Source organism: Leuciscus leuciscus (assembly GCF_965113295.1).
Source record: "Leuciscus leuciscus genome assembly, chromosome: 2".
NCBI classification, from domain to species: domain Eukaryota; kingdom Metazoa; phylum Chordata; class Actinopteri; order Cypriniformes; family Leuciscidae; genus Leuciscus; species Leuciscus leuciscus.
In genome coordinates, this window is record NC_138726.1 from 60,758,107 (window position 1) to 60,973,379 (window position 215,273).

A 215,273-nucleotide genomic window follows, 5' to 3' on the forward strand; every position below is an offset into this window, starting at 1 on the left:
TAAAAGGGAGGGAGGGTTATATAAAAATGTAGTTAATGTAGGCTAATATATATTCCTTTATTTTATGGAATATTCTTTGCTTTTAGAGTTGCACACATCTTTTCAAAATGTATACATTTGCTCTTAATTTCATGTTATCCTCTCCATAATGTACTTTAGAAACTAAATCTAACCACTCATTTAAAACCTTTTGCATTAATTAAAAATTATTGCATTAAAAGCTGTAATTCTCAGCATTCTAAATAAGTATACATCATCTTTATTAAGTAGCATAGGTCCTATACCCAAAACTATATTTTGTATCTTTATATATTTGGTTTCTTTAAAAAAAATCTTCCCTGAATTAGGCTACTTCTGTTCACTGAAGTACTTTTGTTCGCTAGAAGTTCACTGCAACTTATCCAACATCCTAAAGATAAATTATTATAATTAGAAGATATTTCTAGTGTTATAAAATATCGCATATTAATTTTCCAAGCAAAATGTATATTTTAGTCAAAATTATTGCGCTCTTATTTGGTGCGCATGCGCGCAGCAGCGCTCGTTCAATATGAAGATTAGCAGCAAAATTCTAACATTTACAGATGGAGAATATAACTGTAAAATGTAAGTTTTGCACTGAGGGAAAAAAAAACATGTCACAAACGCATAAAACAGCACAAAATATGCGCTGTTTGATGGTGGATCGATTTGATCTATGATCGGCCTCTAGGGCTGCATCAGAAACGCGTGCACACGCAATTATCTAGACTTGATAAACCTGGATCAAATTAGTGAGATTGCGTGAACTTCAATTACCTTTTATGGAACCACTTTAGCTCCAACTCATTTGTTAGGCTCATTCAAGTCAGGTTTTGGCGTTTAATCCCCGCTTTTCTTAGCGGCTTTTATGGAACAGCCCCCATGTCTATTCACAAACATAAAACAAACACAACAGAACTATGAAAAAAGCCTATTCAGATGAGCATGTTTAAAGTAATTTTATACTTTCATTAAATTGATACGCGACTCGAAGAACAGTAGTGATGCCCGGTTCGTGAACAAATAGTTCTAAATCGGGAAACGAGAGGGACGTAAGTAGGTCAAGTGCAAATGACGAACACCTGTGTCTTATTACAGGCAAATACCTGTGTTTACATCCTGTTTTCGGTTGAAGTCCAAAGTAGTCGATTGCCGAGTTTATGCGCATAGGTTTAGTTACCTATGATCACGCACGTGAACTCGGCAATCGACTACTTTGGACTTCAACCGAAAGCAGGATGTAAACACAGGTATTTGTGCTGGCTTAAATAACATCATTTTTATACATATCTTTCACATCTACTGCAGTCAGATTCACTCGTGTTCCCTCTGAAGGAATCACTCACATGACCTGTGCACTTGAAATGACACATCAAGGATGTTAAGAGGCTAAAAGCAGGTTTAAAACTTGCCCCATTGAAGTCAACAGGGTGCAAATTTTAAAAATAGAATAACACGGTGTAGGCAACACCAATTTTTGTCGTTGTTCTCTGTAATGACAGCACTCCAAATGTACAAAAAATGAGCTCAATAATATAATTGACCTGAGTTCTCCTTTAACTAATCGCTATTAGCTTGTAGCTATTCACTACTAGCATGTGTAACATGTTGGAAGTGCTGTTTGCTAGCATGAGTCAAAAGATCCAAACCTCATCTCTATTCATTCGATTCACATGACGTCACTGTAGCTTTGCGCCGCCATCTTTGCGACCGCCGGTCTCAGTAATGCCTGCAATATGTTGTGCAGTTGGCTGCAACAACAGCCGAAAGAGGAACCCTGAACTGGTATTTTATTCTATACCAAAAGAAGAGAGAATCATTTATTTAAAAGACTTGAAGTCTCATGTTGGTTTGTGGTTAATTATATTTCCATTATACTCTCAGTGGCCAACATTATACAGACAGATATCGACAGATAATGTTTTGTCTTCATTTTATTGTTGGATCTGTTTAAATGCACTTTATCATGGGAAGTTAGTAAGATTTGGGGTTGTTTTGAATATAACTGTTTGTCTGTCTGTTAGTTAATACCTAAATCTAATAAATAGTTTTCTGAAGTTCATAAAGATATTGTCTTCATCACATGCGCTTTAGATGTTATTTTGTGTAAGTAGCGTTAACGTTAGCTCTGCAGACGATGCATAATCTCAGCCTTGAAATGCATATTAAAGGACTAGTTCTTCCAAAAATGATAATTCTGCCGTCATTTACTCACCTTCATGTGCAAACCCTTAAGTTTACTTTTCCGTGGAAGACAAAGGGACATTTTTGAATATGTAGCCTAATGGAGACTCTTGTCGATGTAATGAAAGTGAATGAGTAACATTAGCCTACTGGGGGCTGTCACGCAAAAAATTATAATAATAAAAGACAAAAAAACATCACAAAAGTATCATAAAAGTGATCTAATACGACTCGTCCGTTATATTAATATCGTTATTTATTCATATGATAGCTTTATGTGACGAACAAACTGCAATTTAAGTCGTTATATTATAATCACTGATGAGCTTTACCTCTTGATAGCTTTTAATCGCAGCCGAATCGTGAGGGAATCATTCAAAAAGATTCGACTCGAAAGATTCTTTCATTTCGATATTTGTGTGTATTTAACCTTATCTCTGTAATTGAACATCTGTTCTTTCGGACAGATATGGCAGTCTTTTATGATATTCGGCTGATGTCTCTGGCTGTGCTGATGGACGGATTAGATAGATTCATTCATGCCAGCCGAACAGCTGCAGATTCATAGATTCATTCATGACATCGCCTCGACTCTCATGAACGCGCGCCATGAAGCTCTATGACTTAAGTATTTCTATATCATGAAAGGCCAATTGGGGCAAGTCTGGGGCAGATAATAATGGACTAAAGAAAACTGGGGGTAACAAATAAGGATCGGAGCCTTAAAATATATTTTTTCTCCAGGTATCTCTGTCTCTCTCGCTCTCATTCAAATGGGCAGTTTGGGCGGCCATACCGGGCGAGTCGGTCGCAAATATGGCGGCGTTCTATTTGTAGTGACGTAGGTGGCATCTATGAATAGGGTAGCGCGGGGCACAACCTAACGCGGGGCTAGTTGTAACACGCTTGTTTTAAATACTTCCGCACATGCTTGGATGACGAAACTTTGTGTATTTACTAGTTGCCATATCAACACTATATAGAAAAAAAAATCCGCCAAAATTATTATTTTTTTTGGAAGATATCCATAGACATTTATTAAACCATAGCAAAAGTAAATTTCTTACTTAAGTTAATTTTTCATCTCTATTTTTTGTGTTTATTTAAAATAAGACAAATCTGATATTATTTTAATCTCCAAGATGTTATTTAACAGTTGAGATAGTTCTTTAATGCTTCGCTAACTAGCAGAAGACACTAGCAGGGTTTAAATCCCAGTTGTGCAGGCGGGGGCATGTTGTAACACTGCGTTACAATGTGCCCCTATTAGAAATATGCTATTATATTCTATACTTTTATTAATTTTATTGGGAAAACGTGAGAAAAAGGTGAATAAAGACTAAGAGTCAATGTTCAGAAATGACTAATTATTTATTTGTTTTGAACTATTGTTGTATAGCTGTGTTTTCATGTGTTCGTAGTCAAAACTCAAAAATTTGTTTATATTTAATTATTAAAAATTGCCATTATTTTATATGAAAAAGTTTTTTAATTGTATTTTATTTAGAAAATATTTTAGTTTGTTTTGTATATATTTTTTTATTAGATCAGATAACATTTTAAGCTGTCATATGTTATGTTACAATGTGCCCCCACACATGTTACAATGTACCCCACCTATGGGGCATGTTGTCACATTTCACTTCCATTCTTTCGGGGTATGTCAAGAAAAAAGTATATACTGTATTAATAAAACAAAACCACATAATTGTACTAGACATGTGGGAAATTAATGTGGAAAAAAATAAATACTCTGAACCATAAGTAGATTTACACAAATTGGGAAAGTCAAAAAGCGTTAGGTTGTGCCCCGCTCTCCCCTACTATGTTCTGATACAGAGATATAGGTCTTGCAAAACTGTTGCTAGGGTACTCATGTTTTGTTGCTATGGAGTTGCTTGGGAGCTGGAAGCTTTAAACTTAAAGGGGTCATATAATGGTACATGCACTTTTACAAGTTGATTGTACTGAAATGTGTGTTGGCAGTGCCTGTACACAACCATCATAAAATGATAAAAATCCATCCAGTGTTTTTTTTTTAAATCTTCTTATATGTTTTCCCCTCTTCTAAATCAAGCCGTTAGACCGTGTGACGTCACACGGTCGGACGCCCCTCCCACAATGGTGATTGACAGACCCGTTTCAACACAGACCCGCCCTCGCTCATGAGTGAGCTGTCAATCATCATAGTCCGCGGTCCGCGCGTCATTGTTGATACCCTCACTGGTGCGCTATCTATGAGCATAATGGCATCTGCGATTGTTCTTCGGTGTAATAAGGAACACAGCAGTCATTTGGATGTTCCTAAATCCGAGCCGTTGAAGATGCAGTGGCTGAGTTTTGTTTTTGAAGCATATGCCCAAAGGATTGACGCGGGGATTCCCTCACGGGGATTCCCCACGATCGTCTGAGCTTTCATGTTTCGCGAATCATTTCACACCAGACAGCTTCACAAACGAGAAAAAACGGATCGGTACCAACGTGTTACTGCTGAACCTCCAGAAGATGTGAGTGTAATGTTTTATTAACATTTATATTAATATTTATATTAATCTTTGCAAATTTGCAAACCTTGCTGCACACTTCAGATGAATTTATCTAAGGTTTACACTCAGGGTACATTACGGCATGTTTTCTATGTACGACATTGTCAATATAATTCATAATCCCACGTTTATAATGAACAACGCGTTATGGTTATTATTTCAAACGGTGTACGCACAGAACAGAGGGGCGGGTTGAGCAAAGCTCATTATCATTTAAAGACACATGCACTGAAACGGCGTGCTGAAAACAGAGCTGTTTTTGAGCAGGTAAAATTAGTGTTTTCTTACAATACTAATGAGAATTTTTAATTAAAGTATATTACAAACTTTTAATTTAGACCCTAAAGAATCATATTAGCTTGTACAAAAATGGCATTATATGACTCCTTTAAGAAGTTTAAAGTAGTTTGAAGTTTATGATAGATACAAATACACACACACATGCACACACTCGCACACACTCACACATGCAAAAACACACACACTAACTCGCATACACACACACAGACACGCTCACTTACACACACGCACACACGCTCACTAACTCTCACACACACACACACACTCTCTCTCTCTCTCTCTCTCTCTCTCTCTCTCTCTCTCTCTCTCTCTCTCTCTCTCTCTCTCTCACACACACTCACTCACACAAGCAGACACACATAGACACACTCACAAACTCACACACTCTCTCTCACACACACACACACACACACACACACACACACACACACACACACACACACACACACACACACACACACACTCACACATACACATACTTACTTGCTCACTCACTCACTTACACACTCAGTTTATAAGTTTAAATGAAGTAAATTTAGTAGTTTGAAATAGATAATCACTAACTCACACACACACACAAACACCATATCTCTCTTTCTCTCACACACACACACACACTCACGCAAATACACACACACATGCACACACACACACGCAAAAACACTCACACACAGACACACACACACACTCTCTCTCTCTCTCTCTCTCTCTCTCACACACACACACACACACACACACACACACACACACACACACACACACACACACACACACTCTCTCTCTCTCTCTCTCTCTCTCTCACACACACACACACACAATTTTGATGACATGTTTACAGGTCAGTCTGCAATTGCTTAATCAGTATTGTTATACGGAAACATATGCATTTACTGTACCCATTAAAGGGATAGTTCGCCCAAAAATGATATTTAAGCCATGATTTACTCACCCTCAAGCCGTTCGATATGCATATGTCAATCTTTTCAGACGAACACATTTTCAGTTATTTTAGAAAATGTCTTAGATCTTTCAGTGGTTATAATGTGAAGCAATGGGGCTCACGTCATTCAAGTCTCAAAATGTGCATGCATCCTTCACAAAAGTAATCCATCCGGCTCCAGGGGGATAAACGAAGGCCTTCTGAGGGTAATCCGTGCGGTTTCGTCGTAAAAATATACATATTTAAAACTTTATAAACGAAAATAACTGGCTTCCGGCAACGGTCGATGCGCGTTCACGGAGATGGATGCCGGCGTATGACGTAGGACTTAGTGTAGGAAGCGTCGTGACGTAGAACGATCGTGACAGCGCAGCCAGAGAGCAGAGCAAAACAAAACTCTACGTCCTACATCATACGCTAGCATCCATCTCCGTGAACGCGCGTCAACCGCTACCGGAAGCCAGTTATTTTCGTTTATAAAGTTTTAAATATGTATATTTTTACGACGAAACCGCATGGATTACCCTCAGAAGGCCTTCGTTTATCCCCCTGGAGCCGGATGGATTACTTTTGTGAAGGATGCATGCACATTTTGGGACTTGAATGACGTGAGCCCCATTGCTTCACATTATAACCACTGAAAGATCTAAGACATTTTTCTAAAATAACTGAAAATGTGTTCGTCTGAAAAAAGATTGACATATGCATATCGAACGGCTTGAGGGTGAGTAAATCATGGGTTAAAATATAATTTTTGGGCGAACTATCCCTTTAATTATAAGCAAAACTATCCAGACCTGCCAAAAAGGTTCTTCTATGGTTTTGACATAAGTGTTTAGAAAACAATTTCACCAACTCCTGGCCTGGTTGTGTGTGTGTGTGTGTGTGTGTGTGTGTTCAACAAAGCATTTTTTGTGTTTAGTGGACTTAATGACATTCCCTAAAACATTTCCTCCTTTTTATGTTATTTTTTATCTATTTATTTATTTTAAAGCAGAGAGCGATTGTTTTTGTCAGAAATAATCATATGTCATGTGGAGAAGACCTTAGAAAACACGCAGAATCTCAACAACCACATGATTTGAGGCATCATTCATCTCTGGAGCACAAAACAATTTACAGACCGAAGATTAATTCTGAGGGTTACCAGTTTGTTTAAGTCATATTTCCTTTATTTTGAAGCACTCATGTAAAACAAATAGTATATCTTACAGATTCATCTGCTACTATGTCGAACAATTACCAAGAGAAGAGAAGCACAGAGTCTGATCAGACCAGACAGCAACATGCACATTTCAACAGGTAAGAGTCATAATACATGTAACAAAACAGTTTTCATTCTTAACATGTTAATTTCATTCATTTGGGGAAAAAAATGGTTCAAACTTAAAAAGTAAGATAGAAAAGTATACTTAAGCAGTGCGGCTCCAATAATCACTCAGACTCAGAACACTGACTTGTTAATTAAGTCACATCAATATAATGTAATGCTGCTGGCCTTGGAAGAAAGAAATAAAAGTGAAAAGCTTCTCAAAAACTTCAAAAACGAAGAGAATGAAAAATAATTATCAGTGTATGTAAACGAATAAACACACGCACGCACACACACACACACACACACACACACACACACACACACACACACACACACACACACACACACACACACACACACACACACACACACACACACACACACACACACAACACTTACAGTTATAAACATCTGCCACCCTGTCACTGCAAACCAGGAAATATAGTAATAAATAGCTGATTTAAATAATATGTTGATGCTAAATCAATTCTCTCTTGTGTAGATCACGTCCTGATGCCACACTATTGGATAGCTCCTATCCAGGTCCTCCAGCACTTTATCGACTGAACACAGAAAAAAAATATCTTGATGGGACTGATAAAAAGGTCAGACAGTGGACATATGGAAAAAGAGACAGAAGTAAGAAGAACAAAGTCATACTGATGGTGGGAGAAACCGGCACTGGGAAAACCACCATGATCAACACCATGATCAACTACTTACTGGGAGTGAAGTTTGAGGATGAAGAGTTTTATCAAATCACAGAAGAAGAAAAACATCAAGATCAGTCAAAATCCCAGACACGTGAGATCACTGTTTATGAGGCGTTTGTTGAAGAAAACCCAACATCTCTGACCATCATTGACACTCCAGGATACGGACACACTGAAGGAGAAGTGAAAGATGAAGAGATTGCTGAGAATCTGCACAGATTATTTTCAGATGAGGATGATGGGATTTGTTATATTGATGCAGTGTGTTTTGTGATGAAGGCGTCTCAGAATCGTCTCTCTGGAAAAGAGCTTTACATATTTCACTCAGTTCTGTCTCTGTTTGGTAGAGATATACAGAACAACATAGTGTTTCTACTCACACAGTCAGATGGAGGACGTCCAACAGATGCCCTCAATGCCATTGACACAGCAGAAATACCCTGCAGAAGAGACGAGAGAGGAAAACCTGTTCACTTCTTGTTCAGCAACCAGCAGAAAGAAGAAAGAGATGAGCAGTACGATCATACCTACAGATCAGCCTGGGAAAGAGGAGAGAGAAGCATGAATGAGTTCTTCAAACTCCTGGAAGAAGAGAACAGAAAAAGTGTTAAGCAGACATTAGATGTTCTGATAGAGCGAAGACAACTTGAGGCCTGTGTCTCGAATCTGAAGGACCGAATAGATGAGAAGGAGTCAAAAACTGAAGAACTGACTCAGATTCAGGAAGCCCTCAGACAGAACAGAGACAAGATTGAGAAATGTGAAAACTTTCAGTTTACAGTGACAAAGTCCTTCAAAGAAAAAGTCCCCATTGTAAATGAATGGTTGTGGAACAGTAAGGCAACCTGCTGCTCCGTCTGTGAGGAAAACTGTCATGAGTGGGAATGCTCATTGGCAATAAATCCCTCATGGTGTTGGGTCATGAAAGACGACCACTGCACTGTGTGTTCAGGAAAGTGTCATCACAGCAAACATGTCAAAGAGAACAAAAAATATGTGCTGAAGGAAAAGGACGTCATTATGACATTTGACAAGCTTAAACAGGAGTATGAACGCAAAAGTGAAAAGCCTAAAAGCTTTGATAAAAATAAATTTGATAATACTAAAAAGGAACATGAAAGTAGCATGAAAGAGTTAGAGAATAAAACAGGAATAGAAGAACAACTGAAGAGCGATCTGGAGAAGATTAAAGAAGAAAAGTCCAACCTGGTTCATGAAGCTTATACCATCATCGTGAGTCTGTCTAAGATCGCATTAAAAGCAGACAGCGCCTTCACTCTTCTACATCTGGATTTCCTGATTCCCAGACTGAAGGAGGAGGGAAAAGATGAATGCATAAAGAAGCTGGAGGATCTGAGGAAAGCTGGGGAAGAGAGGAAAAACAAGGGGGCTGTACAGTATGTGTGGGAACATACTAGGCAAAAATGTTACAATTTTTTCAGTCGTGGTAAAAAGTAATAAATGCAACAAATCTGAAAATATATTATGAAAGAGCAGAATAGATGTTAATCCATCAGTGAAAATGATTCTCAAAATTACTTTACATGATCAAATTACTGAATATATGAAAAATGTAACAACACAATACTTAGAAATAGCAAAATTGATGAAAGACTATCATTTAAATGTCATCATCAATCGGCTGCAAACAAAACGGGTTTGCAGTCGGTCACAGGTTTTCTCCATTCTGTTCGATTGCTAGCAGCTCTTCGCATCTCGTCAGCAGTTGGTGGCATGTCGTTGTGATTAGTTTGCCGATGTATGTGTGATATAATGTGCGTGGCTTTCCTCGGCTTCGTTTGCCATGTCGTTCTTCGGGCGCATATAACACATATTTGTTAATTTGGTCGTTTGGGTCTCTTCTAAGTGAGTGGCCGACGAAGCGTAGCTGTCTTGTTGGATTTGAAGGATAAGCTGGTTCTTTTCGACTGCTTCATATACAGCTTGTTTACTTATTCGATCCATTTTCTTGATGCCGAGCATGATTCTGTAGCAACTTACATTTAAATGTTTACTGTTTTATTTAGTCTCTACTGTTTTAGTAATTGTGGAAGAAATGTAATATGTTATGTACAATGTTTGCATTTTCTATATGTTTGATTTTCCTTTATTAATGGAATTAAGTTGGTATTATAGCTTAACAGGTTTCTTGGTGTAGTCTTATGTTTGTATCAGTGGCTGTGAATTATGTGCAAAATTAGAATATCACATTAAACATTCGCAAATAAAAGCACTGTTTCCATTCCATGTGTTGAAGAGTATACAATCGTCACTTCCTGGTAAAGTGCCACAAAGTATCAATAATAAAATTGAAAGATGCTGCAACCAGGAAAGACTTTTTTCCTACATAATGGGCTCTATTTTAACGATCTGAAACGCAAGTATCAAGCGCGAAACGCAAGTAACTTTGTGGGCGGGTCTTGGGCGCTGTTGCTATTATACCCTATATGGGGAGGCTGCACACTTGGAGCCGGTAGATCTACGCCCCATGGCAGTTTTACGCCCCTGCTGTTCCAGATGCGTCCAGTAGGGGGATATACTGCGAAATAACACCATTAAATCGACGCTCAAAACTTACACATTAATAACCGTCCCGTTCATAGACTTTGCCCAATTTTGTGAATAACTACTTTTGAACAAATTGCCAATGCTTTGGTAAATTCATGCAATTGATTATGAATTGCCTTGCTGCTTCCTAATTTATCAATTCATTATTTCCTTCATTAGTGAAATTCTAAATACACCTCTGCAATTCATCAATTCAGGACACATTTACAAAATAAAGTCTAATAGAAATGTATTGAAAACATGCTTAACAGTTTATGACAACTCAACCATTTTGCATTTAATGACTTATGCAAGGAACTAATGCATATGATGTTTTGAGGACTATGACAATTCAACAGAGAAATATTATAATAGGCCTATATTTTGATCAACATGACATAAAGAGTTGATAATGTAGGAAACGGCAGACAGTTGTACATTATCAATTCTTGCATGAATGTACCAAATCATTTGCAATTTGTATAAAGTATAAAAGAATGAGAATTGCTTTTATGATGTGCACCAGTGACAAGATGATGTGATTTCAGTTGTGATCTGAGAAATGCACCAAAGCAACTGAGATAAACTAAGACTTATTGGAGACCCTGCAGAATCACTGTAGACTCCCTATAAGAGTCACAGACCACATAAAAGAAAGTGTTACGAGAACACAAACTGCCTTTTTAATTTGAGTTACATATCTGTGTATTTCATAAAAAAAAAAAAAACATTAAAAAAATTTAAAAAGGACATCCATGGTGAATTTGATCTTGTCACAGTGTGTGTGGGTGTGCTGCCCAGAATTGATGTCAGGTGAGTGTGGATTGCATCAATTTGCTCCTGATCTTCAAAGTACAATGGCACAGGCACTTGTTGGTGGAACACTTTTGGAAAAAGTGTCAAGACACTTTTCTTTTTGCCACTGATGATAGACTGTGCAGAGAAAATTTTAAATGACATTAAAAACATGTCCATGTATGTCTCTGTAAGTCATTTAATTACTAGAGAAGCTATTGGTTTGGAATGCAGTTAAAAAAAGAGATGGGTATTTATAGTTTATACAAGTTTAGAGAGAGAGAGAGAGAGAGAGAGAGATTTTAATTTCCTTAAGTAGCTAAAGCAAACACGCATGCAAGTTAAAGAGAACTTGGTAAAGACAGAGTATGATATATCCTGCATTAAGTGCACACAACCTACATTTTAGTCCAGATCAGTAAGCTATTTTAAGAAAAATGTATATTTAGATATAAATTAGATAGTTAGATCATCTCATTTTCAATAAGAAACTCAAACCAGAAAGGAGTAAACAGAGTCTTACCAGAAGAGGCCATCTCACGCAAGATAAAGACAGGCAACAAAAGAAAATTCAAAAGAAAGTTAATTTTGAAAGTGAGTAGAGAAGACTAGGGGCAGCTAAACTTGCACGTGGTTACTTAGCTAAGTTTAAGCCAGACAGAACATCAACCTGACTGTCCAGAACTTTTTGTCTCTCGAAATAAATTATAGGCCATCCATTGATATATAGAAATGAATTGATATCTACCTAGCTCTATCAAGCTAATCGTTTATAAATAATAGATGTTGCATCATTGCATTTTTTTTTACAGTCTATGTTGCTAAACAACAATAACTTTAGCAGATTATTTAATATACCTCAATTCGTGTCGCTGTACAGGCTCCTCCTACTGGACGCATCTGGAACAGCAGGGGCGTAAAACTGCTGGGGCGTAATGGTGTGTTCACACCAAACGCGAATTTCATTATTGGCGCGAGTAGATTACATACAAAGTCAATGCAAAGACGCGAATCGGCGCGAATTGTTGCCGGGCGGTGCGAATGACGCGAATTGAGCGACGCGTTTCCTGAATCGCGTCTTCCGCGCAAGTTGAAAAAATTGAACTCGAGCGGAAAATTCGCATGACGCTTAGTTGCGCAAGCCAATCAACGAAGGGCTCATTGAAACGTCACCGGTTTCGTCCGTTCCCTCAGGTTCCCTCACTGTTGTCGAAAATGGAGGAGATGCTTTAGTGCGTTTCTGGATGGTGCTGTGAACCCAGACACGTCGACATTTGGATGTCCTCCGTTTTTGGATCTTCCACAACAAATACAAAGCAGCAATACGTCTTATTCTAGACATGACGGAAACGTACGGCAGAAATAAAGTGTTGTTGTTGTTGTTGATACTCTTTTTGGCGGGATATTTATTCGCTAGTGACACGGACGCGCGAATGGATTAAAATGTGCAAGCGTCTAACTAGACGCGATAGACGCGAATTTGACGCTCGATTCGCGTTCGGTGTGAACGCAGCATAACGGTGCGTGTCCACTGGCACGTTGTGAGCGGAGCGGAGCGAGCGTTTTCAATTCATTCCTATGGAAGTTGAGCTTCACGCTTGCGCAGTGCATTTTGGGATTGCCAGCGGACCGGAGAAAGCGTTGAGAGCGACCGAGAGCGTCAAAAAGGTTTGGCAGTTCCATAGACAGTATATAAACTGGACACAGCGACCCCATAGGTTTCAACGGAGAAAAGTGAAGCAAATTAGAAGCACTCATTTCCTGATTGCCGAGCGAACTGCGCAGACTCAAACTGAGCTTGATGACGTGAGCAGCCTGTCTGACAGTTGTAAGTCTTCTAGGAGCTGTGCCAAGAGAAATCTGAATCATTCCCTTCCGAAACTTGCAGAGACGGAGAGCGTGAGTAGGAGCTGTCCATGAGCTAGGAGCAGGAGCAACTTTATGACTCTCTATGGGCTTCTCCCTTGACTTTATCGGACTTTATGCCTCCACGTCCCCCCGATTGACTGCGAGCTTCTCCTCCTGTCTATACGGTAATTTCCAGAGAGTCGCGTGGTTATGACGCAATCGTTAGCCTGTTTTTACAAAAACTGCTTCTACGTGGCCATAACGTAAGATACAAGGTAATGGAGCCTTTTATACATTGTCGTGTTTCTTTAGAAATAAATAATGGACAAATGGAGTCTTTAAACGCCTCAGATGTAAAGTTATTCGCTGTCAAAGTGACGCCAAAATGAATGGGAGTCAATGGGATGCTAACAGCAGGTGAAGGCTTGTTAGCCAATGGCGGCCGCCGGGGGTGGTACGGAAATCGAGAGCTCGATTACCCCCCTGGGCAGTTCCGAAAAACGCGGTCGGCAGCAAATTGCTGTGGGGTTCGGGATGTGACGTCTGTCTTGAGAGTTTAAACATATGCAAATTGTGCCGGTGTTATTGCTGAATTTAGTACGTAAATTGTTTTGTTTACGAATTAGAGGCTTTGCAGTTGTTATGTATGTTAAATATTTAATTTTGGATGTGTTATATTGGGTGATTTTATAAAAGTTTATACAATTGAAAGGATATCTTTGCTTGGTGCATTTGGAAACAAAGCTGGTCTATTTCTAATGTAATCGCGTGAATCTCTAATGATTATACTGTGTGTGTGTTGTAAAAAAAACTTAGATTAGACACACTCGTAACAGACACACCCCAAAGCGGACGCGTTATAGCGTTGCCAGCGGCACTGAGCGGACTTTTGCCGCTGTAGTGGACACGCACCGTAATGGTGTGTTCACACCGGACGCGAATAGCGCGTCAGGCGCGAGTGATTTCAATGTTAAGTCAATGCAAAGACGCGTTACGCGCGTAAAAAATTCCTGCGGCGCGAATGAGGCGTTTAGCGCGGCGCGGTAGACACGAATTCGCCTCATTCGCGCGTCAAGTTCGCGCGAATGACGCGAATTGAGCGTCTGGCGCGTTAAGCGCGAATGATTTTATTAGTGCTATTTGTGCATTCACGCATATGACGCCCGAGTTGAAAAATCTGAACTTCTGCGTCAATTCGCGCCACGTTAACCAATCAGGAGCCTGCTTGCATGCTGCTCTCACGTGGTGAAGTGACAGTTTATAATGTTATTTTATGTTTGGCCTCAATAAATTATTTTGTAATATGACTAAAATCAGTGGTGTAGTCTAGTTTTTTGTAGTGAGTATACTGTGATTTTTCCCTCCCAGCCTCGAACTCACTCGTCCCAGAGCGACACCCCACAAGCACCACCACACTCACTAATGCATACAGTGTGCATCTACATGTGATTGAGAGCATTCTGAAAGACTGCTTATGTGTTATCGACATAACCAATGACAGCCAATGCTGTCAGCCAATGACATTTACAGCTGGGGAGACTGGACTGATTTTCTACTTTACTGTTTGCATAAATTAACCAGTTAAAATCTGTAACATATTCTTCCTTTTATATTAGCCATTGACTTCCATAGTAGGAAAAAAGTATATTATGGGAGTCAATGGGTGCCATAAACTGTCTGGTTACCAACGTTCTTTAAAATTTATTTTGTGTTCAACAGAAGAAAGAAATGTATACAGGTTTGAAACATCAAGGGTCAGTAAATGATGCCAAAAAAATTGTTTTTGGGTGTACTATGCCATTAAATGCATGAGAAAGCATCCAGGAACTGCTACAAGACAAATAAGCTTCAAATAAGAAAACACAAACAATGTTAATTAACAAATAAGCTTTACCTCAATAAAAGAAAGGTGGCTGAAAAGGCACTTAACATTGTCATGTGAATTAACAACTTAAAGGAGAAGTTCACTTTTAAAATGAAAATTCTGTCATCATATACTCACCCTCATGTTGTTTCAAACCTGTATGAATTTCTTTCTTCTGCAGAACAGAAAGGAAGATATTTAGAAGATTATCAGTAACCAGACAGTTTTTGGGTCCCATTGACTTCCATAGTATATTTTTTTCCTAATATGGAAGTCAATGGGACCCAAAAACTGTCTGGTTACTGATAATCTTCTAAATAACTTCTTTTGTGTTCAGCAGAAGAAATAAATTCATACAGGTTTGAAACAACATGAGGGTGAGTATATGATGACAGAATTTTCATTTTAAAAGTGAACTTCTCCTTTAACATTGTCATATGAATCCATACTGAGTTCATTGTGTTAGTCCACGAGTCGTGGAAAAAGAACTGAACACTTACAGACAGCCAAGCTCCTGTTCCAACTAGATTGCTGGCAGTGTCCTTGGGGTAGGGTAAGAAGGGGAGGAGTGGGGTCACTAAAGGCCAATTTATACTTCTGCGTCGAGGGTACGCCGTAGTGTACGTCGTAGGCTACGCACGTAGGTGACGCCGTCGTGAGCATTTATACTTCTGCGTTATGTCTGCGTTGCTCTGCAGTTGCACCGCCGAAACGCTAGTTGGCGGGGGCGGGTTTTAATGTTCCACTGTGTTTAGATTCCTCGCGGGTGTTTTGAGTTTAGGCTACTACAACAAGCAATGGCGACTGAAAGAGAGCGGATCATGTTGGAGTTGGAGCTTATTGAGGTTGAAAAACAGTTAATTTTAGTGAAATTACTCAAATTAAAAGGCAGAAACGAGAGAAGGCGTCGGAGGAGATGGTACGTGCGACCCGTGAACCTGATGAGGCAGAAGGAGGGTGAATTTTCTGTGCTTGTCCGGCCACTGAGAGACATGGACGAGGAAATGCACTTCAGATATTTCCGAATGTCTGCAGGTAGATTCGACGATTTAGTTCGTCGTGTGCAGCCATTTATCGTACATCAGTGTACGCACAGTATGCCTGTAGACATTACGCAGAGACTGGCAATCACCCTTCGAGTTTTAGCTTCAGGTGGAAGCCAACAGGCTGTAGCAGCTAGCTACAAACTGTCGTCCAGCACAGTGTCTTCCATAGTCGCCGAGGTATGTAAAGCTTTGTGGAAAGCACTGCAGCCAGAGTTTCTTCCCTGCCCTTCAGTCGCCCAATGGGAAACTATTGCTGCCGATTTTTGGCGACTGTGGAACTTTCCGAACTGTGTTGGCAGCGTAGACGGAAAGCATGTCAACATAAAAGCACCACCGCACGCAGGTAGCGACTACTACAACTACAAGGGTGCACACTCCATTGTTCTGATGGCTACCTGTGACGCCAGATATCGCTTCACCATGGTGGATGTGGGGGGATACGGACGGGAAAGTGACGGTGGTGTCTTCAAGGAGAGCCGATTTGGTTCTAGGCTTCTTGAACACAAACTGAACCTGCCCCCACCAGCCAATCTGCCTGGAACAGGAGTCAAAATCCCACATGTGATCATTGGTGATGCTGCATTTCCCCTACACAACAACCTCATGCGTCCCTTTCCAGGTATGTCACAGACAAGATTTATTTAATGTAATAGTACTTCATGTATGTGTATATATGGTGGTGAATTCAGGTTGAGTGGGACACTTTTTGCCATTGAGATAACTTGGAAAAAGTGTCCCAATCAACCTGAATTTTATATATATATATATATATATATATATATATATATATATTCATTCCTGATCACAGCTACATTGACACTCAATGATTGCCTATCAATTAATACTGTTTTATTTTTCTACATAGGGATGAACCTACCAATGGATAAGCAGACCTACAATTACCGTCACTCCAGAGCCAGACGCGTGATTGAGAATGCATTTGGCATTTTGGTTGCAAGGTGGCGAATCCTTGGACGACCTCTAGAATGTCTGCCAGACAAAGCAGTTGATATTGTGAAAGCTTGTTCTGTTTTACACAACTTCCTGGCCTACACTGATGAGGTCAGCACACCTGTTAGCAGATACATCCCTGCTAATTTCACAGACACTGACACTACAGGGTCACCTCAGCTCGGGGAGTGGCGCAGAGTGGTGCCAGGGGACACAAATCTTTTGGAACCACTAGATCCACGTCACCTTTCAAGGGCCCGCTCCACCAGAGCTGCAGTTGGTGTACGGAATGACCTGACGGCCTTCTTTCAGTCACCCCACGGAATTGTGCCATGGCAGAACAACATAGTGTGTCGTGGTCAACTTGGTCAGTAAATTGTACTGGTGTAAAATATATGCACCAATAAATGACATGCAACCATGTAAATAAAGACCAGTTTTAACTGTTCACGTTGTTTCTTCTTTAATTACAGTAACCTGCACAATACAATGTGCAAACTATGTATAAAATAATGTAACATGTAAAGGTGCAATGGTCTAGAATTGTTTATATTAAATATAGATGCAAAAGAGCAAACTATACACAAATAAATACTGTTATTGATCTTAATTTGCTGTAACCTGAACCATACAATATGCATACAGCAGGAAATGACATAATTGGTTTCAAACTATATATACAAATAGGTTAAAATATGTAAAAGTGCAATGTATAAAGGTGCAATGGTCTAGAATTGTAGATTAAAAATAGATGCTAAAGAGCAAACACACACAAATGGGTAAACTATACATCAATCTTTATTTGCAGTAACCTGCACAAAACAATGTGCAAACAGCAGGAACAGGCAATTTTTTGTATGCAAACTATATACACAAACGGGCATACTATGTACAAGTTAGTACAAAGTATTAAGGTGCAATGATACACTATTAACAATAAAAATGCACGAGAAAACTGTACACAAAAGCTACAAACTATATAGTATAACCTGCACAAATAGGTGCAAACAGACAAAATTATTAAAAAACTAAATGCTAAAGTGCATACTATTTACAAAAATGTGCAAACAATAAAACCTGCACAAATAAGTGCAAACAAGCAAAATATGAATAAATGCAAAAGTGCAAACTATATACACAAATGTGCTAACAGACAACTTACTAAAAGATGCAAAAGTGCAAACTATATAAAGATAGTGCACAGAATTAAAAGGTGCAATGTTGTAGAAGTAGGCACAATTGTTTATTTTTTCTGCTGCCACTCAAACAGGACCTTGGACACATCAAACATTGCCTGCGCCCTGTGCTCCTCCGGCACCCTTCGCAGCATGTCGGCAACAGTGTGCCCAAACCGGTCGCTCTCGTCATTTCCATGACTCAGTCTCTGTTGCAGCTCGACCCGCCGTTCCTCCAACTGAGCCTCCAACCGAGCAACTTGCATTTGGACCCAGTCCTCTTGTTCCTTCCTCTTCCTTTTCTGTGCCATCCTTGGACTGGGGGACTGAAGAGATGTCTGGGGGGACTGAGATGTCTGGGGGGACTGAAGCGATGTCTGGGGGGACTGAAGCGATGTCTGGGGGGGCTGAAGAGATGGCTGGGGGGACTGAAGAGATGTCTGGGGGGACTGAAGAGATGGCTGGGGGGACGGTGGACATGCTAGTTGGTCGTTATTGGCTGAAGGTCTCACAACAGCCGAACCATTGGAGTTTGAGCTTGAATCGCTCCCATCCTGCGATTATGAAAGAAATAGCAAATAGTGTAAGTTAGTCTTTTATATATAAAAGCTGATGCATCCAGTGTTAATTCACAGATAAACAGAGCTATGAATACTGCATATTCCTACATTGCAAATGCTACGTTGTTGCGTTTGTATTATCTGCAAGCCCAATATAATTACAATCTATTACATATAATATAAATACAATATAATTAAAACCCATTACACATGCTTTTTGTTTCCCAGGTATATTATTTTTGCACTAATCAATAACGTTACGGCGTGGTAGCATTGCTAGTTAAGTTAGCTAACCTAAAAACAACAGAGGTTCATAAAGGACGTGCATTATTTACCTTATCGTCAAAGTTTGACTCCGTAAGCCGGTGTTTCACATGAGGTGCCAGCCAAGACAGGAATAAATAAAACGCTGGGACTTTTTTCCCTCCTGGATCCCCGCTCCTTGTGGCGAGCTTTTTACGGAGGCGAACGTACTTGTCTCGACAGTTCTTCCATCTCTTCATACAATCCGCTACATCCAAACCGACGTTGGAGGAAATCTCTCTCCACGAATTCGCTGCCATCTGGCAGTCTTTGTATTCTGCAGAAGACGAGTCATACAGATGGCTGTATTTCCGCACTTCTTCAACTAATCGCTCGGTCACTTGGTCCATTTCCATTTCTTCACTGAACTTTCACCTGAACTTCTGAATTTAAAAATGGCGGGCGGTGCAGAAGAACACGCCGGAAATGCGTAGCCGGAAATGCGATGCTACCAAGCCGACCAATCACAGATCTTGCGGTCCGCGTCGCCGCGACGCGTAGTTACATTTTTGAGGAGGTGCGCGTCAGGGTACGGCGAAGGGTACGACGTATGGTACACGTCAATGCGTATGCTACGCCGTACCTTCTACGCGCACCCGACGCAGAAGTATAAATTGGCCTTAAGTCACTACGTAGAGTGGGAGGGAGGGGGGGTGGGGATTAGCCTGGTAGTCTACAGAGCTTTCCAAATTTGTTTGTACACAGGCATCTGAGGTGTGCATTGCCTCCTTGCTTGCATGGCAGAGCGATGGCTTTTCAGCCATGTTGTAACATATTTCCTTGGCTCAAAAAGTCTTACAGGGGGCCCATTGATGCTTACCATCATCAAATTATTTACATTAGATAACAGCAGAGTAGATCTTCTTTCCGTGCATACATTGTTCATGAGACTGAAGCCCCTTTCACACTCAGCAGTGCTGCAAGGGATGGTCTGCATGCATCGTATGAGTGGTTTTAGGCTTTCAGGCTCACTGTCTGGGTGCTCAAGAAAATCTCTCATACCATTTACTGCTTGCTCTTCACAAAGATTGAACCGCCTGCACAGTCGTTTCACTTGTGCCTCACCATGCCGTATGCCAGGTGTTGATGGCTAGTTGCCTGTTTCCAAAACGCTGAGATCGTGAAGCATTTCACCTTCAAATGAGAGGCGCTTCTCCATGTTGTTGATCAGACTTTGTAGGAACTGCTTTGCATTGATTGGTGTGAGCTTTGCATTTGACTCCAGGGGAACAGATCCAAAATGTCCCAAACCCTGTGCCGTCAGAGCCACCTCTGATTTCTCTCCTGGGGTGTCTTTGAATGATGCCAGCACTCTGATGGTGCGCTTCAGAAGCCGGTCTGCTCTCAAGAGTGTGATTGAATGCGCCTGGAGCTGCTGAGAAAGGTTTCCATGTTCAGACAGTGCATCGTACATGAGTCCAAGGTCACACAGGAATTCCTTGCTTTGCATACGACGTGCAAGGCCTCTGTAAGTTTGTCTCTCTTTGCTGTTTCTTGTTTGGTCTCCTGCAGAATTTTCATAGTGTCAGTTTAGTGCTTCGTACGACCTCCACACAGCCTTTACAGAGCGGAAGCTGCTGGCCACCCATTGCGTACTTAAAACTCTGCCAATTTTCAGGACTTGTGAACCCACTTCTTGCGCTGCTTCCAGAAGCTCCCGTGAATTTTTATTGGACTGACTGTAGAGATTATGGATCTTCTCCATGAACGCTTTGAAGTGGTTGACTGCCTGAACCTCATCCACAGCATCAGATACAGCCAGTTCCAAACGGTGGTTCATGCAGTGCCATGTGAAGAGGTTAGGGTACCTTGCAGTCAGCCTGGTTGCCACACCAGAGTTCTTGCCTAACAAGACACTGGCTCCATCTGAAACAAATGAGACCCAGTTCTTTTGAAGCCACTCTTCATTGAAGCCTGCAGTGTCCAAACAGTCAAGTAGAGCTTTTTCTATATCCCCTGCCCTTTGGCTCTCCAGCTCAACCAGCTCCAGAAACACAAATTCAGGAGTAGCTCCATCTACTGAGGCTTTCAAGTTGACAATCATGGCAGATTTGTGGCTAAGAGATGTAGCTTTGTCAATGAGAACAGACAACTTACTTGAAGACGACACAATACTGTGAACTATTTTTTTCTGCATCTCTTTTGCTATGTGTTCCACAATTTTTGTAGAACTGTACCTTGAGTGCAGACTAGTGCCCATGTTGACACCATTTTTTTCTTGAAGCTCAATGAGACTGTTATGGTCAGTGAAAGGTCGGTTCATTTTCGCAAGATAGTATGCTGTTCTGAATACAGCATCTATGTCAGCCAACACAGTCTCTGACATAGATCTCACCAAATTTCCAAGTAAATCCTGTCCACCCTTTTCAGTGAGCTCCTGGGCTATTTGGTGTGCCTTGGATGTCTCATGTCGTCGTATCTTGTTCCTCAAAGAAGCCAGAGATGTTATTGATCTGTTAGCGTTTGAAGACTGGATCTTAAAGTGCACCCACTCCTCGGATATGGACACTCTTTTTTCTGTGAGGATGCCAGTTGATTTTCTTGCACTGCAAACAGCACAACCTGGAAGCAAACAAAACCATGACTAATTAGCATCATCATACAAAATCTGCTGAACAGGGCCAAAATATACTCAAAAGTATTTCATAAACTGTTTACAATCTCCACACTATGGCTAATTAATTAAAATTTCCTGATAATTTACTCTCCCCCACATCATCCAAGACGTTCAGAGAAAACAAACACTGATGTACTATTTTATTTAATACTGTGAAGCTGCTTTGATACAATCTGTATTGTGAAAAGAGCTATATAAATAAAGTTGACTTGACTTGACGTTCATGTCTTTCTTTCTTCAGTTGAAAAGAAATGAAGGTTTTTGAGGAAAAACATTCCAGGATTTTATCCATATAGTGACTTCAATGGGGTCCAACGGTTTGAAGGTCCAAATGTGAGTTTCAGTGCAGCTTCAAAGTCTCGACACAATCCCAGCCGAGGAATAAGAGTCTTATCTAGACAAACCAGCGGACATTTTACAAAAAAAAAAAAAAACTGGTCTTGCACTAGCTGTGATGCGACATACAAATGTATCAGTGAGAACCAAAAATGAAAGTATCGATATCGGACTCGTTCTGGAAAAAGTGATATCGGTGCATCCCTATTAAAAAGGATATAAATATTTATTTTTCTTTAGAAAATGTTTTGTTAGATAAGACAGATATTTCTCGGCTGGATTGTGTCGAGACTTTGAAGCTGCACTGAAACTCACATTTGGACCTTCGTCCCATTGGACCCCATTGAAGTCACTATATGGAGAAAAATCCTGGAATGTTTTCCTCAAAAACCTTCATTTGTTTTCGACTGAAGAAAGACAGACATGAACATCTTGGATGACGTGGGGGTGAGTAAATTATCAGGAAATTTTAATTCTAAAGTGAACTAATGTGAAAAAGGATTGAACCCTCATTTGCATAGTCACTGACTTTATGAATTGCAGTTGTTTATATCAGCTGTGCATGTGTGCTGATATCTACCTAACTTTCTGTCCCTCCACTCTAACCAAGGATGCTTGTTTTTAAATTCCCTAGCCTGACTTTCAGTCCACAAGGCTGGCCAGGAGTTCTCATCTCTCTCATCATCTGAAACAAGGAGTTATAAACATTGCATTCGATTTACTACTATAAACACGCACACACACACACACACACACACACACACACACACACACACAGTCTATCTTTCCCCTCCTCCTGCATTCATTGATCCTCCACATTAACCTTAGTGAAGTTAGCTAGTTCTTATGGAAGCTTGTTTCCACCACAGAGTGAAAAAGAAAAAAGGTACTTGTGAAAACCTTTTTTTTCTCACAATTCAGACTTTTTTTCCCTCACAATTGCCTTAATATAAAGTCGCAATTGCAGGTTATAAAGTCAGAATTGCGTGATATAAAGTCGTAATTGTGTGTTATTAAGTCAGAATTGTGAGATATAAAGTATTCTGAGGTAAAAAAAGAAGTATTTTCCCCCTTAGAATTGGACTTTTTAACTCGCAATTGCGAGTTTATATCACACAATTCTGAGAAAAGATGTCAGAATTGCGAGATATAAACTCGCAATTATGTGTTATAAAGTCAGAATTGCGTGATATAAAGTCTTAATTCTGAGAAATAAAGTCATCTCGCAATTGTGAGATAAAAAGGCGCAAAAAAAAAAAAAAAAAAAAGTTTTATTCTGTGGGGGAAAAAAGCTTCCGTAAGTTCTAGATACAATTCAATATACCAACAATACCCTAGAGAGAATAGAGGGCACCTTCCATCAAATAAAACTGACAGTTTTATTGCTTTATGGCCCTCAAAGCCCCGCCCCCTTTGACCGTGGGAATTTCCCACGCTAGCTCCTCCCACTTATGGGCTGTACAGTACACCGTGGGAATTTCCCACGCTAGCTCCTCCCACTTATGGACTGTACAGTACACCGTGGGAAAATCGGATTTGTGTCACGCCTCCTTAGGGGTTGAACATTTGAAGCGTGGGAAAATTTCCCACGCTCAGTAGTTCTAAACAGTGTAAATTAAAACTTTTAAAGAAATGTACAATAAAGACATAGCCAGAGTGTGAGATCAGTGGTTTTTATTAAAGAAGACAGATGTACATTCATCACTTTCAAAACATCAATGAAATAAGTTAAAATTGCATTTTTCTCTAAAAGAGATATTAAAAAATGAGTTAGTGTTATTTAAAGATGTTAAAACATTAAAACAAGTTAAGAGTTTTTTAACTTTCAGACAGTATTTGTAAAACTTTTACATAAAACACAAACTAGTTTAAAAAGTGTTACGTTTTTACATACCCAGTTGTTAAAGACTCGGAGTTTAAAGATATATAAGTGGTTCGTTGTAGTGGAGCAAAGTGTAGAGCGTCCATTCAGTCCACAGGTCAGTCAGAAATAAAGCAGTCTGAGGCCTACAGAGAGCCACACACAAACCCCGCCCCTAGCCCCGCCCCAACAGGTGTCACCGTGGGAAATTCCCACACCCCCCTTCAAGCTCCCAAATAGAAAACACGTCCGGTCAGCTCAGTAGCCAGACTTAAATGACCAAAGAAAACCGATGCAACGACCCGGAGAGACCACACCCCCTAACACGCCCCTCTCAAAGCTCATAGGTTGTGTGAAATTAAGACACACCTCTCAAATGTCATTGGATGATACAAATGACATCACTCATAGGAATCCCCCTACCACAGCATCACAGTTAAGAGTTTAAAAAGCAGCGGAAACTTCAAGTGAAATACTAATTTGTTTTATCTATCGTTTTTATACCGTTTTTATGTAAACCACTTTAAACATCCATATGAAATGTGGTAAATAGTCACGGTTTCCAATATTTAATTGTCACAAAATTATTCTATAATTTTAAAAGTAGGCTATAGTCTCCTAGAGTTTTTAAGGCTCGCGCACTTATCATACCACACACACACACACACACACACACACACACACACACACACACACACAGAGCGCCGCTATGTCTACCGAGGTGTTATGGGGCATATGGTAGCATCCTGCATATTTAATTTTTTCTCTTTTTGACGGAATTGTGTGAATTAGTTTTATTGCAGAGCTTATTTGAAGAGATGGGTCAAATTCGACATGTTTTTTCTAGTCATACAAATCAGGTATCAGACTCCATACCACATGCAGAGATGAAGGGTTTCTTTGAAAATTAAGCGGGGAAAAAGGTGTTTTTAAAACGCATCGTATCGCAATCTTTAAAAGGAGTCATTTGAGTATTTCATTTGAGTACCCAACCGACGAAGGAGACACACCATCGAGCCAGCGCAATGTCTACAAATCATCATTATGGAGCAGAAGGAGACGAACGCTCTTTTGATTCCGAATTAGTGGAAATTCTTAACGATTTATGTGAGTATTTTTATCATAAATCATAACCTACAAAATTGAAAAGATATCTCAATAAATGCTTTTATTTTCAGATGATACATCATTCCCCGAAGGTGTCGCGCCAGGTGATTTTTTTCAAGGTACGAGGATATATTTTTGTCATGTCTTTTTTAAATATTTACTATTTAATATTTGTTTTAAAGAAAAAACTACTTTCAACAGAAATCACAGACGACGCACCGGCTCATAGCTCCACCCAACCGCCGGACCCAGCCAATCAAATTTACGAAGACGTCACGCCCAATTCAACCCCTACAGCTGTGGTCTGTGCGGACACAGAGAGTACCGAAAGTCAAACCTCACGTCCAGTCGAAGAGGAGAATTCTTCCCGCTCGAGCCCGTCTTTGGATGAGGCAAACACCGGATCGATTAACATCATTGACGCTTCACACAGAGGGGTGAAACGTCTTCGGGAAATTTATGGAGAAGAATTAATCTATCCGGAGAGAGGTAAGGGAAAAAGAAAACTATTTGGTCTAATCTTTTATATTTTTTATTCGCTGAATTTTTTTAATTAACCGAATATTGTTTTTAGAAGAAAACAGTACATCTGTTACATCGACAACTGGAGGAAAGAAACGATTCGAGAAATATTCTCCCGAGAGTCCGAATACGGATGAATACGGTAAGATTTCTTGTTTCATTAGACTATATTTTATCTATATTAAATAATTCATATAATATATATATTTTTTTTTTTTTTTTTTTTTCCTTTAGAAGAAATCACCTCTTCTCCAGAAAGAGGGGCCGAGGTGTTTTTGGCTTCTCAGCAATCGGTACTGGAGAGCATCAATTCGGAACGGGACTTATCAGAAAACAGTGATGAAGACGACCAGAGGTTTAGTCCTCTGTACAATCCTGCAGATCTCCGTGGATTGAGTTATGCCACTTTACGGAGTGCAAACAGAAGCTTCCAACGTGTTATCGAAATTGCCACACTACCTCTCACTTACCATCAGACAGCGGATATAGTTTCAAGAGGGCAGACCGGTATTACGGACCTTCTACATAGAGTCATTGATACACAGAATCAACACACCGCCGATTTAAGAAGTGCGGTGGAATTTTTCGGTGTTTGCCAAGACCGTGTGTTGGAAGAAAACAGACAGTTGCGCAACACGGTCTTATCACTTCAGCAAAACCTTTTGGAGGTGAGGAATGATCATTCATTGTTAATTACTGTACTGTCCCTAATATCTGAAAGATTACATATTATTCAGAGACAATCGAGGGACAGGCCTACATAAAATGATGATTGACTAGTTTTTTAAAAAACATTTCACTGTTATTGTTTTAAAATCGTATGGCTGTTATTGTTTTTTATCTAACTGTGTGAGATTTTGTATTTGTGTTTCAGTTTTTAAAATCTATTTCTCTGTTATTGTTTTTTATCTAGAGGTGTGTGTATGGGTGATTATGTTTTACTAATACCCTACATTTTATGATGTATACCTATTAAAAACATTGTGATGTATATTTAATGGCATCCTTCTGTTTCACACAATTTTAAAAATAAAAAACATATCAAAATGTTTCCTAAAAGACAGAGAACCGACTCAGAGTGTGATGATATAACTCGCTCAAGATCTAGAGGTACGTCTGAGAATAATGAGAGACTGAATATTTTAATACGTCAACAGTTAAGAGGTCTAAATAGTAGTGTTTTGTCTAATACGGAGAGATTGGATAATATTATAATCGACCAGCATCGCTGGATAGACCCGACCGAGGATGATGGAGATGAGAGCGCACAGACAGGTGGTACACTAGGGACATCTCAAACGCGGCCTACGGAGTTAAGTCGTGCGGAGATAGATGCTCTGATGACTGATGGTGGTGTTGTTCGGGGTTTCACGATAACACCACGACCGCGTTTTAACGGTGTAGAGTTACAGAGATCGTTAGATCTCAGACAAATACAGACCACCGATTTTGTAGAATATAATTCACGCCTCCATAATATCCTAAACGAGGTGGTTGACCTTTCACATCAGCTGGCGGGCGAGACGGGGTTCATAAACATAGCGCTTGCAGGAGAAAGTTTGCCGGGGTCAGTAAATGCAGTATTAACACCTGATAACAACCACGATGCTTCATTATTCATAAATCAGATTGAGCAAGTTGCTCAGAGTAATGCTGATCTGGCTAGTGACTCGACCCTAGCATTACAAATCTCAATTGTGAGAGATAAAACAGGAGGGGGAAGAAGAAAGATCAATCACCTAGCTATCAGCGAGAGTATCAGTAGGAATAAAATGCATTTATTTAGCCCCATTAATATCGATAATGAAATGTGTTTGAGCTACTGTCTAGCATATTTCCTTAATCCAGATTTCACAGATCAAGAGTTACACACACCTGCGATGGAGATTCACACGGGATGTGGTTTTATGGCACACGAGCAGATAGGTCTCCATAATTTGTCGGTTTTCGAAAATAAATTAGACATAAAAATTGTAGTTTTTTATAGAGACTGTTCTGGTAAGGTGATTGTGTACAAAAACACAGACGAATTACACCCAAAGACAGTCCATCTATTTCTGCACGAAGGACATTTTCATCTAATAAAAAATTTAACCGGATTTATTGGAAGCTCGTACGTGTGTGAATACTGCTTCAAGGGGCATAAAGACAGAAAAACACACGAATGTCAGTTTGTTTGCAAGATATGTATGACATCTGCGTGTCGCACGTATGCGAGCAGAACAAGACAGTGTGCAGAATGTCTAAGATTCTGTAAAAACAACTTCTGTTACGAAACACATAAAAAATCACAAACCCTCGGCGAGAGGTCTCAGTGTGAATCTGTGAGATTCTGCTCAAAATGCCATGCGGTTTATAGAGCGCCCTCTGGTGGTGAAAAAATAAAACCTCACAAATGCTCTCCAGAGTATTGTGTACATTGCTGTGAGATTTTGACGAGCGACGGTGGTCACGAATGTTACATTCAGCCTCTAAAACCTGAAGCCAAAGACAAAAATTACATTTATTATGATTTTGAAACATTCGTTCAAGATGGGAGACACATAGCAAATTATGTTTGTGCAATGACAGAGACAGGCGAGACGTTTGAAGCTGCGGGGCTAGATTGTGTGGCTCGTTTGATTAAACACTTCAGACGCCCAAAATATACAGGATACACGTTTATTGCACATAACTCGTCCGGTTTTGATGCATATTTACTCCTTAATTATCTTGTCGGGGAGGGTTTGACGCCAAAAGTTATTATGCAGGGGTGTAGAATTCTATACATGTATGATACTGTGTTTAAACAACGGTTCATCGACTCATGGCAATTTATCCCCTTTAAACTAACTAACATACCCAAGGCCCTTAACTTAGATACACAGGAGAAGGGTTATTTTCCGCACCTTTTCAATAAACCAGAAAATGGAGAATATATCGGTCCCTATCCTGCAAAAGAGTTTTACGGTTATGAGACAATGAGTGAAGCCGAGCGTGTCAGATTTGACACTTGGTACGCAGATGTATCGAATGATATCTTTGACTTCAAAAAGGAGATCGCTTTTTACTGTAGGAATGATGTAATTATTCTACGAAAAGCCTGCAAATGTTACAGAGACGAATTTATAAATTTCACAAATATCGATCCGTTCAAATCCATCACATTACCAGGTGTGTGTATGAAAACTTTCAAAACAAATTTTCTCTCGCGCGACACACTGGCTCTAACACACAGCCACGCCTATATTAATCAACACAAGACGTTTTCAAACGTATCTATCCAATGGCTTGAGTATGTCAAATTGAGTCAAAACGTGGAGATAGAACATGCAGTAAACATTGGCGAACGTGCGGTGGGGCCATATCACCTAGATGGTTATTATGAGGATGATAATGGGACAAAGATAGCCTTGGAATTCCTAGGGTGCTTTTTTCACGGTCACGACTGCAGATTTAAGGCAGAAGAAATTCAACCTTTATCGAAAGTGTGTTTTGGGGATCTCAGAAGGCAGTCGGATGCAAAACTAGAAACCCTGCGAAAAGTTTATGGATTGCGCGTTATTGTTATGTGGGAATGCGAATGGGAGGGGCTGAAACAGACAGACCGTGATGTCATGCGGTTCATGTCATCTTACGAAACACACGAGAGGCTGAGAGCTCGAGATGCTCTATACGGCGGTAGAACCAATGCGTACAAGTTGTATCACAAAACAGCTGAAAATGAGAGAATCGACTATTATGATTTCACATCGTTATACCCTTTCGTCCAGGCTACTAAAACGTATCCTATAGGTCATCCTAAAATTATATTCAAGGACTTTGAAGCGATAGAGAACTACTTTGGGCTAATAAAGGCCGAAGTTCTTCCTCCGCGGGGATTGTATCATCCAGTACTGCCTTACAGGTGTGCTGGTAAGCTAATGTTTCCTCTATGTAAGACTTGTGCAGAGAATCAGATTCAGGATACACAATGCTGCCATACAGAGGCTGAGAGATGTATTACAGGCACATGGGTGACCGTCGAACTCCAGAAAGCTATTCAACACGGGTATTGCGTAATCAAAATACATGAAGTCTGGCATTTCCCAGACACGTCCGATACATTATTCACCGAATATGTTAAAACATTCCTTAAACTGAAACAGGAAGCGTCGGGGTATCCGTCCGATGTAGTGACAGAGACAGAAAAACAATCTTACGTAGCTGATTACCTGGATAAGGAAGGGATCCAGTTAGATCCGTCTAAAATAATAAAAAATCCAGCAAAAAGATCCATTGCTAAGCTCATCTTGAATACACTTTGGGGTAGGTTTTGTCTGAGATCTCACCTTGCACACAGTGAACTCCTGGCAGACCCAGAAGAGTTCACTCAGCATCTCTTTAACCACGCCCACGTAATACATCATTTCTCTTTCGTATCTGATTCAGTGGCTTTGATTCAGTCGAGTAGTGCACCGCAAGACCCATCTCCCACGCGGGATGTAAATCTTTTGGTAGGCGCTTTCACGACTTGTTACGGGCGACTCGAGTTGTATAATCTTCTAGATAAATTACGCGAGAGAGTGATTTATGCCGACACAGACAGCGTGATTTTTGTATCAAAAACCGGTGATTGGATTCCTGAGACAGGATCTTATCTCGGTCAGCTGACGAGCGAGTTAGATTCTGGTCAGCATATAATCCAATTCGTTTCCTCGGGTCCTAAATCTTATGCATTTAAGACATCCGATGGTCGTTCATGTCTCAAAGCTAAAGGCATCACGTTAACAGCAGAGAATGGTGAAATAGTTACGCTACAGAGTCTGACCGATCTTGTGCGAGGTTATGTCGAAAGAGGTGTCAGATTACACCTGTCCGCAAAAACAAACACCATCACACGGAATAAGAGGAGATTCACATTACACAACAGGTCAAATGTGAAAAAATTTTCCGTGGTGTATGATAAGCGGGTACTCCAACCAGATTATACTACATTACCTTACGGATTCTAGTAATATATTTTAAAAATGTGTGAAACAGATGTGTTTGACTGCAGACTGCAACATCCTTTTTCGGCAATCGTAGCCGGTCCGAGTGGTTCTGGGAAGACTTTTTTTGTAAAGAATCTAATGTATAATTCAGAGAAAATGTCCTCTGTCAAGTTTGACAATTTTGTCTATGTGTATACATCCTGGCAGCCAATGTATGATGAAATGTTACATGCTTTTGATATTAAATTCATTGAAGGTATACCAAAGAAATTGGATGACGAATCATTATTTCCTCCTGGCAAAACATCTATACTCATCATGGATGATGTTATGATTCAAGCTGCTTCTAACGCTGAAGTCGAAAATGTGTTTACGCGCCTAGTTCATCACATGAAGATTAGCTGTTTGCTATTAATACAGAATCTGTTTTTCCAGGGTAAATCTACCAGAACAATCGGGTTAAATACAAATTATTTAATTATATTTAAAAATCCTCGAGATAAACAACAAATAGGCGTTTTAGGTCGTCAAATGTTTCCGCGTAATGCACAATTTTTTATCGAAGCGTATCAAGATGCAACCGAACGGCCTTACAGCTATTTTTTGATCGATTATAAACCACAGACACCAGAAAAATACCGACTCAGAACGGATTTACTGTCAGACTACCCGGTGGTGTACGTCCCGAGGTGAAAATGAGCACAAGGCTTTCCAGAAATCTCTATCTCTTAAAGTTATTATACAAGAGCTCACCCAAGCAGAGACGTGTTATTCTGCATTCAGCCCCCGATGAGCTAATATTAGCTCTATGTGAACTGGCTCTCAATATTCTGCATGGCAAGGTCCCTCTAACTGCGAAACAGCACGGGGCTTTAAAAAGAAGGAAAAACGAGATAAAGTACGTTGCAAATAAAAATATTAATATCACCAGGAAGAGACGTATGATTAATCAAAAGGGCGGTTTTCTGCTTCCCCTACTCAGCGTAGCACTTCCCTTTATAACTAGCCTCATAACTAGAAACTGAATCTGAAGAGAAAAATGCAACACACCGAGAAATTGTATCTAGTGCCAAAACAACAGTTGGATAGACTAAGAACTGCACCGGTTCGTGAGAATATTCATGCGTTTGTGGAGAATGATTTGGATTCATCTATTAGAGATATACTACAGAGGCATGATTTGAACACTTACGAAAAATCCAAGCTCTACACTAATGTTTTACAACGATTCTTAAATGTGGTAAAACACGGTGATATGGAAAGTAACAGTCTAACTCTTACATTACCGGAACATGCGACACCTAGCCCCTCCCACACCCCCGAGGTTAGTATTGATGACGTCAGTGATGACCCAATCTTCTCAGAAGTTTTAAACAACGTTCCTCAGAGAAGCTTGAAAAATGTAAAATATATTATGGATAAAATGTCCAAAGCCAAACACTTGTCTTCATGGACTGTTGATGGAGAATTTGTCTATAAAGGGAGAATCATTCCCGGATCCCATATATTTGATCTGGTAAAGAGCGTAACATCACCACGGATGATGCATGACAATCGACGCCCTGCCGGCTGGTACGAGTTTCTGGATGCATTTGCAACATTAAATATTCCTCATTCGACTGTAACCAATCATAATGTAAGACGGTTGCTTGAATCACTTAAAAGGAAAACACACGTGGATGACTTTGGTAGTGCACCTACTAAGTCTTTGAAAAAACGCCACACACACACACACGCACACGCCTCTGATGAAAACCTATTTAACATCCCAAGCGTAGATACAGAACAATGGATGAATTTTTAACAACTATATGTAATGGTTGTTATGTTTGTTTTTTTACAAAATATTATCATGTGTGAGATTTTCATTATGTGTATTTGTGTTTTAGTTTTTTAATCTATCCATGTTATTGCACAACATATTGTATATAACGTCCATGTATGTTGTGTTATTGTTTTGATGTCAAATAAAAGAAAGAAAACGAGATTATCCACCTGATTACGAGTCGTTTATTCATTACATATTCTTTATTTATTCGTTACACAGGAATTAATAAGACTGGAACATTTTACCAGACTGTACACACTGGATACATTTAAATCTTTTACTATCACAGACTATGGGTTTTATTTTTTTCACAAAAAGAGAGACCATAACATCATTTCTTAATAGATTATCGTTATGGTAAAATTTCATTATATCTTCATACTTAACACCTCGTGAAATATGATACAGAAAAAAGACACAATGCTCCCCGCAGGTGACAGATGTAAAATCTTGGACTTGTCTGGTAGAATGATGAACTTGGGTAGAGTTGTTTTTTAGAAAGTAGAGAATAGATGCAGGGAAAAAATCTGAATCCGGAGGATTCCCGAAGCTGTCAAAAAAACATCCGACCCCGTTTCGATCCATGTACAATGCTAACCAATGGCGGCCCGGTTCGTCCGATCGATCCGTATTACAAATTAATAGAGCTGGAAGATCTATCAACGGTTCTTTGGGGAGATGATCGCTAGCGTATACTCCTAAAAAATTTACATTACACGTAATGTTGTCCATAATTCCAGTTAGCTCCACAGTGTTCATTTCAAGTCGTTTAGTAGTGTTCTGCCAACACCTGTCTCCGATTTGATATTTCAAGAAGAGCATCATACGTAGCGTAAATCAAAATGTTTACTGTGTTTTGTAGAGGCTCTCTAAAACGTGCTTCTAACCTAATATTCCCTGATCTAATCAGTGACACATGCTGCGAACACTCTTCATCAGGAGCAAGATTATAGGCAAACAGTGTGTAGCCGTTGAGAAAATCCTCCCTGTCTATGGCCAAAGACTGGTTCTTCAGATGTCTCCCCGTGGCGGTAACCAGCTGATAATATTCTCTTACAGCATTTCCTAAATTAAATTGTGGCTGAAACGGCCGATTTGGGACATGAGCGCCGTCAGAGGTGAGATTTAAATATTCAAGATTAAAATGTTTGAACGCAAATGGGTTTTTTTCGAAGGAGCCAGTAAAAGCATCATTATCCGTCAATGCTATAATGATGGATTTTGGTAAAGTCCCGAGGAAGAGGTTTTCATGATTTGAGACGCGAGATCCAGCGGGAATACTAAAATTCTTGACACAGACTCTATCGAAAGCATACTTGGCTGTGGCCGAAAGTAAAGCTTGAGCATGACCCAAACGCACCGAAGGGGAGACAGACACTCTTTTGATAAAGAGAGAAGCGGAGATTATTTTTAGTTTATAATCGATCGCGTCCCCGCGCATAAGGCAGAATGCGTCTTTCGCTCTAGTTAAACGAATACGAATATCTACACCGTTCAAAAGTAATTTCGGCTGAAAAAATATATCGCTGTGTATAGGGGCTAATAACTCCACAACATTGCTCCCATCTGTAAACGCAGCCCTTTTTGTTAAACCTGCATTTGCACCTGCCGGGTCTGTGGCATCCATATGACCAGCAGTATCTTTGTAAAACAGTCCAGCTGAAAAGTTATTCTCTAGGGTATCTTTTCCATAATTAATGAGCATCTCCAAAATACACCTGTACGGATACGTGCTGGATGATTGTGACACTAGCCGATCTCCTAACGAAACATCCACCTGCGAGAAAATCGTTGAAGCCGGGTAATTAATCAGCGCCACGGGAGCTCCTTGCGGTACATCATTTCCATCTGGCAGAGTTATTTTAACCCGAGTGTATAGCAATGTGTTATTCAGATCAGTGTAGTCTTCACCAGTCCCTGCGATGAAAAATTCAATCGGAGAAGAATCATTAATCGCTGACACGGGAGGGATCTCCACATAAGTGTTTTTCTCAATAGCTGTTTGAGTTAAAGGCAGGGTAAAAATATCCAATTCTGATTTGATACATTCGTCTGACATGGCATGAATCAACGACATGGTTTAGAAGATAGTGTTGGTTCGTCTTTTCAAACTTGTAGATCTTTTCACACGCTTCGTGCGGCTTCTTGCTCTGCTTTTTACAACTGGGCGTTTCTTAGTGACGCGTCTAGTCTTCTTTATACCGTGACCACGCCCCCTCCTCATACGGGTCCCCGGTGGTCTTAAGCCTCTACGCATGACCATAAGACCGTGACCCCTCTGTCCCTGATCACTGTTATCATTATTAAATGACTTTGACAAGGCACTGGTAACTACATCACTTACTATATTTTTTGCCGCAGCTTTTATGTGTGGCTTTGCTATACTGAAACCCCTTCTTAGAAACGGTATCGCCATACGATATAATCCACGAAATAGACCCCCGATCCCTGATGCAAAGCCGGCCCCATACATAACACCGCTTCCGGCATAGCCCGGCATCCCATGTCCTGTTTGGGCCTGATAATATGATATGTAACGGTGGGGGTCATCCTGGTACGGATTGAGATAAGCCATTTTTAAAACAAATGTTTTCTCACTGGTCTAAAGTGCAGCTTCGTCACAACTTTTCCGTAGGTGAATCGTACGTCTTTATTCTGATCGTCTTTAATCTCGATGCCGATATCTGATATGTTGTTTTTATTAAGACGGACGTAATGAGACTTGTCGTACCTGACACTCACTGCTTTGTTAGTGATCGGTTCAATATGTATCGTCTCTAATAATGGAACATACGCGTCACCGACTGCTTGATATTCTATTATATCTATGTATACAAATAGAGTGTAAAATCCTCCAGTAATATCAGCCTGATGTGGTGCGTATGTGCGCACGTCTTCGTGTTCATCCGAACTGTTTACATTTTCTATAGGAACACCGGTTTTTAATCCTAGAATAACGGCTAGCTTACCATAAAACGTTAGTGATGCTCTCTGAGCTGCTTTCAGAAATATCTTATTCTTTATATTATCGTAGCCGAGCTGAACCCGTGATGGAAGAGTTGCGTTTATCTCTTTGAGTAATACTGAAATATCCTCAAAATAGCCGTATTTTATATTATTATGATTCGTAGATATTTTTAAGGCTTTCCGGAAAGTTTGAATATTAAGATCCCCCCGGAGTTTGGTACGTTCATCGTCATTCAAGCATTGTTCACATTCAATAATAAAACCAGCGTCTTCCTCGTTGAAAGTATGCCAAGTTTTTGGATAGTGAAACTCAACCAGAGCCACTTCCCATATTCCTTTTAAATGTATTGCCTTTGCCAATCTGGTTCTGTAATTAGATATGGTATTCTGTGGGTAAACATGGCCGGATGCATTGCACGGGAGTGTGACGTAGAATCCGTCCTCCTCAGACATCTCAGATGTTTTTTGGTTGAATGAGAACGTGAGCGACTCTCCCTAGGGTTTTAAGGGAGATTGTAGATCCATCACCTGCTTTTCATGAACCCAACTATTGAATTTTGATGGCCATCCAAACCATTTCACCAGAACGTACATGGTTTTTCCGCGTCGCTTTTTATCGAGAATTTTTTCGACTTTAAACGATTTATCATTGCTCACAATAATTTTTTGGAGTTCTTTTTCGTAAAAAAACCCCTGTATTATCTCTCCATCATAGTCCTGTATCCTGTATACGGCTGGATTTCGGGGTATACACGCACTTATAGTAAAGTATTCTTCGGTATAGTTCTGCTCATAGCCTTTGGTAAATATATTCCGGACTTTAGATATTCTGACCACGTCTCCCACTGAGAATTTAAAGACGGGGGTCTCTTTACGCATTTTCCCGTATAAATTGTTGAATACCACGGATTCGTTTTCTTTATTTACATCCAACGGTCGCATTTTTATGGACTTGTGATAACTGGAGTTATACCCCTCTGTCAAATCTTGCAAAATATCACAGTACCGTCTGGAATTTATCGATGTAAGATACCTCCACATTCGTCCTTTTAAAGTTTTATTAAACCTTTCGACCACACTCGCTTTTAATTCAGAAGCTGTTGAAAAATGTGTTATATTATATTTTTTCATCATCTGTTGAAAAGACTTGTTGAAAAACTCTGTGCCCTTATCTGTCTGCAACTTGATAGGTATTCGTCCCTCTCTCAAAACTGACAAAAAAGCTTTAGCTACTTCGGACGCTGATTTATTTCGCAACACCCTTGTCCAGGCATATTTTGAGAAAATATCAATAATAGTTAAAATAAAATTGATATTGTCGTTCTCTTTTGCGTAGGCTGACATATCTACTAAATCGGCCTGAAACTGCTGGTCTTTCCCATAGACAACCACACGATTCCGCTTATAATTTATTGGTGCGGTTCGATGGAGCGTGTATGTGTCTTGGCTGGATAGCCAATCACTCACATCTTTATCGGATAATCTTACACCGTGTTGTTCTAATACAGCTTGTTTTAATCTGTCTCTACCTCCGAGAGCACCCGAATTGCTGGGGTCGTAGTATATCTTTTTCATTAATTCTGCCATGTTAACGCTATGAGATTTCAGTCATAATGAATCGAGTTACAAATTTGTTCAGTATTTTATTTTATTTCACAATATAAAGTCACAAGCATTCTCAAACAATAAAATATATTTTTATTTCACCATATAAAAGTTACACAAGCATTTTCAAACAAAAGATATTTTTATTTCACCATATAAAAGTTACACAAGCATTTTCAAACAAAAGATATTTTTATTTCACCATATAAAAGTTACACAAGCATTTACAAACAAAGGATATTTTTATTTCACCATATAAAAGTTACACAAGCATTTACAAACAAAGGATATTTTTTATTTCACCATATAAAAGTTACACAAGCATTTTTATTAGAATGTAAGAAGTAGAAGGTTACAAACATCTATAATGTGAATTATATCACACAAAACAAAAAATAAAATTTCGCACATATTTCAAAATTCTTCTCCAAAATGTAATCGAGTAAAAAATCTAAAATATTACATACATCTGGATGTTCATTACTTAACAAACTGCAGACATCAGCCACATATGTACAAATACACAATATATCTCCTATTCTAAGAGAGTCGTGGCACTCAGGCATCAGCTCAAGAATGTTTTTGATAACCGCAGAAGGTGTGTTTTCACTGGTAACAGACATTTTTACCATATGATTCCATTCGTTCGATAATCCCCTCACGGCATTCATTAAATCCATTAGTCGTTTTTCATCCCGAGTTATGGTGGTGTTTGTAGTCCAATTATTCTGGATAATCTTGTGGAGCAGGTTAGATATTCCATATTTAACACGTGATTTAAAGAAATATTTTGTAATCCAAGAGGTAGAGCAGAAGTTCCCCATTTTCAAACCTGTGTGATCTCCGGATCTTCAGCCACGGCTCGTTTCCATTTATCCACAGCCGTGTATATTATTTCCTCGCAAGATTCATCGATCAGCTTGTCCCGTATTGAAGATAATTGCTCCACTATGTACATTTCATCTCTGAGGCCGTATAAAATTGCCTCAACAGCTCCTTGGATCCTCTGGAGATGCGGGCTGCCTCCGTACTGACTCAAGGCCTGCGCTAATATGTTTTTCAACTCCGGGGTGAGAAGCTTCAGACTGATTTCTTCAAAGCATCCGTAAAAATAATATGCAGAAGGTTCAAACAAACAAGTATGTCTAGTCTGCGATGGGTGATCCACCATGCAGCCGTCACAATTCTTCTTCATTTGTTGGTCTATCAAAAATTCCAGAATGACAGCCAAAATAGCTTTGATAATCCTGTGACCTGTGTCCCCGAGACATCCGTCCGTCTCATCGGTGGTTGTGTCTGGGGTCTCAGCGTCAGCGGCAGGTGTTGAAACTCCATAGTTTCTGAGGAACGCCAGATTGTGATATCCCAGTTGTGTGCAAAAATGATTTATCCATTCGATGTTTTTCTGAGGTAATCCATTTGTGATAGTCGGTAATCCATTTTTTGTAAATCCATCAGTAGCTCCAAGCAGTTGAGATGAAGTAGAAGGAGAACCGGTATCCTGAGACATGATGCGTGTGAATGAGTCAGAGTCCGGAGAGAGGGCCCTTTAAATGTCTGTACACAGTTGGGGGCGTGACGTGAATTCCGCGTCTGGTGGGGGTCGCCCACTCAGGGTGGAAAAGTTTGACTTTAATGTTGTTATAGCGTTCATACGCGCTGGTCCATTGGAAAAGCTGATTGATCTTGGAAAAAATATCTTCCACAACCGCTAGATCCTTCCATTGAAACATGAATTTCAGATCATACAATTTTAGATGTTCCTCCTCGGACACCGGCCAAGAGCATTCTGGTAAATTCTTACCAAAATCACTGCACAGGATATAGATATAATCTTCAGGATGTTTGTTGATTTGATCCGCGAGGATTCGATACCTTGTCCCCAAAGTCATTGCTGTCCATTCGGCAATGAAAAGTGGCATATCCCCGCCGTCTTTCAAATCTGGCCATACTTTTGTATAGAATAAACCCCACTCTCTCTCCGAAAAAACTAAATCCGGGTCCTCCGTTGTATTCGTTGTGAATCGTTCATCGTCATCCACGTTAACTAATCTAACCTCCATGTTGATTTTGTCATAAATATACGTACACGCACGTCCTCCAGATAAACGGAAGGCATATTTCACAGAATCTGACGGTTCGTGAAGAAATCGCGTTAAGCATGGCCCATGCGTTTCTCGTTTTTTTCGTGGAGCTAAAGTCAAATCCTCCATAGCCTCAGTAATCCTTCTCTCGGGAGTTTTGGGGTCTGACGCCATAGCCATTTTACTTTATCTGATTTGTAAAAAACCACAAGTAGTATTTCACTTGAAGTTTCCGCTGCTTTTTAAACTCTTAACTGTGATGGTGTGGTAGGGGGATTCCTATGAGTGATGTCATTTGTATCATCCAATGACATTTGAGAGGTGTGTCTTAATTTTACACAACCTATGAGCTTTGAGAGGGGCGTGTTAGGGGGTGTGGTCTCTCCGGGTCGTTGCATCGGTTTTCTTTGGTCATTTAAGTCTGGCTACTGAGCTGACCGGACGTGTTTTCTATTTGGGAGCTTGAAGGGGGGTGTGGGAATTTCCCACGGTGACACCTGTTGGGGCGGGGCTAGGGGCGGGGTTTGTGTGTGTCTCTCTGTAGGCCTCAGACTGCTTTATTTCTGACTGACCTGTGGACTGAATGGACGCTCTACACTTTGCTCCACTACAACGAACCACTTATATATCTTTAAACTCCGAGTCTTTAACAACTGGGTATGTAAAAACGTAACACTTTTTAAACTAGTTTGTGTTTTATGTAAAAGTTTTACAAATACTGTCTGAAAGTTAAAAAACTCTTAACTTGTTTTAATGTTTTAACATCTTTAAATAACACTAACTCATTTTTTAATATCTCTTTTAGAGAAAAATGCAATTTTAACTTATTTCATTGATGTTTTGAAAGTGATGAATGTACATCTGTCTTCTTTAATAAAAACCACTGATCTCACACTCTGGCTATGTCTTTATTGTACATTTCTTTAAAAGTTTTAATTTACACTGTTTAGAACTACTGAGCGTGGGAAATTTTCCCACGCTTCAAATGTTCAACCCCTAAGGAGGCGTGACACAAATCCGATTTTCCCACGGTGTACTGTACAGCCCATAAGTGGGAGGAGCTAGCGTGGGAAATTCCCACGGTGTACTGTACAGCCCATAAGTGGGAGGAGCTAGCGTGGGAAATTCCCACGGTCAAAGGGGGCGGGGCTTTGAGGGCCATAAAGCAATAAAACTGTCAGTTTTATTTGATGGAAGGTGCCCTCTATTCTCTCTTACCCTGCTGTTACAGTTACGTTAATGATAATGTTAATGATAACGTAAATTCTACTTTTACTTACCAGGTAACGTTACGATAGCATCAGACTCGTTTTCTGTACCGCGTAGGATAGCATCTGGCTCATTTTCTGTAACGTCAATGTTCGTGTCATCTCCTGCAGCCGCTGCATGTGTCACCCGAGGCGACAGTAGCTTCAGGAGCAGGCTTACAAAAACACTCAAATAGTGTAGTTTGCTTTCGTTTCATATCTCCTTTAGTGATCCACATTAGATTAGTAAATTTAGATTTGACCACCAAAAATGACCACCGGCGCCGCCAACCAACTGTGCTGTTGCTCCGTAGTCGGTGACGTCAGATCCAGATCACAGGCCACGGAAGCCCCAATGGTCCAAAATTCAGTGCTTCGCAAAACAGATGGTGAGAATTTATAAATGAAAGTGTGAAAGATCTGCCATAAAACGATGTTGTTACGTAACCTCGCGCTTTTTTAAGTGGGTATACGGAGATCCTTGACATTTCCTAGTGGGTATACGGGAATCCTTGACATTTCCTAGTGCGTATACGGCGTATACCTGCGTATCACGTAGACTACACCACTGCGGTGGATTTTGTTCCCTTCCCGAAACCTAAAACCCAAGAGGAGAAATGCCGGGCGTCATTTTCATTTATATAGCGCTTTTAACAATGTAGATTGTTCCAAAACAGCTTTACATTGATAATAGGAAATTAAAGTAACGTGTTTTGGCTTTATAGCAGCTCTAGAATAAAGTTATTACCAGCTCGTGGATCAAGCATTGTGATTAAAGGCAAGACGGAGGCTCACTGACATAATTTAACATATACTTAAAAATATATTTCAGCATTTTGTTAATCGACGGCCAAACTAGAGCACAATACATATGGATAAGTTGTTTGATTTATAAATATTAGAATATTTTCACATTTATACCCTGCTGGCTCAATTTGTGTGTTTCCCATTTGAGTGGTCAGTGTATGAGTCAAGTCAAGTCAAGTCAAGTTTATTTGTATAGCGCTTTTCACAATACAGATTGCATCAAAGCAGCTTCACAGTATTAAATTAAAATAATACAACAAAGTTTGTTTCAAGAGGAATTTATTGATTGATAAAATGTAATTAAATATCCCCAAAATATCCCCAACTGAGCAAGCCAAAGGCAACAGTGGCAAGGAACCGAAAAACTCCATCAAGTGACCTAATGGTGTCCTAAAACTCCATCAGGTGCCTTAATGGAGAAAAAAAAAACCTTGGGAGAACCCAGGCTCAGTCGGGGGCCAGTTCTCCTCTGGCATTGGATAGAGGCCGGATTGTAGTTTGAACTGTAGGATTATATGAATGCCTGGCTGAAGAGATGCGACTTTAATCTAGTTTTAAACTGGGAGAGCGAGTCTGAGCAACGAACAGTATCAGGAAGACTATTCCAGAGTTTTGGAGCCAAATGTGAAAATGCTCTCCCTCCTTTGGTGGTTCTGGATATCCTAGGTATGACCAAAAGCCTTGAATTTAGTGATCTTAAAGAGCGCGATGGATTATAGGGCGATAGAAGATCCGTTAAATAGACTGGAGCTAAGCCGTTTAGGGCTTTATAAGTCAGTAGCAATACCTTGTAATTAATACAGAACTTTATAGGTAACCAATGCAGTGATGATAAAATCGGTGTTATATGATCATATTTTCTTGATCTCGTAAGAACTCTAGCGGCGGCATTTTGGACTAACTGTAGCTTGTTTATTGAGGATGCAGGACAACCAGCTAATAAAGCATTACAGTAATCCAGTCTCGAGGTCATGAATGCATGAACTAACTTTTCTGCATCAGAAACTGATAGCATATTACGTAGCTTAGCAATGTTTCTAAGGTGGAAAAAGGCTGTTTTTGTAACATATGAAATATGATTTTCAAAAGACAGGTTGCAATCGAGTATAACACCCAGGTCTTTTACTGTAGAGGATAAAGTAACAGGACATCCTATGATGTTAAAGTTGTATTGTGCGAGGTTTTGTGGGCGTTTTTTTGAACCGATAAGTATTACCTTTCTTTAAAAAGAAAATTACGCGTCATCCAATCTTTTATATCTTTAACACACTCTGTCAATTTGGAAAATGTAGCGTTTTCATCCGGCCGTGATGAAATATATATTTGAGTGTCATCAGCATAACAATGGAAACTAATTCCCTGTTTCCTTATAATATTTCCAAGTGGCATCATATATATTGAAAATAACAGAGGGCCTAATACAGATCCCTGCGGCACTCCATAGTTTACTGGAGTTATGGTCGATTTTTCTCCATTTAAATAGACAAAATGGTAGCGGTCAGATAGGTATGATTTGAACCAGCTTAGTGCTTGTCCTTGAACACCAGTATAATTTTGTAGTCGATCTAAGAGTATTGTGTGATCTATAGCAGTGGTTCCCAAAGTGGGTGCCGCGGCACCCTGGGGTGCCGTGACAACTGGCTAGGGGTGCCGCAGAATCTCAGCTTTATTTTCCAATTTAAACAGCCTAAAATAAATATCGTACCATATAATAACCTTTTACAGCCAAGGTTATAATCGTTAACGAAAACGAACGAAAAAACGAAAACTAGGAGGGAAAAAACGCTATTTAAAACACGCAGCGTATTCGTTCAGCTGCATTTCCTTTCCCTGCTCTCTCTGTCACTCATGCGTCTCTCACATGCGCACGCGCGCACACACACACACACACACACACACACACACAGCTCCTCCCCTCCGTGCACACCGCGTCTCCGTGAGAACGAGTGTTCGTTCGACGTTGAAAGCAAGTTTGCGAAAGGTTGGTCTCTCTATCTCGTGAACACCTTTACACAATCATACATTAAAAAGTGGTATAAAAATATTTTAAATTCTGAATATAAATTTGTCAGTGTGTTATTGTCGACCCGAGAAGCGATTGCGCCTTCTTTAGAAAGTTAACTAGTCGCAAGTTTGAGGAAAATTTCACTTTTTGGTTGTGGTTGTCGATGTCAAAACACTATATAAGCTGTGATTCAAATATTGAATAATGTTATGTCATTATGTCTTTTTGAATCTTGCCCCTGACAAATAACCCAAATTAAAAAAAAAAAAAAAGACTAAAACTAATAAAAACTAAACGAAAACTAAGCATTTTCAAAAAATAAAAAATAAACTAAACTAGCAAACCCACTTTAAAAACTAATTAAAACTAAACTGAATTTGAAAACAAAAAGTCAAAACGAAATAAAAATAAAAACTAATGAAAAAATGCAAAACTATAATAGGCTAACCCTGTTTACAGCATATTTTAAAATCATATCAAAACACCAACATATGCAAAAATATTTGGAGTTGTTTATTATTTAAAGAGTTAAGTATCTTTAAATCTGTTTTATTCCAATGATTCTCACATACAGTAGCCTTATTGGTTAAAATCAGTCTGTTGACGTGTGTCCAGTTATTAATGGACTGATGATTCATCTGAAGGGGTTGTTTCGCCTCATATTATGTCTGTTGTAATGCATTCATAATAAATTCATGCTGCTGTTTATGCTTCATTGGTTGTTTGCTCATCTGGATATAATTGTATATATGTATGTACATATGTTCGTTTAGTTTAATTGGGTTAGGGTGCCGTGGAAAAAAAAACACTACAAAGGGGTGCCATGCTTTCAAAAAGTTTGGGAACCACTGATCTATAGTATCGAACGCAGCACTAAGATCAAGTAAAACTAGTATTGAGATACAGCCTTGGTCAGAAGCTAAAAGTAAATCATTTGTGATTTTAACGAGCGCAGTTTCAGTGCTATGATGCGGTCTGAATCCAGACTGAAACTTTTCATAGATATCATTTTGTTGCAAGAAAGAGCCCAGTTGAGCGGACACCACTTTTTCTAATATTTTAGACATAAATGGAAGATTTGAAATGGGTCTATAATTTGCTAGATTATTATGATCTAATTGTGGTTTCTTAATGAGAGGTTTTATAACTGCCAGTTTAAATGTTCTTGGAACATGACCTAAAGATAAAGACGAGTTAATAATATTGAGGAGAGGATCTTCCACTACAGGTAACACTTCTTTCAGTAGTTTAGTTGGTATAGGATCTAATAAACATGTTGTTGTTTTAGATGAAGTGATAAGTTTATTTAACTCTTTTTGTTCTATAGTTGTAAAGCACTGTAATTGTTCTTTCGGGGTGATAATTGAAGCTGAATTATAAGGCGCGATTGAAGATTGAACGTTTATAATTGTGGTTCTGATGCTTTCTATTTTCTCAGTGAAGAAGTTCATGAAATCATTACTACTGAACTGTAACGGGATATTTTGTTCGGGTGACGTCTGTTTATGTGTTAGTCTAGCCACGGTGTTAAATAGAAACCTTGGATTGTTTTGGTTGTTTTCTATTAGTTTGCGGAGGTGCTCAGCCCTGGCCGCTTTTAGGGCCTTTTTATAACGTGACATACTGTCTTTCCACGCGATTCTAAAGACCTCTAAATTAGTTTGTTTCCATTTACGCTCTAAAATACGGGTTTCTCTCTTTAAAACATGCGTAGTATTGTTGTCATGTATTGTCATGTCTTGTCATGTTGTCTTGTTCTTGATCTTTCTCTCTACTCTGTCTCCCTCTGCTGGGGTTTTGGAGTTACTGTTTCTTTCCCTTCTCCCTTCCTCCAGCTGTTCCTCATCTTCTCTAACTACCTCGTTTACTCTCTTCCCACCTGTTCCCTCTCCCCTCTGATTAGGTCCCTATTTCTCTGTCTGTTTCTGCTTCTTTCCTTGTCGGATTCTCACTAGATTATCTCATGCAAGAAGCGATCAACAGTCCTGTTTGTCCTGTCCTGTCCTGTCCTGTCCTGTCCTGTCCTGTCCTGTCCTGTCCTGTCCTGTCCTGTCCTGTCCTGTCCTGTCCTGTCCTGTCCCGTTGGCATCTGCCTGGTGAGCGCTATCTTTACCATATTAATCATCCTGATCTTTGTATTTTGTCCAGTTCATCTGATGCTGAAAGAGATCTGGTAACCACTGCTGTGATCTGAGCCTTTTCTACACTGAGAGACCCGCAGCCTGTCTCCGCTATCACGGACATCCCTGTCTGCTGCCTAAAGAGACTCTTTTTGATATTATCTGATTTTTCTTTTACATAGTCTTTGTGTTTTGTTTTATATCGCCCTCTCTGCGGGTTGCCTGTTTTGCCATTATCTCTCAAGAAGAGGATTTGTGTTCTACAATTTTGCCACCCTGTGACGCCATCCTGTGTTATCATTAAAGACTCTATTTTTGTTAATTCGCTATTGGGTCCTCTCTTACCTGCATAACAGAAGAATCCGACCAACAATGGATCCAGCGACTCCTAATCCAATCCTGTCTGCAGTCGAGATCCAGGGAGCGATGATCGGTCGGCACGAGGAGGAGTTGTCCTCCGCTCGACGTGCCGTTGAGACCCTGGCTGCCCAAGTCTCTGATCTCACCGAACAGGTCCATCATCTTCGCCTTGACCCACCGGTCGCTTCCAGGGCTTCCGAACCTCCCGAACCCAGAGTCAATAACCCCCCGTGCTACGCGGGTGAGCCCTCTGAATGCCGCTCATTTCTCACTCAGTGTGATGTGGTTTTTTCTCTCCAGCCCTCCACATACTCCAGGAACAGAGCCCGTATTGCCTACGTTATATCTCTTCTCACCGGACGGGCCCGGGAATGGGGAACGGCGATCTGGGAGGCGGAGGCTGAATGTACTCACCAGTATCAGGATTTTAAAGAGGAAATGATACGAGTTTTTGATCGTTCTATTTTTGGAGAAGAGGCTTCCCGGGTCTTGTCATCTTTATGTCAGGGTAAGCGATCCGTTACAGACTATTCAATTGAGTTTCGGACTCTCGCTGCCTCTTGCGACTGGAACCCGCCGGCCTTACTCGCCCGTTTTCTGGAGGGGCTCTGTGCCGAAGTAAAGGATGAGATCCTCTCTCGAGAAGTTCCTACCAGTGTGGATTCCCTGATTGAACTCGCTATCCGCATTGAGAGACGGTTCGACCTTCGTCGCCGAGTTCGCGGCAAGGAGTCCGCCTTCTCTGTTACCTCTTTCTCCGCATCTCTACCGTCTTCCTCCGCCAGCTCGGACTCCGAGCCCATGCAGCTGGGGGGCATCCGCATTTCGGCTAAGGAAAAGGAGCGGAGAATCACCAACCGCCTCTGCCTGTATTGCGGTTCAGCTGCTCATTTTGTGTCCTCCTGCCCTGTAAAAGCCAGAGCTCACCAGTAAGAGGGGAGCTACTGGTGAGCGCGACTACTCTGGTCTCTCCTTCAAGGTCCAGCACTACTTTTTCGGTCCATCTCCGCTGGACCGGCTCGTCGGCTACTTGCAGCGCTTTGATAGACTCTGGGGCTGAAGGCTGTTTTATGGATGAGAACTGGGCTCGAGAACATGATATTCCTCTCAAGGAATTAGAAGATCCCACTGCCCTGTTCGCTTTGGACGGTAGTTCTCTCCCCAGGATTCAGCGTGAGACGCTGCCTTTAACCCTCACTGTCTCTGGTAATCATAGCGAGACCATTTCTTTTTTAATTTTTCAGTCTCCTTTCACTCCTATTGTTTTAGGCCATCCCTGGCTAGTCCGTCATAATCCCTCTATTAATTGGGCTAAGAATACTATCCTTTCCTGGAGCATTTCTTGTCATGTTGAGTGTCTAATGTCTGCTGTTCCCCCCGTTTCCTCTGTCTCTATTTCTCAGGAGGAGTCTGGTGATTTGACGGGGGTGCCGGAGGAATATCACGATCTCCAGACGGTGTTCAGTAGGTCCCGGGCCACTTCTCTCCCTCCACACCGTTCGTATGATTGTTGTATAGATCTTCTCCCGGGAACTACTCCCCCCCCCCCAGGGAAGACTATACTCGTTGTCAGGCCCCGAACGTAAAGCTCTCGAAGATTATTTATCCGTAGCCCTCGACGCCGGTACTATTGTCCCCTCCTCCTCTCCCGCCGGAGCGGGGTTTTTTTTTGTTCAAAAGAAGGACGGGTCCTTACGTCCCTGCATCGATTATCGAGGGCTGAATGACATAACGGTTAAGAATCGTTACCCGCTCCCTCTTATGTCATCAGCTTTCGATATCTTGCAGGGAGCTAAATTTTTTACTAAACTGGACCTTCGTAACGCTTACCATCTCGTACGCATCAGGGAGGGGGACGAGTGGAAGACGGCGTTTAACACTCCGTTAGGGCACTTTGAATATCGGGTCCTTCCTTTCGGCCTCGTCAACGCTCCAGCTGTCTTTCAGGCACTGATAAATGACGTCCTAAGAGACATGCTGAACATTTTTGTTTTCGTTTACCTTGACGATATCCTGATCTTTTCGCCGTCACTCCAAATCCATGTCCAGCACGTCCGACGCGTCCTCCAGCGCCTTTTAGAGAACCGTCTTTATGTTAAGGCTGAGAAGTGCACTTTTCATGCCTCTTCCGTCACGTTTCTCGGTTCCGTTATTTCTGCAGAAGGTATTCAGATGGATCCTGCTAAGGTCCAAGCCGTCATTGATTGGCCCGTTCCAAAGTCACGCGTCGAGCTTCAGCGTTTTCTCGGCTTCGCTAATTTTTATCGACGCTTTATCCGTAATTTCAGTCAGGTGGCTGTCCCTCTAACGGCTCTTACATCTGTCAAGACGCGCTTTTGTTGGTCCGATTCCGCCCAGGGGGCTTTTGATCTTCTCAAGAAACGCTTTACATCCGCGCCTATCCTTGTTACACCTGACATTTCTAGACAGTTCATTGTTGAAGTCGACGCGTCAGAGGTGGGCGTAGGAGCTATTCTTTCTCAGCGCTCGCTCTCTGACAACAAGATCCACCCTTGCGCGTATTTCTCTCATCGCCTGTCGCCATCTGAACGTAACTACGATGTGGGAAATCGCGAACTGCTCGCCATCCGCTTAGCTCTAGGCGAATGGCGACAGTGGTTGGAGGGAGCGACCGTTCCTTTTATCGTTTGGACAGACCATAGGAACCTTGAGTATATTCGTTCTGCCAAACGACTAAATGCGCGTCAGGCTCGTTGGTCAATGTTTTTTGCTTGTTTCGAATTTGTAATTTCCTATCGTCCAGGCTCTAAAAACACCAAGCCTGATGCGTTGTCTCGTGTCTTTAATTCCTCTGAAGTCTCAATGGACCCCGAGGGAGTTATCCCTGAGGGGCGTGTCGTCGGATTGACTGTCTGGGGAATTGAGAGGCAAGTTAAACGAGCGCTCGCTCACACTCCTTCGCCGCGCGCCTGTCCGAAGAACCTTCTTTTTGTTCCTGTCCCGACTCGTCTGGCCGTTCTTCAGTGGGCCCACTCTTCCAAATTAGCAGGCCATCCCGGCGTCCGAGGCACGCTCGCGTCCGTCCGTCAGCGTTTTTGGTGGCCCACTCGGGAACGTGACGCACGTCGTTTCGTGGCGGCTTGCTCCGTCTGCGCGCAGACTAAGTCTGGGAACTCTCCTCCCGCCGGACTTCTCAGACCACTTCCAATTCCTTCACGACCGTGGTCACACATCGCCTTAGATTTTATAACCGGACTTCCTCCGTCGGCGGGCAAGACGGTTATTCTCACGGTTATTGATCGGTTCTCTAAGGCGGCTCATTTTATTCCCCTCGCAAAACTTCCTTCTGCTAAAGAGACGGCGCAAATTGTCATCGAAAATATTTTCAGAATTCATGGTCTCCTGTCGGACATCGTTTCGGACAGAGGTCCGCAGTTCACGTCTCAGTTTTGGAGAGAGTTTTCTCGTTTGATTGGGGCTTCCGTCAGTCTCTCGTCCGGCTTCCACCCCCAATCTAATGGGCAAGCCGAACGGGCCAATCAGACTGTTGGTCGCATTTTACGCAGCCTTGCCTTCCGTAACCCTGCGTCTTGGTCAGAGCAGCTTCCCTGGGCTGAATACGCCCATAACTCGCTTCCTTCTTCTGCGACCGGTCTGTCACCTTTTCAGAGTAGTCTTGGGTACCAACCTCCGCTGTTCTCGTCTCAGCTCGCCGATTCTTGCGTTCCCTCCGCTCAAGCTTTTGTCCAACGTTGTAAGCGCACGTGGAGGAGAGTCAGATCTGCTCTTTGCCGTTATAGAGATCAGACTGTGAAAGCTGCTAACAAGCGTAGAATTAAGAGCCCTAGATATTCTCGTGGCCAGAAGGTTTGGCTCTCCACTCTCAATCTTCCTCTTAAGTCTGCGTCTCGTAAGTTGACCCCACGTTTCATCGGTCCGTTCCGTATTTCTCAGATCATTAGTCCTGTCGCGGTGCGACTTCTTCTCCCTCGTTACCTTCGCCGTATCCACCCGGTCTTCCACGTCTCTTGTGTTAAGCCCGCTCTTCGTGCTCCCACTCGTCCTCCTCCCGCCCCTATTCTTGTCGAGGGCGCTCCTATCTATAGGGTCCGCAAGATTCTGGACATGCGTCCCCGGGGTCGTGGTCATCAATTTCTGGTAGATTGGGAGGGGTACGGGCCCGAGGAGAGAAGTTGGGTTCCCTCTCGGGACGTGCTGGACCGGTCTCTCATCGATGATTTCCTCCGTAGCCACCAGGTTCCCTCCTCGGGAGCGCCAGGAGGCGCTCATTGACGGGGGGGGGGGGGGGGGGGGGGGTACTGTCATGTATTGTCATGTCTTGTCATGTTGTCTTGTTCTTGATCTTTCTCTCTACTCTGTCTCCCTCTGCTGGGGTTTTGGAGTTACTGTTTCTTTCCCTTCTCCCTTCCTCCAGCTGTTCCTCATCTTCTCTAACTACCTCGTTTACTCTCTTCCCACCTGTTCCCTCTCCCCTCTGATTAGGTCCCTATTTCTCTGTCTGTTTCTGCTTCTTTCCTTGTCGGATTCTCACTAGATTATCTCATGCAAGAAGCGATCAACAGTCCTGTTTGTCTTGTCCTGTCCTGTCCTGTCCCGTTGGCATCTGCCTGGTGAGCGCTATCTTTACCATATTAATCATCCTGATCTTTGTATTTTGTCCAGTTCATCTGATGCTGAAAGAGATCTGGTAACCACTGCTGTGATCTGAGCCTTTTCTACACTGAGAGACCCGCAGCCTGTCTCCGCTATCACGGACATCCCTGTCTGCTGCCTAAAGAGACTCTTTTTGATATTATCTGATTTTTCTTTTACATAGTCTTTGTGTTTTGTTTTATATCGCCCTCTCTGCGGGTTGCCTGTTTTGCCATTATCTCTCAAGAAGAGGATTTGTGTTCTACAATTTACTTTACAATTTTGCTGAGACAGATTAGATAAGCAATTTGAGAAATTATCTATGGTGGATGGGAGGATTGTTCTGCCTGGTTGATAACGCGACGCCGCATGACATATTACAGCAGTACGTAATATGCAAGTTACCATGTAGTGATCAGTGACTTCATCACTTTGTGGAATGATATCTATATCGGTTGGATCGGTTCCATGTGATATAATTAAATCGAGTGTATGATTAAGACGATGAGTTGGTCCGGTGACGTTTTGCTTTACCCCAAATGAATTTAATAAATCTGTAAACGCAGCTCCTAACGCATCATTTGGATTATCTACGTGTATGTTAAAATCTCCAACAATTAATGCTTTATCGACATTGACTAATAGGTCTGAGAGAAAATCTGCAAACTCTTTTAGGAAATCAGCGTAAGGCCCTGGCGGTCTATATACGGTAGCCAAGGCTAGAGATAATAGGGATGTTTTTCTAACATCTAAGAGCGTAACATTTAGTACAAGTACTTCAAATGAAATAAACTTATAACCCGTTTTCTGAGTAAAATTTAGAATATCTTTATAAATGGTTGCAACACCTCCGCCACGGCCAATCAGACGGGGCTCATGCTTATAACAGTATCCAGGAGGAGTAGACTCATTAATACCGAAATAATCATTTGGTTTAAGCCAGGTTTCAGTAAGGCAAAGTACATCGAAGCTATTATCTGTGACTATTTCATTTACAATAACTGCCTTAGGTGTGAGTGATCTAATGTTTAGAAGACCTAGCTTTAGAAATAGTTTTTGTTTACTAATAGCAACATTTTCTGTTTTAATAACAATTAGATTTTTCCTAGATCCTGCATTAGATTTATTATTTGATCTCACTAAACGAGGAATAGACACGGTTTCTATGCAATGTTCTACACTAGTATTTATATCAGTTGAATTGGTGCAGCAGAGACTATGATTTGGACTTTTGGTTACTAGTCAAAGGGTATTTAACATTTTGGAGATGTTATCTGACAGAAGATCCGCTCCGAATCTGCTTGGGTGTAAGCCATCAGCACGGAAAAGCCTAGGACGCTCCCAAAACAGATTCCAATTATTTACAAAGAGCAGTTTCTGCTCATTGCACCATGACATTAACCATTCATTTAGCGCAAATAATCTGCTGAACTTTTCATGCCCTAGTCGGTACGTGGGAAGCGGTCCTGACACAATGATCGTTGTTTCAGGCGATGTGCTGCGTACCGTATCGATTAGATTCCTGAAGTCTTTCTTCAGAATCTCCGTCTGGCGCAGCCTGATGTCGTTCACTCCCGCGTGCAGGACCACAGTTCCGACGCGCTCGTCACCGTTCAGGATCTCGGGAACGCGAGCAGCGATTTCAGAAACACGAGCACCAGGGAAGCAGTGACTTTGCACCTTACTTTTACCTAGTAAGGTAAAAGTAAGGCGGCTGCTGCTTGCGCTGGGACCTAACGTTATAGAGCTGGTAAGTCCCGCCCCTTCCGTAAAACCCCGCTGGACCTCAAAGTTGAAAAACCGTCAATGCAAGTGAATGGGAGAAAATAATTATTTTCTGATCCCGTTTGAATTGTGCCATGAATTGAACATATGTTGTCTGTGAATTTTTTATATAACTTTTCATGTTACGAGTTTGACAGTATATGGTATGATTCTTCGGCTAGCAGTTGTGGAAAAGACATAACGAGAAAGACTACATGTCGCCTATGTGACGTCACCCCATAAAGTTGACCTACCCGTGGTTTTCACCAACCTCAACGATTTTGTCCTCTCCCTGAAAGAAGGCGATGAAGTGCACCAAAGACACAGCCATGTTTAGTGGGATCCGTGAGCTAGTGTCCGTGTGCTAGTGGTGTTGACGTTTCAAACGCGTCGAAAGCAGCGAGAGTTGTAGTCCACAAAGTGCTCTCACACAAAGTCTACCCGTATCAAACTTCTACCCGCTAAATTATAGCATTCTTTACACGAAAAGTTATATAAAAAATTCACAGACAACATATATTCACATTCATGGCAAAATTCAAATGGGACCAGAAAATAATTATTTTCTCCCATTCACTTGCATTGACGATTTTTCAACCTAGAGGTCCAGTGGGGTTAGCGGAAGGGGCGGGACTTACCAGCTCTATAGACTTCAGCTTAAATTTTGATGAAATTATTCTGTAATCGTTTGCATATTATGTGGTGGATATATCCCTCGAATGCATACTGCAGTCTTGTTCTCTCATATTTTCACCTGTTCGCCAAAAATGACTAATAATTATCTCCTTAGGAATGTCTGAAACCAGTGCATACATACTGTAATAGACGTGCCAGGCGCAAAAGCTTGACAGGCGTAGCAACAGTAACTAAGGAGGGCGGGGCTTAGCGAAGGGTCAATTGACTAACACGTGATAATGCATCTGTCTTTTCTATCATTTCACTGTAGCTCAGCATCGCGATTTAAAGTTATTTACGTTATTATTACGTTAACAGCAGCAGTAAAACTGGGCCATTTAATTTTGCCATTCATAAATAAGTGTTTTGACATGTCTAGCCGAGTGGCAATCCATGGTGTTGGGTACTGGGAGGGGGATTTAATTCTTGCTTGTTTCGTTGTCCATTATCACAGTTCATCTGTGTGGGGAAAGATAAGCTATTAGAGTAAAGATATTGCATTTGGCTACTTCATGAGTTAATATGAAAAAAATATTTACAATTCCTGCAAATGCAGTGATGAAGTTCATGTTCTCATGATTTATTTTTAAGAATAAAAATGTTTTATTCTTAAAAATAAGAATCCCTCCCTCCCTCCCTCTCTCCCTCCCTCCCTCCCTCCCTCCCTCCCTCTCTCCCTCCCTCCCTCCCTCCCTCCCTCTCTCCCTCCCTCCCTCCCTCTCTCCCTCCCTCTCTCTCTCTCTGTGGCAAGGAACCGAAAAAAGTGAAGTGATCCCAATTACGTTGTCACGTCAATGTTACGTCGAACATGAGCGACTGAAAGGGAACCAAAATTAGCTATTAGTTTTATTAAAGGGACAGTAAGTAGGAATTACTCCCATCTAGTGGTGAATTTGTATTTTGCAATCAAACTAATTTTGCTCTCCAGCGCCTCGCGTTTTCAAATGCGCATTGCATCTACGGTAAGCGATATGTACCAAAAAGCTTTGACAGGATGCCCAGCAAGCAATTTCGCGTCTAATAGACGTCTAATAGCCGTCTAAACACAGCCCAGACGTCTAGGCTAAATCGAGGCTAATTTTGGGCTGTCAGTGAAAATCTAATAGACGTCTAAACATAGCCCAAGAATAGACAGCTATTGAATGACTACATATATACGTCTAATAGACGTCTAACCATAGCCCAAGAATAGACAATCAGACAGCTATTGAACGACTATATTTATACGTCCAATAGACGTCTAACCATAGCCCAAGAATAGACTAGTCATCAATTAGACCACTATTAAACGACTACATATATACGTCTAATAGACAGGCAATATGGGTCTAGGCTAAAACAAGGCTTATTTTGGGCTGTCAGTGAAAATCTAATAGACGTCTAACCATAGCCCAAGAATAGACTAGTCATCAATTACACTACATATACATGTAATAGACAACAAAATGAGGCATAAGGATTCTTTTCACTCAAAAATAACAGGTTCTCATAAATGAAAATCCATCCAAACTAATTGAATATAAAGGGATTTATTTTGAACAATTATATAGACAACATTCAAACATAAAAATGAACAAATAAAACATTTGAAAAATATCTAAAACAAATTAAGATATTAAAATTTTTAATTAACAACTGTTTATTTAGATCCATAACCCCCACCCCCTGCCCTCCCTGGAGCTTGTTTGAAATGATTTGAAATAACGTTTTTTATTTCACATTCCGTAGCTGATGGACAGCTGGTCATCACTGCGTCTGCCAAATGAGAAAAAGGAAAGAATTATTGCTCAAGAAAAGCATTGTTGACAGTCATTTAACTAATTACAGTCAATCACTTTAGCTAGGATGCACACTAGAGCTGGCCAATATAGAGTTAACAGAATATAGATTGAGACTATATAATTTATATCAATATAGACAATAATTTATATCAATAATATAAATAAATTAATATCAATAATTGAACATTTTTGCTCGCGTAATGGTGATGCAATACGGGGTGTAACGATACGCGTATTGAACAATTCTGTACAAGGCATATATATATATATACACACATACAGGTGCTGGTCATATAATTAGAATATCATGAAAAAGTTGATTTATTTCAGTAATTCCGTTAAAAAAGTGAAACTTGTACATTATATAGACTCATTACATGCAAAGTGAGATATCTCAAGCCTTTATTTGTTATAATTTTGATGATTATGGCTTACAGCTTGTGAAAACCACAAAATCAAAATCTCAGAAAATTAGAATATTACATGAAATCACACAGTAATTACACAGTGATACCATGGTCATTGAACCAGGTTTTGGTTCTTTTGGCAGTGTGGGCAGGTGCAAATCCTGCTGGAAAATGAAGTCAGCATCTCCATAAAGCTTGTCTGCTGAAGGAAGCATGAAGTGCTCTGGAAATGTCCTGGTAGAGACGGCTGCGTTGAGTGGACAGCACAGTGGACCAACACCAGCCGATGACATGGCTCCCCAAACCAACACAGACTGTGGAAACTTCACACTGGACTTCAAGCATCTTGGATTGTGTGCCTCTCCATTCTTCCTCCAGACTCTGGGACCTTGGTTTCAGGCTTGTGCAAAATTCAGAATTTCAGAATTGGCCTCCATTCAATTCATGAGTTGGAATTTGAATTGAATTTACTCCGCCCCACAGGACGTTGAATTGAATTGGAATTGGAATGACAGGAAGTGGAATTAAATTCATGGCAATTCAAAGAAATTCCACACAGTCACACAACAGAAAGAATGTGTTGAGTCTCGCATGCATTCAGTGTTAGGAAGGTTACTTTGGAAATGTTATTGCTTACTGTTATTAGTTACCCATTATAGATGTGGTTTGGATTACTTTATTTGGATAACTTTATCAATGCAAAGCAATTTTGTTTTAAGTTGATTAGTAACTAATTGAATTAAACATTTTACCTCAGTAATACAACTAAATACAATTACATTAATTTTGTAATTTAATAACAGAAATTTCATTTCACGTAACTATTTACTCCTCAACCCTGCATACATTTTGTTCTACATTTACATTTACATTTAGTAATTTAGCAGACACTTTTGTCCAAAGCGACTTACAAATTGGGACTAAATTAAGCAAGTCATCGTGAAGAGGCAACAAACAATGCAAGAAGTGCTCAAAATATGAAGTTCAGACATTATTCAGAGTAGCATAAGCCCGATAAGCGAGAATTTACAGGAAAATATACTGTATATATATACTCTTTTATTTATTTATTTATTTTTTATGAGGTTAAGTGCTCACGGAAGAGAAGAGTTTTCAGCTCTTTTTTGAATGTTGTCAGGGATTCTGCATTCCGGATGCCGGTGGGGAGATCATTCCACCAGCATGGAACTGTGAATGAGAATGTTCTGGAAAGTGATTTTTTGGCTCTCTGTGATGGATCCATGATACGTCGCTCGTTGACCGACCGAAGGCTTCTGAAATAGATTCTAAAATAGATATTGATCAAATTCTTGAAATAAATTACCCCCTCAATGTTGTTTAATTACCCCCTCACTGTTGTTTAATTAGTTTTGTTCCAATGTAATTTTCATTTCAAAGTAATCACACAAACACAAAGTTGTTGTAAAAGCAGTTATCATTTGAGTCATGTTCCATCATGTTCCACAAAATTACAATTACAATAATCAAACTTAATTATTTGTTCTGTGACTAGAGCTTTTAACATTCATTGCTGGGGGAAACCATATCCTTTTAATGTAATCTGTACAAGTAGTTCAAACTAATATCATTTATAATGCAATCATATCTGACATATACTGTAAAGCTTCATTGTTAAACACTTCACTTAAAATATGTTTATGAATTTCTTTGAATTTTTATTGAATTGCAATTCTGCTTCCTTTAATTCAAATTCGAATTGTAATTCTAGATCCTGTTTTTGACATCAATTCAAATTCAATTCAAATTCAAGAATTGAATTGGAATTAAGGAGTCATTCTCAATTCAATTCTGACACCGTGTCCTAACTACACGCGACGCGATAAAATTCCAGCGACAGGCAGTGTGTCTGTCCACACTAGACGCAACGCGACTGTGAGACGCCACAACGTCAATCAAAAATCACAGCCAATCAGAACAGTGTGTGGGCGGAGTCTCGCGGCAAGTGCACAACACTAGAAAGTAAACTTGACGGCACTCGCAAGAAAATGGATAAGTAGCTACATAATCTAATTCACAAATGTTACACCATTTAAAAATGCATAGGCTACTGAGTTACTAAAACAATCTTTGTCAAATAATACACTTGTTTGTTCACAGTTTTAACGTTCATGTTTCCATTTGTTTAATTTCAAGATCTGAGGTGAAATATGTCCATTGTTGCTTTTACAGCTACAAAGCTGGAGCACTAAATGATATTCAAAGTCACATTTCACGCTTTTAACATTAAATAAAACACATAAACAGTACCTGAGATTATCATTGCCGCACTTTGTGTTTGTTGTTCCAGCGCGACGTCGCAGAAAAATAGAAACCGTTTCTAAATTAGAAACGTCGCGTGTCGCCGTCGCGCCTGGTTAGGACAAAAACTCTGATTAACATGGAAAAGATACCTTTTATCGCGTGTCGCGGCGTCGCGTCGCGTGTAGTTAGGACACGGTGTGAATTGTGCACAAGCCTGCTTGGTTTCCAAATGAGATGCAAAATTTGCTCTCATCAGAAAAGAGGACTTTGGTCCACTGTGCTTTATTAAATCCAGAGTCAACGCAGCCGTCTACCAGGACATTTCCAGAGCACTTCATGCTTCCTTCATTTTCCAGCAGGATTTGCACCGGCCCACACTGCCAAAACAACCAAAACCTGGTTCAATGACCATGGTATCACTGTGTAATTACTGTGATTTCATGTAATATTCTAATTTTCTGGGATTTTGATTTCGTGGGTTTCATAAGCTGTAAGCCATAATCATCAAAATGATAACAAATAAAGGCTTGAAATATCTCACTTTGCATGTAATGAGTCTATATAATATATTAGTTTCACCTGTTAAGTTGAATTCTTGAAATAAATCAACTTTTTGATGATATTCTAATTTTATGACCAGCACCTGTACATATACATATATATCTGAAATTTTCTTCTCGAATGTTCATTTTTATCAAGCTCATATATGCAAGTTCAGTAATTTCACTTAAATGGCAATGAAATTTACCTATTAATTGTCATTTAAGTGAAATTACTGAACTTACATATATGAGCTTGATAAAAATGAACATTCGAGAAGAAAATTTCAGATGGCACTTAGAGGCTTTTGCATCTGAACTCTTCATATACAGCGATGGGAATAACGGCGTTATAAATAAACGGCGATATTTTTTTCAATAATGAGTAATCAAACTAATTATTGCTTCCTCCATTAAAAACGGCGTTCCCGTTACTGTCATTAAAAATGTGGCGTTACTATAATTGAGCTCACTGAAGCGTTTTTCATCCGAGTAAGCTTTCTCTCAACCATAGGAGCTGCAAAGTTTTGTCTCTGGTGTGTGAGTTTATGAATCGACGAACTGGACAAAAGTGAGGCGAATGCCGAGAAAGCGCTCAATAGTGCGCGACAGAGACCGAATGTGTCCGAGAATAAATACTTTATTTATAAATAAATTACACATTTCAGCATTAGAATACTCTCTGTACTGTAGCATATAACAAACTCCAAAATAACCTGCAGGGAACGTTCAAACATTTTTTTTCTGACGGCTGTGAACACGTGCTGCAAACATTACTAGAATTTGGCTAAAATAAATAACCACTGATGAGGGTTCTCTGTAGGTTATAAAAATAAACCCCCAAAAGATTAAATTGTATTATTATTATTATTTATGTTGATACATTGTTCAGTATTATATTGAGAGCATCTTTTGTTAAACTTAATCTGAGGAAGAAAATACTTCACGTAGTCCTATAGGCTATTACAGAATGACTACCAGTTGTAAAGGTGTGTGACTTCATTCATTCATTTTAACATTTCATATTGACGGTATCCAAGAAATTTCAAGTAATGCAATAGTTACTTTCCCTGGTAATTAGTTACTTTTGTAATGATGTAATTCAGTTACTAACGCAGTTACTTTTTGTGAGAATTAACTAGTAACTATAACTAATTACTTTTTGTAAGTAACTTGACCAACACTGTATATACATATATACACACAGAGAGAGAGAGAGAGAGAGAGAGAGAGAGAGAGAGAGAGAGAGAGAGAGAGAGAGAGAGAGAGAGAGAGAGAGAGTCACTATTAGCCTAAACAGACACGCATACCTCTGATGACTGAGAATAAGGCAGTTGATTGAAAGGACTTCTTCTGTAGTGGACCTCCTTCTTTCATGTTGAATGTAGACATCAGGGAATTTTTGAAAACACTAAAGTATAATACAAAATAAAGTGGTTAACTATTGCGGCTAAAGACTGGCATTTCAAAAGTAACGTTAAAGGAAGTATTTTTTAAATCTCTAATTTGCGTAGTGACCACTTAAAATTATTATTCAGTATTGACACCAGAATGTTTGATAAATGTTGCATAATTTGTAGGCTTTACCTGTCCAGCATTCTTCTTGTACTGTCTTTGAAGTTTTTTCCTCCAATTTTACACAACTGTGTCACCTGAACAACACAAGCCAATGTCAGTACTTGGCAGGTAGTATTACAGTATATGCTTCATTTTCAAAGTATTTACCAACCTTAAAGGTTGATGCCCATTGACCTGCAAGTTTTCCATCACTGACCCTATAAAACTCTTATTTCAGCAGATACAATTTTTAATACTGCTGGATACTTTTTATAAATTTTCAATTTAAATCAATTATTATTTTATAATTATTGCCAATTTAAAACGAATTGTTTCAACTCAATCTTAATGTACAATGATATTGTTTTTTTTTTTTTTTTTGCCTCATAGTCTGATAGTATGCAACAAGCCATGGTTCAGTCATAAATTGCATATTATATTTCAAATTAATTTTAGACTGTCAAAGATGAGCATTTTAGTGTGGAAAAGTTGCTTTGGAGTGTTTTTTGGTTTGTTAGTTTTTTACCATTGCTGCCCGTGTATTCCCACTTTCAAGCTGCCTCTCTAAGTACTCGAACTCATCTTCAGTGCCCAAGGTTGACACGTGGAACCCAGTTTCTGGTTCCACAATTTTCCCTATTCTTCGCAGTTCATCTTTTATTTCTAAAAGTTGTGTCAAAACCTTTTTTTGAAATCCTAAATGCAACAAAGGCATTGTGTTCATTTAAAGTACAATAAAAAATAGCATCACAATACTGAGGGGTATGACAACTCCTAAACATCAATAACAAAAATTTTGAATGAGAATTTTAACATATCACTGCCTTCTCATCTATATTGGACATCAAGGAAAAGAACTGTGGCCAGCTATCAACCAGAAGATAAAAGATAAAGTGAAGAATCTTTAATTACTCCCACGGTCATGATTCAGGAAAATTGCATAAACTATTATAGTAACAATGTATTGATGCTTACTTTTGTCTGTCATTGGAAACCTGTCTTTCTTTTCTGTCAAAAAAGAAAGAAAAAGGAAGCAAAAACATGTAACTGACATGGCAAAAAGCTCATCTCATAAGTATGTCCATACTAACCTTGGGGGTTTCTGACTTGAGGACTCCTGGATTGGCGCTCAGTCCTGGAAGCTGCAATTAAGTACCAATATATGATTATTTGGACTATTCAGATCAGAATCTGACTACTCTGGCAAAACATGTCCATACTAACCTTGGGAAATTCTGCTTTGAGGACTTCCGGATTGGCGCTCAGTCCTGGAAGCTGCAATTAAGTACCAATATATGATTATTTGGACTATTCAGATCAGAATCTGACTACTCTGGCAAAACATGTCCATACTAACCTTGGGGGTTTCTGACTTGAGGACTTCCGGATTGGCGCTCTGTCCTGGAAGCTGTAATGAGTAATGACATTAAAAAGATTTGCTAGTGTACTATTTCACCACCCAAAAAAATAAATAAATAATATGTTATGCTTTGTCCTGACATATCAGTTTTGTTTTTTCCATTAACCTGGGGTTGAGGTGCGTATTGGTAAATCAAAAAAACGACCCCTGAATTCCTGCTTAGTCCCTGAAAAAAACATTGGAATTAGAGATGCAGTACATCAAGATTGTATTGCATTCATCTAATAAAAAATAAAGCTGCTCTGTTTTTGTGAATTAAAGAGAATTCATTGATTTCGAAATACAGAGCTCTATTTTTCTGAAATAATGACTATGTTAATTTCTCAAGTGAATGCAATTTATCTTGACAGGATTTTTATAGTCAACAAACAACAATAATCAAAGCACATCTTACTTTTTGGCGTTTCAATTATAGTTGAGTCCATAGAGTGTGGAGTGCCTTTATATTCACAGAAAGCATAATGTATTAATTTAAAACAGCTATGGATGAAATACCAGTATGCTACTTAGGTAGCTCTGAAGGTTTTTGTGATGTCTTGAACTGGTATTTAGATATCTTGTTTGTACACTACATTCATAACTACTTTTACTTCCTTGAAATGATTAAAACAGCATTATTTAATTTGAATATTTTTCTTTACTTAGTTCAATAATTGGAGAGAGGAGTTGTGGAGTTTGTTGACAACCTAAAAAACAACAACAAAAAAAACAATTAAATGTCATGAGAGCTTTGTTGAACTCCTAACAGTGAACATTTAACTTTATATACAGTGCTCTGTCACCTTTCATTAATTTCTCCATTCATCCAATTGAGTGTTAAATATATCCATCCACGGTTAATTTAAAAACAATATTGCAAATCATTTTTTTCAGTACATGTATTTCTTGGGTTTATTGCAAGAAACACAGTCAGAAGTCATTTATAAGTGGTCAATGCTTGTTTTTAAATTTAAATTACACTCCATATTTTATATATTGAGAAATGAGTAGAAGGTAGCTGAGTGTAGCATATAAAGCTAACTGCACACTGTTAATACTGCACAACATCAAATAATAAACTGAATTTACAGTTAGGTCTGTCTACATTATATATCCTACTTGATTGTGTAGACATTTCGTGGTCATCCAATGTACTCAGAGCACCTAATGAAAGATTTCAATAAATAATTGTTTTCAATACTACACTATGGTTACACTTTGAATATTATGCAAGCAAGTTTAAACTTTAAAACAATTTTCTAGACAAGAAAATGTGAAAAAAGCACTAATTTATATTTTCAAAAAGTCTACTTACAAGGATTTGTAGTAGGTGGAGTTGAAAAAAGGTCCTCAGAAAAGATTTCTGCTGGATCTAGCAAAATGAATAAGAAAAATAATATTAATTTTTTTATAGTAAAATGCTTTACACAGAATGCCTAAAATTCACCCACTCAAAAAAAGAGCATTTAAGCTTTTTTTTTTTTTGCTCTAGTACATAGACTATTTACAATTATAAGGCAAGTGATTGAAGCAGCAATGCTCCACGAGCATTTCTTAGGGCAAACACAATTGAATGAAATGGCCAATATCCATACCATAACCACTTATTTTACAAGTACGATTAATGACCTTACCCATTTTTGAATGGACCCTCTTCATTGGCTTATTTCCCTTCTTATTTTTTGGTACTAAAAAGAATAGTATAAGCATCAAAATTATTTATATATATATATATATATATATATATATATATATATATATATATATATATATATATATATATATATATATATATATATATATAAAGCAAAACAAGTTAATTGGAATTAAAGTTCTGTGCACGTTGCCAAAATAATACATATACTATAATGTGTTTTGCGTACCTGAGGCAGTGCTAGGTTTGGAGGCCGTATCATATTTTTTGGGTGGCTCAGGGAAAGTACAAACTATAACATGAAAGGAAGATATTTAAATAATGTAAATGAGATGTAAACACTGATGTTTTTATCTAAAATATAGTATTTCTTAAAACAATTACATATTATGCAAAAGCATTCAATGGAACAGCCCCAGAATTCTGACTGACAGCACAGAACAAGGACTGTTATTGCTCGTGAAATATTCACATGCCACCTGATGATCTTTAATATAACAAATAAGGTGATTAAAATGGCCTATTTACAAATTTAAATGTATACTGATTTGTTATATTACATAATATGTAATCAGCATTAATGTATTTAAAGAAAAACAAAATAATAACAGCACAACTACCTCGGTGGTTCTGTGGTGGTGGTGGTGATGGGATCAAGGAGTCTGATGAGCTGATATCTAAAAACAATTGTAATATGGCCATGGTATTAAATTTATTCTGCGATTTTGACCTGCATCAACAAAGTTGTAAAAGAAACTGAAAGGTGAAAATGGCACTTACCTTGGATGTAGTCTGCATAATTTTTCTTTTTTGGTGCACGCCTCAGTCCTTGAGACATAATGGCCTGTTGATTGGACAAATGTAAAGACTAATTAATAACGGTAATCAAATACAAGAATGATGAGGCATGATTTTTTTTTAATTCATCTGGCATACGAGTCAGTATTTTAATTGACGTCGGCAATATTCTCACCCACAAAAGTTAACTGACGAGACCGGACCAAGTTTCAGTTCATCTTAGAGACATGAAGAAGAGGGAATATGGCAAATCCCTGTGCATGTGGTAAACACACAGCCTTCCTTTGCAGATACTTTGCCTTTAAAAGCTTCCTCTTTGCTCTGCTAAGGTCATTGTCCATCACATATATGATGTTAATCAGCTTTGACTCACAAGGAAGATCAAACAGCTGCTTTGTGACCTTTGGGTCGATAACATCCACAACCAACATCCCATCTTGACGCTTTTCCCTCACAAACACAATTTGCTCAGTCTCCAACAGGAAGCAGTGATTTGGTGCCTTGGCTGATATAGAGTACGGTTTGCGTCTCCATTGCTTCATGTGTTGCTTTGTATTTGCTTTTTCGGCCAATCTTTTAGTGACCTGTGCGACTGGATTTTTGCTATTTCTGACCATTTTTTTTATGGACTGCAGGTGGTTCTCAAATGGAAAGCAAGACAACTCATTCAAGGAGCATTTGAAGTTACAAACGTCATCAGCAATGTGTTTGATGGAATGTATGTTGTATGTTGGGAAAGTTTCCCCGTATAGTTCTGAACAGGTATCCACAAAGTGTTCCAGCAGGTTTTGGGCATATCCTAGGTAGTGTTCTCTTCTGGCATCATCATCATCCAAGAGAATAGACATACCAATTGTTAATGACAGGAAGTGATGATAATGGTCCTGAGACAGAACATCCTGCAACACAAGTGGTCCTGTGTACAGCAGAAATTGCCGTAGTTCAGTTGCTTTCCAGCGATCTAGTTCGGTCAGAGATCTTGGCTGCCTGGCAAACTCTGCCGGCATTGCACCTTTTAGTTGTACCAACTGATGGTTGATTTTTTCACTCTGTTCTTTTTTCAACCTGCAAATAACTGGGCCGCGCAACAAAAAGGTAAGTAATCTTTTCACAGCTCCTAGAAAAATTAGGTGCATGTGGTCTAGAGGAAATTGTGAGACACATTTCATTCCAAGTTGGGCTAGAGGTGTAGGTTCCTTCTGATGGTTTGGATACTGCAACTGACTGAATTTATCATCAGTGATTTTCTCACAGGACACTTTATTCAAGTGGACAACCCTTCCCTCAACTGATGTGGCCACTGACAAACAACGCTCACATCCATGCAATGCATTATGCCCTTTGATGCACTTCAGAAATGCTCTTGCTGGAGCATCACATATGAATGCTCGCAGTGTTACTTTGTGCACTGTGGTTTTGTGTGGGACACCATTTTCCATAAGCACCTGCAATTCTGCAATTAAATCACGGAGATAGTCATGAACAGGGTCGGGCTTGCTGTTGCCATAATACAGAGCAACCAGAAATGGATCAAAAGTAGCAAATTTAGCTAGAATAGGCCAAAAATGAGTTTTACTGGACTTGAATATTGGCAGACCATCTATATTGATAGTAAGGTCTACAGGACCTGTAAACCATGTGTTTTGTGAAAGGAACTGGAGAATACCCGGCTCTAAGCCATGGTATGTGTACTGGCCACCACATATGTTTTTAATTTCAAATCCAGAAGGGGTTTGTAGCAGTGTTCTGCTATCTTTTGGAAGTGTATGTCCATGTGTTCTCAAAATTCCTAGCAGCTTATTTAACGCAGCATGTGTCTGACTTGTTGTTGTTGCCCATTCAGCCAAATCATTGTGTAATGATGGTGTGTCATCGCAATCAGAATAATCAAACTCTGTACTAGAGTCACTGGAATCAGCAGTTTCCTTGTATCCATAATCCAAATTTGATGGATCCTCTTCAGCATCTACAATCAAAGAAGGACCCCTCTCAAACAAATGTCCTTGTGTGGATGGACCCTGCCCAGAAACATCTCCTAGCACTGATGTACCCTCTCCAGAAACATCTCCTAGCACTGATGTACCCTCTCCAGACACATCACCTAGCACTGATGTACCCTCTCCAGACACATCTCCTAGCACTGATGTACCCTCTCCAGACACATCACCTAGCACTGATGTACCCTCTCCAGACACATCACCTAGCACTGATGTACCCTCTCCAGACACATCACCTAGCACTGATGTACCCTCTCCAGACACATCTCCTAGCACTGATGTACCCTCTCCAGACACATCTCCTAGCACTGATGTACCCTCTCCAGACACATCACCTAGCACTGATGTACCCTCTCCAGACACATCTCCTAGCACTGATGTACCCTCCACAGACGCATCTAAATCTAGATATTCATCCAAGCTGCTACTTGATGCAGCGAGAGCATTAACTCGAGCTCTCAATCGACGCCATTCTCTTAGATATTTGGGATCCATAACTGCTGAATATGTAAATAAAATTAACATTATAATTTATTATGAAACACTGTTATCCCAAGACATGTCTGACTACTATCATAATGTGTTTTGAAACTGAAATACAGTATTTTTTTAATTATCATTCTAATGAAGGTGAAAACGTCTCGGGTTACGTATGTAACCCTCGTTCCCTGAGTAGGGAACGAGACGCTGCATCGATACTCGATACTTTGGGGAATGCCCTCGGCATGACGCGTCTGAAGTCTGTAATGGAACTATTCCAATCTTGATTGGTGCTCGTCACTCGTGACGTTGCATGTGACGGTGATCCGGAAGCTATAAAAGGGCAACGGAACATAGCCGTATCAGCTTTTAAAGGGTCGAAGCAAGTCGTTCTCAGGAGCACAAAAAGTGTGGCCGAGAGATGCAGCGTCTCGTTCCCTACTCAGGGAACGAGGGTTACATACGTAACCCGAGACGTTCCCTTTCGTAAAGGGAACTCCCGCTGCATCGATACTCGATACTTTGGGGAACGAATACCCACGCCGCCACACTGAGAGACCCTGCCCTGGTGTGAAGCAATCTGGCACACTCAAGACATGAGAACTTGTGAACCTGGTGTAGAGGACAGATCCAGACTGTAATGTTTGATGAAGGTGTGTGGGGAGGCCCAGCCAGCGGCATCACAGACCTCTTGAAGAGAAACCCCTGCTAGCAAGGCTCTAGAGGATGCCACTCCTCTGGTTGAGTGAGCTTTTATCAGGAGAGGTGAAGGCAGATTGCGCACCTCGTAAGCTGAAGAAATAGCCTCTACTATCCACTTGCTAATAGTCTGCTTGGAGACCGGGGAGCCCTTCTTGGATAACCCAAAACACACAAACAGCTGGTCCGACTTCCTCCAGCCCGAGGTCCTATGTACATAGGCCTCAAGAGCTCGGACCGGGCATAACAAGTGTAACTTAGCTTGATCAGCCGACACATGCGGTGGAGGATGAAAGGCCGGAAGGATTATAGACCGTGCCACATTTGTGGGCACCTTAGGCACGTAGCCAGGTCTAGGGTGGAGAATGGCTCTCACTCTGCCAGGAGAGAACTCGAGGCAAGAGGGAGCCACAGATAGCGCCTGCAGGTCGCCAACTCATTTCAGGGAAGTAATAGCGAGCAGGAAGGCTACCTTAAAGGATAAAAATTTCTCAGACACCTTATCCAGGGGTTCGAAGGGTGCCAGGGATAAACCTTCGAGGACCACTGCCAGGTCCCACGTGGGGACCCTAGGCTGGATAGCAGGCCTCATCCTCCTGGCTCCACGAAGGAAACGAATTATGAGTGGGTGTGTCCCCAGCGTGCCCACCCCTAAAGGCGTGTGGAAGGCTGATATAGCCGCCACATAGACCTTAAGCGTGGACGGGGAGAGCCCGTCAGAGAAACGATTCTGGAGGAACTCCAGTACTGAAGCCACTGGGCAGTTAACTGGGTCCAACTGATGTTCTCTGCACCATAAAATAAAAAAAATTCCATTTAAATGCATAAAGTTTCCTCGTGGAGGGGGCTCTAGAGTTTACAATGGTCTCAACAACCTCGGTTGAGAGACCAGAATTTATGAATTGGTCCCCCTCAGGGGCCAATCCAGTAGCTTCCTGGGTTACCGCCAAGGGTGAAATATCATGACCTTGGGCTGAAGAGGGAGGACCATCCTGATCCGGATTCACCGCGGAAGGCCTGCCAGAAGGGCCCAGATGTTTGGAAGCCCTATTTGGGCCTGTCAGTACAGGGCCACTAAGAGTAAGCTGATTTTGTACTCTAGAACCCCCGGGGGCAGAACAATCGGGGAAAGTATACACAGACATGGCCTCAACCATGTCTGTATCATGATATCCAAACCCAGCAGAGCTGGAAGAGCATGGGAGAGGTGGCGCAGAAGGTGGCCGTCCACATAAAGGGGAAACAGGAGCACCTCTGACAAACCGACCTCCATCCCGGCTAAAGCCAACTTGGGGTGGAGTTCGAAATCCCCGGGCTGCAGCCCCTGCCTCGACAGGATGACTGCCCCCTCTTTGATCAGAGAGACCATCGACATAGTGTCTGTCAAAAATAGAACCTAATGGTCTCTCTGAAGTTTCCTCAGACCCTGTGTTTCCAACACAGGTACTAGGAGCAGGAACCATAACTTCCTCCCCATGATCAGAAAACGAGGGCATGTGCGCGTAACTCTGGTCATGCGGAGTGGGTTCCCTCTCGGGGGAAACCCATTGGTCCTGAGCCACTACTACAGGGCCCCCATGTACAGCAGGCCAAAGAATAGTATGTTGAACACTGCTGCCAGCGAGCCCACTCTTTAATAAGGTCACGTAGTGGTGGCCTGGCCTAGCTTGATATTCATGACTATGGTAAGGAAGATGAGTGTCTGAGCTGGAGACAATTGTGCCTGCATCATGACTATAACCTACACCGCCCCCAGGAATCGGTTTCTCTGAAGAGGCACTGGTGATTTTTCCTAGACTCTGAGCCATATTCCCTAGCACCTCACGAGACTCGAAACAACACCTCGGTGTTGAACCGTCTGCTCTAGTAGTCAATGGACAGGAATGAGGATGCCCTGAAGACTCCATGGAGCTAGGACAGTGACCATGCATTCCGAGGAGGTGCGGGGATACAATACTAGGCCGAATGGAAGAATCCGGAACTGATGTGCTTTTCCCCCAAAAGCAAATCTCGGAAACTTCCCGTGATGGGGTTAGAAGGGAATGAGGAGTTAAGGGCCTTGTGGATCTATCACGACAGACCAGTCCTCGGAGCTGGTCTGACTGATAGTCGGAATCTTGAATCTGAACCCCCTCGGAGGTTGATCCATTACCCTGAGATCCGTAACAAGGCCTTACTCCCCTTCCCTCACAGGAACTATGAAATACCGGCTGTAGAACCCGGGCTCCCGAAACCGAGGAAGAGCTCACCTTGAGGTTTCCTTTGTTAAGAGAGACTTGACTTCCTGTTCCAAGAACCAACCCTGCTCGGGGCTGGCAGACATGTGAACCACCCTTAGTAGATAATATTTTTATATTAGCTCCGCTGTAAGCAGGACCCTCCAGGCTATATTTTGAAGACCCCTCGGGGTGTCTAAATATGCTATTATGGGGACCAGTCCCTCGAGACTGGCCTTGGCTAAAAATGTTCAAATGGTTTCGGTGACCTGAAGCAGCTAACTGGCAGGAACTAACCGAAATATGCTCTCTACAGACCTCCTGAGAGGCGGCGAACTCGACAGGGCCGCAACGTTTCCGGGCAGATACTGCGATTTGTGTTCGCTGGAAGCCGATGTGTCCCGAAGCGCCATCGGCGGCGGGAAGTAAACATCGATTTCCTAAGGGCTGTATAAGGGGGCGAGACTCCTGTACTCGCTCTCCTGGGGGAACGGCCATAAGTGTCTGCGTGTTACGACAAGACCTCTTAGTTGAAGCCATCTTAGCCCGAGAGACAGTCCTCAGACCTGTCCTCGATATAGAGGGCTTCATACGAGAATGTCTCTTCTGGCCCCAAGCCTTATACGGGGGGGCACGAGAGGAAACCTTCTCAAAATATGTTGAACTGGCGGCTGTCCCCTGAGGCTGCCCCCTGGCAGCAACCCCATGAGACCTAGATTGACAACTGGGGATAGCTGATTGTCGCTCTGCCTCCTGAAACCTTTCGACAACGGTTCTCGCCGCGTCGCCAAAGAGGCCAGAAGGTGAAAGGGGGGCATCGAGAAGGAAAGCCCTGTCTTTCTCCTCGATCCCCAAGCGATTAAGCCATAAATGTCTCTCTGTGACGACTATTGCTGCCATAGAACGGCCAATAGCACGAGCCGTCTCCTTAATAATACGGAGAGATAAGTCAGCTACTCTACGAAATTCAGTAATACCGTTGAGTGAGACCTCCCAGTTATCATCCACCTCTTTGAGGAGGTCAGCCTGGTATGCCTGTAATAACCCCATCGTGTGTAGGCATGCACCGGCTCGACCCACCGCCATATAAGCTTTCCCTAACAAATTCGATGTACGAGATTTGGAGGGAAGTGTCTGAGCTATCAGGGGTGACGCAACGTCAGGGAGAAAATATTTCGCAAAATATTCCTCAACCCGAGGCATCACCCCATAACCATTCTCATTAGATTCCCTAATAGATGAGTAAATATATACATGGGGGGAAAATAATTGAGATGAACATGGATTTTCCCACGATCTCGATACCTCAGTATGAAGATCAGTGAAAAAGGGAAGGCTCTGACACAAAGATTGTGACTGGGTCTGCAGGAAGCGCTCATCCATTTTATTTTTCTTAGTCGCTTCCTGCTTATTATATGGCCATTCAACGTTTAATTTAACCACTGCCCTGGTCACAACCTCCAGCAATTCCTCAATAATGGGAATATGGGGTGGCGAATCCCCATATTTATGTGATTCAGTGTTGATAATATCTAACCCCTCGGAGCCAGATAAATCAAACGCTGTGTCTTTAACACGGTCGGAAGAAGCCGCAGCGCGGGCTTCCGAACCGTGCGCGAGACCAGTGGAGCTGGTTAATAAACACTGAGAAAGGGTCGCAACCGTCTCAGTGTTATCTGCCAGCTCCACGTGCGAATCCCATGCATACAAGCGGCGCGCTGCCTCAACAGACGCGGGGCCTGATGCACTGGAAACGCGAGCCTGATCTGATAGATCGAACAAGCTCAAACGGGAGCGGAGCTCTCTCATAGATAGCTGAAAACAGTTTGCACAGACAGCGCCCTCGAGCACTGCCCGTGCATGCTCCACTCCCAGACAAACAACACAAAACGAGTGCGTGTCACCCTCGCTCAAATAGCGCGAGCAAGGGGACGCACACCGCCTGAGTCGTTTCTCTATATTCGCCATATATATATTGAGATAGACAAACAACACCAAATAAGACAATACAGTCACACAGAACGCTTGCTGAAGACAGAAAGCTGATACGGCTATGTTCCGTTGCCCTTTTATAGCTTCCGGATCACCGTCACATGCAACGTCACGAGTGACGAGCACCAATCAAGATTGGAATAGTTCCATTACAGACTTCAGACGCGTCATGCCGAGGGCATTCCCCAAAGTATCGAGTATCGATGCAGCGGGAGTTCCCTTTACGAAAGGGAACAGATCTTCCCTCCAGTTTAAAGGGATAGTTCACTTTGAAATTAAATTTTGGTATGTTTTAGCTTACCTTAAGGACGTCCAAGATGTAGGTGTCTTTGTTTCCACAGTAGTTTCAACTTTGATTTTTTAGGTCAAACTATTCTTGTCTGTCAGTCATATAATGCAGGTCTATGGTCACCACCTAAAAAGGCCATGCACAGAGAAGTCCAAATTAAACAATTCCCCATCGTAAGTACACATTAGCTACGTTTACATGGACACAATCGGAATGAAATCAATCCGATTGATGAATCCGAACGAGGTGTTTACATGACTGATAAATAAAGTAATCGGGTTGATGTGCGCGTTTATATGTCACACGTTTCAAATCGGATCTGATGTTTTGACATGCGCACACTGCACGAATATACAGAGTTTTCCGCTTTTCACGCATAAATATTCTCCTCTATTGGTTCTTTATTTGTTTTAAACAGCAGACGTAATATTAGTTCGTCTCTGGTCATAATTTAGAGCATATTAACCGTTTTGCCGTGCTGCTTATTGATCACACAGTACAAATGCCCAAAACCAGTCGTCTGTGGATGAGAATCCAAAATAAGGACTGGTGGGACGTTGTCCTGCTTCACTTCACAGACGCGCGAATGAAATGAGGATTTTAGAATGACGGGAAACTTATTAATATGACTCTTTATTCAACAGGAAGAACGTCTCGGTTACGGATGTAACCCTCGTTCCCTGAGTGGGAACGGAGACGTTACGTCGGATGACGACGATTGGGGTTTCGCTTAGAAGCCTATCACCTTCGAGTATATAAAACGAGCCAATGGCAATGAAATGCCATGGGTCTGCGGAATTTGCATAGCGTAACTCCGCCCGCCGCAGGGGGTATATAAGGAAGTACGCTGGCACAATGCAGATATGTCTTCGCTGAGGAGCCGAGACTAGCCCCAGGCGTTTTTCAGCGGTACAGCAGAAGTGGCAGGAAGACGTAACGTCTCCGTTCCCACTCAGGGAACGAGGGTTACATCCGTAACCGAGATGTTCCCTTTCGTGGTCACTCCGAGTTACGTCGGATGACGACGATTGGGGTTCCAGTCTAATCACGCCACCTCGGCTGTCTTCCAGTGCCCTGCGTAAGTCTGAGCTCCCTGTTGTGAGACTAGCACGAACGAAGGAGTCCTACTTAACACAGGGATACCAAGGTACACTGGGAAGCATATCTCCAGAGAGAAATATGCAATTATGCCCAGCCATTGATGGGGGGGACTTAGAATACACATATGACCCCGAGGGCTGCATATGGAAAATCACTGGGGTGTCCAGCCGCAGGTGGAATTTTAAACCCCAGGGGTGGCAAGGTGGCTTGCCAAGGGAAAGACACACGCTCACAAGGAGACTTACAGTGGAATACACATGTGGGGGTCGCCCAGAGGGGGAACCATGCACATGGAGGCACCTAGTCAAGCGCAAAAGCTGCGTTATGGCAGATTGGCATAACTCAGGCGTTGACGTAACCAGTGCTGGAGGAAACTCAGAGCTTATCAGACTCACCTGAGAGAAATATCGCACGTATCCCGTCCGTGGAGAGGAATGGCGAGCAAGCGAAGACACCTGAGCAGAATCTAGCACCGGCTGGTTGAAGCGAGTACATGAGAAGAAACTGGCTCTACTCGGAGATTATAGAATCTCGCGAATGTGTTGGGTGTCGCCCAGCCTGCAGCTCTACAAATGTCTGTTAGCGAGGCGCCATGCGCTAGAGCCCAAGAGGAAGCCACACTACGTGTGGAGTGGGCTTTCACACCAAGGGGGCACGGACGACCTTGCTGCTGGTATGACAAAGCAATGGTATCCACTATCCAGTGGGATAACCTTTGCTTTGAGAGAGCCTTTCCCTTCAGCTTCCCACCATGACAGACAAAGAGCTGGTCTGAGGTCCTGAAACACCGCGTTCTGTCTACGTAAGCCCGGAGGGCGCTTACTGGACAGAGCAGTGCCAAGGCTGGGTCTGCCTCCTCCAAGGGCAGCGCTTGCAGGTTCACTACCTGGTCTCGAAAGGGTGTGGTAGGAACCTTGGGCACGTATCCAAGCCGGGGTCTCAGGATCACGTGAGAGTTAGCCGGCCCGAATTCCAGGCACGCTTCGTCAACCGAAAATGCCTGCAGGTCCCCTACCCTCTTGATGGAGGCCAATGCAACCAGGAGCGCTGTCTTCATTGACAGGAACTTAAGCTCCACTGACTGTAAAGGCTCGAATGGAGCACTCTGCAGGGCAGTTAGAACCACTGAGAGGTCCCAAGAGGGTACGAAGGGAGGACGAGGAGGATTTAGTCTCCTCGCTCCCCTCAGGAACCTGACGATCAGGTCGTGCCTTCCCAGAGACTTACCATCAACTGCTTCGTGATGTGCGGCAATGGCGGCAACATACACTTTCAGGGTGGAGGGAGACAGCCTTCGCTCCAACCCTTCTTGCAGGAAGGAAAGCACGACACTGATCGGGCATTTTGTGGGTTCTTGATGTTTAGAAGAACACCAGTTGACGAAGAGGTTCCACTTCAACGCATAGGCATGTCTCGTGGACGATGCTCTAGCGGAAGTGATGGTAGCCACCACCGCAGGTGGTAGGGTACTCAAACCTGCCTCGTCCCGTCCAGGAGCCACACATGGAGGTTCCAAAGATCGGGACGAGGGTGCCATAAGGTGCCCCGTCCCTGAGAAAGGAGGTCCTTCCTCAGAGGAATTGGCCAGGGAGGTGCTGTCGCGAGGAGTACTAGTTCGGAGAACCAGGTCCGGTTGGGCCAATACGGGGCAACCAAAATGACCTGCTCCTCGTCCTCCCTGATCTTGCGCAAGGTCTGCGCAAGAAGGCTCACTGGGGGAAACGCATACTTGCGTAGGCCCCGCGGCCAGCTGTGCGCCAGTGCATCCGTGCCGAGCGTGCCCTCGGTCAGGGAGTAAAACAGGTCGCAATGGGACGAGTCGTGGGAGGCAAACAGGTCTACCTGTGCGTCGCCGAACTGATCCCAAATCAGCTGGACCGTCTGGGGATGGAGTCGCCATTCTCCAGCGAGAGGCCGAACTCGAGACAGCTCGTCGGCCGCCTGGTTCAGGTGTCCCGGGATATAAATGGCTCGAAGCGACCTCAGATGCTTCTGACTCCATATGAGGAGGTGGCGAGCGAGTTGCGACATACGGCGGGAGCGTAGACCACCCTGGTGGTTGATGTAAGTAGTCCTTACCCTACACCTTGTGTCAAAATGATTAATGACTTTGACCTTTGGACAGGTTGAACTTCCGGTGACCTTATGATTGATGGGTTGAACTTCCTTTATGAGGTCATGGGATTAACCTTTGCCCTATCGATCATGGTTTTTGACAGTTAGTTTTGAACTATGACCTAGCTAGTACTAAATCATAGTTTTGACGGTTAGTTTTGACCTATTTAACTAGAACAGATGTTTGAACTTTGTCCCAGTTATGTGTGTGCGTGTGTGGTTATATGGCTTGTGCCTGTGCCTGCAGTTATTTCATATATGTGACATTCAGTTATTTCACATTTTATATATAAAACATTCTATAATTTATATAACCTAAAACAATTAAAGGTTGAAAAAACATTTAGTTATTTCACATTCATATGTAAAACATCCTTTATATAATATAAATTATATAATAATTATCATGCTAAAGTTCTTTTTAAAAGTGTATAACATAAATTATATAATCTAAAGCAATTTAACTAAGGTTGAAAAATATTCTGTTCTTTTAAAAGCTTACTAAAACCAATAGTTTTAGTTTTAGATAAAAGTATATAAAATTGTCTTACCTTATTTTAGAGAGAGTTGAAGAAGTAGCTCCTAACACATCATTGTCCATACGAATGGGTCACACAAATAATTAAGCTAAAGTTGAAAAAATATTCTGTTTTTTAAAAAGTATATAATGAAATACTTATAAAATCTACCGAACCAAGTATTTCAGTTTACTGAATTCATATAGTCATTCCTGAATGACCTCACACTGTCTCAAAACATGGGGAGCGCGCCTCTAATGTATGTGTGTCAAAAAGTAAAGGAGCCGTGTGTGTGTGTGTGTGTGTATGTGTGTGTGTGTGTGTGTGTGTGTGTGTGTGTGTGTGTGTGTGTGTGTGTGTGTGTGTGTGTGTGTGTGTGTGTGTGTGTGTGTGTGTGTGTGTGTGTGTGTGTGTGTGTGTGTGCGCCCCCCTATTCCTGCGAGCTCTGACATCTGAAACAGGATCCCCCATCCACATTCCTGAGCACGGTGAAAGTGAGAATAATGTTTTATATTTCACACAATAATATAAAATAAAATATCTTGCTAAAGTTGAAAAACATTCAGTTCTTTTTAAAATATAAAAATCTACTGAAACCAATTAATTCAGCTTTAGATAATCAAAAGATAAATAAAAATCATCTTACTTTATTTTAGAGAGTTGAATAACTCACAGATCAGAATGCTTCTCAAAGTAAAAGCCAGAGCACATCGTATTCCAGAGAGCATCAAGGCACTGTGATTAAACAATGTCACAAAATTACAATCAGTTAAATGTTTAGAGAGTTAAACAAGTTTATGAATGGGTTCACAATATTGTTTTACACAACTTGTTTTTACTGAATTCATATAGTCATTCCTGAATGACCTCACACTGCCTCAAAACATAGGGAGCACGCATCTATGTATGTGTGTCAAAGCAGTAAAGGAGCCGTGTGTGTGTGTGTGTGTGTGTCTATGCGCGCGTCCTCTGCTTTCTGACATCCCCCTCCTTCTGCTCCTCCACATTCCATAGGTTACAGTGAAACTGTGAAGTGTATCTCACACCAACTAAAGTTGAAAAAACTTTCTGTTCTTTATAAGTATATAAATGAAATGGTTATAAAAATATCTACTGAAACCAATTGTTTTAGATAAACAAAAAGAATAAAATCCATCTTCCAATAACACATTCTATTCTTTAAAAGTATATAAATAATATAATATAAAATCACAGAGTGGTTCTCTCTCTCTCTCATTTAAAAGCATAACCTTAAAAGTTTCAATCAAATATTTAAAGTTTCAATACATTCATATCTTCTATTTATCTTTTAGGAGATTACTGTAATGATTTTGTTTAACGGTGACCTAAAGTATAATTGTTATTAAACAATGTCTGTTCAAAAACTTTAGATGGTTGAAAAACTGTACTTAGTCGTCTTATATCTCATTTATATGAAAAGACTCAATCAGCATTTTTTGTCCATGCGGGGGTTTCAATTTTTATGGCTTTCCATAGCTATAATGATGTTTGTACCGTAACTGTATATTCTATCATGTACACCTAAACACAGAAAACTACATTTTCAAAAAAATGAAATGAAATAAGTAAATCATTTAATATCATTTTGCGCACACACACGGTTCCAAAAAATAAACGAATTTCTATTTTAAAATTAAATTATTATTAATATATATATATATACATATAACCAATAAATAATAACATATACTACTGAAATGTAAACAAAGTTTTAGCTAAATAAATAAGTATATAAATAAAAACACCTTACATTCCTGAGGTGAGAAAGGGGTTTCCTATTATCAGACTAACTGAAGTTGAAAAACATTCTATTCTTTAAAAGTATATAAATTAATTGTTTATAATATAAAATCACAGAGTGGTTCTCTCTAACATAATGATTTTTGTACCGTAACTGCATATTCGATCATGTACACCCTAAACATGTACACACATGATACTTCGATCATGTACACCATCACAGAAAACTACATTTTTTTTTAAATGAAATAAATAAATAATTTAATAAAATGTAAGCAAAGTTTTAGCTAAATAAAAACACCTTACATTTCCAGAGAGGCGAAGTAGTTCTTTATGCAATGATAAAAACAATCCAAAAAAGCAAATAGTTTAAGTTGTCCTATAACAGCCCCAGACCCTCCCGGTGATAAACTACAGTGTGAACTGAAGCTTCAGGATATAGGGCGACATACCAGATGAGTCTCGGGGGGACAATGTCGCAGTAAATCTAGTCTGCATTTCAGAGCATACTACATCCAGAGTTTATACTAAATTCATTTAAAAGCATAACCTTAAAAGTTTAGATCAAATCTTTAAAGTTTTATTAAAACCATATCTTCTATTTATCTTCTTAGAAGACTTAGGTATTATTGTTACTAAACAGCGTCTGTTCAAAAACTTTAGATTGTTGAAAAACTGTGCTTAGGTCTTAGATCTTTTGTCCATACAACATGTTTGTCACAATGTTTTTAAGAAATCCGAGGACTTTACATTGCTCTTATTTAGACAAAGTTGTATCATTTGGAAAATCACCACACAATTTGAGAGACGCAATGTGTGATAAGTAAAGTTGGTCTTGAGCGAATATTTAATCTTACTGGTAGCTATGATCAGTTCAACGTATAAGATCATTTTTACTTGTATCTCCCGAACTATCCTTAATCACTGTGGAAACACACAAGGTGAAACCCTTTACTGAGATATACTATCGGTTATCTAATCAAAATATATGTAGAAGTTTCAAATGTTAGCATTTGTTGATGGTGGTCGCATGAACAGACTTTGGGGAGAGCTATAGCAGAAAGCATGCCCTTTGACCTCCTCAATTTTGGAGTCCCCCCAAAAGAATTTCTCCCATCTAGCGATTCTCCCATCTACTCGCTTTTTGCAACTTTGGTAAATGTGCCAAGAAGCTATGACAACATGTCTTCCAATAGCACATCATCGAGTTTAACTATACATGTTCCACCGTTATGCTGCCTATATAATGATTTACACAACCAAGCAATGAAAAAAAGCTTGTCATTTAGACCGTAACTTTGACTTACCTGTCGAGAAGAAAGCAGGCAACTTCCCTTTTAAAGTCTTTGTCCTTCATTAGCTCTTTCCACCTGGGAAATTTATTTATTTACATCCCGATCAATTAAATTTCTGCTTTTTGGCGACGAGGATTCCTTCTCCTGCATAACTTTGATCCTGCATAATAATTTACCGTGCAGTGCGGCCTTTCAAATGTGCCAGGGGCAGTATTTTCAAATTTTCATCCTGGCTGCCCGGGTTCGACTCCCGGTATGGGAAGACAATTTTTTTATATATTGCCAACAAAATTCAAGTTATTCAAGTTCATCAATAATCATTTATAGTCTTAGAGGCCTACACGAACTGCAGAAACAAGCAGAAGATATGTAAAAACTCATAAATGCTGTTTCAGTACTGAATCATTTTCACAAAATACAATTATATTGAATTCAGAAAATTTCACTATGGAATATTTACTTTATCTATCATAATTTCAATTTAGTATGTCATCATCTCATAATTATGACGCATAGTCATCATTTTAATTTCAACTTTTTAAGTCATAATTTCGACTTGTCATAATTTACAATTTTTGTCAATTACGCCTTTTTAATGTAATACTTAAAACGGTTTTAAGTCATAATTTGGTTGTTGACTATAGTAGTGTTGCACCTGCATGCCCACTAACTCGCTTGTGAGAGTCAGAGTGTGTAAAGTAAACTCTCATTAGTGTTAGTAGAGTATTAGTGGACTGGTAGGGTTAGAATAAGTAATATTAGAATAAAATATCTGTTGGGGGGGGCATCACAAGAAAGAGTTCATGTTTAATGAGTTAAATGACAACATACCATTTTTCAACCGAGCGAATCTGCACATGAGAGGCCTTCAGAAGTCATAACTTCAGGGGTAGGTCAGTTGGCGAAAACACTGCGTGTGTAAAAATCAAATACTGTATTACAGTTTTTAAAGTTAGAATAAAAAGTTAAGTGTCACAAAGTCTGGCACAAGGCCATTAACTTGTTCTTTTTGCTTATTTCTACAAATATCAACCTGATAAATATGGACTGAATACACGATTAAACAAGATCATTTTTAAGAAAAAAGAAAAAACAGTGATTCGATGGCTAAGTTTCAGGCATAGTGCAACCACGCAATGTTAGATTTCTCTAATTCATCTCACTCACAACGCACAACTTTGTAAATAAACATTTTCAAACTGTAACTATACCATATTTTATTCATATTATGTTGATTTAAAGCTTTTTGTTTGTTATTAACTAATACCTACTAACATCCGGCACAATCTGACCCCAACATCTGACCCTAAATAAACAGATAATGCAATGTTCACAATCTACAGTTAGATATTCTCCTACTTAGTATCTTTGGGTGTATCTGTGGCTGTATTTTGTCACACCATAGTGATGCAAAGTTCCACACCCTATGGACTAACTTTAAAACATCATCTTTATACAAGAATGTCCATGTAAGATTCAAAAGACCAAATCGCTAAGAAAAGTTTCCAAATGATGGTTTTATTACTCCGCTAGATTTAGTCATCTTGTTCAGATGGCAGACGATACTGTTTCTCATGTTGTATGTGTTTTAGGTGAAGACTTTTCTTTGAGAGCCGTTTATAGAAATAAATGGCCATTAATAATTTAAATGATAGTCTTTCCCTCTAACTACGAATCACACAAACTGTTTTACACTTAAACTATTGCACTGAGAGAGGCATATTCATCAAAGCTTGAGGCTGTTACACAAAAGTTTCACACTTTGGTAAAACCTGCTGATAAAATTGCACAAAAGAAAATTCTAATTCTTCATCATCATGAGCCATTTAAAACAAATACAGAAAAGCCACTATAGTGATCAGTTTTAGCTTTTGAATGTCTGTCATTGACATTTTACCTACTAGTCTTGTTTTGTCTAGTCTTGTAACATCTTGTTTTTGTACAGTTTGAAAAAAGTACATAGTCTCAGAGTGTGGTCAAACATGAACAAATATTGCATAAAGAGAATTAAATGACGGTCCTTCTACACGAGAGTGTTTAGTATGAGAGTGAATCTATCTGCTATGTATACGAAACATCGACGTCAAAGATGAGTATTACACTTCAAACTCGTCTAACTATTACACTTATTTTGTTATTATTACACATTTGTGTGTCAATAAAAAACAGTTAAGCTAATGAATTACGGTTGATACGTGGTATTTTTACGTGAAGAGGAGGGTTGATTCATTTTTTTTATTCTGGCCCCACCAATACTTTTAGGCATCTGTCTTTTAGGCCCGGTCCAGAAAACAGACGTTGTGCCTTAATAATTGTTCTTCTTTTTATGATCTTCTTTTTATTCTGCATAATGCCGAAATGTTTTAACATATCGTAAATTTCAATGGTTAGATAAATCATCTAACTATTATATCTAACAATCAATAGTTATATGTGAAACAAGCACAGTCGCATTGGAATTGGATTCTTGTTTATATTGAACCGCATGTTCAACTGGGCTATTGTTCTCGGCATCATCAAAGTTTTCACCGGAGCATAGCGACTCTGAAACAAGACTTTGTTTAAAAGATTTTGTTTGCATTTCTTCTGAAACATCCTGTTTTGAAACTGTTTAACATCGCTAGCGTAACACTTATCGTATTGTCGGGTGTGATTGTAATGTTTTGTATGGCGTTTTCTTTACACTTTCCCCCGGATATCATATTTGTTATATATCTCTTTGTTCATATACGACAGTCTTCACATGAATTGGATCGCTAGATCCAGTGCTAAAATGTATATTTTAACCCTTTATGCCGATATGCCGCGCAAGGTTCTCTGTTCTCTGGTTCTATGTTTTAAAAATGCCGCGAAACAAAGACAAGGATCATCAAAATCTGTGCATACAACAAAACACATATAGAAAATGACTTTTGTTTGAAGAAAAACTTAAATCAGCTGGTGCTATTGAAGTTATTAAACAGCCCTGAATTCGGTAATGATGCGATATGGATATCACGTTTTAACTCAATACGCTAAAGGTCTATGAACTTTAACAATAGTCGGTAAAATGAAATGTTTGTAAATCCAAATGTTTGTAAATCCAAAAACTGTTTGTCACTGGATCGACTGAAAATAATAAACTTCTCCTTTGTTTTTATGCATCAAGTTAAATCCAAATGATAGGAAAACTTTATGATAGGAAAGTACGGACAGCTCCTTTGACCAAGCCTCTACATATGGGGCACTTGCGTAGAGAAGGCGCACATTCTTTGCACACAACTAGGTGACCACAGGGCATGAAGACAATGTTCACTTCCTTATCCATGCAAACTTTGCATGTGCGCTCCTCTTGAAGTCTTCTTAACTGTTCCTCCATAGGCAAGTCTGAAAGATCTTGACTGGGTGATGCAGCTTCATTTGTCTGGGCCATCAGTTCTCTCAGCAGGCAGACATCATTCTTCTTGATCCAGTTGCGGAAGACCTCTGCCGCTGCATTTCCTTTCGACAGGACTAACTCAATGAGCTGCCCTGTCTGCTGCTTGACTGTAGTGCAGTTACGAATAATGTCATACTCTTTCTGTGAGATGACGTTCTCCTCTAGAAGATGGTCCATTAAGCTCTGCACACTTTTTAGGCGCTGTGACACGGCAAGATGATGTTTCTTAAGAAAAGTAAGAAACTTACTTTCTCGCTCCTCCTCTCTCTTCTCATCTTCTGCACTTAGTAAATCACACACCAACACTTGAATGGTTTTGTAATTTTCTCCACTTGCGAGAATTTTGCTCTGAACGGTTTGCTTCACCGCAGGATTGTTCATCATCACTGCATCTTCTCCAGGACCCAGGTGTACAACAGCTGGATCAACAAATTCTCTCGAGTCGCTGTCTCCATTAGTCAATAGCTGCTCAAACACAAAAGGAAATCTTGCTTGAATCTGACGAACAAATTCTTGGCCCTTTTCTTGCAACAGGTATTCACATCTTGGAAACCACTTGGCATGTTCTACCCATGGATCATCACCAGACTCCCAACATCTGAGTCCACCATCGCAACAAAAGCACTTCACGTCATCATTACGACCAACATAGTAAAAACCAGCCTTAGCCAATTGGTCTGGTCGAACAGTTATTCTTGAGGGCCAGTTGACAAATGTGAGCGACCTTTCCTCACACTGTTTCATTGCCGATCCATTGGAAAGGCCGCCACCAGATAAAGGTACATTATCTGCACGGTCACCTCGAACGAAGCGGCAGTTGGGGTAATGCCTCTGGTGCTCTGATACTGCCCGATCTCCCGGTTCCCAGTTGCTAAGCTGGCCTCCACAACTGAAGCAAGCCACTCTGTCGCCCTGACCAAGGTAGTAGAAACCACTTTTGGCAAGCTCGGCTGGAGATACTCGCTATTTGTACATTCGTAACGGATCTCTGTGTGTCACTGGTGTCAAAAAATGCAAAAACTGACGTTGGTGAATTAGTTGAAAGTCTGGTCAGCTACATCGTAGAGCAAGACATGATAGCCTGCGGATATTTTCTATTCTGGTTAAACCATCTGTAAATGTCGTTTTACTTTGTACGTAATGCCGGGTCATCATTTTCTTCACTACTTCAATGTATACTCGAAAGTATAATGTTGAAATAAAAATTTCTGGTTAAAAAATGTCTGAGCTCATAAAAATAGTAGTATGATAATAATAATATTTAGAATAATTAAAAATAATACATGATTTAAAAGATTAAATATTTGTTTTCTGCATTTTAATTACCGTATTCCCGAGGCGGCAATACAGTTGTATCATATCAAATGATACAACTAATTTGCCCGCTGTGTACAGAACATAAGAAAGGACATGGTGTTGAACAAAATTCGATTTTGTTCTTGTTCTTTGTTCTCATTACATTTTTTAATAAGATTATGTGTTCTGTCATGGACGACTAGACACTAGTCCAGCAGAGAGAAGGGCTTGAGTGGACACGCCCTGTGGCCCCATTTTTATGTCTTCATCCAGAGCCTTCATCAAAAGTGCCTTTTCCCCGCTTCGCAAAGTAGCCATGCTACAGCTTTCCACCCCTGCAACACCCGTAACATCGACCACCACGGCATTCGTTTCAGGCCAAATGGAGGAGCGGGTGGGTTACTTAAACCTGGATATGTCTCACCAGGATATGTCTCACCAGCGACCTCCGGCTTGTCACAATCCTGGCATGCGTCGGGAACAGGAACGCCTTGACACCTTTCAGAATTGGCCTCTTGCACCAGTATCTCCAGCCGAGCTTGCCAAAAGTGGTTTCTACTACCTTGGTCAGGGCGACAGAGTGGCTTGCTTCAGTTGTGGAGGCCAGCTTAGCAACTGGGAACCGGGAGATCGGGCAGTATCAGAGCACCAGAGGCATTACCCCAACTGCCGCTTCGTTCGAGGTGACCGTGCAGATAATGTACCTTTATCTGGTGGCGGCCTTTCCAATGGATCGGCAATGAAACAGTGTGAGGAAAGGTCGCTCACATTTGTCAACTGGCCCTCAAGAATAACTGTTCGACCAGACCAATTGGCTAAGGCTGGTTTTTACTATGTTGGTCGTAATGATGACGTGAAGTGCTTTTGTTGCGATGGTGGACTCAGATGTTGGGAGTCTGGTGATGATCCATGGGTAGAACATGCCAAGTGGTTTCCAAGATGTGAATACCTGTTGCAAGAAAAGGGCCAAGAATTTGTTCGTCAGATTCAAGCAAGATTTCCTTTTGTGTTTGAGCAGCTATTGACTAATGGAGACAGCGACTCGAGAGAATTTGTTGATCCAGCTGTTGTACACCTGGGTCCTGGAGAAGATGCAGTGATGATGAACAATCCTGCGGTGAAGCAAACCGTTCAGAGCAAAATTCTCGCAAGTGGAGAAAATTACAAAACCGTTCAAGTGTTGGTGTGTGATTTACTAAGTGCAGAAGATGAGAAGAGAGAGGAGGAGCGAGAAAGTAAGTTTCTTACTTTTCTTAAGAAACATCATCTTGCCGTGTCACAGCGCCTAAAAAGTGTGCAGAGCTTAATGGACCATCTTCTAGAGGAGAACGTCATCTCACAGAAAGAGTATGAAATTATTCGCAACTGCGCTACAGTCAAGCAGCAGACAGGGCAGCTCATTGAGTTAGTCCTGTCGAAAGGAAATGCAGCGGCAGAGGTCTTCCGCAACTGGATCAAGAAGAATGATGTCTGCCTGCTGAGAGAACTGATGGCCCAGACAAATGAAGCTGCATCACCCAGTCAAGATCTTTCAGACTTGCCTATGGAGGAACAGTTAAGAAGACTTCAAGAGGAGCGCACATGCAAAGTTTGCATGGATAAGGAAGTGAACATTGTCTTCATGCCCTGTGGTCACCTAGTTGTGTGCAAAGAATGTGCGCCTTCTCTACGCAAGTGCCCCATATGTAGAGGCTTGGTCAAAGGAGCTGTCCGTACTTTCCTATCATAAAGTTTTCCTATCATTTGGATTTAACTTGATGCATAAAAACAAAGGAGAAGTTTATTATTTTCAGTCGATCCAGTGACAAACAGTTTTTGGATTTACAAACATTTGGATTTACAAACATTTCATTTTACCGACTATTGTTAAAGTTCATAGACCTTTAGCGTATTGAGTTAAAACGTGATATCCATATCGCATCATTACCGAATTCAGGGCTGTTTAATAACTTCAATAGCACCAGCTGATTTAAGTTTTTCTTCAAACAAAAGTCATTTTCTACATGTGTTTTGTTGTATGCACAGATTTTGATGATCCTTGTCTTTGTTTCGCGGCATTTTTAAAACATAGAACCAGAGAACAGAGAACCTTGCGCGGCATATCGGCATAAAGGGTTAAAATATACATTTTAGCACTGGATCTAGCGATCCAATTCATGTGAAGACTGTCGTATATGAACAAAGAGATATATAACAAATATGATATCCGGGGGAAAGTGTAAAGAAAACGCCATACAAAACATTACAATCACACCCGACAATACGATAAGTGTTACGCTAGCGATGTTAAACAGTTTCAAAACAGGATGTTTCAGAAGAAATGCAAACAAAATCTTTTAAACAAAGTCTTGTTTCAGAGTCGCTATGCTCCGGTGAAAACTTTGATGATGCCGAGAACAATAGCCCAGTTGAACATGCGGTTCAATATAAACAAGAATCCAATTCCAATGCGACTGTGCTTGTTTCACATATAACTATTGATTGTTAGATATAATAGTTAGATGATTTATCTAACCATTGAAATTTACGATATGTTAAAACATTTCGGCATTATGCAGAATAAAAAGAAGATCATAAAAAGAAGAACAATTATTAAGGCACAACGTCTGTTTTCTGGACCGGGCCTAAAAGACAGATGCCTAAAAGTATTGGTGGGGCCAGAATAAAAAAAATGAATCAACCCTCCCCTTCACGTAAAAATACCACGTATCAACCGTAATTCATTAGCTTAACTGTTTTTTATTGACACACAAATGTGTAATAATAACAAAATAAGTGTAATAGTTAGACGAGTTTGAAGTGTAATACTCATCTTTGACGTCGATGTTTCGTATACATAGCAGATAGATTCACTCTCATACTAAACACTCTCGTGTAGAAGGACCGTCATTTAATTCTCTTTATGCAATATTTGTTCATGTTTGACCACACTCTGAGACTATGTACTTTTTTCAAACTGTACAAAAACAAGATGTTACAAGACTAGACAAAACAAGACTAGTAGGTAAAATGTCAATGACAGACATTCAAAAGCTAAAACTGATCACTATAGTGGCTTTTCTGTATTTGTTTTAAATGGCTCATGATGATGAAGAATTAGAATTTTCTTTTGTGCAATTTTATCAGCAGGTTTTACCAAAGTGTGAAACTTTTGTGTAACAGCCTCAAGCTTTGATGAATATGCCTCTCTCAGTGCAATAGTTTAAGTGTAAAACAGTTTGTGTGATTCGTAGTTAGAGGGAAAGACTATCATTTAAATTATTAATGGCCATTTATTTCTATAAACGGCTCTCAAAGAAAAGTCTTCACCTAAAACACATACAACATGAGAAACAGTATCGTCTGCCATCTGAACAAGATGACTAAATCTAGCGGAGTAATAAAACCATCATTTGGAAACTTTTCTTAGCGATTTGGTCTTTTGAATCTTACATGGACATTCTTGTATAAAGATGATGTTTTAAAGTTAGTCCATAGGGTGTGGAACTTTGCATCACTATGGTGTGACAAAATACAGCCACAGATACACCCAAAGATACTAAGTAGGAGAATATCTAACTGTAGATTGTGAACATTGCATTATCTGTTTATTTAGGGTCAGATGTTGGGGTCAGATTGTGCCGGATGTTAGTAGGTATTAGTTAATAACAAACAAAAAGCTTTAAATCAACATAATATGAATAAAATATGGTATAGTTACAGTTTGAAAATGTTTATTTACAAAGTTGTGCGTTGTGAGTGAGATGAATTAGAGAAATCTAACATTGCGTGGTTGCACTATGCCTGAAACTTAGCCATCGAATCACTGTTTTTTCTTTTTTCTTAAAAATGATCTTGTTTAATCGTGTATTCAGTCCATATTTATCAGGTTGATATTTGTAGAAATAAGCAAAAAGAACAAGTTAATGGCCTTGTGCCAGACTTTGTGACACTTAACTTTTTATTCTAACTTTAAAAACTGTAATACAGTATTTGATTTTTACACACGCAGTGTTTTCGCCAACTGACCTACCCCTGAAGTTATGACTTCTGAAGGCCTCTCATGTGCAGATTCGCTCGGTTGAAAAATGGTATGTTGTCATTTAACTCATTAAACATGAACTCTTTCTTGTGATGCCCCCCCCAACAGATATTTTATTCTAATATTACTTATTCTAACCCTACCAGTCCACTAATACTCTACTAACACTAATGAGAGTTTACTTTACACACTCTGACTCTCACAAGCGAGTTAGTGGGCATGCAGGTGCAACACTACTATAGTCAACAACCAAATTATGACTTAAAACCGTTTTAAGTATTACATTAAAAAGGCGTAATTGACAAAAATTGTAAATTATGACAAGTCGAAATTATGACTTAAAAAGTTGAAATTAAAATGATGACTATGCGTCATAATTATGAGATGATGACATACTAAATTGAAATTATGATAGATAAAGTAAATATTCCATAGTGAAATTTTCTGAATTCAATATAATTGTATTTTGTGAAAATGATTCAGTACTGAAACAGCATTTATGAGTTTTTACATATCTTCTGCTTGTTTCTGCAGTTCGTGTAGGCCTCTAAGACTATAAATGATTATTGATGAACTTGAATAACTTGAATTTTGTTGGCAATATATAAAAAAATTGTCTTCCCATACCGGGAGTCGAACCCGGGCAGCCTGGATGAAAATTTGAAAATACTGCCCCTGGCACATTTGAAAGGCCGCACTGCACGGTAAATTATTATGCAGGATCAAAGTTATGCAGGAGAAGGAATCCTCGTCGCCAAAAAGCAGAAATTTAATTGATCGGGATGTAAATAAATAAATTTCCCAGGTGGAAAGAGCTAATGAAGGACAAAGACTTTAAAAGGGAAGTTGCCTGCTTTCTTCTCGACAGGTAAGTCAAAGTTACGGTCTAAATGACAAGCTTTTTTTCATTGCTTGGTTGTGTAAATCATTATATAGGCAGCATAACGGTGGAACATGTATAGTTAAACTCGATGATGTGCTATTGGAAGACATGTTGTCATAGCTTCTTGGCACATTTACCAAAGTTGCAAAAAGCGAGTAGATGGGAGAATCGCTAGATGGGAGAAATTCTTTTGGGGGGACTCCAAAATTGAGGAGGTCAAAGGGCATGCTTTCTGCTATAGCTCTCCCCAAAGTCTGTTCATGCGACCACCATCAACAAATGCTAACATTTGAAACTTCTACATATATTTTGATTAGATAACCGATAGTATATCTCAGTAAAGGGTTTCACCTTGTGTGTTTCCACAGTGATTAAGGATAGTTCGGGAGATACAAGTAAAAATGATCTTATACGTTGAACTGATCATAGCTACCAGTAAGATTAAATATTCGCTCAAGACCAACTTTACTTATCACACATTGCGTCTCTCAAATTGTGTGGTGATTTTCCAAATGATACAACTTTGTCTAAATAAGAGCAATGTAAAGTCCTCGGATTTCTTAAAAACATTGTGACAAACATGTTGTATGGACAAAAGATCTAAGACCTAAGCACAGTTTTTCAACAATCTAAAGTTTTTGAACAGACGCTGTTTAGTAACAATAATACCTAAGTCTTCTAAGAAGATAAATAGAAGATATGGTTTTAATAAAACTTTAAAGATTTGATTTAAACTTTTAAGGTTATGCTTTTAAATGAATTTAGTATAAACTCTGGATGTAGTATGCTCTGAAATGCAGACTAGATTAACTGTGACATTGTCCCCCCGAGACTCATCTGGTATGTCGCCCTATATCCTGAAGCTTCAGTTCACACTGTAGTTTATCACCGGGAGGGTCTGGGGCTGTTATAGGACAACTTAAACTATTTGCTTTTTTGGATTGTTTTTATCATTGCATAAAGAACTACTTCGCCTCTCTGGAAATGTAAGGTGTTTTTATTTAGCTAAAACTTTGCTTACATTTTATTAAATTATTTATTTATTTCATTTAAAAAAAAATGTAGTTTTCTGTGATGGTGTACATGATCGAAGTATCATGTGTGTACATGTTTAGGGTGTACATGATCGAATATGCAGTTACGGTACAAAAATCATTATGTTAGAGAGAACCACTCTGTGATTTTATATTATAAACAATTAATTTATATACTTTTAAAGAATAGAATGTTTTTCAACTTCAGTTAGTCTGATAATAGGAAACCCCTTTCTCACCTCAGGAATGTAAGGTGTTTTTATTTATATACTTATTTATTTAGCTAAAACTTTGTTTACATTTCAGTAGTATATGTTATTATTTATTGGTTATATGTATATATATATATATTAATAATAATTTAATTTTAAAATAGAAATTCGTTTATTTTTTGGAACCGTGTGTGTGCGCAAAATGATATTAAATGATTTACTTATTTCATTTCATTTTTTTGAAAATGTAGTTTTCTGTGTTTAGGTGTACATGATAGAATATACAGTTACGGTACAAACATCATTATAGCTATGGAAAGCCATAAAAATTGAAACCCCCGCATGGACAAAAAATGCTGATTGAATCTTTTCATATAAATGAGATATAAGACGACTAAGTACAGTTTTTCAACCATCTAAAGTTTTTGAACAGACATTGTTTAATAACAATTATACTTTAGGTCACCGTTAAACAAAATCATTACAGTAATCTCCTAAAAGATAAATAGAAGATATGAATGTATTGAAACTTTAAATATTTGATTGAAACTTTTAAGGTTATGCTTTTAAATGAGAGAGAGAGAGAACCACTCTGTGATTTTATATTATATTATTTATATACTTTTAAAGAATAGAATGTGTTATTGGAAGATGGATTTTATTCTTTTTGTTTATCTAAAACAATTGGTTTCAGTAGATATTTTTATAACCATTTCATTTATATACTTATAAAGAACAGAAAGTTTTTTCAACTTTAGTTGGTGTGAGATACACTTCACAGTTTCACTGTAACCTATGGAATGTGGAGGAGCAGAAGGAGGGGGATGTCAGAAAGCAGAGGACGCGCGCATAGACACACACACACACACACACGGCTCCTTTACTGCTTTGACACACATACATAGATGCGTGCTCCCTATGTTTTGAGGCAGTGTGAGGTCATTCAGGAATGACTATATGAATTCAGTAAAAACAAGTTGTGTAAAACAATATTGTGAACCCATTCATAAACTTGTTTAACTCTCTAAACATTTAACTGATTGTAATTTTGTGACATTGTTTAATCACAGTGCCTTGATGCTCTCTGGAATACGATGTGCTCTGGCTTTTACTTTGAGAAGCATTCTGATCTGTGAGTTATTCAACTCTCTAAAATAAAGTAAGATGATTTTTATTTATCTTTTGATTATCTAAAGCTGAATTAATTGGTTTCAGTAGATTTTTATATTTTAAAAAGAACTGAATGTTTTTCAACTTTAGCAAGATATTTTATTTTATATTATTGTGTGAAATATAAAACATTATTCTCACTTTCACCGTGCTCAGGAATGTGGATGGGGGATCCTGTTTCAGATGTCAGAGCTCGCAGGAATAGGGGGGCGCACACACACACACACACACACACACACACACACACACACACACACACACACACACACACACACACACACACACACACACACGGCTCCTTTACTTTTTGACACACATACATTAGAGGCGCGCTCCCCATGTTTTGAGACAGTGTGAGGTCATTCAGGAATGACTATATGAATTCAGTAAACTGAAATACTTGGTTCGGTAGATTTTATAAGTATTTCATTATATACTTTTTAAAAAACAGAATATTTTTTCAACTTTAGCTTAATTATTTGTGTGACCCATTCGTATGGACAATGATGTGTTAGGAGCTACTTCTTCAACTCTCTCTAAAATAAGGTAAGACAATTTTATATACTTTTATCTAAAACTAAAACTATTGGTTTTAGTAAGCTTTTAAAAGAACAGAATATTTTTCAACCTTAGTTAAATTGCTTTAGATTATATAATTTATGTTATACACTTTTAAAAAGAACTTTAGCATGATAATTATTATATAATTTATATTATATAAAGGATGTTTTACATATGAATGTGAAATAACTAAATGTTTTTTCAACCTTTAATTGTTTTAGGTTATATAAATTATAGAATGTTTTATATATAAAATGTGAAATAACTGAATGTCACATATATGAAATAACTGCAGGCACAGGCACAAGCCATATAACCACACACGCACACACATAACTGGGACAAAGTTCAAACATCTGTTCTAGTTAAATAGGTCAAAACTAACCGTCAAAACTATGATTTAGTACTAGCTAGGTCATAGTTCAAAACTAACTGTCAAAAACCATGATCGATAGGGCAAAGGTTAATCCCATGACCTCATAAAGGAAGTTCAACCCATCAATCATAAGGTCACCGGAAGTTCAACCTGTCAAAAGGTCAAAGTCATTAATCATTTTGACACAAGGTGTAGGGTAAGGACTACTGATGTACGCTACTGTTGCGGTATTGTCTGATCGGACTAGTACGTGCTGGCCCCTGAGCAGCGCATGGAAGCGGTGCAGGGCGAGACGTACAGCCAGCAACTCGAGGCAATTGACATGCCAAAGGCGCTGGGGTCCTGTCCAGGAGCCCGCGGCAGCATGACCATTGCACATGGCGCCCCAGCCCGTGTTGGAGGCATCTGTTGACACAACAACATGCCGGGAAACTCGTTCTAAGGGCACTCCGGCCCGTAGAAAATTGAGGTTCGCCCACGGGGTGAAGGTCTGACGGCAGGCTGGAGTCACTGGGACTCGGAGCGTGCCGTGTTGCCATGCCCACCTCGGGACTCGATCGCGAAGCCAAAGCTGAAGCGGTCTCATATGAAGCAATCCCAGCGGCGTTACTGCGGCTGCGGATGCCATATGCCCCAGGAGCCTCTGAAAAAGTTTCAGTGGAACCGCACTCTTGTCCTCGAACTGACGAAGACAAGTCAGCAGTGACTGCGCGCGCTCGCTCGTAAGCTGCGCGCACATGGCGACCGAGTCGATCTCCATACCGAGAAAAGAGATCCTCTGCACGGGGCAGAGTTTGCTCTTCTCCCAGTTGACCCGAAGGCCCAGACGGACTAGGTGCCGGAGCACTAGGTCCCTGTGTTCGCAAACCTGGTCTCGAGAGTGAGCTAGGATAAGCCAGTCGTCGAGATAGTTCAGGATGCGAACCCCGTGTTCCCGAAGGGGAACAAGGGCTGCCTCGACGACCTTCGTAAAGACGCGAGGAGACAGGGCTAGCCCGAAAGGGAGAACCGCGTACTGGTATGCCTGCCCCTCGAAAGCAAACCGTAGAAACGGTCTGTGTCGAGGTAAAATGGAGACATGGAAGTAGGCGTCCTTCAGGTCGATCGCTGCAAACCAATCCTGCGGCCGCACACACTGGAGGATGTGTTTGGCCGTTAGCATCTTGAACGGCAGCCTGTGAAGGGAGCGGTTCAAGACGCGCAGGTCGAGGATTGGCCGTAACCCACCGGACTTCTTGGGTACAATGAAGTAAGGGCTGTAGAAGCCGGACTTCATTTCGGCTGGAGGGACAATCTCGATCGCACCCTTCGCCAGCAGGGTGTCGACCTCCGCTCTCATGACAGGGGCATTGCCACCGACCATAGTGAAGCGGACTCCCCTGAAGCGGGGAGGAGATCTCGCGAACTGAATCGCGTAGCCGAGCCTGATGGTTCTCGCGACCCAGCGGGACAGTCTGGGAAGCTCTAGCCAGGCCTCCAGAAAGTGCACCAGCGGGGTCATACGAACCACAGACGTACCGTCGGTGGGGCAGCGAGGCGGAATGACCGGCACCGGCGAGGACGGCATAGCGGCCCTGTGCGGGGGCACGGTCATTAACCGCGCCCTGCCAGAGGAGGCCAGGGGAGGGCGCGCGTCCCACGGGGGCGTGCTCTGGCAGGGGTCTGGCGACAGAGGGGGATGAGAGGAGCGTGGCCCGTGGGCGGCGCCTGCTGTCATCCCAGACCTCTGGGACAGAGGAGGGCGGCAGTGGCGGGACCCGAGGGTGGCGCGCACTGCGGCCCTCTGGCTCTGTAGGCTCAGGATTGGGGATTTCGATTCTTTCTTTAACCACATTAGGGTGCTGCCCGTCGTGGGACGAGCAGCGGGGAGTGGAGAACAAAAGATTCTCCCCCGGCCCTCCACCGGGGGAAGGAGTGGCCCTGCTACCACCTCCTGTAGAGAAAAGAAAGCCAATCCTGAGCTGCCCGTCTCAGGAGCGCCGCTTAGCCTGGCGTTTAGCGGGCTGCGGGGCTGGAGAGGGCTGTGGCGCCTTCCTACGGCTTCCTCCACGACGCGGCCCAGATGAAGGCTGCTGCTGGGGCCGTGCGGGAGGGGCGGGAGCCGTGGGAGGGCGCCCTCGGCGGCGAGCAGGCTGAGGATTCTGTACCGACGGCTGAGCAGCAGAGCGTCGGGGCAGAATGTGCTTAATCGCCTCAGTCTGCTTCTGAGCAGTCGAGAACTGTTGGGCAAAGTCCTCGACTGCACCGCCGAAAAGGCCGGCCTGGGATATGGGAGCGTCAAGCAGACGAGTCCGCTCGGGCTCACGCATATCAGCCAGGTTCAGCCAGAGATGTCTCTCCTGGACCACAGCTGTGGACATCACCAAACCCAGGGAGCGCGCGGTCACCTTCGTCGCCCGGAGAGCGAGGTCGGTGGCGGCGCGCAGCTCATCGAAGAGCCCTGGGTCTGTCCTACCCTCGTGCATGTCACGAAGCATCTTGGCCTGGTAGACCTGTAAGATGGCCATGGCATGCAAAGAGGCAGCTGCCTGTCCCGCCGCTCTGTAAGATTTCGCCACCATAGTAGACGAGAATCTACAGGCTTTGGACGGGTGCTTAGGATCACCACGTGATGAAGCGCTTGTCGGACACAGCTGCATCGCGACAGAACGTTCAACCGTGGGAATCCCAGTGTACCCACAAGCATCAGCTCTATCGAGGGGAGGAAAGGCGGAGAAAGCCGACGCACGATCACGGGAAGACATGGGAGCCTTCCAGGACCGCGTGACTTCCTCATGCACTTCCGGGAAGAATGGTATTGGGGTTGGGCGGCGACGGGTGTCAGCGGCCGCTCCCAAAAACCAATCATCCAGCCGCGAGCGCACTGGATCAGGTGGCGGGGACCACTCAATACCAATGGCCGCGGCTGCCCGGGAAAGCATGGCGGTCAGCTCGGGATCAGACTCGGGCAATGCTGGCGCGCCCGAGGGCGGCAACACAGCCGAATCCTCACTTCCCGAGGACTCGCGCCCACCTTGTGATGCAGCGATGGACATAGTATCTTCCTCTGGAGCTCCAAATGAGACGCGCTGGGGCTCCGAAGAGGGACCAGCGGTCTCAGTTTGAACACTCGCGGGTGCTGATGCTGGAGAGGGGTGTGTGGACCGTGGACGTGTCGGCGGTATGTCCCACACAGTCACCCTCAGGTCACCCCGGCCACCAGCCGAAGTACTAGCCCTCTCGGGACCAGTAGATCGGGGTGTGGGTAGGGGGACTCTCGCTCTAGTGAGCTCATTGAGTCTCAACCGCAGCATAGAGATGGTCATGTTCCCGCAGTGGGAACATGAGTCATCCACGAACGCTGCTTTAGCGTGATCAACGCCCAAACACGCTAAGCAGCGATCGTGCCCATCAGAGAAAAATATCTCGCCACCGCAACCAGAAGTGCACGGGCGAGGCATCTTTAAAAAGACGTGCCACGTGCAATGCTCTTTTTGTGAGAGGAAAAACTCCGCGGATGCTGAAGCGAACAGGGAGAAACACACTATCTGTCAGATCACTGACAAGATCAGCAGGGTAGTGAGCACTCGCTGAAATCGCCGTCACACCAACACCGGAGAGTTCGCTCGTCTCGAAGGTAAGAGAAGACTAACTCAGAATATTTGGCTTGCAGGAGTGGAGAAGTTCTCGGCTCCGAAGCGAAAAATATATCTGCATTGTGCCAGCGTACTTCCTTATATACCCCCTGCGGCGGGCGGAGTTACGCTATGCAAATTCCGCAGACCCATGGCATTTCATTGCCATTGGCTCGTTTTATATACTCGAAGGTGATAGGCTTCTAAGCGAAACCCCAATCGTCGTCATCCGACGTAACTCGGAGTGACCACGAAAGGGAACAGCTCGTTCTGCACGTCAAAACGCTACTTAACGTCATCGCACATGCGCAGTCCTTTCAGTTTCGGTTTTCAGTCCGATCAAGTGTTTACATGTTCTCTCGATCGGATTACAAAAGGGTTAAACCACCCCTTTCAATCCGATCGAAATTTCATTCGGATCGAGCTCAATCGGATCGATTAAGGTGTTTACATGAAGGTTTTTTAGTCCGATTGAGCCGTCAATCCGATTATAAGTGTCCATGTAAACGCAGCTATTGTTGGCCTAAGACACGAACCGAGCAGTCTGTGTGAGAAAATGAACAGTATTTATATCGTTTTTACCTCTTGTACACAGCCACGTCCAAGTGATATGAGGGCTCTTCCAGGTGTGTGATGCGTCCGCGTTCTGGCTTAATTCGCGCAAGCGCCGCACTTAGACTAAGCCAGAACGCGTGCACACACCGAAGCACGCGCGCCCTCAGATCACTTAGACGTGGCTGTGTATAAGAGGTAAAAATAATACAAATACTGTTCGTTTTCTGACACAAACCGCTCGTTTCGTGTCTTAGGCCATCAGTGTGTACTTATGGTGGGGAATTGTTTAATTTGGACTTCTCTGTGCATGCTCTTTCAGGTGGTGACCATATAGACCTGATTTATATGACTGACTGACAGACAAGAACAGTTTGACCTAAAAATATAAAAATTGAAACTACTGAAACAAAGACACCTACATCTTGGATGCCCATAAGGTGAGCTAAAACATATCAAAATTTAATTTCAAAGTGAACTATCACTATAAATCATTCTTTATCACTTACTCATATAACTCTAATTAACATAAAAAGATACTTATAGGCGTAGTTCACTTAAAAAAAAACTAAAAAAAAAAAAAACCAAAAAGAAAAAGAAAACGTAATCATTTACTCACTTTCACTTGGTTCCAAACCTGTATATGTCTTTCTTCTGTTGAACAAACACAAAAAAATATATATTTTGATGAATGTTGGTAACAAGACATTTAATGGTAGTCACTGACAAGAGTTAACTGATTGCAGGATAATTTGCAATAAACAGTGTCTAAATCAAATAAAGTGGATTACATCACTCCAGTTCTGAGGTTTTTACACTGGCTATCTGTCTGTCAAAAAATTAATATAAAAAAACCTACAGTTTGTTATTAAAGTAACATTTTAAGGCCAAAGTAAATTTCTAATCTTCTGATGCACTGAACCATCCAGAGCAGACCTCTCAGGACATCTGGGACAGTAGCCAGCTACTTTTATATCTCCAAAGTCAAAACAAAACATGGAGAAGCAGCATTCAGATTTATATCTGAAACAAATTCACTGAAAACTGAATGTATGCTGCATATTTTTATTATTTACAAACAAGACTTTATGTTTTTTTTCTTTTCATGTTGCACTATGCTGCTGTTAAATTTTATATAAAGTACTAACAAAATTTGCTTTAAATCAACTGTAATGTAAAAACCAAACACTGGTATCTTATTAATAATAAAAAAATAGTAATGATAAGTTTCATAGTTTCATGCTACTCATTGAATTTATACATTTGCAATAACACGTGCAGGTAACGTTAACTTTTTGGAGAAAAATAGTAGGCTACTCTGCAATGTTAATGTTAAAATGTCACGGTTCCTACACATTATAACAACTAACTAATTTAAACAATGAACATATCAAAAATAACACGCATACTTACAAGATCGAAGTATAAATGTTCAGATTTTCACTCAGACCGTTGCTCTCCGACAGCTGCCTCGTGTAAAATAAAATGGCGGAAATGTTTTCGCGAAATTTGGCTAAAGTGATCTAGTCGCGCAATGCCAGTAGTCCCAGTAGACATCTCAGTAGTGTTTCGATTGTGCCATCTAGCGGTTGGGAAATGCAATTGCATTTGATTTGATTTTTTATCGTAGATTGTGTATGAATGTTTGACATAAAACATATTAAGCTGTGTGAGTGAAAACATTTAAAAGAGTAATATTCTTATACTAGATCGCTGGTCTGAATCTGGGCTATAGCCAAGCCGTACGTAGACCAGATTGCTTTGATTTCGCCAGGTGGGCTAAAGCAGACCGCATATAGCCGTCCAATTCGGAGCTAAATCGTGACTACAGATCGACCATGTCGTGAAATTACATATTGAACCTTGTAGATATCATACCAATGCGAACATGATGGAATATCAACCATTTCATGCACTTCCTGGCAAAAAACTACAATCAGTTTTGACTAAAAGTGGGCTACAATAGCCGGGTCTGAATACGAGCTAAATCGTGGCTACGCACCACAGCCTATAACATGTAGCCTAAAATAAAGTAAGCCAAACAACTTGTAATCACGGTAGACTTTGCTTACAGTATGGAATATCATACATCTCACAAGTTATTTTGGAAAAAAATACATTTATCCAGATTAAATGTTATTTGGGCTAAAAGTGGGTTACGCATAGCCGGGTCTGAATACGAGCTAAATCGTGGCTATGCACAGCCTACACATATAACATGTAAAATAAAGTAAACCAAACAACTTGTAATCACGGTAGACTTTGCTTACATGATGGAATATCATGCATCTCACAAGTTATTTTGGAAAAAAAATATATTTATCCAGATTAAATGTTATTTGGGCTAAAAGTGGGTTACACATAGCCGGGTCTGAATACGAGCTAAATCGTGGCTACGCACAGCCTACAAATATAACATGTAAAATAAAGTAAACCAAACAACTTCCCAGCTAACACAAATACGTAACTGTTACGTAACTGCAACGTAATCTGGTGACCAAACTTTCGTCGTGGCGACGTAATTAGTTACGTCGTGGCAACCGGAAAAGTGAAATTCCCAGATACGTTGCTACAACGTAACTTTGTGACGTTACCAGTTAGTAAGCACGACGTTGTGACAACGTAACTTTGTGACGTTACCAGTTAGTAAGCACAACGTTGTGACAACGTCCTGTGCTGGTACTAAATATGTCATTTTCAAGGCGGACAGTTTGTGTCCTCATTTGCCCACGCCTCATTTAAAGAAGCTGTTTAAATCTGCTGAATGATGAATGCATACTCAAAATTAGGTAAATTCAGCTAATTTATTTTGAAAACAACAGTACACAACAGTACACATTAACATTTTAATTATAATTGTAACACAATTTGTTTGAACAAAGAAAGGGAACACTTGAGGAATGTAGAACAAGAACTACTCCAATTCTGCAGGTACTGGCAGTCGATCCTAAAGAAACAGCACAACAACAAAACAACAGGTTAGTCGTTTTCATTGTAACCTTTAAATAAGAGTTGTATTAGGCAAAAAAAAAAAAAAAAAAAAAAGGAAAAATAAGGGATATGATAACCTGTCACATTATTTTTTGCAAATAATGCAATTTATAGCCTAAACTGGCCTTTTGGTCCAAACGGCGAAATGATGTCTTTGAAGGGCACTTAGCTGGGATAAAAATTTGCTTTTTTTTTTGCATTCTCACTGCAAGCTCTTATTGTTCTTTATAGGGCATATGATAACGTCTACATGAAATTCACGCACCGTGAATTTGTCTGATAGTAGCCTATATAACTCTGCCTTAACCCCATAGCAACAGTAAAACAAATTCGAAAAGACTCCGAAGGAGCGATTGCTGATTGGTTGTTATTATCCTCCTTTAAGTATATTAAAATAACGTCTGTTGTAACGACTCTGCTGAGGAAATTTTTCCACTGAAACGTTTTTTCCCTCTTCGCAGGACATGTTCAGTTTCTTGCTACTGCTAATTATTCAGGAATAATATGTCATTTTAAAATCTTCTCAAAGACAAAGGTAAGTCTGATTTTGATCTAACCTTAGCCCGTGTGGTAACTGCATTGATTTATGTTTGTTGATTAAATGTTGCATATTGTGAGGAAACTCATAGGCTTAAGGTCACATAAATTACAGAGATTTTGCAAATTAAATCGAGGAGATAATATTAGGTTTATTGATATTTAAACCTGCACATGAGCTTAGTTATGGGAGCTGTCCAGGGTGATGAAAGCAGTTTGCAACTTTTTCCTGACAAAAATTGTGTTTTGGGCTTAACTTAGCTTAAAATAAAGCTCTATTCTATAAAAGTTCTATTTAAAACAGACGTTAACGTGGACATTTGTGGAGCAAAAAAGTTTACAGACCGGTAATGTAACTATACACCTTTTATTGTTGTTATGTTTTATTATTTTGTATAGTCCTGATAAATAATATCGATTGGAAAAAGCAAAAAATTTAAGTCAGTCCATTTCTTAACATCTTGTGAGAAAAAGATGCAACTCCTGTGACATACGATCTTGTGGCAATCAGGGTTTTATATGAAAGGTAAAGCGAAATTTTTCTCGTAATAACGAGATGTTATGTCGATAAAAAAAAATGAATGAGAGTAAGTTTCGCGAGAGTTACAGTTTCATGCAGTTTCTGCAACTGCGGTCAAGTGGGCCGCGCGTTGAAAATACACGGTCAAGCCAGCCGCACATTTTTTTTAGTATGCGCGTCTATTTGTGTACTTACGGTATGGGTGCTGGAAGAGGCCAAAATTGATTTTAAGACACATTTTCTGCTATTTTCCATCTTAATAGGACACAAATAATTAAATTTCATGATTTTTGTATTAAATACGACTTGTAATTGTGTTTAATCTTTATTATTTTAATGTTTGTAGGCCTATATATGATTTACATTAATTATTACATAATTTATTCATGTTCATATTAATGTTAATTATTATTACATCATCCTTTTTTTACATTTTCATGATTTTTTTTTAAGATACGACTTTTATATTTGTTTGTTTTTTATTATTTGAATAATTGTAGGCCTATGTATGATTTACATTAATTATTACATAATTTTTTCATGTTCATATTAATGTTAATTATTATACATCATTATTTTTTTGTAAATTTTAATGTTTAATAAATGATACATTAATTATTATACTTTATTCATTAATGTAAATTAAATTTAAATAAAATTATGTAAATTAAATTATTAAAGTTAATTATCATACATTAATTGTTTAGCATTTTTATTGTTGATTTTAATGTTTGTATATATAAAGTATTCATTAATTATTATACATTATGTATTAATGTTTGTTTGTTTACTTATTTATTTACTTACTTACATTTTAAAGTAAATGAAAAATATGACACAACAGGCTTTTGGTGCCTTTTAATCTGTTAATTCTCATTGAATTGCCTATGAGCTATAAAAACCTGATCTACGAAATATACATTCATACCTGATGTATGAAATATGATACTCAAAACACACACACATTTTGCCATTTTATTTTACGTTCTAGCACTTACATAATGTCCCACTTTCAAACACTCAAATGAGTGACCCTGACTATTACTGTATTTATTTTCTACTGTATAGTGTTGGAGAAAAGTAAAGGCCAATTCACCCAATCATCAAAGTGCATTCTAGCACTTACACCATGTCCCATTTTCAAACACTTATAAAAAGTGTTCCTTCATAGGTTTGCTCATTCTTTCACTTGATTCCTGTTCAGAGTCCACACCGCATAGGTGTTCCTGATTCCTGTTCAGAGTCCACACCGCATAGGTGTTCCTTCACTCGATTCCTGTTCAGAGTGACACTGGCTATTACTGTTATCATTTTCATGTCAGTTTACTGTATAGTTTTGGAGAAAAGTAAAGGCCAAATCACCCCAATCACCAAAGTGCATTCTAGTTTACAACATGTCCCATTTTCAAACACTCATAAAAAGTGTTCCTTCATAGGTTTGCTCATTCTTTCATTTGATTCCTGTTCAGAGTGACCCTGACTATTACTGTATTTATTTTCAAATACTTTTACTGTATAGTTTTGGAGAAAAAAAAGGCTAATTCAACCCAATCACCAAAGTGCATTCTAGCACTTACACCATGTCCCATTTTCAAACACTCATAAAAAGTGTTCCTTCATAGGTTTGCTCATTCTTTCATTTGATTCCTGTTCAGAGTGACCCTGACTATTACTGTATTTATTTTCAAATACTTTTACTGTATAGTTTTGGAGAAAAAAAAGGCTAATTCAACCCAATCACCAAAGTGCATTCTAGCACTTAAACCATGTCCCATTTTCAAACACTCATAAAAAGTGTTCCTTCATAGGTTTGCTCATTCTTTCATTCGATTCTTGCTCAGAGTGAACGTGACTATTACTGAATTTATTTTCAAATCATTTTACTGTATAGTTTTGGAAAAAATTAAAGACAAACTCACCCCAATCATCAAAGTACATTCTAGCACTTACACCATGTTCTTTCATTTGATTCCTGTTCAGAGTGACCCTGACTATTACTGCATTTATTTTCAAATACTTTTACTGTATAGTTTTGGAGAAAAAAAGGCTAATTCACCCTAATCACCAAAGTGCATTCTAGCACTTACACCATGTCCCATTTTCAAACACTCATAAAAAGTGTTCCTTCATAGGTTTGCTCATTCTTTCATTCGATTCTTGCTCAGAGTGACCCTGACTATTACTGTATTTATTTTCAAATACTTTTACTGTATAGTTTTGGAGGGAAAAAAGGCTAATTCACCCCAATCATCAAAGTGCATTCTAGCACTTAAACCATGTACCATTTTCAAACACTCATAAAAAGTTTTCCTTCATAGGTTTGCTCATTCTTTCATTTGATTCATGTTCAGAGTGACCCTGACTATTACTGTATTTATTTTCAAATACTTTTACTGTATAGTTTTGGAGAAAAAAAAGGCTAATTCATTCCAATCATCAAAGTGCATTCTAGCACTTACACCATGTCCCATTTTCAAACACTCATAAAAAGTGTTCCTTCATAGGTTTGCTCATTCTTTCATTTGATTCCTGTTCAGAGTGAACGTGACTATTACTGTATTTATTTTCAAATCATTTTACTGTAGAGTTTTGGAGAAAATTAAAGACAAACTCACCCCAATCATCAAAGTGCATTCTAGCGCTTACACCATGTCCCATTTTCAAACACTCATAAAAAGTGTTCCTTCATAGGTTTCCTCCTTCTTTCACTTGATTCCTGTTCAGAATGACCCTGGCTATTACTGCTATCATTTTCATGTAATTTTACTGTACAGTTTTGGAGAAAAGTAAAGGCCAATTCACCCCAGTCACCAAAGAGCATTCTAGCACTTACAACGTCCCATTTTCAAACACTCATAAAAAGTGTTCCTTCATAGGTTTGCTCATTCTATCATTTGATTCATGTTCAGAGTGACCCTGGCTATTACTGTATTTATTTTCAAGTCATTTTACTGTATAGTTTTAGAGAAAAGTAAAGGCCAATTCACCCCATCATCAAAGTGCATTCTAGCACTTACACCATGTCCCATTTTCAAACACTTATAAAAACTGTTCCTTCATAGGTTTCCTCATTCTTTCACTTGATTCTTGTTTAGAGTGACCCTGACTATTACTGTATTTATTTTCAAATAATTTTACTGTATTGTTTTGGAGAAAATTAAAGACAAACTCACCCCAATCATCAAAGTGCATTTTAGCGCTAACACCATGTCCCATTTTCAAACACTTATAAAAAGTGTTCCTTCATAGGTTTGCTCATTCTTTCATTTGATTCCTGTTCAGAATGACCCTGGCTATTACTGCTATAATTTTCATGTCATTTTACTGTGTAGTTTTGGGGAAAAGTAAAGGCCAATTCACCCCAATCACCAAAGTGCATTCTAGCACTTACACCATGTCCCATTTTCAAACACTCATAAAAAGTGTTCCTTCATAGGTTTGCTCATTCTTTCATTTGATTCCTGTTTAGAGTGACCCTGACTATTACTTTATTTATTTTCAAATCATTTTACTGTATAGTTTTGGAGTAAATTAAAGACAAACTCACCCCAATCATCAAAGTGCATTCTAGCGCTTACACCATGTCCCATTTTCAAACACTTATAAAAAGTGTTCCTTCATAGGTTTGCTCCTTCTTTCATTTGATTCCTGTTCAGAGTGACCCTGACTATTACTGCATTTATTTTCAAATACTTTTACTGTATAGTTTTGGAGAAAAAAAGGCTAATTCACCCTAATCACCAAAGTGCATTCTAGCACTTACACCATGTCCCATTTTCAAACACTCATAAAAAGTGTTCCTTCATAGGTTTGCTCATTCTTTCATTCGATTCTTGCTCAGAGTGACCCTGACTATTACTGTATTTATTTTCAAATACTTTTACTGTATAGTTTTGGAGGAAAAAAAAGGCTAATTCACCCCAATCATCAAAGTGCATTCTAGCACTTACACCATGTACCATTTTCAAACACTCATAAAAAGTGTTCCTTCATAGGTTTGCTCATTCTTTCATTTGATTCATGTTCAGAGTGACCCTGACTATTACTGTATTTATTTTCAAATACTTTTACTGTATAGTTTTGGAGAAAAAAAAGACTAATTCATTCCAATCATCAAAGTGCATTCTAGCACTTACACCATGTCCCATTTTCAAACGCTCATAAAAAGTGTTCCTTCATAGGTTTGCTCATTCTTTCATTTGATTCCTGTTCAGAGTGAACGTGACTATTACTGTATTTATTTTCAAATCATTTTACTGTAGAGTTTTGGAGAAAATTAAAGACAAACTCACCCCAATCATCAAAGTGCATTCTAGCGCTTACACCATGTCCCATTTTCAAACACTTAGAAAATGTATTCCTTCATAGGTTTGCTCCTTCTTTCACTTGATTCCTGTTCAGAGTGACCCTGGCTATTACTTCTATAATTTTCATGTCATTTTACTGTGTAGTTTTGGAGAAAAGTAAAGGCCAATTCACCCCAATCACCAAAGTGTATAGCACTTACACCATGTCCCATTTTCCAACACTCATAAAAAGTGTTCCTTCATAGGTTTGCTCATTCTTTCATTTGATTCCTGTTCAGAGTGACCCTGACTATTACTGTATTTATTTACATGTAATTTCTGGATGCGATCATTCCCTGTCCCCCCATATGAACGATCACAATGGTTGTATCACGTGTTTGTATTATATATGTGTAAATCATATATATGTACATATTCAGCACGTTGAAGCAGCTTTTGTGGATAGTTTATGTTCTCATTGTGAGGATATGACTATCACGGTGTTGAGATCGAGACTCACCTTCATGCGTGAAGCCGGAGTCCCCATTACCACGCCTCGCCCCGCTACGGCGCCGTGTGGGATGGGTGATCAGAGGATCATAGTGAGGCTACCCCGCCCTGTTACCAATCCCTGTGGGCCCCTCACTCCTCTATCACATCGCAGACAGTGGAGCCCCGTTGAGCACGCTGGTCCCTCTGTAATGGACCAGCTGTTTCATTCTGGCCTCTCAAGGGGACAGGATGCCGATTGCAGCATCGGAGGGTGAGCTGACCTTTGGAAATGATGACTCGGCTGCGTTGTCTCCCTCTGGGAGTGTAACGTTGCCCGAGCCAGATCCAGAAACATCAGCTAGGCTGAATCGGGCTGCCGAGGCTGTTGGGCTCGACTGTAATCTTCCACCGTGTCCTGAACAGTCTCGGATGGATGATTGGCATCTCGGGACGGGCCACGCTGGTTCTCTGCTCGCTGCCCCAGTGCCTTTCTTTCCCCGAAGTGCATAGAGAGCTTACCAGGTTTTAGCAGTTTTCTGCCGCCCAAGCGCAGACGGAGGCCATCCGGCACATCCTGCCCCGGCGGCCCTCTGCTGTCACCCCGCCACTGGTGGCAGTTCCTCCACCTGCTCATTGCCGAGGGTTTTCCTCTACCGCCGCTCCCGCTGGGCCGCAGTCTGCCTACTGCCTACTGGCGAAAGGACGCGTGCTAGCCGTTCCCTCCAGCCTGTATGGAGTTTGGCTTCAGAGCCCGTACTTCATTGTACCCTTATTATGTGGTGGGTTATGACCATCTTGGTTCTGTACCAACTGATACGGGCCCTTTTTCAAAAGCCTCTGTTCACTTGTAAACGCAGAGTTGCATTTTCAATGCCCCGTCCCCTGCTCCACAGACTTACTGTGTTCTTGCGTTTAAAGATACAAAGTATCAGTACATGGTCCTACCCTTCGAGTGCTCCATAGCCAGTTGGGTCTTCAGGTCAACTGGGAAAGAATAATCTTGCCCAAATGCCGGGTATCTCTTTTCTAGTATGGAGGTGGTCTCGGTCTAGCGTATCTCTCAAGTGAGGTGTGCCAGCTGAGAGCTATTAGAAGTGAGAAATGGTCCCACTGAAACTTTCAGAGGCTTCTGGGGCATATGGCAGATGCAGCCGCACGGCTTCCTCCATATGGAGACTGCTTCAGCACTGGCTTGATGACCGAGTCGTGAGGTGGCCGTGGCAGAGCGACACGCTCTGTGTGGTGAACACCCTGGCCTGTCGCTAAACCCTCAGCCCATAAGCAGACCTTTGTTTCCCCCGGGCTATTGGCTCCTGGAACAAGTTTCCTCCAAATGTTGGCTGAGGGGCCATGTATAAAGGGCATGCAGTAACAGAGCTCTGGGAGCCCTCAGACTGCATTGGCATTTGTTGCCTCGAGTTGCTTACAGTCCCTCGCTTCGAGACACCGCTGCTCAGCGAGCTTGTTCTGTTCTGACAACATCACAACTGTCGAGCTGCGCTTCCCTTGCATGTTTCAACTCGCCCGCCACCTCCTCCTTGGAGTCAGAAGCTTCTAAGGTCACTTCATTCCACCTATTTTTGCTGGCCTGCTCAATCGTGCCGCTCACAAGCCTCACAACAGCCTACAGTCCAGATACAGTGGAGACTCCATCCCCAGCTGGCCAGTTGTTTCGGACCACTTCGGGGCCGCACAGCCACGTCGGTTGCCCCTCTGGACTCGTTCCAAGCCAGTTGTTTCTTCTCTTGTCTGAGTGGACATCCCTCGAACAAAGATTCTGGCCACAGCTGGCCCTGGGCCCTGCAAAAATGCGTTCCTTCTTGCACTATGATGCTAAAATTAGGAAGAGATGGAACAAGTCGTGTTATTTGCCTCTCACTGGCCCAACCAACCTCCTCTCGACAGCCTTCCTGACACCTTCCTCTGACAGGCTTGTGCAAAATTCAGAATTTCAGAAATGGCCTCCATGCAATTCATGAATTGGAATTTGAATTGAATTTACTCTGCCCCACAGGACGTTGAATTTAATTTGAATTAGAATGAAAGGAAGTGGAATTAAATTCATGGCAATTCAAAGAAATTCCACACAGTCACACAACAGAAAGAATGTGTTGAGTCTCGCATGCATTCAGTGTTAGGAAGGTTACTTTGGAAATGTTATTGCTTACTGTTATTAGTTACCCATTATAAATGTGGTTTGAATTACTTTATTTGGATAACTTTATTTTTTTTTTTTCGATAAGCAATTTTGTTTTAAGTTGATTAGTAACTAATTGAATTAAACATTTTCCTCAGTAATACAACTAAATACAATTATAATAAATCAAACTTAATTATTTGTTCTGTGGCTAGAGCTTTTAACATTCATTGCTGGGGGAAAACATATCCTTTTAATGTAATCTGTACAAGTAGTTCAAACTAATATCATTTGAAGAGTTCAGATGCAAAAGCCTCTAAGCGCCATCTGAAATTTTCTTCTAAAATTATACATTTTATCAAGCTCGTATATTTAAGTTCAGTAATTTCACTTAAATGGCAATGAAAATTACCTATTAATTGTCATTTAAGTGAAATTACTGAACTTAAATATACAAGCTTGATAAAAATGATCATTCTAGAAGAAAATTTCAGATGGCACTTAGAGGCTTTTGCATCTGAACTCTTCATTTATAATGCAATCATATCTGACATATACTGTAAAGCTTCATTTTTAAACACTTCACTTAAAATATGTATAAGAATTTCTTAGAATTTTTATTGAATTGCTTTTCTGCTTCCTTTAATTCAAATTCGAATTGTAATTCTAGATCCTGTTTTTGACATCAATTCAAATTCAATTCAAATTCAAGAATTGAATTGGAATTAAGGAGTCATTCTCAATTAAATTCTGAATTGTGCACAAGCCTGTCCTCTGAGCACATTCTCAGGGATGCGGCACGATGGAACCCGAGTCTAGACCTTGGAAAGTTCCGGGTCTGGTTTTAGTAAGAACGGGACGCGGAGGTTCTGGTCTACTGCAATAATTGTTATGCAGTAGAGACCATCACTTCTGTGAGCACCCTCTAGAAAGATGCGAGCTTCTCTAATAGAAGTCGAACCTGTTAGTTGAATTGAGTCTTGAATTGAGTCCCGAAGGTGTTTGAGCACTTCAGTGCTCCCTTTTAAAAAACTGCTTGTGGTTGGAGTGAGGGCTGTCCCCTCCACTTCAAAATGTTGTGGCTTTTATATTGATGCACATCATGAGGCAGTGGATTTAAATCCAAGTGGAGTGCGATTTGATTGTCAGGTCCCTGACGCAACCATTGCGTCCCCTCTTTACCTTCTTGGGTCTTTTTCTCTGGTGCTACTGCACTGCAGAGACCACCCCTGAGCCATCGCAGGCAGTGAGTTAAAAATTCAGTTTTTTTAAGAAACAGTTCTCCTGCTCGCATGGTCTCCACTAGAGGGTAGGGACTTGCTAGCTTTCGGTCAACGAGTTGTGCCTGGAATTCGGGCCGCCTAACTCTCACAAGTTGAGACTCGCCCTTCTCCGCCTCAGAGTTGCAGGGGGACTTGAGGCTTTTACCCAGGCACTGGAAGGTGGCAGCTCTAGTGGCGTTTTCCAGGGTTAAAGATCCCATTCAGTCGACATCGACTACATCTGACGTTCTCGACTGAAAGGGAATGTCCTGGTTGCGCATGCAACCCACCATTCCATTAAGGAGGGAACGGAGGACGTAGTCCCTTTGCCACTATAGCCGGACCACCGCTGAATCCGAGTTCCGCTCGGCTCCTCAGCGAAAAACAAGGTGTGCGTGCATCTGCTTCCGTATTTATGCCTGCGTGGTGGGGCGGAACGCGCAATGCGTCTCACGCACGCCAATGCGCACATTGGCTTGTTCTAACATGCTCGAAGAAGACAGGCTCCTTAGCATGATCCCATTCAGTCGACTACGTACTCCGTTCCCTTCTTCAGGGAATGATGGGTTGCATACGCAACCAGGACGTTCTTCAAGATGCACATAGTTTTTTTTTCTGAAATAAGAAAAGCAAAGAATTGATAAAAGTGTGATCATATTCAAGGTCAAGGACATGACACTGCATCAGTTTCATTTTTCTTTGTGTTATCAACTCTCTTTCCTTATCTCTGTGACCTGTCACTTGCTGTATGTGGATTTTCATTTAGAAATATAATTTTAGAGTTCATCTCAATACCATATAAAATGATTCTGTCGAGGAGGGGAAATGAGGAATTCCATTTGAGCAGATTCAATAGACTGACGATTAAGGTAAACATAAAAAAACAGCTTTGCAGACATAATCATCATAAACAAAGACAACAACCAACAACAAAAGACTAAACTGACAGGGATATAAAACGTAGACATAAGAAACTAAACTAAAGGTGAGGAATTAGTAACCATGGACAAAAAAAGGACTTCTCAAATGGATGGATGATGAACATAATATATTTTTATAGTTAAAAACAAGGTTTTCACTAAATTAAAATGACAATAATACATAAAATGCAAGAAGACATTGTATATATGATGTATTTCCATGTAATTTTGTAAACTACTGTACATTAAATAAGTTTAAATTACACGTGGTAATTATAAAATATGAAATAAGCATGGTATGTTTGCAAAACATATGCCTTCAAAAATAAAAACCATTTAGTGTTTAACAATGGTTCATAATGACATGAAGATTGATACAGTAATAGTCAGGGTCACTCTGAACAGGAATCCATTGAAAGAATGACCAAACCTCTTTAGGAAATGCACTTTGATTTTTGGGGTGAGTTTGCCTTTTCTCCAAAACCATACAGTAAAATGACTTGAATACAGTGATAAATACAGTGATAGTCAGGGTCACTCTGAACAGGAATCAAATGAAAGAATGAGCAAACATATAATAGAATGATTTTTATGAGTGTTTGAAAATGGCACATGTTGTAAGTGCCAGAATGCACTTTGATGTTTGGAGTGAATTGGCCTTTAGTTTTCTCCAAAACTATACAGTATAATGACTTGAAAAATAAATACAGTAATAGCCAGGGTCACTCTGAACATAGATCAAATGAAAAAATGCGCAAACCTATATATATATTATTTTTTTTGTTTGTTTTTTTTTTTTTTGGGTGTTTGAAAATGGGATATAAGTGCTAGAATGCACGTTGATGTTTGGGGTGAATTGGCCTTTAGTTTTCTCCAAAACTATACAGTAAAATGACTTGAAAATAAATACAGTGATAGCCAGGGTCACTCTGAACAGGAATCAACTGAAAGAGTGAGCAAACCTATGAAGGAACACTTTTTATGAGTGTTTGAAATTGGACATGGTGTAAGAGTTAGAATGCACTTTGATATTTGGGGTGAATTGGCCTTTAGTTTTCTCCAAATCTATAAAGTAAAATTACATGAAAATAAATACAGTAATAGTCAGGGTCACTCTGAACAGGAATCAAGTGACAGAATGAGCAAACCTATGAAGGAACACTTTTTATGAGTGTTTGAAAATGGGACATGTTGTAAGTGCTGGAATGCACTTTGGTGATTGGGGTGAATTGGCCTTTACTTTTCTCCAAAACTATACAGTAAAATGACATGAAAATGATAACAGTAATAGCCAGGGTCACTCTGAACAGGAATCAAGTGAAAGAAAGAGCAAACCTATGAAGGATCACTTTTTATAAGTGTTTGGAAATGGGACATGGTGTAAGCACTAGAATGCACTTTGATGATTGGGGTGAATTGGCCTTTAGCTTTTTCCAAAACTATACAGTAAAATTACATGAAAATAAATACAGTAATAGTCAGGGTCACTCTGAACAGGTATCAAGTGACAGAATGAGCAAACCTATGAAGGAACACTTTTTATAAGTGTTTGAAAATGGGACATGGTGTAAGCGCAAGAATGCACTTTGATGATTGGGGTGAATTGGCCTTTACTTTTCTCCAAAACTATACAGTAAAATTACTTATAAATAAATACGGTGATAGTCAGGGTCACTCTGAACAGGAATCAAGTGACAGAATGAGCAAACCTATGAAGGAACCCTTTTTATAAGTGTTTGAAAATGGGACATGGTGTAAGCGCTAGAATGCACTTTGATGATAGGGGTGAGTTTGTCTTTAATTTTCTCCAAAACTATACAGTATAATGACTTGAAAAATAAATACAGTAATAGCCAGGGTCACTCTGAACATAGATCAAATGAAAAAATGCGCAAACCTATATATATATTATTTTTTTTGTTTGTTTGGTTTTTTTTTGGGTGTTTGAAAATGGGATATAAGTGCTAGAATGCACGTTGATGTTTGGGGTGAATTGGCCTTTAGTTTTTTCCAAAACTATACAGTAAAATGACTTGAAAATAAATACAGTGATAGCCAGGGTCACTCTGAACAGGAATCAAGTGAAAGAAAGAGCAAACCTATGAAGGATCACTTTTTATAAGTGTTTGGAAATGGGACATGGTGTAAGCACTAGAATGCACTTTGATGATTGGGGTGAATTGGCCTTTAGCTTTTTCCAAAACTATACAGTAAAATTACATGAAAATAAATACAGTAATAGTCAGGGTCACTCTGAACAGGTATCAAGTGACAGAATGAGCAAACCTATGAAGGAACACTTTTTATAAGTGTTTGAAAATGGGACATGGTGTAAGCGCAAGAATGCACTTTGATGATTGGGGTGAATTGGCCTTTACTTTTCTCCAAAACTATACAGTAAAATTACTTATAAATAAATACGGTGATAGTCAGGGTCACTCTGAACAGGAATCAAGTGACAGAATGAGCAAACCTATGAAGGAACCCTTTTTATAAGTGTTTGAAAATGGGACATGGTGTAAGCGCTAGAATGCACTTTGATGATAGGGGTGAGTTTGTCTTTAATTTTCTCCAAAACTATACAGTAAAATTACTTATAAATAAATACAGTAATAGTCAGGGTCACTCTGAATAGGAATCAATTGACAGAATGAGCAAACCTATGAAGGATCACTTTTTATAAGTGTTTGGAAATGGGACATGGTGTAAGCGCTAGAATGCACTTTGATGATTGGGGTGAATTGGCCTTTAGTTTTTTCCAAAACTATACAGTAAAATTACATGAAAATAAATACAGTAATAGTCAGGGTCACTCTGAACAGGTATCAAGTGACAGAATGAGCAAACCTATGAAGGAACACTTTTTATAAGTGTTTGAATATGCGACATGGTTTAAGCGCTAGAATGCACTTTGATGATTGGGGTGAGTTTGTCTTTAATTTTCTCCAAAACTATACAGTAAAATGATTTGAAAATAAATTCAGTAATAGTCACGTTCACTCTGAGCAAGAATCGAATGAAAGAATGAGCAAACCTATGAAGGAACACTTTTTATGAGTGTTTGAAAGTGGGACATGGTGTAAGTGCTAGAATGCGCTTTGATGTTTGGGGTGAATTGGCCTTTACTTTTCTCCAAAACTGTACAGTAAAAGTATTTGAAAATGAATACAGTAATAGTCAGGGTCACTCTGAACAGGAATCAAATGAAAGAATGAGCAAACCTATCTAGGAACACTTTTTATAAGTGTTTGAAAATGGGACATGGTGTAAGTGCAAGAATGCACTTTGATGATTGAGCTGAATTGGCCTTTAGTTTTCTCCAAAACTATACAGTAAAATGACTTGTAAATAAATACAGTAATAGCCAGGGTCACTCTGAACAGGAATCAACTGAAAGAGTGAGCAAACCTATGAAGGAACACTTTTTATGAGTGTTTGAAAATGGGACATGGTGTAAGCGCTAGAATGCACTTTGATGATAGGGGAGAGTTTGTCTTTAATTTTCTCCAAAACTATACAGTAAAATTTCTTATAAATAAATACAGTAATAGTCAGGGTCACTCTGAACAGGAATCAAGTGACAGAATGAGCAAACCTATGAAGGAACACTTTTTATAAGTGTTTGAAAATGGGACATGGTTTAAGCGTTAGAATGCACTTTGATGATGGGGTGTTTGTCTTTAATTTTCTCCAAAACTATACAGTAAAATTACTTATAAATAAATACAGTAATAGTCAGGGTCACTCTGAACAGGAATCAAGTGACAGAATGAGCAAACCTATGAAGGAACACTTTTTATGAGTGTTTGAAAATGGGACATGTTTTAAGTGCTAGAATGCACTTTGATGATTGGGGTGAATTGGCCTTTAGTTTTTTCCAAAACTATACAGTAAAATTACATGAAAATAAATACAGTAATAGTCAGGGTCACCCTGAACAGGTATCAAGTGACAGAATGAGCAAACCTATGAAGGAACACTTTTTATAAGTGTTTGAAAATGGGACATGGTGTAAGCGCTAGAATGCACTTTGATGATTGGGGTGAATTGGCCTTTACTTTTCTCCAAAACTATACAGTAAAATTACTTATAAATAGATAAAGTAATAGTCAGGGTCACTCTGAACAGGAATCAAGTGACAGAATGAGCAAACCTATGAAGGAACACTTTTTATAAGTGTTTGAAAATGGGACATGGTGTAAGCGCTAGAATGCACTTTGATGATGGGGTGAGTTTGTCTTTAATTTTCTCCAAAACTATACAGTAAAATTACTTATAAATAAATACAGTAATAGTCAGGGTCACTCTGAACAGGAATCAAGTGACAGAATGAGCAAACCTATGAAGGAACACTTTTTATGAGTGTTTGAAAATGGGACATGGTGTAAGTTCTAGAATGCACTTTGATGATGGGGGGAATTGGCCTTTTCTCCAAAAACTATACAGTAAAATGACATGAAAATAAATACAGTAATAGTCAGGGTCACTCATATGAGTGTTTGAAAATGGGACATTATGTAAGATCTAGAACGTAAAATAAAATGGCAAAACTGTGACCTTTTATATATAAAATGCCTGTGTGTGTGTGTGTGTTTTGAGTATCATATTTAATACATCAGGTATAAATGTATATTTCATAGATCAGGTTTTTAGGCAATTCAATGAGAATTAACAGAATAAAAAAGCCTGTTGTGTCATATTTGTCATTTACTTTAAAATGTAAGTAAATAAATAAGTAAACAAACAAACATTAATACATGATGTATAATAATTAATGAATACTTTATATATACAAACATTAAAATCAACAATAAAAATGCTAAACAATTAATGTATGATAATTAACTTTAATAATTTAATTTACATAATTTTATTTACATTTAATTTACATTAATGAATAAAGTATAATAATTAATGTATCATATATTAAACATTAAAATTTACAAAAAAATAATGATGTATAATAATTAACATTAATATGAACATGAATAAATTATGTAATAATTCATGTAAATCATACATAGGCCAACAATTATTCAAATAATAAAAAACAAACAAATATAAAAGTCTTATCTTAAAAAAAAACATGAAAATGTAAAAAAAGAATGATGTAATAATAATTAACATTAATATGAACATGAATAAATTATGTAATAATTAATGTAAATCATATATAGGGCTACAAACATTAAAATAATAAAGATTAAACACAATTACAAGTCGTATTTAATACAAAAATCATGAAATTTAATTATTTGTGTCCTATTAAGATGGAAAATAGCAGAAAATGTGTCTTAAAATCAATTTTGGCCTCTTCCAGCACCCATACCGTAAGTACACAAATAGACGCGCATACTAAAAAAAATGTGCGGCTGGCTTGACCGTGTATTTTCAACGCGCGGCCCACTTGACCGCAGTGTTTCACTATCACCCGACCCGTGCGTTGGAAATAAATAAGTGCCAACTGGATAACACACCAAAAGGGTGAAACATATTCACTTAATTATATATAATTGGTGAGATATTGAGGCGATTACGTTGTGATATGTGATTATTGATGACAACTGATCTTGATCTGAAGTGTCAAAAACACACACAGTTCATTGACCAATCATAGAGCGTAAGTTCTGTTTGTAGTTGTAGCCAGATAGGCTACATTTCTTGTTTAACAGTAACACAGAGGGGAGAAATAGGCTGAATAGGCCCTCTTTGAGATCCAGATTGTGCTCGTCAGTACAGAGTGAGTTGACTATTTCATTGATATGGAAGTTTACTATTCATGCAAGTACTATGAAACTTGTGTAACTTTGACGTGCATGTTGATTTATTTGTGTTGTAAATGCAAGGAAATTTTCCGTTTTGCATTTCCTTGAACAATTTCCCCCAACATTAGTTTTTTTCGCACATTTAATTATTTATGTAGAATTTTGTGGATTGATTTATATATTTATTTGCGCGTTTAAATATGTATTGTTTTTTGCAGGTTTTGCCCTCTATTGTTTCAATCAAATCAAACCATTGTCTGATTAATATGAAATATTTTGACTTTGTTCCCTCTATTTTCCTATATTCAACATCAATACCTGAACATGTTTTTTCAGTTGGGCTGGCACATGTTTCAGTGTCTCTGCAATGTAGCACTCTACGTCCTTCTCTCCCAGATCAGACTTGCATTTCATAACAGCATCTGGAACAAAACAGAAATCTCAATGCTCAAATTCACTTTATCAATATAATACTATCATTTTAAGTTTTTAACACAAAAAAAAGTGCACAGTGATTTTTATACTTTTAAATGGCTTAACATTCCTTGTAGAAATACAGTTTTGAATGACATGAGGCCAAGTAAATGTTTTCCAGAAATGAAAAGAAATGTTCATTCTTTACAATGTTATTTATTTTTTCAGACTCACGTTTGATGACTTTACACAGAGTTGTGTCAATCAGAGGCAATTTCTCCCTTTTCCCCTTCAAACTAAAGTGGCTCCACACGATGTTTGTCGCTACTGCCCGCATCACTCTCCTCACACAATCCCCTGGATTTGCCCCACCAATAAGGCTGAGATGGTGAATCTGTGAAACATCATGGTTTGGCATGCAGGTTAGTACAGTCAACAAACTCTAGTCATTGTTCATTCCTCATTGTCACAATTTAGTTGTTGAATATGTAAAAGTAGAAACTTGCATAATTGTATATATTAAAAAAGAAATTGAGCATATTTGCTACAGAAATACATACTATAGAATTGTATCACCGATTTATAGATTTTATTTATTAGGAATGAGGAGGAATTCATTAAAACATTTTTTTTAATAAATATGACTAATAAAAATAATTGAAATAATATTAATGCAACTTTCCATTGCTTGTAAATTAGTGCTAAAAAAAACAATGACGACATAACCATGAATGTTTTTTTGTAATTGTTAAATCATATTTAAATAAATATATAATACACAGTTTTTTAAAAATATCAAGGTAATTTCATGCGCCCCGGAAATAACCAAAATCCTCACCACTCTCTTTCTGAAATCAGAGTCTTTAAGACTCTGGTCAAGGGCCTCAAGCTCCTCTTTGCTCTGAGCAACACTGAGCTCCAGGAGGTCTTCCGCTCTCTGATGACCCTGGCGTGTCCTCAGTAGGATGAGTATTTCTCTCTGGGCGGTTGCCAGGCTGTCTACTTTTCGCAGCAGAACCTCCAGTGTTTCTGCAATTAGAGAGCACCAGTTACACACTTGGTGAACCAAAAAGTAGCCTAATGTTAGTGTAATATATTAACTACAATACAAACATCATAAACCTGTCTAATTGGAGGAAAAATTAACTTTGCACCGTAATTCACTTAAAACGCTATCTAAAGGAAGAACTCAGTATCAATATGTACTCTTTTTCTTTTTATAATTTACATTTGATGCATTTGTTTCTTAGGCCTATAACATGTACCTTTAAGCTCACTCTTCGTTGGGTCATTGGGTCGTTGGGTCTTCGTGTGGTCAGCCCTTGCAGATGTTTGTCTCTCCTCTAAAACAGTTATGTAATGTTATACAACAAGCACTCAACTTTGAATTATCCTGTGTGGGAAAAGTTATCTTGTATGGACAATTTGATTCCTCATGATATGACCTATTTAACAATGTTATTTTGTTGCATACGCAATGTTATTATCATTGCCTCATCTAACTTCTAACATCAGCTACTTTCAATTCAATCTAAAATCAATTCAAATAAAGTTTACAGATGTTGAATACAAATTAAATCTTACCTTCAGTAATATATTCTGCCACAGACACAGAATTAAATAGGGGTGATTCATCAAGATCTGGAAGCATGATAAAAACACAGTTGTCAACTTGAACCTTGAAAAACATCATATTGAGACGAATCCACTAAACGGATGTGCCACTTTTGCCTGTGATATTTTACTACAAAAACCTGTCTTAGTAGGCACCAGTAGAATGTTTTAAGCAGTTGCAATCTGAGTATTTAAATCAAGTCATTGTCATTCTTTTCTGTACAACAAGTACAACATTTATATATCTGACAAATTATTCTTAAATAATTTAAAATAATACATTTATCGTGAAAATTATTTAAAGGAAGTTTCTGTATAGATCATGGCAGCAGTAATTTATCCAATAATAATTTCCATTTGCATAGTTATTTTGTCAATTTGGCAAACCAGCACAGACAGTGTACACAAGAATATCAGTGGGCGCAATTAATTCTTAGTGAATTCACCCCATAGAGTTAAATCATTTATTCAATTCTACCTTTAGATAAATCATGTGATGTACTGGGATCTGAATCGTCATAGGTTGCATTCTGGGAAGACTCTTTGACTTTTTCTATTTTGAGTATACAAAGACAAAAAAGAATTACATGTAATTGCAGAAAATATATTTTATGTACTCATGGTACTATACTATACTTTTTGATGTGTTTGTACTAATGTACTTGGTTTATGTTGGGGTGGGATGGGAAGTGTAGCCTCTGTTGCTGTATCAAAGAAATGTAAAATAACAAATATGTTTCAGGGGGGAAATTTTCATTTTAAACGTTAATTTTAAATAATTTATTTAGTTGTTTAAAAAGAGCATACAAATATACTTATACCTTTGTCTGGCCTTTTCTCAACAAATGATGGGTTTTTTTTAGGAAATGGTCCATCTAAATAGCATGCAAAATGTTAATTTACTTTAACTTGAATTTAAATTGCCATTTGTTGAATGGAATTTACAATGGTACCTTGACGCTTTCTTTTGCTTGGGGTCGCCCTCAGTGGTGTCTCATCTAAATAGATCACACATTATTAATGTGCAGTTAGCAATGTATTCTTTGAAAGTTGATAATGATCTAACTTTTTCTGTTTCACTATCAGAAGATCTTAATGGACCACACAATACTCAAAGACTGAAAGTAATGCATACCATCGCTGCTGTCATCATACCGGACAGGTTTTCTTTTTGGCCTTTTTGTGTAGGTGTCAACATCACTCTCCACAGCAGAATGGTATTCTGCTGTTTTACACCACTTGAGGGCCTTTGCAAAATTGTCTGAAAATATAAAGCCAATGGTAAAACAATTAAAATATAATCATAATGTACAATCAGATAATTAAAGTATCCTCAAGTAAATTAAACATTACCAGTATTTGCCAATACACGGATTTTCCTGGAAATCCAATTTTTTTCATCAGGAACGTCTTCTTTTTTTGCCCTTTTAGTGGGGTTTGTAGGTGGCCAGTAGCTGTATTGTTGCTAGCATGCGTCCAGTGAAGACAGAGACATTGTTAAAATATTTATATACATTTCTTAATATTTATATTTTTGATCAATATTATATTGTTAATGTGGAAGGTTATGAAAAATGTTCTTGTACCCCATTTTCCCTGTGTGTCCAGCACTGGGCTACAATGCCAACCGTCGACTCCTCCGTGAATTCAACGATGACATACATACTAATACAAAAAAAAAAAAACACACAAAAAAAAAAAAAACACAAAAGATTCACTGCTGGTGTAAGATGGCCATGAATGTCACTGTGTCTCCATTTTCGATCTTGATTGCTCTCTTTTCAATTAGTTTTTTGGAGATCCACCTCATTGTCGTTTGTTTTTTACTGAAGTTGTACACCCCCAGAAGAAATGAGTGTCAGGGCTCGATGAACAATGGTGCAGGACTATGATAAATTCTGCAAAGAACATGTCCATCTTTCTCCTCATCATTGGTGATCTCGCAGCCATTGTCATCGTCTAGGATGAATGCTCTATCCTTGCTCTTCTTTGTTTGTCTGTCTTTGTTGTTTTTAATTGTGGATGCACGTCTTTCCTCAATCCTGTTGGCAATCTGGCTAAGAGGGTGTGTTCCACTTCGTACCATCTTCTTGATCGTATGCAGGTATGTTTCGAATTTAAATGCACTGCAGTTGTCCAGACCATTAAATTGAACAGCATCATCAGTGATGTGGAGCATTGAGTGGATGTTGTACACTATGAACTCATTTCCATAGAGCTCTCGTCCTCTGCTGACAAAGTAGCTGAGCAAGCATCTTGCATATTCTGAGTGCTTTTTGACCAGTGTTGGGGAAACTAAAATGCACATTGCCACACTGAATGCCAAGAAATGTAGGTACATGTCATGCCCAAGAATTCCTTTCAATACAAGCTTGCCTGTATACAGCATGAATTGACGGAATTCTGTTGCCTTCCATCTCTCCAGCTCATCCAGGCCTCGAGGGGTGCGAGCAAAGATGAGCTGACTTCTTGTTTTTGGGTGGTGGAGAGCCTGACTCTTCTTTCTCCACGGGTCCAACTGACAAGAAGCCTCTTCATCACCCCCAAGCATGCCTGATGCATGTAGTCGATTGGGAAGCTTTTGATCATGTCCATGGGCAGCTGGATGAGTGGAGTATTGGCATTGTGATGCTCAGGCTGAACTTGGCTCCTAAATGAATCATCTGTGCGCATGGTGAGGTTTTCTGTGGCTGGAAATGTTACTTTATTAAACCATTCACCTTTCTGGTCACATTTATCACATCCATAGTACCCAGAGCACAGCTTTGTGCCTCGTGTAAAGGCTTTTGCTGGAGCATCACACACAATGCAGAGAACATTAATAGTGAAATTTCTCTCCTTATACTGAAGGCCATGAGACATCAAATCATTGAGGTCTGCAATAACATCATCTAGGAAAGTCAGATCGGTGGGTTTCTTGTTTCCGCATGTCAAAGTTGCTGGAAAAACGATGATGGGCTTTAGGTGGACAGCACAGAGCACAGGCCACATCACTTTACTTGAGCTCTTGAACAATGGCAGGCCGTCAACGTTGAATGACAGATTAATTGTGTCATGGTCCAGGATCTCTTCAACGGGGTACTTATCCAGTTTGTCCAGCAACTGTTGACGCAGTGGGTAATGCAAATACTCCATGCCACATTTCTGCATTGTGGATATTTTCCTCGGTGTTTTGAGCAGAGTACGAGCAGAGGATGGAAGATCAGTGTGGCCATGTTTCTGAAGAATCTTCAACAGATGGTCAACAGCATTGTTCTTTACTTCGAACTGAGAAGACCAGGATGCCAGGTCTTTTGCCAGGGATAAGCTTGCCATGCTGTCTTCTTGGTCAGATGTACCATCTTTTTTTTCTGCAATGTCCATGACTTCTAAGTCATCCTCCCAGTCAGTTTCTTCTGAAGGCCAGGATGCTTCAGAGGACATTGGAGATGAAAGGTTCATTGTGTTCTCCGTGGAACCTAAGGTGGAACCTAAGGTGTCACCTGCATCCCATTGAGCTTCTGTGACTGTTTCGGACTCTTCCAGACTGTCCAATTCAGTCTTATTTTGTGTATATATCTTTTTAAGAACACGTTTTGTTGCTCTCCAGGATCTTAGATATTGCCTCGAACGTTCTTTTTTGTCACTCATTGTTAAGCCTGTAAATAGTTAAGTGTAATGTCTGAATGTGCTTCTGTTTTTCTAACAACAATTTAATGAAGGCCCAAGCCAACATCTCACTTATCATTTTTGATTGAATTATTTTGATTACTGTGTAAAATTCACTGTGCAAATGGTAACCCATCATTAAAAACACATGAAGTTACTTAAAAGTCTTAGACTACATAAAAGTCTTAGATGACTACATAAAAAATAAAAATAATAAACGAAGCTTGAAGTGAAGCTAAATAATATTTCTTACCTTGAAATAAAAGATGGCAAGAAAATAAACTCAATGGAGGAGGCACTTGAAAACGATGTAAAATCTAATAAATTAAAAAAAGATAATCATTGGGTTGGTTTAGGCAAATGCATTGGTATCATGAATCGAAAAAGAGGTCAGAAACTGCAAGAGCTTGTGAATCAAATTGAATCATGAAATATATACGAGTCTCCAGGCCAACATCTGACTTATAACTTTTAAATACTAAGAATGTATCTGGTAGGCATTCAAAACATATACTTACAAAGACAAAGTCGCTATGTGCTAGGGCTCTTAAAATAGCCTTTGGGGTGTAGTTAGCTGCTGTTGACACACAAGGAAAGGGGAGAGAAAATAGAAACATGTCTAAATATGAGTGAGATCTGTGCAAATTAAAATGCATTAAATTTCTGCAATGATTTTTGACTAATCAGGATGCCTGCTTTATCACTTACAATAATCAGACTGCAATATATACTGAAAAAAAAAGAGAAGAGAATAATTATTTTCATGGTATAATTTCCAAAAAGTTAATAAAGACTCTTGATTTATTAATATATCAATTGCATCAAAAAATGCATGAGAAGAATGCAGTAATGCATCTTAGAGACTTTACAACCCACTAACAAATAAGAAACCATATTAAGTCAGTAAAATACATATTCATTCTTGAAAATACTACTACTAATTAGTATTATTATTTTTAATACTGTTAACAGTAATAATAAAATATAATTATTATTATTGTCATTATAATTATGAATAGTAGCCTATTAATAATAATAACTTATTTTATTATTTGAGTTTAATTATTATTAATAGTAGAAGTAGTAGCCTAGTAATACTAATATTATTATTATTATTAACACCGTTAACAATAATGATTGAAATAAAATATTATAATAATTATTGTTATTAATAAAACAGTATTTATATTTATAAATATTATTAAATGTAGTGGTATTAATAATATGACAGACAGACGGATGGCCGATTTCATTATAGATCTGATCTCATCTTTTACAAGCCACGTCTCTCGCTCTCACAGGCTTGGCTGCGAGCGCGTGAGCGCTGGCGCGTATGAGGCGCCGGACTGGACAAAAGAGAAGCGAACTGCGCGAGCGAGCGACAATGCTCGAGAGAGACCGAAAGTGCGCGAGAGAGACCGAGTGTGTCTGCGCGCGCGAGCGAAAGTGCGCGAGAGAGACCGAGTGTGTCTGCGCGCGCGAGCGAAAGTGCGCGAGAGAGACCGAGTAGTGTCTGCGCGCGAGAGAGACCGAGTGTGTCTGCGCGCGCGAGCGAAAGTGCGCGAGAGAGACCGAGTAGTGTCTGCGCGCGAGAGAGACCGAGTGTGTCCGAGCATTAGTTTAGTAGGCTAATTGGTACAAAGTAATATATAATTATTATATAAGAGGCATGGACGTTAGATTAATGGACAGCAATAATCAGTAGGCTGCCTACTACACACGTCTTGCTTTGAACTATTTAATAAATATAAATTATTCGAGCAAAAACTTTCATATACGATTTAATAAGATTGAATTCAGGCAGTAATAGTAAGATTTCATAACCTATATAGTTAATGAACACTGTACCACAACCAGGTTTTACGTTTCTTAAGCGTCAAATAACAATGACTGGATGTTATTCACCGAGATCGAGATCAGTACCACGAGAGCTGTGGAGAGGATAATGGCATCTAGATGGTATATCTGCAAAGACTCCCTTTGATAAGAATGCAGCAAAACATCTAATTGGTCTGATATGTAGCTACAGGAAATAAAGTGTTTTTTTCTTTCTTTTTCTGAGATGTTATCATCTTTAACAAAATGTTTGACATTATTTGACAAGCATACACACATGCACACAAAATACACCAGTGTACATAAACACTATGATTATGATCAGTTAAGTTTGAATTGTATTTTTTAATAAAATATTCGTTAAACTTTCTATTTAGCGTAATGAAATACATTTGCTTTATCAGACTTAAGATAGCAGTGTCAATTTACTGTTAAAAATAAAATGATTTCTGCCGAAATTACCTGTGTTGTTCTATTTTTTTATATTGGCCCATTTTACCTGAAACTTAGTGCCTTTGCTCACGTACTGTATCACCTGTTGATATTCTAACTCATAATTTACTTTTTCGTGCTTAAATACATATGTTTAAGAGACCAATGCTAATTTATAATAATATCATTATGTCATGCAGGGCTTATTTGATATTATTTAAAGTAATTTACCTAAACATAGCTCATTTCAGCTGACTTCAACCTTTGATGGTGTAATTCTGTATTTAAATATAGTTAAAATTGCAATAGGCTACTATGTTACTACTAGCAGTAGCCTACTAGTCCTATTTGGCAATAATACTCTACTCAAAATGTCAGCTAATAAAGGAATTTGAACTTGATACAGTGTGCTGTGTGCGAGAGAGACCGAGTGTGTCAACGGTGCGCGAGAGAGACCGAGTGTGTCAACGGTGCGCGAGAGAGACCGAGTGTGTCTAAGAGCGCACGGAACAGCACGAGATTGAACATATTGAACCACCGTGATTTACTTAACACAACGCGAATATCATACATTTTTCAATATGTTTAAGAAACTTTTTTTATTAGCTTACATTATGTTGCACTGCAGTAGTTGTCAGTGCAACGATGTACAACAATATTTTACTGAAATAAACGCGTGTGTGATATTGTACGATGAAAGTATGCTCTCAAGAAACTTCAACAGCATGGAACACTGTCAGAGGTTATTGGAGGAGCATTCTCGTATTTTATCCAGGATGTTGGACCATATGAGACCCTCTCAGGTAATTAAAAGTTGTAAATAAGCATGATTAATCCAATGTATTAAAAATGTATGTAATGTAATGTAATTTATGCAATATAAAAAAAGTTTAATATATTCTCTTTTCCTATAGGATAATCAGATTTTGACCATGCTAGCCGAGTTACATGACAATCTCTGCGTAATGTTAATGCAACTGGAAATAATCCTCCATCCCCAGCTCACACCAGCAATTCAAATAGGCCTATCGATCTCTAGGACTGGTGGGCGACCAAGGTGATTATGTTGATGAAGATCACGCTGAATCTAATTATAACAAACCTGAAGCGAACACGAATGCGTGTAGCCTACACTTAATCACACATTTTTAGGGGGGTTAGGCAGAAATTTAGGGCCTAGTGAAGCTGTAAAAAGTTTAATTAAAGTTTAATGTTTAGTTATATGAGTTTGTTTTGTCTTGGGGCAATAGGCAAAGCAGTAACACATTTTGGAGAGAGAGCACAGGAATTTCTTGTCTCCAGCCACAGTAGCACACATCCAGAAATAATAAGCCTAAATTGGTGTTTATTGAATCATAAGACAAAGGGAAACATAAGCTTTAGGATGGTGCAAAGACCAACACAAAAAAAGGTGTCTAACTTAGCTTTAACCATAACTTACCTATACATAAAACAAAAAGAAAATAAATAAATTAACGTACCTATCTCCCTGACTACACACAACCAAGAGAAAAGCAGTTTCAAACAAAAATGGCCAAATTCACCTCCCAACTAGTTTCCTTATAAATCAATTCCTTCAACTAAATTCACAATTGCAGCAATGATTAGCATTTGTCAGAAATTCCTGGGTGCATTAAATACAATTTAATAATAACAGTCTGCATTTTCATGTATATCCTTACAAAGGTATGATCTGACCAGAGAACAGTTGACCCAGCTGAGAGAGACAGGAATGTCATGGACAGCTATTTCTACCTGTGTGGGAGTGAGCTGTCGAACAGTACGAAGACGACGTCTTAAGTTTGGCATTGAAACTAATTTCAGCACCATTTCAGACGTTGACCTCGATGCACTGATCCGTTCAATCATCAGCCAAACACATAATGCCGGAGTCACACTTGTCCTAGGCAAGTAGACAGCATATACATGTTAATGATATCTCATCATGTGTCATTTTAATGTCGTGTGCTAACATTTTTTAATTGCATTGTAGGAAGTCTCAGAAGTAGAGGACTCTTTATTCAAAGGCGGCGTGTCCGGGAGCGACTGGCAGCAGTTGACCCTGTTGGAACCATGATCCGTACACGGCATGCAATTAGGAGGAGAGTATATAATGTTAGAGGACCAAATCATCTTTGGTATGTATTTCAGTGACATTGGTATGTAACACTCATATTATGCAGACAAAAATCGGTGTCAATTTCTAAAAGAAATTCTTTTTTTCTAGGCACATTGATTCGAACCACAAATTAATTTCATGGAGATTTGTGTTCCATGGGTGCATTGATGGTTATAGCCGGACTGTTATTTACCTTGAGTGCTGTACAAACAACAGAGCATCTACAGTAGTTACCTTTTTTCAGCAGGGTGTTGCAAGATTTGGTTTGCCTTACAGAGTCAGGGGAGACAGAGGTGGTGAGAACATTGAAGTTGCCAGGTACATGATCAGTAATCGCGGTAGTGAAAGAGGGAGTTTTATAGTGGGCAGAAGTGTTCATAATCAGAGAATCGAACGCCTTTGGGGTGATGTAAATAGGGTGGTGTCAGACTTCTATAAGCAACTTTTCCAGTATATGGAACACTCTGAAATCTTGGACTCCACAAGTGAAGTCCACTTATGGGCTTTGCATTTTGTGTACCTTGGTAGAATACAGCGGTCATCGAGAGAATTTTGCCAGCAGTGGAACCACCATACTTTGAGTTCAGCCCAATCCATGACACCCCTGGCTATGTGGTACACGGGTATGTTCTTGCAGCCAAATCTGGAGCTTCTCACACAAGAAGAACCTGGTGACTTTGGCATTGACTATGATGGCCCTGTAGTTCGGGAAGATAATGAACAAATTATAGTTCCAGAAAGTAACTTAACATTAAATCCTGACAATGTTACCCGTTTACATGCTGCATGTAACCCACTTACCGATGATGGCAACCACGGTATTGATCACTATCTTTTTGTAATTGATTTTATTTCAGTTTGCAATTACAGAATGTCTTAAATATATGGAATAATACTTGTAACTTATGAGTATTTAGCACTTTTTCTTTCAAGTTCACAGAAGGTATGTATTTTTAAGTAAACTGAACTGTTTCATTGTTTTGAGTTTATAAATTATTTATTTTAAGTTTAATTGAAACGGCTGGAATGCCTATTTCCCAGCATGCTTTGCCGATGGCACTCGAAAGGGAGAGTAAATGCTAAAATTAAGTGTAATATAATGTTTTTTGAGCAAGATTAATGTTAAGTGAGATTAAGTATTGATTAATGTTTTGTTATGCTAATTTAGAAGAATTTCTGTTAAAGGATTAGTTCACCTCAAAATGAAAATTTCCTGATAATTTGCTCACGACGATGTCATCATGTTCAAAGGTGGTTCAAATGTCCGTCTGAATGCAGCTTCAGAGTCTCTACACAATCCCAGTCGAGAAATATTGTGATAAGGATTGTGTAGAGTCTGAAGCTGCATTGAGACGGACATTTGAACCACCTTTGAACATTGGGATTGTTGGTTGCCATTAAAGTCCATTCTGTTTAGGAAAATACTGAAATGTTTACCTCAAAAAACTTTTTATTTATTTACCACTTAAGAAAGAAAGACATGGATATCTTGGATGACATCGGTGTGAGTAAATTATCAGAAAATGTTCAACTTGAGGTGAACTAATCCTTTAAGGTATGCCATCTGTTTTATTGTCCCTTTCTGTAAAAAGTTTTCTTAAGAATTTTTGCAATCAGTTTAGTTTCCATGTTAGTTTTCTTTTACAAATTTTGTACATTAATAATTAAAAAAAATGTATGACATGATTCTCCAGGAAGTGACATCTTTATGGGTGGTTGGACATTTGTGTGTAAATCAAGTTCGTGTATACTTTTACACCCTTTTAAAGAAATACCACCACAGGTAATATAAAAGTTTTATATTACCTTTTATGTTGCTTTTATCTTCATTAAAATCCCGCTGTGCAAGGTAAGATTTAATTAAATTGTATATGTAAATTGTATAGCCTATTCTAGCTAATATTTAAAATCTCAAATTGCGTCAATAGCAGAGGAGAAAGATCGCGAAATTTAAAAATACTACTGTTATTGTGTCGTGAAATGTATTTTTTATAGTTTTTCAGTCGACAATGTAGTTGTTTAAAGCGCAAATATGTTGTTTATTTATACAGGTATTTTGAACACACAATAATAAAGGGAAATGCCTTCACCGCGACATCCCTTGAACAAGTTCAATAAGGCAATGTAGAAGCCAAACGCAGTTTATTTAGCAAACAATCATAACACAAACTTGACATATTATAACTTGATTAAACTTACCATCAGTTATATGGACAATACTCGACGAGAGGAGACAAGCCTAATCACACAACCGTTGGCTCTGGCAAGGAACACACGTGAACAATTTGATAATGAACCAATGAGAAAAAGACACTTAAACAGAGGAAGCACATGACTCTATCACATGAAGAGCAGTAGAAACATGAAAAACAGGAAACGTGATGACAAAATAAAAAAATAAAAGGCATGAAACATAAAACAAACCCCAAACTTATTAAGAGTAATACATATTGAGAGGAAAGAAGTAAGACAGTTGAAGAATTTCAGAAGACAGGTGATCAACAATTAACATTACAGAAGCTTTTAATCTCAGTAGAAAGAATAATACTGATTTACTTAATGGAAATAGAACTAATATGATTTATAGAATATAGATAGGCTATTATTATTATTATTATTATTATTAGTAGTAGTAGTAGTAGTAGTAGAACTTAGAAGTAGTAGTCAGTATCCCTCTCTGGATAAAATGTCTCTGATCTATTACTACAGTAAATGGCGTAAATGCAGAATGCGAACCGCTAATAAGACCAAAAAATAATAAGAAGAACAAACCCCAAACTAACGTGACATCTAGGGTGATGTCCACCATACACAAAAGTAAATTAAAATTAAAAACTATGAAAATCCAAAGCCTTGGCAATTTTGAATTGCATAGATCATGTTTTTTTTGAAGTCATAGTAATTTTCATGCACAGTCGGAAGATACAGGCTGTTGGCACATGTATTTGCTTTTGGCAAAAGTGAAAGCATGTTATTATCTTCAACAGTGTGCAGGAAGTGAACACTGGGGCGAGGTCTCAATCCCAGAGGTGGCAGGGTTTTTAAGCCAGTAGTGAAAAAGAAGATGTCACTGTACTGCAGCTCACTGGGGTCATCTGTAGAATAATCAGGGGAAAACATTTTTTTACATTAAAAGAATTAAAGAAATATATTCAAAAACTGTACCTACTGACCTTTAATAAAAAACATGCTTTAAATGTCACATATTATGCCCCTTTTCACAAGATGTAATCTAAGATGTTATCTAAATCTATGGTCCCCAGAATGTGTCTGTGAAATTTCAGCTCAAAATACCCTCAGATCATTTAGTATAGCTTGGCAAATTTGCCTCTTTTGCCAACTAAAACGCAACTAAATCCAAATGTTAGAACGTTAACTATGTATTTGATATCAATTATGTCAATGCTCTACACTACAGGCTGCAGTGAGGACTTGGCAAAAAAAGAGCCTTTTGTGTGTGCCCCTTTAAATGCAAATGAGCTGCTACTTGCTTCCCGCCTCCGGCATTCAAAAGAATCCGTTACATTCGTTTCGGATACTCTGGCAAGAAACACACGAATAATCTCAGTCTTCCAAAATCTCAAAAATAACCACTGCAGCCTTAAGGAAAGACTCAGGAAGATTGCAACTTAGACGGACCTGGACATTTCTGTATGGTTAGTAAGAATGCCTACATTTATGAGGGTGCTTTTAAGTGGACATTATCTAGTTAGTAGAGCTACTAATATTTATTTATTTTATTTTTTTTACTGTAGAATTATTTTGTTTAATGAAACTTTGAACTTGACATTACACAAAGCACAAATAACAGCTTATTTTGCCTTCAGCCCAATTCGCGGTGCTGTTTCTCACCCGCCTCAGGGGATCGGTTAAAGTGGACATAACATTTAGGATTTAACGCACCCTTACAGCTGAGAAATGCAGAATTTCTAAATTCATTTCTTACAGAGTTGGTGCAAAAAGGGGGAGGTACGCGCTTCACTAAGAAACAAACTAAGTAACTGGGACATATTTAGTTAGATTATGCCTGAAAAGGTTTTGGATTTTTGCTTTAAAGCATGTTGCTTTAAAAAATATTTTATAATATGACTTGATTTTTTTATTGTATTTAAATATTTGTATTTTTGTGATTGAATTTTTGCCATGAAAATAGCTTTAAATGCTGACATGGCATTAAATAAAATAATTTGAATGGGTTTACTCATACAACTTTTTGTTAGATTTTTTTTGGGGTCAAGCCATATATGCACCTGACTAATATTCATTTTAAATGACATTTCTTAGGACAGAAAAATTACTTTACCTTCAATTTCAAGCAACAGGTTTCTCCAGAAAGATACAACAAGGTTTTCTGTGTTCCTTTTGGTAGAACCTGGCAGATTCAGTTCAGGCTCCATCAATGAAGAGAAGCTGCAGTAAGTGAACTGTTGAGGTTGATGGCACATCACCGTTGAAAAGGAAGTTGGATTTTCCTGCATTGCCTCCAGAACCCCCAGGGTTTTCAAACCTTCTTTGAATCTGATGAGATATAATCGAAGAATTACCAACTTGAGTACAAGCCATAGTCAAGTGATGGAACCTAATTTTAAATATGCAGTTATGCAATAATTTAATATACACTTACATAATTACAAATTATAAAATGCATTGTAAAATATAATCCACGATTTGAAAAGTGTCCAGTAATGCACACCTTTCAAAGGCAGACCGGTTGCGACCAAGACAGTACCAGTGTGCAGTGTCTAAGGCAACCTTCCTGGCTGTTTGATGGTCCTTGATGACTGCAAAAGTCCCAGCCATATCTATGATGGACTCAATATTTGTGAAGGCATCATAATCCCCGGAAGCCAACTATGACAAGGTAACAACAGAATATTAAGAGAATATTTAAAGGATTAATACTATTGTATTTTGTACTAAAACCTTACTCTTTGCAAGTTGATGCACAGCATCGGATCTGTAACTTCTTCAACAGCAATGACAGTGCCCTCAGGGTTACTTGTCAGTGCTTTGAAGAGGCTTGGTGAAATAAACTGTGGTCCTGGTCCCCCATGCACAATGGAGAGGGCAATGGCAACCCCAGCAAAGAAGAAATCATCATTCTGCATGGCTGAAAAACAAGTATTTAGACAGATTATTGAATACTGATTATCATTTATTCTAAACAAATATCAAGACTTGTTCAAATATAATTGATTGTGTCAGTGCATGGATACATTTAGGTATATAAAGTGGTTATTTACATCTACTGGTGAAATTCAGGAATTTGGCTTCATCAGAACCAACAAATAATGCCCCCTGCTTAAGGTTCTCCATAAGCAGAGTGAGGAACTCCCTTCTTGGCCCACCAGAATCTATTGCTCCCTCACTTGCACCCAGGTCATCCATAAATTTCACATCAATCCTCTGCGATGGGCAGAATGACTTCATGGACATGGTGAGTCTTGCACTTTCCCACATATGTCTTCTACTTATATTAAAATAGGAAGCTCTGCTCTCATCAATTCCCTCTGCCAGCTTATCAATAATCCCTGTAATGTCTCTGTTGAAAAATGTAAGAAGCTATACAGTTGGAACACATCATTATACAGGAAAAGCAAGTATAACAGTAAAGTAACAGAATAACAGAAACAGAATAATGTAATAACACAATTATTATAATTATTATATTTATTATAAAATAAATATAAAATAATTTACTATTCTACTACAGGGCTAGCCTGGGTGCCAGCCCAAACCCCGCCCACAAAATTTTTTTGGTCGGGAAGTTCGGTCTGGACTTGATCCAGATCAGCACGTGTTATTTGGATTAAAACTAAATTGTAAGTAAAACGTGAACTTTTACCTGAATTTTGTATAACTAGTGATTCTCAACATTATTACAGGACGTGTTCAAGTCAAGAAGTTCCATGAACGCAAACATTCAAAACATGCACCCCGAAAACCAGTGTCTCAGCGGACGAATACTGAATTGAATTGTCTTTTATGTCTCTAGCTTGAAAAATTTATATAATCCATATTCACCTTTCATATTTCACTTCCAAAATATAAAAAAAAATAGTGATATGGAACTGTAATGCGGTCAAGACCTGCCTGGAACTACTTTAGCCGTGCATTTCCCTGAAAATAATGCACACCTTAGAACGTTCGTCAACCAATCAGATTCAATCATTCAACAGCCCTGTAGTATAAACGGAAATAACTGACTCCAGGTCATTGAATTATTAGAAAAATAATGCACACCCTAGGTGTAACGCCGCTTACAATGGCTGCAATTCAATGGCCTGGAGTCCCTTTTGATGTCCTTAAGAATTATATTTGCGGTACAAGTAAGTACTAAAAACCATCTCAATATATTTTTACATCTCTTTTCTCAGGAGCTCTGCCAAGAACAGGGTGATTCTGGCCTGTCTACTATTCATGGGCCTCTCTTCCACCGCCAGGCCAACTACAAGAGAATAGGATAATGTTTGCTGTAGCCTGCTGTGAATTGGTGATGCTCACAAGTAAGGTAAATAAAACACCTGTAATGATGGTGATAAATTATTTGTTATTAAAGCATAAACATTGACAAACCACTGTTAATTTAACATTAAAAGCAAGCATAGGCTACTATGTGCATGGGTTGCCATGACAGAAATAGTGCAAAGTGCCAACACTACTGAGCTGTTAGAAAAACAGAATTCTTACCTTTCCTCTGACGAAGTGGACTCAATGTCCTCTATTTCATTTGAGAAATGTTGAAATTCGTTTTCACTATCACTTTCGAAGAGTGCTGCGTATTGCCACTCCCTTAAACAATAAGTCTGAGCCTTAGCACAACACTTTCATCAATAAAATATTATAGAGAGAACTTCTATAAAGTACAACAAAGTCAAAGATGTTTTGGATTTTTTACCTGTTGTTGTCTAATAGACTCCTAGAACTTCCCTCATTTAGCTGAGAACCAGAGGTTTGGTCTGCATCATTATTTGACATCACAACAGAGCTGGCAGGGATCATGGCAATGGAAGATGAGGCAACGGATGGATCATCATCATTTAAAAGAATGAATGCATCTGTCTGCTCCTCACAAATATCAATGATGACAGTGTTGGTAAGATTCATTGAACTTCCCTCATTCAACTGAGAACCAGAGACTTGAGGACGTGTATTACAATTTGACATCATCTGATTCATCTCAACAGAGCTGGAAGGGATCATAGCAATGGAACATGATGCAAAAGAGAGATCATCATCGTTTAGAAGGATGTCTGCATCTGACTGCTCTTCACAAGTAACGATGGTGCCATGGTCAGTTACAGAACTGCAAGCAGCATCTAGCATTTCATTGGCAGTGTCCTTTTAAAAAAGTAAATGGAAAAAATAAGGCATTTTTAATAATATATAAATAAAAATAAGGATTTTTATCAGAGTAGAAAATAAATCGTATTTTATTATATAGAAAAATGTAATGTGAAGTGTGTAATTTATGTTTAAGGGATAGTTTACATTAAAATTAAATTCTGTCATCATATTCTCTTGAACACAAAGGAAGATATTTTGAAGAGTGTCAGTAACCAAACAGTTAACTGGACCCAATGGGGAAAATATCTTCCTTTGTGTTCAGCAGAAGAAAGAAACTCATACAGGTTTGAAACAACTGGAGGGTGAGTATATGATGACAGAATTTAATTTTAATGTCAACTATCCCTTTAAAATACATTGTCCAATCCCAGCTTAATGTGGACAGACAATGATAAATGAAGTGGTAATCTGCCAATTTCCACAAAGTGAACACACTTTGGCTCAAAAGTTGCTTTCAACATTGTTTTTTGTCTGTGCGATCCTAACATGTCGCAAATATCTAAATTGGCTCACCAGTAGCATTAGTTTGGGGTGGGAGCATGACATTTGACAATGTTATGGAAAACTTTTTGCAATTAGTTGGAGTTGAAGAAATTACATTCTTCACATTTTTTCCCCACTGTGACTTCACAGAAAAATGTATGGGACACCTATTAAAAGTGAAATGAAAACAGGTTTGCGGTCCTTGACAATACACTACAGTATAGATTATGTTTAGGTTCATTTATTTAACTTACATCATCTGTTGTTTCTTTTTCATCTATGAGATCAATTGACGGCAGAAGGTAGATGGTCTTATCTTTAAAAAGTTTGCATAACACTGCACCATCAAGACTTCTACCTGCCTCCAACACTGGTTTGACCAACTTGGTGTAGGTGGCCATCATTATTGTGATTCTAAAGAAATAGCACATGATTATAATTTTATAAATTCTTTTCAACATTATTTTCAATAATCAAACATCTACAAATTGATACACCCATACATTTTGTTCAAAGTGTTCTATTTATCTACTATTTACTTTTCTATTTACTTTTATCAATTTTAGATTTGCCAGTTAAGTGATTTGATGGAGTGCTGATAGGATTTGGATGTTATCTTACTCTGTGCTACTCTTCAGTTTTGAATTGAATATGGTTGCCAGGTGTTGCAGGATCTCCTGTGCAGTCCACTCCTTTTGAAACTGCACGGCAGACACTATATGCCCTTGCTCTGCTAATAGTGTTTTACTGCTGGACCTTGGGACCGTGCAGTCTCTGGGAGATGAAAGAAGGCAAACATCTCGAAGGAAGGGGACATGTTCAGTCATCCTTTTTCTTTTCCCATGCCTTAATTAATAGAAGTCACGTTATTTGTCAACATAATAAATATGGCATTAAACATAAATGCTAACGGCTTACTTTAACCCCAAGGAGCACCTATGCTCCTCTGTTGAAATAAATGAGTGCTTTCAGTAACTTTAGGGGCACAATAGAAAATTAGCAAGTAGTGTGTTTTTAATAAAGGGGTACAATGAGAAATTACCATGAAAAATCATTTAACTTTTAAGAATACAAGTCTGATATGGTTTTGAACATGCATGTAATGCTTTACTGTAAGCCTAACCTTTGTTAAAAATATATATGAAAAAAATCTTTTACCACAGTAACAGTTTCGTTGTGATTTTTCATTGACACGGCACGTTTTTTTTTTGCGTGTCTGAATAGTTTATTAATTTGTTTCAGTTGTCAGTGAAACTAATTAACAGATTATTTCAAGGTAATGAAAATAATAAAAGTTTATTTTATGGCAGTTAACGTGTTCAAGTAATGAAAATGCTTTATAGTTGTATTCTCTGTTAACTTGCTATGCATAACAATATGCGTCAAATGATGTCTAGTCTTTACTGTGACAGAGCATCCAAGACATAAGCTACAAGTTTATTTTAAATTAAAAGGAAATTAAATGAAATAGTTTGTGTAGCCAAATGATAACCGGGTGGAAATTGAGCCCAAAAGGGACACACTAAGTGACTTTTATTTATAAAAACAAAAAGAAGAAATGCACCGGTGCTCTTATTTTGAAATGTCTATGCTTTGTTGATTTGCAGGCAGCTGCTCAAATCGAGAAACTATTATCGTTTATAATCGAGAAAAGAGTTTATCGTTTACTAAAATGTGTCGCCTTTAGTGACGTTTTGCGTCGTTTATACTGAAATTAATACCAATAACGTTACTTACCTTTTTGGCTCATTAAATATATTATGACTAGGCCTATGTAACGGCCCTTACATTTAAAGAATTGATCCAGTAGGATTTTTTTTTTTATTCTCAAATGTGCTTCAAAGCCTGGCTAAGTAAACGCTAATCTAGCCTACTGTCTACATTTCTCCATAAAACATGATGCATCTCTGAAAAATAAAAAAGTAAATGTGAAAATATAAAGCATTTTCAAAATAGAATAATAAATATTTAAGTAAATTTAAGAACATTAACACCTTTTATTAACACCGAATATTAGGCATGTGTAAACGGTGGAAACTGACATCATCTGTGAGTCTGCCCTGGCCTGAGTAAGCTACGTTAGTGGCAGCCTAAGTAGCATCTTTTAGTAAAACACCGGACATCTGAGATCACAATAAAAAAGTCACAGTAGAGTGAGGGTATCCCAAGTTCTTATGTAACTGTTAAATAAAATTTAAACAGAAACATTCTGATTGACATAACGTTACCTGTTCCGTGACATATTTACAGACCCGCTTGTTGCAGATCCACAAAAATTGCGGGAAAAATCAAATGCCGGCCGGCAAACATTTGAGGAAGCAGAATTAAACATCCTCTGCACCTCTGAAGATCTTTGGGGTTGGTTTACATTATCTAAAGCCCTGTCAATATTCTCAAGTACCGCTGGACTTGAGAGAATATTGGTAATTATTCTCCTAGCGGCGTCAGACATCACGTCACATTCAAATGCCGTTATGAATGAAGTTCACTCCTAAGCTCTCGCACCCACCCATCGGTCTCTCTCGCGCACTCGGACACACTATCTCTCATCTCGCGCAGTCGGATAATAGGTCATATTAATTGCAATAATAATAATTATAACAGAAGATACTATCTCTAGTCTTTCCTAATATTAATTATAAATACAATGCATATAAAAAATAATTACAATATAAAATAATATTTTTTTTTTCGAGCAAAATAGTAATGTTTCTCTGAGTCACTTAGAGTAGGCTAAAGAATGACAAATTCAGTGCTGCAAATTGTAGAAAAAATATTCCCTTGTAGTAGGCTACTTGGGACAGACAAAAAAGTTTTTCCATCTTCTATCTGATTCAAATCACAGTCTGCATAGTCTCTGTTCTCTTTCTTGGTATCCATGAGTTTATGTCGTCCGTTCTCCATTTCCAAGTCTTTATCCAAGTCATGGTCACTGAATCGATATTTTGAAAGAAGTTGTCTCTTTTAATTGTGTAATTTATCAGTAATTTGCCCGTTTTGTGGTTCTATTTAGGGACGGGTAACACTGGGGTTTGGTTTATTGAATAATAATATGAATTGAAGACAACAGTCTGTTAAGAGAGAAAGAAAGTATAAGCTACATCCTGCTAATTCAGTGGTAATAATTTAATTCTTGTTTTTATTTTATATTATATTACACTCGGTCTCTCTCGCGCGCAGACACACTCGGTCTCTCTCGCGCGCAGACACTACTCGGTCTCTCTCGCGCGCAGACACTACTCGGTCTCTCTCGCGCACTTTCGCTCGCGCGCGCAGACACACTCGGTCTCTCTCGCGCGCAGACACTACTCTATGGGAAGCCAAACAAACCAAAAGTGGGACGAGACAGCGGGGGTTTACAGAGCTCGCGCCGCGCTGACATGTCATCTGCGCGGTTCAATGGTCCGAGCCGCGCGGCCGATTCGTCAGCGCAGCGCGGACGTGTTTCCCAGCGACACCCAATGGGCAGCGCGGCGCGAACAATCCTCACCAGCGCTGCGCTGACCAATTTAAACAGCGCAGCGCAAACCATACATGCAAATAAATGTACAATAAAGAAACCCCTCCTTCCTTACAAAAAATTGGTTCTCTGCTGAAGTTTAGGAGTTTTTCCCGACAGAAGACAAAGAAGAAGAATGACAAGATGAAATGCATACATTGCTTATGTTTATTATCTTTAATAGTGTTAGTAAAGAGTAGTGTTGTGTGTCGATACTTTGAAGAACTGGGGAATTATCACCCTACGTCACACGCGTCACGCAGGTTCTACTGCGCAATGTGCACATGTCGGGACCAAAAGTGTTAAAAAAAATACGCGGAGAACATTCCGAAAATTAAATATAAACTCAAATATATATATAAAATGTTTTAAATCGAGCTATTAGTATTATTCTTAACCGTATCCGTGTAATGATCAGCTGTTAAACGGGTCTTTCTGCAACCACGATGCGCACGCATCCCGGATGTTTACAAACCTATAATTGGTAACTTCAATGACTTTCAATATCGTAGTCGTCTTGAGGAGCACGCCAACCTTCTGGTAATTATATCGGACAGTTTACATGTTCAGGTAATCTATTTTATTATTGTGGTAAGTTTTGCATTCAGCCATCATTTGTAGACTTTAAGCTTTTTATTTAGATTAATTGGAAAAAGTGTCCCTCCCAATCAACCTGAATACACACACACACACACAATATATATATATATAGTGTGTGTGTGTGTGTGTGTGTGTGTGTGTGTGTGTGTGTGTGTGTGTGTGTGTGTGTGTGTGTGTGTGTATTCAGGTTGATTGGGAGGGACACTTTTTCCAATTATTCTTATAAACTTATTTTTTAAACTTACTACAAATTATTTTTTAAACTTACTACAGTAATAAAATACATTACCTGAACATGTAAACTGTCCGATATATAATTACCAGAAGGTTGGCGTGCTCCTCAAGACGACTACGATATTGAAAGTCTTGGAAGTTTCTGCTTTATACAGCTCTTTCCGTAGCCTCTATACATATGTGCAGTTCTTCAAAGTATCGACACACAACACTACTCTTTACTAACACTATTAAAGATAATAATAAACATAAGAAATGTATGCATTTCATCTTGTCATTCTTCTTCTTTGTCTTCTGTAGGGAAAAACTCCAAAACTTCAGCAGAGAACCAATTTTTTGTAAGGAAGGAGGGGTTTCTTTATTTGTACATTTATTTGCATGTATGGTTTGCGCTGCGCTGTTTAAATTGGTCAGCGCAGCGCTGGTGAGGATTGTTCGCGCCGCGCTGCCCATTGGGTGTCGCTAGGAAACACGTCCGCGCTGCGCTGACGAATCGGCCGCGCGGCTCGGACCATTGAACCGCGCAGATGACATGTCAGCGCGGCGCGAGCTCTGTAAACCCCCGCTGTCTCGTCCCACTTTTGGTTTGTTTGGCTTCCCATACTTTTGTCCAGTCCGGCGCCTCATAAATATACGTCGTGCTGCAGTGTAGACTATACGCTGATTTCACGCAGCCGCCATTTTGAAATCGAAAGCGAGGCTCCGGTGGGAAGAAAACCGGAAGTAAAGATAAACAACAATGACTTGGACTACAAACCTGAAGCTGCTGCCGCGATTTACTCTATTTGATGTGGAAAAATGGGCAGAGGATGGATGCCGAATCCCACGAGCTGTTTTGTTAAAGGGATACAGCAACTGGATTGAGGGTTACATCACTGACATTGAAGGTAAGGTTAACAATTAATAAAATAATAATAATTTATGTAGTGCAAACAACTTATATAACGTTACACTGTATTGTCAAAAGTATTGGAACACAATCAAAATGCATTAGCCTATGTTTGTCCATGTTATTTTATTTTTAGTAAACATCAGCATGACATTTTATGTTAGAATGCATTTCGAATATTTTTTTAAATGTTTACAGTCAGGAAAAGTGAGTCAGGCAGTGTTGTGAGGGCAAGGGCATTTCGCTCAATGCGAAAAAATGATGCCCCATACATGGTGCAGGTAACAGTTACACAAGTTCAAGTTCAGGCGCTAGTTCAAGTGCCAAAGTTCGTTACTGCTTCTTTTTTTTACTTTCTGAACGAATCACCTTTTTTGCAATGAGACTGGTTGTTGGAGAACTGGACAATTTGACACATGTGTATAGATAGATGAATAGATAGATAGATAGATAGATAGATAGATAGATAGATAGATAGATAGATAGATGAATAGATAGATAGATGGATAGATGGATAGATGGATAGATGAATAGATAGATGGATGGATAGATGGATGGATGGATAGATAGAGTGTGTACATAATTATTAAGTTGATATTCTGATCTTTCTTTTCAAAGCACATTTTTCCAAACCACACAAATCTTAATAACTGCTAATAATTTTAGATGTAGCGTTAGTTATTTAGAAGTGATATAATTGTTAATGATTGCTGGAAGGGGGAAAGGCCTTATATTCAGGTGTGCATAATTCAGCTCGCACTGAAAATCATTATTAAATGCATTTTACCTGTAAAAGAAAACCTGCTTAATTATGCACTCCTGAATATTATGCACACAATTATATATAACTTCTAAAAGTTATAAATGATTAATAAAATTAATGGTTATTAAAATTGATATGGTATGAAATTAGTAAAAATGGGCTTGAATTATTTTTTATCAGAATATCGACTTGCATAATAATTATGCACACACTATACATACAAATATATATATATATATCCATACATATATCCAACATGTAGTATTATCAGTTCAACTCAAAATACAAAACAATTACTGTACTTGTCTGCAATTATTACACTGTTGTCCACTTACCTTGTTTCCTACAACCAGTACCAAACATAAGGTGAAGAGCAAACCTGTATAGTATAAAAGTTTGAATGTTCCTTGACTTCCTGCAACTTGATGGAACTTTATATTTTCATTATTTTGAATAAATACTGACTTATATATATTGTTTCTTAATTTACAGATAGAATTTCCATCTGAAGGTTCCTTTGTCATCGGAGAATCAAAATGCAACTGCAAAGCTGGCCAGGGTCAATGCAATCATCAAATTGGTCTACTGTATACCCTGGCACACTACATCAAATTGGAATATAAGTCCGTTCCACCGGTCGTTAGTAAAACCTCCTTGCCACAGACATGGCATATTCCTTCACGTTCTATGGGTCTAGCCCCTAAACCTATTAACACAGTTAAAATATCAAAATTGAAGCCACCAACAGCTAATCCACCTCAAACAATTTATCAAAGATCTAGTCATGGAGTCATACCTAACATGTATTGTCCCATTTCAACCCCTCTACCAAGTGATCAGTTTGCAAATGACCTTCATGAAAATCTTGCTAAAATTGGAAGCAAAAGCCAAATGTACAAACTGCTGCAGGCATCAAAGACATACCCTGTGGACAAAGTTGCAACCGAATTCGGACATCTGCCTCATGGATCAGCATTGACATACCAAGTCATCGGGTTGCCATCCACCTCCACTGATCCCTACCCACCTTTTCCTCTCCCACCACAACCATGCACTTTTTCAACTTCTCTCAGTGAAAAGGAGAGCATTTTTTATGATGGTATGACTGTTACACTCTCTGATTCCGAGGCATTAGAGAAAGAAACGACTGGGCAGAGCAACAATAAGATGTGGCACCGTGTTCGTTCCCAGCGCTTGACTTCATCCAATTTTAAGAGGATAGTCTCACGAGTTGCAGACTTTAACAGCCTTGCAACCAGTATGCAGAAACAGAAAAGGTCAGTTCAGACACAGGCAATGAAGAGAGGGCTGGAACTGGAGCCAGAAGCAGCTGCACAATACGAGCAGGTAACCAGTAATCGCGTTTACCCTTGTGGCTTTGTCATAAATCCCCATGCCCCACATTTAGGCGCATCTCCTGATCGGAAGGTGGTTGACAGCACTGGTGCTCTGGGGTTACTTGAAATCAAGTGCCCTGATGTCGACAGTGTCCTACAGTGCAAGTACCTTACCGTAAGAGAAGATGGTATGCTTGCTCTCAAAACCAGCCATGAATATTATTATCAGATGATTGGACAAATGGGAATCACTGGGATGAGATGGTGTGACTTCTTTGTCAAATCCAGAAATGACTTCCACCTGGAGCGCATTCATTTTGATGATGAGAAATGGGAGTCAGTAAAAACTAAGTTGGACATGTTCTTTTTTAACTACTGGCTGCCCAACTTGTGCTTATAAACCCAGCAATACCACACATACTTAAGCCCAATTTATACTTCTGCGTCGACCTCCCACCGTAGCTAGGTTGTAGGCTGTGTGTGGAGCGCATACCCTTCGGCGTACCCGGACGTGCACCTCTCCAAAAATGTTCTATGCGTACGCAAGCGTGTGATTGGTCTACTTGAACCCCTCCCTCAGGTTTCACATGCTCCCTCTGCATTTGTAATTGTGCGTCGGAGAAGTATAAATGACGTTGACACACAATTACAAATGCAGAAGGAGCATGTGAAACCTGAGGGAGGGGTTCAAGTAGACCAATCACAGCACTTGCGTCTGTGTAGAATTGACGCATTTTTGAGAGGTGCACGTCCGGGTACGCCGACAGGTAAGCGCGGCACACACAGCCTACAACCTAGCTACGGTGGGAGGTCAACGCAGAAGTATAAATTGGGCTTTACTCCTAACAGACATGCGGTGCACACATTAGATAAGTAAATATTTAAATATAAATAAGTAAATATGTAGTTTTAGAACAAATAATTTCTACATTAAATAAAACTGAATTCCACTGATTGTACAAAAATATAATTTTATTTAGAAATGAATTTCACTGTTTATAGTCTAAAGTATGAAATAAATATGTACAAAAATATATAATTTTTGATTGTATAAATTTGTTCCAGTGTATATTTTCCATCAACTGTACAAATCATAACAATAAATCAAAGTAACATTTAAATGACTATTCTCGTTTATGTACATTTTTGTCTGTAAATGTAAAATGTCATTTCACTGAGGGTGAGTACATTTTCAGCAAGTTTGTATTATTGAGTGAAACCTTCTTTTAAAATAGAGGTCCTTGAAAATTAGTCAGTAGAGCACAAACAGTCCACATCTGGTTGACTGAACCACAGAGTGAAAGGGGTAGGACACCATCAAAAATGTGATATTCTTTGATGCGTCTGATAGCCCTCTCTATGTGTATCCTTAAGCGGGCAATCTCTTGGGTGTGTGCAATTTCATCTTTACTGAATTGTCCACTTGGGCCTGTGAATGTTGGGGTTACAAGACTGACATTGATGTCAGCAAGGAGATCTCTGATAAGAAAGCCCTTATCAGCCATTACTTCGTCTTCTGGCTGGAGGAGTTTTAGAATGCCTGACTCTTTGGTGATTTCCTTGTCAGAGATGGAGCCTGTGTATAGGTTGCTTACAAAACTAACTGACCCAAAGGGGGTAATGCCAATCAGGGATTTCAAAGTTGTGGTGCCTTTGTAATGAGAGTATGTCATTGTGTTTAGAACTTTTGAGCTTGCTGTTTGAATATGGATCTCAGTACAATCTAGCACAACGCGTGTTTTAGGAAAGGTCAGCTTGAAGCAAGGTGGCATTAGCTCGTCTATAGCCTCTCTACTTGGCCATACTGGTAGTGTGCCGAGCATGAAATACAGGTAGTTAGCCCAAGTTATACATATCCGGCTGACTGTGGCCTTTGACAGATTAAACCTTACAGCTAAATCTGCAGAAAGAAGTCCCTGCCTCATACGGCAGAGAAACAAGAAAAACTGGTCTAAGAGACAAATGTCGTGAGCATGAAAGCCAGCTGTTACAGTCTGTTCTGTTTTATTATGTCTTTGCATTTGACTCCATCTCACCAGAGACTGTGCTGTAGGTTGAAGAGAAAGGTAGAGTGCTTTGAGGGTCTCATAATCTTTAAATCCGGTGTAAAACATGATCATCTTGGGCTCACATTGGAATCGCTGTAGACAAAACTGCTGACTTCTTAAACTTTCATTTTCTTCTGTCAGACGAGCAATCTCCTTCTGTGCTGCATTCAGCTGCTCTTCCATGGTAGGTGACGTTTCCAGGTAATCATGGTCTTGCAGTGCCCCGAAACCATTGTTAGATCTGTGTATTAAGAAAAAAAAAGAAAAGAGAATTACATGAACAACAAAAATAAGTATCAAGGAGGTCATTAGATATGTTTACATGCTCTAATTTTCATCAATGAATGCAATCTGATTTCAAGTTTGAAAAGTTCAGTTTATATGATTTTTTTTTTCTTATGGATCAGATTTTTTTTTAGGTCTACAGCACCCCTTTCAATCCAATCAAGATTTAATTCAGATCAAGCTTAATCAGTTGGATTGAGAAGTTGAAGGCTTTTCAGTTGGATTGAACCATTGACAGACATTGGCTGACCATCGGCTTGGTGTGTCCCTGCCCTTAGGTCTGAGATAGATTACTCACTCTTCTCTTGTGTTCTGATCAGGAAATGAATGTTCCCCCTCTTCTTCCTCAAGAGTTTCAGTATCACAGACACTGGACATTAAAATAATCATGATTTCAGTCTTGGCAGTTCATATAGGCTAGTACTGTTATGTACAGTCGTCACATTATAGACACTACATAAACTGAACCTGAAACAACCTGTAATATCTATCAAATATATATAGCAGCCAATAAGATAAAAACATTGAAAATTATACAAAAAATGTGCAACTGAAAGAAATTACAGCAATCGGTATTATATATATATATATATATATATATATATATATATATATATATATATATATATATATATATTAGTATGGTTTAACATTTAAAAAAAATCAGTTTTTGGTAAGTACTTGTTTTATGATAAAACATTACAGTAGCCTACAATCACATTCAGATAGGTTTAAATGACTCAATGAAAAGACAATAGTATATATTTTGGTTATTAAAACAAATGTTCTCATAACATGACATCCTAATCTTTTTAAGATTATTCATATTTTGTCATCAAACTAGTTAACGCACCTTTGATATCTCTGAAGTGTCCTCCTTGGCTTGAGTTCACAGGACCATGTAAACAAAGTCGGCACGCTTCCCCGTTTCAGTCTATGTAAACCCGTGAGCGAAAGTTCAATGCAGTCCTGAGTAAAATGCTTGGAGCATACTCTCGTGTTGTCTGTAATCTAATGAGAGAATCACTTAATTAGTTTTATAACTGCCACCCAAAACGTGTGTAACTTGGAAAGATAGCATTAGCTAACTAAAGTTATTTCTGCTTTAACTTAACTTACCTTAAAATGAGGTCCAATATCCCTTCTTATTTTCACAACCCACTCACGACAGGCTTTTGGGTCACCCGGAAAGCGATGAAAGGATATATTTTTATCACTTTCTTTCCGTTGATATGATGAACAGTCTGGTACACAACAATACGCCATTGCAATCGAAACTCTCCTGTGATTCAAGGCGACACTTCCGGTTTTCTTCCCACCGGAGCCTCGCTTTCGATTTCAAAATGGCGGCTGCGTGAAATCAGCGTATAGATGAAGGCGCCGCAACTGATAAAATTCGCAGTTGTAAGACTTTCCCTCTCTGCCGTGCGTGCGCGCGCTATCGGTTGGTTTGGACGCGTGCTCGCTCTAGGTTCTGGGAGATTTTTAACTAATTTGCTCCATAACTAGTGGTCCATCCAGTAGTTAAGAGCCTGAATTGTTTATAGTAATTCTGAAATTTAGTGCACATGAGTGAAAAAAAAATAGAGCACAGAAGAATGTCTATTTTTGCGTGAGATTTCTTTGTTGAGCGTGAGAGCGTGAGATTGAGGCTGAATGCGTGACTGTCACGCGAGATGCGTGAGAGTTGGCAACCCTGCACTTGAAGCAAATGTTCCATATTGTGTCGAGGCTTCGAATCAATCCGACACCCGTCTCAACGGTGACACCTAGTGGTCACTTGCAGGTGTTGATCTGAAACAACCTTGACAAAAAGCCATTCAAAAAATGTGTTGCTTTTTTATTATTGTATTTTTTTCTAATATGTGAAGCTTGTAACATGTAGGCTCCTCACTGTGCATAATGATATTTTAGTCATGAAAAATGAATAATAAAAGAAATCAAGCCACAATGTCTCACTTTTTTATAGATTTTTATATAAAACATATCAATTTCTCTGCTGTGGAAGGACTTAGCCTACTTCTTTTTTTACAGATAATTTTCAAACGCAAGATGCGTTTGCTTTAATACAGATGTGCGATTGTTTGGTCTGTTTCCGACCGTGTCAATCAAACACTTGTGAAACACTCTGAAGCTTCATTTAGCCGCAGTCACGTGACATGGGTGTTTTGAATCACGCTTCGGATCAGTGTTTGGAAACATCTGCGCTTCGGAACGTCAGTTTCGTGTCAGCCATCCCTAATGGGAGCTTTATTCTTCATCTTCGTCTGCCTTCCTGCAACTAGGGATGGGGAAATGAAGCCTCATGAATCACTGAGGCTTTCCCCTGACTGTTCCGGGAAAAGATTGAAAGCTTCGAGAGTGTCGAGAACAGCGCCATCTGGTGCTTATTTAAAATAAAGCAGCCAGAAGCCTGTGTTAGAAGCTCCGGCAGATGCAGCAACCTCAACACACTCCATAGTTTCAATGTTATGTGTACAAATACAAGATTGACATGTTTGTGTTTGATTTGTTCATTAAATAAATAAATTTTCTCTCCTCACAAACACATCAACCAGACTGAGCCAACAATGACTCGTTAAATAAGATCTGGGGTTCAGCTTTCTGACCAGATATCCTTAAAAGGCTAGATGTCTTAAAGAGCATCTTGCAGGTTAGAGGACCCAACAAGTCAATGTATAGAAAAATAATGTAGGAACTAGATTTTCTTTAAAAAAAAATTATAAACACGCTACAGTGGCTTCTGGAGTCGTTTTTGTGAGAAAATTTTACTTCCGCATCTGAAAATGGGCGTGACGGGCGTGACGTAGCACGAGGGAGAGCGGTCGATTCAAACAACAGGGAAAAATGGATTGCAATGACATTTCGGACGCTGAGGGAATTGTTGACGGACCACAGCCATACAATTATGAGCCTGCTAGGCTGCCAAGAGAGCAGGGACAGGCCAGGATTAATGTTACACAGAACATATTGGAACTTACAATAACAGAAACTAAGCTTTGAACAGGCGTTTGTCATGCTCATTAATATCCGCCCAGACTAACGTTACGTGATATAACTTAGTGGTTTCTCGTCGAGAGACAGAGAGATATTTATTCCTGATACATTTTTTGTTCCATAGGTGCTTGTGTGGGAAATGCGAGGCAATGTTTACAGCTGAGGAAAGTCATTGTTGCAGGGAGGTGGATGCATACCGGGCCTTAGTGGAAAATGCAAAACTTCCATGGTTGCAGTTAGTGTTACTACAGTAAAGCCATGGTGAATGTTGCTGATCTGTGGACACTGGATAGTTCGTTCATTCATTGCACAATGTTTATTCCTGGTTTCCACGTCAGCGCTGTTTGATCCGTTAATAACGGAGAAATGTGAATATTTCTCACTAGATCTCGCAGCGATGTTATTACTTCAGTGGCGAATTCAAATGCTTTATTTACTGGATCTCGCAGTTACAGTGTTGCTTGATCAGGCTCGCGCTGCACTGGTCCAAACTGATAAACGGTCCACACAAACACAATAACGAGTAGCTCAGTTTCGTTCCGCTTACATTGCGTTTGCCAGTTGATGTTGTGCTCGCACCTACATCCGGCGGGAGAACCCGAAGATGCGTGCACTGAAGGAACCGCACCCGCATCAGCTCTGAGTCTCACCCGGTTCTTACTTCGGTATCCCATGTTGAACTCCATCATATCGCCGGGACGATAATCCTCCGATCTGAAGTGTTCCGACCGCGACCGCGTTTTCCGAAGCCAACGCGGAAGAGAAATCCCGTCTCTTCACCTGCACAAACCGCACCCAGGCACGAAAGAAAGCACCGTCCTTTTTCTTGTTAGGAAACTGGTGGACTCGATGTCCTGACAGGCTGGAGTTTTTGCAAGCTCCACAAACACAAAAATTTACCATGACGATGATAAATTGAAATACAAAAACTACTGAAAACACACTGACTCACGACCGCTCTTACTGAATACCAACCTACTCTGCACTGAGCTGCGGCAGAGCACAGCACACATCTCCCTCGTGTGACGTAAAATGACGTGATGTTGAAAAAAAGCGGTTTGTACGAGCAGTCAAAGAAACGCTCACTTTATCTACTAAATTGGTGTCCTTATGTCGTTTTAAAACATTTTAAATCCTGCATTATCTTTTCATATGGTATTTTCATACACGGTTATATATTCATTAAGATTTTTTTTTTACATGCAAGATGCTCTTTAAGGCAGAGTCTCGAACGGCACCACTCAGCGGCCATCTTGTCACAGGGAAGCTTTCTGGCGAGCTCTGTGGTATCTGAAGTAAGGTGAGTGACAGAGGTGTCAAGTAACGAAGTACAAATACTTAGTTACATTACTTAAGTAGAAATGTTGGGTATCTATACTTTACTGGAGTAATTATTTTTCAGACGACTTTTTACTTCTACTCCTTATATTTTCACGCAATTATCTGTACTTTCTACTCCTTACATTTTAAAAATAGCCTCGTTACTCCTAGTTCATTTCGGCTTGTTTTCATTCCGGTTTGTCGTCGTAAAAAATAAATAAAATTGGCCAATTACACAAACGGTTAATAGATCTGAGTCCCGCCTCCTGAACACACATCACTAAACTGATTGGCTTTGTGTTTTCTTTCTATCTTGTGAGAGGCTGTAGTCACATTTGGTTGTGCGAAGCACCAAAACTCCTCCGAGTCCTTAGGAAACCTAGATGCGGTAAGCGAGGGAGAAATCAACAGTTCTGTGCTCAAGAATACGGTGCAAATCGCGTCAAATATTGATTTGGGGACAGACGTTTTTACAATATAATGACAATCGTAACATAACACTAACATAATCGTTAGTGTGTGTGTGTGTGTGTGAGCGCGAGAGAGAGAGAGAGAGAGAGAGAGAGAGAGTGAGAGTGTGTGAGTGTTGTGTGTGTGTGTGTGTGAGAGAGAGAGAGAGAGAGAGAGTGAGAGAGAGTGAGAGTGAGAGTGTTGTGTGTGTGTGTGTGTGAGAGAGAGAGAGAGAGAGAGAGAGAGAGAGAGAGAGAGAGAGAGAGAGAGAGAGTGAGAGTGAGAGAGAGAGAGAGAGAGAGAGAGAGAGAGAGTGTGTGTGTGCAACTCTACATTATAGGGTCAAAATATCCCCACAAAGATGTCAATATCCGAAATCCTTGTCCTTTTGGGGATTTTTTTTTTTCTTTCAGAAAACAGCTTATAAATCAGACTTTTGTTTTTTGAAAATGTAAAAATGCAGACAGTTTTCTGTGATAGGTAAGGTTAGTCTATAGGGGGGTAGAATACACAGTTTGTTTGTACAGTATAAAAATCATTATGTCTATGGAAAGTCCCCATAAAACATGAAAAAATAACATTGCTTGGTCTGTTGAAGGCTGGTCTTGTTGAAATGAGAGGCCTGTTGATCAAATCTTCCCAGTCTCATCAGCTGGACTGAAAGAAGTTTCAGTGCTCTTAGGACACTGAAAACATGGCTCAGAGGGCACAAGTGACACGACAGTATTGCTGTGTGTCGTGTCCAACAGGACAAACTGGACAGTATTGCTGTGTGTCGTGTCCAACAGGACAAACTGGACAGTATTGATGTGAAACATATGCCAACAGTTAATTTCTGTTAAATGATTAGTTGACTTAGTTAAAAATGAAAATTCTGTCATCATTTACTCACTCTCGAGTTGTTTCAAACCAGTTTCTTTCTTCTGCTGAACACATAAGAAGATATTTTGAAGAATGTCGATAACCAGACAGTTGATGGTAGCCACTAGATATTGACTTCCATAGTATTTTTTTTTTTCCTACTATGGAAGTCAATGGGGTCCATCCACTGTCTGGTTATCGACATTCTTCAAAATATATTCTTTTGTGTTCATCAGAAGAAAGAAATTCATACAGGATTGAAACAGTTTGAGGGTGAGTAAATGATTTTCATTTTTGGGTGAACTATTTCCCTTTAATGAAAGATGCAGACATGTGTTTGGCTTCTTCAAAAAGCAAGGAACAAGACAGTATTGCACTATTGCATTGCACTATGAGCGGAGTAAAGTTAAGTCTCTGTTAAACTGCCACCATGTCTTTATTAGTTATTTGTAACATTACAGAATTAATTAATTTACGTATTGTTAATGTCAATATAGACCTTATAAAAACCTTAATACATTATCCTATTAATTTCCTGATTCCTTAGCTTATATAGCTTATTTATTTAGAAAATTAATTTTCTATGGGCATATATACGGCTGAAACAGGTAGCCTAGTGCATCATCCCAAATTTTTCAACATCAACATTTTAATATAATTATAGTCAAATATGGCCTTTAGAAAAATGTGTTTTTTTTTTGAGGAGCTGGGGTAGTGCACTATATAGGCCCCAGTGGCACGGCCTTAGCTTTTGTCCTTAATGGTATTTTTTCCTTACATTACTTTTACTTTTATACTTTAAGTAGTTTTGAAACCAGTACTTTTACTGGTACCTAGTATCTATGCTTCTACTTGAGTAATGAATGTGAATACTTTTGACACCTCTGGTGAGTGATCAGCAGAGCCGCCTTAACCTAATGTTAGGCCCCGGGGCTGAGAGGTTTTGTAGGCCCCCCATCCCCTCAATTTAAAGAGTCTCATTTAACTATAGTGTTTTTTTTAAATATTGTTTTTCATTTTAATATTGTTATTAACATATCACTGAGCACATAAACACAAGACACTTTATTTAACAACCACACACAGCAACTAAATTTCAACTTTATGCAAATGAGAAGCGATTTTCGCGAGCGACGACCAATAGGAAAGAAGCCTTTCAGTGGAGCTCAGCTCCCGTCACCGTCTCGAGTGAAATTGCATGTGAATCGGCAAGACCGAAGAGTTCAAGGGCGATTTCACTGTTTTATATGATTTGACTGTAACTAACCACAAACATGGATATAATAAAATGATGCATGGAAAAGAAACTGTCGACAGTCTCAGTGAGTTTAATTCATACATTTATAGTTCGAGTGTTGTAGTTTTATGATGCAAGTTTAGCACTGCTGCAGTTCATTTTACAGTGCATTATGTTGACTATTAGGGACAAGAAAATGTATTAGCCTATTTGTCAAATTCGGATGACGTTTTAGTAATTGATGACAGTATGAGTGAGTTTAATTTGTAGATTGATCGATCGTTAATCTAGTAAATGATTTAATCCCTGAACACTGCTGTGTGGTAGATATAAAAACACTCTCCCAACAGCATACTGTTTCCTTTCAGCCTAATTCCTAGTCAAATTAAAATGATATAGTTGTATAATATCACTTGTGGTGGTGTTTTGTATAGATGTGGCCAGACGAGCAGTCTCGCCTCATTCGCGCCGCGGGACCTCTAGACGCGCGTAAACGCGTCTTTACAACACTGAAATCACTCGCGCCAGACGCTCTATTCGCGTTTGGTGTGAACGCACCATGCATTAAGGCGGCCTTGGTGATCAGTACTAACACAAATCCTCTTATCTCGCTGAAATCTTGACGGATTTACAAACGGTTTGGTTTCTTAAAAACGTTATTAACGTGGCTATAATTCTGAACGCTGGAACATGTTTAAATTGCAGATTTTCTTAATTATTCATATGTATGCAAATAAAATAAAGACCTGTAAATAAACTGACAAATCATTTAATCTGAAAAGAATAAATTCACTTTGAAATAAACATCACTCTATATTACTTTCAAAACTTTTTTTCAAAACAATCCAGAAAGTTAAATTGTAACCTCAGTCTGGGATCATAGAGGAATTCTGTTCATTGTAAAGTTTACAATAAAGGCAAAATGCAAACAGTCGTTTTAACAAACTTATTTTTTTATTAACGAACAAGCCCCTTTACATCATAGGTTAACTTTTAAAATAAATGATGAAGGCACAATATGTGACCCTGGACCACAAAACCAGTCTTATGTGTAATTTTTTTTTAAATTGAGATTTATACATCATCTGAAAGATGAATACATAATCTTTCCATTGATGTATGGTTTGTTAGAATAGGATTGGGCCGAGATACAACTATTGAAAATCTGGAATCTGAGGGTGCAGAAAAATCGAAATATTGAGAAAATGGCCTTTAAAGTTGTCCATTTCAATTGGCGATAGTGCTGCATCCATTCACAAAAATAAATGTTTTATATATTTAAGGTGGGAAATGTACAAAATATCTTCATGGAACATGATCTTTACTTAATATCCTAATGATTTTTAGCATAAAAGAAAAATCTATAATTTTGACCCATACAATGTTTTGTTGGCTATTGCCACAAATATAACCGTGCAACATAAGACTGGTTTTGTGATCCAGGGTCACATATAGGCATTTGTCATCAGAATTACAGTATATGAAAGCTGCTTATCAAATGGTCTGTAATACCTCAAGTCCTGTACATGTCAGTGAATGTAAGTCCTGTGTCAGGGAAGTTGAGTCAGTGCCTTCCACTTTGCAACAGTACAGCAGTGCATGAGTCAACAGCATTTAGCAGATGAAAACCAGTTGCAGAATATGAGTGGATCAGTTGTGTCCAGTTGCTAACAGTACAGTTCAGTGCATAGTTGTTTCACAGAGAAGAAATGGCTGTGCAGATCCAACTTTCTCAAAAAATCCTGGAGTGCTGGTTTTACTGTGATAGGTGTGGTAAAAGGACAGTAACCACAAAACTTATCATGCTTTTACCTCAGTATTGGTAGTTTTAAAGTTATATTTGTTGTAAATGCATATTAAAATCCAATATTTGTAAGGTAAATCAGTAATTTTACCTTTAAATCATTTATATATTATACATAATTATATTTTCTTTTCTCTTTTTTCAGCTGAAAATACCAAAAAGGCCTTTTGGACTTAGTCAGCCCATTATTGCTTGAGGAGAAGTAAACGGAGAAGACGGACATCTATGACAAATACATCTCTGACAGCATACTTCACATTGTTGACTGTTACTTCAGACACACGTTGGATAGCTTTCTCTGTTAAATCTACATCACAGAGGTTGTGATTGACCATCAGGGCTCACTGCAGCTCCACAGGTACAGATAAAAATGGAGTGGTCACACTTTTTACCGGGACATTTCCTAAACAGGAAAACATGCCAATATTTACCATCAGGTGGCAAATCATGCATTATGTCCGGTGGTTAAGCTTTTGTCACATCTAAATATTGCAACTCTTCAAAAGGTGAAGGACCATTCACACCATAAGTCACTTTGTTGTCAGGATTTGTTGAATGCGGGCAAGATGACACTGATGAACCTTCCCAGCTAACACAAATACGTGACTGTTACGTAACTGCAACGTAATCTGGTGACCAAACTTTCGTCGTGGCGACGTAATTAGTTACGTCGTGGCAACCGGAAAAGTGAAATTCCCAGATACGTTGCTACAACGTAACTTTGTAACGTTGTCAGCAGGTAACGGCGACGTCGTGGCAACGTTGTGGATCGACAGTCGTGTATTGGTAACCAGTTGGTCATTTTAGTTTTTAATAATATGGGCGGACATGCAGTGGTCTAATTTAACTTGTCCTCATTGGCCCAAAACTATTTTAGAGACTTTTTCAACGACATATGAACGATATACAGACTCAGAATTTGGTTGATTTAGTTCATTTACTATAGAACAAAGCACAAACAGCAAAAACAGTTTACAAACAGGTTACATTTAAATGAACAAGATTTTCTTCAAAAGCTTGAACATCAAACTACTCCTACACGTCTTCATTTTGGTGGCCCTAATAACAAAGCAAGAATAAGAAAAGAAAAATGCAAGAAAAAAGAACAGTTGAGTGTTTTCCCATTTAACATTTAAATATAAAAAGCAATTAGCACTGAAAGATAGAATCTGTATAAGCAGACAGTTTTGTTTAAAAATCACTTGTATATTTTTCTAAACATTGTCACAAAGTTATGTTGTGGCAAGTGCATTATTTCCTTTTAAAATAATTTGATAACTTAATGACATGTATCACTATATTCTATAAAACCTTAGTTTGAAATCATTTTTTTTGTACATTTAATAATACATATTTTGTTTTTCTTCTTCTGAAGTCATAATTACAATGTCCCTTTCTTTTTTTTAACTAGGAAACTAGGCCTATTTATGATTATTCCTGAAGGCAGCATTAAACTCCTAAAATGTCAGGTGGTGGTGCAACTGTCCGAACAAATAAACAGATTAAGAAAACAATTTAAAATGGTGTCTTAATAATAACAAAAAAAACTATGCCATCATTTTAGGTTTGAAGCCTTTCATATAATTGTTTTTTATACATATTAGTAGTTTTAAAGCTGTTGAGATAATTGAGAAACTTTTGTCCGGCCATTTGTATATTCTCAAATGTTATTATGAATTTACAAGGTAATAACAGTAAAGATGATAATGCATCATCCAGAGGAGCCTAACTGATCTCTTTGGCAGAGTGAAAAAGTTTGTAGAGCTCTCTCAAATACTGATAAAAACTGCTAATTTCAAGTATGGGTAGGTTGGTGGTACACTTTCCATGTCAGGTGGTACAACTACAATACATAATATTTTTGCTGTACCACCTGACATAAAAACTTAAATTAGTTTAAACACTTTAAAATATAATTTAACATCTGAAAATTGTTTAAACACATTGTCTTCAAGAGTGTTGATGTCATTAGAAGTCTTCCCAAGTGAGGCTGGATCCAAACTGGAGCTGCTGTAATCTCTAGTAAAATATGCTGAGCATCCTGAGATAGAAACAAGGAGACAACAGGAGAAAGATTAGCATTGCTGCTGTTCATATTATTTCAGGCAAAAGATGGTCATGTGCACTTTTTACTATTTCATCACGTATAGTGCAAGATTATGAGATGTGTTAATTGAATGCTTGGCTAAAGAGATGTGTCTTTAATCTAGATTTAAATTAGGATAGTGTTTCTGGGCCCCAAACATTATCAGGAAGGTTATTCTAGAGTTATTCCCTTACATTCTATTGAATTAATAGGAAATCATCTGATTTTAAAAAGAACACATGGCCTAACGAGTCAGCATTTTAATATTTGAATACTATACATTCTTACAATGCAAACGTCCTAAACATTTCTGAGTATTATCAATGTTGAAAACAGTTGTGCTGATTAATCTTTTTGTGTAAACCAATGTAAAAGTTTAATCCATTTTCTTTTTTCTCTCTCCAGGATTCATTGTTAAATAGACCCAACATATACACTACTGTTCAAAAGTTTGGGTTCAATAGAGTAAAAAAAAAAAAAAAAATCATATTTTATTCAGCAAGGATGCATTAAATTGACCAGAAGAGAGAGTAAAGATTTCTGTTTCAAATAAATGATGCTTTTTTTTCTTTCATTCATCAAATAACCCTGAAAAACACAAAAATATGAAGCAGCACTGCTGTTTTCAACACTGATAATAATCTTAAATGTTTCATCTATGGTTTTAGTTTTACTTATTCACTTATTCATGTTGCTCATACAGTGTCACTTAAGTTTGGATGTCAAAACTTTCTTAAAATAAATTAAACAAATAAATGTAAATGTAAATATGAGAATTTAAAATAACAGATGCATGGTGATATACAGTAGGTGACAAAATATTGTGAGAAAATGGATATGAAGTTATTTAATGAGCTTCCTCACTTCACCTGTTTCCAACTTCTCTGGCAGCAGCTTTCTTCAGAAATATTGAAGTCGTGGAGCTTCCTCTGTTGTAGAAGGATTATTTTGTTGCTCCTGAAATCACAGAACTAGTTTTATCAATTTGTGTTTACCATTGAGCTAAGTTTCAGCCAATTTCCACACTCCATGTAACGTTAAGTGACGTCATCGAGTACGTTTATGTTAAAAACGTTTATGTTAAATAAATTAGCTCACTTCCAAACTAACTTATTTTTTACAAAACTATCAAAACCTCTTATCTACCCATAAAATGTGATTAAAATCCTAAACTTTCATATCAAAAGCTCAAGCTATGAAGTTAGCATAACGTTATCTCTTCTGAAAACGGTTGAGATGCTAACGGACTTTTTCCGAAGACACTAAACCATTTCTATAAAGCAAATATTCAACAGAAGCGTGTCACTTACAAGTACGAGAAGTGTCAAGAACAGTTGTGTGTATTATTTGTGTGATTTTAGAGACTAAACTCACCTGAAAGCAGTGAAAACAACAGCGAGAGACGGAGTTCTGCCGCTTTGTCAGTTGCAGTCAGTGGGGCGGTCGGTGACGCGCCGTTTCCATGGCAACTCATCTCCGCTCCAGTGTTTGAGGGCGACTCGAAGGTTCACGCGCACGCCCATTAAAACGTCAAAGCCACGCAACATTTACAAACATAAACATCTAGAATTATAACCTTACTTGAATAGAATGAACGTATTTCAAACGTACAGAATACTAAACAAACAATTTAAACAAATAAAATATTTCATAGAAATGCAGTCTGATAAGATGGTAATGAAATTACGGGCCCGTGACGTTGCAGTTCCGTTGCCAGTAAGTCATGAAATTACCAAGTTATTACGAATAGAGTACGTATCTGGAACGTAGTTGGTTATCTTATAACCTTAGGAGGACGTACTGACGACGTTGTGGGTTGGTAATATGATGGTAATGAAATTACGGTCCTGTTACGTTGCAGTTCCGTTGCCAGTAAGTCATGAAATTACCAAGTTATTACGAATAGAGTACGTATCTGGAACGTAGTTGGTTATCTTATAACGTTAGGACGACGTACTGACGACGTTGTGGTTTGGTAATATGATGGTAATGAAATTCCGAGCATACGACGTTGTAGTTACGTTGTCAGTTGGTAAGTCATGAAATTACCAAAAAGTACGAATAAATTACGTAACTGCGACGTCGTGTGTTAGCTGGGTTGGCTGTTCTTAAAACAAAGCTGTCTTCCTCAAACATGTTTTATATCTCCATAAGAAGCCATGCAATAACGACAGATTCTACCAGAGTTAAATGACATGGTAAATCCACTGATCATGTGAGCTGACAAGTTATCACCATATAAAGTTGCAAGAGCAGCACAAAGTGTGTGTTCAGTTTCATCAACAGTTACTGTAAAATCATCAGTTGTCAGTTTTTTAAGATCATTTAGCAAAGGATTTAAGATGACATCCAAACCACACTGTTTAACATATGAATAACGCACCAACAACGCTAAATGAATATGTCTCTGCTGCGATCTATACTTGTTGTCCAAATCACTACAGTACAATAGAATGAGCACAGCTTGTGCTTGGCTCTTCTTGACCCCAGTGGGTTAACTACTTCGAATTCATCTTCATAGAAATGCAGTCGCAGTGCAGTTGGGTGATCTTTAAAACACATGTGTTGTTTGAAAATGTCTCCATCATAGTAGTCTGTTAAAAATGTGTTGTCTGTCTCTGGATTATTCTCATTCAGAATTTGATCCCAAATGTCCTCATGAGAACAGTCATTTTTCAGCACTTTATCAATTGGGTACATATGAATAGGAGCCCACTGAGTGTCCTACAGAATCCCTTAACTTAAAATGGACAGGTTCTGTCCTGTTAAGCTTGGATTTACAATGGTCTTTTATCATGTATGGAGATCGAATAGCTTTTGAGGCCACATCAACAAAATCATTAGACTGTATAACCCTTTTCAGTTCTGGACTTTGTGACATGTCAAAACCACTTTTCTGCAGGTGGTAAGCTATAAAAGCATCACAGTTCTCTTTAAAAAAAGAGTGAGAAATGAACATCATCAACAATTTCTTCTTGAACAGACATTGGTAGGTGATTTTTCTCTCTACATTTCAGAATGAACTTGAAAATATTTTCTTTGAAATTCTTTAACATCTCATTCATACATGGAGGATTTTCAGTGACAGTGTGTGTCCTAGGCTGATCAAAATCTTCATCGGCTACCTCAGTATTTCCATCATCTTCATCGTCGTCGTCAGGACGTAAAACATGGTCTGTGTGTTTTCGATATACATGTCGCCTAAAAGACTCATATTTTGTAAATGTTGACTGGTAGTCATTAAGTCCACATGTAATAGTGAAATTGGCTTCATGGGCATGAATGAGTCCTATGTGATGAATTAGTTTCATCAAGGTGAATGTCCTCCTGGAGCATTTGGGGCACTGGTATGGACGAGGCCTGGTGGAGTCAGTAGAGGAGATTTATTTGCCTAGTGACAGTTATTGGCAGAGGCTGGTCACCATCCACAACTATTCTGGCAATGTACCTTTGGAGAAACATCAGAGTGTTCTTCAGATGTCTTGGATATGCAAGATTGAATACGAAGTATGTGCAGAAGGCTGAGATGATTCCCGAGTTGCGAAACACCTCGATGTGGTCCACGTAAGGAATAATTGACGACAGGCCGTTGAATTATTAGAAAAATAATGCACACCCGAGGTGGTAATGCGGTCACGACGCGAAGCGGAGTGGCCGTTACACCTCGGGTGTGCATTATTTTTCTAATAATTCAACGGCCTGAAGTCAATTATTCCGCTTATACTACAGTTACCACACCTCGAAACATTGTTCAGATTATGTATTTCAAGATGTTTGTAAAGTTTTTGTCATTAAAACGCTCTTGTATGTAGGACTAATTTCTTACGCATCTAATCCCATGCCTCCGTTGCTAATTCCAAAACGTCATTTCAGAGTTAGTAACGGAGGTTTGAGCCGCTGATAGCAGACTAATGCTGAGTTAGGGTTAGGGTTAGGTAGAGTTAGTAACGGAGGTTTGAGCCGCTGATAGCAGACTAATGCTGAGTTAGGGTTAGGGTTAGGTAGAGTTAGTAACGGAGGTTAGAGCCGCTGATAGCAGACTAATGCTGGGGACACACGACTAGCTGACACATTCTCTGACTGTTTTCATCGACTGCAGCAGATTTTAAACACCGACTTTGAACAGACTGAACGCGCTGAACACGCGTTTGGGCATGATCAGTCATATAAGTATCAAATTACATTTATAACCGGCCTTAAAGTGTGTCCCCGGCTTTATGCAGTTATTAATGCAGTTATTAGAGAGAGATGTTGCAATAATGAGACAGAAAAGCATGTGCGTCAATATTATTATTTATTAATTAATTCAATTCGTTTTAATGAATTCGTTAATTCTTTTTTTCTTTCTATTATTGACAGATGACAGTAGACTAGCCAAATAAATGAAACCCAAAGCCCTTTTAACAAGTAGGCCTATCAATAATTATTTATTTGTTAAATTATCTGCAATAAAAATCCGTGCTGCAGGACTATCCATTTATTTAGCCTATATTCAGTTTAATTTTCTATTGATTATAGATAGGACTTTATAGTTTATTTATTCAAATTAAACTGCATGTTTCTATTGATTGTGAAGCTAGACATTGAAAATTGCAGATCAAGCGTATGGGGCGAAATGCTTTTTCTTGTTATGATTTGTATCCTATTTTCCGTTATTACAGTTGACTACGCGAAGTGATATGGAACTGTAATGCGGTCAAGACCTGCCTGGAACTACTTTAGCCGTGCGTTTCCCTGAAAATAATGCACACCTTAGAACGTTCGTCAACCAATCAGATTCAAGCATTCAACGGCCCTGTAGTATAATTTCAGAATATTTGGTCAGAAGACCATTTTCCAGTCTCGGTCGGTCAACTGAATTTGGGTACGGGCTGTCAAGATCAGTCTATTCAAAGCCAAACGGAAAAAAAGCAAATTAACCTGTTATTCTTACCATTTGGTGAAAAATATTAATACCTCAAATTCTGGTAACAAACGAAAAGTTAATCCATTCTGACATATTGCACTTGTTCTTAAAGGAGGAATGTGAGGCTGTTGCGATGTTGTTCATTGATAGGGTTGTTAAAATAGCAATACTTAGCATTGTGTTATTGGGTAGATACACTAGATTACTAAGCACATGCATCATCTACGTTCTTTCTTTACACATTATATGCTCAAATAGTAGTTTATAATTAGAATGTGACTATATTCTGATGTGGTGTGCAGACTCAGCTAGTAAATTAGAGTACAATTTAATTTTTTAGTCATTGGGCACAAATATTGTGCTTATGTACTCAATAAACTTCCACCTTTTCCTTTCACACAAGAACAGATATGCATTGCTGTTAAAACTAGTTTGACTGGATTTAAGCAAGAACTGATGAATCTAAAGTAATTTAACAATGGTGGAAGACAAAAAGCAATAGGACCATCCAAGCAAGTCTTCAGCGTAGCAACACTGATGAGTTGATCAAGTCAAGTGAAGTCAAGTCAAGTCAAGTCAATTTGTATAGCGCTTTTCACAATACAAATTGTATCAAAGCAGCTTCACAGTATTAAATTTAAATAATACAACAAGGTTTGTTTCTAGTGGAATTTATTGATTGATAAAAATAAATTAATATTCCCCAAATATCCCCAACTGAGCAAGCCAAAGGCAACAGTGGCAAGGAACCGAAAATTGTCACCTTGTCAATTGATCAGCCTCATTACCACTTAAAAGTAATGAAATATTTAAAAGTGGATAAAGTATTCCTTTAAGTGGAGATATGTGTGGTGTTAACAATGTGATTTTCTTTCTATCAGTACGTTTGTCAAGTGTATTTGGTGTTATGGAGATGAACAAAAGAGATTTTAGCAAGCAAGACATACCTCTACAAGTGTAATAAAGCGATCAGTGTTCTCCTTGAAGATGTAAGGCAGAAAGATGAGGGCTGCCCTGAGGTCAATATCTGCAAGACATACTTGATATTTAAACAACATTTTTCTAATTCAGAAGCAGTGCAGGCAAATATAAAGGTCATCACTATGCATTTGGTCCAGTGTAGATGGCAATTTCAGGTAAGCAATTTGAATATAAAAGATGATTTTCCCACAGAACCTGTGTTAATTAACACCTTGTCAATTGAAGTACTCTGTTTTATGACATAAGAATAATAACAAATCTAAAATAGAATTAAAGACATATTAAGACCCACGACTTGGAAACACTGTGGTATAGGCATTAACATTTAATCAGTACCTGGAAGATCCTCAGTAAGAGCTTCTTCTTTTGTCTCCAGGTAAATCTGGAATAGTGGGCATTTCCTTTGAGTACATTTGAAGACTTCAGTGAATCGCCGACACAAGCTCCCTGTTGCTGGACGGATACGTTCCAACTCATCACACAACTACAGAAGAAAAAACATGAAGCTTTATTCCGAATCAGAAATCATTATGATACTAATATAAGAAGCATTACTCCATGGCATATGGAAGATATGTGAAATTTGTGTGTAGACTACATGTTAGTTTTCATACTATAAAACCATTAAAATTTGCATAATTTATTTCCGCTGTCACATTTTGAATGATGATTAATAACATTTCAGTTACATAGTGGTTTTTGCTTGTTTATTAGAGTACAATACATTCACCAGGTTTGACCCAATAACTGTCATGAAAGCTTCACCAGGAATGTACTGCTCCAAAATGAATGATAAATAATATGCTATATAGCTCACCACAGGTATAATATTTATTCCAGTCGGACAAAACAGCAGTTTCGTATTTGTGAGTTGTTTGCATTCATTAACCCTTTAGGCGGCAGAAGTTTTTTCCTAAAACGTTTGATTTTGACATCTTAATTTCATCATAATCAAAAGGCTATATCTTAAAGGTGATAAAAGATAAAGACTTTCTGTAAATTAGAGAAATATTAAGGATGACCCAAAGTTTATGTAGGGATTACATTTTCCCATTTAATTTGCATATTATGACGTCATATGGTGGCGGCCATCTTGGATTATAGAATTTTCACATGTTTAAATGATCAAATGCAGCACTTCTTTCCCCCCAAAATGTCCCTCACCTTCTGTATGCTATATTGCACAATACTGAATGCTCAGGTAAATAGTAAATAGTAAACAAACTGTGTAAATAATTACTAATAAATGGTAGAAACAAACCGAATGCATGTAGCAGTTGGCCTTTTGCTGTAGAGATTTTCCATTTACAGTAGGCAATCTGTTTCCATGTATGGGGCACATATATATTATTCATATGACACACAAACACAAATAGACAAGACCTGTTTAGTTCAATGTTAGTATTTTTTTTTGGGGGGGGGGGGGGGGGGGGGGGTTTGTTGATGTTTTTTTGGTTGTTTTTTTTAGTTGACAGACGCACACATCTCAAGGACATGAACACACAAAAAATAACACATTGTACACTACTAAATGGTCAGGGAAATAGATAGTAAATCAACAGTGTAAATCATTAGCCCCTCTGCCCCGTGTCAAGAAAAATGGCCTACATTGGTCTCTAATTTGTTAATGCTACAATCTCATCAATAATCAGAGCTATTCATGCTAGAGGAGTTCAACATTTAAAAGTTTACTGTAGCAAGTCAAACTTTTTTTATGTCCCGCCCCATCCAGGCTGTGATTGGTCAGTTGACGAAAAGTAAAACTGACGAGCACGTCGATTTTATGAAAAGTTGAACATGTTTAAACAAAAGGCACCTGATATAGCTAAATAGCCAGCTAGCAAAACTCAAAACCTCCTTATCTTCTCCCTGCTGTCTTCTGTCTCGCCGCTCCAGCTGCTGACATCTCGGTCTGTTTTTGTGATGAGCTGCTCAAGCGGCCACCGAGCAACCCACACACAGGGATCTCTCCCGGTGCTCCGGTGACTAGCTGGTTTTTTCCTGCCAGAGTTTCAACAACTTTCATATGATTGACATTTTTTATATGATTGATTTCATTGCTTTGCGTCCTGCCCGCTACTCGGGGCTACTACTGTTTTGAACGATTAGCGGTGAGGTGCAGGTTGTAGTTACTCGCACATTGTGCTCGTAAATAATTTTTCCGGTTCGCACGTATCGATTTTTAGGGGCATATGCGAGCAAAATGGTCGCACTGTAGAGCCCTGTGTATGTATAGCATTTTGGAGCAGTACACTCCTGGTGAAGTTCTCATTTCCATGACAGGGAATCAAACTTGGTGCACGTATTACACTCACACGGACCAGCAAATAAGAATATACCGTTACAAATTCTAACTATGACCTTAGGATATATTTTTACTTACCCCGGTGGGTGTCCTTAAGAAAGGGTACTTCTTAACGGTGTCCTTTACAGTCATGCCATCAGCAATCTCCTTTTGCCGCCATGCAAACGTCTGCTGCATTCGGTCCCGTACAATCCTGAAGTCAGGTTGCATCTTCTGGTGCTGGCTATGCAAGACATTCACATGAGCCTCAATGGAGGATGGATCCTCACCCAGAACACTTGGTGCCTTTATGGGAATTGAGATAGAGAGAGATACACTTACAAACACTGACATAAAACTAAACACTAAATTGTCTTGTGTAGTTCCACTGAGTGAACCAATCTTCTATCAATCTGATTGAACTTACTTCACCAACCTTATAATTGATAACTACAAAACTGTGAAAAAGAAAATACGACAGACACATTAACCAACTAACTACAACTTAACTAAGCCTCCTTTATTTCCAGTTCACCAAGCTTGGCGTCACTGACCTTGGACACATTTATCTGACTGGTCCTCGCTTTGATTTTGTGTGGCCAAACTTCTCCTTACTACCTCTCACTTCACTGTCGTCAACCAGAGGTGCACGCTCCCACTTGAATTTACGCCTCAGAGATATGTGCCATGTGTGCTAATTGAAACAGAAATATCAATTACCAAAGACAGCTCAGGCATGAAAACTGGCCAGGGGTAAAAAAGGAGAGAAGTATACGGCAGCAAAAAAATCTAATCCAATCAACTTTATATATATATAGCACATTTAAAAAAATGAATCGAATTAATTTCTTTGTGGCAGAGAATACATCTCACATGACCCTTCTTATTAATTTTCTTGACAACATCTGCTAAAGGGAATGTAAGCTCTTCTCCTTTAACCTTAATCTTATATTTCAGTTTTAGCCATGACCAGTTCCAGATGCACTTCAGGCCTGCATCACTCTCTCCTAAATAGTTCACTCTAAAATCAAGCCATAAAACAGTTTTTAAGGTTACACATTATGAGTAACTACCCACTGCGCATAGACACGTCGAAACGACATCTTTTCTACATCGTTTTTGCACGTCCAATTTTGCTCCCCTTGAAGGTGCAGACTGTGACGCAAGATGACGTCTTTTTTCCGACGTCTTCCGCACGTCTAATGTTGAATTCCGTCCACAAAAGTTTGTTTGTGGGAAGAAGGAAGGGTCGGCTTGCTGTGGATCGTGTGTTTTATTAGATACTGTACGTCTTTTCCAAACAATAATCGCGCTCAGCGCGTTTAAACAAAACAGTGACTTTTTTAGGCTACACACACACACACACACACACACACACACACACACACACACACACACACACACACACACACACACACACACACACACACACACACACACACACACACACACACACACACACACACACACACACACACACACACACACACACACACACACACACACACACACACACACACACACACACACACACACACACACACACACACACACACACACACACACACCTTGTTTTTGCTTTCCGTTGGAATCGAACTCGTGATCTTACCGTTACAAGCACCAGCGCTCTACTGTTTGAGCTAGTCTCACACCTTTGTACGCGTTTCCAGTTATCACCTGATGTTGAGACGATCAAATGGAGTTTTTGGAAAATGATCTTAAATAATTATGAATAATCTGTAGGCCTATTCATATGTATTAATCATGTTGATAATAACAATGTTGATATTTGAGGAGCACTTTCCCAAAACGCTATAAATCCATAGTTTTCAGGAAAATTACATTTTTTACCTAGACCCACACATTTTGTGAATATTCAATTTATCCTGTTAAAATGTTTTTTGGCTCAGTCTAAACATGTTGAACAATGATTATTAAATCAAACAACAAAATTGTTGATGATAAATTCAAAGTTATTGAATCGTGATTTGGCATGAAACGTGGATGGAGCGAATAGGTTCAGTACACAGCAAAATTACATGGCAAACTCTTTTTTTAAAAATGGCGTTTATCGCGTAAAAAAAAAAAATACATAGTAATAATCATGTAAATTTCCTGCACCTGTCATAGACGTCCAAATGACGTCCAAAAAAATTACCCAGTTCAAAGGTCCAATGCTGAACGTCAATATGACGTCCAAGTTGGGTCATGGTTGGACGTCCAAATAGTGGACCTAGTTTGGACGTCGAATAGATGTCCAGAATTGGTCATGGACCGACGGACCCAATATAGACATGATCTGCACGTCTATCCGACGTCCAATGTTTAGTGGGTATACTTTCATATGGCATGGTTTACCTTGTACCATAATAGCGCACATACAAATCAGGTGTGTGTGCTTAATACGAGCGCACAGAACCGTATCCGCAGCATTTCTGTATCTGCACACAACAGTATCTGGAGGTCATTTCTGCTCGGAGTGTACGCGGCAGTGATGAGTGCCATTTCAGACATATTATGAGGGGAAAAAACTTTTGCAGGTATTCTGATGAATTATGATGGTCTGCTAATCAATGGCAGCGCCCGGGGACGCTTCGGTTTCCGGCTGATGGATTACCCCCTTGGTTGTTAGTCCGAATTATACCATGGTCTGGGTGAATACTCGATTCTGATTGGCTGCAGGGTGTCCATTAAAAAGTGATAATGTACACCTAGGAAAGGCATCCGGTCAATTTGCCTGATGACAGTTCTAAATGATTGCGCTGGCTCAAACTCACTGATCAACTGCTGCGGTCGGGTCGCTGTGGCCACGTTGCTTGGCAACGCCTGTATACGGGAGATATTAAATAGTGCGCTCAACTTAATAAATAAAAACCCTCACGATTTTTACTCTAAAACACATTAAAGTATTATTAATTGATTAAATCTTTCTTTCTTTCGTAAGTGACCATGGTATAAGTGGGATAATGCCCTTCGATTGTTTTTCTCGATTGCTTAAACACATTTCTTGAAACTATGCCTCGTATTCTCAAAACTATAAACACAAATCCATAACGTCTCACCCAATTCCCCAAACATCCTATTTTCAGGTCAAAATGAAGCTCTACACTCAAAACCGTTCACTCTTGCTGAAAAACCAAACTTTGCCCTCAGACAGGACACACAAGCCCTCAAAATCACACACACTACAACATAGTCCAACACACTGGTGCAATAAATACAAAACAACATTTCCAAAACTGGTAAGTTATGTTGCTTGTGGTTCCCCCCCTCACAAACCTTTTCAGATGATGAACACAAAAGACACAACCAGTGGATACATTGGCACATTTTTATTCATACACAGAAAACACACACAAAAACTTTTTTTTTTTCTATTTTACTCTTTTTTTTTTTTACTCTCTCCTCTAATTTTTTTTTTATATTTACTTACAGTAAGATGTGTGTGACCAACATATGACAGTAAAAGAGCACACACAAACCATATTCTAATATGGAATTCGAATTGTATTGGAATGGTAAAGAGTGTTGGGACGTAACAGGAGGGCCTCCACTCAAGGATACAATATGATGGACACGTCTAAGAATGTTCCACATATGGTTGAAATACCTAGAAAGATAACATTCTGGGAGTCAAGACTATAAAGGAGAAAGGAAGCCCTCCCTTCACTGTCACACTCTGCAGCCACTCTGTGTGACTGTACGACTGCTGGCCTTTTCTTGCAAGAAAATTAACCTCATCAAAGACTATTGGAAATGTTTGTCTCTTATTCAGTGATATAATTTTGTTTGCCACCACACCTCCCTGAAGGTTCTCGAGGCGACGGTAAAGCGACTCATATTTGGCCTTACTCGTAGCCCAGCCTCCCTCATAGTCATACCATTGACAAAGACATGGGCAACTAGAGTGGCTTGAATTTCATCTGAGACTGCTTGTCTTCTTGTCCTTGCCCTTCCTCCTCCTCATTCTTATCCCTCCTCGATCTCTTCCTTCATGTCTTTCTGGATCCATTGTTCCAAAACGCAATAAACTGATTTGGGCCCTTTTATATATCCATTGAAGGTTCTGATTGATGTGTTTTAAATTTTGACTCTTAGTGTTTCCACCTGGGTAATTGTGTGCTAACTGAGCTGAAGCTGTGCTGACTTGAGTGAACAATTTTGAATGCTAGTGCTTTCTAAATGACAACATGGTCTAAGCAATGAGAAATGAAGGGATTTGTGTGTAGAGTTTTGCAGTGACAGTTCAACAAATCTGACTCATGTGTCAAAACAGGGAATAGTGTTTATAGTTTAGGGAAATGGGTGTGCTTTTTGATAAATGGCGTTATGGTTTTGAAATTTTAGTTCAAAAGCCTGGTTATAGTGTTTAAGCAATCGAGAAAAACTGTAACAGAAATTAATGGACTTCGCGGAAGCAACCGTTCTCCGCTTCGCGTCGGACGGTTCACGCCTCCGCGTCGTCCATTAATTTCTGTTAATGGACACCTCGTCGGGCATTATCCCTTACATAACTGACAAGAGGCATTACCAAGATGGCTGCCAAGTGGTGGGACTGGCCTATGACGCCACCAACTGGCGAGCTTACAAGCCCTGGTCATAGTTCAACATTCTGAAAAGTCATCTGCAATTCTAATATTTTATAATATTAATGTTAAAAAACATGGCCTGACCAGCCAAGGAAACATTCGGTAACATTCCACGTTTCTTCCACTTTATAATCCACTAGCAGAGGACATATACAATTTGGCAGGGGTAACATTAGCCCGTTAGCATTAGCTACCACAAATATTTTGTCAACTAAAATGGCATTTAAATAAAAACTTACCTCTGAATCTCTGGGCTTCGATGTCGGTTTCTTCTATGCCTGCTTCTGATCGTTTTTGAAGGACCTCCTCGGTTGAAAGCCCTGTGAGAACCACGAGTAACCATGCTATGACTTATTCTCCACCGATGGCCAAAAGAAAGAAAGAAAGACCGCGAACTGAGATTCAAGCACCAATCAGGGCTGGCTCTAGCCTGACGTCGTCATACTCAGATTCTAGTCAGAATGTGAGTCTGATACTGGTCCATTGAGCTTTGATTATGGGGCGTGTTTCAACCGAACCAGGAAAGAAAATGCCTCTGCACTCAATTGGATAGACCTACAACCAATCAGAGCAACGTAGTAAGTGATGTATGTTTTTCATTCATGTTTCCGATCGACAAATGCCTTGATCGCGGTTCTCTGTTCCTCTTTTAAAATTAATGCGCTGTCGATATCTTCTATAACAGACGCGATGGCTCTCGCGATGAATCTACACATGATGTTTCATAAACAAAGTTCAGGAGGAGCACATTCAAATAATCAATCCAATCAACCGTCTGTGGTCTACCAGCATGAGAGGAAGCATATATTTATCACTCTGTCAACTCACCTAACATTCCTTGACAGTTTTCAGCATTCAGCATCGGCTTGTTCTTCCACAGCCAGGAATACGGGGGAGTACTTTGGGTTCGGGCCGAATACCGAGCCCGAGCCCTCTCCTCGTACAGCACGCCAAATATGCATTTATTCTATCTGACTTATTTGTAAGCGTGAACTCGTGCAATCACAATTCTCCAGCGGCAGTCATTTGAATTCAACCCAAGCGCTCGTTGATGACGTGGATGATTGCGTTACTGTTGCTCATCTGTCCATCATCGCATAAACCCCGCCCTGACAATTTGATTGGTCCGAACAATTTTTGTTCGGGCATAATAGCTCCTCAACGGCACGAGTCCAGACCGAACTTCCCGACCTAAAAATTTTGTGGGCGGGGCTAAGTTCAGCTGGCATCCAGGCTAGGCTGGCTCTACATATTTAACACATCTTTCCACCAATCAAAAGTAGTGAGCTGGCAGTCTCCGTTCCCGCTCTCCAGTAAGTTAGGGATAATGTACTCAGGCTATGCAATGCAAAAATTGTCACGTGCAAGGAGAGAGGACCCAAAAGCAGAAGGCGAATTGACAATATTTAATAGTTGAAAAACAGTTCAGGCAAAAGAACACAGGTGGCCGCAAGGCATGTAAATCCAACAGAAAGTCTCTCAGTAAATAATCCAACAGAAGATAATCTCAGCCAAAGGGAACAGAAAGTCTCTCAGCAATAATGCAACAGAAATACACGGTCAGGGCCGGCAATGGGAAATCCCGGAGGTAGAGAGAGAGAGGCTGGGTCCGTAGAGAGCACGGGAACGCCAAACCGTGGACCACTCACGTAGCTGGAGGTTGGACAAAGCAGAGGCGAGGTAATAATGCAGTCAGTCTAGAACACGCACCAGACAGGACACGACAAGACAGGGGCTGGAACAACAGGCAAACAGGTACATAACATTCGGCAATAATCTGACAAAGAACCAAAGAAAGGAAAGCCTAGAAATAGAGAGTCTAATCAGAGAAGGTGGGAAACAGGTGGGGAGAGAGAGTGAAGAGACAAGGTGATGAGAAACAGCTGAGGATGAATGAGATAATGAATGAGGATGTGTGTGCGTGGAAGGATGTAATAATGAGTGTGACCAGAAGAGGGAGGAAGAGTGTAAGAGAAGGATACCAGGATCATGACAAAAATGTTTTTCATTTACATAATCAATATAATATCATAATTTCATCAGCTGGATAATTGTATTATAATGATTTAATATCAGCAAATTGACTTACAAAACTTTTATTTCCTTTATTTCAAGGCTACTCAAATATAGTGATAAGTTAAAATCTACCTTAAATAATTAAGGTATCATTAAAACCTTTAAACAACAACTTTTACAAAAAAAAATGTAAAAAAAAAATTGATATTGATATTTGTACCTTAACCTTTAAAAGAAACAGTACAAAAATGTACCTTTTAATGCTGGGGAACTTATATGTACCTTGAGGTCCAACAATAAGCCCTATGGGGTGCGTTAGTGTAGATTGTACCTTGGGGGACAGACATAGACTATTTCTGAGTGAGTGTAGAATCAAGTATTGTGATGTGTGGAGGGCTCCTCCTGCCTTAAATAAGGAGGTGGCGTAGTCATCTTATATTTCTGCACTACAATAGCTGATCACTTCTAACACTAAACCTCACTGAAAAGTTTTTGTAATTTTTGATGTAGGCCTACTAATCAATGTTTTAGTTAATGTTTATTAATGTGTTTTTAGACAGTGGCTGATATCAGTTTTTACTATAAAATAGATGTTTTGAAAAATGCCTCTTTTTTTTTCATGCTCAACCGAATGGTTCAATGATATTGTAAGGTTTAGAAGTGGAGTTCATATTTCATATTGGAAAGTTGTAATGCTTAGAATCTAATATGATTTATATTTGAGTTAATTTACTAGAAGTATATTTACAGTGTTTAGTCAGTTAATTATTTACATATTTATGTGTTTACATATTTGATACCGTAAGGATATTCTGCTGAATCTGCCTCTCTGATTCATTCACGTTTATCTCAGTCTAAGTTCTTGCTTCTGTTTGGTTAGTGAAGTCACGTGAAAGGCTGTATAAGGAAGTGTGGTTACTGTTACTTGTTTATTTGATGGGTGTCGCTACTCGATCCATGTTTTTTTCGCACATGCAGGACAGTACAGTACAAATCGTGGCAGTAAAGTACGGATCGAGTAGTGACAGTGACGTTGTCGTAGAAACATTGACGATGACAGGAAGTGGCAGAAAAACTTCGTTCTCGCACATGCGCAGAACAGATCGGGTTTCCGGTACGGATCGAGTAGCGACAATGGGAAACGGGGACGTTTCTTTTGTGGGAGGGGGAGGAAATGTAAGGTTTAGAAGTGGAGTTCATATTTCATATTGGAAAGTTGTAATGCTTAGAATCTAATATGATTTATATTTGAGTTCATTTACTAGAAGTATATTTACAATGTTTAGTCAGTTAATTATTTACATATTTATGTGTTTACATATTTGATACCGTAAGGATATTCTGCTGAATCTGCCTCTCTGATTCATTCACGTTGTTATCTTTTTCACTTCAGCGCTCTCCGTCTCGGCAGCCGTATGTGTGTGCGTAACAGTTTACCAGTTACTCAAGTCCGTGCAAATGATGAGTTATACAAAGTGTTCTGAGTATGCTGCTTTATTGGTCTCTCCGGCATGCATCCACATGACCCACAATGTTGCAGTGAACACAAATACTCAGCGCATCTCTAATGAAAACAACAGAAAACAAAGAAACATACATCTCCGCTCTATTCAATGCTGCAGCATGCGTGTTCCGGACTACTCTACCCATAATTCCCTTCCGCTCGTACTACAATTTACGTCCTTACGACATTAAAGGAACAGCTCCCTATTTCCCCTTTGTTCCACAACAACGTTTATCTCAGTCTAAGTCCTTGCTTCTGATTGGTTAGTGAAGTCACGTGAAAGGCTGTATAAGGAAGTGTGGTTGTTGTGACGGAGTTCAGTAAAAGTGCCGCTTGAGAAAGTCTTCTGTCTCCATTCTGCTGTTTATTATCATAAAGAGTGATCTACCACCACATACCGAACCCTCACGTTACAATATTTATAGTAAAGGTACACAAATTAAGATATGACAGATACTACAATGTATTCATATATAAAACAATCCCGTTCAAATGGACACCAGTGATCTTTCAGACTATACCTTTAAAAACAAAGTGATTTAGTTGTTCTTCAAAAGAGAAAGAAAAGTGAGGACATTAAAGGGATAAAGATAATTACTATATGCATTTTTTTATTCAAATAGAGTTTTGTGTGTACATTTTATTGCATGTTTTGTAATGAAAGTCATACATATTGTTAGGGGTTAACAGTTTAGGACCCAAGGACCAGATGTTTGAAAGAAGACCCGGAGTCAGAATTATAAAAAATTGAAGAAAAGATTTACTGAAGATAGTTTGCAGTTTCATCAGCAGAAGTTCAGCTTCAATAATGCCAGTGGTTCCTTAACCTGTAAGCAAGAAGACTTACACACACACCAACACACAGCCTTTCCAAGGTTGGATTTGGCCAGGCTCTAACTATAAACAGGAGTCTCATCTCAAAACATCAAGATAACAAGTTCTTTCTCTCAGGATAGGACATTTTAGTCTAAATGAAAATATAGGCTTTAACAAAGAAATGGTCCCTTAAACTAAAGACTTCAATGACCCCTATATGTTTTAACATGTTGAAGACCTTTCTCAAACACAAATCCAGTCCCTATTTAATTTCTGGAAGCTGGGATAAATAGGCAAGCACTGTTACTGCATTCAAATATCAAATACTGACATTAAAGAATACATGAAAAGAGCATTTCAGTAATCACACTTGTAACTTGTATAACAAAGTACAATCTCCAGAGAAGCCATTCAACTCATTTGATATTTAGAAGGAAAAATATTGATTAATACCTTGATTATAATCACTCATTACATATACATTGAAGCTGCAGTGGATTCCAGTCCACCCCCTTCAATATGAAGTGCATAATATATACAAAATGACAACATTCAGTTCTTTTGATCAATAATGCAAGCAAAAACAGTCTTACTCCTGCATCTCTGCATTTAACAATCGTTTTCTTTATCAAAAATAAAAATGACTTATTAAGATATCCTGTATATTTATAACTTTTAACCATGTTAGTTGTTGTAAGACAATGAAATGTTGAAATTATTCATTGATATATAAATCAATGAATATAGTGATATTGTTTGCTAGTTGTGTTGTTCTCTTTCAGGTAGATCCAGTAACAGTAATATTGATAAGATACAGTAAGTTGTGTCTCAGCAGTTTTTTTATTTTGTCAGGTTGAATTGAAAAGATTCTAATATTTGGTTGAGGTCTTTCACTGATTTTTTCAACTGGAAAATTCCTTTCTGCATATCATTAATGAATTGTTCTGTTTTCTCCTTAAACGGTTCATGTGTGTGTTTTGTAGGTTTGTTCTTCAGCCTCTTGTTGTCCTCTATAATCTCTTTGAGGATGTCAGGCACAGAACTAACCTTGGCGATCATTTCTGAAAGGTTTCCAGACAAAAGCCCAACTTTAGACATCCGGTCTCCCACTTTACTGTCATGTTCCTGAAAGAGCTGTGTTTTTCTGAAGCAGGAGGCGAGATGTTCACTCAAAACCTGGGCTTTGTGCTCTGATAGCGAAAGATCTCTGAGTATTTCCTCAGTTCGTTGACAGTTTTTTTCCAGCATGTCAATAATAAGGTTCATTTTATCCTGAAATCCCTTGCGTTCCTCTTCAATGGTTCGTTTTAAGTTCTTCCTCTGCTGTGTTGTCTTGTATATCCAGAAAGCTGTACATAATGCAGCGACTACAGCCACAGCTGCCCCTGATACAGCAAACATGTCAGAAACTTCTTCATTATATAAAATGAAAGATAATGCTGCAAACACCACCCCAATCCCTCCAGCTATCACTGCTCCTCGAAGGGCAAAAATAGCAAGTCTGAGACCATTTTCAAACTCATTGGTGAGATCAATAATTTTGTTGAATTCTGGAGAAATGTCCTTATGGAGTTTCTTGAATTCCTCTTGGAGATGAATAACATCAGATCTAAAAGGAAAACAAAGCAGAAACATCAGGGATTTGTATATAGTATATTCTGTAGATCTCGTAATACAAGTTAGTGCCTTTATGGTTAGTGTGTATATTAGCTTATATGTATCAATGAAAACATTTCTTTAGTTTGAGACTACACAGGCTTTTAGTATTATGATTTTTTTAAACATATTATGTTAAACACTCAGATAATTATTCTGGTCCTTCATATCAAGTGAAAACCCATAAATATCATGAACGTAACAACATTATAATTAAAACAATAAGAGCAATCTCTCACAGCATGTTAGGCGGGTACTCCATGCTGTCGCGCCGGCGCCGGCGTCTGGGTGAAGACATTGTTGCTGTGATTAAAGAACACAAGAGTTGTGTATCATGACAGGACTAGCTAGGTCCACACTGCAGATTTAAGCGACTAGTAAGATCATCATAAGTCAGTCCAGTCGTCTATTGCTGGATGCTGCTATACTGCTGGTTTAAGAAGCAATCGTATTAAACAACACAAAACAAAACAACAACAACAAAATTATTGACGAAATATCTTTCCTTAAACATAGATATATGAGAGAGCCAAGACTCGTGTTGTGTTGATGTGAGAGTAGACCATCTTATATTCATTAAATGCTCACTTATGCACCATTTTACACAAATAAACCAAGACATAAAGCCAAATCAGCCAAAATGTAACAAATAAAGCTTGCATATAATGTCATTTTTCCTCTGCTGTAAACAGCTGTACTCTTGTGTTATGTGACATTTCATTTTTAATTACCTTTTCTCACAAACCCTCTGTAGTTCTTTAACAAACCCCAGTTTGTGAAACTCTGGCATAATGTGGTTTTTATAGAGCATGATGTTGACAAAGAATGGGATGAATATGATTATGTTTTGTCTTATTTCTATAATGTTAATAACTATGAGCTTACCCGGATAGTGTGTAGAAGTTGAGCTGAACTCATCAGTGGAGTGTCGATGTGGCTCAGATTTGGCATCGGTGTTTTAGCTTCGTAAAGCCTGTCAAAAAATTGCAGAAGGGACATTTTACATTAAACATAAAGATATATTTATGCCTATACTATCAGAGGGTTTCTGTCTGAATAACAGTCAACACTGAACAGAAATCTTATCATCTAATATCTTAATAATCAAATGGACCTTTGAAATGGTCTATCTATTTTTTGGTCAAGCTTTTATAAAAATAACAAACATTTAAACACATATATTAGAGTATTTGTGTATATCTGTAATCTGGATATTCAGAATTGATTAGGATATATTCATTTCCAGATAACATCTTTTGTAAATACGGTAGATTTTTTAAATCTATTTATTTTATTTTATTTTTAATGATAAATAGTATGGGCCCTATCATACACTAATGTTAATTCATACTTTCTACTAAGTAGTAAAATCATCAGGAATACAGCGATCTGTCACAAGCCACATTAATAACCTCACTGCAACATTTATTGTTTGAATTTCATGTTAAAATGTTTTGAAAGCGGTGACTTTGTTTCATTATGTAGGGTCAAAAAACTGATGATTTGTTTATAGTTTATAGTCAAGTTTCTCCACAAAGGGCTCAAAACAAGTATATAACTAATCACGAGCTTTTGCATTTTGCTCAAATTTTGTATATGCAATTATTAATTCCAGGTAAACAAAATCATCTGAGCATGCGCAGACATCTCAAGCCTTCCTTCTGCATCACCATAAACAATATAAAATATTATATATTGATATAATTAATATAATAATAATAATTAATATAATAATATATTAAGTCATTCAGTTATTGCAAGCACCAAAAACAAGATGGGGAAAGATGCCGCCTTAAGAACAATGTGCATTTTCTTGTAAATTGTAACATATTTAGAAATACGTTTAGCATGTGCAAGATGATTATGCATCAGACAAAGTGTTATATAAATTTTTATAACATAAAATAATAATAATATTTTATATATATATATATAGCGGGGGAAATAAGTATTGAACACGTCATCATTTTTCTCAGTAAATATATTTCCAAAGGTGCTATTGACATGAAATTTTCACCAGATGTTGGTAACAACCCAAGTAAGCCACATACAAAGAAACAAACAAAAACAAGTTCAGAAATTAAGTTGTGTGTAATAATGTGAAATGACACAGGGAAAAAGTATTGAACACATGAAGAAAGGGAGGTGCAAAAAGGCATTGAAAGCCAAGACAACTGCTGAAAACTTACAGTAATTAAAAAGCAATCCAGCCCCCTGTCCGTGGAAATTAATAACAGCTGGTTCAGTCCCAAATGATGGCCTACAAAAAGGTCTCATTGCCAAGGTGTCACACAAGACACATATCTGATGGGTAAAAGCGAAGAGCTGTCTCAAGACTTTCGCAACCTAATTGTTGCAAAACATAATGATGGCATTGGTTATAGGCGCCATTCTAAGCTTCTGAATGGTCCAGTGAGCACTTTTGGGGCCATAATACGGAAGTGGAAAAACAATCATTTCACCATAAATGTGCCTCGACCAGTGCTCCTCGCAAGATTTCTGATAGAGGAGTGAAAAGAATAATCAGAAGAGTTGTCCAAGAGCCATCACCAAGTTGTATGGCGTTTTTAGGGTAATGTGCAGTGCCATTTCTCCTCCAAATATGGTGTGTATTATGGCATCCAAACAGTTCAATTTTGCTCTCATGTGACCACACTATATTCTCCCAGTATTTCACTGGCTTTTCCAAATGTTGTGCAGCAAACTTTAAATAAGCTTCAACATGCTTTTTTTCCAGTAATGGAGTCTTGCGTGGTGAGCGTGCATACAGGCCATGGCGGTGGAGTGCATTACTTACTGTTTTCTTTGAGACAACAGTACCTGCTCTCTGCAGGTCTTTTTGAAGCTCTCCACAAGTGATCCTTGGCTCTTGGACAACTCTTCTGATTATTGTTTTCACTCCTCTATCAGAAATCTTGCTAGGAGCACTGGTCGAGGCAAATTTATGGTGAAATGATTGTCTTTCCACTTCCGTATTATGGCCCCGGCAGTGCTCACTGGACCATTCAGAAGCTTAGAATGGTGTCTATAATGCCATCATTATGTGTTGTAACAATTAGGTTGTTATACATTATTTTGTATAGTATTTATTTTAAAATGTAACGCCAGTACGCAATATTAAGTTAATGCGAGCTTCTCCTCCTGTCTGTACGGTAATTTCTCTACTGTGCGACAGAGAGTCGCGTGGTTATGACGCAATCGTTAGCCTATTTTTACAAAAACTGTTTCTACGGGGCCATAATGTAACATAGAAGGTAATGGAGCCTTTTATACATTGTCGTGTTTCTTTAGAAATAAATAATGGACAAATAGAGTCTTTAAACGCCTCAGATGTAAAGTTATTCGCTGTCAAAGTGACACCAAAATGAATGGGAGTCAATGGAATGCTAACGCAAGTGAAGTTCTGCTACAAGATGTCGGCACGCGGACCGGCTTCAACTTCCGGTCGATGGATTACCCGCTTGTTACTACAGCCGTTTCTCAATATGCGTTCTTGTCTTTACTTGTGTTCTTGTGGACTTGTGAAACGTCATCAGTCGCTGCCCAAGTACTGTTCCAATTCAAAGTTCACATCTAGTCAAGTCCAGTTCAAATCCCCGGATGTGTTCTTGATCCGCCCCTTTTACCGAGGATGCATCGAGAGGTGACTTGTGCGGACTTGAGACAGCCAGGTATGAGACAGAATGCATCTCACACCAACCAGCAAGCATCAATAGCAGAGGAGAAAACCCGCGTAATATCAAAATACTACTGTTATTGTGTCACAAAATGTAATTTTAAGAGTGTTTCAGGCGAGAATGTAGTTGTTTAAAGCTCAAATATGTGGTTTATTTATAAAGATAGCGCCTATTTGACAAATTCATCTGATGTTTTCAGAGTTGTGAGATCCAGGTGAACACCGGGCGTTCAGCGCTCATTAACCCCGACTGGAACAGCTTTTCCTCGGCTAGTCCTTCTGATGTTTGCCGCTGGCTCTGATGTCTAGGCTATTGGTTAAACATGAGATATAATTCATCTTGTGTATAAATCGATCTTTGGTCTCAGTAATCTATAGTTTGTTCCATGGCAAATCGTTTTGACAAAGTGAAGTTTCACAACTTTATATATTTAGGCTATTTAACTTTAACTTTGTAGCCTATTAAAGAACTGAATGTTTGACTGAATTGTTTGCTTTATTTTTTGTCCATATTTTTTACAGTTTATGCGTGAGATACAAGCAATTGACACTTTTCACACGCTCTCACGCCACACATCCATTTCTCACGCACAGAAAAATCGCGAAGCAAAGAGGACACGCAGACCGACAGACTAGACAGAGCAGGTTAGTTATGATATAAAAAAATCTCAGCTCTCAGATTCTGTCAATTTTATTACGAAATTCAAACAATAAATACCGTTTTGGCGCTTGTAAATGTTACGTGACAGATCCCTAGCGCACGTGAACCGATCATCTCTACTAGCTAGTAAAAAAACACGAACACTGTTGAAATATACAGTAACGTTACAACTTACCGAAATGTATATTTCTCATACATAATATCGATCAGTCAGTGTTTTTCATCAGCGTGAAGAGGTCAATAACATAGCTCAGCTATGTTATTGACCTCTTCACGCTGATGAAAAACACTGAGCTAAGCTGGAGAACAATGTCACATTTACCTCAGGAAAGCCATTTAATGAACATAAGCTAGTAGCTTATGTATTTTTTAAATGGTGTAATTTGTGAATTTTATTATGTAGCTACTTGTCCATTTTCTTCCGAATGCCGTCTAGTGTACTCTCTAGTGCTGTGCACTTGCCCACACGCTGTTCTGATTGGCTGTGATTTTTGATTGACGTTGTGGCGTCTCACAGTCACGTCGCGTCTAGTGTGGACAGACACACTGCCTGTCGCTGGAATTTTGTTGCGTCGCGTGTGATGGTAATGGGAAAACGTGTATCAATGCAACCTGTTGTTAGCTTTGCCTTATGTTACTAGTTCGTTACCGAATCAAACTCAATATATTTTAAACTTTACCAGTATCGCTAGCTTGATAGTGAGTACTAACAGCCATGTCAGTTGTTTATATTCATAATGATAAAGTTAGGTATTTTATTACATGTGATTCTGACATGATGTCACTACATGCACTGCGCTCCTCTCCGCTCGGCGCTGGCAAACCATAGACAGTATATAAACTGGACACAGCGACCCCATTAGATTCAACGGAGACAAGTGAAGTCAGTTAGAAGCACTCACTTCCTGGGGGTCCAGCGTACTGCGCAGACTCAAACTGAGCTTGACGACGTAGATGTGACGTGAGCAACCCCGTCTGTCTTCTAGTAGCTGTACCAAGAGAAATCTGAATCATTCCCTTCCGAAATTTGCAGAGACGGAGAGTGTGAGTAGGAGGTGTTCATGAGCTAGGAGCAGGATAAACTTTTGCCAAGTATTCTGATGAATTATTTTGTCATTTTGCCTCCACGTCTCCCTGATTGCCCGCGAGCTTCTCCTCCTGTCCATACGGTAATCTCTCTACTGTGCGACAGAGAATCGCGTGGTTATGATGCAATCTTTAGCCTATTTTTACAAAAACTGTTTCTACGGGGCCATAACGTAAGATACAAGGTAATGGAGCCTTTTATACATTTTCGTGTCTCTTTAGAAATAAATAATGGACAAATGGAGTCTTTAAACGCCCCAGATGTAAAGTTATTCGCTGTCAAAGTGACGCCAAAATGAATGGGAGTCAATGGAATGCTAACAGCAGGTGATGGTCTGCTAATCAATGGCGGCGCCCGGGGAAACTTCAAGAAAATATGAAACAGTGCCCCCTGTGGCAAACGCGTCCTCCAGCTGAGCGGTCAGCGTCGCGCGTTCATGTGTTTTGGGGGCGTGGCTTTGGAAGGAGCCCAGAAGGGAGGGGGTGGGAGTGAATGAAATAAGTAGCTGTGTTTATTGCAGTCCTGAGAGGACTATAGACACTCTCTTTTTCAGAGTACTTACATTTTAATTATGTATTGGTATATAAAGAAAGTTTAAACTAAATAACTTAATAAGTTTAAACTTAAAATATCCTGTGTTTCGGTTCTCGTTAACTTCAATGTTAAATCTGAAGTGTTGTCTCCTATACGTATTCCTGTGTTTTGAGTGATCTTGTATTATTAAATAAAGCTTACTTGAGTATATCTCCGTCGTCGTGCTATTTGACTCTGCTGGTTCCCTTCAGCTCTTGACTTCTCTAACTCACTCAGTGTGGATCTGCCTCTGGTCTTCTGGTCTCCAGCATCATGAGCTCATCACTCCACCTCGGCTTGTCAGCCTGGAAGGGTTTTTCTCATTTTATCTAAAATATAAACATTTTCCATTGCAGGACGAATTGGATGAAATCACATGTCTGTGGGATGCACATGTAATCAGACCTTCACAGAATGATCCATTGCCAAGCAGTAGTCCTGATGTCTTGTACTTGTTCCCTGAGCTCTGACGATGGAGGTCTTTTATATATTGTCTAGACCAGTGCTTCGCAAACCTCTCCAGGACCCCTCACAACATCACATTTTGCATGTCTCCCTCATCTGACGCACCTGATTCAAGTCATCAGCTCATTAGTAGAGTACGAGTTGAATTGGGTGTGTCTGAGGAAGACAGACAATGTGATGAGGTTTGAGAAGCTCTGCGATAGACCAGGGGTCCCCAACCATGTTCCTGGGAACCCCTGGTCTAACTGGTCCTTTAAAAAGAAATTGAACCCATTTAACCTGAAAAATAAATTCATATTTGATATTTTATGTTATATGTTATATAATATGTTAATATTTTGTCATGTTCCATCTCTTGAAAGATGCCTTAGTTGCTTCAACTTATGTTCCCTAAATTTGTAATATGCTCAATGTCCACTAGAGGGTGAAATTAAATCCTGAACCAGAATCAGTTTTAACATGAGAACGGCTGCATTTACACTTTTGACCAAATCTGATTTTTTGTCCCACCTGTTTATATTGACTTTAATTCTATTCAATTCACATTAATTTGTATTGCGCTTTTCATAATACAAAATAATGCTTTTCGTTTCAAAGCAGCTTAATAGAAAATGCATGAGTCTACATTACAATTTAGAGTGATCTGTTATCAGAGGTAACTGTCCAAGTTATGTATTTCAGAAATGTACATATACAAATCACACAGTTAGCTAACAATGTATTAAGGCAGATACAATGAGCTTATTGAGGCAATAAATACATGTTAACAAATGTTTAGGATATATAGAACAATGTAGCATTGGTGCATGTTGATTCAGAGTTTGCATCATCTGAAGTCTTCATAATAGGCTTGATCCAAACTGGATCTGACACACTCTCTAGTTAACTCAGGATGGGCATCCCAAGATAAAACAGAGAAGTAAATATAGAAAATACATTAATTACATTAATCCCAGCTCAAAATGATGCTGTTGTTGATCACTTTCTATGCAACATGGCATTTATGAACCTCGGGTTTTGAATGGCCGTACTAAAATTATTTATATAATTCAAGTCAGGAGGCGATGATTATTTGCCGTAAGTTAAAATCTGTCATGGATGTTTGCAGCGCAAGATTTGACTGAACATATATAGACTGGAAAATAATGATAATTTCTGTGTGTTACTTTATCTAACAAGCTCATTCCCTAAAATTGCTTAATTATCAGAGAAGAACAAAGTTGACGGTTTTGTTGTTTCTGCACCACATGGTCATCAACTGTATAATGGGATCAGGTGAGAAGGACCCTGAGAACCTTCTCAGACAATGGGTCGTTTCAACTTCATTAACACACACACACGGGATAAAGGTTTGAGTTTAAGATGTTCAGGGTTATTCCGACTCCGTTGACCTCAAGGTTCTGCATGTACTTTATCACTGCTATGCTGCAATAAACTTCTTCATTGCGATCTTAAACATCTACGTTTTTTCTTACGATGCAAAAATAATCTAGTGGCTCAGATCTTGTGTGTGCCGAGGCAGTGCATAGATTATGGGTCCGCATACACCCAGTTTCTTGACTCACCAAATTAAAACCAAAAAGCCATAAAGAGAAACGCACAGAAAAGTAAGCGCACAGGAAAAGACGGTATCTTGAGCACACACTTGACTGAAACGCAGAATAAAAGGAGCGTTGCAAATGAAACCACTTTATTTTTCTTTTGCAATTTTTTTTTTTTTTTGCAAAACTTTATTTTTTTTGCTCAATACTTTATTTTTATTTTACAAAACTTTATTTTCTTTTGCAATACTTATTTAAAAAAACAAAACATATGCAGCATTATTTTAACTCCATAGAAGGAAGCTACTGCAGTGACTGTGTTCTTCCACAACCAGGCATCTTCAGTGGCATTTTATTGCTTGGTAGCTCGATCAGGTTTAGCACCAAGAAGGCCTGTTATTAACATGTAATGCTTGAATCGGTGAGAGAGGCTACAGAATTAGGCGTTGGTCTTCTTCTGTCGAGCCGGCGTTTCGCTGTTCTCTTACGTCACAGGTAGTCTTATTTGCAGATCCCTCATTTGATGAGCCACCTGTCCATAAAAGCTTTTATTTGACTAACAAGGAAGTTTTCAGCTCCGGAACTTCCAGGATATTCTTATATTACTATAAACATTTATATATCAAAAGGAAAAGCTCAAGGAAAAGTTGATTTCTCAATTCACGATCCCTTTAAATGTAAAACAGAGGTTTAATAAATAATAAGCATAGTATCATTCATATATATATATATATATATATATATATATATATATATATATATAAGTTTGTATGTGTAACGTGTATATTCTCTTCTGATCTGGTTTGGTTTGGTTTTCACTCTGTTTACTTTTGTTCATATATTAGTTAATTTGGTTACTCATTCACTTTCTAGTTTGTTGCTATGATTAATCATTGATTATAAGATTTTGACTGATTTTGTATTATGAAATAAAGCTTATTTAAGTATATCTTCTGCTATTTGACTAGTAATCCCTGTTTCCACTGGCCAACCACGTTGGGATATGGTTGGGAATCCCTGGTCAAAGAACCCTATAAAGAAGAAATTTAACCCTTTTAACATAAAAAAACCAAATAAGTTCAGTGGTATTTTTTTGCCTCTTGTTAAATTTTATTAATTAAAATAAGCAAAAGTAACACAATTGTTTAATATTTTGTCACAACTTAATTTAATTGTGTTCAATCAACCTAATATATTTAAAACTGAAGTTTAATCATTTTTGTTGACCACTAACTGGGCAGTGGATCTGTAGTTCCCAGCATGCTCCCAGATGGTACATTTAGGGATTAAAGTGTTATTTTATGTGTTTTTTCTGTAAATGGAAAGATGTTGTTAGTTAATGTTAATTTTAGTGTTTATTATTCAGTTATGTTAGAAACGTAGAAGACTTTCTGTAATGTTTTTGAATTTTGTGGTTACCAATATGCAGAAGAGTGGCGACTGTGTTTAGTTTAGGGCTGTGGGCACTCAGTGTACTATACATGCATAAAATCTCTTTCGCAGACCTGCATAAGTAATATTCAATATTACTCTGTGATAGGTAGCTTTAATAAAATTGAACACTAGTAGCTTCTATCATTGGAAATAACTGTAGAGTCAAATTAGCTAAAATTATAATGTTGGTGATTTTAGGCAGGGCAAAAATTAAATGTAGTCAACCTGACAAAACTTTATCTAGCAGGAATGACTAAATGAATTTAAGTTCATACAACAAGATTACAACAAATCATTTCAAACTAATTAGATTTTGTTGGAAAATGTAATTCATTTTCGTGGAAAAGTTTTCCTTAATTTAATCAAGTTTGTTCAACAGCTTATTTTTTTGAGTGTATATTAATATTTTGCCATGTTCCATCTCTTGAAAGATGACTTATTTTCTTCAGCTTATGTTCCCTATATTTGTAATATGGCTCAATGTCCACAAGAGGGCGAAATTAAATCCTGAACCAGAATTTACACTGCAGGTCTTAATGCACAGATATCCAATTTTTTCCCCCACGTTTATGTTCACTTTAATTCAATTCAATTCACATTTATTTATAGCCCTTTTCACAATAGTTTGTAGTTTAGCTGTGTGATAATAGGGCACACACACAAACACACTATAAACATTCAAATATCTTTTAAAAGCTAACATGTCCAACAACTTACATTTTTATCTTTAACGTTCTGATTTATGATTGATTTTTCTGAATGCACACCACCCTTTCTACAGCAAGGAACAGTGAGTTCCTGCATTTGTTCTGGTTTATGGTTTACCAGCAAAAGGGCACATATTCTATTAACCATTATGTACATTGTAATTGTCATGCTGTACGTTTGCACTATAGCAAACTAACAACACTATAAAACTCCACAATAAAGGCTCCTTTGTTAACATTAGTGAATTCATTGGCTAATAGAGGCTGTGTTCTAGTTTGTATGTCCTTCTCTTGATAACTTCTCTCCGTCTCAGATGTACATCATTGCTAATGTTACACCAGTGTCCTTTACTGGCAGAACCTGCGCTAGTTCAACTGACTGAATTATTTGTTTTGATGCATGCTTCAGCAAAATAATGCAATCATCAACATTATGCATGTAAATCAAAACTGCCTAAGGTTGCTGAATGAAATGTCGATCCAGGACGATCAGGACTGTCAAGCTTTGGGATGTTGATGAACTCGATCTACAACATCTGTGTTATGATCAACGTTCTGAATCCCATCTGGACAATGGTCTCTGGTTTAAAGTCAATGGTGCAATATCTTTTTTTGTTATTTAATGGGTGCATTAGTAATAGCCTATGCGCCTATAGGCGGGTCCACAACGTGCGTACACTCTGCTTATTACACACACCCTGCTTATTACACACACTCTGCTTATTACACACGCAGGGACGCGCAGTTGCACACAAACATTACAAATATAATTATTTGTTAATTCTTCTAACCACAGGTCGAGAGCTGTCGTTTCAAACACACAACACTGTGATGCTGATTGCGAATGTTCATTAGAACTGTGTTTTCGGGAAACACCGACTCGTTGAACTGCTGATAACGATGGAACTTGCGAACATAGTTGCTAACAATACTTTCGGGAAACTCACCCCAGAATAGTATAATTACAAGAACAAAATAATGCATGAGTTCTGAGGGATTCAGTATTTCTGACTACATTCAGATGATGAAATGATATTGTTTTGTTTTTAATCATTACATTACAAAAGTTTACAGTAAACAGAATCATGTGTTTATTCAATAACTCAAAATGGAGAATATCAACTGATGAAACAGACTGTGTGTAATTTTTGGCCTCAAAATCATTAAAGTTCCATTTAAAAATGTGTCAATAATGAATAAAAGAGAACATCTCAATCGAGTGAAGGGATTTGTGGAAACTGCGGTTCCTAATTATTGTGATTCAACATTTGCCTCGCATTTGCCCACATTTGTACAGGAACAGAACTGTCTATCTGTAATGCCATTTTTCGTGTGTGGAATAAATCGGCAATTAAACTAAACTAAACTAGTCAATATACATCTTGAAAGATCATTTTCATGTGTATTTTGTTCTTCCGGCTGTTTGATCTGTTTTTCCTCTTTTGAGGTGGGACTCAGAGAATGAGGAAGAAGAAGAAGAAGGGCGGAGCATTGAAAGTTTGCTGTTGTTCATTTTGGTTTATTTTCAACGATTTAGACCTTGTTTGCCTTTTATTTGTATTACGAAAATAGTTTAAAACTAAATAGAATATGTTAGTTTCGTATGTTTGTGTTAAGTATAATTAATTTTTTGTTTGTTTTTTAATTATTATTTTTTTAAACCTTTATTTAACTAGGAAAGTCACATTGAGGTTAAAACCTCTTTTACAAGTGAGACCTAGTCAAGATAGGGTCAGATAGCAGGATTAGACAGATAACAAGCCACAATAAAAAAAAACAGTAACAACATCATCATTTGATACAACAAAAAAAAAAAAAAGTCTCCACAACAAAAATGATGTACAGCACCGAAACACAGCACAGCAGCACAAACATTTAGGTATTACATAATACCCTACATAGTACTGATCACAAAAACAACATTATTTAAATCATAGGTTTAATAAGGAGTTAAGTGGTAGAATTGGCAAAACAGCTGCAATTATCAGTTATATCGTCGCGCTTTAAAACTCAAGAGTTTGGTCAGTGTAATGAGTTACTAGTGTTCAGTTTGCAATAACTGTGTATTTGAGATTGGATTTGCGAGGATTAAGTAATGACGCACCAAAAACCTGACCAAAACGAAACCGAAACCAAGTACATAGCCTACTCTTGATATTTATAATAGTTTTTTTGTAATAGAAATAAGCGTTAGCTAGTGATTAGGCTATATGATTAGACTAAGTATAATTTTTACTCAAAATGAGCCCTTTAGAGAAACTTGACAATTGGCTTTTCCCCCCCTTTTTTTTTCTTTTTTTTGCGTGTGCCTGTTTTGTGTTATAATACTTTCTAAAAACAGACACAAACGATGCCATTTTTATCATGAAACTCAAACCATAAATGGTGTTTTGATGTGATTTAATGTGGCGCGTGACAGATCGCTGTATTGCTGTCTTCCTGTTTATTGCTGAAAACAGATCTCTACATGATCAGACATTACTAAGTTATCGCATAAAAAGAGTCGAGTGCTCAACAACTCTTAGGAATAGAAACACACTAGGCTACTTATCATTAGAAAGCCCAGACTTTGACTTTGTTTGAAACGTGTTTGTTTTCGGTGTTAACATTACAATCTGTTAGTGGCCCAGATATTACTGACCCGTTTCCACAGAGATATTTGATTGCTCTGTTGAGGCTAAAGTGTGTAGCGCGATGACGTCATTGATATTAAACACGTAGTTGACGTTTTAACAACACGCATGCGCTGTAGTAGGCGAATTGATTACGTCGTGAAAGTTTAAACACGCACGGGCGCGATTACCTATTACATTATCCACAAATTATATTATTTTATAAAATCTGTATGACATATTACATAATAATAGTGGATTAATTTAAACATTAAAGCTTTTACATTATGGCCCATAACATGTTTTTCTCCTGGCAGCTTCAAAGATTTGCAATACTGGAAATGAATTTTGTAGCCTAATTTATCTCCAGTGACCCTGCCCAAATTAGTGCTATTATCATCCATTCTAGTATTAATGAAATCCATAAGATTACACGTACTGTAACATGATAGATATGCAGAAGTTGCAATAGCCTAACTATTAGGATATCCATCAGTCTGACGGAGTTAGTTGAGTTTTAAAACTTATCTCTTTTTGTCTGTTTTTATCCGTGTAATTTCCCATTGACTTTCCCATCCATACCGTTCACATGACTAATAACGCGGCACGCTTCAGTTAAGTCAAATAAATGTTTATTCATTATAGTTGCGTTTCATTTAGTCTAAAACACTCAAAACAACACCGGAGATCATAAGTTTAACTGTGGGCTATACACTCAATTACACTCAATCTTAATAAGTTATTTAGAAGGAAAAAGTCTGCCTAGATAGAGATTGCCTCTCTGGATAATGGCATAGCGCTATTGTTCATGCAATGTGGTAGGCTAATTAATAAGCTATAGCCTATAGTTTGTTATCAACTTATAATAATTATTTGTAGAGCAATCAATGCTCTATAATCAATGCTCTATTGACAATAAACTGGACTGGGCTAAGGACACTCAAGCCCTCTAAAGGAAGAGTCTCTGTTTTCTGAGGAGGCTGAGGTCCTTCAACATTTGCAGGGCGATGCTGAGGATGTTTTATGAGTCTGTGGTGGCCAGTGCTATCCTGTTTTCTGTTGCATGCTGGGGCAGCCGGCTGAGGGTAGCAGACGCTAACAGACTCAACAAACTGATCTGTAAGGCTAGCAACGTTGTGGTGGTTGAGCTCGACTCTGTCGGTGGTGTCAGAGAGGATGTTGTCCAAACTACATGTCATCTTGGACAATGTCTCCCACCCACTCCATGATGTGCTGCTCAAACATTTCTTCTGAAATGCACCACAGAGCGTCACAGGAAGTCATTTCTGCCTGTGGCCATCAAGCTTTATAACTCCTCAATCTAAGTGCATGATACACAGACACTTACTTAGTTTTTAAACTGACAATATCTCTGTTTCTGTGCAACATTATCTTTTTAATAATTAATGTGCAATATTCTTTGCAGCTATTTATTCCTCTAGTACTTTTTGTTTCACCATTATAATTATAATTCTAAATAATGTAAATGTTCACCATAACAATTTTCTTATAATGTAAATATTGAACATACCCACATTCCTTATATTTTTCTTTATTTTTTTTCCTTATATTTTATATTTATACTTTTATATTATATAGCCTAGGATACTCTTTATTTATCTACTTTTTATTACTATTTATTTTCCTTATGCTTTGACAGGTGGGCAATTGTGACAAAGAATTTCCCCTCTGGGATCAATAAAGTTTCTGATTCTGATGCTATATGAATATAAATGTATTTATTCATTAGAATGTTGATCTATCTGATAAACGGAGAAATATAACAACTCAAGGTCTCCCAAAGAGATTTAACCTGATTTTAATAGTAGAATAAATGAAGCAAAGTTTCTACCTCAACTTTACAAAATACACATAATGTTCGAAAGATCAACAAAAGTAGAGTTTGTTGGATAGACATTATAAAGATGTCTCTGGGAATAACCACATCAGTGTCCAGAAATGGAGCAGTGCATTCTGGTGTATGACTGCAGTAAATGTGACCTTCATCAAGATGGCAGTGTTTTCACTCTCACAATCTGAGGCTACGAATCTTTTCCCCAAACAATCAGAGAAAAGCTTCAAAGATATAAGATGATTCAGTTCTCCATCCCTATACTCAATAGTTTAGGCCTTTTTGCAAATGTTTCAAGTTTACTGTTTTAGAGACCATTTACTCTTGTTTTTGTAATTGTTTTTATTTAAAAATAGTTTTTATTATTATTATTATTATTTTATAATCTAGTTTATCTCAGACTATGGGTTTGTATTGATGTTTTATTGTAATCAGTAAAATCAGTGTCCTTCAGTGAACCTGCAATGATGCTGAAAAGTTAATAAAGTCAGTAAGTCTGTTCACTCATTTTGAGCCTGGTATTAGACATGAACTGTGCGCTGTGCACTTTTTTGTGTGCGGAAAAGGGATATACATCTTGAAACATCATTTTCATGTGTATTTTGTTCTGCCAGCTGTTTGATCTGTTCTTCCTTTTTAATAACATAACTTTTCAAGAAACAAATGAAAATATAAATGGACACTAAATAAAAGGTCTTATTGAACCCGGAAAAAAATAAACCGCAGGCAAAATTCACGTCACACGTGTTTCGTGTCACATGTGATGTGTCTGTAGTAGTATTTGGTTTCTTATGTTTTTAAATAATTTATGACGCCACTGCAAACTTTATCGTTACATTGTTATATTATAATGCCATCATATTCTGTGCAGGTAATTAGCTTACTTCGCTGTAAATAGAAAAGCCTGACAATATCACTGCTAAATGTATTGTGGTATTCCGCCATGTTTCTCACTGGCACGGCCACAACTCGTGAAGAAATGGGCTTAAAGAAAAAAAAATAGAAAATCCCGAGCCTCCTACTAGTATGTACGACATTGTGGTGGCTTTCATGTGTGTTCAACTCGACAACATAATGTATACGAGATGACTTGAACTCACCAAGTGTATATTTGCCAGAGTTACTTCCTGTGTTTTTACAGCTGAGGTGGTGTTTGGATGAACACAGAACGTTTTGTTGATTTGTTTTTATGTAGGCTAGTCCAGTGACGTTTAATAAAGAGTTTGTTTGAAATCAATAAGAGCTTCTGTACATGTCTGACAGAAATACAGTCGTGAATGCAGCATTTGAAAAAGACAAGAGGCATGAAGTGATTGACTGCCAAAAAACACCCTTTAATCTTTAAGGTTTTAAAAATGTATATATATATTCAAAAATTATATATATATATATATATATATATATATATATATATATATATATATATATATATATATATATATATATATATATATTTATTATTATTATTATTTTTATTTTATTTTTTTTAGAGCTTTGTATGGGATACCATTTAAATTTGTGTTTTTTTCATAAACACAAACTGCCCTCCACACAGTGCTATTCTATCCAGTTACATTTTAACACACATTGTGTTAAAAATCTACACAACTTAAAATACCATCAACACACTCTGTGTGCTCTTTTTACAGTGTATATACATATATAATTATATTATATATCCAATTGTTTACATACAAATATTAAAATAATTTGTTTATATTTTTTAGTAATGAGTATTTATTTGTAATGAATTATTTTGTGTTTAGCAGATAACTGAAGAGTTGTGGAGGTCTTCTGAGAGGAGGAAACATGATGGAAGAAAACCCTGTGAGTTAAAAATTAATGATGTTTTATTAACAAAGTTCGGGAGGAACACGTTCTAATGATCAAACAATCAAGTCATTCCAACCAGCTGTCAGCAATCAGAAATCAACAGGTCCACTCAATCAGCATGATTAAAGGCCTTTAAATACACACAGTCGACTCACCCATATTCCTCGACAGTTTTCAGCATCCCTCTACCACCCCATCTCCTCACACTTGCCTGGTTATCATCCTAACCAAGAGACACGGGGGGAGTACTCTGGGTTCGGGCCCAATTTTCCCCCGGACAGCACGCCAAATACGCATAACTATTCATTCTCTGATCATTCGTAAGTGTGAACTCGTGAAATCATGAACCTTATTTGAAGACGTAAAACTATTGACCTGCAAAAGTTTAATTTTAATACATTTGATGTATGATGATTTGATTTGATATTTTTTTTTTTATCGAATTTGTAATAAATTGTAAATTCTGTAACAAGTATGGCACCATATACCAAATGATTTTTTTTTTTTTTTGCCTTTGACAAATGGAAATACTATTTTTAAATACTATACACTGTAAAACATTTCTAACCCTCCCAAATCAAAAATTTCAAGTGACCGATAACATCTAAATTTTTCAATTGGCCCAAGTGAAATTCTGTAAATTTAATTTTATAATTTACAGAATTTCACTTGGGCCAATTGAAAAATGTAGATGTTATCGGTCACTTGAAATTTTTGATTTGGGAGGGTTAGAAATGTTTTACAGTGTATATAAAATTAAAAAAACGTTGACAGATGAGAATATAACCCTAAAATGTAAAAGTAAATATATCTTAAAGGGATAGTTCACCCAAAAATGAAAATTGTCCCATGATTTTCTCACCCTCAAGCCATCCTATGTGTATATGACTTTCTTCTTTCAGCCAAACACAATCAGAGTTATATTAAAAAATATCCTGCTCTTCCAAGCTTTATAATGGCAGTGAATGGTACCCTATTTTGAAGCCCCAAAAAGCACATCCATCATTATAAAAGTAATCCATACGGCTCCAGTGAATGTAATGCTACGTGACATTGTTTACAAGCTGTTCTGAATCTTTAACATACCTTATGTTCATTCATGTTTATCCTGTAAATGATAGAAAAGAGAAAGAGATGATAGCGTTATATCACGCTTGATTCACTGATCTCAGTGTTTAATCCCTCAGTGTTTACATTATTAACAGACTTAAATTTGACTTTACCACCACTGTGAAACTACAGCAACAGTTCCAACAACACTCCGTTATAATGATGGATTTTTAAACATGTCATGCACAAAAACAAAAATTAACAACAGCATCCTTTAGAGTCACACACAAACATCAAAAATCAGCATTTCAATCTCAACAATGGTGGCAATAAAAAATTTACAATAAAAAAAAAATATATATATATTTTTTTTTTTTTTTATTGTAAATTGACTCTGAACATCACAAAACTGCTACAGAAAAGTCAAAGCAAAAATACAAGCAAAAAAAAAAGGTATTATAGAGCATTTAGCAAAAAGTGCAATTGCAAACTGAGAGTAAAGTGTATAATGTGCTTGTAGTTTTGCAGACTTGGTCTGAAGATTCGGTACATGTGTGAATGCTTTCGCTGAGTGAGCCTCAAGTAACACTTTTACTTTCTGTGCAAGCAATTAAAGCAACACTATGTAACTTTTCGACCTTCATAATGTATTTCCAAAACCCTTGTGATGGTACATCGACTTACAATAGGTTGAATGACACGTCTGCCATAGCCTGACGGGGTCTGTATCGCTTTTACTGGCACTATGTAACTTCGGGGTTCGGGTAGTTACCCGAGCGCAAAAAGAAACAGCATACGTCACTTCCCCCACCACTTCGTCAAATTTGGACGCGAGAGGCCAACCAGCGTTTGTCTTCCGGCTTTCATGCGTATGCTTTTGGGGCTGTTTACACCTGGCCACTTCATGCGTTTTCTCAATTCAGATAGCTATCCGATCGTGAAAAGACCAGGTGTAAATGCCCTCCGAAACGCATTCGAGACGGATTTGAAACCGATCGCTCAAAACCACTTCAGGAGGAGGTCTGGGCCGCACTCCAGACGAAACTGGACAAGTGTAAATGCATCTGGTTGTTGAAACCACATATGTAAATTGTACTCCTCCCAAAAATGCTAAATAAATAATAAAAAATAAACGCGTTTTAGGCTATATGTAATGTGATAGCCAGATATGACGACGCTGAATCACCGCAGATGAGCAGATGAGCATCTATTTGTCAAGTCAACGTGCAAACTATCGCAAATCAAAGTGAAAGTAAGACGCTTAACACACAATCATCATAATTAAAAGTAAAGAAATGAAATGATCTTACCAGGGCTGTTGCCGCTCTCTCTTATTGCGGTCTTTGATTTTGAAAATGTAGCTGATGATCAATAAAATGCAGCTCGTATCTGTTGCTTTCGGTGACGTGCACTCCAATAAATCTGCATATAGCGCGGGAATTGAAGATCGGATTTAAATCCGTTTCGCAAAAACACATTTATGTGACCAGGTGTAAATGGAATCGTTTTGATAAATCAGATAGCTATCCGATCTGAGAAAACGCATGAAGTGGCCAGGTGTAAACAGCCCCATGGCCAAAGCAGCAACGGACAAAAAAAAAAAGGTCAGAAGTAAGCCTACAGTATGTCTAAACGGCGTGTCCAAGTTTGGTAGGGGCTACCAGTGCCATAGAGAGAGAGAGTTGCGACACTCCCATAGACCTCCGTTGTAAATAATGGCGGCGCTTTTAACCGCCTACTTCCGGGATATGAAGATCGGAATAGTTCCAAACACTGTCATTTGGGCGTTGGACACCATTCACTTACATTGCTGCGCGTCGAGTTGTTCCAGAGTTAAGTTGCCGAAATATCGACCTCTTTTGAATTGTCAACTGTCTATATTGTATCAGAGGCCCTTTGCGATGCTTATACTGGTCTTCATTTGTACATGCACAGCGTAATTATTTATATTTTATGTTGGTTGTTTCAACCAATTTTCAAGCACTGCCTGCTAGCTAACGTTAGTTAGCTAGCGCGACTTCGTCAGCTAAGAGTTCGGTAATGAATCGCTACCACCTTTATAGCAACTTTTATTTAATTTAATTTTTTGGGATATACTAACTTTTCATTATGTTATTATTGTCTTGTGTGAAGCGGCTTGTGAGAACAATGCTGGACCTTTAGGATTGTTATGGCCATCACCAGTCCTGTCTGTTTCATGGATCACCTGCCCCTGGTTTTTGTTTTTCTTGTTCACACACACAAGCACACATTTTTGTTGTCTGTCATTGTTTAATAAAAAATATTTTATTTGAAAACCTTCATTTGTATCAGCCATGCTTAAATTCGTTTTTAATCTGTTATAGTTTTGATAATGTGTATGGCTTAATCTTAAAATAATATTCTTAGTCTTAACATGATTATGTTTCACGTTGTGGTCCTGGGGGGTGGCCACTTTCATCAGAAGAAGTGAGCTAGCTTCTAAGCGAATTCTGAACGGACCGCCACGGCAGACCTCTTTGCGTGATCACGAAGGTAGGCTAATGGCTGAATCAAAATTTATAAGCAAAATCACGGGAATCAATAGCCTAATACAGCCCAGTTGTGCTAAAATAAATATCATGAGACGTCCATCATCAGATGAATGATATGGAAAAGTTAAGTTAGAGCCGCTAAAGCCAGTGCTACTACCCATGCGAACATGAACACTATAAGCTTTTCCCTCCAAAAATATAGCCTAAAACGTATCTCCAAATGCAAAACTGCCATTAACAAAATGCAATAATGCTATAACAGCTGAAAAAGTACTTGGGTGTGTGTTTTATTTTATATTTACCGTTCAATAATGCAATCGCTGCTGTCTGTCCCATAGAAGAACATGACAGCCAGCGTACGTTTTGGAACTATTGGGGCTTACATGAACCACGTGACAGCCATAGCGGCGACATCAAAGAGTGTCGCAACTCTCTCTCTCTATGGCTCTGGGGGCTACATTCTTGCAAGTAAATAATGCATGATTAGACGGACAAAATCATATTTTAGGCTAACTAGCCTAATGACTGCAGGCTGATAGTCATGTTTGTTTATTTATTTTTCTGGTGAAAGTGTCTTGCCTCAGGTTATAATGCAAATCGATTTTTCAACTTTGCAGATTCATCTATGGTAGCTTGATATTATAATGTTGACGATATATGGCTATTACCTCCCACACAAACATTGAATTGAATTAGAATTCTGTAAAACCTTAGCTAATAGGCTACTATAATGACGCTGGCTTGTAAACGTGAGCTACGCGATATTTTGGCGCTTGAAAAAAATAAAACCCATGAAATTATATTCATTTGACATGCTGAAATACTGTACCTGGGTTGAAGACATTTCACACTCAATGCAGGCAGTCTACCCAAGACGTGAGAACTCCTTTTGCAGAGTTCGAGTAACGGCTTGTCAACAAATGCACGTGTTAACCATGTAACCATGACAGATTTTACGACAGTAGTAGAAGACAATACTGTTTCCCAACTGTAGGGGGAGCCCGAGAGCAAAAGTTACTTAGTGTTACTTTAATAAACAGTAATGTGTCATGCTCAGAAATTCAATAACAAGTAACCACAGAATTAAGATTCATAAAGACTATTTAGTTTTATCATATGCTGAACACTAAAGGGGCTCAAATAACAATATTTATATGTGAATTTCATAGATGCATATTAAGAGTACATATTTTTTCCACCCTAAAGATGCATGGCAAAAAACCCGAAGATGCCGGTGAGGACGGTGATGCCGGTGATGCCAGTGATGCCGGTGATGACAGTGATGACAGTGATTCCTCAAATAATAGCATTAGGCACCCTCCTTCATTCAGTAAGTGCATTTCATGATGAATTTGATCAACATCAGTTTTGTGTTAGCAGCTTCAAATCAAATCCTCCTCAGAAAATGACAATTTGTGTTTACTAAATATATTTGAAAACAAACATGTTTAAAGGGAAATTAATATTAAATTTAGTCCTGTGTATATAATATCGATTGATCCATAAAATTCAGTGCTAAAATTCCTTAATGCATCGCGATTCTCTCTTCTGAGCTTAAGTTTTTTCTTCAAAATGATTTATGATATGTTGGAATCTGTCAAAAAATGACAGCGCTACACATATATGAAGTTCATAGGGTCAGCAAAGTCAATTTTGAGAAAACAACATACCTTAAAATCCCTGGTAATTAGGGCTGTATATCGTTAAAAAAAAAATGTTGATATCAATTTTATGCAATCCGTTTTAACAAGTTTACATTACATATTACCTAAAAAATATTTCTTTCAGTTTATTGACTTTATTTTACAGACTCAAAGACTCATATAGGCCACTGGGAGGCAGAATATAAGCCACATAAAGCTTGCCTCAAAGCACTGGCAAAAGTAGCCTAATGATTATTAATGTGTCGGGAAAAAATAGCAAGGAGACATTTTAATTGTCTTTTAATAAACTAGTGTTTTCTGAGTCAGTGTCGGCTGCGAAGATGACGTTGACGTTGTTGACTCTTCATCTCCACAGTATAGTGAACGCCTACAGAGAGAAATGCACATTTTATTTGGATTCCATAATCAGAGAGAATTTGTTTTCAATTCGAATTGGTTTGTTTAAAAGTAGATAGATATTTCAAGCTTTTCATATTCCTATTTATCATTTTTTGCGAGTATATACGCTGAGTTTCGGCTCATTTGACGCTCTCCAGTTCTGCTTGCAGGCGAAGATGGAGCAACTTTCTGCTCTTAAGTTTAAGTTATTCCGCTATTCCTTCATCAGATTTGTTGTGTTGCCGGTCTTGACAGCAATTATCTTATCGCAAATATTGCATCTTGTGCTGTTGGCATCTATGGGGGTAACTTGGGACGGTGACACACTACAGCCTCACATGAGCCGCGTCTCTGAGCGTAACCGGTGTAAACTAGTGTTTCTCCTTGATGCCACAGCCAATCATTGCTGCATGCTTATCGGCTCACTGACGTTGATGAGATTAACCCCTTAGGTATCGAAATTTGATACAGAACGACAAGAGATTTTTTGATATATGTGGAAGTAAAATAATGTCAAATGTTTTTGAAACAAAAAGCCTGTTGAATTGCACTACTTGAAAAAAATAGGCATTGCATTAACCATGCTTGCATTTTAATGAATTGTATTTTTAGGGCTTGCATTTTTATGGGCTGAAATTCAGCATGGTTGAATATTTAAGCTGTGAATATTTCAATTAAAAACATTTCAAACACCTTTTCATTATTAAAAATTCAATAATCCATATTCACCTTTCATATTTCACTTCCAAAATATTCAAACTGTTTTAAAATACAACCAATAATATTCAACAGGCAATTTTCGGGCCATTTTATTTCGCTTTGCAAATTCGCTTCCACAAATTCAGTGGTTCAAATTCGACAGTAAATTCAACATTGACGTCCAGGAACTGCAGGAAAAGCAATAGATTACCGAGCATACTCTCCATCTGCTGTTAGTCGACCTCACCATCAGATGGTGCAAAAGCGCTTGTTGTTGACGAAGACCAGCAAAATTAGAGCAAGTCATTCATTCATAAAACTCATTTACAGCAATGTAAGTGTATTTGTGATTATTATGACGGTTGTTTTATGTTAAATTCACGTGCCTTCACGGTTACTTTTCCTGTGTAGCCTATGCATCTTTCTCTACCGTGAACGAGATTATAATGTTATTCCCCGATGCGGATGTACAGATCCAATGTTACATTTTTGAGGTTGACATATATTTCTCTTGGTTGTTTAGTTGCCTTAACTTTATATTGTGGCGATGTGCTGCATCCAGGCTATTAGGGTTTCCCTCAATAGGCTACTTCTGGACATATACAACGCTTAACGTAGATTAATGGACTACAGTGATGTAAAAGACCAAACTCGCAGGCAAGCAGATGGACTCAGAATAACGCGCAAAGCTGAGCGTTTCCCAGTGATAGACTGGCATAAAGTTGGCTTGATGTTGGACATTCGCACATTTAGGGACCGTCTCTAAAGTGTACACGACTTTGGTATACACGTTTCTAACTTCAATAGCATTTGAATAGAACGACTTTCAGTCATAAAACCCACTGTAAAGTGTTCATGTAGTGTCAGGCATAATGCGCACCCTTTGGATTTTTGATATTTATTCAAATAAATTTAAGTTTGCTATTGAAGTTAGAACATACCTGTGTATCCCGTTTTGGCCGGGAAAGTCCCGTATTTTACCCTTCTTTCCCGCCGTCCTCCGGTATTAGTATTTTCCCGTAAATCTCCCGGTTTTTAACATGCGTTATTAAAAAATAATAATAGGCTAACCCGGGCACGGGCAGAGTAAAAAAAAAATATCTTAATCTGAGTCTGTCAGTAGCTTCGCGATAACTGCCTCCTGCAGTAGCCTACTACAGGTACTGTAGGTGGCAGTTGTCGCGAGGTTAGTGTGTGAGGTCAGATGATGAGTGACAAACCCTTACAGTCTATGGTGACAATGCGGGAAAAAACTGAAAAAAAAAGAAAGAAAAAAAAACAGAGACAGATGATGGACGCTACAGAGACGGAAGGCACTCCTGCCAAAAAACCAAAACCCTCATGTAAATACCGCGAATGCAAAGTCTGCAACAAATTTGTACAATAACTCACTAAAAGTAAAGAAAAGTTTTGTGAAATGAAAATAAAATCTGTAAAAGAAAAGCAATATGAAATGAAAAGAATGTGTGGAATGAAAATAAAATGTAAATGTAAAGACAAGCAATGATAAATGAACAGAAAATATGCAAATAAGCCTTTAAATAAATGCTCTTCATATGGGGGGGGGGGGGGGGGGGGGATTTCCCTTATTTTCAAATCCAAAACTTGACAGGTATGAGTTAGAAATGTGTATGCCAATGTTGTATGCAACTTTAGAGACGGTCCCTAAATATGCGAATGTCCAATGTCAAGCCAATTTTACATTTAGTCATTTAGCAGACGCTTTTATCCAAAGTGATTTACAGTTAAATTAACAATAGGACAACAATATGCAAGTGCTATGACAGTTTAAGCTAATGCAATACATATAGTATATCAGTATATGTATATCACAAGTAGGCTTGTAGGCTATATCGCCAGTATATCACGAAACGCTCAGCATGAAACTTTGCGCGTCAAGTTCATTCTGAGTCCATGCTTGCCTGTAGCCTATATAGTAGCCTACAGCCTACTTCCCCAATAAGGTGCAAGATTGATCTTTCATATCACTGTATTAGTCCATTAAGCTACGTTAAGCGTTTTGTCCCAACTGAAGGGGAATCCTTGAGTATGAGGTATTGAGGGAAACCGATTATAATCCTGTTCATGGTAGAGAAAGCTGATGACATGTAGAATACACAGGGAAAGTAACAATGAAGTTATTGAATGAAACATAAACACACAGCTTTTGTGTGTTTATCATCTTTTCCACACATACTGACACAGATAATCATTTCCATTTTATGAATGAATGTCTTCGTCAACAACAAGCGCTTTTGCACCATCTGATGGTGAGGTCGACTAACAGCAGATGGAGAGTATGCTCGGTAATCTATTGCTTTTCCTGCAGTTCCTGGACGTCAATGTTGAATTTACTGTCGAATTTGAACCACTGAATTTGTGGAAGCGAATTTTGCAAAGCGAAATAAAACGGCCCGAAAATTGCCTGTTGAATATTATTGGTTGTATTTTTAAACAGTTTGAATGTTTTGGAAGTGAAATATGAAAGGTGAATATGGATTATTGAATTTTTAATAATGAAAAGGTGTTTGAAATGTTTTTAATTGAAATATTCACAGCTTAAATATTCAACCTGCTTTTTGTTTCAAAAACATTTGACATTATTTTACTTCCATAGATATACATATAAAAGTATCAAACTCGATACCCAGCCCTAGTAATACCACCAAATTTGGCACACACCAAGTCAAAACCCACACTGTAAATCAAGTCAAGTCACCTTTATTTATACAGTATAGCGCTTTTTATAATAGGCTACAGATTGTTTCAAAGCAGCTTTACTGAGATAACAGGAAAATTATGCAACAAAGTTTGTTTCCAGAAGAAAATAGTGTCACAGTCCAGCTTAAGTAAGTTCTGTAAAAAAAGTTATTAATTTAGTTCATGTATATAAACAGCCGCTCTGGAGAAAACCGTGATGTCATCGTCCAGCTCAGTTCAGTTCTCATATAATGCTGTCAATGCAGGCAGATCAATAATATTGTTGAATATTAAATGACACTCAACAAATAATAAAAACACTTATACAACATAAATCAACATTACAAAATAAACCAACAACACAGTCTGCTAAAAGTGAACCAAACATAAGTTCAGCAGCAAAGATAAAACCAGCAATCCATAATCTATTCATGCCGCACTGCATGCTGGGTATCTTCATAGTACATATGCACTGTAGAAATACAGCATGATGATGTTTGTTTACTGTAAATAGTTTTTCCCAATAATGTAAACTCACAGTAAAACACTTCTTTAGTGCAGTTAGATTCAAGAGAAGTCATACTGTGAAATTACTGTGAAAGTAATGCAATTATTAACCTAGAATATACTGTAATTTCACACTAAATGTTTAAAAGTGCATATCTATTAGAAAAATATATATTCAACTTTTTTCCATGATATCACAATTGTTTGATTAACATTAATGAGACAGAATAGTGATTTATGGTCTTAAAAATGTATATTAATATTTAGTATTAATATGGTAACATGTCATATGGTAATGTCACAATACCTAAAATAACAGCTTAATTTTTAATTTACATATGTTATTTGTAATTTTACAAAGTTTTGAGTACAATTCAAAATGAAAGAAAATGAACGTCAAAAAATCACAGTTATTTTCTGTAAAATAAGGAACTTCAATATAGAACTGCTGTGATGCGTACAAACTCCATCGTAATAAAACGTTGCCATATTCATTGTCCTCTGTTCAGGAACAAACTAAACACGCTTTTAGGATAGGATTTCATAGGATATGTTAAGGCAGACTCAGAAAAGCCTACTTTAGACATAAGCTGCGTTTCCATTACAGATTTACGCAAAACTTTTGAGATATTTTCTAAATGTCGATAAAAAACTATTGCGAAATGACAGCATTTCTATTAACCGATGTTATGTGACTAAAACGTAATTTTTTCCCTCGCGATAGGTCATTCCAAAAATCATGGTGATGAAAGTTAGTAGGTTTACATATATCATTAATAAAGAATAGTTTATGAATAGTTTAATAAGAACGGTCTCATCTTCTGTCCAAACTTACCGCGTCATCTTTAAAGAATGATCGACTGTTACGTACACCAGGTCACCTGTATATGCAGGTGAGTGCATATACAAACACGGTGAGTAATGTCTTGTCCTGTTATTATCATGCGTCGCGTCTGAATGCGTTGTTGTTTTTGGAGCTCTATCGATTTGATTTATAATTCTTGATTTTTCTCGCTGCCTGCTGTGAGTGTGTTTGCTTCGGAGCTGTAAGCTCCGTCTTAGCCTCGTATTTCCTTGTTTTGAACCATCATTTACTACAATTTCTAGTTGTTTATATTACTACTAAATACAGCTTACCCAACCCTGACGCATAACACGCTAGTAATTCGCTAGCCTGTTAACGCGCCACCCTTGCGCTCAGCTATTTTTATTTATTTATTTTCTCTCGCGCCTTTGAGTTCATAAAAGCTCAGGTGAATAAGAAACACTCAACAAACACGGTGAGTAATGTCTTGTCCTGTCATTATCATGCGTTGCGTCTGAATGTGTTGTTGTTTTTGGAGCTCTATCGATTTGATTTATAATTCTTGATTTTTCTCTTTAAACCCGCTTACAACGAACATTTTCTACTCTTCCTCACTGAGAAGCACTACTGCTCAAACCTCATTGTTACAACGCGGACTGTTGAGCAGACGCGTCTCAAGCCTATTAGTGATCCAACGCTGCATACTCTTAAAGGTTACGTCCGTGGATCACGGCTGAACGCGTCTTCTCCACACTCACTTATAAACAAACACTTTTTTTTCGCCTATTGTGCGTCTACTCTACACCCCTACCACTAAAAAACCTCATAGTTACAACGCGGACTGTTGAGCAGACGCGTCTCAAGCCTATTAGTGATCCAACGCTGCATACTCTTAAAGGTTACGTCCGTGGATCACGGCTGAACGCGTCTTCTCCACACTCATTTACAAACAAACTTATAATATAAATTAGTATTAATATTGATAGCATCACTGGTAGCTTCGTTGCTAACTCACTGTCCATCTGTTAAAATGGCGAATATATCAGATGTAAGTAGTCTACCGCTTGGTGCAGGTGAGGACACATTTGAGCTTCACGCACTGCAGTCTGAGCTGGAAGCTGTTGAGAAACAGATCCACAACCTTTTATTGAGACAGGCCGAGCTGAGAGACCGGTGTTTGGCTCTTGAAACATCACGCGCCGACGCACACAAATCAGTGTTTAACGTTACTAACCCGCTGACTCCGACCGCGTCTACTCCGTGCGTTCCTCAGCATCGGTCGCAATCAGCCATGGTCTCGTTCACTCCGGCTCCAACACGCCACCACGAAGCCTGGGTGGTTCCGCAGCGGAAGACGCGAGTCAGGTTTAGACCAAGACTTTCTCCGACCCTCCCGGTTTTCGAGTTATCGACACAAAACCGCTTCTCCCCTCTACGCGAAACAGAACGCGATGCTGTGATCATCGGCGATTCCATCGTTCGGCACGTACACGCTACGTTAGGTACAAGTAAGGTGCAAAGTCACTGCTTCCCTGGTGCTCGTGTTTCTGAAATCGCTGCTCGCGTTCCCGAGATCCTGAACGGTGACGAGCGCGTCGGAACTGTGGTCCTGCACGCGGGAGTGAACGACATCAGGCTGCGCCAGACGGAGATTCTGAAGAAAGACTTCAGGAATCTAATCGATACGGTACGCAGCACATCGCCTGAAACAACGATCATTGTTTTAGGACCGCTTCCCACGTACCGACTAGGGCATGAAAAGTTCAGCAGATTATTTGCGCTAAATGAATGGTTAATGTCATGGTGCAATGAGCAGAAACTGCTCTTTGTAAATAATTGGAATCTGTTTTGGGAGCGTCCTAGGCTTTTCCGTGCTGATGGCTTACACCCAAGCAGATTCGGAGCGGATCTTCTGTCAGATAACATCTCCAAAATGTTAAATACCCTTTGACTAGTAACCAAAAGTCCAAATCATAGTCTCTGCTGCACCAATTCAACTGATATAAATACTAGTGTAGAACATTGCATAGAAACCGTGTCTATTCCTCGTTTAGTGAGATCAAATAATAAATCTAATGCAGGATCTAGGAAAAATCTAATTGTTATTAAAACAGAAAATGTTGCTATTAGTAAACAAAAACTATTTCTAAAGCTAGGTCTTCTAAACATTAGATCACTCACACCTAAGGCAGTTATTGTAAATGAAATAGTCACAGATAATAGCTTCGATGTACTTTGCCTTACTGAAACCTGGCTTAAACCAAATGATTATTTCGGTATTAATGAGTCTACTCCTCCTGGATACTGTTATAAGCATGAGCCCCGTCTGATTGGCCGTGGCGGAGGTGTTGCAACCATTTATAAAGATATTCTAAATGTTACTCAGAAAACGGGTTATAAGTTTATTTCATTTGAAGTACTTGTACTAAATGTTACGCTCTTAGATGTTAGAAAAACATCCCTATTATCTCTAGCCTTGGCTACCGTATATAGACCGCCAGGGCCTTACGCTGATTTCCTAAAAGAGTTTGCAGATTTTCTCTCAGACCTATTAGTCAATGTCGATAAAGCATTAATTGTTGGAGATTTTAACATACACGTAGATAATCCAAATGATGCGTTAGGAGCTGCGTTTACAGATTTATTAAATTCATTTGGGGTCAAGCAAAACGTCACCGGACCAACTCATCGTCTTAATCATACACTCGATTTAATTATATCACACGGAACCGATCCAACCGATATAGATATCATTCCACAAAGTGATGAAGTCACTGATCACTACATGGTAACTTGCATATTACGTACTGCTGTAATATGTCATGCGGCGTCGCGTTATCAACCAGGCAGAACAATCCTCCCATCCACCATAGATAATTTCTCAAATTGCTTATCTAATCTGTCTCAGCTGCTGCCTGAACCCAAACAAACAGATGAACTAGAAGAACTAACTAGCACTATGAGCACCATTCTCTCTAGAACATTGGATGTGGTTGCACCTATTAAATTAAAAAAGGTCAGAGAGAAAAATAAAGCACCATGGTATAACAATACTACGCATGTTTTAAAGAGAGAAACCCGTATTTTAGAGCGTAAATGGAAACAAACTAATTTAGAGGTCTTTAGAATCGCGTGGAAAGACAGTATGTCACGTTATAAAAAGGCCCTAAAAGCTGCCAGGGCTGAGCACCTCCGCAAACTAATAGAAAACAACCAAAACAATCCAAGGTTTCTATTTAACACCGTGGCTAGACTAACAAATAAACAGACGTCACCCGAACAAAATATCCCGTTACAGTTCAGTAGTAATGATTTCATGAACTTCTTCACTGAGAAAATAGAAAGCATCAGAACCACAATTGTAAACGTTCAATCCTCAATCGCGCCTTACAATTCAGCTTCAATTATCACCCCGAAAGAACAATTACAGTGCTTTACAACTATAGAACAAAAAGAGTTAAATAAACTTATCACTTCATCTAAAACAACAACATGTTTATTAGATCCTATACCAACTAAACTACTGAAAGAAGTGTTATCTGTAGTGGAAGAGCCTCTCCTCAATATTATTAACTCGTCTTTATCTTTAGGTCATGTTCCAAGAACATTTAAACTGGCAGTTATAAAACCTCTCATTAAGAAACCACAATTAGATCATAATAATCTAGCAAATTATAGACCCATTTCAAATCTTCCATTTATGTCTAAAATATTAGAAAAAGTGGTGTCCGCTCAACTGGGCTCTTTCTTGCAACAAAATGATATCTATGAAAAGTTTCAGTCTGGATTCAGACCGCATCATAGCACTGAAACTGCGCTCGTTGAAATCACAAATGATTTACTTTTAGCTTCTGACCAAGGCTGTATCTCAATACTAGTTTTACTTGATCTTAGTGCTGCGTTCGATACTATAGATCACACAATACTCTTAGATCGACTACAAAATTATACTGGTGTTCAAGGACAAGCACTAAGCTGGTTCAAATCATACCTATCTGACCGCTACCATTTTGTCTATTTAAATGGAGAAAAATCGACCATAACTCCAGTAAACTATGGAGTGCCGCAGGGATCTGTATTAGGCCCTCTGTTATTTTCAATATATATGATGCCACTTGGAAATATTATAAGGAAACATGGAATTAGTTTCCATTGTTATGCTGATGACACTCAAATATATATTTCATCACGGCCGGATGAAAACGCTACATTTTCCAAATTGACAGAGTGTGTTAAAGATATAAAAGATTGGATGACGCGTAATTTTCTTTTATTAAATCCAGACAAGACAGAGGTAATACTTATCGGTTCAAAAAACCGCCCACAAAACCTCGCACAATACAACTTTAACATCATAGGATGTCCTGTTACTTTATCCTCTACAGTAAAAGACCTGGGTGTTATACTCGATTGCAACCTGTCTTTTGAAAATCATATTTCTTATGTTACAAAAACAGCCTTTTTCCACCTTAGAAACATTGCTAAGCTACGTAATATGCTATCAGTTCCCTTTCGTGGTCACTCCGAGTTACGTCGGATGACGACGATTGGGGTTTCGCCTAGAAGCCTATCACCTTCGAGTATATAAAACGAGCCAATGGCAATGAAATGCCATGGGTCTGCGGAATTTGCATAGCGTAACTCCGCCCGCCGCAGGGGGTATATAAGGAAGTACGCTGGCACAATGCAGATATGTTTTCGCTTCGGAGCCGAGAACTTCTCCACTCCTGCAAGCCAAATATTCTGAGTTAGTCTTCTCTTACCTTCGAGACGAGCGAACTCTCCGGTGTTGGTGTGACGGCGTTTTCAGCGAGTGCTCACTACCCTGCTGATCTTGTCAGTGATCTGACAGATAGTGTGTTTCTCCCTGTTCGCTTCAGCATCCGCGGAGTTTTTCCTCTCACAAAAAGAGCATTGCACGTGGCACGTCTTTTTAAAGATGCCTCGCCCGTGCACTTCTGGTTGCGGTGGCGAGATATTTTTCTCTGATGGGCACGATCGCTGCTTAACGTGTTTGGGCGTTGATCACGCTAAAGCAGCGTTCGTGGATGACTCATGTTCTCACTGCGGGAACATGACCATCTCTATGCTGCGGTCGAGACTCAATGAGCTCACTAGAGCGAGAGTCCCCCTACCCACACCCCGATCTACTGGTCCCGAGAGGGCTAGTACTTCGGCTGGTGGCCGGGGTGACCTGAGGGTGACTGTGTGGGACATACCGCCGACACGTCCACGGTCCACACACCCCTCTCCAGCATCAGCACCCGCGAGTGTCCAAACTGAGACCGCTGGTCCCTCTTCGGAGCCCCAGCGCGTCTCGTTTGGAGCTCCAGAGGAAGATACTATGTCCATCGCTGCATCACAAGGTGGGCGCGAGTCCTCGGGAAGTGAGGATTCGGCTGTGTTGCCGCCCTCGGGCGTGCCAGCATTGCCCGAGTCTGATCCCGAGCTGACCGCCATGCTTTCCCGGGCAGCCGCGGCCATTGGTATTGAGTGGTCCCCGCCACCTGATCCAGTGCGCTCGCGGCTGGATGATTGGTTTTTGGGAGCGGCCGCTGACACCCGTCGCCGCCCAACCCCAATACCATTCTTCCCGGAAGTGCATGAGGAAGTCACGCGGTCCTGGAAGGCTCCCATGTCTTCCCGTGATCGTTCGACGGCTTTCTCCGCCTTTCCTCCCCTCGATAGAGCTGATGCTTGTGGGTACACTGGGATTCCCACGGTTGAACGTTCTGTCGCGATGCAGCTGTGTCCGACAAGCGCTTCATCACGTGGTGATCCTAAGCACCCGTCCAAAGCCTGTAGATTCTCGTCTACCATGGTGGCGAAATCTTACAGAGCGGCGGGACAGGCAGCTGCCTCTTTGCATGCCATGGCCATCTTACAGGTCTACCAGGCCAAGATGCTTCGTGACATGCACGAGGGTAGGACAGACCCAGGGCTCTTTGATGAGCTGCGCGCCGCCACCGACCTCGCTCTCCGGGCGACGAAGGTGACCGCGCGCTCCCTGGGTTTGGTGATGTCCACAGCTGTGGTCCAGGAGAGACATCTCTGGCTGAACCTGGCTGATATGCGTGAGCCCGAGCGGACTCGTCTGCTTGACGCTCCCATATCCCAGGCCGGCCTTTTCGGCGGTGCAGTCGAGGACTTTGCCCAACAGTTCTCGACTGCTCAGAAGCAGACTGAGGCGATTAAGCACATTCTGCCCCGACGCTCTGCTGCTCAGCCGTCGGTGCAGAATCCTCAGCCTGCTCGCCGCCGAGGGCGCCCTCCCGCGGCTCCCGCCCCTCCCGCACGGCCCCAGCAGCAGCCTTCATCTGGGCCGCGTCGTGGAGGAAGCCGTAGGAAGGCGCCACAGCCCTCTCCAGCCCCGCAGCCCGCTAAACGCCAGGCTAAGCGGCGCTCCTGAGACGGGCAGCTCAGGATTGGCTTTCTTTTCGCTACAGGAGGTGGTAGCAGGGCCACTCCTTCCCCCGGTGGAGGGCCGGGGGAGAATCTTTTGTTCTCCACTCCCCGCTGCTCGTCTCACGACGGGCAGCACCCTAATGTGGTTAAAGAAAGAATCGAAATCCCCAATCCTGAGCCTACAGACCCAGAGGGCCGCAGTGCGCGCCACCCTCGGGTCCCGCCACTGCCGCCCTCCTCTGTCCCAGAGGTCTGGGATGACAGCACGCGCCGCCCACGGGCCACGCTCCTCTCATCCCCCTCTGTCGCCAGACCCCTGCCAGAGCACGCCCCCGTGGGACGCGCGCCCTCCCCTGGCCTCCTCTGGCAGGACGCGGTTAATGACCGTGCCCCCGCACAGGGCCGCGATGCCACCCTCGCCGGTGCCGGTCATTCCGCCTCGCTGCCCCACCGACGGTACGTCTGTGGTTCGTATGACCCCGCTGGTGCACTTTCTGGAGGCCTGGCTAGAGCTTCCCAGACTGTCCCGCTGGGTCGCGAGAACCATCAGGCTCGGCTACGCGATTCAGTTCGCGCGATCTCCTCCCCGCTTCAGCGGAGTCCGCTTCACTATGGTCGGTGGCAATGCCCCTGTCATGAGAGCGGAGGTCGTCACCCTGCTGGCGAAGGGTGCGATCGAGATTGTCCCTCCAGCCGAAATGAAGTCCGGCTTCTACAGCCCTTACTTCATTGTACCCAAGAAGTCCGGTGGGTTACGGCCAATCCTCGACCTGCGCGTCTTGAACCGCTCCCTTCACAGGCTGCCGTTCAAGATGCTAACGGCCAAACACATCCTCCAGTGTGTGCGGCCGCAGGATTGGTTTGCAGCGATCGACCTGAAGGACGCCTACTTCCATGTCTCCATTTTACCTCGACACAGACCGTTTCTACGGTTTGCTTTCGAGGGGCAGGCATACCAGTACGCGGTTCTCCCTTTCGGGCTAGCCCTGTCTCCTCGCGTCTTTACGAAGGTCGTCGAGGCAGCCCTTGTTCCCCTTCGGGAACACGGGGTTCGCATCCTGAACTATCTCGACGACTGGCTTATCCTAGCTCACTCTCGAGACCAGGTTTGCGAACACAGGGACCTAGTGCTCCGGCACCTAGTCCGTCTGGGCCTTCGGGTCAACTGGGAGAAGAGCAAACTCTGCCCCGTGCAGAGGATCTCTTTTCTCGGTATGGAGATCGACTCGGTCGCCATGTGCGCGCAGCTTACGAGCGAGCGCGCGCAGTCACTGCTGACTTGTCTTCGTCAGTTCGAGGACAAGAGTGCGGTTCCACTGAAACTTTTTCAGAGGCTCCTGGGGCATATGGCATCCGCAGCCGCAGTAACGCCGCTGGGATTGCTTCATATGAGACCGCTTCAGCTTTGGCTTCGCGATCGAGTCCCGAGGTGGGCATGGCAACACGGCACGCTCCGAGTCCCAGTGACTCCAGCCTGCCGTCAGACCTTCACCCCGTGGGCGAACCTCAATTTTCTACGGGCCGGAGTGCCCTTAGAACGAGTTTCCCGGCATGTTGTTGTGTCAACAGATGCCTCCAACACGGGCTGGGGCGCCATGTGCAATGGTCATGCTGCCGCGGGCTTCTGGACAGGACCCCAGCGCCTTTGGCATGTCAATTGCCTCGAGTTGCTGGCTGTACGTCTCGCCCTGCACCGCTTCCATGCGCTGCTCAGGGGCCAGCACGTACTAGTCCGATCAGACAATACCGCAACAGTAGCGTACATCAACCACCAGGGTGGTCTACGCTCCCGCCGTATGTCGCAACTCGCTCGCCACCTCCTCATATGGAGTCAGAAGCATCTGAGCAGGGAGGACGAGGAGCAGGTCATTTTGGTTGCCCCGTATTGGCCCAACCGGACCTGGTTCTCCGAACTAGTACTCCTCGCGACAGCACCTCCCTGGCCAATTCCTCTGAGGAAGGACCTCCTTTCTCAGGGACGGGGCACCTTATGGCACCCTCGTCCCGATCTTTGGAACCTCCACGTGTGGCTCCTGGACGGGACGAGGCAGGTTTGAGTACCCTACCACCTGCGGTGGTGGCTACCATCACTTCCGCTAGAGCATCGTCCACGAGACATGCCTATGCGTTGAAGTGGAACCTCTTCGTCAACTGGTGTTCTTCTAAACATCAAGAACCCACGAAATGCCCGATCAGTGTCGTGCTTTCCTTCCTGCAAGAAGGGTTGGAGCGAAGGCTGTCTCCCTCCACCCTGAAAGTGTATGTTGCCGCCATTGCCGCACATCACGAAGCAGTTGATGGTAAGTCTCTGGGAAGGCACGACCTGATCGTCAGGTTCCTGAGGGGAGCGAGGAGACTAAATCCTCCTCGTCCTCCCTTCGTACCCTCTTGGGACCTCTCAGTGGTTCTAACTGCCCTGCAGAGTGCTCCATTTGAGCCTTTACAGTCAGTGGAGCTTAAGTTCCTGTCAATGAAGACAGCGCTCCTGGTTGCATTGGCCTCCATCAAGAGGGTAGGGGACCTGCAGGCATTTTCGGTTGACGAAGCGTGCCTGGAATTCGGGCCGGCTAACTCTCACGTGATCCTGAGACCCCGGCTTGGATACGTGCCCAAGGTTCCTACCACACCCTTTCGAGACCAGGTAGTGAACCTGCAAGCGCTGCCCTTGGAGGAGGCAGACCCAGCCTTGGCACTGCTCTGTCCAGTACGCGCCCTCCGTGCTTACGTGGACAGAACGCGGTGTTTCAGGACCTCAGACCAGCTCTTTGTCTGTCATGGTGGGAAGCTGAAGGGAAAGGCTCTCTCAAAGCAAAGGTTATCCCACTGGATAGTGGATACCATTGCTTTGGCATACCAGCAGCAAGGTCGTCCGTGCCCCCTTGGTGTGAAAGCCCACTCCACACGTAGTGTGGCTTCCTCTTGGGCTCTAGCGCATGGCGCCTCGCTAACAGACATTTGTAGAGCTGCAGGCTGGGCGACACCCAACACATTCGCGAGATTCTATAATCTCCGAGTAGAGCCAGTTTCTTCTCATGTACTCGCTTCAACCAGCCGGTGCTAGATTCTGCTCAGGTGTCTTCGCTTGCTCGCCATTCCTCTCCACGGACGGGATACGTGCGATATTTCTCTCAGGTGAGTCTGATAAGCTCTGAGTTTCCTCCAGCACTGGTTACGTCAACGCCTGAGTTATGCCAATCTGCCATAACGCAGCTTTTGCGCTTGACTAGGTGCCTCCATGTGCATGGTTCCCCTCTGGGCGACCCCCACATGTGTATTCCACTGTAAGTCTCCTTGTGAGCGTGTGTCTTTCCCTTGGCAAGCCACCTTGCCACCCCTGGGGTTTAAAATTCCACCTGCGGCTGGACACCCCAGTGATTTTCCATATGCAGCCCTCTGGGTCATATGTGTATTCTAAGTCCCCCCCATCAATGGCTGGGCATTATTGCATATTTCTCTCTGGAGATATGCTTCCCAGTGTACCTTGGTATCCCTGTGTTAAGTAGGACTCCTTCGTTCGTGCTAGTCTCACAACAGGGAGCTCAGACTCACGCAGGGCACTGGTAGACAGCCGAGGTGGCGTGATTAGACTGGAACCCCAATCGTCGTCATCCGACGTAACTCGGAGTGACCACGAAAGGGAACGTCTCGGTTACGGATGTAACCCTCGTTCCCTGAGTGGGAACGGAGACGTTACGTCTTCCTGCCACTTCCGCTGTACCGCTGAAAAACGCCTGGGGCTAGTCTCGGCTCCTCAGCGAAGACATATCTGCATTGTGCCAGCGTACTTCCTTATATACCCCCTGCGGCGGGCGGAGTTACGCTATGCAAATTCCGCAGACCCATGGCATTTCATTGCCATTGGCTCGTTTTATATACTCGAAGGTGATAGGCTTCTAGGCGAAACCCCAATCGTCGTCATCCGACGTAACGTCTCCGTTCCCACTCAGGGAACGAGGGTTACATCCGTAACCGAGACGTTTCTGATGCAGAAAAGTTAGTTCATGCATTCATGACCTCGAGACTGGATTACTGTAATGCTTTATTAGCTGGTTGTCCTGCATCCTCAATAAACAAGCTACAGTTAGTCCAAAATGCCTCCGCTAGAGTTCTTACGAGATCAAGAAAATATGATCATATAACACCGATTTTATCATCACTGCATTGGTTACCTATAAAGTTCCGTATTAATTACAAGGTATTGCTACTGACTTATAAAGCCCTAAACGGCTTAGCTCCAGTCTATTTAACGGATCTTCTATCGCCCTATAATCCATCGCGCTCTTTGAGATCACTAAATTCAAGGCTTTTGGTCATACCTAGGATATCCAGAACCACCAAAGGAGGGAGAGCATTTTCACATTTGGCTCCAAAACTCTGGAATAGTCTTCCTGATACTGTTCGTTGCTCAGACTCGCTCTCCCAGTTTAAAACTAGATTAAAGTCGCATCTCTTCAGCCAGGCATTCATATAATCCTACAGTTCAAACTACAATCCGGCCTCTATCCAATGCCAGAGGAGAACTGGCCCCCGACTGAGCCTGGGTTCTCCCAAGGTTTTTTTTTCTCCATTAAGGCACCTGATGGAGTTTTAGGACACCATTAGGTCACTTGATGGAGTTTTTCGGTTCCTTGCCACTGTTGCCTTTGGCTTGCTCAGTTGGGGATATTTTGGGGATATTTAATTTAATTTTATCAATCAATAAATTCCTCTTGAAACAAACTTTGTTGTATTATTTTAATTTAATACTGTGAAGCTGCTTTGATGCAATCTGTATTGTGAAAAGCGCTATACAAATAAACTTGACTTGACTTGACTTGACCTGTATATGCCAAAAAAAAAAGAAGCAAAATTTAGCAAAATAGGCTACTAATTTTTTTTATTCCTTGAAAAAACACCTTATGCGAGCGTAAAAACTTTTTTTGTTATATATATATATATATATATACAGGATTTTTTTTTTTTCATTGGGCGTAATTTCAATTTCAGTTGGCGCAATTTGAAGGGTAATGAAAATGCAGATATGCTGTTTATATTTATACATTTGGCAGACGCTTTTATCCAAAGTGACTTACATTGCATTTCAAGGTATACACAATAATATGAAATGATGTTTAATAATAAAATGATGTTTGCATCTACATTAATTTCATACCGATGTTATGAGGACAATTTTTTTTAGAACAATTAAAATATTTTAATTATTTTAATTGAGTAATGTCAAGTCAAGTCTATGTTATTGTAACATAAGCCACTGCCTAAACACAGGCCACTCATCACAGACAAAGCACACAAAATAGTACATATTTTCATATGATATAACATGATATAAAATAGTAATTAATTGCAATTGAAAATATAGACAAATTTAAAAGTGACTTAAATTGCCCATTATTTATTATCATAATCTTTGGTAATGCTGGTGATGGAAATTAACCAGAAGAAAACATTTATCCACAGTGAGCTTGTCTTGCTCTAAGATTTGATTGAATCAGTTTATTGATGTTATTAGAAGTACAGCAATATTTCTAAGTTACATCATGGAAAACATTTAGTGGTTAAACACTTGTAAAAGTTATAGTAATTAGTCATATAATGTATGTTAGCAGAATGTGTTATCTTTTTGAGGCCAATAAAACTAAAAAGCACTCAAAACTAATTTCATATACTCTAATCATGATAAAACATTTGATATATTTCAGGAAACTTGGAACTTGATTTGAAAGGAAGTATTGAAGAACTAAAGTCAGAATTTGACAGAAATCATCAAACTCTCCTTGATAAAATAAAGGAGCTGGATGACGCCACTGATGAACTTGAGTCCATGCACAGGAACTCTACAGTGGGCAGTTTGGTCGGATCATCAGTTGGAGCCGCTGGAGGAATCGCAGCTATAGCAGGATTGTGTTTGGCCCCGTTCACATTAGGTGCTTCTTTAGCTCTTACTGGTGTTGGTGCCGCTTTTGGAGTAGCTGGAGGAGTAACAGGTGGAGCATCAAACATCACTAACATGGTCAAGCAGAAAACCCTGCGTGAGAAGATTGAGAAGATCATCAATGAGTTACAGACCACAATCAAGCCAATGGGAAAGCTTCTAAATAAAATTCATAAAATCACAGAGGCATTAAATAAGCTCGACATTCTGAGAGCAGCAAGAGGTGCTCAGGACGTATTAATGATCGCAGGAGTAGCTAATCTGGCTATACTTGGAAAAACGTGTGCAGAGGCTGCCAAAGAAATCCGTGTGTTTGTGAAGGCTGTCTATGCTGCACGTGGGTCTGCATCGGCTGCCAGAGCTGTGCGTGGGTCTGCAGAGGCTGTCAAAGAACTCCGTGCGACAGCAGTGGTCGCTGGCGCATTCTCCGCTGTGTTTCTTGCTCTTGATGTTCACTGTATTGTTCAAGATTCGAAAGAGCTCTCTGAAATGAATCAACCAGCAGGCAAGAGAAAAGAAGAAGAAATCTCATCGGAAACACTGAAATTTATTCTTCAGATAAAATAAGTAGTTGAACAGTTTAAGAAGATTGTGGAAATAATGAAAGATGATATAATTAAGATAAACATTTTTATTTAACACATTGCTGTGAAACAACACTTCATCTCAAGCCTGGCAAAGACACAGACATGATGATCACAAATGCAAATAAAGATGGAAACCGTGCTTATTATTTTCACATTATGTGATCAGTCTTGTTCTTGTGTTTCTGATTGTTTTCCATGTGAAATTTTGATTAGAAAAAAATGTCAATCAAAATAAAATAATTATATGTGTACACACACACACATATAATTATTTTATTTTGATTGACATTTTTATATTTATATATATATATATATATATATATATATATATATATATATATATATATATATATATATATATATATATATAATTTGAGTTAACAGTTAGTATGGGTTTTTATTTTGTCTGTCGTTGAAGTCTATATGTTTATATGTTATTAATAACAATGATAATAATATTAATAATAATAATAATAAAGAAAATATATGTAAAAAAACAGATTCCAGACAGATATTACTGATTGGTTCTTAATATTCCATATTCTTTAACCTATTATTTAATTGGATTATTCACTGCTAATTGATAAGTGTTTTCCTTGTTTGTTTGTTTTTTTGTTTGTTTTTTTCTGTTTTATTTGTAATTAATTTGTAATTTGTGTTTCTTTTAAATTTGTAATTATTTACTTTATATTGTATCATTTAGACCTGTCACCATTCTGTTAGTTTTGTTCATGGACTTTCAGTTTGTTTTCATTCGTCACGTGTTTCCTTGTTCAGACTCCCACCACTCGTCTGTCTCCATAGTAACCGTCATCATTAGTTCATTGGTTTCAGTTGTTCTGTTAATTTTGTGTTTGCTATAAGTTCATCCCTCACATTTATTTTCTGTTGCAGTTCCTGTCTGATTATTATTTTGTATCATCATCAAACTTTGTATGGGAGCTAGTGGTGGGCAGAGAAAAAACTTTGTGAAACAATGAAACAGTTGAAGCAAATGTGCCATATTGTGTCGAGGCTTCGAAACAATCCGACACCCGTCTCAACGGTGACACCTAGTGGTCACTTGCAGGTGTTGATCTGAAACAACCTTGACAACGAGCCATTAAAAAAATTGTTGCTTTTTTAATATTGTATTTTTCTAATATGTGAAGCTTGTAACCTGTAGGCTCCTCACTGTGCATAATGTTATTTTGTCATGAAAAATGAATAATAAAATAAATCAAGCCACAACAATGTCTCACTTTTTTATAGATTTTTATTAAAACATATCAATTTCTCTGCTGTGGAAGGACTTAGACTTCTTTTTTTACAGATAATTTCTCCAGCTTTTGACAAACTCCTCTCACAAAAACCCACGAGGTCAAGATGTGTTTACTTTTATACATTCTCGAGGTCGGACATCTGGGACTTTTACTCCCATAATGCACTGTGCGCGCATAGCAACCGCGGCGAAGGGTAAAACAAACAAGCGCCCGCCATTGAGCAACACGAAGCGGAAGACAAACGAGCGCCGAGCTCTTTTCCTTTGGTTGCAAATCATGCCGAAAAACTGTTGGGTTGCACCAACAACAGCGTAAAAAGGAGTGACCTCTCCTTTTATTTGATTCCTAGCGAGGCAACTGAGCCAGAAAGGAGAGAGAAATGGCTCCAGGCGATTGGAAGAGGTGTTATGCTGCGTTCTATTATTTATCCGTGTCGGAGTTCCGACTAGGAAGACAGACGTTGCCTAGCAACACGCACCAACACGCCCTCTTTCCTCGGATTTTGCCGCTCGGAAGTTTGGACAACCGTGAGGACACCGAGCAAGAATTCCGATACGGAATCCAAGATGGCTGCGCCCTGTGTGACTTGTTTTCATTGTTTTTGTACCGCTTTGGTTGTTTAAATTTTAATCACTCGTCGTATTACTGCAATACCTTACTGCGTCCGTTTCACTGCCTGTGGGTATGGTAATCGGTCTTGTTGTGAGTGCAATATTGAATGAAGCCTTGTTTCAAACGGGTGTTACTAACGTGGCTAGCGTTGCTAACAGAAGGTAAACTAGTTACTAGGTGAAGCACATACTAGGTGCGTTGCACATACTATAGTTACTTGGTGAAGCACATACTTATTTCACATACTACGGCCAGTGCTACCATAGCAACAGCTTTCTGGGTTGTGTCCATGTTTTTCTCCGACTCGGACGCGCAAAACATACCAGAACGCTTGAAGTGTGTAAGTGACGTCATATCCGAGGTCCGAGTCGGTTCGTTGACAATAATAGAACGCACCATGAGTTCACATAGCACAAAGCTTATCTGCCACTGCCTTGTACTTTCTTATTGTATTTTTTATTTATTGTCTTTATTGTACAGCACTTTGGTCAACCATGTTGTTGTTTTTAATAGTGCTTTATAAATAAACTGGATTGCATTGGATACGTTTACTTTACTCAAGTACATTTTATGATGAATAACGTTACTTTTTACTTTTACTTAACTACAGTTTAGAGCCTGTATCTGTACTTTCTACTTCATTACATTTTTAAAATTGGGTATTTTCTAAGTGACCTCTGGTTTAGTCCCAGTTTAGACCTAGTTTAGTCCTGATTTATAACTGGTTTAGTCCTGATTTAGTGGTGCACCCATTTAGACCTTGTTTAGATCTGGTTGTAGTCCTGGTTTGATTCAAATGATTAAAAACAAAATCCTGCACAATAATCTCTTAAGAAATACTTTTACTTTTTACTTATATTCAATAACTCTGTATCAGAGCCATGAACACTTTATATGATAAAATAATACTCTATGTCAGGGAACGACAACTGGCGGCCCGCGGGCCAAAACTGGCCCGCCAGCAATATTTTCTGGCCCGCCGGATTATTTTGGAAGTCCTAAATGCTGCACAAAACTCTTCCACTACTTGAGAAAAGCCGTAGTCGCGCGGCGATTTCACCGCCGCATACTGTGTGAAACACCCATAGGGAATCATGCGGCGCGGGATTACATTTTAAAGTATAACTGTGCGTTCACACCGGACGCGAATAGCGCGTCAAATTCGCGCCTGCCGCGTCTAGTTATACGCTTGACCACTTTGTGTCCATTCGCGCGTCAAAAGACGGTAGCGGTCGGAACTCTGGTGTACTTTGGACGGAGCGGTCGGTCTGACTGACAATAGCCCACTCGCACTCCCGACATCTTTTGACAGCGTATCCGCACTTAATTCTGACCACCAGTACACCTAGCTCTGAGGAGCTGTTTGGTACTGAAACCATTGTCAGTCAACAACATTCTTTTTTTGCAAGGATGTTTGAAATAGTTCGGCAGAAAATAGCCTACTTTATTTGTCAGTAGGGCAATATGATTTTCGTTTATGTTGCTTAGAAATTTGAGTGATAGGCTTTGTCCTATTTAATTTATGTTAGGCTATTTATATTTCATAATTTTTTCTGTGGCATTTTTTTTCTCTGCTGACAGTACAATGTTAAAATAGCCTAATTGACACGAACACAATTTTTGTATAGCATTTATTATAGGCTACTTAATCTCATTCTTTCCGTTAGAGACATTTGAATGTGAGATTATGGAAATGAGATCTAAATTTTGCGGACCCGTGAGGTCGGGAAATAAAGCGGGTGAACACAGAGTGTATTTTAAGCGGTTGCTGAATAGAACCTTGTGGGAGCGGGACGGGAAAAAAAACAGTCCCGCGCAGACCTCCTTAAACCTTAGGTGTGTATGTGTGTGTCCCGAATAAATAATACTAATAAAAAAGGAATAAAGTTCGGACTGTAAGCGAATGAGGTATGATTGCTATTCACACCTTTATTAAAATGGCTGTAATCTGTTACCACAATAGTACTTGATCTGTTTAAAATGATTTCCTTGATATATGCCTAAGGTGTTAAATTAAAAATCAAAATTAAAATTTGTCTAATCCAGTAATTCATTTTTTCTATTTTTGATCTGAGCACAATCAGAAAATCAGAAAACCCGTCGTTATTCGTTTTTTCATTTTAGTTCAGGAAATAAATAATGGAAAAACAAGTCGTTTTTCATCTTGTTATTTTTGGTTTTAATTTGAAAAAACGATTGAACGAATGATCCACGGATGGTGACGGACCCATCATATTCTGCGATTATACCCAGGTGAAAAAAAGTGTACTTTAGTGCACTAAAAATACACTTAAGTACAAGAAAGTACATTTGTAGTACATTCATATTTTTTGTGCTAAAAACAACTGTAAAAATAATACACTATTAATACACTAATTAAAAGTATATTTTTACTTAAGTAGTACTTAAGTGTAATTAAAGTATACTAAATACCATTTATATTTTAAATGTATTTGTAGTGCATAAAAAAAATATATACTTTTGAAAAAATAGACAGAAGAGTTTTTTTAGTGTATTTCTTACAAGTACATTTTTAACGCATTAAAAATAGTTCATTGTTAGTGTACTTTTACATAGCTATCAAAGTACACTAGCAATGAACTATTTTTAATGTGTTAAAATGTACTTGTAAGAAATACACTAAAAAAACTCTTCTGTCTATTTTTTCAAAAGTATATATTTTTTTAATGCACTAAAAATACATTTTTAAAAAATAAGGCTTTTAGTATACTTTATTAATTACACTTAATTACTATTTAAATTAAAACATACTTTTAATTAGTTTATTTATAATGTATTATTTTTACAGTTGTTTTTAGCACAAAAAATAAGAATGTACTACAAATTACTTTCTTGTAATTAAGTGTTTTTTTTAGTGCACTCAAGTACACTTTATTTTCACCTAGTGAAAATACTAAAGTAGTACTTAAGTGTAATTAAGAAAGTATACTAAATACCATTGATATTTTAAATGTATTTTTAGTGCATATAAATTTGTGTTTTGTTCATATAAGATACGTACAGTAATCTGTAGTTTAATCATTTTATTAAAGGGTTAGTTCACCCAAAAATCGAAAAGTTCTTTGTATTTAGTCACCCGCGTGTTGTTCTAAACCCTTAAGACTTCCATTAACCATCGCATCACAAAATATTATATTTATGATGGAATCTGAGCGC

At 39.2% G+C, this 215,273-nt stretch overlaps 10 protein-coding genes and 4 long non-coding RNA genes across 20 annotated transcripts in view; 5 read left to right on the top strand and 9 right to left on the bottom strand.

Annotated features, from left to right (window-relative positions):
• The window catches only part of LOC309492442 (uncharacterized protein), an 11,530-nt gene extending 1,908 nt beyond the window's left edge, over positions 1 to 9,622 (top strand). The window contains exons 2-3 of the mRNA XM_082161421.1: positions 7,206 to 7,293; positions 7,809 to 9,622. Coding sequence (XP_082017547.1) covers positions 7,220 to 7,293; positions 7,809 to 9,477 — 1,743 coding nt within the window. The 5' untranslated portion in view covers positions 7,206 to 7,219 and the 3' untranslated portion in view covers positions 9,478 to 9,622. The remainder of the gene's footprint in view (positions 1 to 7,205; positions 7,294 to 7,808) is intronic.
• Positions 9,623 to 15,664: 6,042 nt separating this feature from the next.
• Positions 15,665 to 17,572, top strand: LOC309492461 (putative nuclease HARBI1). Its single transcript, XM_082161453.1, has 2 exons — positions 15,665 to 16,738; positions 16,985 to 17,572. The coding sequence occupies exons 1-2, from the start codon at positions 15,871 to 15,873 to the stop codon at positions 17,443 to 17,445; spliced, it is 1,329 nt and encodes a 442-aa protein (XP_082017579.1). The 5' UTR covers positions 15,665 to 15,870; the 3' UTR covers positions 17,446 to 17,572.
• Positions 17,573 to 17,866: 294 nt separating this feature from the next.
• Positions 17,867 to 19,730, bottom strand: LOC309492496 (uncharacterized protein). The gene is made up of 2 exons (XM_082161511.1): positions 19,141 to 19,730; positions 17,867 to 18,799 (listed from the first exon to the last, which is right to left on the bottom strand). The coding sequence occupies exons 1-2, from the start codon at positions 19,462 to 19,464 to the stop codon at positions 18,314 to 18,316; spliced, it is 810 nt and encodes a 269-aa protein (XP_082017637.1). The 5' UTR covers positions 19,465 to 19,730; the 3' UTR covers positions 17,867 to 18,313.
• A 4,429-nt stretch (positions 19,731 to 24,159) lies between these two features.
• On the top strand, positions 24,160 to 27,455 carry LOC309492471 (uncharacterized protein). 2 transcript variants are annotated; one of them, XM_082161476.1, is made up of 5 exons: positions 24,160 to 25,029; positions 25,101 to 25,148; positions 25,231 to 25,518; positions 25,604 to 25,693; positions 25,786 to 27,455. In XM_082161476.1, exons 1-5 carry the CDS (start codon positions 24,948 to 24,950, stop codon positions 26,313 to 26,315), a joined length of 1,038 nt encoding a protein of 345 aa, XP_082017602.1. In that variant the 5' UTR covers positions 24,160 to 24,947; the 3' UTR covers positions 26,316 to 27,455. The 2 variants fall into 2 exon arrangements, with proteins under 2 accessions (XP_082017602.1, XP_082017603.1); XM_082161477.1 differs by having other exon boundaries at positions 25,607 to 25,693.
• A 15,813-nt stretch (positions 27,456 to 43,268) lies between these two features.
• Positions 43,269 to 44,761, bottom strand: LOC309492581. Its single transcript, XR_014203605.1, has 2 exons — positions 43,536 to 44,761; positions 43,269 to 43,495 (listed from the first exon to the last, which is right to left on the bottom strand). It is a non-coding gene; the product is annotated as an uncharacterized lncRNA (long non-coding RNA).
• A 13,986-nt stretch (positions 44,762 to 58,747) lies between these two features.
• LOC309492566 lies at positions 58,748 to 95,150 on the bottom strand. Its single transcript, XR_014203591.1, has 2 exons — positions 94,715 to 95,150; positions 58,748 to 59,617 (listed from the first exon to the last, which is right to left on the bottom strand). It is a non-coding gene; the product is annotated as an uncharacterized lncRNA (long non-coding RNA).
• Positions 81,817 to 84,527, top strand: LOC309492454 (putative inhibitor of apoptosis). The gene has a single exon (XM_082161444.1). The coding sequence runs from the start codon at positions 82,413 to 82,415 to the stop codon at positions 83,880 to 83,882; it is 1,470 nt and encodes a 489-aa protein (XP_082017570.1). The 5' UTR covers positions 81,817 to 82,412; the 3' UTR covers positions 83,883 to 84,527.
• LOC309492450 (uncharacterized protein) lies at positions 90,654 to 92,244 on the bottom strand (the record flags this gene model as incomplete). The annotated part of the gene is made up of 2 exons (XM_082161435.1): positions 90,654 to 90,815; positions 90,859 to 92,244. The coding sequence occupies 2 exons, from the start codon at positions 92,242 to 92,244 to the stop codon at positions 90,654 to 90,656; spliced, it is 1,548 nt and encodes a 515-aa protein (XP_082017561.1).
• Positions 95,151 to 97,366: 2,216 nt separating the features above from the next.
• Positions 97,367 to 120,115, bottom strand: LOC309483528 (uncharacterized protein). The gene is made up of 14 exons (XM_082149415.1): positions 119,416 to 120,115; positions 117,101 to 117,179; positions 116,868 to 116,979; positions 116,650 to 116,775; positions 116,468 to 116,512; positions 116,336 to 116,389; positions 116,177 to 116,218; positions 115,993 to 116,067; positions 115,485 to 115,541; positions 115,166 to 115,243; positions 114,739 to 114,929; positions 114,135 to 114,294; positions 113,805 to 113,908; positions 97,367 to 97,523 (listed from the first exon to the last, which is right to left on the bottom strand). Exons 2-14 carry the CDS (start codon positions 117,176 to 117,178, stop codon positions 97,491 to 97,493), a joined length of 1,155 nt encoding a protein of 384 aa, XP_082005541.1. The 5' UTR covers position 117,179; positions 119,416 to 120,115; the 3' UTR covers positions 97,367 to 97,490.
• An 8,669-nt stretch (positions 120,116 to 128,784) lies between these two features.
• On the bottom strand, positions 128,785 to 132,216 carry LOC309483539 (uncharacterized protein; the record flags this gene model as incomplete). The annotated part of the gene is made up of 4 exons (XM_082149423.1): positions 131,634 to 132,216; positions 130,448 to 130,890; positions 130,240 to 130,341; positions 128,785 to 129,091 (listed from the first exon to the last, which is right to left on the bottom strand). Exons 1-4 carry the CDS (start codon positions 131,838 to 131,840, stop codon positions 128,785 to 128,787), a joined length of 1,059 nt encoding a protein of 352 aa, XP_082005549.1. The 5' UTR covers positions 131,841 to 132,216.
• An 18,479-nt stretch (positions 132,217 to 150,695) lies between these two features.
• LOC309492565 lies at positions 150,696 to 153,887 on the bottom strand. 3 transcript variants are annotated; one of them, XR_014203588.1, is made up of 3 exons: positions 153,164 to 153,887; positions 152,654 to 152,743; positions 150,696 to 151,744 (listed from the first exon to the last, which is right to left on the bottom strand). It is a non-coding gene; the product is annotated as an uncharacterized lncRNA (long non-coding RNA). The 3 variants fall into 3 exon arrangements; XR_014203589.1 differs by having other exon boundaries at positions 152,659 to 152,746; XR_014203590.1 differs by having other exon boundaries at positions 152,654 to 152,746.
• Positions 153,888 to 153,893: 6 nt separating this feature from the next.
• On the bottom strand, positions 153,894 to 168,869 carry LOC309492509 (uncharacterized protein). 2 transcript variants are annotated; one of them, XM_082161531.1, is made up of 7 exons: positions 167,895 to 168,869; positions 165,378 to 166,284; positions 160,060 to 160,266; positions 158,013 to 158,160; positions 157,643 to 157,722; positions 156,581 to 156,674; positions 153,894 to 155,338 (listed from the first exon to the last, which is right to left on the bottom strand). In XM_082161531.1, the coding sequence occupies exons 3-7, from the start codon at positions 160,189 to 160,191 to the stop codon at positions 155,208 to 155,210; spliced, it is 585 nt and encodes a 194-aa protein (XP_082017657.1). In that variant the 5' UTR covers positions 160,192 to 160,266; positions 165,378 to 166,284; positions 167,895 to 168,869; the 3' UTR covers positions 153,894 to 155,207. The 2 variants fall into 2 exon arrangements, with proteins under 2 accessions (XP_082017657.1, XP_082017658.1); XM_082161532.1 differs by lacking the exons at positions 153,894 to 155,338; positions 165,378 to 166,284; positions 167,895 to 168,869 and adding an exon at positions 164,789 to 165,360 and having other exon boundaries at positions 155,987 to 156,674.
• Positions 168,870 to 170,024: 1,155 nt separating this feature from the next.
• LOC309492544 lies at positions 170,025 to 175,126 on the bottom strand. Of its 2 annotated transcripts, XR_014203561.1 has the most exons (4): positions 173,417 to 175,126; positions 171,427 to 172,036; positions 170,781 to 170,844; positions 170,025 to 170,494 (listed from the first exon to the last, which is right to left on the bottom strand). It is a non-coding gene; the product is annotated as an uncharacterized lncRNA (long non-coding RNA). The 2 variants fall into 2 exon arrangements; XR_014203562.1 differs by lacking the exon at positions 173,417 to 175,126 and having other exon boundaries at positions 171,427 to 172,370.
• Positions 175,127 to 186,915: 11,789 nt separating this feature from the next.
• On the top strand, positions 186,916 to 210,374 carry LOC309492491 (uncharacterized protein). Of its 2 annotated transcripts, none has more exons than XM_082161501.1 (3): positions 186,916 to 186,976; positions 191,752 to 191,875; positions 209,403 to 210,374. In XM_082161501.1, exons 1-3 carry the CDS (start codon positions 186,959 to 186,961, stop codon positions 210,200 to 210,202), a joined length of 942 nt encoding a protein of 313 aa, XP_082017627.1. In that variant the 5' UTR covers positions 186,916 to 186,958; the 3' UTR covers positions 210,203 to 210,374. The 2 variants fall into 2 exon arrangements, with proteins under 2 accessions (XP_082017627.1, XP_082017628.1); XM_082161502.1 differs by having other exon boundaries at positions 186,944 to 186,980; positions 191,774 to 191,875.
• Positions 210,375 to 215,273: the final 4,899 nt, after the last annotated feature.

Coding starts and splice junctions, on each gene's coding strand:
- LOC309492496 (XM_082161511.1), bottom strand. CDS start 19,464: ATGGAAATGGACCAAGTGACCGAGCGATTAGTTGAAGAAGTGCGGAAA. Junction 18,800..19,140: donor AGTCAAACTTTGACGATAAG/GTAAATAATGCA, acceptor TCATAATCGCAG/GATGGGAGCGATTCAAGCTC.
- LOC309492461 (XM_082161453.1), top strand. CDS start 15,871: ATGGCGACTGAAAGAGAGCGGATCATGTTGGAGTTGGAGCTTATTGAG. Junction 16,739..16,984: donor CCTCATGCGTCCCTTTCCAG/GTATGTCACAGA, acceptor TTTTCTACATAG/GGATGAACCTACCAATGGAT.
- LOC309492454 (XM_082161444.1), top strand. CDS start 82,413: ATGTCTTCATCCAGAGCCTTCATCAAAAGTGCCTTTTCCCCGCTTCGC.
- LOC309483528 (XM_082149415.1), bottom strand. CDS start 117,178: ATGTATGTCATCGTTGAATTCACGGAGGAGTCGACGGTTGGCATTGTA. Junction 114,295..114,738: donor CTGATTTCAGAAAGAGAGTG/GTGAGGATTTTG, acceptor GATGTTTCACAG/ATTCACCATCTCAGCCTTAT. Junction 97,524..113,804: donor AACTGAAAAAACATGTTCAG/GTATTGATGTTG, acceptor CTGTTTCTTTAG/GATCGACTGCCAGTACCTGC.
- LOC309492491 (XM_082161501.1), top strand. Junction 191,876..209,402: donor TAGGCACCCTCCTTCATTCA/GTAAGTGCATTT, acceptor GATATATTTCAG/GAAACTTGGAACTTGATTTG.
- LOC309492471 (XM_082161476.1), top strand. CDS start 24,948: ATGTCTACAAATCATCATTATGGAGCAGAAGGAGACGAACGCTCTTTT. Junction 25,519..25,603: donor ATTAATCTATCCGGAGAGAG/GTAAGGGAAAAA, acceptor TATTGTTTTTAG/AAGAAAACAGTACATCTGTT. Junction 25,694..25,785: donor TCCGAATACGGATGAATACG/GTAAGATTTCTT, acceptor TTTTTCCTTTAG/AAGAAATCACCTCTTCTCCA.
- LOC309492509 (XM_082161531.1), bottom strand. CDS start 160,191: ATGCAACCTGACTTCAGGATTGTACGGGACCGAATGCAGCAGACGTTT. Junction 158,161..160,059: donor TCTTAAGGACACCCACCGGG/GTAAGTAAAAAT, acceptor TTTCTTCTGTAG/TTGTGTGATGAGTTGGAACG. Junction 156,675..157,642: donor GCTTTATTACACTTGTAGAG/GTATGTCTTGCT, acceptor GGCTTTGAATAG/ACTGATCTTGACAGCCCGTA.